The sequence below is a fragment of the Eulemur rufifrons genome, chromosome 15 (genome assembly GCF_041146395.1).
Source record: "Eulemur rufifrons isolate Redbay chromosome 15, OSU_ERuf_1, whole genome shotgun sequence".
NCBI lineage: Eukaryota > Metazoa > Chordata > Mammalia > Primates > Lemuridae > Eulemur > Eulemur rufifrons.
This window is the reverse complement of record NC_090997.1, coordinates 52,817,287-53,105,644: the sequence shown is the minus strand read 5'-3', so window position 1 is coordinate 53,105,644 and position 288,358 is coordinate 52,817,287. Positions and strand designations below refer to the sequence as shown.

The 288,358-nt window shown below is 34.8% G+C and overlaps 1 protein-coding gene across 1 annotated transcript; it reads left to right on the top strand.

Annotated features, from left to right (window-relative positions):
- The first annotated feature begins 163,124 nt into the window (after positions 1 to 163,124).
- MMS22L (MMS22 like, DNA repair protein) lies at positions 163,125 to 287,857 on the top strand. Its single transcript, XM_069488296.1, has 24 exons — positions 163,125 to 163,285; positions 164,289 to 164,414; positions 166,187 to 166,236; positions 170,828 to 170,915; positions 171,011 to 171,188; positions 174,673 to 174,763; positions 176,280 to 176,410; positions 180,592 to 180,705; positions 187,682 to 187,858; positions 194,280 to 194,342; positions 203,081 to 203,197; positions 205,333 to 205,559; positions 208,288 to 208,797; positions 251,522 to 251,715; positions 256,046 to 256,196; positions 258,258 to 258,409; positions 259,225 to 259,367; positions 264,304 to 264,463; positions 268,973 to 269,142; positions 271,849 to 272,060; positions 275,227 to 275,390; positions 282,626 to 282,722; positions 284,417 to 284,584; positions 287,737 to 287,857. Exons 1-24 carry the CDS (start codon positions 163,125 to 163,127, stop codon positions 287,816 to 287,818), a joined length of 3,726 nt encoding a protein of 1,241 aa, XP_069344397.1. The 3' UTR covers positions 287,819 to 287,857.
- Positions 287,858 to 288,358: the final 501 nt, after the last annotated feature.

Below are 288,358 nucleotides of genomic sequence, written 5' to 3'. Positions count from 1 at the left end.
CATCTTATTTCACAACATATTACAATGCTACGGTAACAAAAAGAGTATGATATTGACACAAAGACAGAGATATAAACTAATGGAACAGAATAGAGAGCCCAGAAATAAACCTTCATGTATATAATATGATGCTTCACAAGTATTCCAAGACTACACAAAGGAGGAAAGGATAGTCTTTTCAACAAATGGTCTTGGAAAAACTGGATATCTACATACAAAAGAATGAAAATGGACACTTACCTTGAATCATATACAAAAATTAATTCAAATGGATTAAAGACCTAAACGTAATACCTGAAACTATAAAACTTCAGAACAAACCATAGGGGGAAAGCTTCATGACATTGGAATGAACAATGATTACTTGGATATGACACCAAAAGCACAGGTAACAAAAGAAAAAATAAATGGAACTACCTCAAAGATAAAAACTTCTGTGCAGCAAAAGAAACTATCAACAGAATGAGGCACCCTATGGAATGGGAGAAAATATTTGTTAACCATATATTGGATAAGGGGTTGATATCCAGAATACATAAAAAACTTCTACAACTCAACAACAAAAAGAAAAAAAAGATTACAAACAGGCAAAGGAATAGAACAAAGATTACAATCTTATTCACCAAAGAAGATATACAATGGCTAAGAAGAATAAGAAAGATGCTTAACATCACTAATGACATGCACCACATGTACTTGCCATCACATTGGTACTAACTGATCAACACTAAGGTGCTCACATGGTAGTAATACTAATTGGGTGCGCGTCAGGATGGGGGGTTGGGGAGGAGTAAGCCTACAACTAATGGAAGTGGAGCACACTGTATGGGGGAAGGGCACACTTGTAGCCCTGGCTTGGGCAAGGCAAATGCATTACATGTAATCAAAATGTTTGTACCCCTATAATATACTGAATTTTAAAAAATAAATAAATAAATAAAAATCACTAATCATCTGGGAAATCCAAATTGTAATCACCAGACATCATCCTCACACCTGCTAAGACAGACACTATCAAAAAAAAAAAAAAAATCCACAGGAAATAACAAGTGCTGGTGAGGATGTAAAAAAATTAGAACCCTTAAGCACTGTTGGTCTAGGGATTGTAAAATGATGCAGCCCTATGAAAAACAGAATGTATGTTCCTCAAAAAATTAAAAATAGAACTACCATATGACTCAGCAATCCCAGTCCTAGGTATATATTCAAAAGAATTGAAGAAATGGTCTCAAGGAGATATTTGCATGTCCATATTCATTGCTGCACTATTCACAATAGCTAAGAGGTAGAAGCAACCTAAATGTCTATCAACAGATAAGTGAGTAAAGAAAATGTGGTATATACATACAAGGGAGCTTTAGCCTTAAAAAAGGGAAATTTTGTCATATGCTACAACATGGATGAACCCTGAAGACATCATGCTTTGAAATAAGCCAATCACAAAAAAGACAAATACCACATTATAACCAAGTAATCAGGGTTAACAACACTAGTTAACAACACTAGTAATAAGGCATGTTGATATCAAATACCTTCTGATACAATGCAATAAGAAGGGCACTTCAACCTCTATGGTATTCATCCTAAAAAAAAAAAACCATAAATCCAATCTAACCAAGAGAAAAACACTAGACAGACTCAAATTGAAAGACGTTCTACATACTTGACAGGTATTCTTCAAAACTGTCAAGGTCATGAAAAACAAGGGAAAACTATGAAACTGTTGCCCAGCAAAGGAGACTATGGAAACATGCAACAAAATGCAATGTGATATCCTGGAATGGGATACTAGAACAGAAAAATGACATTGGAGAAAAACTAGTAAAACCTGAATACAGTATGTAATTTAATTATTAATAATAATGTAACAATGTTAACTTCTTAGTTTTGTCAAATGAACTAGTTATGTAAGATATTAACATTAGGGGTAACTAAGTGAGGAGTACATGGGAATTCTCTGTACTATCTTTGCAACTCTTCTATAAATTTTAAAGTACAGTATTCCAAAATAAAAGTTATATAAAAGTTGTGAGTATCTGAGCATGTGTCATGTAGCTTACCCAAATCATTGACAAGGGTTGATAGTCTCAATACCGAATCCTAAATGATGTAGTGGTTGGTAGTGCAGTCTCTAAAGACGGAATGCCTGACTTCTAAACCAGACTCAGTCCCTTAATAGCTGTTTGACCTTGGGAAGCTTAATCTTTCAGTGTCTCAGTCTCTCCATAGGACCAAAAAAAAAAAGGGATAATAACATTACCTGTCTCATATGATTTCTGTAAGGATTAAATGAGTTAATTTATATAAAGTATGTATTATAATGTCTGTTTATATAGTAAGTTCTCAATAAATGTAAATTCCTATTATTATTGTCATGAAAATACATCACTATTGTCATGAAAATATATCACTTTAACACACAGTACTAACAGTATGCACTCTCATTGGTACCATAGCTTTTTTGCTACTTTTCTCAGAACCAAAGAAAATGGCTTTTCAAACCCAAAGAAAAATGGCTTTCTTTAAGAAGACTGTGCAAGAAATTAAGGTATACAGGCATTTGATCTCCTGTGGGAGTCCCTATGACTACTACTAATAATATGGTTAATCTGCATGGTGCTTGACTTTTCCAAGGGACTTTCATGTGCCTTGCTTTGATTCATCCTCACAACAATTCCACAAGAAAAGAAAAAACATATTTTATCTCCAACTTGTAAATGAGTAAAATAAGCCATAATGAGATTAGATATCCCACAGCTGGTTAGTGATGAAGCTGAGTGAAATCAGGGATTTCCCATCAATGCCTCACTGCCTCTTTTGTGGCTCAGTTAGAACCTCTACATATAAAGTCATCCAAAAGCATCTCACTATCTCACACTAGGTGGCCTTAACATTAGTGATTCAGATCTTCCTTAGTATCTTCCAAATACTTCAAAGAAAGAGACCATGAATGGGCTACAACCAATTGGATTCACTTTTGTCTCTCTAATAACAGTCACAGAAATGTTTCTCTCTTCCTCTACATCGCATTTTCTTCCCTAAGTAGGGTACAGTCTAATTCTCCCTGACTCCACTATCCCACCTTACTTCCCTGCCTTCTAGATTCAGAAGAAATCCTAGTCATTGAATCCTTGATCATACAATAATATAATGATCCATGTGTCTGCTCTCAATCTAACCAAATCCTACCTTTGGAAATGGTTTTAAAAAAGGAACCTGGTCACCCTACATAGAATTCTTCCTACAGTCAAAGAGGTCCTCCACACATTACTTAGACATTCCAAAACGAGCAAATCAGCACAACTGTGTTTTAACCGCTTTCTGAGTTTTAATAAATATGAGACAAAAATTTTCCAAGTTACTAGGGATTAATTTGATTCCACAATAGCTAAATAAACCACCACTTAAAAGCAAATTATATTTCAATAGCTCATTTATAATGCACTTATTTGAAAGACTGTTAACATTTTCCTATAGAGATTATTTCATAAACACTGGCTCAATAGCAAGCCAGCCTGAACAGGAAGGTTTTACATAGTGCACCGGAAGAATATTTATAATAGAGTGGAGAGAGCATGCAGTTTTAAGTAAGACAGACTTGGATTCAAATCTCAATTCCACCACTTAATAGCCAAGAAACATTGAGCATCCTCTAAATTTCACTTCCTTCATCTGTACAGGTGGGGTCCTAGAGCATATATCACAATCATAAGAATAAAAGAAAGATAAAGTATAGCTAACAATTGTTGAATGGTTATTTAGTGGTAGTCATTAAGCCAAGGATATCCATTATCTTATTTAATCCTTATAACAATCCAAAACAATAGTTACTATTATAAATATATTAATACAGATTTTTAAAATGAAGCCTCATGGAGCTTCTATGAGGATTAAATGAAAAACACTTATGACAAGACACATTCTTTTTCTCTTCGAGTAAGAAATACTTGCTCTGAGATTATAAAATTTGTCTTTATTTCAAGGCTGTGAACTCATGAAGATAGGGATTGTGCCTATCATGTTTACTGCTGTACTCTAAACCTCTGACTCTACCTATGAGAAAGCAATTATTGGATAAATGTACAAAGGAACGAGTCAATTAATTTTCAACAGAGATGCAGCAGTATTTCAGAAGTTTTGCTAAAATATCTAGAATACTTTTTTTAAATTCTTGGAAGCATGAAATATTCTGAGAAGCATATATAAATTTGAAGAGAAATATTTCACCTTTTGAGACTTGAGCTGACTTTTTTTCATGAAGAAGCACTGAACTATTTAACAAGGTGTGATCTTTTTTCTCCTTATTCTTAATGGTCTTTCTCACTCTGTGAGCCTAACAATAAAATAAAAGTTTTTCTTTCTTGTGATTTATGTCATTTATTCCCATTTTCATTAGATCCCAAGTCTAAATACTCAATATAACATTTACACAATGTTGTATTCTTTAAATATAACAAAATTACTGATGTCTACAATTCCTGAAATTTTCTATAGGACTATGAAAACAATCAGCTCATATTTCGTGCTGCATCAAGTAAAAACCCTTTTACATAAGCTTTCTACCTTCCAAAGTTGGAAACATTTAACCTATTTTCCTCTTCTTTCAGATTCTGTTTGTCCATGTGTGTTTATATATTTATTAATTTTCTGTCATTTTAATTGAGTTTCTCAAGGAGCAAAAATAAATGTTTGTGTTCAATCGACTGTATTAAACTGGAAGTTCATAACATCTAAAATAGTTTATCTTTATTTCTGGGTTTATTAAGTCAGAAACAGTCATTGTATGGAGTATAAAACTGATGTACAAACCTACATCCTATCTTCATTCACCTATAGTAGCATCTAGAAAGGGACATGTACAGAGTACAATTCCAACAGATGCCCTTGCAGATGAAGAGAGGGAAGAGAAAGTAAGGAAACTAACAAATGGGAGAATAAATATATTCTAAAACTTTTCCCAGCTATAAACTAAAAATTGTACAGAACCTTAAACATTAGTTCAAACCCTAGCCAATGAAGGAATGCCCTTTAAAATATCCCTCGTTCTCACCTCATCTCTACTTGAACAATTCCAGTGATTAGGAGCTCACGTCCCTACTAGATGAACCAATGCATTTTTGTAGAGTTTTCATTATTTTAATCTCTGGGTTAGCCTCCGAGATGGCAAGATATTCAGCAAAGCCAAGCAGTAGAGCATCACGTTATTGCAATGACCATGCAGAATCTATTCTAGCAAGAATGAGCTCAGTAGCAGGAGGAACTACAACCAAATTCCAAAGGCAGCAATTCTAGTGGCAGCACCCAGGGTTCAGGGTAAGTATTGTCAAGGGTGCAAGGTGCCATATCTGTGTCCAACAGAGCATTCTGTGAAATAATTTTGGGATTTGTTTTTGTTTGTGTAGCCCACAACCCTGGGTCTCTAGTCTTTCCAGAGATTCCTTTTAATATCCTTTTAATAATTGGAGAATATCCAATATCCTTTTAACAAATTCCTTTCTGCTTTAAATTAGCTAGTTTCTTTTGTGTGCATATAAAAATCTCTGGTGAAACTATTTAACTTTTAAATAATAAATTAAATAAAAAATTTAAAAATGTTTAAACAAAAATGAAATAGCTCTTTGAAAATATTACTAAATAATGTTAAAAGCTAATATCAACATTGGGATCTAAACCCCTTCACAAGAAGTCAGTATCTCAGGTTGAAAGAAGCAGGCTGGTCCTTTAAGTTTTTCTTTTCCCAGAGCACTGCACATTAGTAAATTTCTCCTTTGGAACTAGGAAGCATAAAAGAGAACCAATGCCAGAAAGTGAGCAGCATACTACCTTCTAATAACACTGGGGTGGGAGTCGATTATTGTAGCCCAGCTGCTCAATGAGTAGAAAATGAGGATTGATGGCCTATTCAAACAGTTGAGGCTGAATTATTATTTGAGAGAGGAGCAAATATTTCTCCCAAGTACTCTTGGAATTTACTGAAATAATTAATGCTAGTTATATATCTCTGAAATAATATAAAAATTAATAACAAAACCTCACATACAGACATAGCAGAGCTTATTGGCCAAGTAAAAACCCATCAAACCTCAGTCTTATTTTTTCTAGTCTAATACGTATGGTAAAAACATGAAATCACTAGGATTTATAAAGGCAGGTTTGGCAGACTTTTTCTATTTACTGGGACTGTGAGCTATAAAATTGAATTTGAGGCCCTATCTCCAAGAAAAACTTATTAGTTCTCAGAATAACTGCATGTTAGTGGATCAGACGTAGATAAAAGATTTCCATTATGACTGTTTTTAGCTATGATTTACAGTGGCCTACATTGTTTTATAATGACTTTCAATTTTGAAAATGTACATCCACTGTTAGTTTTATGGATGTAGTCACAATTGATTGTGGGCTTGAGAGAGTGATCCTTCTAACTCAACAACCAAAAAAAAAGTTTTTAACGTACAATAAATAGACTTTCTAGATACATTTACAAGCATGTTCTTTAGCAGTAGAATTTTCAGGAGAAAATAAGTATAATTTTTAAAAATAATTGCTTAACCGTTTATTTGCCTTAAATTCTGGAGTAAACTGATGAATACAACTTGCTTTATATAGAATGCAAATCTTCTACTAGTAAATGATTCTGTGATTATATATTCATTTGTGCCCCAGTGCAAAAGAAAATCTCACATACTCAATTCCTAATTAGCATTTTGGTGTAGAGGTACTACTAAATAACAAACTTGATTTAAAAGGAAACAAAGGCCAACCAAGACATTAGCTCTTGATTTATTTCATCCACATCTTTCTTCCTTACTCATAAGAGGGCAGATTTGCAAATAATTTCAACCAAAGTCTTCGGACCTGCAGTAGCATCAAGCTTAAAACCCGAGCTAAAATTTCCTGAACTCTACATGGCACTCCTCCCAACCCAGTCTTCTATAAACTCAGCCCTCCCCATATTCCCTACTCAAGATTGGTATTTACTCTAAATTAGACCTGGTTAAAGCCAAAGGATACATCTAGACCCCAAATCACATTTCTCCCTACCCTTCCCAATCTTAGCTTGGTCCTCTGCCCAGGTTCTTTCTTCTTCATTTCCAGATAGTTGCCAAAACTTCTACTCTGGTCACTTTCTCTAGAATTGATGTCCACTGAAACCACATCGCTTTTGGCTCAAATAGCTAATGTTTCCTAGCTTTTCTCAATCCCCTTCACTAAGACAAGGTCTACCTATAATATAGAGTCATTTTTAATCTTTTATCCTTGTTCAAACATAATAATCACGAAAATTTAAATGTAGTGATTTAAGTGAGCAAAATCAGATGGAACACAATATTTCATTATTATATAACAACAATGGTAAGCCACATTAATATGACTCTAAGCTTGTTTGTCCAAGTATTTTTATAAAAGTGAGAAGGAAAAACTAACATCTATTGAGGGTCTTTTATTTACCAAGTATGTGCCATAGAAGTGAGGAGTATTAGCTCTTGTCCTGTTATTTTCAAATGAAAAACAAAACAAAACAATACTCCCCACAAAAAAAAAGGAGAAACAAATAAGGAAAAACCCACAGCCCAACATAATTTTCCAAACAATCATATTTTCTAAAAGTGCTAAGCCAGGATTTGAATAAAGGTCTGTGTGAGCCAAGCCATTACACACCTTAATATGTTTGATACCACCTTGAAATAATAATTATTTTTATCTGATAATAGTAGTTTCTCTGCATATGTTCTAAAAGAACTAGCCATGCAAGTTCTGGTGATCCATTATTATTTTGTATGAAAGGTATGGTGTTCCTATTTTGCTATTGAAAAATTTGATTTACAGAGAAGTAAATAATTTGACCTAAGTCAGACAGTTTGTTAACAGGAAATCCAATCTCCTGGGATTTAATTCCATTAGAGAATGTTTAGACAAATGGAACAGAATGTACACATTCAATTCATACATTTCATATGGTTTCAGAGTAAAGTGAAGCAGTAATAGTAATTAGGCCAGAACACTAAGTGTAAACTGGACTGACTTATAAAAACTGGAATCTCTGGTAACACAACCTAACAAAATAGTGGATATTTAAAACAAGGTAGTTCTTTTCCCCTTCAAGAACCACATGTGATCTCATTCTTATTTGCAATGGCAAGATTAGGCTATTGCTCATTGAAATTTGCTTGACCAGATGTTAAAATTTATTAATTTTCTCATACAAGGTTGAAATATTTCCAGAGGTAACATATTAAAGTGCTTGTCCTCCTATTTCTTCTTACGTTAATGTTCTCCAAATTATTTCTTTGGGGGAAAAAGTAGAAAAACAAACAAATAAAACAATGTATAATGAGGAGCTGAACTAATGATACTAAGCTCTCTATTAGTTTGACCTCTTAATATCTGTTTTTGTTACTCTAAGGTTGTCTGATACTACACAAATAAAAACCAAAAGCAAGAAACAAATACAGTTCACTATACTCCATGTGATTAATTCTACTGAAGACTAGAAAATTCCAAATTATTGTGAAACCACACATTCTACACATTCATACATACATACTTCATTTTATCTTGTAATATTTTTTCCAAAACCGAAACTACAATATAAATAAGTTGTGAGGAGACAGACAGAAAGAAGGTTTTCAGACCTCAGCAACTGTGACACACCAAAGAATTTTCATTTAAAAAAAAAAAAAAAAGGACAGCATTCTATGGTAAAGAAAGAAGAAAAAAATAAAAGAATTCTCAGATTTCTCAAATGCTTGAGAAAAAAGCTGAAAATAGCACTGAATTGACATTTTAAATTATTACTTGCATCAAACATATGTTTGTACATAAACATTTTATAAAAAAGTAAGACTTTTAAGGATTAATTTAATATTTTCCACAGGTAGTATGACAAAGTTGATGTCTTCAGGTGAATTATCAAAGATGATACAGATCTCTCAGGAAATGAGAATCAAATGAATTCTCAGTTTCTAGAATATTTTGATGTGAAAATTTTTTAAATGACATAGATAAATTTACTCATCACTTTATTGCTATATTTCATAAACTCCTCAGATAGTTTTAAACTTTGCCAACACATTAAAAAATTAGTTTACAGTTTTAAAAGATCTTTATGAACTAATCTACTAAACAAATTATTTTCAAACATGTTGTACTGGAAAAGTGGTTTATAATCAACATCCAACTCTGCCTCTCAGTAGCACAGGCACACTGAGCACGTCAGCTAATTTTTCTCTAAATCGACAAATTTATTTATAAATTTAAGGATTTGAACCTACCATGGTCTATTGTCTTCTCAAGATTACTGTGAAGATTAAACATAGCAAAATATTTTATAAATTATAAAGCAATATGTCAGCATATCTATTATATTATTCTGTATATGTCATAATGGTCAATTAAAATAAATTATTTCCCAGAAAAGTGGAAATTTATTATCTTATCCAAATAACTTGAGTGGACTGTGAGTGCATCTAGATCAGCATTCTGCCATTAATTCAGAATGCTATAAACTGGCAGTGATGACAAACATCATCTACAAGAAAATTCATCTAGCACGTTGGCCACTAACCAGATATAAGGAAGTTGAAATTAAAAAAAAAATAAAAGCTGAGAATTTGAGAAACGTGTAAGATTGGGAAAAAGGAAGTGGGACAACGTAAGTAAATCAAGAATGTTTGGGTGATTTGCATTATACCATCGTTGTATGTTTGCCCAGCAAGGATCTTTTTTTTAACCAACTCTCGAAAAATTATTCACCCTTTAAAAAATTTGACTATACGATTCAATCTGCTTTCCAACCAGTAATGCTCAATGGTCTGACAGTTTTTTTAAGTATAAAAGGCATTTACAACTGAACTGCATTGAAGTTCTTTCCCCTATTTCTTACACCACATCCAGCTAATTGCTCTTTAACATGCTAACAGAAGGATAAGCTGGTACATAATAATTCAGGCATGCACCGATCCTATAATGCCAGGAACTCAGAAGCAGCATGAGAAAACATCAGATTTTTGGCATGTGGGCTAGATGTTTAAATCTGCATAGATTCGAGCCAATTAGACTTGTCAGACTCCAATCCAGTTGAGAGTGACCCCTGATGGTGGAAAGACATGTGGGACAAGCCACAGAAAAGCTTGCAAATGTCAGAGAGGCCAAAAGGTGCCCCACTGGCCTCAAAACTATTAATTAGCAACCAGCAAAAGCACCACCAAAGAATCGCTGCCCCAGCACTCCTCCTCCAGAGGTTGCTGCTACTCGGCCTCATTATCATCTGGATGGAAAACAACACCCTTTCCTGGGAGCTCTCAGCAACACTCTTATTGATTAAGTTCCCACAGTGTTAAATCATTCTGTAGCTTTCACTCCAATCTTCCCACCCCAGAATAATAAAACCTTCAAAGGATTTACTGGGATGAAGAGGGAAGTGGGGGCACAAGGAGAGAAGGAGCACTACAACATACTATTTATATAGTACCCACAGCATCAGCATAAACCAGATACCAGGAAAAGTTTGGAAGACAACATCTAAAATGAAGTTAATCTGAATTTTCTCTTGTACTTACTAAGGTATGATTTTCTTTAAAAAAAAACAAAAAAACAGACATTTTTAAGTCACCTATGTCAAATACAATCACAATTTGTATTTCTACAAATCCTCAGTGATCTTATTTGATTGGAAGATCACAAATGTCTGATAGACAGATGTCTGTTCCAATATGCACAGCAAAATATTTCAAGGGAGTAGAGATGGAAACAAAAAGCCAGAGCCACAACTTGAATCTCATGAGAAAAATATGTGCACAAACTTTTACTCCAAATAATTTATACTTATTATTTTTTTCCAGTTACAGAGTATTTCTATTTAAAAACAGATGAAAGCAAGAAAATAATGATGATGATGTAATAGATTCACTCATTTAATACATATTGTATAACAGTGAACATCAGTTTTCTCATCTGTAAAACAGAGATTATAACTATCTTGCAGAGTAAATGTGGGGATTAAATAAGATCATCTTATAAAGTGCTTAACATACAGCATGTGCTCAAAAAAGTAAAGTTGCTACTGTCATTATCCTTAGTATTATAAAGCAAATAACCAATAACTTGCTTGTCCTATAAAGCAAAATGTTTTGTCTATTGGGTCTGCTTGAAGCAATACTTCTACACTCCAAGTTATTTCCAATTTCTTGCAGAGAAATAATAAAATAAATGTTAAGTGGGCGTAAAAGATCTATACTTATTTGTGGTTTCTCAGGAAGCTTTCCCTAATAAACTGCCTGACTAATTCAGTAAGTCCACAGCTTCTGCCAAAACAGGGAGAGACATACTCAAGGGAAAGGGGATCTAAGTTGGACAAAGAGGATATCTAAATTGGACAAACTTCACTGCAAGTTCAATATGATGTCCACATTTTTAGATAGTGTGCTTTGGCCTTCTGAGCTAGGAACAAATATATAAATTGGTCATCTTTTAGGTGGGAAAAAGTATTAATTTCATTTGATTATTTCATTTTGGTTAATAGTATCCCACAACCGTTACATGAGACAATTAGAAAGTCCAAGTCGGTGGAAAGACACGGTGATAATTTATGGATTTCGTATTAAGCTAAGATCTATATTATGGTTGCATAAATGAGGTCATTTTTCAATATTTTTTTCTCCTCCTCTATGTGCTCTATATCACCTGTGAAAAGTTTTGTGGTCTGAACATCATGTGGGGAGGAGAAGGAGACAGTTTAAATTTAATGGGTATAGAATTAAGTAACAGAGACAGAAAACAAGATTTAAGATTTAAAAAATGGAACGTCAAATACAGTACATAGCTCTTAAGAGAGAATGTCTAGTGTATTATTTAGCAATAAAAGATCAAAATTAAATTAACCAGTAAGGGAGAGAGATCTCTGAAAAATATATGGAGTTAAAAGGATACCCCAATTATATAAATGAGAACTTTAAAACAAAGAGGGAATCAAATACAAAATGTCCTATGGGCACCCAATCCTCTATAGATACTCCATTCCTCCAACGGAATTTGAAATTGCTGCACATGTGACTACATAGAATGTTAGGTACAGAACAGCAATATTAACATAAAAATGTAAACAAAAATGCTAAATAATGTGAATCTGCATGAATACACTTTATATTGTTAATAGAAAGGGTCATGTGGACTGAATCATATTGGAAGTCAATTTATAATTTACGGTCCTTATCAAATAAGTTGAGATAGCAAAATTATTTTTGAATGGATGTTTGTTAATATTGTACTGAATATTAACTGTCACTAAAAAAAAAATCACTATTTCTAGAAATGTTGACTGATGACAACAGGTAACTGGACAGAACTCACAGCTAAAGTACAAAAAGATATTTTGCTATTATATGACCAACCTATATACAAATCAAACTACTTTGGCTCTCAGTCTACATTATTGCAGAAGACTTTACTCTTCAAGTTTCTACATTCCAACCAATTCTATTATCTTCTTTTTTAAAAAGCATAATATTTCACTTGTAAACACAGTGGGATTGATTATACAAGAAGCTACATGGAAGCAAAAAGCCAAAATGTATTCTAGGCTTCACTATGTACCTCTTGCAATATTGAACACTTTCTAGGAAGTCTGCATTCTCAGCTCACATATATGGAGATAAATAGAGATGATTTTCACTGGGGAAAATAATGTTCCCTGCTCTTCCCTCTGACCCCTCTGGTAGCCTTATTAATGCCAACAAGTCACAGTGGGAACAATTTGAAGACAAAATCTACCTAGCAAAAACGCTCATCACTAAACATAGTTATTTATTGAAAACTAAATTGCATTTTCTTTAAGCCCGTAAGTTTAACGTGCTAATTATATGGACCATAAAATACAAAAATGAGAGAAAAGAGTTGGGTAAAATCAGAACCACATTTGTACAGTTAATGAACGCTACTCCGACGAGGTAAATAAGCCAGCCACATGATCTCCATTACGCAGGGTCCAAGTCTCCCAAAACAGAAGTCATGGAAAGTGTGGACACACACCCCATAGTAATAGTTTGAGCAACTAGCTATTACAGAATTAGCCAAAGAGATGGTGGTATAAGCCCACATTCAGGAAAACATATAAAAATCAATTTTCATAGATAAAATTCTATTTCATTTCAGCTGGCACTTCTCTCTCCACACCCCACTACACCACAGCATACCACACTACACTCACATACACCCTCCCCCAAGAAAAACTGCCCTAAACAATATTCTTGGAGACCTCTTTTCCCTAACACCGATGCCTGGACTGTTTCCTCAAAATCTTGTTCTACATCATCAGCCTGAAACTCTTGCTGGGAAGGATGAAGATAATGGCAATTCCAAATGAGAGGCCATGCACACTACACATAATTATAGAACAGGATTGCAGTAGTTAGAAAATGGGTTGGGGACTGAGAAGTAAAAGAGAAAATCATTCGACCACAAAAGCCATTTCTTGCCAAGGCTGAATACTAGGTCTTAACAGAAGTTCAAACACCTATATTTATCTATCACTTTAGTAAGAGCTGATTTGACAACTCATTTTATTAATTTAAATAACATTTAAAAGAGCTGATCCCAAGCAAGTAATTATTTAACTAAAGCTTAAAAACTAATCATTATAGTTTTCGTTAAAATCAAATTCCCTATAATAGTTTCACAGTATGATAGCATGCTGTACGATTAACAAAGCATGGCTATACTTGCCCCTTACAGCGCAAGGACAATTCTAACTAAAAAACTTTGTATTACTACTTCAACAAAAAACCATCAACATATTTTTGTTGCTTCAAATAAACATTTTAGACTAAAAGAATAGAAATTATAAGCTAATCATAGTCAGTCACATTCTTGGAGTTCATCAAAATAAATCCTGTTTCCATCAAACAAATGTCCATCTCTTAGAACTAGAGGTGAAATTTCCCTTCAAGCATCCACAACTTTGCAATGTTCATATTCGCACTGTAGTTTAAAAACTGTATTTGATACTACACAATTTGCTTATTAAAGTTACTAAAATTTAGCTAGAATAATTCAGTACTATGACAAAATTACGATTATTAAACTGTATATAAACTACTATTTATACACCAAATAAGCAGAAATATTCCTTATAAAGAAAAATGAAAACAGGAAATAGAACTGATACAAATATCGTTGTATATAAGCTAGAGATAATTAACCAGTTTACAATGGGACATCAATAACTGCTGATAGTTTTTATCAAGAAATGATGAGTCAGAACTCAATTACCAAGAAACTAAAAACAAGAGGTAAGAAAGTCTCTCTCTACCAGCTGCTGTCATATTTTCCTATCATAAGTTACAGAAGGACCTAGGGTTTCATTTTAGCAACATTTTGGCAAGCATGTGTGCCTCTTTAATTTCCATTGCAACTCACTGTGAAAGGTTTATGTAACAGTGATGGAATGCTGACCCTACAACAGAAAACCATGATTTTTACTCTTGCTAATGAAAACTAGATTTTTAAAAAAAAATTTTCAGTAATTTCTTTCACTGTCACTAATGCTCTTATGATAATAATCATAGTATACAATCTGACACAATTGCTCTTAGAGAAATTTCTAGTAAAGGACTGCAGCCTCTGTGGGAGGTAACTGTTGGAATTATCTTAAACCACTACCTGTCTTCAGTTACAATAGAAAAGGCCTTTAATCAAAATAATCCTTTTTCAAAAGAGCAACTTTTTTCCCTCTGCAATTCACTCATCTTAAAAGAGCACTATAGCTTTTGTGCATAACTTAATTCATTCTTCAAGACAAGTACAAAATTTGTCACTGACATTTAGCGCCAGCCGTAGGCAATGGATAAAATGAACTAGTTAGCAATTTAACCTGTAAAAAAACAGAGTGGGATGAACAATTTTCTGCCATCAAAGCAAATGGCTAACATTTAGCAGGATTTTATTTTTATTTTTCAGCCCATCCCATCTTCAAGAAGAAAGAAGTCAGGCTAACATTTTTTCAGGGTCCTAAATCTTCTTCTCAGCCTATTCCTTTAATGGTTTCAAGTAAATGACTATCCAGAGGATAATTAGGCACTGTGCTGTCGCATCGTGTCAGGTCACAGCTGGATTTAGTCAGCATTAACCTTTGGGGAGAATTGGAATATCAGTATCATTTAAAATTAAAGACGTGTAAGCAGGCATTTCTGGAGATGTTAGAAAAGTAATTGTCTGTAAATTGTTTGACCTTGAGATTTAATTGCATGCACAACACACATTCTAGCAAGAGCCCTGGACTGTCTTCATTCTTTTACCTCTAAACCTCTCACTCCACAGAGCCCATTAGGCTACCTGTGGCTTTTTCAGTAAAATATTAAAGATTTTGGCCTTCGATTTAGAACAAAACCTTTGAAGCACTGCTCAGTATACTAAAAATTTAAAGCAAACATGCTTATCAATCAGAATACAAATTTTACTATATATATATTTTAAAGCATACATACCATAGTCATGTTTGAAAGCTAAGTTCAAATCTCATCCACCCCCCTTCTTTTCTGCTAGCAAGTTTGCATATTTTGCCTTATTCCCTTTTTCCCTAATGAGACAGCTTATGCTTTCAAAGTCCCTCAAGCTAAGCAAATCTCTCCACTGCTTCCACTGTTAATAATGAAACTTCGTAATTATACAAATCCAAAGTGGCCAATCAGCTTTCCAGGCTGAGCCTTCGGGTACCTCATAAATTATTCATGTGACACTGGGGCCTGTGAACTCACTTGCTTATATTAGAAGCCTAATTAATATTTAATCACACGTGCAGAGGGCACTTGGTTCTGCACTGTCCCTGAAAGAAGGGTAAATATAAATGTGCATATGCCTCAATGTAAATCTCATTCAGTGGAAAAAGGAAGTGACCATAAAACATACTAGGTAGGTTCCAGGCAGCGTGATTTACCCTCACTGAGTCCACTGCATGCCAGGTACTTGGGGGGATGCTGAGAAGAGGAAGTACCAATCCCTGTTCCCCAGAGCTCCCATGCATCCTTTCTTTCAAATCACAGGATTTCAAAGTCTTGACAGGTAAATATTGCCTTTTCAAAATTTTAGAAAAAAAAAAAAAAATTGAACATAGTTATCCAGCAGTCTAGAAAGGGATGATATACATTCACATTCTCAAAGGATATTTGGCCTTGGATAGTGTTCATTTTGTTTCTTAAGAGGCAGCAGTACCATTAAGCAATACACGTTCTACCTCAATAACCTTTTCTGGGATTTCACTATTTTTTTCCCAGGGGAATGGGCTAGAAAAGTGAGCCAAACATTATCTGGTTTGGCAGGCTTACAGATGACTGCTGTTTAGTGGAATTATCCTATGTTATACTAAGAAAAATAAAATACATTCTTTCAAAGGGTGAGGGAAGGAAAAGATAGACTCATAGCTAATCATGGCACACCCAGAAGTCTATGAGATGATGAAACAGTCACAGAGACAGAAGCACACGCTGGGTCCACAGACATAACTGTTCCATAGTACTGACAATGCCACATTGTGAGGTCTATACTCCCAGATAACATGGCTTTGAAAGTACAGCCAGTGGCATTGTTTCTAAAGGTCTCTTCTGTCTTTGATGACATCTCCATTCCACCAGAAATAACTCTATAATTTTCCCCTGGAGCCACTATGCCACAATTTCACTGTCTGCAACACCACATTAAGAGTCAATGAAGAGACAAAGTTTATAGTTCTTTGGGCAATTATACTGCAGTAGCCCCAACACTCACAAAATGATTGTGCAGGGACCTTTTAGCAGGTAAGTCAAATGATACGATAGAGATCCTTTTACCAAATGCAAAGAGTGATGGGGCTACCATTTAGAGATATAACTAACTAAATGCTTTATGTTAACCCTAGGAAATGATATCACTGGCCACTCTGCTTTTTCTTTTACAACATAAATTAGGATGTGCCCAAATGGTGTCTTGATAGCTCAGAGTTAGCATAGTAAAAATAATGGTTCCACGCACCAATTAAGACTCCTGCTAAGATTGCTTCTTCCTGGTCAACAAGAAACACTTCTACAGATTTGAGGAACATCCATGATAAAATCCTATTACCTTTATCCTGGGTTCTTTTAAATAACCTCACCTAATCTCTTAGGTTTCAAAGGCACTACTGCTAAGAATCCCTTTTTCCTGGGTTGCATACAGTCTGGATTAATTCTAATTCTTTATCAATACTTTGCCTTGGGAATATGCATAGAAACTGTAAATAGATATAAACCATATAGATCTATGAGGAGTATGCCTTAAACATGATAAGACAAATAACCATTGATCTAAAAGTGAATTTGGAATCCCTAAGACCTGAGTTCAAATTTCAACTCTCTTTATTGTTGTGTGGCTTTGGTCAAGATATACATTCTCATCAAGTCTCAGTTTTGTCATCTATATATACAATGAGTTTGCTAAGACCTACATAATAATGTATGTAAAAATATTTCATTAAAGTGCTCCGCATGCAAAAGGTATTATATGACATGCAAGATAATATACAGTTATCAGGACCCACAATTCAATCATTCATTCATTTTTATCTCAACTCTGTGCTAATTGGGATACTATAAAAGATAACTAGAAACCATGCTACCTATTTATCTTTAAGAGAATGGGGGATATCTCTTGGGCTCTGTTTTCAGCAAGGTTCCTAATAAGACCCATTGCCTTCAAAAGTTGTGCTGTGATCAGGCTATTACCAACAAATGAAGAGAGGGCATGGCCATAATGTCTCCGTACCACTTTAAAAAATCATTTCATACCATTTGCAGCCCCAAATTCTCTGCAAACATTGTTCTTTACTAGTCACAGGCTAACATTCAGTAGAAATTTTGACTCTGGGAAGTTCAGTTTGGACTAAGCCAAATCATGGGGTATGTTATGGTAGAACTCAGGGCTTGGTTTTTCTGGAGATTAGGAAGAATGAGAGAAATGGAAGTAAACCACATATAAATATACCTCCTGGGACCCAGTTCTGCTTTTGGCAGAATCTTGAGAAATAGCAAGGTATAGAATCTAGCAGTCCTAGGTGTGTCCTGGGCTATGAATGTAAATGAAAGCCCAATTATATAGTAGAGCTGAGGCTGTTCAAATACCTTCTGCCTCAGTGAGGTCTACCACTGAAATGGGAGAGTCTGAGCATATAGATGAGGAGAAAGGTGGGAGGTGTGTGGAAAACAGTGCACTCAACTTTGAAAAACTAGAGACTGTAGGAAGAACAGGGGCAGAGTAACTGAGGGGTGGTCTGCCTATAAAGGTACATGCCCATCAACTTACCAATACCAAAATTTTAAGATACCTACAATTAGATACCCCTCTAACACATCCCTCTGGAGGGGCTATATTTAGAAAATAAGTGATATTATCCAAATTTCCACTGCATAGTAGGTCAAGTGGTCACATGCTTGTCAGGCATAAAGCCTAAAATTCCCAGTCAAAATTAAATTTTACTTACACATGTTCACCTCTAGTCTTATCTTGGACTAACAACAACCCTTATGACATCTCACCAGCATTAAATCTAATTGATATTCTATCTCCCATCCCATTCCATAAACCGTGGATCAACATTTTTCAAAGATTGGTCCAGGAACAACATTCACCAGAATCACCTGGGGCTAGCTGCCTGAAGCTTATATACTTTGGTGAGGTCATTTTTAAGAAAAAAATACAAGATTTTGAATCAAAGTTAGACTCAATGTGAATATTTAGCACAAGAAAAGAAATCACAACAAATTTCAGTTGTCCCTTGGTATCTGTGGGGGACTGGTTCCAGGAACCCCTACAGACATCAAAATCTGCAGATGCTCAAGTCCCTGTTACGAAATGGCATATTATTTACATATAACCTGTGCATACCCTCCCATATACTTTAAATCATCTCTAGATTACTTATTATACCTAATACAATACCTACACATTACTTCATTTGCATGGATTCAACATAGTACTCCATGCACAGAAAATTCAAGTTTTGCATTTTGGAATTTTGCAGAATTTTTTTCCCAAATATTTTCAATCAGAGGTTGGTTGAATCTATGGGTGGAAACCCATAGAGGGCCTACTCTACTAAAGACTTGGAAATTGAGGTCACTTTAGAAAATTTACAGTGCTTGCATAGAAATCATTCCTGATGGAATCCTGGTTCACCTCCTCTTCACCTAGAACACTATAACTCCCATTGACTTCCAGAATTCACAAAACCAGTGCAAGTGAAGAACCCTGCCACTTAAGTCCTGATAGCTTCACAGTAAATCTGCCTTTCTCTGAGATACTTATTAAAACTGAAGATGCCTAGACCCTACCTCAATCACTGAATCAGAACTTGTGGGGACTAAGAAATCTCCATGTCAGCACATGGAACTGTGAGGACCACTGCCCTAGATACTAAAGTACTTGAGGTCAAGAATCATCTTATTTACTCATGTCATTCCCTTGTCATATAGCAAGTTACCTTTGCATGTTCCTAGCTCACAGCAAGGGCTATAAATATGCTGAATTATAAAGTTATTTATGAATGTGTTTAACCACCCTACAATATATCTCTTTGAATCACCTCAGTCCTTAGAACCATGTCCTGCACACATTAAGCCCTCAAGAAACAGTATAATAAACTGCAATAAAAGCATCAAATTTAGAAAACTGTGCCAACTTGTAGAAAAACAGGTTTGTGTATCCATAAGAAATGATATCACTCTTTTTAGGAAAAAAAAAAAAGTTGCCAAAGCATATACAGTGTTGAAAATCTCAAGCTATGTGTGGATATATACATATCTTTTCACTCTCCCATATTTATCGACAGTATCAATGACAACATTTAAGAGATCATATGTGGATAACGAGGAGCATGCACATACCTAACTGTACAACTCAAGTGTCTCAAACCTCCCAGGGTACTTGGGAAGCAAGGCAGTCATGAAAAGGGCAAAGTGTGCTGAAACGAACTCAGAGCGGCAGCTCTTCTGCTCCTCCCAGTGGTAACCATGTTGGAATCTGTCCAGTAGGGACAGATTTTTTTAAGAGAAGCTAGAAATTCAAATCATATGAGAACTCTCTTAATTTTTAAATGCTCTTGATCACTAATGCAAAATTTTAAAAGACATTGAGTCGATCAAACAAAAATGTCTGAAGGCCATCAAGAGAAAGTCTCTAACACAGGAATATTCAGTGTTGTCTAAACACTGAAGTTAGAAACAAATATCCATATTACAGCCTCTTATAGTGTGATAGCTCCTTAACCATATCATGACTTTATCAACACTTCTTATATGTACATCTTTGAACACAGTGCCTTCCAGGGATATTTGATTCATTGCTGAATCCCAAGCACTAAGTACTTTGCCTGACATGATAAATAGTTGTTGAATGAATGATTGGATCAAGACTAATCAACTACATAGATGAAGTTCAAAACCATATTACTGGGTGAACATGGTAAGCCAAAAGAAATATATATGCACACACAGTATTATATCATTAATTCAAGTTTAAATATATATAATACAACATTATATATAGTCTATAGATTCATAAATATGTAGAAGAAACATAAAGACACACATAGAAATGATAAAGATAGATTTAGATAGTGGTTACCTCTCAAGAAAATGATATCAGGATTATGGAGACATACATGGAAGAATTTATATCTGTAATTTTTCTTTCTTAAATTGGGTGCTGGATATCTGGTGTTAATTATATTCTTCTTAACTTTCTGCATGATGGAAATACTTCATAACAATTATTTTAATAAACCTTTTATTTTGGAATATCTTTGGATTTACAGAAAAGTTGCAAATACTGGGAGTTCCTGCTCCTTCACCCAGTTTCCTCCATCTTACATTAGTTAATAGCTTACATGAGTATGGTACATTTGTGTCAAAACGAAGAAACTAATATTGGTACGTTACTACTAAACAAACTCCAGACTTTATTTAGCTTTCCACTTTTTTCATTAATGTCTTCTCTCTGTTTCAGGATCCAATCCAGAGTATCACATTGCATTTAGTCATCAAGTCTCTCCAGTCTCTTCTGTGATGATTTCTTAGTCTTTCCTTGTTTTCCATGGCCGTAAGAGTCTCAAGCAGTACCACCCAAATATTCTGTAAATGTCCCCTATTCTGGCCTTTTGTGTTATTTTTCTCATATTTAGAATAGAGATATAGGGTCGTGAAAAGGAAACAACAGCGGGAAAGTGCCCTTTTTTCACATCACCTCAGGGGTATGTGTTCTCCAGATGACAACATGGTTGGTGTTAACTTTCATCAATTGGTTAACATGGTGTGTGCCAGGATTCTCCACTGTAAAGTTACTGTTTTCCCTTAGCTTACTCTATGCATAGGAAATAAGTTACTAAGTCCAACTCACCCTTAAGGGGAAAGAGTAAAAGGTGAGGGGCAGAATTAAGCTCCATCTCCTATAGAAGGGATGATCTACATATATGTAATAACTTTATGCAAAAGAAAACTATTGAATGTAGCATAAAAAGAAAATAGGAGACATAAAGATTTAGAATTATACTCCTAGAAACATCCAAGGCTTTCCTATGACCTGTGGGGACAATAGTATCTCCTTTCTTGGAATAAATGCATGTGCATGTTCAAAATGTCAAAACAGTCTCTTCCATGAGCTATTTTGTCCTTTAATCATTCAAAGAGTAACAAAATTTTCTAGCAGGCAACCATTCTCTAAGCATAGATACTAGTATATGCTTTAATAGAAATGTAATGGTTCTATTTAAAGGAAAATTTTCCCCATAAGCATTTGGCTACCTATTATATTCAAGAGAATGGACTGGCACTGTGAAAAATTTCTTCTACAATATGCACAATGTTTAGTACCTGACTACCAATGAGGCTACAATCTGGTAAAAGGGGATGAGGCTTGGGTAGTTTAAAGACAAGTGCCATGTAACAATAGCACAAGTCATACTGGGTTTATAGCCATAAGACAAATATTAATTCTGTGGTATGTGGATTTGGAAGAGGAAAATAAGAAATCCAACTGAGAACTACCTCGTGAGACTGTGCTGACTATGTATTATCTTGAAGAAATTCTTCCTCTTTTCAGAGAGGTACAATATCTGAGATTTAGAGTCTTAATCAATTTAAGTGTTAAGTTACACAAAAGGTAGACATAAGAAACAAAACCAGACTTGCTGTAAATATGACCAATGCCAGAGTAGAAAGGGTAGAAAGCAGAAAACTAAAAAATTACTTGTAAGAAAGAGGCAAAGATAAAATCTTCACTACATCAGTCCACTTCTTAAAAAACACTGGAATGTCTCTTACTTGTTGATACAGCAATCTTCTCCTCAGCTCTGTGCCAACTTGTATTTATACTTCTCCAGTCTCTTTTCTCACCCATCTCAACATGGCTCAACAGCTTCTATTAATTCAACAGCTTGTTATACTCTGCTTAGTTTCCAAGATGGGGCCTCCACGCCCTGTGGATTAGCCAGGACCCTTTCATTACAAAAAATTTACATCTAATTCAGATAAACTCAAGTAAAAAGGGCAGAGGGGTATTGGCTTACATACCTGAAAATTTAGGGCAAGTTCAGGACACCATCCCTGACCCTTGGCTATGGATTTCTTTCTAGATGCTTCATTCTCAGGCAGGTGCTCCATTTATGATGACCTCTGGCTACTCCAGGAACACATCCTCCCATCTTAGACCTTTTTTAATTAAAACCCAAGATTGAGTCTTATTAGACCGATGGGTCACGTGTGCATCTTTGAACCAATCATTGTGGTCAGGGAGGAATATACTAAATGGCCATGCTTTGGTCACATACTCACTGCTTATTTTGTGAAAATAGGGGTATGGGTCATATTCAAACCATTAGTACTAAGAGATAAAAGAATGGTAGCTCCTCAGAGTAAGATAAACATTTTTATCATAAGAAAAAAGAATGAGTATTTAGTGGGCAAACATAACTGTGTCTACCTTATCCTATCTGTGTCATTTCCCAAGTAGAATTCACTTACTTTTCTCATTTACCTCCTTGGACAACTCACAGAATCCAGGTCTCACAGAATCTACTTGATCCTCATCAATGGGTTCAGCTTTGTCCCAGTTTCTAGTTTATGCTGAGTTGAGATGGAAAGATTTAAAGCATTCCAACCAAACGTGGAGAATTGCACTAAACTAGTCTAATTCTCCTTATGTTCAAGCTTCTGCCTTGATAACCTATGTGGTACCCATTTCCTCCAGAGCTGATTCTGTGTATGATCTATGGAACAAGGGTTTAGCATGTGCTATAGCCATGCCCGAACCGTGTGCTGTGGTTTGAATGTGTCTCCCAAAAGTTCATATGTTAGAAACTTAGTTGCCAATCTAACAGTGTCAAGAGGTGGGGTTTTGAGAAGTGACTGGGCCATGAGGGCTATGACTTCATGAATGGATAAATGCTATTATCACAGAAGTCAGTTAGTTATTACAGGAATTTGGCGCCTTTTTCTTCTCTGTTTCATGTGTGCATTTCTGCCTTCTGCCATTCCACCATGAGATGAACCTCACAGATGCTGGTGCCATGCTCTTGGACTTCCCAGCTTCCAGAACCTCATGAGCTGAATAAATTTTTCTTTATAAATTACTCAGTTTGTGGTATTCTGTTATAGCAACAGAAAATGGACTAAGACTGTATATATGATTAAGCATGGCAAAGATTTAGAGCCAAAAGATGTGTGACCTCACTAAATTACTTAGTCTGAGTCTTATTTATTCATCTGTGAAAGAGGGATTTTTTTAATGATTAATTTCACTGAGTTTTAACAAGTATGAAATAACAAACAAAGAGTCTGGAATAACATCTGTTATATGAAAGATATTCAACAGATATTATTAGTCTGTGCCAAAAAGTCAATACATCAGCTGACCTACCTTCCCTTTTCCACAATGAAATATTCCTATCAAAGAATCTTACAGAAACATGCTCACCTGCATAACCCAAAATCATATTGGATAAGTGGATATCTAATTGCTATAATCTAAGAACTTTCTGGAAATCCCAAGGGAATGAGATTTCTTCTGCAAAATCCAAGCCCAAGTATAAGTCTATTTCCTAAACTGACTGAGCCTGTATCTTTCTTAATTATCCTAAAATCCTAACTAATTAAGTCCTCAGAATTATAAAAAATGGCCCCACTTTGTCCTGCAGCCTCAAAGCTTTCCATGACTTCTTTCTCTAAGACTTAGAGCCTGGGATTCATGTCTTGCTTAGATCCATGTTTTGCTTAGTTCATAAAGAGAACTATGGGCTACAACCAGTACCAAGTTCCATAACTAGAACCCATATGAAGAGGTACAACTAAGGATCTCAGAGACTCCCCTAAAAATCCTTGGGATAAATATTAGGGTGTTAAGATACTTAGAGAAGGGGGAAAACCATGAAATCATTATTTCATTATTGTTTTACTTCTCATCATCAAATGTGGAAAACCCAAGAATTACTATTGTCCTGGAAAAAGGATGAATCAATGCAATAAGGGAGGAGAAGGTGACTTGTAAAAAGCCCCTCTATTTAGAAATCATGTTTGGTTTTTTCAATGTTTTAATAGAAATTATGGAAAGATGTATTATTTTGTATTCAAAATAAGGAACATAAATTAGCAATTGCATAATACTGTTAAGTCCCAAATACGGGCCCTGAAAAAAAATTAGAAGTGTTTGGAACAAAGAGCTTCGCAACTGAAACAGTTGCCCACTTTTTGTTGAAGGGATGGCTACATTCTGTGGGTAAAACTCACCTATGTCCAAATTCCTTCCTAGGCAAGCCGTGTCAGCTCTGGGGCCCAGGACTGTTTGAACTATTAAAGATACTGCCTTTAGTAGAGGGTGCAAAGAACATTGGCACTGCACTTGATGAGGGGCTAAGTGAAGAATGAAAACCTCTAAATGGTAATGGTATCTGCACAAAATGTTTACAGGGGGAAAAAAAGAAGAGAGAAAAGGAATAAATCCAGAAAGGATTATGCGAGCATGTAAAAATGACTGTTAACATTGTTATGGCATTTGCTAAATCGTGGTGACCTAGACCTTTGAATTTAGTAAAACATGCATGGAAAAAGAAGACAACGTAGGCCCCTTGACTGGTGAGATGTCAGAGCAGAGATCCAAGAAAAATGAAAAAAACAGGACCATTAAAAATGACACCCTGAAGAGACAAACTAAATAAATCCTCCCCACAAAAGAAGAAAACAAGGAGACTTTCTCAAAAGATACACTAAAACATAAGGTCATGAGAAAGGTGAAAATATAATGGAAAAATATACCAGGTGTGTAGGGAGTCCCCAGTATTCACTAGATGGATTCACAGGACTCAGTATATAGTCATACTCATGGCTAAGATTTATTACAGTGAAAATATACAAAGTAAAACCAGCAAAGGGAAAAAGCACGTGGGGCAAAGGCCAGAGAAAACTAGGCACAAGCCTCCACAATTCCTCTCCTAGCAGAGTCGCACAGGACATGCTTAATTACCGTAGCAATGAACTGTGACAGCACATGTGAAACACTGCCTACCTGAGAAGCACCTTAGTGCCTAGGAACTTAGTTGAGGCTGGTTTTGGTCAAGCTTCTCCACATTGATCCATAAATTCAATGAAATTCCAATCAAAATATATACAGATTTTTTTCACTGAATTTGATATTGTGATTGTAAAATTTATGTAGAATATCAAAAGACCAATAATAATAACCTAAATATTCAAGCAGAAAAAGAACAAAGTCAGGGAAAATGTTTAACAGGTTATGTGGAATTACTTAAAACCTATAGCAATTAAGATGGGGTGGCATTGGCACAGAGATATACAAATTAACCAATGATAGATCAGAATAGAGAGCCCAGAAAGAGTATCAACATATAGAGAATTGTGATTTAAGGCAGAGTTGACTCCTCAGCTTATTTCAAAAGATGATCATTTTAATAAGTGGTGTTGGAATAGTTGGTTTTTCATATAAAAAAATGGAATTTAATTGTTACTTCCTACCAAACACAAAAATCAATTCCAGGTGGATTGAGTACTTGAATGTAGAATGTAATACCCTAAAACACTTAGAAAAAAATATGGGAGAATATCTGTAAGGTTTCAGAGTAGGGAAGGATTTCTTATATAACATGCAAAAAATATAATCCATAAAGGAAAAAGTTAATCCTTCTTGGTAAATCAAGAACTATTATTCATCAAAAAATACTATAAAGAAAGTAAAATGGGCTGGGCATAGTGGTTCATGCTTGTAATCCCACACCTTGGGAGGCTGAGGAGGGAGGATCACTTGAGGCCAGGAGTTTGAGACTAGCCCTCCAACATCAAAACCCCATCTCTAACAAAGATAAAAAATAAAAAAAATTAGTCAGGTGTAGTGGCGCACATCTGCAATCTTAGCTACTCAGGAGGCTGAGCCAGGAGGATTGCTTGAGCCCAGGTGTTGGAGGTTGCAATGAGCCATGATCATGCCACTGCACTCCAGTCTGGGTGACAGAGCGAGACCCTGTCTCTAAAAAAAGAGAGAGAGAGAAAGAGAATAAAATATTATGCAACAATAAATGAGAAATACACAAAATTTAACTAACAAAAGACTAGTATGAGGGGCCCTATTTGAATCAATTTAAAATTAGTTTTAAAATCCAATAGAAAAACTAGCAAAAGCACAGATAGGAATATAACAGAAAAATAAATACTAATGGCCAATAAATATGTGAAAACAATCAGGGAAGTGTAAATTAAAATGATGTGATATTATTTTACAGCCACTGGATTGGGAAAAAATAATAACTATTCTGGGAGATTATTTGCTTTATTTAGAAAAGTTGAAGATATATATTCCTTATCACCCAAAATCCACTCCAAGTGAAACATTTCAACAACTCCATCTTGAAACATGCACATCAATGTTCACAGCAGCACTGTTAATATACACACATAAAAAAATCTGCTGACAGTTACATGTATGAATAATGAATTTGGTATTTCAATGCAATGAAATACTATACGGCAAAGCAAATGAGCGAAGTACATCTATATACAGCTTAATGTGAAGTGAAAAGAGCCAATTCACATCAGAACACATATAGTATAATTCCATTTACACAGAATAAAGCTAAAAGTTACATATGCTTTAGAGGTACCTATACATGTGCTAAAAACCATCACTAAAAGCAAGGGAATATTTGGTTACCTTGTTCTGGGGGGATAGAAGGAGGAAAAGAGATGGATCATGGAGACATGTAGCAGGGCTTCAAATTATGCAATGTTCTAATGTTCGGGGAGCATTAAGTGAGCAAACTAGCATGGCGCTTTGGAAGAATAGCAAGACTAACCAAGTGACTGGAAAAGACTAAACACAGCAAAGAGCACTAAGGAATAAAGTCACAGAAGAAGCAGGAACATGGTCACACAAAGCCTTATAAACCAAGGGAAAAGTTAGAATACATTCTGAGTATAAAGAGAAGCCTCTGGAAGGTTTTCAGTTGGAGTAGTGCAATTTGATGTCTGTTTTTTAAATACTCACTCTGTCTGTATGTGAAATATAACTTCATAGGAGCAAGAGTGGACACTGGAGACCAGTTAGGAGGCTACTTCAGTAATATAGGCTGGGTGTATTACTGAAGGGTGGCCAGTGAATCAGGGGAAAAAAGGTAGTAGTCAGAGGTGTCCTGAAAATAAAAAAATTACTTCAAAAGGAGGGAGGGTGTGATTTGTTGTGTCAAATGCTGTTGAAATATCAAAAAAAAAAAAAAAAAAAAAAAAGATCAAGATTGAGAATGAAGAAAGAAGAATAAGATATTAGTTCCCTAGTGAAGAGTGGTTCAGAAGAATGGCAGGGACAAAAGCCTAACTGGAGTATATAAAAAAAAGGGAAGGAAGGCAATTAGAGCCAAGTGTGTCCTAAAATGATTTAATACACTTATTTTGTATTTTCTTATCCTAAATAGAATAGAAGTGTCCTCAAGGCAGGGATCTTTGTTTTGTTTGCTTGTTTGCTTTTTTATATTCTAAGAGCCTAAAATAGTATCAGATGCTCCATAAATATTTGTTAAATTGAACCAACTCTTTCCAGAACTTTTGCTGTAAAGTCGAGCAGATAAACAGAGCAATAGCTGAATGTGATGGTCTTTTATGTAGAGAACGAGTGGCATTCTGGTAGCTTTCTACTACAAAACGCAAACTAGCAAACAGAAGTTATTGTGGGGCAGATTTGCGCTCAAAATAAACAAGAAGGAACAAAGAAGCAATTTGCTTCTTAAAATATCCCAACACAAGAAGAGGCTGCCTTTTGCAGGGGGGCAGTAAGAGTACTATCACTGGCTGAAACGGATAATAAGCTATAAAATGGTACAGAGAATGCTGGATCTTTAGAGAGGATGAAGGAATTACTGGAAAGAAAGTTGAATTGAAGTACCTTTTAATTTTAAGAATTTTCTTTTTAGAGTCACTGTAATTTTTAAATCACAGATTCATCTCATTCTCTCACCTGGGACATTCTGAGCCATCATTCTCTATTGCGGAATGCAAATGTATAAACCTAAAGTCAGAGTAAAATATAATTTAAAAGGTAACTTTAACATAATTTTATGCATTCCAACACCAATTGTATTTATTTATGCACAATTGTGGTATTTACTAACATATGTAATGAGAGTTCTTTTAAAAAAATGAATGAAAGGGAACATTTGGTTATATTCAGAGAACTGTTTGCAAATATCTCCCAACCTTTACTGCATGAGTCTTATAACTATGTCAGAGACAAATCAACTATATAACAAAAAACATTTGTGACTATTCCAGTAGTTCATCAAGTAAGTGGCAACATCCTGGAACTGATCTTCAATACTAATCTATTTACTATGCTTCTGAAACAGTGAGAATAATTTCAATGAGCTACTGGTTAAATGTTGAGTGTATAGTAATACCTCATAACTTTTACTTAAATATTATTAAATAATATTAATTCTCTAAGATACCACTTAAACAAAATGAAACTTTTCACATTATTAACGTAAAGCAGAGTAAAACTTATCAAATTGCCCTTGGATTCTGAAATATATCCTATAGCGTGTTGTAGCCAATCTGTTCAGAAATCCTTCTACTGAATTTTCTCTGCAGGCTGGCTGCAGAGCCAGGAATAGGTTAATGAAATGCATGCATGGAATGAAAAAACAAATTATAAGTGGTAATTCAGCCACTAAACCTTTGCAAGGCTGGGGGGAAATAGGAAAATAAAGCTAATCTTATTTCATTTTACTTAACATACTCAAAATGTCACCTCATAAATCCTATTTTCTGTTTCCATAAAGAATCTGTGTTAGAACTATTGTTTATTAAAAGTTCTGCTGCCATATGGATAACTTAGAAAAACTCCCTCCAACCCTGTACTATGTGCAAATATCCAGTAATTTTACATTCATGGTTGAAATTTTTAATTTAAATTCTCTTCATTTCCTCACAAATCAACTTGGTGTACTATGTAAAGGAACTATGTAAATATCAGGACCTTGAACTTTGGTACAAGAACTTCCCTCAAAATATATTTATACGAACCACAAACAATTCAGAAAATTCTCCTCACTGAAAACGTGCTTCTCGCTAACAGCATTTTGTTTTTTAGGATTTCTTTGAATGCACATAGACTGGCTTAGATTTTTAGCCTAGTGGATTAATAATGTACTATAAAATTTGAGGCTGCCATCATAAAATAAATTTGGAACTCCATATGCAAGTTCCTATATTAAAATACATTGGGATACATTAACAAAATAAAGTATATCATCTATAATTCTAACTGTATAAACAGCAACATGGAAATACCTAGCTAAAAATAATGCTGCATCCAAATTAATACTAAAAGACAGGATACATAAAGTTATAAAGAACTCTGCATTACTTGTGATTTTAACATAATATGTGCCGTTTATTTAGAGAAAAATAAGAACTCTTAGGAAAAAACATTGAAATGATCAATATCAATTCTACAGAAATATAATAGAGGTCTAAATCACTAAAAACAAATCATCATATGCAATAGAGCCAATATATTCTAACGTTTCTCTTTAAAAATATATTTTTTTACTTTCTTAGTGGATTAGTCAAACTCATGAAGTCTCTGCAGAGTGGCCCTTTGTTTTCATCTTAAATTTTATTATAAGAATATGAGAAAATTTTCATGTTACCATTATCTTTTCATCTGAATCTTTGCATAGGGCTATCATTCCATGACCTAATAATGATATGGCAGATCCTGCTTCTGTGTCTATTTAAAAATTCAGATAGAATCAACTCAGAAAATGTAAATGAATTTCTTTAAAAACATACTAACACTTTCAAATATGCCTCCTAATATTTGCACTGTAAAGTGCAAGCCCTTTAATATGTACAACTTCCAACAAAAAAAACACACATTTTGACAAATATCTTGGTTGTGTCAGATTTCTTGAGCCTTTCACAGAGGGCTCCAGGTTCCTATCATGGAATTTAAGGAGTGCTTTAATGTAGGAACTTTAATGCTAACATCCTTAGAACTCAGTGAAAGACAATAGCCATATTGTAAGAAAAAATTCCATTCATCTTTATTTTTGTATTAAATAATTATTCTACTTGAAACCTAAGAGGTTTATTTTTAAATTTCTGAGGACAGAAGAATGGTAGCTTTGCAGGGGAGATCTGCAGGGAATATTTTAACACAATTCACATAAACGGTTTTTTGGAGAGTTAGTTTGCATTTTCCTACTGTGCTACTGCTAAGCACCTTCATATTAATAAGCAAATGCATATAATGAAAGAAACTGTGTGCAGCAGCAGTTAAAGTATCCTTTGGTTGCTGTATTGCAGCAAATGTAGAGTTTTGGTAAAGGGCTATCAGGCTTTCAAAAAACTGTAACTTGAATTCTAAAGTGAGGCCAAAGATCACCTACCTCTATATGTAAACCTAACTCAAATACTAAGAAAAGCCTAAAGATCACTTGTACCTGTAAACTACCATTTGAGTCTGATTTCTCATTTCTACAAAAGAAAAAGACTTTTTAAAATATTGCTTTTGAATGCATCATTTCAAAACAGGGCCATGCTAGGTACGGGGAGCAGGGAAGTAGAGGCCATTGTGAAGAATGAAAAAACTGGCTTACCTGACTTTCTTAGCCCCCGTTATTTGAGCCTTAAGTCTTTGAAAAAAAGACTTTGAAAAAATAACAATAAGGTGATACTGTAGTATTTGTGTATACTAAACTGTTTTAACCTAGGTTTTAAAAGAGGCAATGTAAATTATATTTCTACCCTTAAAATTGTCACGACATATTTAAAGCTAACGGCCTTGAATATCATATACAATTGACTACCCTTAATTATCCAAAAATGGCATATGCTTTTTTATATATAAAATCCCCATTTTTTCAACCAATTTACCAACAATATATGCTAAAATGGGTTTAAGTATTCTGTCACAAGTAATGATGAATGTTGGAATGAACACCTGATAAATAACAAATCTGTCTAAATTTTGGGGAGTCTTACTTGTTTGTTTTTTAATATAGACAATTGACTACAGAAGTAAACCACAAACTCAGAAATGAGATTCACTTATGCATTATCATTCACCTCACAACTAACCTTTGCCCTTCCTAATTTATTTTTTTTTTCCTGCCTGTAATCCAAGTTCATGAATTGCTAAGAGAGTCAACCATTAAGGGATGCATCTTTATCTTTGTCCAGAATTTCTATCATAGCAACAGGAAAAAATGGGATTTGGAATCAGATGACATGAGGCCAAGCCCTGGCTAGATAACTGAAGTAATCACTTAATTTAAAAGTTTAACTCCCTTATCTTCAAAACGGGCCTAGCACCACCAAACCACTCACTGCACAATCATGGTTAAATGAGATAGTGTACTGATAGGAAAACAGTGGGCAATCAGTAACTTTTGCACTTCCTTTAATATATAAATATACTCTAATAGATGCTTACTTTTCTTTTAATGCTTTTGCTTTTTTGTTTGAGATGGGGTCTCTCTCCTTTGCCCAAGCTAAAGGGCAGTGGCACAATCATACCTCACTGAAACCTCAAACTCCTGGGCTTATCCCATCCTCCTGCCTCAGGCTCCTGAGTAGCTGGAAATACAGGTGCAAGCCACCATGCTCAGCTAATTCTTCCTATTTTTTGTAGAGACAGGGTCTCGCTATTGTCCAGGTTGGTCTCAAATTCTTGGCCTCGAACAATCCTCCCGCCTTGGGTTCTCAAAGCGCTAGGATTACAGGCTTGAGCCACTGCATTTGGCCATCTTTTATTGTTGTTTTAAATAGCATTTAAGAAAGAAGTAAAGAAACTATACTTAAGTCACATTATAGTCTATAACAAGTAAAATCAGCAATACCTTATCTCAGATACTGAGAGGGAAGAGAAAATAAGTTACCCTGTCTTTCATGTTGAAAGATGCACATCGATGGCCCAAGGGACCTGAAGTTCTATTTCACCCAGTTTTATCACCTTTTCATTTCTTATTTTTATCCTAATTTCATATTATCATATTTTCTGGATCCCAGTCACATATTTCTGTAAGTCATTACTCCTGAAAACAAATGAGAAAGCAACAATTCTGTCCAGCCTACAGCAATCAAGTGAAGTGGTCCAAGCCTAAATACAACAGATGAGTGGATTTTAAGCCACATTTATTTATTAATTATTTTAAAATAAGTTATAAAGTATTAATGATGTATCCAAAAAACTTTTATAAGATCTATTTATGTCTAAAGTTATTGTACTGAAAATATAGATATAATTTTTCCTCTTTCAGTTACAGTTATAATATATTTTAAATATTCATTTCAGAACTACATGAATGCCAAAATTAAAATAACCTAGTTAAAATTATCACCAAATATATATATATATATTTATATTCAGCTACATAATCTGAGTATGTGAGTATTTCTTTTAGAAAGCCTTCGACCTCAAGGCATTCCTTTTAAACTCATTTTAAGATATTTCCATAATTAAGTTCCTATAATGTGTCACAAGAAAAATATGAATTTCCATGATCTAAAATGGTCAAAACATCTCTAAGCTTGAAAAACTTTTCATTATATGTCATTAATCACTTTAAAAAAATTATAGGCAGTTTAATTCCAAATGATTAACAAAACCACCTATATATTTTTATAATACATTTTAGCATCAAAAGTCTTTATAAAAACATTATTTTAAAAATGTATTTTCTCTGTGCCTTAAATGTCATATCTCAGAATGATTTCCTTTCATTTCCTAGAGTTCTACTTTTGTGAAGAGGATGTAACGCTTCTTTCCAAAATTAATTTTTTAATTAAAATAAATTATTAGCCTTAAAGAAAGATATCTGTGACAAAATCACTCAGAATCCTTAATATGCACTGGCCATATTAATATTCCTAATATATATACTATATCATATTCTTCCTATGTATATTGGATCTTTAAAGTAAATAGGAGAAGCATAGGCTTGATTTAAAACAAAATTCATTCTTGCTTTATTCTTAAAAGGCAAACAATTTATTTCTTTTTAACTAGAAAGTAAATGTTTTATAATTATTCATCTGTTTACTATCCTTAATATAAAAAACATTAAAGTGTGTAAATTTATTTTACTAGGTGATGGATAAATATATGTGAAAAGAGTACCAATTGCGGTGTTTTCATTAGAAAATGTAAATAAAAATATTGAACTCCAAAATTTTATTATAGATTGTTTTTAAATGTCTGTTTTCTCTCTGAATGCAAAATGATTGACTTGAGCACAATATTAAGTAAAAAATAAGCAGTCCTCCTGCCTGAAAGACTCCAGAATAAAGAGAAAATTATTTTTGGATTTCCCTCTTGATCAGATATGAAATATTCTGAAACGCCACCTCTATAATTTGATAAAAAGCTTGATATCTCCAAATGAAAATAGAACTCAGCACTTTCATTTTTCTGTCTCTAAAGGAACCTGGGTAAACTGATTTTTTAAAAAAATGAAAATCTCAGGCATAAAGGTGGCAGTAATGAAGCAAGCTTAAATATGCGCTGACCTTTGAAATGAACTGCAATCCACGTTGTTTGGCCAAGGATCTGGCTATGTTACTGTCTCCATCTATTTCTAGCATGAAAGATGTGGGGGTTGGAGCTGCTCTGCTCTCTGGTGGATGTTGACAGCATGGCTGCAAACACGGCAGCACCGAAACAGACAACCACACACCACGGACTGGAAAAATTAACCACACATCTGTCAGACAGAGCCACAGCACTGGTACATATTTTCTTAAAAACTCGATAGCAAAACAAATGATAAACATGTCTCCATTTTCTAAAAGCAGTATATTTTTTGTTAGAAGAGCACTGCTATTAGGAGGAGGATATGAATTGGCAATATAAAAAATATATATAAGTGATTTGAAACATTATTAAAAGTCTCTGCTAGTTCTTTTAGAGAGTGTACAAACAGAAAACAATACAGCTTCAAGAATCAACTTTTTGAATTAAAAACATAGTATGATTTTAAATAATTGCCAATGTTCCTAGAGTGACATTTTCTATTATTATTATTATTCTTTTGCTTAGGATAAACACTTCATATTATAGACAACAAGTTTATACAGTCCTGAAGAACATTTCTGTTTTAAACAATTCCTAAGGGTTCTAAGAAGCTTCAAAACATTGCCCAGTACAACCTCCTTTAAACAGTGGACCATCTAAGGGTCTGTGCCTCAGTTTTATCAGCTATTACGTGGGCTGCCTCTAGAAATCTGCTTTTTAAAAAAATGAGAAAATTTGCGCACAAAACACTTTGAAGAACAATAGAGCTAACCACAATTTGCAATATTACAATTAAATGAAGTCTATACTCTCTTTTGCATAATCTATAAGCACTTTGGGGTGAGAATAAAATACCTCATAGCAAAATGTAACACATATCTCCCTGTTTTAGTTTGGCATAAATGTAGTCATTAACTCAACAGGCACTGGCATTGTACTCAGCAACAAGGCACACTAAGCATGCTAGGAGATATGGTCCTCACAGTCAAGGATTTTATAGTCTTTGAAGAGAGTAGTATATATACAAAAAAAATTTAAATGACACAAGTCATTTAAGTCTATAGTCTATCAAGCATTTGAGCATGTGGTAAAGTTGGATTTGATATGACAGAATAAAATGCTGATATTGAAATGATCCTGGATAACCATTTCTCATGGGTATTTTATTTTCATTTGGATCACCCATTCCAATTCCTTAACAGAAAAAAAATATCTAGAACTTGAAAATAATATTTTCTTGTGGTGGGAATAGAAAATTCATGTATCTTGGGAGGAACAATTCTTAAAATTAGCTATACTAAAGGAAAAATAAAAAATATGTTTATTCCAAACCCCTGATCTAGCAATTTTTAACCTCAATAAAAAGGACTATTTCTATTCAGTAGTAACCAGAGATTTTGATTGAGTTATGCCTCCTAGAGGGAAAAATTATAAGAAACCTGGACATAAAATACTGATTTCTTTATGATCTGAAAAATAAAAATGTGTGTCAGGGAATTATAAGGTACATTTGAGTTGGAAACTATTCATAATATTTCCTCTCTCATTCAGCAAATTTCGGATTTCCAATGTATATCCCAGAAGTCACATCCTCTAAATGAGTAAATAATAAAGGCGCGACTTTTTTTAAAAGTGCCTTGTTGTACCTAAGTGCACTGCAGGACATCTGGCACATTTCATTCTGAAATGATGTTTATCCACAGAAATGCCATCAGTGGAAGATGTATTGAAAAGCTGAAGGTCTATTAAGGGAGTATGGGACAGCTGCATACATTCTGTAATCTGTATAAGGCCATGGAAATGACACAGCAATACCCCATCTGTGGCTTTGGTTTACAGAGCTTTGAATAAAAAAATCAAGATCAGACCTCACTTGCTAAAGAAAAGAAGAATGCTAAAAGAAAGTTGGGATTAATGGGCCTAGATATAAAGGTCTGTCACTGTTACCTTTCTTCTTAATATAAAATATTTTGTGGGATTTCTATATCTTCAATAAATACTAATACTATATATACACCCCTTAATGTTATTGGAAAAACTGCTCGTGGAGAACCACAATTTGCACTTTATAATGTAGGCCATTTGTGATTAGGCTTAAGATTTGCAGAAGTGCTAGGAAGGGGTAGGGCAGATGTTGTTCAGACTTCCCTATTTGGCCCTGCCAAATCCTTCCTTCTGGACCTACAATACCCAGCCTATTCAAAACTCAATGTCTCTTAATAGAGATTACTAATCAAGCTGATTTATGTGGTAGTTTAGGAGGTGGGGTCATTCTTTTTTTAGTGGCGTTGTTTCTAAAGAAAGTTTAGTGCTCACAAAAGCCTCAGATTGACAGCTCCACAAAATGGAAATTCACAGAACAGAAGTATCACATGCTAGGGGGATATAGCAGCCCCTTATGCTAACCTGCCAATTCACAATTTCAACCTGCAAGGATCTGCCACCGAATTGAAGAGATTAATTCAGTCCCTGTGTCTGTTCAATCCTTTGCCAATAAGGAGGCCAATTAGTTTCAACTACACTGGTTAGTTCACTTCTGCCTTTATTTTTTTCTAATGGGGGCATTTTCTCCCAATCATTTGGATAATTTTGACCCCCAGTTCATTGCAGGTTACTATGAAATGGCTGTCAATCACTTTAAATCACAGCCTAATGTGAACCAAGGCCTGAGGTGAAAAGTTCAGTCATTAGCTATTGAAACTATCCAGCTCCCCATTGTGGTGGGTTTTGTACTGCTCATAGGAATACAATAGTGATAATAATAATATTAATAAGAAGAAGTCTGACATCATATTGCAAATCTCTATTTAAAAGTAACATAGTCAACTAATTGGCAAGTCTAGTTAGCCTCAGTTAACTTCTAGTCTAAAAAAGTTATCAATTCCAAGCTCTCATTAACTAAAAAGTATACTTCTTTTGTGCATTCATAGAATAAACATATTTCAGAGAACTTATATTTCTGTCAAGAATTAAAATGACATTGACATGACTTAAATTTCATGTTAGCCTATGTTCCCAGAAAATAAATTCTCAGTAAAGCTAGTAAACATACAATGTTAAAAAGAAAAAAAAAGTATAGACATACTTCTGAGGTTTTTTAATTTAACAAATGAAAATATTCTATGCAAATATGTTGCTACTAATTCTAACATCTAGACTCTAAAGTAGAGTGTAGAGATGAAAGAGTAAGCAAATAAACTGAAGAATAATTTATGAGTAATAGGACATGTGTGTTTAGGGTTTTTTCCCCAAAAGTAGAAATAGATGAAGTAACATTTTAATTCCTCACTACCATTTATTTCTGAAAAAGAGCTACTGACAGAGTGACTTTTAATAGTAGAAAAGGGAACCAAGAGTCTGTGGCATCGGAAGGAAGGGGTTGTAAATGATGAAGGAGGAAGGATCACAGATGAGAGATTGATGCTAAAGGCTTCTGTTGATGACATTTCCTGGGTGAAAAATGCATCTACTATGCCCCCAAGTATTCCATTTAGCACAAGGCTAACATGACCTGATATGCAAAAATAAACAATGAGTCTCAAAACAACATGTTGGCAATTCAAGATAAAAATTGATACTTTGACATTGGGTTAAAAAAAATCCATACTTATCTCCACTAAATTCAGAAATTTCCAAGTTTCTTTTTTGTTTTTTCTCCCTCTGAACTGCATATTCAGGAATTTACAATAACTCAAGTTCTCTAGTCTACCCCTAGAGGGCAGTAGAGAAGGCAAGAACATTGTAATTTGTAGGCTAAAAAGATGGGGAGTAAATAGGGGTTAGAAATAAAAAAAGAAGCAAGCAAATTTATCAATACAACATTTTCAGGGACTAATGGCCACTTTCATGTGCATAAATCATCGAAAAAGTATTTGTGCATATACCAAAAAAAATTAATCTTATTTCTACCACAATCTACTTGCTACAGTTACCAACAAATACTTAGAACATCCAGAAAGTATAGCTTAAAGATGGAGAACCCCAACCAAAAACCACTCAAAGAAAACAAAAAACCAAATACCTTGCGTTAACATGAATAACATTGTTTTTAAAATTTATTCAAAACTTTACAGTGACAGTATTTTCTTTTTTTTTTTTTTTTTTTTTTTTGAGACAGAGTCTCACTCTGTTGCCCGGGCTAGAGTGAGTGCCGTGGCTTCAGCCTAGCTCACAGCAACCTCAAACTCCTGGGCTCAAGCGATCCTCCTGCCTCAGCCTCCCGAGTAGCTGGGACTACAGGCATGCGCCACCATGCCCGGCTAATTTTTTGTATATATATATTTTAGTTGTCCATATAATTTCTTTCTATTTTTAGTAGAGACGGGGTCTCACTCTTGCTCAGGCTGGTCTCGAACTCCTGACCTCGAGTGATCCACCCGCCTCGGCCTCCCAGAGTGCTAGGATTACAGGCGTGAGCCACCGCGCCCGGCCCTACAGTGACAGTATTTATACAAATACTTCTAAACTTAAAATAACAACTGATAATCACTGATACTGTCAATACACAAATAATAAATCCATTTTTATTTACAGTTATATATTTGGATGGCATTTACATACATATAAGGATTTTTAACTCTTTATTTTGACTAATTTTAGACTTTAAAAAAAGTTGAAAAAATAATACAAGGAGTTCCACACACCCTCACCCAGCTTTCCCCAGTATTAACATTTTATAGTTAGCCATAGTACAGTTATCAAAACCAAGACATTGACTTTTGACAATAATGTTAACTAAACTATAGACCTTATTCACATTTCTTCAGGTTTTCAACTAATGTCGTTTTTCTGTTCTAGGATTCTATCAAGGATCCAACATTGCATTTTGTTATTTTTCCTTATGATTTTCCAATCTGTAATCACTCCTCAGTCTTTCCCTGTCTTTTATGACCTAGACGCTTTTTAAGTTGTAAATTTTGCAATTATACCACAGAAGGGACATTATGTTCTGTTTAGTACATCATTTCAAGGGATTCATGTTGTCGATATGTGTTATAATTAATTATGTTAACCTTGATCACTGGGTTACGGAAGATTTCTAAGGTTTTTAAAACTAGAAATTTAATTCTTTTCTTTTACACCAAAATACACAGCCCTTTAGATTTGTTTAGGAATAAAACCTTCCACACTATCAGAAAAAAGTAGAAAGGCCAAGCTAGTCACTCAGTAATATTTCTTGAGGAATAGCATATACTAAGCATGAGGCTAGATGAGCTTCTTAGCAAGGGGAAACAGAGATTTTACCTTTTAAAATATTATTGTTTATATTTGCCCTTTTGTGTAAGACCTGAAAGCATTTCTTTAATATAAGAACATATATCCTCTCAGATCATTATTACAGTGTGCATTACATCACTCTATTCATGGTGTCTTTTGCCTGCTTGTTCTACCAGATCAGCTCAGAGAACAGAGAGCTACAACTCATGTTCCTTAATGTCCCTTTGTGTGACACAGTCTCAGTGGAATGATACCAGGTGGAGAGAACCATTCAATGGGAAGTATCATTAATTCATGAGGGTTTCCAATTGAAACTTCAAGAGTGGGTTGGTTCTAAAGACTCCAAAACAACTCTTGGAGACTTAAAGTCTCCAAGTGAGAGATCAGTTCAGGGGAGCCGGAAAATCTCTGAGAAGATGCCCAACAGATCCTTCAGGATATCTCAGAAATCACCACCCTCTCTAGGCCTCCAGGGTGCTTCCTGTGAAGTCATTGTCTCCCATGATCTTTATTTTCCAGTTCTATTGCAATGGCCACTAGGAAGCAAGGCCTGACTTCCTACAATCTACATCAGAAAGAAGCAATAGCTCCTCTCACTGCAGTTTCACATTATGTCACCCCCCTCCATTATTCTGGCACTTACTTTTTGACATCCTTTTTCCTGACTATGCTGTGAGATCTTCAAGGATGTGCATATGGAAAATACTTATATTTATTTCCTCAGTACCACCAAGCAATGTGCCTGGCACCTGTTGATACTCAAATGCTTGCCATGGCATATAGCTATTCTTTGGTTACACAGGGTTCAATCAATTTGGGATACTAGAGAAGATTCTTTCAGCCCTTGTGAATAGAATAATATTGAAAGAAAATCCTACTGAAACAGTCAAATCATCTAAGGCTTCTATAAGCAAAGATGAATAACTATCCACACAGTATTTCTTTTAGTTTTTTCCCTTTAAGCTTAATTTTAAAGTCCCACAAAAGCATAGCAGGCTTTGTTCCACTTGAGATTCAATAGAAAATCAAGAATAGAAGGGATAAAAGGCAAAACTGATTTTCTTTAGCCACTAATTATGGAGGTTAAAGAAAAAGATGTCTTCTTTCTCTTATTAAGTTTATCAACATACTTTTTTAATCAGGTCAAAAGATGGATTAGTCACTATTTAAATAGCTATAGGAATTGTATCTCTGCAGTATGTCTGGATGCTATGATTGAGGGGGAAGGGAACAAGGAACCCATAGAGCTCCTGCTCAGAAGAGAGGAGATAGCAAGAGCAGAAATCATAGCAAGAAGAAAGAATAGCACCTTGGAAGGACTCTGCCATTGATCCTTTCAGGTGAGACTCGAGGAGGTTGACTTTAATTCACATTTAACCTACATTTATAGTTACTATTATTTTCAAATAAAGTGTCCAGCTGGGAAAGAACTATAGTTGACAGTGAGAAATTAATTGAAAAGGATTTTCATTGTAGGATATTTTGTGTGCTTTGTTGTGTTTAGGGATAAAAGAGGAGGAATTATTGAAAGCCAAAATTCACGTAACTCCTATCTTTTCTTCAGTTCAAATCATCCTTTCTCAAATTTTTAACCTAGATGTGACTGAGAATCCATTATGTGCCAGTCACTGGGCTACATGCTAGGAATACAAAGACAGTCACACAGCCTCTAAATTCCAGGGTGCTTACAAACCTCAGTAAGGAAACAAACTACTCCTCTTATATAATGAAATAGAACTGTAGAATATGGACATAAACACAGGAAGAAACAGAAGCAGGAATAACTAACTTAAAGTAACAACTACAAGAACTAAAATCCACTAATGAAATTATAGAAGATTTATACAAAATAACAAGGGGGAAGCGAAAGCCTTCAGTTATTTTGTGAGCCTTATACTAATAGAACTCTGTAAACCCTTTTTTAGTAGTTTAATCTATAGACTTCAAAAAATATCTGTACCCTTAAGCTACTGAACTATATAACTTTAAGAGACGAATAAGACAAGAAAGAGGGAATTAGGTAAAGGTTATATTACCCCTCCATTAAAACATACAACTGTCCCGTATTTGTATCTTTTAAACCAAAAACCTTCAAGACAGAGGTTTGGTGTAATGCGTGTTAACTCCTCTAAAAGGCTGGCTTCACAACACCTGACACACACAGAGAGCTCACATTATTGTTGGGATAAATACTGTTCAGATACAAGATTTCGGACTCAATTTAGATGGGCTGTCATTTGTCCTTAGAGTTTACCATTGACTAAAACTACACTTACCCTTAGGGGTTATGTCATTAAACTATGTGCAGCTTTTTTTCTTACTTATTTTTGGACTAAACAGCTTAGTATTTTATCTTCTGGAGAGGAGGAAACAGTATAGGATTTAGAGTCTACACCAAGCCTTCTTAGTGAGATCAGTGGCAGAAGAGAGCCATGTTTTATGGTTATGACCCTTCAGAGTGTTGGACTTTTGTTGAATCAGCTTTTGCATTTCAACTCTAAAAACTGAATTATGCAACAAAAATAAAATTAAATTAAAATAAATAAAAATAAAAACCGAATTATGCATCTTACAATAAATTAGCAACCTATCTAAATTATCACTTAATACAGGTCATAGGTGCCCTTGGATTTTGCTACTCAGGCAAATTTTTAAATTTTGCATTCATCTTTAAAGTCTAACACAGAGAGCCAGGTAGCTAATCCATAAATTCAATCTCACATTTCTACATTAAAGTCTTCCCAAACCAATGTTCTGAGTAATTTAAACAATGACAAATGTTCATTTCTGCATTTTAAAAATTGAACATTTATTTATCTGCATTTATTTGAAGTCACCAATAGTCTCATCATGTCATGTCCAATAAATATATGTGGCAGCATATTGGTAGCTCCAAATATTCTATGTGTTTCAATGAATGATGTATGCAAATATCTCCAGGAAGAAAAGAAATGAATCTGTGTACAAAGCAGTGTTTTAAGTAATAATTTAATGAAAGGTCAAAGACTATTATAAAAAAACAAATTAGAATTGAATAAAATTTTATTTATATTATTCTGACCTCCCCCAAAAAGTGTCTTGGAAGAAAAAAATGAAACAGAAAAGAATGAATATTGATCATTGTTGAAACATAGAGTTCATTATACTGTCATCTCCTTATTTGTGTATATGTGTGAAAATTTCAATTATATAATAAAGAGTTTAAAAAGTAAGTAATTCAAGTTTAGAATAGGTATATAGAACTTTCATTTGTGGTAAAATGCAGTAGATAATTTTCTCTATTCCTCCTGTTATGTACAGTTGAAAACCCTGGACATTATACACACATTAAAAATATAAGACTGAAAAGCAAAGATGGAAGACTCCCAGGGACTTCAGGACCAGGGGAATAACATTGAGTTCCCTGGGTTTTCTTTTTGTTTTTTACATACCATTCTTGAAGGTAAAGAAGCTTGAAATACAAAAACACAAACAGACACAGACAAAAATCCCAACAAAAGCCTGCTATCTCTAGGAAAAGGATCAAAAAAGAGGTATCCTAGCAAGACAAAATGTTCAGATAACAACCACTCAACTGCAGCCAAACACCATATCAAAAACTGTCGCTGTAAGAACTAGGAAGATGCCAAACTCAATGAAAAAAGACAATCAATAGATGTTAACACTGAGATGATAAAAATATTAGATTATCTGGCAGCCTTGATAAAAATGCTTCAACAAGCTATTAAAATATGCTTCAAACAAATGAAAAATTAGAAAGTTTTAGCAAAAAAATGGAAGATATAAAGAAGAACCAAATAGAAATTTTGAAACTGAAAAATACAATAACTGAAGAAAAATAAAAGCTCAGTGGATGGGTTCAACAACACAATGTAAAGAACAAAGAAAATATTCAACGAAGTAGAAGATGGAACAATAGAAATTTCCCAATATGAATGCAGTTACAGTGGCAGAAACTGTAATGGTGCAGCCACAAGCCAAGGATTGCTGACAGCCACCAGAAGCTGGAAGAGTCAAGGAATAGATTCTCACCTAGAGCCTCCACAGAAGTAGGAATCTGCCAATACTGTGATTTCAGCCCAGTGAAACTAATTTCAGACTTCTTGCCTCCAGAACTGTAAGAGAATAAATTTCTATTGTTTAAAGGGACCAAATTTATGATAATTTGTTACAGAAACCAAGTGAAATTAATACAGCAGAATATCCATTTCTCTCAAGTGCACATGGAACATTCTTCAGGACAGATATACTATGCCGTACAATGAACCTCAATAAATTTAAAAGGATAGAAATCATACAAAATATAGTCTTCTACAACAATGGAATGAAATAAGTAACAGAAAGAAATCTGGGAAACTCACAAATATGTGAAAATTAAACAACCCTGTCTTCAATAACCAATGGGTGAAAAAGAATTAAAAAGGGAAATCAGAAAATATTTTGAAATGAATGAAAATCAGGACACATCATGCCAAAGTGATGGAATACAGCTAAAACAGTGGTTACAGGAAATTTATAGCTGTAAATACTTATTTTTTTAGGTTGTCAGAAATAGTGTTTTTATTTTAAGTATCATTTACAAATAGATAGGTGGAAAAAATACAGTTGAAGAAGAAAATAAGAATCTGTTCCCTTGATCTCAATACTGGCTAAAGAAACATTCCAGGATAGCACTCAAGCAGACTGCATGCATATATTAGGTGCTCAATAAGTATTTTTAGGACTCCTGAGCCTCTGTCGAGTTTTGCTAAATTCTCAGAGGGGTATAGTCAAGTGGCTTAACTATTTTTTTTCAAAGTATTACGGAGGTACAAATGTTTCTGGTTATATGGATACTATTGTAATGCTTGAGTCAGGGTTAAAAGTGTGCCAGTCACCCAAATAGTGTTCATTGTACCCATGAGGTGGGTTTTGCTCATCCCCTTATCCTCCCTGTCTTCTGCTTGTTTTCCACTGAGTTTTACTCCCCTCTATGCACATGTGTGTCCATCAGTTAGTTCCTATTTAACAGTGAGTCCGTATGGTGTTTGTTTTTCCATTCTTGCAGTACTTCACTTAGGATAATGATCTTCAGTGCCATCCAAATTTTTGCAAAAGGCATTAAGTCATCCTTCTTCTTGGCTGAATAGTATACATATGGTATACATATATGGCATTGTGTTCATCCACTCATGAATTGATGGGCACTTAGGTTGATTCCACATCTTTCCAATTGCAAATTGTGTTGCCATAAACATCCAGGTGCAGGTGTCTTTTTGACAGAATGACTTCTTTTCCCGTGCGTGAATACCCAGTAGTGGGATTGCTGGATGAAATGGTAGATCTACTTTTAGGTCTTTGAGGAATCTCCATACTGTTTTCCATAGAAGTTGTACTAATTTGCAATCCAACCAACAGTGTATCCATGCCAGCCTCTATTGTTTTTGGACGTTTTAATAAAAGCCATTCTGACTAGGGTAAGGTTATATCTCATCATGGTTTTAATTTGCATTTCCCTGATGATTAGTGACATTGAGCATTTTTTCATATGTTTATTAGCCATTTGTGTATCATCTTTTGAGAAGCGTCTGTTCATGTCTTTTGCCCACTTTTTTATGGGGTTGTTTGATTTCTTTCTTACTGATTTGCTTGAGTTCTTTGTAGATTGTGGTTATCAGTCCTTTGTCAGTTGTATAGCTTGTGAATATTTTTTCCCATTCTGTAGGGTTCTCTGTTTGGTCTGTTGAGTATTTCCTTGGCTGTGCAGAAGCTTTTTAATTTAATCAAGTCCCATTTATTCATTTTTGTTGTTGCTGTAATTGTCATTGGGGACTTCTTCATAAATACTTTGCATAGGCCCATATCTAGAAGAGTTTTTACAATATTTTCTTCTAGACTTCTTATGGTTTTATGCCTTATATTTAAGTCTTTTATCCATCTTCAATTACTTTTGTGAGTGGGAGAGATATGGATCCTGTTTCATACTTCTGAATGTGGCTATCCAATTTTACCATTTACTGAATAGAGATTCTTTTCCCCAGTATACATGGTTGTCTGCTTTGTGAAAAATCAGTTGGCTCTATGTGGACAGTTTTACATCTGGGTTTTCTGTTTCTGTTCCATTGGTCATTATCTCTATTTTTGTGCCCATACCATGCTGTTTTGGTTACCATAGCCTTGTAGTATAGGTTGAAGTCTGGTAATGTGATGCCTCCCAATTTGTTCCTTCTCTTAAGACAGCTTTGGCTATTCAGGCTCTTTTGTGGTTCCCAGTGAAGCACAGAATAGTTTTTTCTAGATCTGTGAAATATGATGTTGGCATTTTGATGGGGATTACATTGAATCTGTAAATCACTTTGAGTAGTATGGACATTTTAACAATGTTGATTATACCAATCCATGAGCACAACATGTTTTTCCACTTATTTGTATCATCTGCAATTTCTTTCCTCAGTGTTTCATAGTTCTCTTTGTAGATATTTTTCATCTCCTTGATTAAGTATATTCCTAGGTATTTTATTTTCTTTGTAGCAAATACTGAATAGTATTGAGTCTTTGATTTGATTCTCAGCTTGACTGTTATTGGTGTATAGGAATGCTACTCATTTGTGTGCATTGATTTTGTAACCTGAGACTTTGCTAAATTTATTTATCAATTCCAGGAGGCTCTTAGTAGATTCTTTGGGGCTTTCTAGATATAAGATCGTATCATCAGCAAAAAGTGATACTTTGACCTCCTCTTTCCTAATCTGAATACCCTTTATTTCTTTCTCTTACCTGATTGTCTCTGGCTCGGACTTCCAGCACTATGTTGAATAGAAGTGGTGACAGTTATCATCTTTGGTGCCAGTTCTAAGCAGGAATGCTTTCAATTTTTCCCCATTCAGTATGATGTTGGCTGTGGGTTTGTTGTATATGGCTTTTATAATTTTGAAGTAAACCCCATCTATGCCTGTTTTCATCTGTCCAGTTCTGTGAATATGGTGTTGAAGTACCCAGAAATTATGATGCTGCTTTCTATCTCTTTGCTTAAATCTAGTAGAACTTATTTATAAATCTGCCTGCTGATGTGTTAGGTGTACAAATACCTAGTACTGCTATGTCTTCTTGTTGAATTGCTCCCTTTACTATTATATAATGACCATCTTTGTCTTTCTTTACTATTGTTGATTTAAAGTCAATTTTATCTGATATGAGAATGGCTACACTTGCTTTGTTTTGGTTTCCATTTGCATGGAATATTTTTTCCCATCCCTTTACCTTGAGTCTATATGAGTCCTTCGGGGTTATATGTGTTTCCTGAAGACAGCAGATACTTGGCTTGTATTTTTTTTTATCTATTCAGCCAGCCTATGTCTCTTGAGTGGGGAATTCAAACCATTCACACTGATTGACAGAATTGATATGTGGGATGGTGTTCTGTTCATCCTGTTGGGTAGTGCATGATTGCTTTGTTTTACCTCTTATACTATTGTTTTATATGAGCTCTGAGCTTTAGATTTTGGCTGGTTTTGCTCTGGTGGGTGACTATTGTGCTGATCCATATATAATGAAGTTCTGAGTATTTCCTGCCAGGGCAGGTCTGCTCTTTACAAATTCCCTCAGTGTTTGCTTGTATTTTTTAAAGAAAATCTCAAATCAGTAATCTAACCTTCCACATAGAAAAGAAGAATAAAATATACCTAGAGGAAGCAGAATATAAGAAATAATGAATATAGAATGGAAATTAACAAAATAGAGAATAGAAGAACAATAGAAAAATGGTAAAAACCAACAGTTGATTCTTTGAAAATATTAAGGAAATTGACAAAACTTTAATAACATTGACCAAAAAGGGAGAGAGAGAGAAGACTCAAGTTACTAGAATTAGAAATTAAAGAGGCAACATTAATATCAATCTTACAGAAGTAAAATTATAAATGAATACTATGAACATAGTACTGTAATAAATTAGACAATTTAGGAGAAATGTTCAAATTCTAAAACACACATACTACTGAAGTTGACTCAAGAAGACACAGACAATCTGAATAGATGTGTAACAAATAAAGAGACAGAATTAGTAATCAAAAAACTAGCCACAAAGAAATTCCAGGCTCAAATGACTTTACTATGAATGCTACCATACATCTAAAGAAAAATTCATACTAATTCTTCACAGATTGTTCCAAAAAATATAAAAGGAAGAAATATTTCCCAACTCAGTCCATGAAGCCAAGGTATATTGCTAATAAACATGATACCAAGATTGCCCTCAGCATGTAGGTCCCTCTAGGGGAGGGCAATTCATCAAACAAGCTGTGTAAAGTTACAAGTGCTCTCAAAAACTTGAATCTACTACCATCAATGTTGTTAATGGGTGTTACCAGATGGAAAAAATAAAAGTGAACCTGTTAACCACCGTGATTTGATTTTTGTGAGAGGTGAGAGCTGTGTGTCCTGGTTTAGTCTTCTACATGTGGATATCCAGTTTTCCCAGCACCATTTATTAAATAAGGAATCTTTTCCCCAGAGTATGTTTTTGTCTGCTTTGTCAAAGATTAGATGGCTATATGAGGATGGTTTTATATTTGGATTTTCTGTTCTGTTCCACTGGTCTGTGTCCCTGCACTTGTGCCAATACCAGGCAGTTTTAAGAACCACAGCCTTGTAGTATAGTTTGAAGTCTGGCAAATTAATACCTCCCGTTTTCTTTTTGTTGCTTAAGATTGCTTTTGCTAAACGGGGTCTTCTCTGGTTCCATACAAAGCGTAAAATTATTTTTTCTACATCTGTGAAAAATGATGTTGGTAATTTAATAGGGATTGCGTTGAATCTGTAGATAACTTTGGGCAGCATAGACATTTTAACAATGTTGATTCTACCAATCCATGAGCATGGTATGGTTTTCCAACTATTTACATGTTCTGCGATTTCCTTCCTCAGTGTTTCATAGTTCTCCCTATAGAGGTCCTTTACCTCCTTAGTTAAATATATTCCTAGGTATTTTATTTTCTTTGTTGCTATTTTGAAGGGTACTGAGTCCTTAATTTGGTTCTCCGTTTGACTGTTGGCATATATGAATGCCTCTGATTTGTGTGTATTGATTTTGTATCCTGAGACTTTACTGAATTCATTGACCAAAGAAACAGTCACGAGAGTACACAGACAACCTACAGAATGGGAAAAAATTTTTGCATATTACACATCAGATAAAGGACTGATAACAAGAATCTATTTAGAACTCAGGAAAATCAGTAAGAAAAAATCGAACAACCCTATCAAAAAGTGGGCAAAGGATATGAATAGAAATTTTTCAAAAGAAGATATAAAAATGGCTAACAAACATATGAAAAAGTGTTCAACATCTCTAATCATCAGGGAAATGCAAATCAAAACCACAATGAGATATCACTTAACTCCAGTGAGAATGGCCTTTATCAGAAAGTCCCAAAACTATACATGTTGGCATGGATGTGGAGAGACAGGTACACTCATACACTGCTGGTGGGACTGTAAACTAGTGCAACCCCTGTGGAAAGCAATGTGGAGATACCTTAAACAGATTCAAGTAGACCTACCATTTGATCCAGCAATCCCATTATTGGGCATCTACCCAGAAGAACAAAAGTCATTCTATAAAAAATACACCTGCACCCGAATGTTTATAGCAGCACAATTCACAATCACAAAGATGTGGAAACAACCCAAATGCCCATCAATTCATGAATGGATTAGCAAAATGTGGTATATGTATTACTCAGCTATTAGAAATAATGGTGATATGGCATTTCTTTGGTTCTCCTGGAGAGAGTTGGAACCCATTCTATTAAGTGAAGTATCCCAAGAATGGAAAAATAAGCACCACATGTACTCACCAGCAAACTGGTTTCCCTGAGTGCACATTTGGGAATAACACCAATTGAGTATCGGACAGAGGTCGGGGCTGGGTGGAAGGGATGGGTGTATACCTACTTGATGAGTGCGATGTGCACTGCCTGGGGAATAGACACGCTTGAAGTTCTGATGGGGGGGGATGGGGATGGGGAGAGGGGATGGGTGCACACCTACATGATGAGTGTGATGTGAACTGTCTGGGGAATGGACACAACTGAAGCTCAGACTCGGGAGGATGGGGAGGCATGGGCAATATATATAGCCTGAACTTTTGTACCCCCATAATGAGCTGAAAAACAAAAAACTAAAATAAAAAATAATAAAAAAAACATACACACAGAAAAAAAAAATAAAAAAATAAAAGTGAACCACATGCCAATATCTTTTATAAATATAGATGCAAAAACCCTCAACAAAATACTAGCAAACTGAATCTAGAAACATATAAAAAGAATTATACATCATGACAAAGTGGGATTGGAAATATAAAGAATGTATTCCACAACCATAATGAACCAAATCAGAAATCAATAACACAGACATAACAGGAAAATTTACAAATATTTGAAACTAAATAACATAATTCTAAACAAGCCATGATTCAAAGAGAATATCTCAAAAAGGTAAGAAAATATATTGATCTTAATGAAAATGAACATACAGCATATATAATTTATAGGACACAGTCAAAGTAGTGCTGAGAGAGAAATCTGTAGCACTAAATGTATATAATAGAAAAGATCAAAAGTCTCAAGTGAATAATCTAAGCTTCTATCTCAAGAACTTAGAAAAAGACAGCAAAATAAGCAATCAAAAGAAAGAAAATTTTAAACAGAGGAAAAGTCAAAGAAATTTAAAACAAAAACAATAGAGAAAATTGAAGAGTTGTTTCTTTGCAATGATAAACAAAACTGGCAAACCTCTATCAAGACTAATTGCTGATGTTGAGAAATTTTGAGCAATCTGGATGGAATATCAAACTAGCCACAACATTCCCTTAAGCCAAAGCCTAATACACAGCAAGGCCCTAACTCTCTTCAATTCTGTGGAGGCTGAGTGAGGTGAGGAAACTGCATAAAAAATGTTGAAAACTAGCACAGGTTGGTTCATCAAGTTTAAGGAATAAAACCATCTCCATCACATAAAAGTGCAACGTGAAGCAGCATATGCTGATGGAGAAGCTGCAGCAAGTTATCCAGAAGATTTAGCTAAGATCATTGGTGAAGGTGGCTACACTAAATCACAGACTTTACATTTAGACAAAATGGTCTTATATTGGAAGAAGATGCCATGCAGGAATTTTATAGCTAGAGAGGAGAAGTCAATGCCTGGTTTCAAAGCTTCAAAGGACAGACTGACTCTCTTGTTGGGGGCTAATGCAGCTGGAGACTTTAAGTTGAAGCCAATGTTCATTTACCATTCTGTAAATCCTAGGGCCCTCCAAAATTAGGCCAAATCTACTCTGCCTGTGCTCTATCAGTGGAACAAAAAACTCTGGATGACAGCACAACTGTTCATAGTATGATTTACTGAATTTTTTAAATTAAACATTTGGAGTCTCATACTCAATATTTTAAGCCCAGTGTTGAGACCTACTGCTCAGGAAAAACAATTCCTATTGAAATATTACTATTCACTGGCAATGCACCTAGTTATCCAATAATAGCTCTTATGGAGATGTACAAGAAGATTAATGTTGTTTTCATGCCTGCTAACACAACATCTATACTGTAGCCCATGGATCAAGGAGTAATTTCAATTTTTAAGCCCTATTCTTTAACAAACACATTTGTAAGGCTATACAGTTGCTGTAGATAGTATCTCTTTGGATGGATCTGGGCAAAGTGAGCTGAAAACCTTCTGGAAAGGATTCACCACACTAGATGCCATTAAAAACATTCATGATTCACGAGAAGAGGACAATGTATCAACATTAACAGGACTTTGGAAGAAGTTGATCCCAACTCTCATGGATGACTTTGAGGGGTTTAAGATTGCATTAGAAAAGTAACAGCAGATGTGGTAGAAATAGCAAGAGAACTAGAATTAGAAGTGGAGTCTGAAGACGTGACTGAATTGCTGTAATCTTATGATCAAATTTGAATGCATGAAAAGTTGTTTCTCACGGAAGAGCAAAGAAAGTGGTTACTTGAGATGGAATTTACTCCTGGTAACAATGCAGTGAACATTGTTGAAATGTTATCAAAGGATTTAGAATATTCCATAAACTTAGGTAATAAAGCAGTGGCAGGGTTTGAGAGGATTGACTCCAATTTTTAAAGAAGTTCTATTGTGGATAAAATGCCACCAAACAGCATTGCATACTGCAGAGAAATCTTTCAGGAAAGGAACAGTCAATTGATACAGCAAATTTCATTATTTTCTCATTTTAAGAAATTTCCATAGCCAACTCAAGTCAGTAACCACCACCCTGATCAATCAGCAGCCATTAACATTGAGAAAAGACCCTCAACCAGCAAAAAGAGTACAATTCTCTGATGGCTCAAATGATCGTTAGCATTTTTTAACAACACAGAATTTTTAATTAACTATGTACCTTGTTTTTTCAGACATAATGCTATGGCAGACTTAAAACAAAATGAGATATCATTTAACTTTGGTGAGAATGGCTTTTATGAAAAAGTCCCAAAACAACAAATGTTGGCATAAATGCAGAGAGATAGGAACACTCATACACTGTTGGCAGAACTTGCAAACTAGTATAGCCTCTATGGAAAGTAGTATGGAGATACTGCAAAGAATCAAAAGTAGAACTACCATTTGATCCAGCAATCCTACTACTGCGTATTTACCCAAAGGAAAAAAAGACATTCCATAAAAAAGACACCTGCACATCACTGTTTATAGCAGCATAATTCACAATTACAAGGATATGGAAACAACCCAAGTGCCCATCAATACAGGAGTGGATTAAGAAAATGTGGTATATGTATACCATGCAGTACTACTCAGCCATAAAAAATGGTGAACTAATACCTCTTGTACTACTCTGGATGGAACTGGAGACTATTCTTCTAAGTGAAGTATCCTAAGAATGGAAAAACAAACACCACATGTACTCACCATCAAATTGGAAGAAATTGATCAACATTACATGCACAAATGGAAATAAAATTCACTGGAAATCAAGCAGGTGGGATGGGGGAGGAGAGGATGGATAAATTTTCACTTAATGGGTACAATGCACACTATCTGGGAATGGGCACACTTATAACCTAGACTCAACAGTACAAAAGCAATTTATGTAACCAAAACATTTGTACTCCCGTAATATTCTGAAATTTTAAATAGAGTAATAGACTACAATATATCATAACTATAAGTTTCATAACATTGGCAAACCAAAACATTTGTGTGACTCACTGTATTGTGATATTCACCTTATTGTGGTGGTCTGCAACCAAGTCTACAGTACCTCGGTGGTATGCCTGTGTGTGTGTATATATATTATATATATATAATATGTAATGTATATATAATGTATACGATATATATGATATTGGCTGTTTCTCTGGAAAATCCTGACAAGTACATATGCTTTATTTTCTTTGGCCTCGGAAATTTTGTTCCCTCAAAAGCACACAAGCAAATATATAATAGAGAATATCATGAACAGAAAATGTTATGTTAAGTCTATGAAGAGAACAAAATCTCTGAACCTTCTAATTCACAGATGAATGGTGACGCTATAACTTCAGGAGACTAACCACGTTATTTTCTGATTTATATTCAGAAGCTATGACTCTAAATGATTACTACCAAAATTAAGTTGCTATGTCTTTCTATAAATTAGCTCTTAGGAAGTAAAACAAACATATCATGAGCCTTTCAGCAAAATGGAAGTGGTGTTTATAAACTATCAACAAAAAGACTTTCCAAGGAACTCAAATTCCAACATTTGGTAGTGTAAATACATTTTCTATAGTCATTAAAAGGATCTGAGATGCAGCTAAGTGTATGAGACACATCAAAAACGGACTTTCATGTGTGGAATTTAGGCTTACCTCTTTTAGCTTTAAGCATAAAAATCAGAGAAAGCAGCAATCATTTTTAAATGAATTATTGTTTTTATATTTGAGGATTTATTGAACTGTAATGAATTAACTCAATTTGGATGTTGGACAAGATTTCTATTTATACTGGGTATTTATTTCACTTTTTAAAAAGTAGACACCATTTAAAAATTAAATAAAAGGAAGGGTATTGGGTGCTATTCAACAAAAAATACTAATGAGCCAAGTTCCATTTGAAATCTATCCATTAAATTAATCACTAAGTGTAGGTAGGCATTTAAATTTTATAAAATTAAGTGTACACCCTACTACATTAGATATCATATACTGCCTTTCATAAAACCTTTTTAAAATGTAACTGTAAACTCATCTATCAAAAGATATTGAGCACTTAGCCAAATGAGAAAATAATCTTTTAGTGATATTTTCAAATAAAAGTTTACATCAACGTTGAAAAAAATGCTGTATTGAAGCAATTTCATTTAAGTTTAAAGTCAAAGATGAATTCTATATTTATTCAAAAATATTCAACTACTTAATAGTATTAAAATGTTGATAGAAGAATATTGGTAAATAGAATAAATTGATGAGTTAAATAATGATAATCCAGAAGATTATAACAAAGCCAATTATTGTCAGTTGCCAGTTAAAGCCCTGAAAAATGCATTTTTAAAGGTGTTAATATCCAACTCAGAGATCACCTCATGGAATGATTATTTTTCTATAATCATGTTTCTATGAAAAGAATACAGGTGTAAAAAATACATCTCACTTAATTACATAAAGATCACGTTTCTTATTTTCTAGGAGCTCCCATTCTTCCATAAAATAAAAAACTTAAGGAAAGTCAGGCTTAACTGCATACACTTATTAAATTAAATAAATAGATGGCCATTAGCCTGAGGCTGTCTCCTACTTTGAATTCCTATATAACATACTGTAACCTAACTTTGTATGAAAACAAACCAAAACCTAATTTGGAGTATATATTTGTTGTAAAAAATAGTCATATTTTAGCCCATTGCAGTCAAGCTTCAGCCAATCACAAGCAGCCAACTAACTGATCAGATCTTACATGAATAAAGCATCATGCCCAAATAAAGCAAACGTCTCATTATACTGTGTCCAAATAGTGCAGATGCCAAGTTGTAGCCAATCAAGTGATTTCTCTACTTTGCTTCTGTGCTTGTGTTCAGCCTATAAAAATCACTACTCATACTACTGGGTCTCTTCTTGTTCTAAGTTCTAAGTGCTGCCCGATTCATGAATCATTCTTTGCTCAAATAAACTCTTTTAAATTTAATTTAACTTTTCTAAAGTTTTTCTTTTAACAAACTAAAGGCACCTATATCTTATTTCCTTCACCCCACATTGGAAAACCTTATTATTTTAAACCAATAATTGAATGAAAATTTGTAAAAAGTTTGAAACACAATTTCACTGTTCTGCAGAGCCTTTACTCTCTGGAACTGCGCCAACCAAAGTTTATTGCTCATGAAGGATTCAACAATTTATAAACAACTCCATAAATTCAGAATGTGGGGTCATTCATGATTTAACATGATCTTATCTTACTCAGATAGGCAAGAGCAAGCTACCTGGATAGCAAGTAAGCCTGGGTCTCCATCACACTCAGCATCTTACTTTGTTACTCTCAACCTATAATTGCAAGCACAGTAATGTTCATGAGAGATTGATTTGTTTTTCTTTACTTTTCTTTTTTTTTTCTTTAGCCTTGGTTCTTTGTGTAAAATAGCCATCAGAAAAAGTTTAACTGCTAGCAAATTTAATAAAATGAAAATTCTTAGGTGAATGTTGTCTAAAAATAGAAGTTTAGAATAAATTAAAGGATAGAGAATTCCACAACTCAACAGGGGTTAGAACTTGTGCACTGGCAAATCCACCAAAAGTAAGTGTTCCAATAGTGAAAAATTTATTCTCCAAGTGATGGACAGAACTTCAATGAAGGTGAAAAATATGGTTAACCTGTGTATGTGACTATTCATGGGAATTGTGATCCTCAGGAGAATGTGATTCAAGAGAAAGTTTGCACCCACCTGATAATGAAGAGTTACTGAAGACCCTATCATCACGAGCAAAGATTGATATAAGAATTTTAGGAAACATTTTTTTTTCTTTTTTCATTATACAAAGGTAATGAGGGGAATCTAAGAAAAGTGCTTTCTTCAGAATTGAAGACAATTCATAGGAAAAGGACAGTAAGTGCTCAATGAGACCCGAACCAGCCTACACTGAAGAAAACACCTTGAGGAACCTATACATCTCAAAAGGAACTGTGAACAGTATTAGAGCAGCTGAGAAAGATGTGCCCTTCCAGGCTCTGGCCATGCTGTAGGCCTGGTGATTAAGTCAGGCTTTCTCTATCCTTCTTTAAAACCTAAGGCATTAAAGGGCAACAGAAGGATCTCTCACACATGAGCTGGCACTTGAATAAAAAGTCTTGGGTCATAGCATGATACTTTTTCAGACTAATTTCTTAAGTGCTGTGAGCCAAAAGTGGAACAATACCTTGCTTTACTGAACATTAATTAAAGATTCTGTTCATCAAAGATACTGCAGACGGCCAGCTCCACTGTCTGAGTTTGTACATTTAAGTTAAAGTCATGCTATTTATTTCCATGGTAGAAAGTATTTTTAAGGCTTAATAAATCATTTAATTTTTTTATTTTTAGAATCACTAATGGTTTAATTTTTTAGACTTCAATATATTCTGTTAGAATACATATGACGTAAACATATATAATATACATAATATATATTTAAAATATTTGCCTTAACATATCATCCCCTCATATATGAAGATATTTCATATTACCTTCTAAAAGTACTATCTTACTATTTACTAGTCTAAATAATGCTAACCTCACATATAAGACAATTTTCTTATTTTTTCATAACTAAATACTTCCAAAGATCTAAGTTCTTCTAAGTAAATATTCCCCTACAGCATTATTTCAACCACTGATTTGCTTAAACAAGTTCTCTCTTAAGAAACTATAGAAGACAACTGTATCCTTATTTTTAACTGCAATATCCAAAGTATTTGGAGGTTTAAAAATTTGAATAGAGCTTTTTACTGAAGAAGTAAATAATATGACAGTTAACCCTTGAACAACACAGGTTTGAATACAGACATTTTTCAATAAATATATTGGGAAATTTTCTGGAGATTTTGCAACAATTTGTAAAAACTTGCAGTGAACTGTGTAGCCTAGAAATATTAAAAAAAATTAAGAAAAATAATGTCATGAATGCATAAAAGATATGTACATACTAGTCTATGTTATTTACTAACATAAATTACACACAAATTTATTATAAAAAGTTAAAATTTATCAAAATTTACATACACAAATATAGACCTTACATGGTGCCATTTGCAGTTGAGAGAAATATAAACAAATGTAAAGATGCAACATTAAATCAGAACTGCATAAAATTAACTGTAGTACATATTATACTATTGTAATAATTTCATAGCCTTCTCCTGTTGCTGTTGCAGTGAGCTTAAGTGTTGCAAGTATCTGCTTAAAAGGCAACTGCCATGTGATGCTAACCATCCTAGTCAGCAGTTTGTCTCTCCAGTAAAATGCTTATGGCAGTAAAAAGTGATCTCTTATGGTTCTTGCATATTTTCATCATGTTTAATGCAATACTGTAAACCTTGAATAACACCATGGGACCCATATGAAGTGCTACTAGTGATGCTGGAAGTGCTCCCAAGAAGCAAAGAAAATCCATGACATTATAAGAAAAGTTGAATTGCTTGATATGTACTGTAGATTGAAGTCTGCCCGCCATTTCAAAATAAATGAATCCAGCATAAGGACCACTATAAAAGAAAAAGAAAAAGAAATTCATAACGCCACCATTGTAGATAAGTCTGCAAGTGCAAAAACCTTACACTTTTTGTGAAATACCTTTTTTTCTTGTACTGAAAATGCAGCACTTTATAGGACTGCTATAAGAAAGGCATAGCTGTAGAACTCTAATATGGTTTGAGAAAAAGTGAAGTAATTATATGACAACTTAAAGCAAAAGGAATGGGAAGGATCCAAAGCTGGAGAATTCAATGCCAGCAAAGGATGGTTTGATAATTTTAGAAAGTCAAGATAACAGGTGAAGCAATTTCTGCTGACGGAAAGGTAGCAAATAGGTTCTCAGATGCCATTAAGAAAATCATTGAGGAAAAAGAAGATCTGCCTGAACAGGCTTTTAATGCAGATGAAAGTGCCCTATTCCTCCTCCTCCTCCTCCTCCTCCTCCTCCTCCTCCTCCTCCTCCTCCTCCTCCTCCTCCTCCTTCTTCCTTCTTCTTCTTCTTCTTCTTCTTCTTCTTCTTCTTCTTCTTCTTCTTCTTCTTCATCTGAATTTCTAGAGCATTTTTAATTTTTTTTTTTTTTTTTGAGACAGGGTCTCTCTCTGTCACCTGGGCTAGAGTGCAGTGATGGCATCATCATAGCTCACTGCAACTTCAAATTCCTGGGCTCAATTGATCCTCCTTCCTCAGTCTCCCAAGTAGCTGAGACTACAGGTGTGCACCAACACACCTGGCTAATTTTTCTATTTTTTTGTAGAGACGAGGTCTTGCTCTTGCTCAGGCTGGTCTTAAACTCCTGGCTTCAAACCATCCTCCCACCTCAGCCTCCCAAAGTGCTAGGATTACAGGTGTGAGCCACTGTGCCTAGCCTGAAAGTGCCCTATTCTGGAAAAAAACATGCCACAGTGGAAGAGACGCAAGCATCAAAGTTGAAAGCAGGAAGGGACAGGCTAACTCTACTGTTTTGTGCAAATGCAGTCAGGTATATGATCAGAACCACCATTATCTATAAAGTTGATAATCTCCAAGGCTTGAAGGGAAAGATAAACACCAGCTGTCAGTCTTTTGGTTGTATAACAAGAAGCCCTGGGCAATGAGAACCTTTTTCTGGACTGGTTCCATCAATGCTTCCTGAAGTCAGGAAGTAGCTTACCAGTAAGAGAACCCCAATAGAGAAAATATCATTAAAGTCTAGAAGGATAACACCATGAAAGATACCATTGTTGTCATAGGAAAAGCCATGAAAGCCATCAAGCCCAAAACAATAAATTCCTGCTAGAGAAAATGGTGTCCAAATGTTGTACATGACTTCACAGGATTTATGATAGAACCAATCAATGAAATATGAAAGAGATTGTGGATATTGAGGGAAGAAAGTGGAGGAATAAAGGGTTTCAAGATATGAATCTTGGAGGAATTTAAGAGCTAATAGACACTACATGATAGGAACTATAACGGAGGACTTGATGGAGATGAATGCTTCCAAACTAGTGCCAGATGATGAAGAGGAAGCTATGGAAGAAGCAGTGCCAGGAAACAAACTGACATTTGACTGGCAGAAAGTTTCTGATTATTCAAGACTCTTTTTGACTTCTTTTACAACATGGACCCTTCTATGACAGGGTGTACTGAAACTAAAGCAAATGGTGAAAAACAATCAGTGCCATATAGAATCATTTTTTAGAGAAATGAAAAAGCAAAAAAGTCAGACAGAAATTACAATGTGTTTCTGTAAAGTTATACCAAGTGTGCCTGCCTCTCCTGCCTCCCCTTCAACCTCCTCCATCTCTTCTGCATCTGTCACCCCTGAGACAGCAAGACCAAGCCCTCTTCTTCCTCCTCCTCCTCCTCAGCCTAGTCAATGTGAAGACACAAAAAAGGAAGACCTTTATGATGATCTACTTCCAATTAATGAAAAATAAATATATTTTCTTTTCTTATCATTTTCATAACATTTTCTCTAGTTTACTTTATTATAAGAATACAGCATATAATACATATAACATACAAAATATGTGTTAATTGATTGTTATACATAAAACATACGGTCAACAATAGGCTATTAGTACTCAGGTTTTGGGGGGAGTCAAAAGTCATACGTGGATTTTCTACTGCAATGGGGGTTGGTGCCTCTAAACCTTGTATTGTTCAAAGGTCAATTGTATTTTTCTGACAAAGTTAAAATTGTCTTTAGTTACACTGCTTTTAAATGTACCATATTCCTCCTAAAGCTACATTTCTATTCACAGTATACTTCCTACACATTTTTTCTCTCCTTTTGGCATCCTAGAGAATAGACTGCATCTGATGAAATCAAGTGTCTTTTCCACCCCAACACAACTGAGAGACATAACTCATTCAGGAATAGTGGCTTGCTATACTAAGTTCTTGTAAAATAATGGGGAGTACACATTTCTAAAAAAAAAAAAATCAATCCCCTAATGTTACAAATAAATAACTCCAGTTAGAGGAAAAGGGACTCTGCACATTAGCCTATAAAAGGTTATATTTTAAAATTCTGGTTTATTGTTATTTTTATTTGGGTTTTGTTTAAGAGAGAGTTCATTTATTTACATTTCATTTATTTTTCTTATTTTTGTGTCTTTATTTACTTATCAATTTACATCCTTCAGGATTAAATTGCCTGAAGGTACAAATGCAAACATAAAGAATTTAGCTAAAATACATAAAGCACAACTGCAGCCATCAGAATATATTACAATACCAAGTAGCACTTGTAAAGATGCCCCCAAACTCAATAAGTTGGAGTTCCCTGCCAAGAATAATTAAAGCCTACACCAAATTCCACAAGTCTTCTTGTCACCACGTAATGAACCTTGGAATTAATTTCTACAGTGCTGCACCTACTCTGAATTCTCCATAAACAAAAAAAGACGTAAACTGTTTAGGAGTTTATAGATCATAACTGATACTTCAAAATTACTTGGAAACAAACAACACTGAAGTACTAGCATTATCAAATTTCTGCTAAATATTAATATGATATTTATATTTAAAAGCTCATGGTCTCACAGGTACCTCACCTAAAGCAATGCAAGTCTTCTCTCTTTTCACTGAAATGGATAGGGATGACGGGGTCAGGATAAGGAGTTGTTTATACATTTTGGTGATGCAAATGACAGCCTGTGAGACAGGGACCAAATATAGAAAGATTTTTTAAACTGGAAATACAGTTTATATTATATTTGTTATGCAGGTATATTGACTACTTCTTTTCAATGAGGGGAACATTTCTCTAGGAAACTACAGGTTAGCCAAGCTTTTCCAGTTAGGAAAGAGAAACATACTAAATGGCACCGTAACACCAGTGCTGCCACCCTGCCCAGGCATTGCACGTTACAGTCTATAGAGTACTTTTAAACGCACACACTCTCTGTATCCTTGTGTTCATAACATCACTCTGTGAAATAGTTTATAAGTATCACCATTACCCTTGTTATGCAGAAAAAACCTGAGGTTCAGAGATGCCAATTTCTTCCAAAAACCAACACACATGAGAAGATAATTTTGCTTATTCTTCCATATGATATTCTGAAATCCTATTGGCCTGACCTGGCCTGTTTCACCTGATGCTTGGTGTGGCCTGGCTGTTCTGCAATTAATACCACCTTCCAAGACACAGTGCTACCTCTACAGTGAGGTAGGTAAAGAATTGGCTCCACTACTTCTTGATTAGTTGCAATCTTTGGCAGATTATTTTGAATTCCAGTTACCACAGCTTATAATAGCAATCTTAAAAATAGCTTTGAAAATTAAATAAAATGCTGTTTAAAAGCTGTGCTGCAAGTTAAAAAAATGCTGCATAAAATTTCATCCATTAAAATGGTGAGCTGCAAATATTTAAAATGCTGTGTGTCAGGTACTGTGTATATAATTATGAGCAAAACAAATATGGTTTCTCTCCTCCTGATGCTGGATGATGGTTACTAATCTGGACGATGATTATTGTGATCTTAGGTTGATTGGTACATTGAAATAGAAATCTGTAATAAAGTAGAATTTTCATAAAAGCAAGTCCAGAAGCAAACTGAGTAACACAAACAACACAAAATGTGTGGAAAGATATTTTCATCTATTTACCCCATTGGCTTGATGAATACATTACTGTGTTTTCTTTTATTTTATTTTCTAATTTCAGAATATTACAGGGGTACAAATATTTTGGTTACATGATTTGCTTTTGTTCAGTTTGAGTCAAAGTTATATGTATGCCCATCACCAAGATAGCATGCATTGTACCCATTAGGTGTGAATTAACCTATCCACTCCTACTCCCTCCCACCTGCTTGGTTTCTGCTGAGTTTTACTACTCTATGTGCACATGGTTGTTGATCAATTTGTTCCAATTTAATAGTGAGTACATGTGGTATTGGTTTTTCCATTCTTGCAATACTTCATTTAAAAGAATGGTCTCCAGTTAGATCTAGGCTGCTACAAAAGGTTCACAATTTTTTATGGCTGAGTAGTACTCCATTATGTGTGTGTATACACATATATATATATATATATATATATGTGTGTGTGTGTATACACACACACACACACACCACATTTTATTAATCCACTCGTGTTGATGGACACTTGGGTTGATTCCACATCTTTGTGATTATAAATTGTGCTGCAATAAACATTTGAGTGCACATGCCTTTTTGATAAAATGATTTTTTTTCCTTTGGGTAAATACCCAATAGTGGGATTGCTAGATCAAATGGTAGGTCTACCTTTAGTTCTTTGAGGTATTTCCATACTACTTTCCATAGAGGTTGTACTAGTTTGTAGTTCTACCAACAGTGTATAATTTTTCCCTTCTCTCCACATCCACACCACCATTTGTTATTTGGGGACTTTTTGATAAAAAGCTATTCTCACTGGAGTTTAGTGATATCTCATTGTGGTTTTGACTTGCCTTTTCCTGGTGATTAGAGACATTGCATTTTTTCAGATGTTTATTGGCCATTAGTCTATATCCTTTTGAAAAGGTTCCATTCATGTTTTTTGCCCACTCTTTTATGAGAGTGTTTTTTTTTTTTTTTTCTTGCTGATTTGTTTGAGTTCTTTGTAGATTCTGGTTATCAGGTATATATACCTTTATCGGATGTGTAGCATGCGAATATTTTCTCCTATTCTGTAGGTTGTCTACTCACTCTATTGTTTCCTTGGCTGTACAGAAGCTTTTCAATTTAATCAAGTCCCATTTGTTAATTTTTATTGTTGCTGTGATTGCCTTTGGGATCTTCTCCATAAATTTTTTGCCTAGGCTGATATCCATAACTGTTTTTACAACATTTTCTTCTAGAATTCTTATGGTTTCATGCCTTAGGTTTAAATCTGTTATCCATCATGAAGTAATTTTTGTGAGTGGCAGGCAAGAGGGGTGGAACCTGTTTCAGTCTTCTACATGTGGCTATCCAATTTTCCCAGCATCATTTATTGAATAGGGATTATTTTCCCCACTGTGTTTTTGTCCACTTTGCAAAGATCAGATGACAATATGAGGCTAGTTTTATACCTGGGTTCTCTGTTATGATCCATACATCTATATCGCTGTTTTTGTGTTAGTACCATGATGTTTTGGTTAAAATATCCTTGTAGTATAGCTTTAAGTCTGGTAAAATGATGTCTCTTGATTTGTTCTGATTGCTTAAGGTTTGCTTTGGCCATTCAGGGTATTTTTTGGTTCCATACAAAGTGAAGAACTATTATTCCTAGATCCATGAAAAATGGCATTGGTATTTTCATGGGGATTGCATTGAATCTGTAAATCACTTTGGGTAGTATAGATATGATAACAATGTTGATTGTGCCAACCTGTGAGCGTGATATGTTTTTCCATCTGTTTATGTCCTCTGCAATTTCCTTCCTCAGTGTTTCATAGTTTTCCCTGCAGAGGTCTTTCACCTCCTTAGTTAAATGTATTCCTAGCTATTTTTTTTTCTTGTTGTTGTCACTATTGTGAAAGGTACTGAGTCTTTCACTTGATTCTCAGCTTGACTGTTGTTGGTGTACATGAATGCTACTGATTTGTGTACATTGATTTTATAACATGAAACTCTGCTGAATTTCTTTATCAATTCCCAGAGTTTCTTGGCAGAATCCTTGGGGTTTTCTAGACATAAGATCATATCATCAGTGAAGAGTGATAGTTTGACCTCTTCTTTCCTCATCTGGATACCCTTGATTTCCTTCTATTGTCTGATTGCTCTGGCTAGAACTTCCAGCACTGAGCTGAATAGAAGAGGTGACAGTGGGCAACCTTGTCTGGTTCCCGTTCTAAGTAGGAATGCTTTCAATTTTTCCCCATTCAGTATGTTATTGGCTGTGGGTTTGTCCTATATGGCTTTTATAATTTAGACATAAGTATCATCTATGCCTATTTTGTTAAGCATTTTTATCATAAATGGGTGCTGGATTTTGTCAAATGATTTTTTTTGCATCTATTGAGAAGATCATATGATATTTGTTTTTGCGCCTATTTATGTGGTGAATCACACTTACAGATTTGCGAATGTTTAACGATTCTTGGATCTCTGGTATGAAGCCTACTGGTCATGGTGGATTATTTTTTGATGTGCAGCTGAATTTGGTTTGCTAGGATTATATTGGAATTTTTGCATATACATTCATAAGGGATATTGGCCTGTAATTTTATTATTGTTGTGTCCTTTCCTGGCTTTGGTATCAAGGTGATACTGACTTCATAAAACAAGTTGGGGAGGACTCCTTCCTTCTCAATGTTATGGAATAATTTCTGCAGTATAGGTACCAGTTCTTCTTTGAAGGTCCCGTAGTACTCAAGTGTGAAACCATCTGGTCTTGGACTTTTTTTTTTAAGGAAGGTTTTTTATTACTGCTTCAATTTTGATACTTGATATTGGTTCATTCAGGAATTCTATTTCTTCCTGATTGAGCCTAGTGAAGCTTCGTGCTTCCAGGAATTTGTCCATTTCCCCCACATTTCAAGTTTATGTACATAGAAATCTTTATAGTATTCAGAGGTGATATTTTGTATATCCATGGTATCAGTTGTGATTTCTCCTTTTTCATTTCTTATTGAGCTTATTAGGGTCCTTTCTTTTCTGCTTCTGGTTAATCTAGCAAAAGGCCTGTCAATTTTACCTTTTCAAAGAAAAACTTTTTCAACTATTTATGTTCTTAATCTTCTGTATAAATCTTTTGTTATCAATTTCATTTAACTCTGCTCTGATTTTGGTTATTTGTTTTCTTCTGCTGGATTGGGATTGGTTTGCTTTTCCTTTTCCAGTTCTTGAGGTGATTCAATAAATTGTTGATTTGTGATCTTTCTATCTTTTAGATGGAGGCATTTTAGGGCTATGAATTTTCCTCTCAGGACTGCTTTAGCTATGTCCCATAGATTATGATAACTTGTGTCCTCTTTATTATTTAGTTTGAAGAATGTTTTGATTTCCATCTTAATTTCCTCGTTGACCCACCTATCATTCAGCAGTAGGTTGTTTAGTTTCCATGACTTTGTGTGTAGATGAATGTTTCTGTTGAAGTTGATTTCTAATTTTATTCCACTGTGGTCTGAGAAGATACATGGTATAATTTCTAATTTTTTTTAATTTGTTCAGATATGTTTTGTGCCCTAGGATGTGATCAATCTTAGAGTATGTTCCATTAGCTGATGAGAAGAATATATATTCAGTGGTTTTGGGTAGAATGATCTATACATGTCTGTTTGGCCCATTTGTTCTAAGGTTCTAAGTCTGTCATTTCTTTGTTTATTTTCTGTTTGGAGGATCTGTCCTGTTCAGTCAATGGGGTGTTGAAGACCCTGGCTATTACAGTGCTGCTGTTTATCACTTATTTAGACCAAGTAAAATTTGCTTTATGAATCTAGGCACTCCTGTGTTAGGTGCATAAATATTTAGAATTGTTATGTCTTCTTGATGAATTGTTCCTTTACCATTATATAATGACCATCTTTGTCTTTCATTACTTTTGTTGATTTGAAGTCTATGTTATCTGATAAGAGAATGGCTAGATCAGCTTTCCTTTGGTTTCTATTTGCATAGAATATTCTTTCCCATCTCTTCATCTTGAGTCTGAATGAGTCTTTGTGGGTTAGATATACTTCCTGGAGACAGCAGATACTTGGCTTATTTTTTTTAACCAATTAGCCAGCCTATGTCTCTTAAGTGGGAGTTCAAGTCATTCACATTTATTGAAAGAATAAGTGGGATGGATTTCTGCTCATCCTGTTGAGTAGAACTTTATTGCTCTGTTTTACTTCTTGAGCCACTGTGGTATCTGGGCTCAGACATTTATCTTTTGGGTGATTTTACATTGGTAGGTGTCTATTGTTTTGATCCATGTGTAATGAAGTTCTGAGTACTTCATGCAGGGCAGGTCTGGTCTTGACAAATTACTCAGTGTTTGCTCTTCTCAGAAGGTCTTTACTTCTCCCTCATATAAGAAACTTAGTTTTGCAGGATACAAAATTCTAGGCTGGTTGTTATTCTGGTTGAGAAGACTGAGAATGGGGCTCCCATCTCTTCTGGCTTATAAAGTCTCAGCTGAGAAGTCTGCAGTTAGTCTGATCGATTTTCATTTGTAAGTTAACTGATTTTTTTCATCTTGCTGCTCATAGGAGTGCCTCTTTTGTGTTTACTTTGGCAAGTCTAATGACTATGTGTTGTGGTGATCACCTCTTTACAATGAACCTCCCAGGAGTTCTTTGAGCTTCTTGTATCTGGATATCTAGATTTCTAGGAAGGCCATGGAATTTTTTCCAACCCTTGTGTATTTTCTTCTTCACACTCAGGGATGCCTATGATATTTGGCCTCCTTACCTAATCCCACATTTCTTGTAGGCTTTGTTTGTTCCTCTTATTTCTCTGTTCTCCTTGACTGACTTATTTAGCTCAAAGGTGTTATCTTCAAGTTCTGAGATTCTTTCTTCTGCCTGATCTAGCCTATTCTTAAGGTTTTTTACTATGTTTTATAAATCCTTGAATGAATTTTTCATTTTGAGAACTTCTAGTTTTTCTTTAATAATTCAATTTCTTTATAGAGAATTTTTCATTCATTTCCTGCATTGTTTTTGTGACTGCTTTTTGTTGAGTTTCTGTTGTCTCTTGTAGTTCACTGAGCTTCCTTACAATCCATATTTGAAATTCTTCATCTGTCACTTTAATCTTTTCTTTTAGGTTTGTATTCATTGGTAAGGAGTTATTGTTTTCTTCTGGGGTGTCCTTTCACTCTGATTTTGTATATTTCCAGATTTAGGTTGCTGGTTCCTTCTCATCATGCCTCTCAATTGAGAACTGAGGGTGCTAGGGCTGGCTTACAGACCAGTATCCAAGCCCCTAAAGATTGGTCCTTGACTGTGTCAAGGAGAGGAGTGTCTTTGGGGTGCTTTAACAGGTTTGTTGAACCTCTTAGGTTATTCTACTGTGGTGCCTCCCCTCTCAGTGGCGGGCTTAACCAGGAATGCACCCCCATTGCAGAGAAACAGGTTTCTCAGCACCAAGCATTCTTGCAGTTGCTACGGGGGACTAGGGGCCATGGTCTCCCTGCACTGCTCTCATGACTTGTGGGCACAGGGTCCTGCCTGCCTGTCCAAACTGGCAGCAGGCAATCCTGCAAAACACTGCTACAGCGGCTCCACTCAGTGGCAGGCTCAGCTGGGAACATGCCCCCACTACAGAGAAACAGGCTTCTTAGCACTGAGCACTGTCATGGTTGCTTTGGGGATGGAGAGGCCATGGCTACAAGACGGCTGGAGCCATAGTTACTTTCTGTGATGTCAAGAAGGCAGGAGATGCAGAGGAGGAGGCATCTAGGTATAAGAATGCCAGCTCTCTGGTCCTTCGTGGCACTCTCTCATGACAGGAGTAAGTGTTCTGTGTCTTGCTGCTTGCCGGAGTTACCCATGTGGAAGAGGGGAGCCCCCCTTACCCTTTCACTGGGCTCCAGGCCTCTCCGGATTTGGTCTACACCTCTGTCCTCTCTTCTCTCTTCCTCTTTTTCAGCTTCACAGTTCTTTTTTGGTGAGGTCCCTGGATGCCTCTGCTGTCTCTCCCTGTGATACATACCCAAGCTGCAGTTGTTCTCTGCTCTTCGCAGTTCAACCTTCTACCTTTCATCCGGGACAGTCTGACAAGCTATTATCTCTACTTGGCCATCTTGGCTCACTCCTGTGTCTTCTTTCAGAGGCGCAGCAAAGGAAGTACAGTCACACACCACATAGCAATGTTTTGATCAATGACAGACAACGTATAAGACAGTGGTCCCATAAGATTATATTAATAATACCAAATTTTTACCATATCTTGTCTATGTTTAGATATGTTTAGAAACAAAATTGTGTTACAATTGCTGACAGCATTCAGTACAGTAACATGCTATACAGGTTTGTGGGTTAGGTACCCTATAGCCTAAGTGTGTAGTAGGCTATTTGCCATCTAGGTTTGTGTAAGTATGATGTTTGCACAATGAAGAAATCACTAAAGAAATATTTCTCAGAACATATCCCCTGTCATTAAGTGACACATCACTATAGTGAACAATTTAGAAATGATTCATAGACAAGCTACAAATATGGTTGATTGAAAAATAATATCTGTGGGAAAATTTTAAAGGACCAGCCTTTTTAACATAAAGAAAAATTAAAAGAAGCTAAATAAGAGTTGTCAGGTACATTAAGTTATGTAAATTTTCCTTCCTTCTGTCTACACTGAGGATAAATGCTCAAATTGAAATATAAAGATAGAGTTAGATTTGTGGGGAGGGGGAGCTCTATTGAAAGAGTTTTTAAATAACTGATTACCACCCAATTAGAAAATGTTCTTTTTTTAATTTTTTTTAAAAATAATAGGTGATATTCTTTCATGTCCAAAATTATATAGATGTAGGAAAATAAATTTAGGGATTTCTCAAGGTCCAGTAATCCCTACCATTTTTGTTTGGTGCTCATTTTCCTACAGTTAAGTGAAAGGATTTATTGTCTCTCATTTAAATTTATTCTGAAAGAGAATGGGACAGGGAAAGAAGAGCTGATTTTAACAATTGTTTTCATTTTTATGAACAACACCACATGGAAATTAAATAATTGTTCTATATGTCCTCAGAGGCCAACATCACAAGGAGTTGGCTTAAAAAAGAACATAGAAGATTTGTTAGACAATTCCTAAATACTAGGCAGAAAAGAGTAGAGGAGGTCAGCAAGCATATGCTTACCAATAGCAGGATTGGACCATGGGGACCATAAATACCAAGTGGGCTCTGTCCTAATGGGGGACATTTGCTATATTACTTAACTTTTTAAGGTAAAATTTTAACCTACTTTGAATACATTTTCCACAATGTCAATGAAATACCATGGATTTAATTTTTTTCCTTTTCTTATTTTTCTGGAAAATAGAGATATGGGTCAACTCCTCCCCAAACCCACCCACTGACCATCAGAGAAGTCTAGCACTTAATTGCTTCAGTATCCAATAAAATATTTTAAGTATTCAAACCATATCTATTATACATCCATAATGTCTACTTTAGCAGTTTTTGGACAATTATTATACAGGAATTCCATTTAAATTCTATTTCTTTATTGCTTACCTCTTTTAAAAAAGGATTTGAGATAGTTTGTAACAAAAGACATCATAATCAGGTTAAGAAAACAAACATTAAAAAAATCAGAAAAAGAGAACTCAAGTGTAATTGTAAAGGTTTGCTTTATACGCTATTGTGACTGACTTTCAAACTCGGTTCCTAGAACCCAGAGCTAAAAGAGAAATGCAGTATAATAAAAATCTATAATGATCCACAGTGAAGAAGCATTCCAATTCCTAAGGGATAAAAGCTTCTTATAATACTAGTTTAATGATTTCAACTTTTCTGAAAAAAATATGAATATATTAATATGTTCACGGAAGAAAACTTAGTATAAAAAATATAAAAAAAGAAAAAGGAAAAAGTCAGAAATCCTACCCTCAGAAACAGCCATTTTTATCACTTAATTATATTTCCCACCAATCTATTTTCTGTACATTTTACATAATTTAGATCTAACTACATAATTTTGAGATCTGTTTGTTTCACTTAACATGAACCTTTTTAATGACTACATAATGCCTTAGTACATGGATATAGTATATTAACAATTACTTTAATGTAAGCTATTCAGATTATAAATTTTTACCATTATAAATTATAGCATTATAGCATTATAAATAGTGCTTTATTGAACATCTTTGTATATAAATCTTCCCTTTAAAAGAGATTCCTAAAATTGAAGTTACTCTGTCAATGGGTATAAACATTTTAAAGATTCTTCAAATACTTTTCTATTAGAGACAATGGTTAGAGAGCTATGTAGCTATACAAGAGAATGAGGAATATCACTATGAACTCATATGGAATAATTTCCAGAAAATATTGGCAGATTTTTTAAAAACCAAGTACAAAGATCACATATGTGCATTTTTTTCTTATTTTCTTTTCTTTGTTAATACCTAGAAGATTCATCTTGAAGGGGTTGATACCGGACAAATCTGGGACAATGAGTACAGTAATGAATTATAAGCCATTTTAAAAAATAAAAATTAATGAGTCTATACAGACAAATGGGGGAGAAGGGAGGGAGTTCTTTTGCTTATAGAATGCTGAGGGCCAAGTGATAAATGTGAAGGGAGTACTAGAGTTGAAAATCAGCATTTTACAATCATCACAGTAAAGATAGGAACAAGCAGAATGATCAAAGGGTGCTAAATCTCAGGAGAGTTTTTATAAAGAGTAGAATATTTTTATGGTCTTAAAGTGTTATTCCACAAGAAGAAAAAAATAATTATGCCATGAAGAAATCAGACCACACTTGACTAGGTAAACAAAATTAACATTGCCAACGAGTGGCAGATGGACACCATGTGTCTCCAGATATGATACTCTGAGGAGAACACAACATCACATAAAAAACATTTCAACAGAGAATGTATGATCAAAATCTAGCAATGAGGAACATTAGACAAACGCAAAATGTAAACTCTTCTATAAAAGAAAAGAGGAGCAGCTATATTCTTCAAAAATGTCAAAGTCATGAAAAACGAACTAGGGCTCTAGAAATGTTCCAGATTAAAGGAGGCTAAACAGACATGACAGCTATATGCAATAGCTGATCTTAGACTGGATCCTCTTCTGATGGGGAAGAAATCGATAAAAAAGACTCGAGTCAATTGACAAAATTATAAAATGAATGGTAGATTATTCAAAAATTATTACATCAATGTTAAAGTCACCAAAGCCAATATGGGGATATGTAAGAGAATTTCCCTATTCTTAGGAAATTCACACTGAAGTGATCAGGTCTAAAGGGTCATGATTTATGTACCTTAGCCTCAAATGGTTCTGCAAGATAATTATAAAGCAAATGGGATGGATCTGGGTAAAAGTTGTGCAGATGTTCTTTATACTAGTCATATTCTTGCAATTTTTCTATAAGCTTGAAATTATTTGCAAATAAAAAGCTAAAAAGCTAAACAAAAGCAAATGATTTTTCCAGTTTGCTCTCCCAACAACAATTATTGAACTTATCTCCCCATTTCTTCCTTAGAGTATTGTTTTTTGTAATCTGCTATTTTGGCAGGGAGGAATAGTATCTTAATGTACATTTATTTGCTACTTAATGAAGTTAAAATGTGTCCAATTATTTATTGATGATTTTTATTTTTATTATCTGTAAATTATCTATTTTTTTCATTTCCAGGAAATGTTTTCTTAAAAGTCTGTTGCTTCAAATAGCTATATTGAATAATGAATGTCATGAACAAAAACCATATTTTCATAGGAAATTCAGAATTGTGTTTTATAGGGCTGTTTCCTTCAATAAGTTTGATAAGTTGAAGGTATAAGTTCATGGAGGCAACAGGCAACAGGTCACGCTACAAGAGATAAAAGTACATAATTCCCTTCCAGAGGGACTTCAGTTTTCATTCTTTTTAATTACCCGTGCACTACAGGTAGATTGCCACTAGGTGGGAGTAGTGCTCAGTGCCGTAATCTAAGCAGCCAGAAAACCTCAATTTGTTTATATGCAAAAGGCAGTCATTCATTCATTCAATGAACCTGGTCTCTTTTCCAGGCCACTGGTTCTTTGTACCCACTTGCTCATAGATTTAAAAGTATGACTTATCAATATTTTAATCACAACTAATTTCTTTTTTAAAAATTATTTCAAAATGTAATATTTTTAAAATATCAAATATACTTTAAATTTTTTAAACAAACTAGAATCCTATGATACATAATTGATAATTTACCTCACTATAGCTGTCCAATTAGCAGCTTACTCTAACCCTACAGACCCTAAAATGGAATGTACTATATTTTACCCTGGACGCTTTAACCTAAGATCAAACAATTTCCCCTGTTTTGGGTTAGTCATCTGTCTGCATTCTCCCAGTTTTAAGAAACAAGTCTCAAAGCAAAAGAGGTGGTCTACACCTCTCTAAGGGTTTTACCAATGCTGTTCACCTCACAGACATCAAATCTTCTTTCAGATAACAGGCACCAAAAACATAAGAAACACATTTACAGCAAAGGAAGTAAACTTTCTCCCTTTCTGGAGCAGTCCCTTTTCTCCTACTCAAAAGGAGCCATTTATCTAATTTTTATACATAAAAAGTTTAATTTTCTTTATGACATTGCTCCATCCATCAAAAACTTTTTTATTTAAATATAAACAAAATTATTTACTAATTAACATATCTGGCACTTACACTACTTAGCAACAAGTCAATTTTTAACTAGACAACGAAATTTAACACTTTTTTTTTTTTTTTTTTTTGAGACAGAGTCTCACTCTGTTGCCCAGGCTAGAGTGAGTGCCGTGGCGTCAGCCTAGCTCACAGCAACCTCAAACTCCTGAGCTCAAGGGATCCTCCTGTCTCAGCCTCCCGAGTAGCTGGGACTACAGGCATGCACCACCATGCCCGGCTAATTTTTTCTATATATATTTTTAGCTGTCCATATAATTTCTTTCTATTTTTAGTAGAGATGGGGTCTCGCTCTTGCTCAGGCTGGTCTCGAACTCCTGAGCTCAAACGATCCGCCCACCTCGGCCTCCCAGAGTGCTAGGATTACAGGCGTGAGCCACCACGCCCGGCCGAAATTTAACACTTTTAAACAATTAGAGTGAACAAAAGGAAGTTAGAGCACGGCCAAAAAATTATCTCATCATACCTTGTGTTATCTTTTTTTTTTTTTTTTTAATTTCATCTTATTGTTATGGGGGATACAGAATTGCAGGTTACATACGTTGTCCATATACCGCCTTTCCCCCCAAGTCAGAGCTCCAGGCGTGTCTGATCCCCAGATAGTGCGCGTTGCACCCATCATATAGGTATATATCCCTCCCTTCCCCAACCCCCCCTTCCCGAGTCAGCACCTTCAAGCGTTACCATTCCCCAAACGGTGCGCAATGCACTCATTGTGTAGGCATACCCCCATCCCCTCCCCCACCCCCCACCTCAGTCTGATGTCCGATTGGTGTCGTTCCCAGATGTGTATTTAGGTGATGTTCAGGGAAACCAATTTTCTGGTGAGTACATGTGATGCTTGTTTTTCCATTCTTGGGATACTTCACTTAATATAATGGGTTCCAACTCTCTCCAGGAGAACCATAGAGATGTCGTATCTTCATTATTTCTTATAGCTGAGTAATATTCCATGGTATACATATACCACAGCTTACTAATCCAACCATGTATTGATGGACATTTGGGACCCCCAAGGCAATCACAGCAGCAACAAAAATTAATGAATGGGACATGATTAAATTAAAAAGCTTCTGCACAGCCAAAGAAACAGTCACGAGAATAAACAGACCACCTACAGAATGGGAAAAAATTTTTGCATACTACACATCAGATAAAGGATTGATAACAAGAATCTATTTAGAACTCAGGAAAATCAGCAAGAAAAAATCAAACAACCCTATCAAAAAGTGGGCAAATGACATGAATAGAAACTTCTCAAAAGAAGATATAAGAATGGCTAAAAAACATATGAAAAAATGCTCAACATCCCTAATCATCAGAGAAATGCAAATCAAAACCACAATGAGATATCACTTAACCCCAGTGAGAATGGCCTTTATCAAAAAAACCCAAAACAACACATGTTGGCGTGGATGTGGAGAGACAGGAACACTTATACACTGCTGGTGGGACTGCAAACTAGTGCAACCCCTGTGGAAAGCATTATGGAGGTATCTTAAACAGATTCAAGTAGACCTGCCATTCGATCCAGCAATCCCATTATTGGGCATATACCCAAAGGAAAAAAGGTCATTCTGTAACAAAGACATATGTACCCGAATGTTTATAGCAGCACAATTCACAATAGCAAAGATGTGGAAAATACTTTGTGTTATCTTAATTGTAATATATTAAGTACACCAAGAAAGTGTCATGAGACATTAGGCAAATATAAATATCTAGTTTCAATTAACACTTTTGATTTTGAATAAGGCAAACAGCAAACAATCTGTGATTTTCCTTAGTGAAAGTTTTCTTTTTGAAAATTATCCACTTATGCTTATGTGTTTGGGAGCTCCACCTCCACCTCCACCATGTGATATGTACTTAAAAAATAATATCTATACATTTAATGGGATTCAGATTTATCATTTTCTATTTTGTACAAAATTCTATTAAAAAGTATTACTTGTCAATATTTGTGTATGAGCTGATAATTAGTTCTCAGGATATTTGACTTCCTTAGCCCATTTCTTCTCCTCTATGTCACTTTCCCTCCTCATCTCTTGCTCCCACATCCATACCCCGTTTGCCACCTAAGTCTCTACCTCAGTTCTCCTCAACTGTCTGCCCTGCCTGAACCTAAGATCTCATTATCTCCACCCTAGACATTCAATGTTCTCCTAACTCTCTTCCCTGTGTCACCATATCCCACAAATCTAACTCAACTTCACAGAAACCTGACCCTATCACTAGAAAATCTTCAGAATTCCCATCACTAAGAGATAAAGTCCAGGTTTCCTGGAAGGGAATAAGTTTCATTTTCTGATCTCCAGCTTCCTCTTAATAATGTTTCCCACTTGCATTTTACAACCCTGCAGTTCCTAATTAAACCAAGTTCTCTAACCACAGGATTCCTCCTTTCATATCTCTGAGCCTTCACATTAAATTCTCCCTTGTCTAGAATGCTTTTGACCCCATACTCCATGGCCTTTTTGTGAACTTCTATTCATTCTTCAAAGCCCAAATCAGGTTTTGCTTTCTTCCTGAAGTCTTCCTTACCCTTCAGACCCAGTTTACCTTCCTTTTGTTCTTCTGTTATCTTTAATATCTTACCATTCCTAAAATATTTATGCATTAAATTAGCCCTTCCATCCCCATAGTTCTATTTTATGCAGGGAGGAAGAAGAAAAAGATATACATGTATTAAACTTCAATTTTCATCATGCTTTTAGTAATATCAGGCCCCCAGAAAAAAAGTTTTCAATACTTTTAAAGCTATTTATAAAAATGCTGTCAAAAGATCTTCATACAAATGCTCTCTAATAAATTTTGAGAATTTAGGAAATATTTAGGGAAAATATTGATTAGACTATTTCAACATAATATCGAAATATATGTCCAAAATGGAATTCCATAGGTAAATTTTTTTAAAGCCCTCTATATTTCTCCAAATCTGCTAAGTCTCTAATTCTCACTTAAAACATTTAACACAGGATATTCTATGATGAAAAGATTCTGTTCAAGGGCATGGTACTATATTCATATGCAAAAATAGGATGTGCAAAAATGCATAAAGAATACTGCAATGAGTATATGTTTACGTGCCACCAGATTAAAATAAAACATTATCAATATAGTTGTAACCCTCACCCTGGGCCCCTTCATTGCTTCTCTCTCCCATAGAAATAACCATTTGGCTGAACTAGTTTATTTTCATGCATTTTTTAATAGTTTTACTGTGTATCTGTGTGTTACTGTGTGTTTATACACGCACACACATATACAGTAATATAGAGTTACATGAACATAGGATTTAATCAAATGAGTGCTCTTGTTAGGGCTGTTTTTGAGGAAATGTTTGAATCATTCCAAAAAACAAAAAGAAAATTCTAAATGCCTGGCATAGTTCGAGAAATTGAGATACTAGATGGAAGTCATGGAATCTAATATAAACACAAAGACATCAATCCTTGCTGCATTTATTTTTATTCAACCCATTTGGGGTTGTTTTGTTTTGTTTTGTTTTGTTTTGTTTTTTTGCACCTCCTATATGGAGAGATTCTGCTAGGTGCCAGAGAAACAGACAGGAGCAAGATATGGCTCTCAGTCGCAGGAGCTCACAGTCTGAGAGAACATACATAAAAATATAATTATAATATAATATGATGTGGTAAGGCCCAGGTTAAAGTTAAAGGATGGGTAGAGTAGGGAAAAGAGGACCACCAGAATGAAGCATGAAAATCTCCCTGAAGAAAGGCAAAATCTAAGCTGAGTCCTTAAAAGTTAGGGAATTTCCAGATATGATAAAGAATAATCCTGGTAAAGTAGAAATACTAAGGTCATCACTAAATCCTATTGACTTTCTGATTAAAGTTCAAAATTCTTCTATGAACAGCCAAAATTTGTCTCCTGAAAAGTTTTTTGAACTGAGAAAATCTTGAGTTTCTCTCAACTTTTAGATCCTATTTAATTCCTTATCCATTAGAACCCATTTACCTTTATCCTTAGGTGCTTATATATAAATAACTCTGGTACACATAAATATTTACAATATTATGTGATTGAGAACATAAAACACACAACTGTTCTTAGAAGCAGTACAAAGTATTTAAATTATCTTAGAAATCCACCAGCTATCAATACAACCTGTATCAATAACAACTGGCATAGAAGATCATCCCAATAAAAGACCCAATCTTTTCCTCCAGAACTGTGAGCAGTTTCCAGCCCCTCCCTGAATACAGAACTAGACCAGACTACTATGAGAAATCTTGAACAGTACCGGGGGTCTAGCCCAGCCCTCATACACAGCAACCCTAGCGTACTGCATGAAACCAGTATTCAGTCCTGAGCTTGGAATCATCAGACAACCCTGAAATAAAGTTGGGTTCCCAGTGACCTTCCAATCCACAAGTGGTCCTGGCTGAATCTTTTCCAGCCTTTAACTCACCATCCTTCAAAACTGCCCTTCTCTCTGGATTATCCTGAATAACAAACCAGAAAATCATATTGATCAAACTGTTCTAAAGCATTTGCCTCACTCATAAATTCCTAAATTCATTATGCACAAAAACACAGGGGGGAGTTGTGTTTGTGTGGGTGTGTGTAATTGTACTTATTGTAATATATTAATATTTTATCCTTAGATAGACTGATATTGATATAAGCTCCTAGAATCAGAAAATAAAACTAGACCATAAGGCCAGCTTACCAAGGGAGAGCTCAATGGTAATCCTCCATTCAAAGATAGGAAAAAAATATTGCCATTGCCTCAAATCGTTAATCAGTGATCCACTGATAAGTAGGCATTTCCATCACTTTTGGATTTATACATTTCTATAGCAGTGAAAAGGTCAAAAACTAGAAGTCCCTGCCTTCATTCTCACCTCTCTCAATCTTTTCCTATCATCCTGTAATTATTATAAAGTTTAAAAATGATCAATCAGCTCTATCTCATGCTTCAAACCTTTCAGTGGTTCCCCATTGACCTTGCAATGATGTCCAAATTCCAGAGTTAAAAACCGTTTCAAAATCTAGCCTCTATTAAGTATTCCAGCGTCATCTCTCTTTACTCATCTTCATCTTACACTTGGCTATTGCAACCTAAATTTTCAAGTACCATGCTTATTCCAGCTCCCAACCTTTTGTACAACTTTACTCTTTATCATAACATGTTTCCTAACTTTTACATCTTTCAAAATCCAACTTGGACATTCCTCCAGCCAGCCTTTCCTAATCTTGCCTATAGTAATCACTTTGTCCTCTTCTGTACAATATATTGTATTATTGCTTTTACCACACTGTAATATAATTAATTTATATTACTGTTTCCCATACTTTATTACAGTCCCTTTAAGATAAGAACTAAAGTTATATCTTGCGCCCCTGTGGGATACTACAGTACCTGTAGTATTGTGTCTGACCCATAGTACGGGCTCTATGTCAACAGAACTGAACTAAAAATACTACTCCACAATCAGTCTAATAAACAAACAATCTCTTCCATGAGTAACTATAAAAATAGTTTAGTCTATTTCTGGCCAGCTTGGTTCTCTTTGGAAAAAGAAACAAACTTATTCCTGGTTTGCATATACATTGCCATCATAGCACTGAATATGTATCACCCTGGTGGGACCAATTATGGAAATAGTTATGCTTAATATTGTCCTACCTAGAGTCCCAATTATAATTTTAATTGTTCTTTGATATATTGTAAGTAACAGTAATTACTAATGCTCATTATTGCTAATATCTACTATTTATTATGTTTCTGGCATGAAACTTTATGCTTTTATATGATTATCTAATTCAATCCCCAAAACATCTCTTCCCCATATCTTATTGAAATAGATCTGCTTTGAAGTGACCTCCAGATCACTTTGGAAATTAATACATTAATTGGCTATTTATTTTGTGGCAGTACACATAAATTGTCTTCAGAGAGCATTTGCCCATTATCCCTGAGGAGAAAAAGTCAGGATACAAACACTAAAATGTATTTAAGACTTTGTCCTGAAAATATTTGCTTCAGAGGAATTTAATGTTTTTGCCCAGTGAGTCTTCCAGACTAGGTTTAATACATGAGTGAATTAAAAGCATGAACAAATGGCAACGCTGCAAGCATGGTGAGTTTATTGACTTTTGTCATGTAGGAATATCTACTGATAGTACAGTTATGGCAGAAATGCCTGATGTGGTAGATTCCGCCTTGTTTGACATACTGATGTAAAAATGAGTATTATTGATTAATTTTTCTAAAAGACAATTTTCCAGAGACTAGATTAGAATCTGAAAATGCTATTAACCTCACAGCAATGGAAAAGACTCTAACTCTGTTTGATGGAGGCAGCTGAAGAGAAATTCAGGTTAGGGGCCAATCACCTCAGAAAAATTAGTTCACTGTACTAGCTGCAGTAGCAAGCAAATATGGGTTTGAACATCCTCCAATTGGATTTGATGTTTCTGGAAGCTCTAAAATGCCAGTGGGGGAATATGTGCATCAGTGTCAAATTCTTAAAGCATCCCCTTTTTGGTCTGTAGGGCTAAAAAAACAAAAAAAAAAAAAAAAAAAGGAAAAGAGAGTGCTTGATTGCTTATGCATTCATTGTTCATCAAATAAGAATATTCCCAAATAAAGAATCCTTGACTTTACCAACTCAAATGTGTAACTTAAGGATTGTCTGTACAGAACTATTTGATTTTCTGCTTTTTTCTACCTATTTTATTTAAGTGGATTTTGTTTGTTTGGGGGATGTTAGAATAAAGTTTCCATTAATTCTGACAGTTCAAAGACTAAAATTATAAATGATAAAAATATAAGATTAGAATGGTCAGCAATCTGAATTGGTCTACAAAGAGGAAATTTGCTAGTAAAAATAGGACAAACCCATAGCAGCTATGAAGAAGATAAATTTTATGAGAAGTAGCAGAGCAAGATTGAGTTTTCCAAATTTTATTTGCCTCAAATTACATAGCCAAAATATAATCCTCTGTATTTATTGTATACTACAACCAATTCTTTCATTAAGGTGATACTCTAGTTTTCATTAAAATAGGACAGTCACTAACAAGGAAAAAGAAACATTTCAATGTTCATTTTTAAAGCTTATTTAAAAGCATCAATGATAGTGAGAAATTGAGTTAGACATATGAAAACTGATTAAAAATATTAAAAGGTTATTATGAATGTATTTTAGCAAAACAATATATTTATAAAGAGCTCTTACAAATTAAGAGAATCCCCAAATAAAAGAGGATATCAATCCACCCAAAGGATGATTATTGGCACATAAGTATAATGATAAAAATAAGTCTTCACTACTAATCAAAACAATATCAAAACATCCATTTGTCTAAAGAAACAAAAAAAATTTCAAAATACTGATATTACCTATAGGTGGGAGGCTATGGTAAAATCGTGCTTACACACCCCTTCCAAAATGCAATATATAAACCCAAATGCCCATCAATTCATGAATGGATTAGCAAAATGTGGTATATGTATACCATGGAATATTACTCAGCTATTAGAAATAATGGCGATATGGCATCTCTTTGGTTCTCCTGGAGAGAGCTGGAACCCATTCTATTAAGTGAAGTATCCCAAGAATGGAAAAATAAGCACCACATGTACTCACCAGCAAACTGATTTCCCCGAGTGCACATTTGGGATTCACACCAATTGGGTATCGGACAGAGGTCGGGGCTGGGTGGAAGGGATGGGTGTATACCTACTTGTTGAGTGTGATGCGCACTGCCTGGGGAATGGACACGCTTGAAGTTCTGACTGGGGAGGATGGGGTGTGGGGGAGGGGAGGGGTGCAGACCTACATGATGAGTGTGATGTGCGCTGTCTAGGGAATGGACACAACTGAAGCTCAGACTCAGGGGGATGGGGAGGCATGGGCAATGTATATAGCCTGATCTTTGTACCCCCATAATGAGCTGAAAAACAAACAAAACAAAAAGATTACAAAAATTTTTATATCCTTTTCATATATTAACCCCACTCCTCATATTTTTTAAAATAATCCAAAAAAGAGGAAAGGTATATGAATGTAACAAAATTGCAAAGAAATTAAAGATATTCTCAATGTCCAACAATATGTAAAAGATTAAAGTATGTTATCTTAACCAAAGGACATAGTGCAATAATTAAAATGTATAAATATGAAGGTTGTGGCAATATGAACAAATAGTTAAAGAATAGCTAAGAAAACAGAATAGAAATATGTATCTACAGAATGATTACAATTATACAAAAATTACTTATACATAAGAGACCAGAAACGATAGTGAAAAATTATATGCTAATTTTTTAGATGTAGGAAGAGTGCTGTACATTTTTAGTATCTGACACATCTATATAAAGCATCTCAAAAATTAAGCAAAATTTATATTAAAAATTTTATATCTGATATCAAAATGCTGGCATCCACAAATAGCATAACACTAGAGCAATACTAGGACATTCATAGAACCAGTGTCAAGCCTTCCTTTAACTCAAAACTCTTCAGAATAGGACAGTTCTGTATCTATGCTGATTTCAAGCAACTGTCTGATCTTAAAACAATAGCAATTCTATTGTATCAATGAGTCTCACACCTTTTTCATCCTGAAATTCTTTGTTCAAATCAAATCTTATATAATATAGGTAAAAGTAGAGCTACTATGGGTACAAAGAGAAGGCTAGTTCTCTGGCAGGCTGGTCCCATTCCCTCTAGCCTCTCCACCCTCCACCTCTAACAGCAATCTCTAAGAAGGCTCTGAGAAACCCCAGCAAAAAACAATGGATTAAGACTTTGTAGTCCTTTTGTATCTAAACTATGATTATTAAAATGTTATGGTTCTCTTCTACAATTTAATTTTTATATGTCTGTGTCATATATTCAACTAAATTGTAAAGGCTTTTAAGTTAGAAAGTATATCTTATAAATTGGTTTAGCCCCTTCTAAATTTGCTGGGCTATATTTACTCAAAGGACAAATCAGTGAATAAACAAACAAACAAAAAAAAGGAACTATAAAATGAAAAGATCAGTCTTTCAATTTGCAACAAAAATGGTCCAGCAGTAAGTTGTTCTCTCTTATGGTTAATTAAAGTTACATGTAAAGGAAACATGGGTTAGCGACTTTTTAAGAATTATAATACATTAAGTATGGAATAATTTAGGTATATTGAACTGTATTTCCTGAGAAAAAACATTAAGAGAAAAGTCACCTTTTAACCATAGATCCTCTCAATTCCTAAAACTCTCAAGCTAATTTTAGTTCTTGATTTGGGTGGAAGCAAAGCAAAGCTTACTTTTAATAGCTTCATTACTTAAAAATCCATACAGGGAATCAAGAATAACCCTGTGAAATATGATGCGGTTGGCCTGAAAATTTCACCAAGAGAGATGTTATGAAATAGAATTGTTCTCTCCTACCATATTTGAAATTCTCACCATTAGAATAATTTGCCTTGGATACATGATAACCAAAAGACCATGGAGAAAACATGTATCCTCTAGCAGGCAGATTTTTCATGAATCTTTTGTCATATACTTATTTATTAGATTAGCTACTGGAACCCCAATAATTTATTAATATAATATAAAGAACCTGAGGCTAAAGGATCGGAAACAAGGAAGTTTGATTAGAAGAAACACAGCATTAGGAGAAACAGAGTACCAAATTCTGGTAAAAACTAGAGCAAGAATTATCTAGAATCATGGCAGATCTAGGACAAATATATGGGAAGGAATATACAGGAAGGAAAATTTTACTTATCAAAATGGGAAATGGAAGATAATAACAGCCAAACCACTTAATAAGATATATAACTGCCTTTTCATCTGTATGCCCTCTTTTGAGGATCATTTGCTTTGGGAACATTAGTTTAATCATTATGACCCTAACAGTTTAATTTAAATGCTCTACTTATTTAATTTCTATCTAAATTTTACGAGAAACAATGATCCAGAGCAAATGATCATAGGCTTGGCAGTCAGACAAGTCAGGGATAGGAATTCCAGGTCCATCACTTACTGGCTGTGTAACCTTGAGTAAATCACTCAAAAGGACAGTTCAGTATACAGATTGAGTCCCTTGGTTCATGACTCAATCCCTCCAGACTCAAAACCCAGGGCTACTATTTATCATATCTGTCACCCTGGCTAAGTTATTAACATTTAACCTCCCTAATTCTCCATTTCTTTATCTTTAATATATGGTTGTTGATGATAATGATAGAAAGATAAATACATATATAGATACTTTGTGTGTGTATGCCTATAAAGACAGCCTTTGACAGTTTCTAGCATATAGAAAGCATTAATAAATATCAACCACCATTATTATTGTTAACTAACTTCTCTGAACTTAATCTAGTCATCTATAAAAGTTAAATAATATGCTGTAATATCTATTTTCAAGGGTAGAATAAATACAAGTAATAAAGCACCTAATATACTCATTAAGTCTCTTTCCCAGTCAAAACCCAAGCCTTCTCTGAAACTTGCCAATAAGTACTGCAGAGCCTAACCTGTATTTTTCTATATTCTCATTTGTCTTTGAACATTTACAGGCCTCTAATGATTGTTTTGTATTTGAGAGTTTATGTGCTATCTTTGCAACAATGATTATACAGGCATATCTCAAAGATATTGTGATATTGGGTCCAGACCATTACAATAAAGTAGCTATTACAATAAAGTGAGTCACACAAATTTTTTGGTTCCCTAGTATGTATAAAAAGTATGTCTATACTATACCATAGTCTCTTAAGTTTGTAATGGTGTTGTGTCTGAAAAACAATGTACATATCTTAATTAAAAATAACCTATTGCTAAAATTGTTAACAATTACTTGAGCCTTCAGCAAGTAGTAATCCATTTGCTCATGAAGGGTCTTGACTCAATGTTAATGGTTGCTGACTAATCAGGGTGGTGGCTGCTGAAGGTTGGGGTGGCTCTGGCAGTATCTAATTTTAACACAACAATAGAGCTTGCCACATAGATTGAATGTTCCTTTCACAAACAATTTCTTTGTAGCATGCAGGGCTGTTTGACAACATTTTACCTAACTGGAGTCAATCCACTGAAACCCTACCATTGTTCCATCAACTAAATTTATGGAATATTCTAAATCTTATGATGTCCTTTCAACAATATTCACAGCATCCTCATGAGGACTAGTCTGCATTCAAGAAGCCACTTTCTTTGCTCAGCCATAAGGAGCAACTCCTCATTCATTCAAGTTTTATCATAAGATTGAAGCAATTCAGTCAATTCTTGAGGCTCCACTTCTCATTCTAGTTACCTTCCTTTTTTCACCACATCTGCAGTTACTTTTTCTAATGAAATCTTAAATCCCTCAAAGTCATCCATGAGAGTTGGAATCAACTTCTTTCAAACTCCTGTTAATGTTGATATATAGACCTCTTCTCATGAATCATGAATGTTCTTGATGGCATCTAGTGTGGTGAATCCTTTCCAGAAGGTTTTCAACTCAGTGCCCAGATCCAACCAAGAAATCACCATCTACAGCAGCCACAGCCTTACAAAATGTATTTCTTAAATAAGAGTACCTAAAAGTTGAAATTACTCCTTAATCCATAGGCTGCAGAATGGATGTGTTAAGTATGAATGAAAACAACATTAATCTTCTCATACATCTCCATCAGAGCTCTTGGGTCAAGGGGTGCATTGCCAAATGAATAGTAATATTTCAATAGGAATTTTTTTCCTAAACAGTAGGTCTCAACATGGGGCTTAAAATATTAGGATATACTTTAAAATAACTAAAAGATTGGAACTGGAATATTCTTCACACAAAGAAATGATAAATGTCTGAGGTGATGGATACCCCAATTACCCTAATTTGATTAATGTACATTGTATACCGGTATCAAAATTCACATGTATCTATATTTTATAAAGATATACAACTATTAGGTAGAATAATTTTTAATTGTTTTAAATGTAATTAAATTCTGCTTCACTTCGCTTTTCTACAACAAATACAATGTTACAATTAATGAAGGAAAAACCAAGTGGAGCATTGAGAGACTTGTTCCAGGAGAATGGAATTAAAGTGAAGAAGTTTGGATTGGGCTGAAAAAAAAATATTCAGTATGGAATTTCAAATGGTTAATTTAAAAAATATTCAGTAAATCATAACGTAAATGGTTGTGCTGTTTTTCCATTTACAGAGCACAGGCAGAGTAAAGTTGGCCTAATTTTGGAGGGCTCTAGGATTTACAGAATGGTTAACGAGCATTGGCTTCAACTGAAAGTCACCAGCTGCATTAGCCCCCAACAAGAGAGTCAGTCTGTCCTTTGAAGCTTTAAAGCCAGGCATTGACTTCTCCTCTTTAGCTATGAAATTCCTACATGGCATCTTCTTCCAATATAAGACCATTTTGCCTAAATGTAAAATCTGTGATTTAGTGTAGCCACCTTCATCAATGATCTTAGCTGAATCTTCTGGATAACTTGCTGCAGCTTCTCCATCAGCATTTGCTGCTTCACCTTGCACTTTTATGTGATGGAGATGGCTTCTTTCCTCAAACTTCATGAACCAACCTCTGCTAGTTTTCAACATTTTTTATGCAGTTTCCTCACCTCACTCAGCCTCCACAGAATTGAAGAGAGTTAGGGCCTTTCTGTGTATGTGGCTTTGGCTTAAGTGAATGTTGTGGCTAGTTTGATATTCTATCCAGATCACTAAAAATTTCTTAATATCAGCAATTAGCAGAGGTTTGCCAATTTTGTTTATCTATTCAAAGAAATAGCTCTTTGATTTTCTCTATTGTTTTAATTTTTAATTTCTTTGATTTATGCTTTTGTTTTTATATTATTTTCTTCCTTTTGCATCCTTTGAGTTTATTTTGTTCTCTTTTTCTAGGTTCTTGAGGTAGGAGCCTAGATTATTCACCTGAGACTTTTCATCTTTTCTAATGTGTGCATTTAGTGCTACAAATTTCTCTCTCAGCACTGCTTTGGCTGTGTCCCATAAAATTTTATATGTTGTATTTTCATTTCCATTAAGGTCAATATATACTTTATTTCCTCTGAGATTTTCTCTTTGAAGCATGGGTATTTAGAAGTATGTTATTTAGTTTCAAATATTTATAGATTTTCCTGTTATGTCTCTATTACTGATTTCTAGTTTCGTTCATTATGGTTGCAGAATACATTCTCTATATTTCCAATCCCACTTTGTCATGATGTATAATTCTTTTTATATGTTTCTAGATTTGGTTTGCTAGTATTTTGTTGAGGGTTTTTGCATCTATATTTATAAAAGATATTGGCATGTGGTTCACTTTTGTTTTTTCCACCTGATAACACCCATTACTAACATTAATGGTAGTAGATTCCAATTTTTGAGATGGTTTGTTCTCTTAAATCTCATGAGCCAATGTCTCCTAGCTTCCAACTTTTCTTCTGCAGCTTCCTCACTTCTCTCAGCTTTCATAGAATTGAAGAGAGTTAGGGTTTTGCTGTGGATTAGGCTTTGGCTTTAAGAGAATGTTGTCTCTGGTTTGATCTTCTATCGAGACACTTACTCCCTCCATATCAGCAGTAAGGCTGTTTCACTTTCTTATCATTCATGTGTTCACTGGAGCAGCACTTTTAATTTCCTTCAAGAACTTTTACTTTGCATTCATAACTTGGTTAACTGTTTGGCACCAGAGCTCTAGGCCCATCTCTGCTTTAAACATGCCTTCCTCACTAAGCTCAATCATTTCTAGCTTTTCATTTAAAGTGAGAGACATGGGACATTTCCTTTCATTGGAACACTCAGAGGTCATACTAGGGTTATTAATTGCCCTAATTTCAGTATTAATGTGTCTCAGGGAATAAAGAGGCCTGAGGAAAGGGAGAAAGCCTACAGAATGCCTGGTCAGTGGAATGGAGGAGTCAGAACACATACAACTGTATTGATTAAGTTTGCTGTCTTTTACAGGTGCAGTTTTGGAGTGCAGTGATCAAAGATCACAGATCACTATAACAGATATGACAATCATAAAAATGTTTAAAATATTATGGTAATTACCAAAATGTGACACAGAGACATGAAGTGACCATGTTATTGAAAAAATGGCACCAACAGACTTATTCAATACAGGTGGCCAAAAACTTTCAATTGATAAAAAAAGTAATATCTACAAAGCACAATAAAGCAAAGTAAAATAAAAAAAGATATTCCTATAACCTCCTTGTAGTGGGAATTCATTGTATTTCCTACCCAATGTCTAATGCCCCTTCTGGTCATCCCAGAAAATTCTGTAATTCTGCTCTTTATATGGGGGATTATGCACTCCTCTACTCTGAATCTATATGCTTCTTGTAGAAGTGAATCTACTGCTAGTTCTAGGGGTGAGGCGTGTAACTCTGGACTGAATAGTCAAAGAGCTTATTCTCCTGGTCTTGGGATTGGCTCAAAAATGGCACATGACTTTATCAGAACCAATGAAATACAGTCTGTTCATTTTGTTATGTATACCAAAAGAAAGCACTTGATTCTTCCAGTCAAACCTGAATCTAGGGGTATACAGGCCTGGAACTCCTTATTACCATGTGAAGCCTAAGAATAAGTCATAGTGAGGAAAGGAAATTCCAAATTCTATCACAATAATTTTATTCTAATATTAGCAAAAAGTCAAAAGGAACTGATTTTCCAGAAATAACCTGTATTTGAGGTTATGAAATAAAAACAATCAAAAGTAGCAGTTCATATTTATCTTTCTGTAGTATAACCTAGATACCTTATTTCTAAATTTTTACTTGAAAACACTTTGAAGATCAAGATTTCTCCTTTTTTGATTATCCATTGTCTTACATGTATTTGTAGATGCTTTTGTTTTCATCCTATGAATACATGAATATGATCCCAACCAAATGGAAAATAAAAATCATATTTGTAAACAGATGATGTTAGGAGAAGGGAAGCAAGAGTTCTTTTGGAATAATATCTTTGCCTAAAGAAATTCAAGGTTTCAGCCTACATTATGCCTACAATGGGTGACAGATCCCCTAATATTTGGCAATTCTCTGAAAAAAATATTTAGAAATCTGTCATAGATATTCCTTAAAAACAAATATCATGATGAAAGAATTTGAAGAGGAGAAAAAAAATGAAAGATATTCCATGCTCATGGATTAGAAGATAATCAATATTGTTAAAATGTCCATACTACCCAAAGCAATATACAGATTCATTGAAATCCTCATCAAAATACCAATGAGATTCTTCACAGAAATAGAAAAAATAATTTGAAATTTTCTATGGAACCACAAAAAGACCCAGAATAACCAAAGCTATCCTGAGCAAAAAGAACAAAACTAGAGGAATTGTAATACCTGACCTCAAATGATACTACAGAGCTGTAGTAACCAAAACAGGATGATACTAGCATAAAAACAGACACATAGACCAATGGAACAAAATAGAGAGCTCACAAATAAATCCACACATCTATAGTGATCTTATTGTCAACAAGGTGTGAAGAATATACAGTGCAGAAAGGACAGTCTCTTCAACAAATGGTGCTGGGAAAACTGGATATCCATATGCAGGAGAATGAAACTAGATCCTTATCTCTTGCCACATACAAAAATCAAATCAAAATGGATTAAAGACTTAAATCTAAGACCTGAAACTATGAAACTACTAAGAGAAAACCTTGGGGAAATGCTTCCAGACATTGGTTCAGACAATGATTTCTTGAATAATACCCCCAAAGCACAAGCAACCAAAGCAAAATTGGACAAATGGGATCACATCAAGCTAAAATGTTCCTGCACAGCAATGGAAACAATCACAAGATAAAGAAACAAACCACCCAATAGTAGAAAATATTTTCAAACTACTCATCTGACAAGGGATTAACAACTAGAATATATAAGGAGCTCCAACAACTTGATGGGAAAAAATCAAATAATCTGATTTAACAATGGGCAAAGGATCTGAATAGACATTTCTCAAAAGAAGACATACAAATGGCCAACAGGTATAGGAAAAAATAGTCAACATCATTAGTCATCAGAGAACTACAAATCAAACCTACAATGAGATATCATCTCATCCTAATTAAAATGGCTTTTATCAAAAAGACAGGCAATAATGAATGCTGGTAAGGATGTGGAGAAAGGGGAACCCTTGTACATTGTTGGTGGGAATGTAAATTAGTGCAACTCCTATGGAAAACACTAGGGAGGTTCCTCAAAAAAACTGAAAATAGAACTTCCATATGACCCAGAAATACCACTGCTGGGTATATATCCAAAGAAGGGAATTCAGTACATCAAAAAGACATCTGCACTCCCATGTTTATTGCAGCACTATTCACAATAGCCAAGATATGGAATCAACCTAAGTGTTCATCAGTGGATGACTGAAAAGAAATTGTGGTACATATATACAAGGCACTATTATAAAGCCACAAAAGAGAATAAAATCCTGTCATTTGCAACAACATGGATGGAACTGGAGAACATTATGTTAAGTGAAATAAGCCAAGCACAGAAAGACAAATCTTGCATGTTCTCATTCATACATAGGAGCTAAATATTAAAAACAATTGATCTCCTGGAGTAAGAGACAAATTGTTACCAGAAGCTGAAAAAGGTAGCAGAGACAAGGGGATAAGGTGGAAATGGTTAATGGGTGCAAAAATACAGTTAGGTACTTAGATAGAATGAACAATATTTGATGGCACAACAAAGTGACTATAATCAACAAGTTAGAGTATACTTTAAAATAACTAAAAGAGTGGAATTGAAATGTTCCTAACACAAAGAAATGTTAAATATCTGAGGTGATGGATACCCCAATGACCTTGATTTAATTAATTCACATTGTATGCCCATATCAAAATATCACATGTGCCCTATAAAGATATACAACTATTATGTACCCATAATAATTAAAAATAAAAAAAAATTAAAAAATCAGATAAAAGAGAGGAGAAAATCCAAACTATTATTTTCTTTTTTATCTAGATTCTGAATAATTCCTTAGAATTATTAAAAAGTAGTATAGTTTATGGCTTAGTTTTTCAGAAAGAATTCAAAATAAACCTCTAAAAATTGATTTTTAAGTTCTCATTTCAGTATCTCCTTAAGGAAGTAATTTTTACTAAATTATATAAAAGCAGAGATTAGTAGTCCTCTTTTAATATATTTGACATTAGAATTATAATCTATCAAATCCCAAGTTCTAAGACCTTCATTATCTCCTATTTAAGTACAATGATGACAGTATATTTAGGTATTAATTTGTATATCAGAGAATCATTCAAGGTCCTAAATCCAATATAACCACTAAAATAAGATTATACGAATAGCAATATTTCAAATAGAAGATTGGGGGGGAAAACTTTAGGATCTAATATTTTCCTTTGCATATACATTTATATAAACAGAACACTAATACATCAGTAGAGCAATCTTCTTAGGTTCCATGGCACGGTAATTTTAAAGTTCTCTTAGCACCTAATAAAACCTTTGGTTAGGGTTCATGACAGATTGGTTATTCATTCTTTCTTCCATTCACTAAGCCCTTATTATTCCTCACTGGTGCTAGACTCTGGGAATACAAAGAAAAATAAGATACTACCCATTTGGATTTCACAGTCTAATAAGGAAACAAAGCATATAAATAACTGCAGTTTAGTGTGGTAAATATTACCAGTTTTACCCTCATTGGTTGCTGTGACATTCACAAATACATGGTGTCCCCTCTTTGCCACTCCAGTAACCCCCCTTTGAGGCCACACTCTGGTGTCTGAACACATCATCTTTGTTACAAGTTTCCAGAACCACTCGATCCAAAATTACTCCTTTCCTAGGCACATAAATGGGCAGAAATCTTCCCCAACGTTCAGGAGGCTAACCACACTACTGATGCTAGCCCACTATTCTGCTTAAGACCTGGCCATCACTCCACCAATAAATGAGAGATAAAATTATTTTCTTTCCCTTATATTGGGCTCTTTTAGGGTGGCCCATAATGATATAAAGCTCTGTTGTAGATCATTCGGTTTTACATGCTCATAGACTTTCTCCTCCTAAGGAGAGAAATAGCTGGGTTGGAGAAAGATCAAGTAACTTCAATAACTCTATCCCTGGAATGCCTCTTCCCCACCAACCCTCTCTTTCATGCAGTTCCTTCTTCAAAATTTTCTTCTCTTAGCTTGTATTCTCTCCCAGGCACCCTGGAATCCCTTCTTAACATTCAACTTTCCTCATTTCCCCCATCCTAACTCAGTATATCACCCATGACTACTTGAATGCCAGAGTTATTTTCCAAGAAATATCCTCAGAGCCCAAGAAGATCAACCCATGCAAATTGAATAATTCATTCTCTCATAAGATTCATAAAACAGTGAATCATGTGTTATCTTAGGGCAAATGCATAAGTAGACAATCTTCAGAGACTATGTATATATAAATATATTCTTTATTCATATTAAAGGTGAAGACTTCCTCATTCCATTTAGGACTAGAAACAAGTTAGATGAGGTACCAAATATTCAGATGTTCTCAAGCAACACCTTGGGAGATTAGCTTTAAGATGTTGACAAAGTTCATGGTTAGCCTAACATGCTTAATGAATATTAATGGTATTACATATGTTTGTAAACCCTGTCAATAAAGCAAAATGGTCTTGGTATAGTTCATTATAGTTTTCAAGTCTCAGAGCAAAGACAATTTATACGGCACAGTACCATGTTCCAAAACCATATTGTTATTCCATAATTATACAACAAAACTCTCTCCACATATTTAAGTACACTGATCCATACATAAGTGAAAAATATCACTGGTGACACTCAGACAAATTTTCCAACCCACATGATCTGAGCATTACCATAAATTAGATATTCATTGATTTTGGACCAACCTGGATTACCATGGATTGTCAATGATTCAGAGTAAAAAACTACATGAGAGGAATTTTAAATTCTAAAAGTTACACTAGATATGTCAGAATCAAAAAGGCCTCAATGAATCATGCTACTAGCACACTGATATAGACGAGAAGTACTAGACCAAGATCCTCAGCATGACTGCAAGTCCTTTCATTATCTGGCCCAGGTCTTCCTTCTACCCTACACCTCCTGTAAGACATACCAGCACCCAGATGTCCTTCCTAGAAGTCCCTGAACACATAGGACTCTCTCGAGTGGATTCTTTCTTTCTGAAAAGTCATTTCTCTCCCATGTATTTCATAAACTTCAAATCATCTCTCTCCTGCATCACTAAGGATTGTCCCCTTTGAAAGTTTCTCTGTCCTCTTGTCCCATCAGACAGAGTTATATTATATCATATCATGGTTATTTGTTTGCATATCCTTCTCCTTTACTCTTTGGTGAATGCCTCAGCATCAAGAACTGGCCCCTTCTTAGGTGAGATGTTTGTCCTCTGAGACACTGACTGAATATATTTCCTGATTGGCTTTGGGAAAGTATAAAGGTGGATTCAGAAAATGTACTAAGCACCGGTTATGAGCCTGGCACAGTGCTAGATACTGTCCATACCTCTTTACTCTTTATAATATTACAGATGTAGCATGACCAAATTTTACACGTACTTCAAAATATATTCCAGATGATTAGAGTTAAATGTAAAAATTCAACTATTAAAATTTTAGAAGATAACACATAGGAATATTTATCTGAGCTCTGTGAGGAAAAGGCTTTTCTGTGCTTAAAAGCCAATGAAGAAAATCATAAAGAAAAAGATCAATTTACCTACATATAAATCTAAGTTCATACATAATAAAGGTGTTTAAAAATTTTGTTTGTTGAATGAATGAATGCTCAACCTGAAAAGGATTTTTGGTCACTCACTGGTGTTATAAACATACAAATTTGTCAGCAGCATTATGGTCAAAAGTTTGGAACCAAAATAAGTGTAGCTCAGCTTTGTTCATTATAAATGTCCAAAGGTGATACTTTTGAAATATTTTTACTAGGATGTGCATAAATTAATTTTCTTGTAATAGTCATTTACCTATTCTCAATACAGTTTCTGGAAAACAATGGGTGTTAACTTAAAACTTATCAGTAGAAGGAATAAATATGTACCCATTCATTCCCTGGCCTTCATATGGCCATCCAGCAATCTGGAACAAAAACAGCCCATGGCCAAGATTTAAACGATAACTTTTGACTTCTTAACAGAGTACTCTAAACAACTCACAAGGATAGCAGCTATGGTATCCTTGTAAATAAATGCATATACATGTATGCTTGCATATAATTCATGAATATTTATATACATGTAAGTATCTATTATTGTAACGCTGCTATAGGGATATGTTTTGAATCTGTAATGTCATATTACCTTAAGTAAAGCCCCTTATAATGAGATAATTCAGTGTCTAAAGCCTGAAATATAACATTCACTAAAGACTAGCCTTAGATAAAATTTTGTTCTATAACAAACAGCATCTTAATGACAAGCCTATGTTCACAAAAAGGTTCCAAAGGTTAAAGTAAAAATCCATGTTTTTCTGTTAACAGAGTCTAATTGCTCGCATAGGAACTAAACCTAAAATATCTTTATTTTGAATGTAGTAATAACAGTTTGAATCTTTTAAATGTTTGGAAATATTCCACAGGGAATCTAAAGTGCTCAATGTAGAAACATGTCTTCAAAAAAGTGGAGTATAAACACCATTAAAACTCTATTTTCTGAACTGATATTTCCACTTTGACAAAGAATTGAGATGAGTGAAATATTTACTATTAGCACATTACACATTCCTATGTCATCAGAGCAAAAATACTACTTAATCAAATTAGTGATATATCTATTATTCTATTATGCTGAGTTACTGACATTATATGTAAAATAATAAAATAGTCTTACTTTCTCATTATTAAACACAAAAGTCTGGTAACGAGAAACTACACCCATAATTTTCATTCCTTTGATACTAAGTTTTTGTTTGAAGAAACTGCCAAAAGTACAAGTCTCAAGTAAATATTTGAAAATTTTTAATAAAACATAAAAACTATTATCATTACTACTTCCCTTAACACAATTAAATTCATGAGTTTATCCTTATCTTGAAATCTTTATAGCTATTCTCCTTTCATTCCTATTCTGTAACTTAATTCTCTCAGGGATGGATGAAGAGGAGAACTAGAAATTAGACATGGTGTAAAGGGCAGAATGACTGATATAAGTAATAGAAAGATGAGAAACCAGAGGGTCCAACACTGCCTCTGTCACAACCCAGATGGATGCTTTTCAGCAAGTCCGCATTTTTTGACTTGCATTTTGTTTATAAAATTAAGAGGTTTAAAAGTATTTGGGGACCCTTTAATGTATTAATTCAGGTATACCCCACTCCTTCATCCCTTCATCTCTTACGTCTCTTAGTAATACCAGGCAGTCTAATATGTGCTACTTCCAACTCTATAGAAGGACTCCATCACTACTACCACAAGCCTGATTTTACTTTGGAGAGCTCCATACAAGAATTGTGCTAGTGAAAGAGAGACTGTCAACCACAAAAGAGGAGTCAACAGGCAGAGCTTCAATTTGTTTCAAAAGAAAGGAGCTACCTGAGGAAAAAGGAGCCCAAAATTGAACTAAAAGGACTTCTTTCATGATGATCTGCCATAATAACGGAGATTTTTGCCCAGGAAGTACAAATGAAATCAGTTACCAGACACATGGACCAATGGAACAGCATAAAGAACCCAGATGTAAATCCATCTATTTACAACCAACTCATCTTTGGCAATGGTGCCAAGAACATACAATGGGGAAAGGACAGTCTTTTCAATAAATGGTACTAGAAAAACTAGATAACTATATGCCTAAGAATGAAACTAGACCCCTATCTCTCACCATATACACAAAAATCAAATCAAAATGGATTAAAGACTTGGATCTAAGACCTGAAACTATGAAACTACTAGAAGAAAAAAATGAGAAAGTGCTTCAGCACATTGGTCTGGGCAAAGATTTTGTGTGTATGACCTCAAAAGCACAGGCAACCAAAGCAAAAATAGACAATTGGGATTATGTCAAGCTAAAAAGCTTCTGCAAGGCAAAAGAAGCAATCAACAAAGTGAATAGACAACCCACAGAATGGGAGAAAACAAGGGATTAATAATCAGAATATGTAAGGGGCTGAAACAATAGCAAAAACATCTGATTAAAAAATAGGCAAAAGATCTGAACAGACATTTCTGAAAAGAAGACATACAAGTGCCCAATAGGTATATGAAAAAAATGTTTGACATCACTAATTATCGGAGGAAATGCAAATCAAAACTACAATGCAATATCATCTCACCCCAGTTAAAATAGCTTGTATCAAAAAGGCAATAACAGATGCTGGCAAGAAGCTGAAGAAAGGGGAACCCTCACACACTGTTGGTGGGAATGTAAATTAGTACAGTCACTACAGAGAACAGTATGGAGGTTCCTCAAAAAAACTAAAAATAGAACTTCCATATCATCCAGCAATTCCACTACTGGGTATATATCCAAAAGAAAGGAAATCAACATATCAGAAAGATATCTGCACTCCCATGTTTATTGCAGCACTATTTGCAATAGCCAAAATATAGAATCAACCTGAGTGCCCATCAATGACTAAATGAATAAGGCAAATGTGTGTGTGTGTGTGCACACACAATGGAATATTATTCAGCCATTAAAAAGAATGAAATCTTGTCATTTGCAGCAACATGGATAGTAGTAGAGGCCATTATGTTAAGTGAAATAAGTCAAGCACAAAAAGACATGTATTCCATGTTCCCACTGATATGTGTGAATTTTTTAAAAAGTGGATCTCATGAAAATAGAGACTAGATTGATGGTTATCAGAGGCTGGAGAAAGGGAGGAAGAGGAAGAGAGAAAGGAAAAAAAAGAATATAAATGTGTTTATTACTGCTGATCTGTACACTTAAAATGGCAAGGGTGATAAATTATATATGTGCATTTTACCTCAATTTAAAAATGAAATCAATTACATACACAAACAACAGTAGGTTGCTAAATTCAAATCAAGTGCAATATCAAACTTAAAACAATGCTGTGTAATGCTCATCACAGAATTTTTCATCTGTAATTAAAACTAGAAAAATACTATTCAAGAAATAAAAGCAATAAGTTCTATTTATATGTGTTGATATAGAAAACTGCACTATATGATATGCAGTATAATTATATTTGTACAAAAATTCTATATGTCTGTGTATATACAATTTAAGAACAGAAAGATGTCTGGAAAAATCTGAATCAGAATATTAACAATGGCTGATTTTTCTAAGGTGAGATTTAGAACATTTCCTTATTTATTCTTTGACTTTTATATAGCATCTGAATATTCTCCAAGAGAATTTCTTAGGATATATTATATTTATCATAAAGTTATTCATTTTGAGAAAAGATCATTGCTTGTGTATTTTCAATATGTCAAACTGATGTTTCATGCAAAGGTAATTAAATTACCTATGTTGTGCTTTGCACATAGCATTATGATTAATCCTAAATAATTTCAATCTTCCTTCAGTGGAAAATAATAACCCAAAAAGCAAAAAGCAAAGAAGATTGGCTCCTTCTGTGATTAAATCAGAAAATAATAGCAGTGAAATAGTTGGGTTCTTTGAAAATAAATATATTCAAGTATATTACGTAGCAACGATAATTTTCTTTCCAATGGTTTCTATATTAACAGCTATTTGTAAAAAATAGATATAGGAGAAAAGACAAGTATTCATAAAATTACTGATTTCTCTAATTTTTTTTTAAATTGTAGATGATTTAGCTATTTTAATATTCTGTACATTTGAAAAAGTGTCCTCCTATTCTCAGATAATTTTATTAAGTGTAAAAGGTTAGAACTACAACATGACTTAATAGAAACACCCTAGGCTTTGACCTCACACAGACCAGAGCTTTAATCGTGTCTCTAACAGATGCTGGCAATGTGACTTTGCCAAATTAATCTATGGACTTCAGTTTCATCTAGAAGGTATGCACACCACTTGCCTTGAAGTGCTGTTGTGGGGATTTGAAGACTTATGCCTGAACTAGTGCCAGACAACATGCAGGCACTCCATAGGTATTATTCCAATCACTCTCACCTGCATAATCATAACAGCCAGCACTTCTGCGGAGTTTGCCTGGGCAAGGCCCTGTTCTAAGCACTTTACACGGACTAAGTCACTCAAGCCCCTCCTCAACTCTACATGGTAAGTAATATTATTAATCCTACTTTTACAGATGAGGAAACTGAGGCACAGACCAGAATAGTAACTGGCACATGGTCTCACAATCTGGCTTTGGACTCTGTGCTTTTTGCCACTAAGGTTTGCTGCCACAAACCCAAATCAACGTGTCTTTTTATAGTAACATATACTTTGCAAGGATGCTTTACATGACTTACTAATACAGCTACATCTTCTGAATAGGCAGTAATTCGAGGATTTAGAATTAGTTTTTGCACTGTAATAATTAATTCCAGTTTTTTGATATATTTGAAAATACTTTGAGACATATAATCTTACAGGTGACCACTTTCGTTGTAAGTAGCCTGATAATCATTAAAGCCTATTAGTGCATTAAAATATTTCCAAACAATCATCCTGGTTTAACCATATTTGTAAAATAAATATTTGCACAATGCATAATTTGCATCTAGTAAAAATTTAAAAATTGCTATACACTTCTGTCATGGAAGAGAATGGTAAAAGAATGATAAAAACATGACCATCAGTCTTCCTCTCATTAGAAAAATTTACATCTTATCATGGCATATTATACTTTAAATAAATAAGCACTCATATTATAGTTTTAAAAAATTGCAAGAAAACTGAAATACAAGAGTTCACCAAAACCACATGAATATGTATATAATAAATTATTTTTTAAAATAGTAACTGCAAAATCTTCATTGTAGTTTCATATAATATGTTAAGCACTTCTTTCAGAAATGGAAAAGTGACATATCTGCGGATTATGGGAAGGAGAAAGCCTGAGGTCAGTGCTCCCCATCAGCAGCACTGCTGATGGGAAGAAAATGACCAACATCTTTAATATAGAATTGAGCAAGATCTTCCTCTTTATGTATCATTTAAATGAGAAAATGCTCATATCTTTCCATTCTTTTTGGTTGGTCTCTTAAAAATAGAATCATGAGGCTCTTAAAGTCCCCTGCCTCCTATAGGTGTAATCCAAAAAGAAGTCTAGAAGAATAATGGATAGATTATGTGTGATTTATCCTATTCTTAGTAAAAATGGGAAACAGATTAGTCAGGAGTTTTCTAATAACAACTTCATATATATCAGAAAATAATAACCTACTTACCTTTAGCCTGATTGTCTTAAATTAAAGGATGGTGCAAGGCTCAAATATTTCAATGTTATGCACAATATTTAAATGTTATTTCTAATGCTCCCTAAAGCTATTATTTCTTTTTATTTACTTCATAATCATGTTCCATAAAGTAGGTAACAAAAATAAATAAATATCAAATATTGGTTAGAAAATTAGAATTATTAAGATTAGACTTTTATTTTGACTTATTTTTTATAACTTATATCACTAGACATATTTTCCTAACTTTTTTAAAACTTTATGTCCATCATCAGTGATTTCTCTAAGCATTTTTCCCTCATCTCTAAGTGCATTGCCCAACTAGTTCAAATGTGCATTCAGGCCAAGGAAGATTTCAGTACATATTGTAATATAAGAGACTGTCAAACTCAAATGAGAATTTTAACTCCAATTTAATCCGGTAACTCTGGCCAGACAATCCCTAAATGTACAGTATGCCTATTTCACCTGAATAACAAGAAGAGTAGTTCTTTTCGAATACATGTGCTGCTAAAAATAAGCTAAAGCACTCTGGAACTTGCTTCAATTTTTACCTAACAGAAAAAAACAAAATAGATATTAAAGCAATCGGAGAAGTAAGGTGAGAACAAGAGCTGATGTATAAGCTCACAGAACCTCATAGGCAGAGGTCAGATGATATTGGAAGAACAAACAGGAAAATTGGCTCACAGAGACTACAGTTGGTGCAATTTAAGATGAAGTTGCACCTTAATCTGATGATAGTGTGGGAGAAAGGCACGACATCGTTTTCTATGCTTCCCTAAAACTCACTTTTGCTTGGCATTTAGTTTTGGTCAAGAGGACCACTTAGAATAAGAAAAATAGCTTACCTATTCAAAACTTAGCCAGTGTCTGAAATCAGCAAATTAGACTTCCACTTGGTCAGTATATTAACAAAAGATATATTTTTAAAGGAAAATGTTTGTTTTTTATCAAAGAAGCTGCCATTTCGTTCTCAGCTCTCATCTACTTTTGCTTTGTACAGTCTTAACAAGCATAGTTATTTATGCCAGATTAGCATCAGCATATGAGAAATAGATGAAGTAGGTACACTGACAGAAAAACATGACAAGTGGCAAATAGCATTAGAAGACTGAAAAATACAAAGCGGGCTCAAGAATTTTTAGCAGAGCAATATAAGATCAATTAGCATGAGCAAAAATAAAATCTAATAGGCCCTGAGGATGATACAAAATGATTACCTGAGGCTTGCTTAAATAAGGCAAGTAAGTGTAATAGGTAATTCTGAAATATTTGTAATTCTTACAGGGAAAAATTCCATTATTCAGAAAATGACTATCTAAAATAACTCATTCACCAAGAATTCTGGATGCCTGAGCTATTGATACATAGTAATTATAAAGAATTGATCAATATATTAATACAGGACTTTGAGTTGCTATTAAATCTTGGGGAGTTAAGGTAGTTATCTCTTTAACTTTGAATATTGAATAACAAAAATAATGAAAGCACACATAAATCTACAGTTTTGGAGGTTTTTTTGTTTTACAGTTTGAAACACTCCAGTAGAAAATTGGATACTTCAAGAAGCTATCTTACTTCTTTGAGATCACTAGGGGTTAATTAAGGACACTGAACTAAGTAGCAATTTAGTCTAGTGGAAGGTAGAGTCATTTGAGTTAGCAAAACTTGTTCTGTGAATCTCTTTGAGGACAAAGAAAATTATCTTATGGGTACAAAAATCTGGATGATCTTATTATTTAATAATGGAACACAACTGAAAACGTGAAGCTTCTTAGTATCATCCTTTATAAAATATAAATTTCTTCAGTTTCTTAAAATATCTACTTAAATACAAATTTCTATTAATTCATTAGAGAAAATGATCCATAAATATGTAAAATCATATTACCTTAAATTTACTTACATTCAATTTTGTCTGTAACATTTTCATTTAATATTCTTGAGGGGAGACATTCAGAAGCACAGAGGTATTGATCGCCTCTCAATTTATTTATAATTTAATCACAAGCCTAATTGAAGTGTATTGGCACTGCTGGTTTTATTTTGAGCAGAATAATGTTACCTTTACAAGAAAAGCAATTTAAGTCAAAGTAAGATTTGGTTATATTCTCTTACAACACTTAATAAAAATATTATCAAAATGATACAAACATTCAGGAGGCCAATTTGGCAGCATTTGAAATATATATACATTTTAATCCTGTAATTTATCCTAAAGATATAAAGAAGTGAAAAAAGATAACTATAAAATGCTATTTATCATAGCATTATTTTTAATAGGAAAGAAAAGAAAAATCTCTAAAGAAAACCTCAAATGTACAGAAGTAAATTTGTTCAAAAAAATTGTGGTGTGTCCATACAACAGAATATTATATATTTATATGAAATATTAAATTATGTTTATTTTGAGAAAGATTTCATGATATGTGAGAAGAAACAGGTAAAAAGCCCTATGCTTTACATGATTCCATTTTTAAAGCGTGTTTATATGTTTAGGAAGATTTCTAAAGCACGTCCATTCAAATGTACGTGTTATATACAAGGCATAACAGTGATTATGCCTGGATAATATTTATTTTCCTCTTTTTTTCTGTATTATAATTTTTCAATGAGTAAATATATATTTTATAAACAGAAAAATATAATTACTGCAAAAATATTTGTCTTAGTTTATTTTATTGTTAATCATGCAGACATCTACTAATTAAGCTTAACGCAGAAGTGTCTCATATTAATCAAGCTCAGTTTCATAAATCACTGTCTAATTGACCCATAAGGCTTTTATTGACTTCATAAAGGCTAATGCCATCTCCTAGGGACATCTTCATTCTCTCCCTTTACCTCAAGACAAAGGTAGTAAGTACCCCCTTGCTTTCCATCTTCTCATATTAGCCAACTCCTGCGCCCCTCCATAACCAGCTCAAGTGTCTTCTCCTATGTGAGGTTTCCCCTCACCTGCAGAGGGGTCGCTTCTTGCTGCCTGCTACCCTGGACAGCAAGCACACCAAATTGCTGCATCTCCCACTTTGGATTATTATCATTTGTTGACCTGCTGCGTCTCCTAATAGACCTTGAGCTCTTGAAAACAGGAATAATATCTTACTCATCTCTCTACTGCCAGCACTTAACCCCCATGCAGCGGATGGTGTGCAATAAATATTCATTAAATGAATTAATCTGCTTAGATTATCTCAATCATTCGGTTTTCCATGGAATTAAATATAATAAGAAGACAAAAGGTAAAATAAACCCTGCCTCTAGCCCTTTTGCATATAAACATATCCTGAAAGACTCAAAATGACAGTTACATTCAACATAGGATGTTGTATGGATTCTTCAATTTAGTTAAGATCAAAGCTGTAGACTGACAACGAATACTTAAAAGTTTTCCAGGACACAACCATATCTCTGTTGATCTCTAGAAGGTGCTCTGCTATCTCAACTGAGCAATTCTTCAGGAATTTATACATAACAAAAAAATCAATTGTGCTAACATTGTACAATGGTTAGGAAAATCATCATTTTGATGATTAGCAAAATTCCTCTTTGAAGCAAGAACAGTTTGTAGTTATCAATATGATGTTCTATAACTTTGTGGCAAAAACATACTAATCATATATAGGTATACCTGAATGGCCTAGAAGTGAGCCAAATAGAAACCTAAGGACTAAATAGTTATTCGGGGGATTTAGAAGGAAAAATACCTAGAAAAACATGATGGAATGTGAAGGAAGAATGAAAGGAGCACAGGAACATAAAAGGAGGTCAGACCCCCAGTAGAAGAAACAGCCAATAAAAATTCCTTAGAGCCAGAAATGGTTGAGACATTTTTAATAACAGTCTATCTGACATACAATTTTAAGTTGTTTGCTGAATTACAAACCTTCAATAAAATCAGCTACAGTTGATAACTTTGGTAGCAAAGGGATAGGGACCTTGTACAGTGGTACATCATAAAGCAGAAATGGAGTCAGAAGCAAGAAGCAAAATGGGAGACAGGGACTGAGAATTCAAGAAGCAGGGGAAAAGAGCCAAAAAGACTACATGAATTATTAATCTCATCCCCAAAGAATCCTTGAAAATGGTGAAAATTTTGCTAGATAATAAATATATTGGGGGTGGTGACACCACTTTTACTTATTAGTATAAGACAAGACAACTTTATGCCTGGGGTTGTTAGAGACTAAAAAATGCACTAAAGATAAAGAACAAGTATTTCTGAGCCATACCAGGTGCTTTATAAACATTACCAAATGTAATTCTCAAAGGAATCCTGTGGGTTTGTATTTTCCATGTGATTGAGGAGGCATCTGAGAGTACCATGCATAAAGGCCACACAGCCAGTGGCAAGTAAGCATTTCAACAGACGACCAGCCCACCCTAGTCTTTCCTTTCCTCTCAAGGGTCCATGGTGCAAAGCAATATTTTTCAACCAGGTATTCACACCAGAATCATCCAGAGAATTAATTACCCATTACTGTGCCCCACATCAGACAAATTAAGTCAGAATCTATGGAGTTGCTGCTCAAGACATGACTTTTGAGAACTGCTGGACTAGAATAATAAATGTTTTAAAATTTTGTGAGTTTTATATTGTAGCGGTAAATTGCATATAGATATGTCCAGTCTTTACAGTTTTTGATATGTATGTTTTGATCTGGCAGCTACCCCCTTTGTTATTTAAACAGTTTTGAGGTAGGTGGCATTTGTTTGTTTGTTGTTTGTTTTTTGGTTTGTTTTAATGTGACTCTCAAAAGATATTCCATAACCAACATATTGCGTAGAATGGCAAAGCATTTCTCTCATTTCTCTTTTGTTTTGAAAAAATACAGGACAGTTCTAAATCACAGCCATCTCAAACACTAGATATCATCAAGGTCACCCTCGAATACTTAAGCAAATCTTTTCCTCATCGTTTTTTCTCTCACATCAACATACCTAATGAAACTGCGATGTTATTTTCCAGATTCCCGATGTTTGGGAATTAGAAAATAGTACCAATGAAAATAAACCTTTACTAGCATTTTTGCAGTTCTGATTTTCATTTACACAGCTTTATGTTAATTACTGATCATGACTGATAGAATTGCACATAATATACTGATGAATGGAAGAAAAGAGACACATTTTCCAGCTTAAGTATATCAAAAAGCAGAAGGTATGCCTACGTTGGTTTTTTCTGTAAAATACTAAATTTGGCTCACAGAACTACTGCCAAAAATTTGAAAGACTTTTCTAATATCTACTAAAAATATGTAAAAATTACCCTCGCAATTCACAAAAATGTTCCAACAGGACAATTTTATATTTGCATTTCAGTGGCTTGTTTCAGGCTACTACTGGTCTTCACACACAGTCCAGTACACATTTCCTTCAAAATGAGCTATAATTGGGAACGACAGAAATTCCTCGTGATACTAGACCTAATGCCTTGATCATCTGGACAAGGAACAAAAAGTAATCATGCTTGAGAGCAGGAAGGTAAAAACAAATCAAAGAAGTGACTCCAATTACTCTAAGGCAAACAAGCCCTCATTTACTTTAAGTACATACCCTGGTTATCTGATTGTTACCTTAATATGGCACCTGAGCGAAAGATGCTTGCTACTAAAACAGCTGAATGAACTGAAGCCAAGGACCATTAACCTTAGTTATATGTTAGCCCCTGGAATATAATTAATTGGTACTAATTCCTGATATTCTTAGGAGAAAGGAGCAAATTTATTTATATGCCATCACTTCTCAACCTTTTGGCTAAGACCAAGTGTAGTATTTCATACACCAGACATGAGCTTACACCCAAGACTAAGCTGTTTTACTGATAATACTCTTGTACTCTCTTGCACACTGCATTCCATGGGTGACAACATTAATATCAATGACAATTACCATATAAAATATGTGTCAATTTCAGAGGTTATGACAATATTTTTATTTTTCCTTCCTCAAGATTCCTATTTAAAAACTTACTATCTCAAAACTTTTTCTCCATTTCCACAATGTATTTTAATCAGAATCTATTATAAACATGTATATACACATATACACACATATCTACACATATATATATTACCATAAATGCTATACAGTATATGAATATTTATATTGTAATTACATCTGACTTATGGTCCTATGATTTATCTGAAGTGAAGATAATTTGACTACTTTTCAAGGTAGAGAATTACTATGACAATTGCGCACCACAGTGTTTCTTGCAAGAATGTATCTTCAATATATACACAGCACTGCTTATATCATTTTCTCTCTTCCTGTGGCATTTATGATACTAGTTCAAGAAAATTTAAAAAGAGAAAAAATTAGGTTTCCTTTATCTTTTTATACACAAATGTCTTCCAGAATTTTTCTCACATTAAACCATGAAAGATATATACCAAATTATATTTATAATTTAAATATACTCCATATTTTTCAAAGAATGTATGATTTGTTTTAGATTTTTATATGCTGGTCACATATACTGTTGAAAATTTGATGATATGTCACAAGAAGATAAAAATGGTAAAATGAATTCATTTTTAAAATTACAGTACATGGCATAGTTAGCTAAGAGGGACAATCTTAAAGCTCTCCATAATTGGATAATAATAGAAAGAAAATATAATACCATTATAGAAATTATGGCATTTTTTCACCTTTCAGTTAGGGTCATCTTCCTTAGAGAGAAAAGCATACAAATTTTCTAAGAGTGTACCCAAAAGACATTGAAAATGCTTAAAGACGCGGAACACTTACATGCATGAAAAGGTTTAAGAAAAACGAGGACTTTTGTCTGGTGAAACTACTCTCATTACATGAATAAAACTCAAATCTAGACACCTCTGGCCTCTGTTTCTCTGCTTGTTTCCCAGAAATCTCTCAGATTTCTTATTGCTATTTCAATTGCATGAAAGTCTTGTTGGTCAATAACATTCATTAAGCATCACTGGGTGCTCAATAAATGTTTCTGAGCATTAGGACAGGTACCCTAGAGAGATGTAATAGAAATAGAAGATATGGCTCCTGACATCGAGGAACTTTCAACAGTACTAATTAGCCACACTATACAAATGGACTAAAATAGGGTTTTCAAAGAAACATGTAAGTTAGTGAAAATTAAAACAGTACAAATAATATATGTATGCTAAGGTAATTCAGTGGGTGATCTAAATGGTGGAGGCAATCAGAATGTTGTGAATCATGTATTAAAGGAGCAAAAAGTCATGGATTAATGAGCTAAGGAAGAAGAGTTTTTCGGAGGATAGAAGGCTTAGCTAAAAGGATGGGGTAGAAAAAATCCTGCAGCCATGTGGGGTGGAAATAGATTCTGAAAGACTATACAACAGGCTATTGGTCTGACTTTGCTCATCTATCTTTTTTTAAATATCACTAATTTTCTATCTTACTGTTCTATTCTTGTACAAAATCTCCCAAGATTTTGCTTTTCATTGACCCCTTTCTTGAAGAGAAATATCCTTCAAACAAACTATGCTTTTCTAACCCAATTCCTGCTACCACTATCCATTAAGAACACAAAATTAGTAGGGAAAAAAAGATGTTGCTACTAAATTCCATTTGTTTTCAATAAAATGGAATACATAAGTATCATACTCAAAAAAGTAAAAGTACTGTTGTATCATCAATATTAACTAATTGTATTCATTAATAGGGACCACACTGTGAATTGTCAAAGGAACCCTCATAGTCTCTGTTCTCCCCAGACCACACCTACATAATGGGAGCCCTAAAATAAGAATGAAGAAATATTAATTCCCTTTTCCACATACTGAAACATCATGGTGCTGATTGTCATTATGGTAGAAACAGTAGCAGTAATTCATGTGGTCTATGGTTACTATGTGGCAGACACCATTAGAACCACTTTAAACATATTATTTACTCCTAACAACCAGTAATAACCATTATCATTCCCATTTTGTAGGCAACAACATTGAAGACCAAACCTGCCCAAGCCTGCCCAAGGACACATGCTGAGCGAGTGGTGCCTTGGAGATTAAATGCAGACCCCTCAATGGCAGAGAACATGCATTCAACAGTGACACTTGACTGCCTCCGAGTGTGCCGTGGCCTACCCCATAAACACTGGCCATCCATTTCTAACTGAAAATCTTCCCTGCCTTTTAAAGATATAATAAAGATTAATTTTATATCTGTACAATGTTTTGACCTCTTTATAAAGACACTCATATGATTATAACTTCTTAATTTCCATTTCCTCTTATGCCATGTCTTCAATTATAGAATCTCCTAGGTATGCAATCTTGGAACCAATTGACTTTGCTTCTCTCATATCACATTCAGGTTGTAATCAGTTGCTATTTATCATAGAAACATTATCCCGAAAATTAATTTGCTCTATTCTAATTTTTGATGCTTAAACCATCATTAGTCTGAGTTATTGTAATCTCCTCAGAGTAGTGCATTTTACCTTGTGAAGAGGAATTTTACTGAAAATTGAGTCCTAATACACATCAGAGGAGAAAGAAAAAAGTTCATGTGTTAATCAAGAAACAAATAATTTCATTCAAATATGCACATTCTTAAATTGCTCTGAGCTTTGAAATCTGCCTAAAGTCTCAATTCCACTGGGTATTTACAGGTTCTCTATATTTTATCTCTGTACTTTCACCTTTAACAATTTCTTAAGATAGTAGGATTTTGGAGCTAAAAAAGAACTTAAAGATAACCTAAAGCAAACCCCATTATAAAAATGAGAAAACTAAGGATCACAGATGTTAATTTGCCAAGATCCCTCAGTTAAAATATGATAGAGCTAGAACTAAACCCAGGCATTCTGATCTCAGATATATACTACTTCTCATTTACTTACACCATCTTCCACCTACTCCCATGGCCCTAAATATTTTATGCAAATGATTTCTAAATAGTTTTCTAGTCCTAATTTCTCTCCCAGTTTCCAGTCTTGCATTTCAAACTATTTACTGGAATTTTAGAAGGATGTTAATAGTGAAAACTAATTTTATTATCTCCCCCCCAAAACCTGTTATCCCCATCTACTATCTCTCAATCCTATGAAAGGTACTAGGTATAATGGATTTCGATAGGCTCCAGAAAAAAAAGAAGACATAGAAGAATGAGTTTAGGTCAGCTGCATCTCTGACTAGAAGAACATTACTTTGTTGGATTCTATTTTGCATACTTCTTCTTCCAAAATGGATGATAAGCCCCAAAGAATCAGATCAGCAAACAGGCCTAGGAGAATGGAGTCACTCGGCCCATTCAAGTTAGAAGGAAAAATGTGGGTCTGGTGGATTACATAGTCCAACCAGTTTAAACAAGTTTCAGATCCAAATCCCAGAAGTAATAATATTTATAGAACCCCAGATAGTAATGATGTATACAGAACATTTGCCTAAAGGATGTCTCCTATGCTTATGCATCTTGGGAAACTACAACAGTATAGATAGTCTATAGGAATATTTGTGCATGTAGGTTCACAGGAAATGCTAGAAATGCTCTAGTATGACAATAATTCCACAGTGGATAATTGGAAAGAATAAGTGGTAATTGGAAAGAAATATTACTCAAAAAACATCAAACTTTTAGATCTATGTACCTCTTAACTCTAAATCCTTGGTAGATGCAAGGCTTATACAGAGATAATACACAGGAAGAATCTCAGATGGAGTTCATGGAGATTCAGTCTAGACTCAGGGAAGGCTGTATAAATAGTAGCTACTACACTCATAAGTGACCCTACAGCATATAAAGTGCACAGAAATATAGTCCTGGAGGAGATAAGAAGTCATTCTGGAAGCCAGGAAAGATTTGTTTAAAATAGGTAAACTCCAGGATGCAGTTCAATCTTTTGGTTTAATATGTGTGTTGGATTTCATTACTCCAGCTCATTTCTTTCCTCTTCATCTTGTTTCTTAAGAGGGAAGGGAGTGGTATGTTACTAAGATTTAATCATTGTCACTAATTTGAGAATCCAGAGTTTAAGTTTATTAAAAGTGAAGTTCAACAAGGAATGAAAAAGTAAGGATGTATTCTGGAAGCAGATAGGGAATGTGTTATCTTCTTTGACCAAACAGACGGAAAAATGTAATATTTCCAGGTTAAGAAGGCATTTTGAGTCTTGTGCCTGAACACTAGCAGCAGAAAACAGAGTAAGCTAATCTACACATACACGCACGTACACACCCCAAACAAAAAACCAAATTCATGATTCTTTAAATGGAAATAATTGCCAGAGCTTTTGAAGGAAACAGAAACTTCCGTAGAAACAATTTAAAAAACAGATTTAAAAAGTTTTAGTTTTTTTAAGGAAGCTCAGATGCACGAAAGTCCCAGATCTGAGAGAGTAGAAGACATATGGGTCCTAGAAATTAATCTTGTAAAACTCAGATAAAAGAAGACAATCTTGTACATGTGGCTATCCAATTTTCCCAGCACCATTTATTGAATAGGGATTCTTTTCCCCAGTACATATCACTGTCTACTTTGTCAAAGATCAGATGTGGGTGGTTTTATACCTGGGTTCTCTGTTATGTTTCATTGGTTGATGTCTCTGTTGTGCCAGTATCATGCTGTTTTGGTTATGACAGCCTTATAGTATAGCTTATAGTATAGCTTAAAGTCTGGCAAAGTGATGCCTCCAGATTTGTTCCTTTTGCTTTACATTGCTTTCGCTATATGGGCTCTTTTCTGGTTCCAAATGAAATGTAGAAATTTTTTCCTAGATCTACAAAAAATGACATTGGTATTTTGATAGGGAATGCATTGAAACTGTAAATCATTTTGGGTGGTATGGACATTTTAACAATGTTGATTCTGCCAATCCATGAGCATGACAGGTTTTTCCATTGGTTTATATCATCTGCAATTTCCTTCCTCCGTGATTCATAGTTCTCTTTGTAGAGATTTTCACCTCCTGGTTGAATATATTCCTAGGTATTTTCTTTTCTTTGTAGCTATTGTAAAAAGTAACAAGTCTTTGATCTGATTCTCAGCTTGACTGTTGTTGGTGTATCGGAATGCTACTGATTTCTGTGCATTGATTTTGTAACCTGAGGAACTCCTGTGAGCCATAAGGTGAAAACATCAGGTAACTTACAAAGGAAAACCCATCAGGCTAACTGCAGACTGCTCAACTGAGACCTTACAAGCCAGAAGGGATTAGGGTCTCATCTGCAGTGTTCTTAAGGAGAATAATGGCCAGCCTAGAATTTTGTATCCTACAAAACTAAGTTTCTTTTGTGAGGGAAAAATAAAAATGTTTTCAGATAAGCAAACATTGAGGGAATTTGTTAAGACCAGACCTGCCCTGCAGGAAGTTCTCAGATCTGTGCTGTATATCAATCAGCACAATAGAAACCCACCAGGGTAAAAATCATCCAAAAGATAAGGCTATGAGCCCATATAAAATAATGGCTCAAGAGGTAAAACAAAGCAATAAGGTTCTACCCGACTGGATGAACAGAAAGGCATCCCACTTACTAATTCTTTCAATAAATGTAAACAGCTTGAATTACCCAATCAAAAGACATAGGCTGACTGAAGACAAAAAAAAAAAAAATACCAGCCAAGTATCTGCTATCTCCAGTAAACACATCTAACCAGCAAGGACTCATTCAGACTCAACATGAAGGGTTAGAAAAATACATTCCATGCAAATGGAAATCAAAAGAAGCAGGTGTAGCCTTCTCATATCAGATAACATAGACTTCAAATCAACAATAGTAAAGCAAGACAAAGATGGTCATCAAGAAGACTTAACAATCCTACATATTTATGCGTCAAACACAGGTGCACCCAAATTCATAAAGCAAACCCTACTAGATCTAAACAATGTGATAAATAGTAACAGTGTAATTGCTGGGGACTTCAACACCCCACTGACAGAACTGACCATATCCTCCAAACAGAAACCAAATAAACACTGGACTTAAGCAGGACTCTAGAGCAAAAAGGACTAACAGACATTTACAGAACAATCTACCCCAAACTACTGAACACACATACTTCTCATTAGCACATGGAACATTATCTAAGATTGACTATATCCTAGACCACAAAACATGCCTCAATAAATTTAAAAAAATAGATTTTATATCATTTGTCTTCTCAGACCATAGTCAAATAAAATTAGAAATCAATTCCAACAGAAACACTCAATTCTACACAAAGCCATGGAAAATAAACAACATATTGCTGGATGATTATTGGGTCAAGGAGGAAATTAAGGTGGAAATCAAAAAATTCCTCAAACTAAATGACAAAGGGGATGCAAGAAAGTATGTGGGATTCAGCAAAAGCAATCCTAAAGGGAAAATTCATAGCCTTCAATGCCTATATCAAAAAACAGAAAAATCACAAATCAACAAGTTAATGAATCATCTCAAAGAACTGGAAAAGGAAGAGCAAACCAATGCCAAACCCAACAGAAGAAAAGAAATAACCAAAATCAGAGGAGAGCTAAATGAAATAGATAATAAAAGAATTATACAGAAGATTAATAAAACAAAAAGTTGGTTTTTTGAAAAGATAAACAAAATTGGCCAGGTGCGGTGGCTCACGCCTGTAATCCTAGCACTCTGGGAGGCCGAGGTGGGCGGATCGTTTGAGCTCAGGAGTTCGAGACCAGCCTGAGCAAGAGTGAGACCCCGTCTCTACTAAAAATAGAAAGAAACTAGCTGGACAACTAAAAATATATATTAAAAAAAAATTAGCTGGGCATGCTGGCGCATGCCTGTAGTACCAGCTACTCAGGAGGCTGAGGCAGGATTGCTTGAGCCCAGGAGTTTGAAGTTGCTGTGAGCTAGGCTAACGCCACAGAACTCTAGCCCAGGCAACAGAGCAAGACTCTGTCTCAAAAAAAAAAAAAACAAAAAAAAAGAAAATTTAAAAAAAAAGAAAATATGAGGAATGAAAAATAAGGAAGAAAAAATCAAAAGATAATGAATTCTGCAACACTTTTGGTTCAAAAGACATTTAAATTTTTTTTTCTGGCTTTTACCATGAAAATATGTTTAGCATGAGAAAAGATTTAATAAAGGTTATGTAATAATAATCTGGGGATGAGTGGGTAACAATTATAAACTTCTTATCAGAATGAATATAGCTCAAATAGCTTCCCAAAAGCAGATTTTCCATACTCTTCTACACTGTCTCTTCATAAACACGTGTAATGGGTATCAGAGTAGTTATAACAGATGATGATGGCAATAAAACATCATTATACATTGTTAACATTTTACTATGTGTCTCCTATATGCTTAGAGTATTCCCATTTGCTTGATTTTGATAATAATCAAGTGGAAAAAAATGATGATAGAGATAACAATTGATGGCTATAATAACTTACATGAGAAAAATAAATTTCCTGAGAAATCTCTAGCCATGCCCTGGAAAGCAGGCACAAGAAGAATAAAAATGATAGAAATAGAAACAAGATGTTTCTTGTTAAATAGAAACAAGATGCTATTTATATTACAGAGAAATTTAAAGAAAGGGAAAATTTGAATAGATGTGTGATCAGGACAAAAGAAATTGAGATTTGTAAAGCAAATGAAAAATTTCATCCATCAAATCTGGTTTGAGTCACTGTATATAACATCTGGGAATAATAAGCTTTTTATATCCCAAAATATACAAATTCCATTCATCTTTATGGATCATTTTAATGCTTTTTAAGTATACCAATAAAAATGTTAAATTTTCATGTTAAATATCTCATAAAACAAATAACTAAACAAATATATGTATTTCTAAATTTCTAAATCCAAAATCAGGATATATGATTTGGCAAAATGTCCTAATTTTTGATTCATAAAATAGCTCTTTCCTAACATAAGGGGAAAAAGAGTATTAAAACACTTCAATGAACATACACTTAAGCTTTCTCCATGAAATTACTACCCACAGTTATTTATTTTATACTATATTGTAGTGGATGATGTGGGATCCTGCCCCTTTTCAGGGAGGTGCTCCCATTCCCCAGTTGTTGTGCATGCGTGTTGGTCCCTAGAGAATGCTGTGGTCTGAATGTTGGTGTCCCCTTCCAAATTCACATGTTGAAACCTAACCCCCAATGCAAAAAGTATTAACAGGTGGGTCCTTTAGGAGGTGATTAGAATGGGATTAGTTTTCTTATAAATGAGGTTGAAGGGAACTACCTTTTACCTTCTACCATGTGAGGACATAAAGAAGACATCACCAGATACCGAATCTACTGGAGCCTTGATCTTGGACTTCTCAGCCTCCAGAACTGTGAGAAATAAATTTTTATTATTTATAAATTACCCAGTCTAAAGTATTTTGTTATAGCAGACTGGATGGACTAATACAATCACCACAGGGAGCTACCACACCAAGAAGACAACACCCTCCAAAACCAAGACCCTTGAAACCTTACCCAATGACTGATACAAGAGTATAAAGGCCACCCAATCACCTCATGATTTCATGAGGGACCAGCTCTTTAGTGTAATTCTTATCCCAGAGCTTCGCCATGAGATCTGAGCAAAGCCAGTCTCCAGCAGACATACTCCTCACTTTTATCCCCTGCCTTCCCTTCATCCTTCTCTCTTCTTCTCCAGAGGGCACTCCTCCAATGAGTCACTTGAACAAGAATCCTTGTACCAGGTTCCACCTCTAGAACACCGAACATACAATTAAAGAATGAAGTTAAAAAATAAATCTAGGTGCAAATTATGCACCTTTATAGCTATCACTGCTTAATTAAACTTAAGTTTTCCTCTGTTCAAGAAAACTTTCACCCTACCTTATGCATGGTGCTTCCAGTTGTAAACTGAGCAGAGCTCCATGCACCTAATAAATCTTTTCAAGTTTTTGGCTCCAAAAAAGGTGGCAATGGACTCTGCAGCAGAAATGTGTTCTCTTAAAAATAAAAGATGCTTAATTCTTCAGAATCAAGCAAAATTTAATCTGGGTAACTCCCACTATTACTTCTTTCCAAGTCAACAAAGTCCAAATCTGTAATGACTTTTTCTTTTAATTTGAGGTATAATTTATATACTATAAAATGAACAAATCATAACTGTAGAGTTTGATGAATTTAGACAATTACAAGCCCTCATGTGTAAACTAGCAGCCCAATCAAGAATTATTATAGAATTATTTCTATCATCCCATAAAACTCCCTATTTTTCCTTTGCATTTCATCCCTACTCCTTACTTAGAGCAACCATTGCTCTGATTTCTATCACCATACATTCATTTTGTCTGTTATTTTTACATTTATATGTAACATATATCTTAAAGTTTCACCCATTGTAAGTGTACAATTCAATGAGTTTTAGTACATTTATAGAGTTGTACAACCATCACCATGATCCAATTCTGCATTTCAATTAACTCAAAAAGTTCCTTCATGCCCATTTGCAGTAAATACCCACTTCTACTCCCAGCTCTAGCAATCACTGATATGTCATCATAGATTTGCCTTTTCTGAAAAATTTATATATATGTGAAATCATACAATATGTGGTATTTTGTGTCTAGCTTCTTTCACTTAGCATAATGCTTTATCTGTTGTATCAGATGGATCAGTTATTTCAGATGCTCATTCTTATTTATTATTTTTTAACTGAAAACTATTTCATTGTATGGATGCTACATTTTGTTTATCCATTTACCAATTGATACACATTTAGATTGCTTCCAGTTTTGGAGTTTTGTCTGTTCTTGAAATATATAGTTATCCGTGATATTTTGTGTTTGCTCTCTTTCATTCACCATAAAATTTTTGAGATTCATCCATGTTGTTACATGTTTCAGTAATTTGCTCCTTTATATTGCTGAATAGTAATATATCATACGACTATACCACCATCTATTTATTCATTATCCTTATTCATTGTCTTATTAATGAACAATTGAGTTGTTTTAAGTTATCTATTATGAGTCAAGCAAATATAAACATGCTTTTTGTATATGTATTTCTCTTGAGTAAATATCTAGTAATGAAATTGTTGGCTCACAAGGTAGAAGATTTTTTTTTTTCCCTAGAGACAATGTATTGCTCTGTTGCCCACTGGCATGATCATAGCTCACTGCAGCCTTGAACTCCTGGGCTTCAGCAATCCTCTTGCCTCAGCCTCCTGAGTAGCAGGGACTATAGGTGCACACCACTACACCTGGCTAATTTTTTGTAGAGACAGTAGTCTCTCTATGTTGCCCAGGCTGGTCTCAAACTCCTGGCCTCAAGTGATCCTTCCAACTCATTCAACCAAAGTGCTAGGATTACAGGTGTGAGCCACTGCACCTAGCCCATATTTTTAATTTTATAAAAAACTGCCAATCTATTTCTAAGTAGCTGCACCATTTTACACACTCACCAGCAATATAAAAGTTCCTGTTTTCTACATTCTCACCCATCATTGTTCTTGTCAACATTTTTAATTTTAGCTATTTGGCTGAGTATTAACAATTAATCACAATCATTTCCTTGTGATTTTTTTTATTTTTTTTTATTTCGTATATTATGGGGGTACAAATGTTTAGGTTATGTATATTGCCTTAGCCCCATCTGAGTCAGAGCTTCAAGCGTATCCATCCCCGAGATGGTGCTCACCATATCCATTAGGTGTGAATATACCCATCTCTCCCCACCTGCCCAACACTCGATGAATGTTACTACTATATGTGCACTTAAGTGTTGGTCAGTTAATAGCAATTTGATAGTGACTACATGTGGTGCTTGTTTTTCCACTCTTGTGATACTTCACTTAGTAGAATGGGCTCCAGCTCTATCCAGGATAATACAAGAGGTGCTAGATCACCATCATTTTTTTGTGGCTGAATCACCATTTTTTTTGTGGTTGAGTAGAACCCCCTGGTATACATATACCACATTTTATGAATCCACTCATGTATTGATGGGCACTTGGGTTGTTTCCACATCTTTGCAATTATGAATTGTGCTGCTATAAACATTGTAGTGCAGATGTCTTTCATATAGAATGTCTTTTGTTCTTTTGTGTAGATGCCCAGTGATGGGATTGCTGGATCAAATGGTAGTTCTACTTGTAGATCTTTGAGGTATCTCCATATTACTTTCCGCAGAGGTTGTACCAGTTTGCAGTCCCACCAGCAGTGTATGAGTGTTCCCGTCTCTCTGCATCCACACCATGATGTTGAGCATCTTTTCTTTTGTTTATCGGCCATCCATTTCTTTTTGTTAAAGTATCTATTCTAGTTAGTTCATTTTTTTATTCGGTTATTTCTCTTTATTACTGACTTGTAGACTACTTTAAATATTGTGGAATGTATATTATTGTATATATTTACATTTGGAAGATATAAATATTGCAAATATTTTTTTTCAGGTTTTTATTTTCTTAACAATACCTTTGGATGAGAAAAAAATTAATTATTATAAAGTCCAACTCACCTACGTATTTCCTTTTGTGGTTATTTTTTGTGTGTGTGTCTTATCTCAGAAATCTTCAAAATCCAAAAGCATATTAATATTCTCCTATTTTTTCTAGAAGTTTTATATTTTAGCTCTTAAATTTACATCTATGACATATCTCGATTTAATTTTTTACAGTGTGAAGTAAGTATAGAAATTCATTTTCCACGTTGTTTTAGTACCATTTGTTGTAGATTTTTCTTTATTTTATTGAATGCTTTGGTGCCTTTGTCCAAAATTAATCAATCATGTATGTGTTCAATTTTGTTAAATTGATCTATTATGGTACATATACACAATGGAATATTATGTAGCCATAAAATAATGAAGTTATCATTTGCAACAACATGGATGAAATTGGAGATTATGTTAAGTGAAACAAGCCAAGCACAAAAAAACAAATTTCACATGTTCTCACTCTTATATGGGAGCTAAATATTAAAACAATTGACCTCATGGAAACAGAGTAGAATGATGGTTACCAGAGGCTAGGAAGGATAGTAGGGAGGGAGGGATAAAGTGGGGATGGTTAATGGCTACAAAAATATAATTAGATACTTAGATAGAATGAACAATATTTGATAGCAAAACAAAGTAACTACAGTCATCAATAAGTTATGATATACTTTAAAATAACTAAAAGAGTGGGATTGGAATGTTCCTAAATTTAAAGCAACGATAAATGCTTGAGGTGATGGATACCCCAATTACTCTGATTTGATTAACACATTGTATGCCTGTATCACAAGTACCCTATAAATATATATAATTATTATGTGCTCATAACAATTAAAAATAAAAAAATTAAATTTAAAAAATAATAAAATAAAATAAAGTGGTTTATTTAAGTTCTTCAAAATTGTTTTTTTTCCAAGATTTTTTCATGGGAGGGGGTAGTCTAAGTTCTTTGCATTTCCATATGAATTTTAGAATCAATTTACCAGGCTCTACCAAGAAAAAGCTTACTGGGATTTTACTGAACCTTCAGAATTTTTAAAGTATTAGCATCTTAACTATATTGAGTTCCAATCTACGAACATAGAATAGCTCTCTACTTATTTAGTTTTTTCACAGTTACTTTCTTATGACTTATCCCTATATAGAATTAGCTTATAAAGAAATAGCTATTTTTATTACTAACAAGAAACTTAATCGGTTCTTTAAAAGGGTATATTTGTTTTTACTTAATAAATGCTTTCACTACCTTGAAAGAAATCATAAGATTCTAAAATTGAAAAAAAAACTTTGAGGTCATTTGATTGAATACTTTATTTTTATTAAATTAGAGTCTTCAAATAAGGATATAAAATATTTTTCACAGTTATATTGGAATTAGTTTTCCTCATTTGTCCCGAATTGTAAAGTGAAGGAAAAGAATTGATGGAAACTATTCTTCTTGTGACGGAAAGGGTAGCTTTGGAGGGTCACAGTGCATGTCATCAAAGATATGCTAACTTTTGTGTTCAGTTTTGCAAGATATTCATTAGACCCTGGGTATTCAAAAAGCACTGAAAGAATTTACAACATTTTATGAGACAATCTTTGGTTTTTGAATTAATGTGTTTTATATATCTTTTGATGCTTATGATTATAAATATAGATGTATAATGAGGATCAAAAAGATTTCTTGAATCTGGTATAAGTTGATACCTGTAGACTGTCCTGGGCTTTCACATATGTTAAGAAGAAAAGCACATAGAGAATGGAACACTTAAAAATACAGCAACATAGTGCTTCTGGGTTATGAGGGTCAGCTGAATCTATGATTACTATCTCGGTCAAGGGTCACAACCTTTTCTGCTCAACTCTACTGTTACAGTATGAAAGCAACCACAGGTAATGAGCATTGCTGTATTCCAATAAAACCTTATTCACAAAATCAGGCAATGGGCCTGATTTGATTCATAGGCATCAAGATTGCCAGACCTTGATCTAGATTAAATCTCATCATACAAAGATACGATTTACATCATTCAGACATGTTACCTATGTATCATCATACATAGATACACACACTAAAACATAAAGTATTATACTGAGTATTTCAGGGACTGTGTTCTGAAAATGAGAGAATAATATAAATAATGGAAATTTTCCCCTTACTCTCTTTTCTATTATATGATTAGTGCTGAAGTCATTTGAGCCATATTAAAGATATTGCATTTATTGTCTGTGGATATTTTATTATCTTTCAAACAACTGGATAACAATACCTTATGCTCATTGTTTCTATGCTAATAAATCAGATAGTTTATAAATATTCATAGATGCAGACTATTCCCTACAGAATTATCTCCAAAACAATAATTATGTAAATTACTAATTGTCCAAAGCACTTAATTTCTTAGCAATATGCAATCTGAACTAGCCTAAAGACAAGTTAATAAACAGTCTTTAAAATAAATGATAGAAGTGTCTTATATCTATAATCAGTGATAAAGTTTAGAAAACAGAATGAACAATCTTAGAGGCAATTTTTAATTTGATAAATACATCCTAAAACTCTTACTTCCATAAAATACATGAGAGATATTATAAACACTGCAAATAAGTTCAGCATATCACAAATGCTATAATGTAATAACATCTCTTTCAATTATAGTGAAAAAGTAATTTTCTATCAGATCTTCCTGAAAGAGTATTGTTTACCAATTTATACATTTAACCCCACTAAGATATTAACCCCACTAGGATATTAAAACATTTACTTGTGTGCTTTTTTTTTCCTTAAAGAGAGCAAAAGATTTTCTAGAAGAAGTTGTCTTAGTCAGTCTGAGCTGCTGTAACAAATTACCATAGACAGGTTGGCTTATAAACAACAAAAATTTATTTCTCACAGTTTTGGAGGCTTGAATTCTGAGATTAGGTTGCTAGTATGTTCAGGTTCTGGCAAGGGTTCTCTTCTGGGCTGCAGACTGCCAACTTTTTGTATCCTCAAATGGCAGAGAGTAAGGAGAAGCAAGATTTCTTGGGACCCTTATAAGGGCACTAATCACATTTATGGGGACTCTACCCTCAATGGCTTCATCTAATTCTATTTACCTCCCACAGGCTCCATCTCCTAATAAGAACCATCATGTTAGGGCAGTAGGGTTTCAACATACAAATTTTAGGGGGACAGAAACATTCAGTCCATAACATAAGTGTAATTCTAGTATCTTTCCATATCAAATTTCTTTTCTTTTGTAGGAGCCCTAAAAGGTTTTAAATTATACAGGTTAATTAGCTACAAAAATCATGCCATTATAGCCATGATAACATGAACAATAGCTTTCAAATAATAAGAAGAGACATTTTGGTAAAGTTTTGTAATAAAACACATAAACTATATTTTAAGAAATACTAATATCTTTCTTTTACCAAGTTTGTTACAGAGATATTATGATCATTACTAATAATGTTTTGTTGATTTGGCTTTTTTTTCTCTTTGTTTCTTGACTTCAGTTGCCATGTAAACAACGAAGCAGAGTTTATTGAGTAGCTCAACTCTCTGCTCAATCACTCTATTCAACACCACACGTGTCCAAAGGGCTGAACACGTCTCTTGCCTCCAGTAGCTTATGGTCTAGTTGGCAAAAGGTAAAATATACAGGAAAAAATAAATAATAATAAAATTTTAAATGAAAGTTCACAAAAATAGAAAACTAGCACAGGGAATTCATCATTAATTTTAAAATGAAGAAAAACATAGCTGTTTATTTAGTTTAGAAAAGACTCTAATAATTGAGAGCTTATTTATGTGATTTATATGAACACATCTGGGTTCCATCAACATAAAGTAATTGAATTTTGATTTAGAGATATCTTTTAAAAAACTAGGTTTACAAATAAGAGAAAAAGTAATCATATGACAAAATAAATGAATGGAAAGTGAGGAATAAATTGGGGCACAGGTTGAGAAGTCACCAGGTTGACTAATTATAATTAGTCAAAATTAGCCAAAAATATATGAGAGGCTTCTATGAGACAGGAGTGTTTACTTGGTTTTAAAAAAATTTCTTTCAAGAACTTAAATTCTGGTGTGAGGAAAGGTCCAATAAATACATAAATAAATGAATTATTTCAGTTACTTATAAGAACTTGGAAGATAATACAAGCTAATATAACATAGAATATAAGCAATGGACAAGAGGAAGGCAGAGTAAATATTTTAGCTAGAGGTGGTCAGGAGAAACCTCTGTGGATCAAGTTGGACCAAGATTTCAAGGATGAAAAATGTAGCAGCTATACAAATATCTAGAGAAAGCTTTCCAAGGAGAGGGGGAAAAACAGCAAGTACAAAGGATTCTAGGTAAGAATTAGCTTGGCATATTCATGTAGGAGATACATAAAAAGAACTACTAAAGGCCAGGCATGGTGGCTCACTCCTATAATCCTAGCACCTTGGGAGGCTGAGGCAGGAGGATCACCTGAGCCCAGTAGTCCAAACCAGCCTGAGCAACATAACACAGTGAGACCCCATCTCTATAAAAAAAAAAAAAATCAAAGAAAAAAGCACATAATTTAGATTCATTTTCAAATAAAAAATGAATAAAGGCTTTTAATAAAAAACAAAACAAAATATTTTGTGTGTTGAAGGACATTATCAAGAAAGTGAAAAGACAACCCAGCAGAGAGAAAATATTTGCAAATCATATATCTGGTATATATAAAGAATATATATATGTGTGTGTATATATATACATATATATAGAATATATATTCTGGTATATATACAAAATATATAAAGAACACCTACAACTCAAAGATAAAAAGATAAATAGCCCAATTCAAAATAGTCAAAGCATTTAAATATATATGAATGATATATAAAATGCCAATAAACACATGAAAGGATGTTCAACATCATTAGTCATTAGAGAAGTAGAAATTAAAACCACAATGGCATACCACTTTACACACACTAGGATGGCTGTAATTAAAAAAAACATAAAATAATTAGTGTTGGCAAAGACGTGAAGAAATTTGAACCTTCATACATTGCTGGTGGGAATGCATAAGGGTACAGCCAATGTAGAAGAGCTTTGCATTTCTCAAAAATTTAAACATAAGGTTACCATATGACCCAGCAATTCTACTCCTAAGTATATACCCAAGAGAAATGAAAACATATGTCCACATAAAAACTTGTACACAAATGCCCACAGTTGCATTATTCATAATAGCAAAAATGTGGAAACAACTCCAATGTCTATCAACTTATGAATGGATAAACAACATGTAACATATACATACAATGAAATATTATTCAGTCATAAAAAAGAATGACTTACTGATACATCCTACGACATAGATAAACTTTAAATCATTTTTACATGAAAGGAGATAGACATAAAATGCTGCATATTGTATGATTCCATTTATATGAGATGTCCAGAGTAGGCAAATCCACAGACAGATATTAATAGTAGTCACTAGTAGTTACCAGGGCCTGGGGAGTGGGGATTATGGGGAGTGAGTGCTAACTCATACAGGGTTTCTCCTTGGAGTAATGGAATTAAATAATAGTGATGATTACACATCTTTGTGAATTTACGAAAACCCACTTAACAATATACTTCAAAATGGTGAATTTTTCAATCCGTAAAATTTGAAGAATGTTAAGGAAAAAAATAGTGAATTTTATGGTATGTTAATTATATCTCAATTTTTTAAAAGATTAAATTAGAAAAATAAAAAATAATATATACTTGTATCATTCTCCATTGAGGTTTCTAAATCTTTCACTGTTAAAGAATTTAAAGTTGAAATAATAGAGTCCACTACAGCTAATTTCATCCAACAAAGTTCAGTATTAAACACGTAAGAAAATATCATGGGAAACAATCCAGATACACCCAAATAATTCAAAATCAACTAACAAGATGTTGCTCTGACAGTGGCTATTGAGGTTGAAGCCATCTAAACACTCTTGACTACGTGTAAATGTGGACATGAAATCACCCCTACTTAATTTCTGAGAAAATTTTCCTACAAATTAACACTAACTTCAAGTATTGGGAAGAATACCTCCCTATCCTCATTCACCTTGAGATTTTTTTTTTTTTTTTTTTTTCCTTTTTTGAGACAGGCAGGGTCTTCCTCTGTTGCCCAAGCTAGATTGCAGTGGCGCTATCATAGCTCACTGCAATCTCAAATTCCCGGGCTCAAGCAATCCTCCTGCCACAGCCTCTCAAGTAACTGGGACTGCAGATGTGCTCCACCACGCCCGGCTAATTTTCTTTATTTTTATTTTCAATTTTATGGAGATGGGGGTCTCACTATGTTGCTCAGGCTGGTCTCAAACTCTTGGCTTCAAGTGATCCTCCCGCCTAAGCCTCCAAAAGTGCTAAGATTACAGGCATGAGCGACCACACCTGGCCAACTTGAGATATTTTTTGACTGCCTACACATGAATAAAATTCCCTATAAGGTTTTATTTAAAACTTCAGTACATTTAAGAAACACACTTCTCTTTTAAAGTTTCTGCCAAATTGATATTTTAATTGGTATATTTTTCTTTAGTTTCTTCTTAATTCTAGAACAACTTTTTTTGTTTGTTACATTTTTAATTAGAAAACCAAAATAAATCTCTGGATATGAAGATTTGGGTTTGTTTTTATGAGAGATGTACTATATTATCCTCTACTCATAAAAACAAAATCTGCTTTATTCCATCTGAGTAATAACCTAAAAGCCCATTTTGAGGATGCCATGATACAAGTTACATAATAATAAATACAAAGAGGTTAGTGCTCCCTCTGCAACTCATTCCCTGAATTTAGAATATAGTGATTTCCAAACAAAATGTAAGATCTTATAATTTTAAAGATTCTAATGTAAGCATCATTCTTTACCATCCAAACTCCAGTTTATACAAAGTCTAAAAATTACTTGGACACAATTTCGAATAACATCATAATTTTAATAAGTGGCTTACATATCAATTATAATTCCAGAAGAAGGGCATAAAGCATTTATTCTCTCAGAGGTCCCTGGTTTGGAACCAAGACACATTACCTTGAGGACTATGATAGCTCGGCCTTCAATTTGTCAATTAATCATAAATGTAAAATACCTTGTTGATAATTTTTATACTAATTACATGTTAGAATGATAATATTTCAGATATATTGGGTAAATAAAATATATTATTAAATATATTTATATTTATATTAAATATAAAATATATTAAAATGTTTAAAAAATCATAAATGTAGCACAAGCTTAACTTTTCCACCTCAATCAACAAAGCTTTGAAATCACAATGGAATCCAGAGATGACCAACTCTAACCCCTCTGGTGTTCCACACATGGTGTGTCATGTGTTGTTAGTGAGAAAATGATGAGCTAGGGAGTTTGGGGGACCAGTCTGAATTCCAGCTCTGCCACTAAGCTATTGCGTGACCCCAGGCAAGGTGCTCTCCATCTCAGTTTCTTATCTGCAGAATAGGGATTATAATATCTATGGCTTTTGTGAGGATTATAATAAAAATTATAATTTTTATTATAATCCTCTAATAAACCAAATAATAGTATCCTTTGAAGGAAAATCTGGATTTAATTAATAAAGTAAAACCATTTATTACAGTTACCTATTACTATGAATGAGATTGACAGAAATCATAGACTGTCAGGATAACAGGTAGTTTGTAGCCATTGTTAAACATAGGGACAGTTTTATATACAGCATATACATTCATACATAGTGATGAGGATAAGGTGCAAATAAAGGCAAAAGTGAATAATACTAGCGGCAGTATCAGCATTTTGTTTTAGAGTTTGAGCTTTGGTGTCAGGTGAAATAATTTCTGAGTCTCAACTTTATCATTTTCTAGCTGTTAGACTTGGAAGAGTTGATTATGCTCTTTAAGTCTTAGTTTTTTCATCTGAAAAAAATTGAGATACTATAATACCTACTCTATAGCATAGTTCCTCCTACATAGTAAGAACTCCATAAGTTAGCTATTATTTTCTTATTTATACTACCACATTCTCATAAGATAAAAGATATTTTAACCATACAGTCATTCTTACATAAAGTAATTGCAAAATAAAGCATGTATCTATTAAGACAGATTTATTTAAATTTTAAAAATCTGTTCATAAGCATCAACATGGCATCCAAAATAAGGCAACCATATCTATCAATGGCAAATTAAGACTCATTCAGTCATTTAAACTTCTAACAAGGGATTATCAACACTAGATATATACATGTGTTTAGATTGAATCATATTTAATAAAAAAATAATGCCCTTCCTAAGTCTTTGAAATAAAAAAGTAATATTAATGAGTTCTTGCATTTGAGGAGTAATATAGAGTATTCCAATAGCTCACACATGCATTATCTCATTTGGTCCTCAGAATAAACTATGTAACACAAATACACTAGTTTCAAGAATAAGGAATCAAGACTGTGAAAGATTATGTGCATTGACTCATGGTGCTTTAATAGGAAATGATGAAGCTGAGGCCAGAATACATTTCTTTCTCACATCTAATTCAATTTTCAGAATACTGTGGTATATTGAACAATTTGACATTTCCCCTTGTTGTTAAAATCAAATTGTTATTTTTGTATTTCAAGTTTATCACTGTAAACTCTGTTGGAAGTGACATAAATGATCTTAACTGGTCTTTAAATCATTATTGCTAGGTACAGAAATATAGGCATTGTGTTGAAAATTATCGTTCCTTCTTTTTGTAAATATGTACTGAATTTCCCAACTTCAGTGAGTCTAATGTTTAATAATCAGCAGTACCATAGGGAAGGGAAATAGGAACCGCTCTCTAATGGGCTATCTCCCCCATCTCCAAATTCCAGATGAAATCTTGCCATGGTAATGATTTGATTTAGCATAGCAATAGTTCATTAAATTATAATGGGAGAATATATAATCCACATTTCTGTTAAAATAATTATTCTAATACCTGTGATTAAACCAAACCAGATAAATATTTAAATTTTGTCGAACAGCATCACATAGGGAGTTAAGTTAATGGGGACTGGTTTTCCTTTAGAAAACCCAATAAGGCACCAAAGAGGAGGTAATTTACACATAGTTGCTGTAGTACAAGTCAAGTTGGTATTTTTATTAAGATAATTTCAATAATATTTCTAATACAAAAGGTTAATGGAGGCTGGGCGCGGTGGCTCACGCCTGTAATCCTAGCACTCTGGGAGGCCGAAGCGGGTGGATCGCTCAAGGTCAAAAGTTCGAGACCAGCCTGAGCAAGAGCGAGACCCCGTCTCTACCAAAAATAGAAAGAAATTATATGGACAACTAAAAATATATATATATATATAGAAAAATTAGCCGGGCATGGTGGCGCATGCCTGTAGTCCCAGCTACTCGGGAGGCTGAGGCAGGAGGATCGCTTGAGCCCAGGAGTTTGAGGTTGCTGTGAGCTAGGCTGACGCCACGGCACTCACTCTAGCCTGGGCAACAAAGTGAGACTCTGTCTCAAGAAAAGAAAAGAAAAGAAAAGAAAAGAAAAGAAAAGAAAAGAAAAGAGAAGAGAAGAGAAGAGAAGAGAAGAGAAGAGAAGAGTTGAGTTAATGGATATACCTTAAACATTAAATTTGCCAAAAAAATGTATAAATGGCTAATTGTACTTTCATACTAATAGCTCATATTAAATTAGAAATACAAACAATAACATTCCTAAAAAATGGATTCCTTTCCTGGATGGGAGGTTATATTGGATCTATGGTCCCAGTCCAGTGATCTGTTAATAAATGTTTTATAATCAGCTCTCTAGAGGGGAAAATATCTGATTTGTAGCATCTGCCAATTTCTGTGGTATTAATACTCCCACTAGAGCTGATTTCAAGCTACCAACATGAAGTCACTCAACATGGAGTTAGGAAGAAAGATGCACAATCAGTTTTCACAAATCAAGACAAGCCAGCTAGCTCCAGGCCACCACCGCCCAAACCCCAGACCCAATCCATACCTCCAGAGATAGAACTCAGGAACATGTGTTTTTAAAAAAGCTTTTTCAGTGATTTTGATATAGTTAGTCCATAGCCAGTTTTCAGAAACGACTGGCTAGCTTCAACTATGATAGTTTCTGAGGCTAAGAAAGACAATGCATTTGTATGGCTTCTTCTGTGTAGCACAAAGCCAGCTGGAGGTAATACTGGCATCACTGTCACCCAAGAAAACTCTGAATTGTGGTAAGCATATCCTCCTTTTATTTTAAAGCCAACAATAAGCCATCTCTTTGGTGTATAGCCACTTGTGAAATTAGATAAACACCAAGTTTTTTAATCTTCCTGAAACATACCAAAAAATGCCTCCATCTGAAAGTAGTCACTGAAATCTTCAGTCTTTCTCAAAGAAGTTGTCTAGTCCAGTGTGCCCTGCCTCCATAGAAGATGGACACTTAAGAGTTATTTCAGTTCCTATTACCCATATTCATGAATCACTTATGGGTAATTTCAATTCTTGGTTATCAAATTATTCAACTGAAGTCAACAAAATGCAGACTTTCCCTTTTGAAGATATGAACTTACCAGTTTAATATAAACTCATCACCTTGAATCTTTGGGTTTGCACTAATCTTCAAAAGATAGAAAATGAGAAAGACTGGTATTGGTAAGTGTTTTTGCCTCAGTCCCTCTGAAAGTCTCAGAAAAAGGTTTGTAGGCAGGCCATTTATTTGGGAAGTGATCTCAGGGAACAGGCATAAAGGTTGGGAGAATAAGTGGGGAAGGTGAGAAAGTCAATACAAAGATGTGTTATCTAGTTGGAAACCTCTATGGGTAATTGTGTAGGAGGTTCTGAGCAGCTTTATGAACATACATTTCAGAATTGCCCATGTGGCATTAAAAAGACGACTCATTTATCTATCAGATTTGTTCCCTATTGGCCAAGTATGGCCCCATGGGTATTAACTCCTTTGTATCCAGTTCATTTGTTTGATCATGCATGACAGGCCAGCAGATACTAGGCAATGAGAGAAGGCCAAGGCAGGAAACAAGATGTAATTGGCCCAGGCTGAGGCACTGTAATATAGCACCTACATGAATCTAGTCTAAAGTCTGCCTGAAACTGGTCACTATAATAGTTCCCTGAATAAGAAGTGAGGCTAAGATGATATAAAGTGGTGTACAAGAGGGGTCTAGTTCAGAAGGTAATGATCAGGCAGTTCTAATCCAGTTTGTAACTGTTGCCTAGTTCATGATCTTACTCTAGATTTAGAGACCTCAAAATACTACCAAGCAAGCCCCAGATCAATCCATAGACTTCCCTACACTTAGAAAATGGTAGGGGGTCAGGGAGAGAAAAGACAATCTTGCTCACTAAGGAACAAATTTATTTATTTTACAACTCTGTACCCTGTAAACTACATCAAATGAAAGCATTCCTAGGGTCACTCTGATTGGGCTCTGGATGGGCAGTAAGACCCCAAAAACAGACTGTGTCACATGGAAGAGGGATGAGGAGAAGAGGGACAGAGAAGAAAGGAGCTAATGTAAATTCTTAGTGAAGCCCTCCAAAAAAGCAGCCACCAGAGAAAGCACCAACTTTAAATAAGTCCTAGGCCCCAAAGCAAGAAGTCACCTAACAACGTGAGAGAAACAATAACTTTTCTAACCACTTTTGTATACTCCTTCACTTTGCTCTGACCATGGAAACAACTAAGGTTACCAAGAAGGCTGAGAAGGGAGAAGGGAAGCAAGCAATAGATAGGGCAGGGGTTTTTAAACTTCAATGTGTATAAATTACTCAGAGCACTTGTTGTTTCTGGTTCAGTAAGTCTGGGTGAGGCCCAAGAATTTGCATTGCTAACAACTTCCCTGCCCATGCTGCTAGTCCATAGAACCACATTTTTAAAGAAGCATTGAAGTGGGGAACAGAAAGGAAGGCCCACACCCCCTACTTGGATTCCTCCTACCTGCAAAAAGCTTCAGCTGGGGTAAGGAAGTAACTGTAATTTTGAATGAAGATGGAAGTGTTTGTCAATACATGGGAGTAGACACTTTTCTTTACTGAATTGAGAGTTACAGACAACGTAGGACCTACAAGAGAGCAGAAAATTGATAGAATTGTCTATGTTTCCATTCAGTAGCAGATAAGCTAGGGCCATCTTTCTCTGCCCCTTAAAGCAATTTAAAAGGGCAGAGAAACAAAAATAAAGATCCTTTCTGACTGCAACTGCTATTAACTGCTCCTGCTTCCACATTTTTGTGTTTAACTGAATATATATATCCAGTATTCTCACTGATTGAATCTATGTGTAACATTTTTTTAACTGGGGCTTCTAAAAATACATTTCTACTAAAAAAATCATTTCTGATTATATCCCAAATTATATGAGTTACAAAGATAAGGCACCACACAGTTTTCTTAAAGCAACTGACTTTATAAAATCTGATTTTATAAAAAAAAATTAGTCGAGAAATGATTATTTACTTAGACATTCATTGACAATATCAAGTTTTAGGGTTTTACCACTAAGCAACTCTAATTCATTTAAATTTTATAATAACTAGTTTAATATGAAAATTTCGGAAATGTCTAGGACCATTTGCCTTAGAAAACAACACAGATAATTTTCAAACACACTAAAATTTGAGGGCGTTGGTCAGCAGCAGTGGTTCCTAATAGCACAGTGGTAGTGTAAAAGTCATTCCCCTGCAACTGTTTCCTAAAGAGAAGAAATGCTGTAGGGAAAGAACAAGGGCCTTAGGTATAGCGCAAGCAGCAGAGTAGAGCAGTTAGGGGATAAAAATTTGCAGTTAGATTTGGTTTAAGCAGCAGTAACCTTGAGCAAGCTATTTAATCTCTCTAAGCCTCATTTTCTCACCTTAAAAATGAAGATAATTTCTACTTCATAGGATTGCTGTGAGGATGAAATGAGATAATGTATATGAAGCACTTAGCATAGTGCCTGCCATACAGCAAGTTTTTAACACATATTACTATTATCTTTACCAAATTAGTCCTCTAGAGAACACTGTAATATACATATAACATACAATGAACTAGGAAATAAAGAAAAATTTCTAAAGTGCTATATGTATGTAAAGTGCCAATGTGGATCTTTTATTCTCATTCTTTCTGTCCCAAAAATGAAATATTAATAAGAAGTTAAGTGTGGTAGCCAGGACATCTTGAATGAGTTTTGGACACAATTTGCCTCTCAGAACCTCAGTTTCCCCATTTGTAGAATGGCAATCATAATGCAATGCTTAGGTTTCAGGAATATTATAAGAGTAGAAGAAATGGTATATCGTGAAGAGCCTAACAGTGAGTCTAGATAGAGTCACGGAGGTCAAGGAAAGGTGGCTTGGAAGTATCTTCCCTATGCTAGGGATTTCTCTGCAGCAAAACTCCAGGAGCCTCACATCTGGGCTCAGAGGAAAGAAAGAAAGAGAAACAGAGGGCAGGAGAGAAAGAGAGAAAGAAGGAGGGAGGGAGAGGAAGGGAAAAAGGGAAGAAGGGATTTTTTGTTAAAGCAACTTCTTAGGACACAAGATGTAAGAAGACTGCAATCAAAATTCCTGTCTACCTCTACCTTTAGGCAGGTAGTTAAGAATATTTTTATAAATTAGCACATAGAGATCAAAAGAAAGAAATTTAATTATTTATAATGTACAACATTATGAAATTAAAATTCTGATAAGAAATTTTGGCCTGAATCGTCAAGTGTCTGTTTGATAATGTTCTAATTCTGAATGTTCTAGTTACATATGACAATATTCATTAATACTAACAATCACAAGTCAATAAATGACATACTACTATATAAATAGCAATTTATTTTTAAAATGCTAACCACTCTAAAACCTGTAAATATCATGATATCATAAGTATAATTTGCATCTAATACTATTTTTAAAATATATACTGCACATGATAAAGTTTAGTAAATGCCTTAGGAAAAAAACTATCTTCATTACTCCCAAACCTTACAGACACCAGTTTACAATAAATGAGTATGAGATTTAATGTTCTACATTGTAACTTTATTTAACCTACTGTCAGACAAATAAGGTTTGATTTAGTCACCCTGTAGTCATTAGAGAAATAAAAATGGAAAGACATACTGTGCAAGCACACCAAATGGGAAGGCAACATGACTCCCATCTACCGACAGTGTGATCTTGTCCAACTCACTCTCTCCTGCTCTTTAAAACAAGAGTAATAATTGAACAGATGGTCAGGGTCAAATTGAAGATAAAGGAGCTTGGAGAACAAAGGAATTGATAAGCCACTCAACCTGTGACTCAGTTTCCTCATCTGTAAAATGAGAGTCATCACCAATGACCTTAGAAGCATAAAAATTCTGTGATTCCAGGCTTGAACTGAAGGCACCAAAGCAAAAGTTTAGAAAAGCTCTTTCTCACTGAACCCTATTCCTAGGTATACACACCAATCCCAAAATCACACACTATTTTTGTGGACTTCCTTCTTCGCAGACAGGCACAGCAGGGATTGTTTGGGTGACAGCATTACCTAGGGCAACACACATCTTAAATACAGACATACAGGCCCTTCTTCTAAAAAAAACTTTGAAAACTGTGAGCTTAATTGCAATTAAAAAGCCACTGAAATTCTATGCAACTAGGAGACAAACTTTGGGTTTATTCTAGCATTAAAACAAACAACTATGTAATAAGATATACCCAAATGGATTTTATGTTTTTAAAAAAAAGGATCCTCAATGGATATGACTATCTGTAACATTTAAATACTTATGCATAAATTTGCATTTTACTGCAAATCATAGATTATTGGTTTATCCAATAAGTAATCAGTGTATTAAGGGGATTTTAAATTGAAGAAAGTAATTTAAAATGGCCAAGCATGCTTAATGAAAATTATCCCTTTTTAATATCTCTTTTCTAATTAACAAGTGTTTTTCTAAAATTTAAAAGAAGCCAGGTGTTCAATAAATTAAAATAATGTCTGTGAAGTCTAATCGTTTTGACATTATCCTGATTTGGGTGGGGTTTTAGGATTGGGAGGGACATTAAATGTCACCTGTTTAATCTGCCAAGTGGTCATCCAATACACGTTCGAAACTTTCAAGTTTCAGGGAACTTACTGCCTCTCATTTTATCTTCAAAGAGCTTGAATTCAGTCAAAACCCAACCTAAGTTTTTAGCTTAGAAAATGAAGAAAATGATCAAACAATTTTATGACCACGATTTAGAATAACACTTTAATAGGAGAAAAAAACTTGTTAGTTTAATTCAATCATGACTAGAGTCATGTGGCATTAGACAAACTCCAGAACACAGGTGGGACAAATTTCTGTGATATTATTCTTACCATCAGAACCCTAATAGAGACTGACTGTGCTCTTTCTATTTCTCTCAGGCTGACAATCAGAAACTGGCCATGCCCAGTTACAGTCCTGAAGAACAACAATTAGAGAGTCCTGCCTTGCCTGAGACAATGAGAATGAGGCCTGACTGGATATTAGAGTCATGGTCCCAAAGGTTTGAAATTTGTCCTGTCAGCTGAAGTCCATATCTCCCATCATGCCAGGGTTTCCAAGCCCCAGGGTGGACCTTTTGTCCCACTCTACGCTGGGCTTCAGCCATGGTTTCCATTTTACATTCAAGTCCCTTTTCTGAACTCTAGTCTAAATGGAATCCCCATTTATCTACCTCTTGTCAGCCACCTCTCCCTAATGGGGCTAGAACTTAGATTTGTGTATCCTCAGACACAAGGTTCTGGTTCTAAAATTACCTATTCTGTCCAGATATTTCTGTGGCTGGGTCCCTACTTATCATTTTAAGAACTTCTGTGATGTTAATGGTAGTTTGCCTCAGACTTAAACTATTTCCCCTTGTACCCTGGAATATGGACTCCTGGTCACACTCCATGGGAGTCAGCCCTACTGCTATGTTAATCATTTTTAGGGGCATCAAGAAAGAATGAAAGGTGTCCTAGCCCAGATCAATTTTCCAAACCTTATTCCCACCTGGTCCCGACTTACTCCACTTATGCATTATTGAGGTCCCAAAATGCCTGCTGCTAGAAATCCTATCAAGTTACCAGCACAACAAATTTAGAGAGAAAATATTCTTTAAAGATCTACAGATAGTGATTCAAACTAAAGCACAGGCATTAGTACAAATTAGTTTAATAAAAAATTAAGAATATACACCCAGAGCAAGATTTCTACAGGATGGCCTGGTAAAAGAGGATGCTTTTTAAACCAAATCAATGTGATCTAATAGCAACAAAGTGAAACAACAAACTTCAGGCCATGTAGGGAGATATTTTCAAGTAGAAAGAACTTCCCATTGTTCCTTAAATCACACAGCATATGAATTTCTTGAGCCAGGCACAATTACAACCTTGTTTTCCTAACCCCACCAAAGCATGTCAGTCTTCCACTCCTAGCCCCCTAGTCTGTCATGTACACGTGGTATATGATTGTATTCCACCTTGCATTTTTCTCTATCTCATGTGACTATGTCTTATCTCCACAAGCAGACTACAAACTCCATACCTTACCTTATCATACAAGGAATGTTTTCAGTAGACAATAAACTCTGATTGAATTGAATCTAACTGAATGGAAATAAACTGGGGGGAGAATGACTTTATATTGCAGAAAAACTAGAATTGACAAAGGAGTTGAACCAGATGCCTAATAGAGTTCTAAGACTGGATAACTGAGGTTTACAGAGAGGCTGAAAATGATCTGACACAAACCAGAAAACAAAATGTGGAACAACCATGGGCAAATACTGTCAATTACAATTCTGCAGTAGGCAGAATTATGGTCCCCTAAAGCTATCCACTTCCTAATCCCTGGAACCTGTGAATATATTACCTTAAAGGCAAAAGGGACTTTGCAGGTGTGATTAAGTTAACGATCTTTAGATGAGGAGAGTATTCTGGATTATCCAGGTGGGCCCAATGTATTCACAGGAGTCCTTGAAATTGAAAGAGGGAGGAAAAAAGAGCATCAAGAAGATGGTACGAAGAAGGAGGAGAGTTTTGAAGTGAGAGAGCAACTCAACTTGCCCTTGTGGGTTTTAGAAATGAAGGAAAGGCACTATGAGCCAAGGAATGAGGGTGGCCTTTAGAAGCCAGAAATGTCTTTAAGACAACAGCAAGCAAGAAAACGAAGTCCCAGCCCCACCATCACTAGGAACTGAATTCTGCCAGCAACTCAAATAGACAGGAACAGATTCTCTCCCAGAGCCTCCAGAAGGGAATACAGCCTGCAACACCTTGTTTTTAGTCTGGTGAGAGCTGTACTGGGCTTCATACCTTCAGAACTGTAAAATAACAAGTATATGTCATTTTAAGCCACTATATTCATGGTTATTTGTTATAGAAGTAATAGGCAACTAACATAGGGAAAGGTAGCATTTACATGCCAGCCCCAGTGGGTCAATTACTGAGACAAGCGCAAATGAGGGAGGTTTAGAGGTCACACTCCAGCTGTGCATAGTCTGGGGGCTCAAATACAGAGATCTGCAGCCATTTCTGAGACAAATAGTGAATGAGGCTACTCAAAGAACTAGCAAATTTAGTTCTTTTCCATTTTTCCAACTCTTATTGTCATTGCCTTTCCTTTTCTCTAATTTTCTAACTTTTATTTAGTTTAGTTTTTCTTTTTTTTTTGAGATAGGGTCTCACTCTGTTGCCCAGACTAGAATTCAGTGCTAACTTTTATTTAGTAATTTATTTAACAAGTCTTGTAAGGCCTTGGAAATCCAAAGAAATAATATACGGTATTATTCTCAAGGAGCTCAGAACCTTGTAAATGCAACAGTGTACCAACAAATTACACTGTATAGCAAAAGAGTTGACAAAGTACTTTCCCCTGCTTTCTCATTTAACCCTCACAGCTTCTTCCTGTGTAGGACACTAATTGTACCGTGGACTATGAGTAGATTCTGTATATGTGTGTAGAAAAAGCTCAGAAAATATGACAGGAGGGGGAGAAAAGAATCCTGAGGAAAAAAAGATGTTCTGCTAAGCTTTAGCTAGTTTAATATGTACAGTGTAGATATTGCCATGAATAAGAACTATTTTACCACAAAAGTCAGGAATTCAAAATCAATATCTTTTAAATGAAACTGAAAATGGATTGAAGAAAATAAAGTCAATCTAGAAATGTCATTAGCACTAAAAATTTATTAATCTAAATCCTAAATGAAACTATTCTATGCTGTGAGCTGTAACATGCAAAATAGCTTTTGAATTTCTCCAACATAGTGAGTAAAATCCCAACAATAGGCTTGTTAAAACCCCACAAAGAGACAGAAACTGCATCCATTGTACACCTACTATACATCAGACACTGTGTGAAATGCTATACACTTGCCTTATGTCACTCACTTCAGAACAGCCTCAATAGTTACCCAGCTCCTAGGCAGTAATACTTTTGTCAGTAAGTGAGGAAATGGAAGCTCAGAAAGTACGAGTGTGCTGACCCACTAACAGAATTACTCACCACTACAGAATTATTCAAGGAAAAGCAACAATAAAACAATAAAAATGTTATTAGTAGTACAAACTGAGCAGCAAAACAAGTCAGATGAAGGTATGTTATAAATTGTATTAGCATCCTATTGCTGCTATAACAAATTACCACAAAATTTGTGGCTTAAAATAATACAAATTGGCCGGGCGCGGTGGCTCACGCCTGTAATCCTAGCACTCTGGGAGGCCGAGGTGGGCGGATCGTTTGAGCTCAGGAGTTCGAGACCAGCCTGAGCAAGAGCGAGACCCCATCTCTACTAAAAATAGAAAGAAATTATATGGACAGCTAAAAATATATATAGAAAAAATTAGCCGGGCATAGTGGCGCATGCCTGTAGTCCCAGTTACTCGGGAGGCTGAGACAGGAGGATCGCTTGAGCTCAGGAGTTTGAGGTTGCTGTGAGCTAGGCTGACGCCACGGCACTCACTCTAGCCTGGGCAACAGAGAGAGACTCTGTCTCAAAAAAAAAAAAAATAAATAATAATAATAATAATAATACAAATTTATTGTCCTATAGTTCTGTATGTAAGAAGTCCAAAATCAGTTTCACTGGGCTAAAGCCAATACCTCTGAAGGACTAGTTCCCTCTGGAGGCTGCAGGGTAAAGTTTGTTTCCATGCCTTTTCCAGTTCCTAGAGGATGTCTGCATTCTTTGGGTCATGGCCCCTCCATCTTCAAATCCAGCAGGGTAGCACCTCCTAATCTCTTTCTCTGACTGTGACTTTCCTGCCTACCTTTTATAAAGACCCTTGTGATTACATTGGCCTCACCCAGAAAATCCAGAATAATTCCCATTTCAAAATTCTTCATCATATCTGCTGAGTCCCTTTTGCCATATAATAGTTGCCCTTATCCGTGAGGGATACAAAATCCCCAGTGAACGCCTGAAACCAAGGATAGTAACCAACCTTATATATATTATGTTTTTCCCTATACATACATACCTATGACAAAATGTAATTTATAAATTAGGCAGAGTAAGAGATTAACAACAATTGTAAAATACAACAAATGTATAACATGCCAGCATCACTACTCCTGTGCTTTGGGGCCATTATTAAGTAAAACAAGGCTTACTTGAACACAAGTACTGCATTACCTTGAGAGTCCATCTGATAACCAAGAGAGCTACTAAGTGACTAATGGGCAGGTAACTTATACAGTAGGGATTACGGTGGACAAAGGAGTGATTTACACCTGGATGGGACAAGGCAGGATGGTGAGATATTTCATCATGCTACTCAGAATGGTAAATGATTTAAAACTTATGAACTGTTTATTTTTGGAATTTTCTATTTAAAATTTTCAGACCATGGTTGACCACAAGTAACTGAAACCACAGAAAGCAAAACCATGGATAAGGAAGGATTACTGTATAAGGTAACATATTCACAGGTTCTGGAAGTTACAAAGTGGATACCATCAGGGGGCCATTATTCAGTTTACCACATAAGCACATGCAGGTATAGAGTCAGGGAAGACAGAATTCAGCTACGAACAAGGAAGTACCGAAGAGAAGTGGAAGACAGAGGAACTAGACTGGATCGAAAACTAGCTAAAATGTCTAGGCACACCTGAGAGTGAGCATTATTGCCTCCAAAATATGTTCTATGATGCGATATATGTAGTTGTTAGAATTGCATGAGCTTTCTAACTCGAAGTAAGTGAATGAAGGCTAATGAAGCAATACATTTATGCTGACTTTTAAAAGACCACAGACTTGAGCTGTCATTCCAAAAGGCACAAATACAGAGGCAAGACCTAAAAAAATCAAGGTGGATCAAGGCTACTGCAAAGTCTCTCCCCAAAGCCTGGGCAAAAGCAGTGCATTCAGCAGGCCTAGACACAATTCTCCCAACCACTGACATTCCTATTGCTACTCATTAACTGGTTTCAAATTTCTCTTAGGCCATTGTAGAAGATTTTGTTCCCAAATAATTACCTTAAAAGCTCTAAGCAGCTCCCGAGGGAAGTACCCTAGAGCTAGCTGTCTCAGCACTATAAAATATAATAATCCAGTTCTGTAAGAACAAGTGATGGCTCATAAAAGCTCTGGGTTCCCTGAATTCTCAAGGTCATGCCATTTATAATGTCTAAATTGAAGACTGTTGTTATAAAATTTAAGTGTGAAAAAGACCCTCATCAGTGGCTGAGACAGAGGAGGTTAGGTTTAGGGCCCAGGTGTGTGACACAAGGAAAGCATCCCTCCCCATCTCACTTATACTCTATTACCATAGTGGCCTAACTGGTCTCTTTGCCTTCAATCTTGCCCCACTAAATTCATCTCCCTCAATGCCAAGATTATCTTTCTGAAACACACATCTGATTCGCTTGTTTTCCATCTTAACCTCTGATAATTCTCACAGTCTGTAGAATAAAGTGTAAACGCTTTGGTTTAACACATGAGGTCCTAAAAGTGAGGCTCTACCTATCTTTATTATTTTATCTCCATGTGTTAAACACTTCTGTCAAAATGGATGTGTGTTTAAGATGCTTTTCTCATTTTTATCTCAATGTCTTTGCATATGCTATTCCTTTGGCCTGAAAAAAGGACCAATTCATTCATTGGCTATCCAATTCAAATGCCAATCACTCAGCAAAGTCTTCCTGAAGCTAGCTCAGCAAAGTTTTAAGTCGTCCCTATGTTTGCTAACATAAAGGCATAGAGAAAATGCTCTCAGTGCATTGCAAACTTGAACCCAAGCCATGCTGGTATCACTTTCCAAAGGGTTCCCATCAGTTCAGAGCACAGCAGGGTCCCCTAGGGAAGTTGTTCTTAGCATGTGCTGCCCATCAGAATCAACTATTAAACTTTGTAAAAGAAAAAAAGATTGCTAGGACCCACTCAGAAATTAGAATCTAGGAGAGTGGGGCTAAGAGGAATTGCAGGATTTTAATAAGCTTCACAGTTGATTCTGATGCAAAGTAATGAAGATCCTCAACCAGGCTGATGTCACAACAGAGGTAAAATAGGGCACTGCTGGTAACTGGGAGTGTGGACTCAGACCTATAAGAAGTTCTAAGCTACAGCTAAGCAGGCAGGCAGGGCCACAGCTATGTAGATTGGGACTCAGGGCAGCAGAGGGACAAAGTCAGGAAACCACGGTAGAAGCTCTTCTACCTAGACCAAGAGAACATCAGAACTGGAGGAAAACTAGGATTCACTGAGGAATCAGGTACACTGCACCTGCCTTAGACACACTGGGAAACAAGACAAATTCTAGAACACACTAAATGGAGGCTTCCCCAAACAGCAACACTGCCTCACCAGAACACTTGATTGAAAACATTTTGGGTCCCACATCAGACCTACTGAATAAGAATCTACATCTTAACCAGATTTGCACGTTAGTGTTTGAGAAGTACCCACACCTTGTTCTGGATGATGTCAATGCTGCTGGTCTATAGACTGCACTTTGAAAAGCAAGAGTCTTGACCTACAACTGATCTGGATGGAAGAAATGCAACCATTACCACCACTGTGAGCAGTTTCAAGGCAGGAACCTCATTCAATTTACCTTACCTCAGCACTTAGCAGAGGGCCTTGGAACTGGAAATATAGTTTATTGGTTAAGACTTGAGGACCTAAAGCTGGCTGAATTCCAACACGGCCACTCACCAGCTGTGTGATGCTGACAAGTGACTTCTTTAGGCTTTAATTTCTCACCTGGAATATGAAGATACCACCTCAGAAGAATGAGGAGAGAGTATCATGTTATGTTTGCTAGCATTGTAAGTGCTCAATAGGTGATCAAAAAATAAATTAAGCGTAGTCAGTTATTGATTGATTCATTGATTAATATATTAATTGACTTTTGGTGAGGAAGAAAGCACCCAAATTCTAGCTCTTTTGCTAGAATTTTTATTTAATTAAATTTAAATTGATTTAATTGAGAATATTTTGACATTTTGGCATTATAGAGGGTTGCAAATCTGAATGATAGTCCCTGCCATAATGAACAGGTTCAAAGAAATACATTTAGTTTTATGTTAATCCTTAAAATAGCTCCCTTATTTCTGTATAGTTCTTTAATTTTCAAAGAACTTTCACTTCTCCTACCTCATTTATCCCTGTAACAAGTCTATAGTTGTTTTGTGGCAGAAGTGGGAGTAGAACTCAAGTTCCCTAATTCCCAATTATTTCTTTTCTGTCCTTTTCTTTTCTTTTTTAACTCTATTGACGTACCACTGCCACTACCTGACTGTCACCTGTTATTCATCCATGCATGCTAATCTGATCCAAACCCAAGACAAAGCCAAGTCACTTGCTCAGATGCCCAGTGTCTTAATTCTGTCTCCAACCAAGCATCCTTTCCCAAAAGGTATGTTCTAAGTATCACAAGAAAATAGTTTCTTAAACATTTACGAAAAACTTTTTATTTTGTTAAAGTCACTTTTCAGTTCTAGAAGTTAGGAGTCAAATTTGGAGACATGGCTTATTTTTTTTTTTTTAATTTAGAATTTGTGACAATGTATGGTAGAATGTAATTTTTAAAAATTTGACTCCTTCATTCTTTCACTAAACACCATGTTTGCTTATGAGGTTTCTCAACTTTCTTTTATAAAGTGTTCTAAGCTATAGAGGACTGTTTTTTAAAAGTATTACTGTGCATTCTGATTTTGGATATCAATTACTAGATTTCGTAAATGAGAAAAAATTTTAGACTAAAGAATGATAAAGCAATGAAACTTTATTATTAAATATTTATATTTAAGTTCTCAAAAATATATAGTCTACCAAATGTTGTTTTTATTTAAAAAAATAAAAACTTAGAGATTTTGAGTTAGTAAACTTTAGAAATGATACTGTGAAATGTTTTCCCAAAATTTGTATATATTTTTAAAATATCATTAATGGTTCTGTGTAATCCATTAAAGTTATATAATTTATGACAGAACAACCTTAGCATCATTAAGGAAAAACTGACAACTACAAACTGACAAGTGTTAGAAATTTCAAAGTTGCACTGACAATTCAGATCTACTTCCTTTCATCCCCAGATTTACTTAATATCTCATTTGATTTTCAAACTTTCCCTCAGAAGCAATTGGAACAAAATCATGAGCAAGCTCAATCTCCATTTGGGCATGTAACCCTTTTATAAACACAATTACAGCCAAACACTATTGTAACCTGATTTGCATTTGCACTAACTAAGTTACAAAGCACATTGAGAATGCCTGCGATGCATACTACAGACTTGTTAGGAGGATATATTGCAGGGCTTCTGTGAACACTAATTAAAAAGGTTTTATCTTTCCCCCCCCTGGTCCACTGAAATTGTTCAAATGCCTTGCCTGCTACAACTTTGTTCAAAAACAGTTTTCAAACATGTGATCAGAGCTAGGCAACTATTTCAGGTGGCATGATTCTGTTTCCACCGTAGACAAGACCCTAGAGACAAAGTTTCAGTCCAAACTTTGAGCTTCCTTTCCTTTGTTATTTTGTGTTGCAATCTTAGCATTATCCAACTGTGGACTTTTATCTGTGAATATCTAAATCCTGTCTTGTGGAAAACTAATTACTGAACCACTGAGAGCTTCATAATGTCCTGCATTTAAGTCCTGAGCATCATACATAATGCATAGGCAGCAGTCTCTGCACTCTGATTACAGAACACTGTCATTAAGTGAGCAAATTAAAGATGTGAATAATTCACTGGCTGAGCTTATTGTCAGTGCTGCATTGTGAAATTAGAATTTCTAATAAGTACTGCAATTTTTTTAACCCAATTAACACAGAGAACATCTTGAGACTGATTAGTACAATAAAAATTATTACCTTATTCTTTTGCTTCACAACAGCCAAATTAAATACTGTACTTAATTATGCAGCATTCATTCCTTCTCGGCAAAAAAAAAAAAAAAAAAAAGAAAAGAAAACACCCTATCATTTTAATATGAGTTCTAATATTTGTATGTGAGCTAAAAATATAGCACATGCATCTGTAGCTCACTGTCTTTTTGCAAAGTTTTTTTAAGAGTCTGAACATCAGTATTATCACCAGGGGTGGATTATGATGACACTAGTCTATCCTTAAACCAAATATTTTTCCTAAAAAACAAACAGCATACACAGAATTGACAAAGTAACTAACCTCCCCAAATTGAGTTGAATATATTCTACCTCTGCTTTTTCTTGGCTCTTTAGGTGCAGATTAACACAGATTTGCCCCCACTATACTGTTTGTGATTGAGGCTGAAACATATATTTAAGAGCATTAATTAATTAGGAAAAAAATCAAGTATCTGAAACAGTGGGTCTTACCTCAGATGCTCATTTAGCACACAGGGATCTGTCTGACTCCTGCCAGGCAAGTGGGAAAGTCCAGTTTATGCTTGGAATGATGATCCTACGCAGAGAGTGTCTGCTGCCATGTTAAATAAAGAAAATGATCATTTAAACCGGGGCTTTTGTCTCCCAATATTTCCTCCTGCTGCCCCTTTCGCATCAAAGCCCAGAAAGGCAGGCACATCTGGCGGCAGTCCCTGCCCCTGTACGCAGCTGCCTCTGGAGAGCTCCCCCCTTCCTTTCCAGCTCCTCTGCATCCCTTCCTGGGCAACTTCAGCCCCCTAAAATGGGGGAAAGAAACGATGACATTGCAGGCAGAATATGAGATTGTTCAGCTTCTGCAGCCACCTCCTTCCTGTCTAGATATTTTATAGAAAGAGAATGAGAAGGGGGAAACAGCGAAGGTGCTCTAAAAATCAGTCAGACACAATGCAATAGGGAGATGGAGAGGAGGGAAAGGAGAATAAGAAAGAGAGAGAGAGTGTGTGTGTGTGTGTGTGTGTGTGTGTGTGCGCGTAAGGGGGGTGGCTGTCAGTGCAGATAAATCTGCATATGGAAATTAGGGTTATCCTGGGTACAGTTTTATTTAACTATGATCTACTGTTTTTTTAATTAGACCAGAATTTTAGCAAAGGAAAGGAAGAAAGAGAGTCTTGAAACCAGAGAGCAACTTCTAATTCAATAGACTTAAAATTTCAGAGCAACTGAAAATAGCAGATCTAAAAGTTGTAGGAAAAAGAAAAGGAACAACAACAAAAAAAAAACAGGGCATTTTTCCCCTTGTTTTGTTTACTAAACAGGAAGAAGGTCACTATCATCACCACCAAAAGAATAAATAAATAAATAAATGGAAATTAGGATGAAAATGGGAAGGAATTGAAAGAAAAGGAAAAAAAAAAACCTTTCATGCTCTGCATAAAATTTCCCCTTAAAATGATACAAGAATCATATGAGACAAAGGAGTTGTCAAAAGTATATAATTGGTATTATACGTGGAAACTAGTAGCAATATATTTAGGCATTTTAATATCAGAGATATTGCATATTTTTTCCTTACAGAACTCTTCTTTTGCAGCTCTCACCTGTGGCAAATGCTACTGGCCATAATCAGTTTGAGGAAGTCACTAGACTCCAGCCAACTATACCTTGTGGGGGTGCCAAGAGTAAAACAGTGAGGCAGAGTGACTAAAAGACTACTAGAGGTTGGCCAGTGTGCCCAGCAATGAATCCTCCTCCATGAGAGGTGCAGTAAGTAGTCAGTTTGATACATGGACTAATGTTAACTCACTTATCACCCATTTATCAAACACCTATCATGTTGCAAGCATTGTGCTAGAAAGTAGACATAACATGAACACTGCATGGTTCCTGCTCTCAAGAACCCAGAATTCAGTGGGGAAAATAAAAAATGAGGTGATACTGCACTTTTATAAACAAAGGAAGTGGTTGTGATAGGATTAACTTGGGCAGTGTGGACACTTGTCAGCACCCTGGAGGCTCCCCATTGACTTGGCTGTCTGGATCCTTCAAGACCAACGCAGTCCCTAAGCAAATTACTTTGTCCCTTTGAATCTTAGTTTCTTCACTTGTAAAATGGCAATAATGCTTGCTTTTTAAATTTGGAATTATGTGAGATAATGAGAGAAACACCACCTTTTGTGTGGCTCATGATAATTGCTCAATAAAACTGAGAACTGCAGATCAGTTCTCACTTCAAATGGAACTCCCTCTGGCAAACCTCCTCTGAATCCTTCCCCAACATCTGCAAACAGGCTCAGAGGCTTCTGCAATATTCCCACTGCTCTCCATTATATTATCTTACTGTAATTTTCAACAGGTCTGTCTCTATAGTAGTGGTTCTCAACTTGGGGCCATTTGTCCTTCCAGGGAACATTTGACAATGCCTGGAGGCATAATTCATTTTCACGACTATAGGGGGAAGGTTGTTATTGGTGTTAGGTTCATCTGTGTGTATGTTCCCTGGTCCCCAGTTCCCAGTCAAGAATGAGTACTGGCACCAAGTTGAGCCTATGAGGGACTGATCATAAAGACAGAGCAACTTAATACAAACCGTTTATCACATAAAAGAAAGAACGAAAGTAAAGGAAGCTGTACAAAAGGAAAATACATTCCAGAGAGAGTGGAACAGGTCAATTTCCAGGAGTGCAGAAAGACCCTGAAGTGTGAGCACATGCTGCCTTTTATAAGCCCACTACTTTGTCCCGCCTTTCCCCTGGCAGAATTGGTTGCTGTTTCCTGCCTTTGGGAGTGATTGACAGGTTGGTGTTATATAACAGATCACATAACAGCTTACATAACAGGGTAGGTTATATAACAGTTTCTTTTCCTACACATGTGTCCAATATATTTCAACTTTTGACTCTCTGACCGGATTAGAGATTTCTTGAGGGCAAGCGCCATGAATTCTCATTCTTCTTTAGCTATTATAGTGATGGAAATCTCTTAGAATTCTTAGCAATTCCTTCTGGAATAGAACAAAATGAAATAGAATAGATGATACCTCTCAGATAGACTAAATTAATGGAATAATAAGAAGGTCACCTATTCTTCTAATAAATAGTGTTGACATCCAATTCTCAGATAATAACACTGACATTCAGATGGTTTAAAAAAATTGGCCAGGATCATATAGCTTAGAAAGTACAGACTATGGGAATCAACCTCATGTATGTTTATCCATGGGAATCAAAGTCAGACATGTTGATCTTTAAACAATGACCTTCATTCCACTCCATCCATCATAACCCAGTTGAACAGATTCCGGTGTAGCTTAATTGCCACAGTAACTTGACATTATAATATCAAAATATCAAGTGGGGGCTATAATAATTCATAGATTTTTTTACAGAAGTTTAAGGGACTAGACAATGATCAGAGCTCTCTTGTAATTAAAGAAGTTATCATATTGTTGTGGAAAGGGCACTGATCTTTGGGGCTCTAAATTCTTGCTCTTCCTCCCAACTCTATGCTTTAGAAAGTCCGTAAGATTCAGTAGCTAAAATCAGGAAACCAGATTAGATTATTTTTGTTGTCGGGGTTCCCTAGGAAGACTCTGAGGTAGAGATTAATATCCAAGAAATTTATCAAGGTATACTCTTGGGAACAACAACCTATGGTAGGAAGGGAAGGAAAGTAGAATTGGCCAGAAGGAGACGTTGGGCTGCAATGCAATCTCAATATGGCCTCAGACACCTGATGGGAGCTCTGAAACTGGGATGGCACTTCCTAGGTATCCCAAGCTAGAGGAGGAGAGGGGAAACTGGGCATTTATACTTTCATGCCAATGGTTCTTGGATGACAGATGCCTCACTTTGGGCAAGCAGACTCTCATTACCCAAAGCAATTCTGAAAAAGGTAGACAGCTAAGAGCTGATAGAAGGACTTCTACAGCTGGGAAGTGTCTTATCCTGGAGGGGGAATCTCTGTGGCATACCAAAGTGCCCCATACAGTAACCACAGTAACCACTAAAGTACCTTTCTGCTCTGGCACTCTGATTCTTAGAAGGTGACATTATGAGGATTGGCCAGATAACAATGCTAAGTCAAAAAATTAAAAAGTCTGCATCTCATTAACATCCCATAGAAAGCAGAAATTTAAAGAAGATAGTAGGGGTAGGGAAGAGTGCTATAGAAATGAATTTAAAATACTTTTTCTTATAACTACTGGCTTTCAGACAAAAAATCTTAGAGTTACAAGAAAAGTAATGCTTTTTAAAAAATGCTATTCATCAAACCTATCAATATAACTCAGGGGTTGGCTAACTTTTTCTATAAAGGGCCACACAGTAAATAGTTTAGGCTTTGTGGGCCATACACTCTTGGTTGCAACACCTCAACTCTGTGGATAGTTGGAAACAGTTAGTGAGTTTAATAATAGTTTAACCAATATGTGTGGCTATGTTCCAATAAAACTTTACATACAGAAACAGGTGGTAGGCCAGATATAATCCACAGGCTATAGTTTGCTGACTGACATCACTGATATAATTTAACTCATTTCCTTTCTGGATACCATAGAGCACCATGCAAATCTTAGAATGATTACTTGTCTTGCATGTGAAAGGGAATGAAATTGTTGTTAAACCACTTTTAAACTGAATTTTCTGTTACTTGCAACTGAACAAACCTGAATTAACCTGAACTATTACAGAAATTTACTTAAGATTGACTGATCAAAGAAGGCTTGTATGAGAGAGAAAAAGTTTTAGTTTCTATAACGTAGTGAGTGCCATGAGAAACTAGAATTGATAAGTGTTTGTGTGAGCAACTGTCAGTTGTCCCTTGTATCCATTTTAACCTGTCCCCTAATTTTAGTTAGGCATGTGGCCACCCAGAATAAAGATTGTCTTCCCTGGATTGCCTAACTTGTGGCTAAATGTGACTGCGTGACTAAGTTCAGGCCATTGATAAGTAAGCAGTTGTAATATGACCAACTTTTAGAAGTGACCTCAGAAGGGAAAATGCCCTTCTCCCTTTATTTTCAAGCCAGCTGGAATATACATGTGTTGGTCACTGTAGGGGCAGCCCTCATGAACAATAAGACAAACTTAAAATAGAGGCCACACACTGTGAAGACACAGGATCCTTGGATCCTGACTCCATGCAGTACCACCAGATCTAGACTAATGACATGACTCTCATGTAAAAGAGAAAGAAACTTTTTTCTTGCTAAGCCACAATTATATAAGTATTATGCCACTTGCAGCTTTGTCCGACTCATTACAGAAATTTATATTAAATTGAGGGGTCCATGAAAATCTCTATGAGGTAGGGAAATTTAGCCAAGATCTCAAAAATGAAAAGAAGCCAGGCCTAGAAAAAGCAAGAAAAAGAATAGTCTTGGTGAGCACTGACAAGGCGCAGAGCAAGATGGCCAAACAGAAACCTCCAGCGACAGTTTCTCCACATGAACACCAAATTCAACAACAATCCACGCAGGCAAGCACCTTCAGAAGATCCAAAAATCTGGTGAATGATCATACTACCTGGTTTTAACATTATATCAAGTAAAGAGGCACTGGAGAGGGCAGAAAAGACAATCTTGCATTGCCTATACAACCCATCCCCCATTTCCTAGCAGTGCCACCCCAGCATACCAAATGGAGAGAGAATCTGTGTGCAGGGGAACAGAGCTGCCTTGGCACAGAAGAAGAGAGCACAGGGCAGAATTCTACCAGTGCCCACGGAGGGAGCATTTAGACCAGCCTGGCCAGAGGGAACTAACTCTTCTACCCTACCTGGAAACCAAAGTTCTGGGTAGCCCCATCACCTGCTGACAAAAAGCAGCCTGGAGCTTGGTCTAAATTTGTAAGGCAGTTGAGCCACAAAGGCTGCACTCCTTGAGCAAATCCTGCAGCTCTGCTGGCTCAGAGTCAGTGGACTTGGGGTACCTGTGAATCACTGAGATACAAGTGGTTATGGCCAAGCCAATGCCTGTGTTACCCCTCCCCCAACTCCAGGTAGTACAGCTCAGGGAGAGTCTTCCTTCACCTGGGGTAAGGAAAGAGAAGAGTTCAGAAAACTTTGTTTTGCAACTTGGGTACCAGCTTAGCCATAGTAAAATAAAGTACCAAGTAGACTTGTGAAGCCCCTGAGTCCAGGCCTTGATTCCTGGATGGCATTTCTGGACCCACCCTGGACCAGAAGGAAACATGCTGCCCTGAAGGGAAGGACACAGCCCTCACAGGATTCACCACTGCCGACTAAAGAGCCCTCGGGCTTTCAACAAACATCACTGGGGTTAAGTGATATCTCATTGTGGTTTTGATTTGCATTTCTCTGATGATTAGGGATGTTGAGAATGTTTATAGCAGCACAATTCATAATAGCAAAGATGTGGAAACAACCCAAATGCCCATCAATACATGATTGGATTAGTAAGCTGTGGTATATGTATACCATGGAATATTACTCAGCTATAAGAAATAATGAAGATACGACATCTCTATGGTTCTCCTGGAGAGAGTTGGAACCCATTATATTAAGTGAAGTATCCCAAGAATGGAAAAGCAAGCATCACATGTACTCACCAGAAAATTGGTTTCCCTGATCATCACCTAAATACACATCTGGGAACGACACCAATCGGATATTAGACTGAGGTGGGGGATGGGGGAGGGGATGGGGGTATGCCTACACAATGAGTGCATTGCGCACCGTTTGGGGAATGGTAACACTTCAAGGTGCTGACTCGGGAAGGGGGGGTGGGGAAGGGAGGGATATATACCTACATGATGGGTGCAATGCGCACTATCTGGGGAACAGACATGCCTGGAGCTCTGACTTGGGGGGAAAGGCGGTACATGGGCAACGTATGTAACCTGCAATTCTGTATCCCTCATAACAATAAGATGAAATTAAAAAAAAAAAAAAAAAAAGCAAACATCAGAGGTAGCCAAGGAATAGTCACCATGGACTTTGGGTGAGACTGGGCTGGCTTCAGGTGTGACGTGGTGCTGGTAGCCATTAGGGAGTACCCACATCACTCCTCCTGCAACTCCAGCATCCCAACACAGAAAGTGAAGGAAGACAGTGAGAGACTTTGCCTGGTAATCCAGGGAATCCTCCCATATCTCACATAAGTTTATCAAGGCAGTACCACCAGGAGTCTATAAGAGTCACAGCATTACTGGGCTTGGGGCACCCCCAATGCTGATATGACTGTAGTGACCAAAGACTTAGATCATAGCATTCAATTCCCTTTGACTATCTGGAAAGCCTTCTCAATATGGATGGGTTCAAACAAGTCCACATTGCAAAGATTAAAATAAATACCTAACTCTTCAATGCCCCAACATAGACAAACATCCATAAGCATCAAGAACATCCAGGAAAACATGTGACCTCACCAAACAAACTAAACAAGGTACCAGTGATCAATCTTTGAGAGATGGAGATATGTGATCTTTCAGAAAAAGAATTCAAAATAGCTGTCCGGAAGAAGCTCACTGAACTTCAAAACAACACAGAGAAGGAATTCAGAAGCCTACAAGAGAAATTTAACAAAGAAATAAAAAAAAAATCAAGCAGAAATTCTGGAGCTTAAGAATTCAATTGACACACTGAGAAATGCATCAGAGTCTCTCCACAGCAGAATTGACCAAGCAGAGGAAAGAATTAGTGAGGTTGAAGACATATTATTTGAAAATACACAGTCAGAAGGAAAAAAAAGAATAAATAAAAAGGAAGCATGCCTACAAGATCTAGAAAATACCCTCAAAAGGGCAATTCTAAGAGGTATTGGACTTAAAGAGGAAGTAGAGAAAGAGATTGAGATCGTTTATCCAAAGAAATAATAACAGATAATTTTCCAGACCTAGAGAAAGATATCAATATTCAGGTACAAGAAGGTCATAGAACACCAAACATATCTAACCTCAAGGCATTTAATAATCAATCTCCCAAAGGTCACGGATAAAGAGAAGGTTGTAAGGGAAGAAAGAAAAAAGGAGTTCTAAGACATCTGGCAGCAGACTTCTCAGTGGAAACCTTAAAGGCTAGGAGAGAGGGCCATGACATATTCAAAGCACTGAAAGAAAAAAACCATAGCCATAGAATATTATATCCTGTAAAATATCCTTCAAACATGAAGGAGAAATAAAGACTTTCCCAAACAAAAGCTGAGGGATTTCAACAACACCAGACCTGTCTTACAAGAAATGCCAAAAGGAGTTCTTCAATCTGAAAGAAAAGGACGTTAATGAATAAGAAATCACCTGAAGGTACACAACTCACTGATAACAGTAAGTACACAAATACTGAATACTTTATGCTGTAATTAGCTGTTTAAACAACTTATATCTTGAATAGGAAGACTAAAAGACAAAACTATCAAAAATAACTACAACATCTTAACAGATAGATAGTATAAAAAGATATGTATGGAAACAACAAAAGTTAAAAAGCTGGGCGGATGGAGTTTAAGGGTACAATTTCTGTTAGCTTTCTCTTTGCTTGTTTATAGGTGGAGTTGCCACATATTTAAAATAATTGATTATAAAGTGTTTTTTGCAAGCTTCATGTTAACCTCAAATCAAAAAACCTACAACAGATACACAATAAAAAGCAAGAAATTAAAACACACTACTAGAGAAAATCACTTTTAACAAAGGAAGACAGGAAGGAAGGAAGAAAAAAAGGGAGGACCACAAAACAAACAGAAATCAAATAACAACATGGCACTAGTAAGTCCCTACCTAAAAACAATAACATTGAATGTAAAGGGCCTAAACTTTCCAATCAAAAGACATACAGTGGCTGAATTCATTTAAAAAAATGAGCCCCTGGCCGGGCATGGCAGCCCAAGCCTGTAATGCTAGCATTTTTGGAGGCCAATGCAAGAGGATCACTTGAGGCCAGAAGTTCAAGACCAGCCTTAGCAAGAAATAGACCTTGACTCTACAAAAAATAGAAAAATTAGCCAGCCACAGTGGTGTACCTATACTCCCAGCTACTGGGAAGCCTGAGGTTGGGGGATAGCTTGAACTCAGGATTTTGAGGTTGCAGTGAGCATGATGAGGCCAGGGCACTCCAGCATGGGTGACACAGTGAGACCTTGTCTGAAGAAAAGAAAAGAAAAAAGAAAAACAAAAACAAGAACCAAATATATGTGGTCTGTAAGAAATCCACTTTACCAATAAAGACACACATAGAATGAAAATAAAGGCATGAAAAAAGATTTTTGGTTCCAAGCAAATGGAACCAAAAAAGAGCAGGAATAGCTATAATTCTATCAGATAAAAAAAAATTCAAGACAAAACCTGTAAAAAGAGAAAAAGAAGGTCATTATATAATGATAAAGGGGTCAATTCAGCAAGACGATATAATAATTCTAAATATATATGCACCCATCACTAAAGCACCTAGACATATAAAGCAAATACCATCAGAGCTACAAAGAGAGATAGACATCAATACAATAATCATTAGAGACTTCAACACTCCACTTTCAGCATTGGACAGATCATCCAGACAGAAAATCAACAATGAAACATTGCAGTTAATCTGCACTATAGGCCAAATGGACCTGACAGATACCTACAGAATGTTTCATCCAACAGCTGCAGAGTTCACATTCTTTTCCTTAGCTCATGGATCATTCTCAAGGATAGACCATATATGTTAGGCCACAAAACAAGTCTCAAAAACTTTTAAAAATTTGAAATCATACCAAGTATTTTCTCTGACCACAATGGAATAAAACCAGAAGTCAGTAAGAAAAGGAACACTGGAAACCATACAAACACATGGAAATTAAACAATATGCTCCTGAGTAACCTTAGTGGGTGAATTAAGAAATTAATAAGGAAATTTTAAAAATTATTGAAACAAATAAAAATGAAGACGCAACACATCAAAACCTATGGGATACAGTAAAGGCAGTTACAAGAGGAAAGTTTATAGGAATAAGTGCCTGGATCAAAAAAGTAGAAAAGTTTCATATAAACAATCTAATGATGCATCTCAAAGAACTAGAAAAACAGGAGCAAATCAAATCCAACATTAGTAGAAGAAAAAAATAATAAAAATCAGAGGAGAAATAAATGAACTTGAAACCAAAACAAGATACAAAGATCAATGAAATGAAAAGTTGTTTTTTTGAAACGATAAACAAAATGGACAGACCTTTAGCCAGACTAACTGGGGGAAAAAAGACAGAAGATCCAAATAAATAAAATCAGAGATGAAACAGGAGACATTACAGCTGATACAGCAGAAATCCAAAGGATCATTGGAGACTACTATGAGTAAGTATATGCAATAAACTGGAAAACCTAGACGAAATGGATAAATTCCTAGATACGTGCAACCTACCAAGATTGAACCAGGAAGAAATCTAAAACCTGAATAAACCAATAACAAGTAAAAGACAGAAGAAGTAATAAAAAGGCTCTCATCCAAGAAAAGCCCAGGACCCTATGACTTCACTGCTGAATTCTACCAAACATTCAAAGAAAAACTAATAGCAATCCTACTTAAACTATTCCAAAAAATTGAGGAGGAACAGATACTCCCAAACTCATTCTACGAGGCCTGTATCACCCTGATACCAAACAGACAAAGACACAACAAAAAAAGAAAACTATAGGCCAGTATCTCCGATGAACACAGATGTAAAAATCCTCAACAAAATACTATCAAACCAAATTCAACAACACATTGAAAAGATTATTCATCATGATTAAGTGGGATTCATCCCAGGAATGTGAGGATGGTTCAACATTCACAAATCAATCAATGTGATACATTAGATCAACAGAATGAAGGACAAAAACCATATGATCATTTCAACTGATGCTGAAAAAGCATTTGATAAAATTCAATATCTCTCCATGTAAAAACTCTCAAAAAACTGGGTACAGAAGAAACTTACCTCAACACGATAAAAACCATATATGACAGATCCACAGCTAGTATAATATGAATGGGGAAAAACAAAAAGCTTTTCCTCTAATATCTGGAGCAAGACAAGGATGCCCACTCTCACCACTGTTAGTCAACATAGTACTGGAAGTTCTAGCTAGAGCAAGCAGACAACAGAAAGAAATAAAGGGCATCCAAACTGGAAAGGAAGAAATCAAATTATCTTTGTTGCAGATGATATGATCTTGTATCTGAAGAAACCTACAGACTCCACTCAAAAACTATTGGAACTGATAAACAACAACAACAACAACAAAATAAGGTTGCAGGATACAAAAGCAACATACAAAAATCAGTAGTATTTCTATATGCCAAGACCAAACAATCTGAAAAGTAATCCCATTTATGATAGCTACAAGTAATCTTATTTATAATAGCTACAAATAAAATAAAAAACCTAGGAATAAACTTACCTAAAAAAGTGAAAGACCTTTATAATGAAAATTATAAAACATTGATGAAAGAAATTAAAGAGGACACACAAAAAAGGCAAGATATTCCATGCTCATGGATTGGAAGAATCAATATTGTTAAAATGTCCATACTACCCAAAGCAATCTACAGATTCAATGCAAACCCCATAAAAATATCAATGACATTCTTCAGAGAAATAGAAAAAATAATTCTAAAATTTATATGGAACAACAAAAGACCCAGAATAGCCAAAGCCATCCTGAGCAAAAAAAATAAAACTGGAGGAATCACATTACCTGACTTCAAATGATACTGCAGGGCTGTAGTAACCAAAACAGCATGGTACTGACATAAAAACAGACACATAGACCAATGGCACAGAATAGAAAACCCAGAAATAAACCCACACATCTATAGTGAATTTATCTTTGACAGAGGTGCCAAGAACATACAATGGGGAAAGGATAGTCTCTTCAATAAACAATGCTGGGAAAACTGGATATCCAAATGCAGAAGAATGAAACTGGACCCTTATCTCTCACCATATACAAAAATAAAATCAAAATGGATTAAAGACTTAAATCTAAGACCTGAAATTATGAAACCACTAAAAGAAAACATTGGGGAAATACTTCCAGACATTATTCTGGGCAAAGACTTCTTGAGTATTAATACCTCCAAAGCACAGGCAACCAAAGCAAAATTAGACAAATGGGATCACATTAAGCTAAAAATCTTTTGGAAAGCAAAAGAAACAATCATAAGGTGAAAAGACAGCCCACGGAATGGGAGAAAATATTTGCAAACTACCCATCTGAAAAGGTAATAAAAGCAAATAACCCGATTAAAAACCCGAAATGGGCAAAGAATCTGAATAGATATTTTTTTAAAAAGACATATACATGGCCAACAGGTATATGAAAAAATGTTCCACATCATTAGCCATCAGAGAAATGTAAATCAAACCTTCTATGAGATAACATCTTACCCCAGTTAAAATGGCTTTTATCAAAAAGACAGGCAATAATGAATGCTGGCAAGGATGTAGAGAAAGGGGAACCTTCATACACTGTTGGTGGGAATGTAAATTAGCGCAACCACTACCAAGAACAGTATGGAGGTTCCTCAAAAAACTAAAAATAGAACTATCATATGACCCAGCAATCTCTCTGCTGGGTATATATCCAAAAGAAGGGAATCCAGTATATTGAAAAGATAGTTTCACTTCCATGTTTATTGCAGCATTATTCACAATAGCCAAGATTTATCCATCAACAGATGAATGGATAAAGAATTCATGGTATGAGTACACCATGGAATATTATATAGCCACAGAAAAGAATGAAATCCTGCCATTTGCAACAACATGGATGGACCTGGAGAACATAAAGTGAAATAAGCCAAGCACAGAAAGATAAATCTCATATGTTCTCATTCATATGTTGAAGCTAAATATTAAAAACAACTGATCACATGGAGACAGAGAGTAGAATGATGGTTACCAGAGGCTGGAAAGGGTAGTAGTGGTGGTGGGGGGATAAAGTGGGGTTGGTTAATGGTGCAAAAATATAGTTAAGTATTTATAGAATGAATAATATTTGATATCACAACAAAGTGACTCTAATCAACAATAAATTATGTTACACTTTAAAATACCTAAAGTGGAATTGGATTGTTCCTGACACACAAAAAATGATAAATGCCTGAAAGACTGATATCCCAATTAAACGATTTGATTAATCCACATGTGTGTCTGTATCAAAATATCACCTATACCCTATAAAGGCATGCAACTATTGCATCCACATATTAATTAAAAATTAAAAAAAAAAAGAATAGTCCTGGCATAAGCCACAGCTTATGCAAACATTTTGAGCCAGGGAAGAATACAGTGTATGAGAAGAACTGAAAGAATGCCAGTGTGGTTGATGCTTTGTGACAGAGGTGGAGAGTCGTTCAGGGTAAGATTGTGGACATAAGAAGGGCTCAAATTATAATGGTGAGGAGTTTAGGGGATTTCCCTCTAAGTACAGTATGAGGCCACTGCAGGATTTTATGCAAGGAAGAGATTTGAACCAATTTTTGCCTTCTTTTGCCAGCTGCAAAGGATTGCCCACCAGCACCTGGGGGAAAGGAGGAGTTCCCAGTGGTCCCCTCCAGTCTTTTTCTGTTGATGCCATCTGATGCCTGCAAGCAATCCTCTTAGACAAGCATCCTCTCAATAATCCTCAGGTCTGGCTCCCTGCCTCAGGATCCGCACACTGTTCCCCTACCCCAGTGACAATACAGCTTACTCCTTCCACAGCACTGTCTCCTTGCTCTGCCACCACAAGCCACTCCAGCCAATCTTTTCCCTTTAGCTTTGTCAGCTTGAGACATGGATCAATTCCTGTGTGCCACAAATGCCAGGAGATACATGTCAGCCTAAGTGGTTCTCTGAAGTTCCCCTCCTTGACTTAGAGAAGAAGGGAAACACTGTAGCCTTCCATACCTAATCTCTAAAGGAATCATCACTTTAGAAACTTTATCCGCCTAGTAAATTCTTATATATAGTGTATATATAATATGTATATATAAAATGAGCTAAAAAACACAAATTTGTTGATAAAAGCAAATGGCTTAGCACCTCACTTAAAATATTGGGTACGTTACAACTGTTTTTCTCAGGTTGGTGCCTCAGGTAAAACACCAAGGCTAAGAGAATACCATGATAACATTTTTCAAAAAGATTTCCAAAACAAGGATATAACTATTGATAGTTAAACACCAGATGCAACATTCTATTCATTTAATCAAAAGGATTTTTAAAGACCTACTGTATAAACAGCTACTATTCTAGATTCTGAGGACATAATAACGAACAAATCTCAAGCTTACAGTCTAGTAAGAAGACAGACATAGACACATGATTATCTGGTTTACATGTAAGTTATGTGTCCTACTTGTATGATATGAAAATCTAACCCAAGGATGTTTAGGAAAGAACTGTAAAACATCAGAAGGTCCTTCAGTATAGTCCTTGATCAGAGAAGCAGAGGTTGAAAGATGGCCAGGGTTGAGGATTTTGCAAGGCAAGTTGCAGAAGGAGGTATCTTGAGCTAAACAAGAAATTACTGAAGCCTTAGTCAAAAATACGGCTAAGGATCTATAACTTGGGGGAGAAGGGGAAACCAGGTAATTGAATAAAAAAATGCAAGAAATTGTGGTTAAAAGCAGGGCAAGAAGCAGTGCACTATCTTATCTGCACAGTAGAATCTTTCTCCCTGGAGGACACTGCTTCTAACAGGCAGGCAGATACATTCCAGCTTTTTCCTGTGTCATGTTAAAGGTGATGACACCCACGTATAAAAATATAAAAGAGAGAATAATTTATTTTTCCTGGACATTGAGGTGTTATGATAGGAAGTGACATCACAGAGGGAGTGATATCAAGTAGTACATAGGAAAATAAGAAATCCCACCAGGAAGAGAACAGGATGTAGGTAGGGCATCTGTTTCTTTCACTCTCCAGCATCTCATCCTCCTTCCTTTGGTAATGGCATTCTACCTTTGCTTTGGAGAATGACCTCTCTTTCATACCCTGTTGTCTTGGAGGGATTGTCAATTAAGGTGTCCTATTCCCATCCCCATTCTAAATCTAAATAGGACCTTTTACATGTGTCAAGAAGCAGGAGGTAAATGGCATAGAACAGTTTTACTTACTTAAAATAAGCATTTACCAATCTATCTTCATTTGTATAATGATATTCTGATACAGACTAGAATTCAGGGGTTGCATACTGGCAGCCAGAAGGTCCATTTGGCCTATTAATGTGTTTTCCTTGACCTGAATGTGGTTTTTACTAATGTATTTGTATGCCTTCATAGAAGGATTACAACCTCCAGATCACCACAGGCTTCAACCCCATCTTATACCTTATATCAGCCCTTAAGGCTCAGGTGGACATGAAAGGGAAGCCAGACAGCTCGTACTGCACTATGTTGGAGGCTTTACTTACCTTTTAAATGTAATTATCACAACAAGCCAGACAGGTACAAACAGAAAAAGATCCAAGAGAGGCAAAATAGCTTGCTTACAGTAGCAGAATAAATAGACACAGGTTTTGAAATCAGATGTGTCTACAAAATCATCCCAAGTTTTCCCACCACACCTAAAAACCAACTGAAATCAGATGTGTCTGCAAAACCATCCCAAGTCTTCCCACCACACCTAAAAACCAACTCAAACAGTACATTCACCCATTCATTCAATAAATATTTATTGAGCCTCCTCAAGATACAGTTGCTGTGCTTTGAAGGTATAATGTTAAATAAAAGTTGACATGGTTCCTTTCTTCTTAAAGCTTACAGCATAGTGTAAGATATAAATAATATCAAATAATTACATATGCTAATAGAAAATTTTACCTATGGCAAGTGTTTCCAAAGTGAACTATGTGGGAACTGATACTAGAGAGGTTTAGGATCATTAGGGAGGTCTTGACAGGCTTCCCTGAGGAAGTGATTTATGTAGAGATCTGAAGGATGTTCAGTATGGCCAAGAGGGGAAAGCAGGCACATTATACGCAGAGAAAAAAGCATGTACAAAAGGAAGGTAGGAGACCAGTATAGCCGGAGCACTATAATAAGGATGATTTTGGTTCTGTGTAAAGCTAAGAAGAAGTAGTTAGGAGTCAGAACATTCAGTGTCTTATAGGCCTTATTAATTTTTGTCTGAATCTGAAGAGCAGTGATCTTAAAAATAAAGGAGAGGATGATGTTATCATACTAGCATTTTAGAAAAAATATCACTTTAGGTGAAGTGTAAAGAAGACATGGAGTGGGAAAGTCATATGCATAGTGAATGTCTGTTGACAAGTTAGGAAGTTATTGTAGTGTTTGGTGAGAGATACAGCTCTTCATACCTTTGGTTTGGATGGTAGTGATGGATGTGGAGGTTAAGTGGCTGAGTTCTGAAGAAATTAAATAAAATTGGAAACACTTGGTGAGGAAATAAATATAGGAATGAGGGAAACAAGATTGTCAAAATCAGCTACTATTAAGGCTTCAGGCTTTTTGTCATGAAAGAATGCGGTATCATTCACAAACATTTCTGTAAGAAGATTTGGCTTGAAAGAATGAATAATGCATTCATTATTAGACACAGAATTTGAGGGTTTTTTTGAGACATCCATGAGGAGATATTAAGCAGGCAGTTGTATTTACAGATCTGCAGCTCAGAGGAGAGATTTGAATAGAGATACAAATTTTAGAGTAATTTGCACAGAACTAATAATAGAAACTGTAGTTGTGAGTAGGTTGGTCAGGAAAAAAATACAGAGTGTACGGGGATAGGGGTAAGGGAACATATGGGAACTCTCTGTACTTTCTATTCAATTCATTTTTTCTGAAAACCTAAAAAATGCGAGCTGGGCACAGTGGCACATGCCTGAAGTCCCTGTTACTTGGGAGGTTGAGGCAGGAGGATCACATGAGCTCAGGAATTGAAGACTAGCCTGGGCAATATAGCAAGACCTTATCTATAGAAAAAATTTTTTAAATGTAAAAAATCCTAAAAAATGCTCTAAAAAATAAAGCTATTAATTTAAAAATATATTTAGAGAGAATGAGACCTGAAAGGAGCTTATCATAATTTGGTTAGACTCAGAGTCAATGTGACCGTTTAGATATTCACAAGTAAGATTTGTTTTGTTTTGTTTTATTTTTTTTAGTATGTGAGTAGTTATATTAGTTATCTGTTGCTATGTAATAAGTTATATCAAAACTTAGTAACTTGAAACAACAAAATTTATCTCATAGTTTCTCAAGATACTAAAATTTTATTATCTCAAAAAAATTTATTATTTCATCCAGAAATCTGGATATGGCTTAAGTAGGTGCTCTGCTCTAGGGTCTTTTACAGGCTGCAATCGAGGCGTCAGCCATAGTCGGTGTTTAACTGGCAGCAATTCTGCTACAAGAGTTAAGCCAACTGTGAAGTTAGGGGGAAAACAGTCCACACAAGACTATCCTCACTTTTGAAACCAATTGCAGGTTCAAGGGGTTCTCAAAACCACTCTCAATTTTAATAATTTGTTAGAAAATTCATAGAACTCATTGAAAACTATAATACCTCACAGTTATGGTTTATTATAGGGAAAGGATACAGATTCCAATCAGACAAGAGAAGAAACACATAGGGCAGAGTCTGAGAAAATACCAAACTTTTGTTTAGTGAAGCTTCTGTTTTCTTTTCCAAGTGGAATCATGAAGCATTACTTTCCCAGCATGGATATGTGACAATATGCCCAGAATACTGCCAACCAGGGAAGTTTTCCCAAGCCTCAGTGTTCACAGTTTATATTGGGTCTTCATTATGTAGGCATGATGGATACCCACATGGCTGATCTCAGTTCCAGGTCGACTGATACCACATGATGCAAAGGCCCACCTTAAATTACACCATTGGTCTTTCAGGCATGGCTAACACCAGCTCAAATCATAGTGGTAGACTATCTAGTATAACCCTAGGCCCCCGGCAAAAAAGACCCTCTTATCTGACACACCATTCCAAGGGCTTAGAGATTACTCTTCAGAAGCCAATGGCAAGATCCCTTTTTGGACAAGGCTAAATTCTTTACTATATACTTGCCAGGTCCAGTCATCTCAAAGCTCAACTGCAGAAGAATATGCTTTCCAAACTTACTCAAATGATTGTTGGCAGCATTCAGCTCCCCACGTACTGTTGCACTAAGGACCACAGTTTCCTCATTGCCTGTTGGCCAGAGTCAGCTCTCAGTTTTTTCCATGTGGGGCTCTCTAACTTGGCAATTTACTTCATGAAAGTTAACAAGTCTAGAAGGCAAGAGGGAGAAAGTGCTAGTGAGAGAGAATATTAGCAAGATATTTCTCACAGTCATTTTAACCTAATCATGGAAGTGATATCTCATCACTTTTTGCTTTATTCTATTCATTTAGAGGGAAGTCATTATGTTCAGTCCACACTCAAGACGAGAAGATTACACAAGATTACACAAGAACATGAATGCCAGGAGCCCTGTTATAAGATGCCTACCACAGAAGGCTTAGGGAAAGAAGACAGTGGAGACGGAGAGGCTGAAGTCAAAAGGAAGTGTGGTAATTGATAGATCAAGCTCCTGAAAGTAGAGGAGATGGACTAAGACATGCAGGAGAGGAAGATGCTAAAGCTACAGAAAAATGATTGAGGATCAATAATGGATTTTTTCTTGTGCCCAGGTCTGTTGAAAGTTCTACGTGGTGTATTACATTGCTAATGACCTAATGTCTTGAACAGTTGCATGAAAAGTCCTTTTACTTTTTAGGAATTTACCTAACCTCTCCTCCCCCACCACCTGCCTAATCCCCGATGAATGATTCTTCCATATATGCCCCTAAGTGTTGATCAATTAGTATCAATTTAATGGTGAGTACATGTGGTGTTTGTTTTTCCATTCTTGTGATACTTCACTTCCAGTTCCATCCAGGTTAATACAAGAGGTATTAGTTCACCAATTTTTTATGGCTGAGTAGTACTCCATGGTATACATGTACCACATTTTATTAATCCACTCATGTATTGATGGGCACTTGGGTTGTTTCCACATCCTTGCAATTGTGAGTTGTGCTGCTATAGACATTCAAGTGCAAATGTCTTTTTTATAGAATGTCTTTTTTTCCTTTGGGTAAATACCCAGTAGTGGGATTGCTGAATCAAATGGTAATTTTACTTTTAGTTCTTGGAGGTATCTTCAATACAACTTTCCATAGAGGTTGTACTAGTTTGCAGTCCCACCAGCAGTGTGTAAGTTTTCCTATCGCTCCCCATCCATGCCAACATTTATTGTTTTGGGACTTTTTGATAAAAGCCATTCTCACTGGAGTTAAGTGATATCTCACTGTGGTTTTGATTTGCATTTCCCTGATGATTAGAGATATTGAGCATTTTTTTCATGTCTCTTGGCCATTAGTTTATCCTCTTTGAAATGTTTCTGTTCATGTCCTTTGCCCGCTTTTTAATGGACTTTTTTTTTTTTTTTTGCTGATTTGCCTGAGTTCTTTATAGATTCTAGCTATCAGGCCTTTATCGGATGTATAGCATGCAAATATTTTCTCCCATTCTGTAGGTTGCCTATTCATTCTAATGATAGTTTCCTTTGCTGTGCAGAAGCTTTTGATCAGGTCCCATTTATTTATTTTAGCTGTTGTTGTGATTGCTTTTGGGGTCTTCCTCATAAATTCTTTGCCTAGGCCAATGTCAAGAAGAGTTTTTCCAACATTTTCTTCTAGAATTCTTATCGTTTCATGCCTTAGGTTTAAGTCTGTTATCCACTGTGAGTTGATTTTTGTGAGAGATGAGAGGTGCAGATCCTGTTTCAGTCTTCACTGGGATTTGGATTGGTATTCCTTTGAATCCACAGATAAATTTTGGAAGAAATCTTAATAATTTTGAGCCTTTCAATTTATTATTATTGCTATACCATTCTATTTAATTGGATAGTTTTGAATTTTTCTCAGCAATAATTTATAATCCTTGGCATACAAAATCTTGTGCATATTTTGTTAAATTTAAGCATTTTGATGTCATTAATGAGTATTTTTAAAATAATTCCAAATGTTCATTCCTTGTCTGTGAAAATACAATTTTTGTATATTATCATTCAACCCTGACACCTTGCTGAATTCACTATTAGTTCTAGCAGCTGTTTGTGGAGATTATTTATAATTTTCTACATGAATAATGTCATCTGAGAACAAAGAAAGTTTTACTTCTTTTCTGATCTATATGACGTTTATTTCTTTCTCATATCTTATTGCAATGCCTAGTTATCGTCTGTGAAATGTTGAAAGAAGTAGAAAAAGCTGACATCATTGCCTTTTTCTCAATCTTAGGGAGAAACATTAATTATATTAATCATTAATTTTCATGATTAAATATGCTATTAATAGATTAGTCATAGATATTACATATGAGGTTATGGAAATTTCCTTCTATTCTTAGTTTGTAGACAGCTTTTATCATGAATAGATGCTGAATTTTTCAAGTGATCTGTCAATATCTATTGTGATAATGTAATTTTTCTTTTTAAAGACTGTTTATATGATGAATTACACTGATAGCTTTTTTTTTTTTTTGAGACAGAGTCTCGCTTTGTTGTCCAGGCTAGAGTGCCGTGGCATCAAGCTCACGGCAACCTCAAACTCCTGAGCTTAACCAATCCTTCTGCCTCAGCCTCCCGAGTAGCTGGGACTACAGGCATGTGCCACCATGCCCGGCTAATTTTTTTCTATATATATTTTTAGCTGTCCAGATCATTTCTTTCAATTTTTAGTAGAGATGGGGTCTCACTCTTGCTCAGTCTGGGCTCGAACTCCCGACCTCGAGCAATCCTCCTGCCTCTGCCTCCCAGAGTGCTAGGATTACAGGCATGAGCCACCGCACCTGGCCCACACTGATTGCTTTTTGAAATTTGAACCAACCTTGCATTCATAAGATGAACTGGTTTTCTTATCATATGTCACCCTTTTTGTGTGTTGCTGGATTTTACTTGGTAAAATTTCTGCCTCTGTGATACTAGACTGGAATTTCTTTTCTTTATTAATCTTGCTAGAGGCTTTATCAATTATACTGATCTTTTCAAAGAACAAACTTTTGGTTGCATTTATTTCTTCTATTTTTCTCCTGTTTCATCCCACTTATTTCTAATCTTTATTATTTCCTTCATTTTACTTGCTTTGGTTTTAATTTGCTGGGTTTTTTTTTTTCTGGTTTCTTAAGAAAGAAGTCTAATTTATTGAACTGAGCTTGTTCTTCTTTTCTAATATAAGCAGTTAATGTAATAAATCTTAATGTTTCATTTTCATTTAATCCAAAATATTTTCTATTTTTCCTAGTGATTTCTTCTTTGATTCATGGGTTAATTAGAAGTATCATACTTCATTTTCAAATATTTAGAGTTTTTCAGATATTTGTTATTTGTAGTTTAATTCCATTGTGATTATACACTTTGTGTGATTTCAAACCTTTTAAAGTTGATGAAATTTGTTTTATGGCTCAGAATATGGTCTACTTTAGTGAATATTCCATGTGTACTTGTCAGTAGTGGGTATTCTGCTACTGCTGGGCTGACTTACCTATAAAAGTAAATTAGGTCAAGTTCGTTTGTAGTGCTGTTCAAGTCTTTTATAGTTATATTAATTTTCTGCCTACTTGTACCATCAATTACAGAAAGGAGTGTTGAAGTCTCTATCTAAAATTGTTCATCTAAGTATTTCTTTCATACAGTAACTTAACATCACCAATAGATTCTTATAAACTGCAACTTTAAGCAAAACAACATATAAAGAAACCAAATGTTTTTTCTCATCAATGTCGTAATGAAAGGATGTTATTCAAGGACCCGTTGTATGATGCTTCTTTGCTTAAAGTTGCAGTTTTTAAGAATCTATTGCCTATGTTAAGTGAGGAAGTACTGTAATAGTATTTTTTTGCTTTATGTATATTGAAGCTCTGTTATTATATGTACACACATTCAGCACTCCTATGTCTTCTTGATAAAATTGACCCTTTTCTGTTAGATTTACTCTCCATCCTTCTTCAGCCTGGACCCTATCCCAGGAACTGGAACTTTATAGACTGCATCCTTGCTCTCTGGTTTTAGGTTGGTTTTGGTCATTGAGAGACACCAGCTGGAAATTGGGAGTGTAGAGGGAAAGATGTTTGGATACTTAATTCTCCCAGCTCCCTCCCTGCTTAGTTGTAGGTTGGCAGTGGTTATGTTCCTCTGTGAAGGCATCATAGATGGCTATTGGGGTGGCTGTCTCCTACAGCATTAAACCTCACTGGGCTCTGGTATTCCCTCCTTAGGCCTAAGGGTGATAATGGCTCCCTGATTAGCTCTGGGTGTTTTACCATCACTTTTTGATTTCTGGTAACCTTGTACAAAGCTTTGTATATGGCCCTTCCATTAAGCACCCTTCAGTCACCCCTCTTGAGTACTGTATGCCATTTTTTACCTGCTGGGGATTCTTAATAACATGTGTTAATTCTACTAGCTTAAGTTATTTAGAGAGTTTATTTTGGTTCTTCCCATCCCACTCACTGTATTCAAGCAAGTTGATCAATCAACATCAAGGGGTCTATTTCGATGTTTTGATTAGAGGAAGAAGGCAGTACTAATGGCTATCTGTTGACCAAATTCTTTAAAAGCAGTGTCAAGGCACAAGATTCTCATATCTAGGCACTATTTCCTTGCGATTGTTGTGCATGTCACTATGTGTCATACTAGAGACTCCCCAAGGAGCATAAATGAGTTGCATGGGTACTCAACAAAGCATCAAGTTTCATAGTACATCAGCTGAGCAACTAGATACAAAACCCACAATAGCCCTAGGTTGTGGTCATAATAGAGATCATAGTGCGTTTTCTAACTTCGACCCGTTTATTACAAGATGTGTGGTATTTGGTTTCAAAAGAGAAAAGAGTTACGATAGGTGTCCTATGCATACGGGACAAACCTATTGTGAGGAATGGGCAATAGCAAGTACTCAAATCATTATCAGGGCATTTGTATTAGAAATCCTGTTGTTTTTCTTGAATTTCAAGACACTGCTATAATGTTCTCCCTGACTTAGACTGAAAATCCTTCTGAGGAGTCGATTTTAAATTACACTTTGAAAAAATAAGTAAAATGCTGCAAATGGACTATTAGCTTTACAAAAGCGTGCTAACTTGCGTGCAAAAGAAAGGCAGCAACAGTTTTTAGGCTCAAAGCAAGGGCCACCTGACTGACCTACTAGGTGTTTCCAACACTGGATTAACTTCATTTTTGCACTTGCCTGCCCTACAGTCCATGAACAAAAGGCATCCTCCACCCTAACAAAAGAGTTGCTGGCACTAGAGCGGGAAGAAGTGGCGATGGCGCGACTCTGGGTGCGAAAGAAACACCCGCTTCGGACTCACTTGAGTAATTGTCTTCTCTTAGGCCCGGCCAGAGGGCCACCTTGTAGTCCTTAAGCCCTCCTCACCTCAGCCTCAGCAGCAGTTTTGTCTTACAAGGCCCGCCTTTTGGGCGGACGCACCAATTTAAGGTACAAAAAAAAAAAAAAAAAAGAAAAGAAAAAAGCGTTTCTCTGTAACTAGTTCCAGGCCTGACGGACTCTCGCGAGATTTCGTGGAGCGCAGGCGGGTTCCGTGCAAGTATCGCGAGGGGATTGGCAGCCGGGGGCGGGCTACGCCGGGGTCCCGCCCATCCAGAACGCGCGCGCGCCGTGGCGGGAATTTCGCCGGTTTGCGACTTAGACCCCACGCACACGCTGGCTATGGTTGGGATCGCCGGAGACAGATCTCGCGGACTGGAAGTGTGAACAGGTACTACATGCACCGCGGTAGTGGGCGCCCCGCAGGCCTGGCTGTATCCTGGTGCGCAGGATCCCGGCTTCTGTCACCCTCCGCTCGAGTGCTGCCGGGCACCGGCCTGGTGGGTCTGGTCCTCGGGCTAGGAGGGGTGGGGGTTGGCGCCAGGAACGACTTTCCTGATTCCCACCCAGAGCTTTCCAGGGAGCTTTCTTCACCTTGCTGCGGGGAACCGGGCTGAGAGCTGTTTAGTAACGTAGCGGAGGGTGCAGTTCGAGATGGGCTCGGGAGTTGAAGCTGAGTCTGTCCTGCAGACATTTCTTTCCTCTTCACCTTGTTCCGGGCTGCAGAGTCCGATGTAGAGGGCAGATTTTAAATCTCTGCCTCGGCCAGTCTGTTGTGCATTTTGTCTGATACCAATGATGGTGAGTGGTGGATAGGCGGGTCGCGGGGAGTAGGGGAGAGAGGGAAAAATTGTTGAGGATTTGGCTTCTCAGGTTTTTTGTGTTTCTTTGGTGCGGGGGACACGTTTTGGGAACTTTCCGAGGTAACTCCCAATCTCTCAGTCTTCCCCACCTCCAGGAATCTCTTCACGACGTCTCTTTGGAGCCCTAATGATAATCATAGTGAACCCCAAACATATCAGAACATGAAATAAACAATGGATAACTCTGCTGCTGCGTCGACGTTCCTGACTGACAGCTTAGAGCTGGAGCTGGGGACAGAATGGTGCAAACCCCCTTGCTTTTCTTGTGCTGTTGACAACAGAGGAGGAAAAAATTTTTCTGGCGAGTCCTACCTTTGCAGTGGAGCCCTTAAGCGGTAGGTAAAAACCGAAGACTTTTTCCTTCATTAGGTTATTCATCAGTTTGTTAGGAATGTTATTTATTTATCGTTTCAGTCCATTAAACTTTGGTGTTCACCAGGCGTGTTTTGTAAATCAGCTTAGAATATCATAAAGGTACAAATTATTAATAATATTAGTTCTCTTGTTGGTTTCCTGGTTAGAGCATACCCAAAAGTATTTTGGGTATGAAGGAGAACTTCCTTGGTAACTGATGTTCTCATACCTCACTGCTACCTCAGCTTTGGCTAGGGAGCTGGGCAGTAATTACCTTTTTACATAAATTGAATTCTTAACTATCTGAGCTTTTTGAAATGGTATTTCCTTCTAAAGAGTGTGATAATATTCTAGAGATTTTCAGTAATTTTTAAGTAAAACATATACACTTTTTGGTGCCCCATTCCGTCTAATCCTATGTATCTATATGTATTGAAGTCTTATAGACTTATTTTTGCATTGAGCAGGTATATACATATTGCAATAAAACTGCTATTCTGGAAATATTTTGGCAATACCTGCTGAGGCCATTTCAGTCATACAGAAAACCATTTTTGTTGATTTTATAGCTGTACCTCGTTAGAGACCTTAAATAGAGTACTTAATTTGTTCATGCTATTCTCCAGACATGTCTCAGAGTTGTTTTTAGCTGTTTTTAAAAAATCAGATGTCCCCTCAAATGATGAAATTCTGCAACTGAAGACCACTAGTGCAGACAGGCAAAAGTATGTTCCTTAGAATCCTTTTTGGTTTTTCCCTTAAGTTGCATTGCTCTTTAGTTATACTTTTTTATCATTATGTAGGATTGAAATTTTAATACAGTCTGACTGCAGTAATCCTGAATATGTAAGGTACCAAGGCATTTTTTGACATTTTTTATACATGCCATTTTTAATATGAATTCAAGTAAATGTAAAAAAAGATGTGCTAAATTTTGATACTTAGTATGCTATTTATGAGATTAAATCATAATTTTCATTTCAGATTAATTTTAAATCTTGATCCTTTACCAACTAATTTTGAAGAAGATACAGTGGAAATATTTGGCATTCAGTGGGTTACTGAAACAGCATTAGTGAATTCATCTAGAGAGCTCTTTCATTTATTCAGGTATTTATTTTTAAAACTTCCTATGAGTGTAGGTGCTGTTTAGTGTTTTAAGTTACGTTGTTGGGTGGTTTCTAATGCTGATATTACAAAAGCATCAGTAGGAGTGTGCTTGTTGCTCACTTGATTGTCAACAACAGTAACAAAAATCAAGCGGTAATGGCTGATGGAGTAATGGTTTTAATGAGTTGTTTTTTATTGATTTTTAGAATCTTTATTCTTTGCATTTGGCATTATGTATTGAAGACAAATATTCAAGGCAAGGCTTTGAACTATATTGTAATTTTAGAAGAAAATTAAAATATTTTTGTTGCTTAATAGGCATAGTCTTTCAAAAATCTTTAGAGAATATATTTCTCCAAATATATCTTAGACCGTGTAATAGAAATATTAATTCTCTATTTGGACATCTAAAAAATTTTAATGAAAATTTTCAGACACACACAAAAGTAGAGAGAACAGCAAAATTAACCTCTACATATCCACTCTCAGAGTAAACGTCAAGATGTTACCACATTTCCTTCATCTGTCCTGTCCCCTCTTCTTTTGGTTTAAGTATGTGTAAGCATATTCCAGTCATCATGTCATCTCACCCTTAAAACTTCAGTATGCATTTCTTAAAAATATGGACTTTTATTTTTTTAAACATAACCACTATGGCATTATCATAATTAACAAAATTAAATTAGTTCTTCATTATCATTTAAGGCACAGTCAATATTCATATTTTAGATAATTTTGGTTTTTTTCACTCTGTTGCCCCAGGCTAAAGTGCCATGGCATCAGCCTAGCTCACAGCAACCTCAAACTCTTGGGCTCAAGTGATCCTCCTGCCTCAGCCTCCCAAAGAGCTGGGACTACAGGCTCATGCCACCCCACCTGACTAATTTTTTCTATTTTTAGTAGAGATGGGACTCCACCCACTCTTGCTCAGGCTTATCTCAAATGCCTGAGCTCAAGTGCCTGATCCTCCCACCTGGGCCTCCTGGAGTGTTAGGATTACAGGCATGAGCCACCTCACCCAGCCAGATTTTAGATAATTTTGAATTGGAGTCAGTTGTTGAATGCAGATTATTAAAAAACACATTAAAAATGTATATGTGGTATATTTAAATGACAATGGAGAGGTGGAAGGTGTTCTCTCATCATCATCCCCTGAAACTTTACCAAGAGACTTTGCTGTCTCTGTGCCATGTTATGTTTCATTGGGAGGACAGGATGAGCGATACTCTGTAATCCTTAACATTACAGAATGAGTGAGTTTCTCTCTGGGACATAGGTCATGAATACCGGCCAATCTTTAAAGAGTTTAAAGGCAACTGGGAATAAGGCAAGATTACTATAAGAAATTAAGATGGAACATCCTAAGTATAGCTTTCTCTATTCTAGCCTACATTATTTCATATCTGAACTTATATTGTATAACTACATGATATAATTTAAGATATCATTACATAACTTAAAATGTTTTATGTATCTTAATTAATAAGCTATAAATAGTATCTTGTTGATGGTGAACTCTATAATGTGTGAAATAATTTTTGAGATATATGCAGCTTTTAATAGATATTTTTGGAAGATCAAAGATATATTTTATCTTCTCTCAAAGTTTTTACTACCTGAACCTTATCCTTTAATAAATATTCACAAAGTATCAGTCATCAACAAATAAGAGGTATTAAAGCTATGTAATAGATTTGGAAACATTATCCATGTAATTCTTACATGCTTTAACATATACTAATATTAACTCTCATCTTATATTTTTAAATTAGGCAACAACTGTACAACTTAGAAACCTTGTTACAGGCCAACTGTGATTTTGGTAAGTTTAAAATGTGTTTAATGGCAAAAAGCCTGCTACTTCATTACAGTGAATTGCATGTGGGTCCATGATGGTGTAATTACGATATAATAATATGGAGGAACTGTTAGGCCAGTTCACAATGTAGCATATTTCAAATTCAGAACAAGTATGACTTTTAAATTTCATTGTAGCTAAGATTTATAGGTAAAACTGTAGATCTTAAAGGTGAAAGCGACTTAAGGAAGCTAAACTTCTCTGAAGTGAATTGATACTTCCCTTTGGAGTTGAGAGTGGAATGGAGAACTCAAACTAGAAATAGAAAGTGTTAGACCTCATGCTGTCTTCTTGATCTTCTTTTCTGCTTTCTGCTTTTTTGTTTGTTTGCTTTTGGCACTTCATAGATTACCAGTTTTTCAGAGATTGATATAGTTAAGGTAGTGAAGTAAATTGAAGGGCAGTGTGTTTTAATGTAGGCTAGCTGCTTCTTTTTAGCAGTTTTAGGGCATTGTAATATTTAGAATCATGGCCTTGTGGTCAGCCTGGGTTCCAAAGCTAGCTGATTGTGGGCCTCACACCAATCAATAGTTCCTACCTTGTTGAGTTCTGGAGGATTAAATTCCATAATGCTTATTAAGTACTGAACCCATTGTCTGTTGTTAGTGATGCCTGGCAACCAAAGACCACCTGGAACACATTTTTGATCACACAGGTTTATTAGCTTAGCAAAACAAGAGAAAATAGAGGAGCATTTGGGGCTTCTCGATAAAAGGGAGTAGGAAGGGGCTTGTGATAGGATTTGAGCTTGTGCTGGCTGCTTTTGGGTAGGGTTTAAAGGAGCTAAAGCTTTATTCTGGATTGGATGCTATTAAGAAGCAGGAGCAATTTGGTGATTGAGTATTTCAGTTTTTATCTAGAAGGTAGGACAAACAAAGGGAAGGTTGGGGGGGTCCTCATTCATAAAGAAGTAATAGTCATGGTAGCTGGAAGAGGAGGGATGTGGGTTTTTTGGATTTGTTTGTTTTGGTTTTGTGTGTGATTACATAGTGCCATGTTTCTGTGTTCAAACATGATTGAAGAGGTTTTGTTTTTGTCTTATTTCACCATAATCATAGAGTGGCTCTGTCTCTTTTTTTATATTTTATGAAAATTGTTTATTTTTAGTAGGGAACATAGAAGCCTAGCTGTTAGTTCTCAGCTGTCAGACTTTTATTTGTCTTGTTTTCTCAGTATGTATTCAGTAAATGTTAAGTATTATTGTTTCATTATCCTTTAAGGGATTCCCTGCTTCATTCGAGGTACCATGCAAGGAGCTGATGATTCATAGAGGAAAAATAAGCTGCTGAAGAGTTTGTAGTTGTGTAGGACAGATAGACATGCAGGCATAGGTCAGCATGGTAGATGAAAAAGTATAATGAGAGGCACATATAAGCTGCTGTGGGAGCCCAGCATTTCATCTATCTATGTGCCCATCATGCCAAATATGGATCTTGAAGGATGGGAAGGAATTAGCTAGGCAAAAGATTAGGGGGATGTTTTTGGGACAGGAAGAGTTCAAAGTGGGAAAAAACTGTATAGACAAAGACATGGAGGCGTATAAAAACATAAAAGTTTAGGGAGCATGGAGTAAATAATAATTATGTATGGTTGGATCAGAGAGTGTGTGAGAATGATGAATTTGGAAAGGATTAAATCACAATTGGCTTTGTAAGCCACACCAGAGTTTGGATTTTATTTTGAAATCTTTGGGAAGCCTCTAAAAGATGATAGTGGAAAGAACAAAAATATCTTTACTACATACAATACTTTAAGTAAATTGGGTTCATGGAAGAGATTTATTAGGCAGGATTATTCCCTGAAACACACTTATTAACCTAAAACCACTGCAATGGACTATTTTTTTAAAATGGTTGTTTGTTACACTGACATTTTGGCTCTTTTTGTTGCTTAAAAAAGCTTTAAGATTTGTTGGCCAAGTTAGCAGTATTAAAAGATTATCCATAGATCAGCTTGTCTCCACCATGCAGCTGTGTCAGGACTTTATTTATTAACTCATGTAGCTAGCCTTTGCCCTCACTCCTCCAGGAAGCCCTTATGCAGCGTCACTTACTGCCAGGTGCATATAGTTCTTGTTCTAGACATTATGCTCTTAGGGTTGATTTCGAGTTGAGGCAGAAGAGCATACATAATAATGTATGTTTTGCTGATATTTGTTCTTAAATATAGCTGTTAGTATTACCCTTTCTCAGATGCTGGTTTTTTTGTTGTTGTTGTTGTTGTTTTTTGTCTCTAGACATTCTATTTGGGTTTTTTAAATGTCTTCCATTTATGTCCTCATGCTTATTTTCATCCATCTTGAATATATGGAGTAAGTGTATAACTGCCATTTTTAACTTTGCTGACTGCTAATTCTTTCATCACTGTCATTTCTGGATCTGTTTGTATTAACTGATTTTTCTCCTGGTTCTGTGATATATTTTTTCTGCTGCTTTGAATATCTAGTAATGTTTTATTGTGAGATGGACATTATGAGTTTTGCATTGCTGCTTTCTGGATTTTCTTGCATTCCTTATACTAGGTGTTAAATTTTGTTATGGCTTATTATTCACCACATGGAATCCAAGGGCTCTTTTTGAGGTTTGTTTTAAATTTTGTTAGGATTTTTTCAAAGCAATCTTTAATCCTAGTCTGGTAAATTAGCCTAGTAAGGCTTCTGAGGATTCTTTCTGGTGCCTGGTGTATTATGAGGTTTTTTCCCATGCTTGCTGGTGAGAACTTAAACTTTTTCCCCGGCTTGTGTAAGCTTTGTAGGGAATTGTTTTCTTGTGCTTTTCTCTGGCCTTGGGTAATTTTTTCTCATGCTTGAATACATCAGTATTTAGTCAAAGTCTCAACAGGGACCTTTTGTACATTTCTAGAGCTCTTATTTTGTGTATCATCTTTCTGCTTTGGTACTTTTGCCCTGCAAATTTACACTTCTCTGAACTCAAATCTCATGTCTCCTCATCTCAGTGAGTTGGGCAGTGTTTGGGCTCTCTTCCCTATACTGCAGCTTGGAAATTGTCTCTAGGTGGAAAGCTGGTACAGTCACAGGGCACACCTCTCTGGGATAGCAGTCTTGTATTGCCTTGTTTCCAGTGCCTGAAAACTTGTTTCATGTTGTTTTTCTGCTTTTCAAGTTTAAGGTGGGACATGGATAAATCTAACCCTTTTTCTCCATCTTGCCTGAATGCAGAAGTTCACAGCAATTATTTTTAAGACAGTACTGCTTTTATGGGCTGAGAATTGTGAAAATGGGTGATGATATGATTTTTTTTTATGGGTGAAATTAAGCCACAAAATGCAGTTTAATATGGAAGTATTTGCATAACTTTATACTTATGTTCCTGTTGGTTTTGCCAAACTAGTGGCCATGTTTGCTCATTTGAATTCAAATTTAGAAATCAGTTTAGTTTTATATTTAACATGGATGAGACTTTATTGCCTATAATTCTCATCACGTTTTCTCTGCTTTTGTTTAGTGATTGTCTCTTACTCATTTTCCCTATGATGGTTATCAGTGTTTTGCACATAATAGCTACCTAGATAATTGTTGCTAATATAAATATTAAAGTAAGTGACGGAAAGATGGCATGGGATGAAATTGGGAGAAAGACAGGAACTACTGAAAGGTCATTCAGGGACTTATAAATCATTATAAGGAGTTTTGATATCATTCTGAATACAATAGGTAGCCTCATGGGTTTTTGACTTGGGGGCAACAGGAATTGATATGCATTTTAAGCAGATTTTGTATTTAGATCATAGGGGGAACAAAAGAGGATGTGGGAAGACCTGTTAAGAGCCCTGTTGCAGTGTTTTAAGAGATTATAAGAAAAATGGATAGTTTCAAAGTATATATGGTTATAAACTTAATAGGACTCCGATGAATTACATATGAGATTAAAGGAAATGGAAGAATTAAGAATAACATAGGCTACTGGTGGCACCATTTAATGAAACAGAGAAAACATGGATAGCATGAACAGGTTTTGGAAGAAATCAAAGTATGTGATATTTGCACTGTCTGAGCAATCCGAGTGTAGCTATATTAATTAGGCAGTTTGACGTGTAGGGTCTAGAGTGCAAAAGAGAAGTGTGGGATATAGATAAATCTTTTGGAGTCATCATCATTTATTAATAAAGGAACTGATGAGCTCATACATGTAGGAAGAGATGTACAGAGAGGAGAGGGCTCAGGACTGAGTCCTGAAGAGATCCCATGTTAGTAGTAGAATTGAGAAGCAGGACCCAATAAAGAAGAGGTAAGAGAAAGGATATATGAAGAAAGAAAAAGAAAGACTGGCAGTCAGTAGTGTCATTGAAGCCAGGTGTAACCAGTGCTACAGTGAAGCAAGTTACTTGAGGACAGATGCTGTCCATTATATCGGGCAACATGAGTTTCACTGGCGTCCTTAATGAGAGTTTTTGAGAAATGGTGTGGGCAAGAACTACATGAGAGTCCAAGGAAAAGTTACAAGATTGAGAATTGCTAATGGTATGGCTTGCAAATTTTTTTGTTCACTGCCCACTGATAATTATTTAAACTGAGTTAACATTGTTTTGGTTTCAGGGAAGATACCAAACCTACACTGCAAAGCAGACAGTATTAGGCAGCAATGTGTAACATTTCTCCATTATGTTAAAGTTTTCATCTTCAGGTAAGAAGTCAGATGAGTATTTTGATTACTGTATGAATTTCTATTTGTATATTCATCCAGAATCTGGTTGTTTATTTTATCTAATTACTTTTTAGGTACCTGAAAGTACAAAATGATGAGGGTCATGTTCCTGTCCATCCCTATGAGGCTTTGGAGAATCAACTTCCCTCAGTGTTGGTTGATGAGCTTCGTGGGTTACTCTTGTATATTGGACATCTATCTGAACTTCCCAGTATTAATATAGGAGCATTTGTAAATCAAAACCAGATTAAGGTTTGCCTTGTTCCATTTAATTTTTAAATTATTGGCTTCTCTCCACGAGGAGAAAAATTTCTCTCATTCATGCAAGAATGAGAGAAATTGGTCAAAGAGTGAAGCTCTGGAACCTAACTGTCCTGAGTTAAAATTCTTGCCTTTCTTGCCTTTTTTTAATTATGCACTTTTAGGCAAGTGACATCTCTTGCTTTAATCTCTGTGTGTGTATAAGTCATATAAATTCCTAGAGTTATTGAATTAAATGAGTTAATATGCATAAAGTTCTTAAAATAGTATCCACTGAATCAATAGCTATTCTCTTTTGATTTGTGATAGAGTAGATGTTTAAAAGTTTTAAAGCAAATAAAATAACCTTTATTTTCTAAAATTTGTATCATCTTTCTCATTGATAAAGGTTTAGACATCTGTGGTTTATATATTAAAGTAAGATTCAAAAGGATCAACTTATAAAAAATATACTTTCATAACCACATCATTATATTTATTCTGACTTTTGAAACCTTTTTGGAATGTGATTTAGATTGTTTTGACTATGTGCTTTTTTTCCTAGCTGTGATAATCATTCCGTCTGAAGTTTGATTTTTAAAAATTTGTATTGGTAGCATGGTTGAGCTTATAAATAATAATGGCCTAACAGATTCTCTGTATGGAAATAGGAGCTACATGAATGACAAATTATGATAATTCACAATAAGATTCCCTGAACTCTCAACCCCTTCCATTATATTTGACATCACCAATTGGAATAACATTCAGTTTTTATGAATGTATTTTTATTAAAATATAAAGTACAATTAAATGTTTATATATTTCTGTGAAATTTAACAAAAACAAAAAATTGACTTTTTAATCAGAGATCAATATATGTAGTAATAAAAATAAAGTTCTAACTGAATTCACAAGTTGTGTCTAATCCATAGAAAGAAAATAGATAATTGCTTTTCATTATATCATTTAATAAAGATTCATGGGTAGATTGTAAGGGAAGGGATATATTTCTTTCTTTCCAATGTCTGTAAATTGGACTGGTTTTTATTTTCTAGATATCCATCAAATGCATAAGAAAATAAAAATGAATAATTTATCAAGCAGCAGAAATAAAAATTTGTGCACAAGGGTCCTTAAACTAGGTTTTGCCTTTCATAAGCTTTTTAATTAGGCAGACTTAAAAAGATAGGTTATTTGAAGCTAAGAAGACTGAACTTTTAAAACAGGGTTACTTACAATCTTCAATAAATAATAAGATTGCAGTAAAATACTATTTTTTGAAACAACAAAAAAAATAAGCATCTTTTAAGACTGTATTTTTTATATTTTATCAATATATATGAAAAGTCTCGTTATAATTGGTATTTCTTATTGAGCATGTCTTTTATTTTTTAGGAACTCTTCTTATTAGAGATATTTGTTGGATATTATGTATTACAGATAATTTCTTCCATTTATCTTTTCTTTTTTTACCAATTAAGCTAACTTCCCAGGAGATGATTTAAGTTTTTTATGTAGTTATATTTGTCAATTTTTTTTCTGTTTTATCATCTTTGCTGTTTAGAAAAAAATTTTGATTTTTACATTTCTTTCTTTCTTTCTTTCTTTATTTTTTGAGACAGACTCTCGCTCTGTTGCCCAGGCTAGAGTGCCGTGACATCAGCCTAGCTCACAGTAACCTCAAACTCCTGGGCTCAAGCAATCCTCCTGCCTCAGCCTCCCGAGTAGCTGGGACTACAGGCATACACCACCATGCCCGGCTAATTTTTCTATATATATTTTTAGCTGTCCATATAATTTCTTTCTATTTTTAGTAGAAATGGGGTCTCGCTCTTGCTCAGGCTGGTCTGGAACTCCTGAGCTAAGACAATCGGCCCGCCTCGGCCTCCCAGAGTGCTAGGATTACAGGCGTGAGCCACCGTGCCTGGCCCTACATTTATTTCTTATTTTCTTATTTATTTCTCTTTTTAAAAATATGCAGTGTGGTAGGAAATCTGACTTTATTTTCTTGCAAATGGATATGTTAATCCTATCTTTCATCAAATGACTCATGCTTTTTCCACTTATTTGAGATGCCATATTATCTATTTCTCTCTTCCCTGTTCCTTTTTTTTTTTTTTTTCCCCCCCGGAGACAGAGTCTCGCTTTGTTACGCTAGCTAGAGTATAGTGGCGTCATCATAGCTCACTGCAACCTCAAACACCTGGGCTCAAGTAATCTAATTTTTTTGTTGTTAAGTAGAGATGGGGTCTCACTCTAGCTCAGGCTGGTCTCAAACCCACGACCTCAATCTGTCTTCCCAGCTTGTCCTCCCAGGGTGGTAGGATTACAGATGTGAGCCATTGTGCCTTTCCTTCTCTCTTCCCTGTTCTTGCTTTTGTTTATTATCTTTTCCTCTGCCAATACTGTTTTATTAGTGTAGCATTTTATGTTGTTTGTGTGCCTGAAAAGGCAAGTTCCCTCTCCATCATTGTTGCTAGTTGTTTTAACGGAACATGTTATGTCATTGTATTTATTTTTATAGTGATGCCACATGTTGACTGGAGAGAGGTTATTGACAACCCAGTACAGCACAGTAGTTAAAAGTACTAATTTTTTTTTTTTTTTTTTTTCTTTTGAGACAGAGTCTTGCTTTGTTGCCCAGGCTAGAGTGAGTGCTGTGACGTCAGCCTAGCTCACAGCAACCTCAAACTCCCGGGCTTAGGAGATCCTACTGCCTCAGCCTCCCAAGTAGCTGGGACTACAGGCATGTGCCACCGTGCCCAGCTAATTTTTTCTATATATATATATTTTAGTTGGCCAGATAATTTCTTTCTATTTTTAGTAGAGACAGGATCTCACTCTTGCTCAGGCTGATCTCGAACTCCTGACCCCGAGCAATCTACCCCCCTCGGCCTCCCAGAGTGCTAGGATTACAGGCGTGAGCCACCGCGCCCGGCCAAAAGCACTAATTTTTGAGTCAGATAGAATTGGATTTGAATCCTAATGCATTAATTGAGAGGTAAATTTCTTTTCTTCTTTTAACTTTCATTTCTTAATGGGGATAATAATAGTGTCTACATGGTAGTCTAAAGTGCTCTCATTAAAATATTTTATAGGAGATTTTGAGTACTTATTACATTAGAAAAGACTGTTCCTGTTTAATTCTAAAACAAAATTATGAAAATAAGTGTTTTAAAAAATTCTCTTACTGCCTTGCAGCTTTAGTAGAATCAGAGGTTGGTTGGAAGGGACCTTTACTATAAAAGTCTATTCAACAGCCCCAAGGTGGGTCTATCTTAAACCAACAGATGAAATTATATCCTGCTTTCAAAGATCTTCAATGAAAGAATCCTCTAATGAACAAGACAAAGGTTTTTCTCTGAGCTTTTGAATAGTGGTAGGTTAATTGGTTCTTTATCCTTGTGTTTATGGAGGAGTGTTGTGACATACTATAAAATACCTAGTAAAGTATTAATGAATTCTCAATCACAGTTGATAATGTCATTCACAGCTTTTCCCACCATCCTGGCATTTATTACATCTTCACTTAGATGTCCATTGGCTGGTATTAGAAATTCTTCACATGCTGGGTGAAAAATTGAGTAAGTTAATGGATTTCTGATTTATGTCTTTTTTTAACCTAAACTTTGATTGCTTTTTAAAGTTATACAAGTAATAAATGCTTTCTGATATTTTTTTAAAAAATCAAATAATAACCAAAAGAAAAAGTGAAAGTTTTATTCCTTTTTTCCAGAGATAACTTTTGGGAACAGCTTAGTTTGTTTATCTTTCCATATTTACTTTCTATCTGTTAATATACATATATAGAAACTCATAGGTAGGATTTTGTTTTTGTTTCTAACCACAGATGATATCACTTAGCAGTTTTTTAGAGATCTGTTTTAGTACATATAGTTCCTCTTTATCCATTTAAGGGCTGCATGTTATGGGTCTATATTTAGCCATTTCTATTTTTGAGAATTAAGTTATCCATTTTTTTGATGTTATAAATAATTTTTCACTGAACATCCTTGTGTATAGATATATATCTTTAATTTATGTTCAGTTATTCTGTAGAGTCTTAGAAGTAGAATGGCACATTACAGTTTGAATAATGTATATGCTGCTCTTTTGCTATATAGTAAAGCCCTACCAATTTATATAATTGACTGTTAGTGTGCCTTTACCTTATACTCTTGCCAGCCAGCAGTGAGTATTTTTAATTATTTTTTTTATTTTTTGCCAACTGATACATGGAAAATTACATTGAATTTCTTTTTTGTTTTATAATTTATTGTTTACCAGTGAAGTTGAACATCTTTACATAATTTTATTGTTTATATTTGCTTTATTAATTACTTGTTCATTATATTTTGCAAATTTGCCTCATTTTTTAGTAGGAATTTATATGGATTATTAATAATCATTTATTTCATATATTGCCCATTCCTGATCTTGCTGTTGCCGTTTTTAAGTTTTATTAACAACCTATCATTTAGGTTGTAAAGATACCACTCCAACAATAATTTTCAATTAATAAATATATATATGTCTATATACTGTTACATATGTACATACACAAAAACATACAAAGATACACACAAATATATAATTTCTTCTCTCATGTGGACTCTGTTTCATATATTTTCTTAGAGTAATATGCATGTTGACTTACTCTAATATAGGTATAAATTTTGGTTATCTGTTACCTTGATTTGCTCTATTTTATGCCACAAAACAATTGCATGTGGTCAGCTTATCAGTATTTGTGAAAAGAATAATGTTTTAAAGACTTCATCATTAATAGAAACGTGGATGCATTTCTGATGTTCCCTCTTTTTTTTAAAGTGATGTTACATTTATGCTTTTCAAATATAGACTTAATTAGGAAAAGAGAAGTTTATTAAGTGCTACTTGGAAGGATTGGAAACTTTTTTAGGTAATATTTATCAGTGGTCATATAGGAATTGTCCTCAAATTCAAATTTTATTTGCAAAACAATTTTTAAAACTGCATGTTTCAGTTTTGTTTTAATTTAAAGGTACAGTCACTTTTCCCTTTCTGAATTAGTAAAATCTCCTATTATTTTAAATAGAATTTATTTTATTACATTTTCAGAACAAGTTATATTTGGTCATCAGTTTATGAATCTGGCAGGTGACAATTTAACCAATATCAGCCTATTTGAAGAACATTGTGAAAGTCTCCTGTGTGATTTAATAAGCCTTTCACTCAACAGGTATGACAAGGTAATGCTTTAAGAGTTTATTTGTATTCTTGATACCTAAAGGCAATATTTGGTCCTTAATGCATATGGTTTAATCCATAAGAATTTAATCTAAAATGGTTTATTTGTTAATTCTCCCAAGTTTATATTTAGTTACTATTGTCTAGGAGCTGAAAAGAAGAAGAATTTTGATTTAAACATTTAAAGCAGGCTGGAATTAGTATTTTGGAACTTTTTTTTTTTCTTTTTAAGAAACTAGTCTTTCCCAAATTATCAAAAATAAATAAAGACAAGATGTTTAGAAAATGACTGAAAGTTTAACTTCTGTTCAAATAGAAAAGGCCAACCCTTTAATAGTCTGTTGTGTTGCTGTTATGTAATGATAAAATAAATGAATACTTAGCTAAAGTTATTTGACAAATAACTTTGAAGGAGGATTTTATTTGCTTGTTTTCAAAAAATATCTGGAATCATATGAATTTGTGTGTTTGCACTAAATTACACTTATAAAATGTTTAATGGAGACTGATTTAAAGGTGCTGCTGAACATGTTCATTTTTAAGTAGTGGAAATTTATAGAATATTGTCACGTATTTCAGATTATAAGCATGAACCCTGCTTGTCAAAAATCGAGATTTAGGAGAATCAAGTTTTATAATTTTTTAAAATTTAGATCATTTTATGCATTGATTATCTATCTTTTAAATTCAGTGTGTATGTTTACAGTTGAAGTAATAGTGGATTAACCAGATGTGATACAAAAATTTGTTTTTTATAATTAAACAAAATGTGTATATTTATTGTATACAGCACGATATATGCATACATTATAGAATGGCTGAATAGAGCTAATGAATATATACATTATCTCACATTGTTACCATTTTTTTTGTGGTAACACTTAAAATCTACTCTTTTAGTGATTTTCAAGAATACATACGATAGTACATTGTTGTTAACTGTAGTCACAGTGTTGTATTTATTCATCTTGTCCAACTGAAATTTTATATCTTTTGACCAACATCTCCTCCCCCATCTCCCTCACAGCCTTTAGTAACCATCATTTTACTCTCTGCTTCTGAGTTTGACTGTTTGAGAGTCTACGTGTAAAGTGAGATCATGTGGTATTAATATTTGTCTTTGTGTGCCTGGCTTATTTCACATAACATAATAATCTCCAGGTTCATCCATGTTGTTGCAAATGACAGGATTTCCTTCTTTTTAAGACTGAATAGTATGGTCATGCACTGCATAACAACATTTTGGTCAATGATGGATCACATATACAAGGTGGTTTTACCATAAAGCCTGGATATGTAGTAGCTAAAAATGTTTAAGTACACTCTGTGGTATTCACACAAGGATGAAATCACTGACAATGCATTTCTCCAAAAACATCCCATCGCTAAATGATACATGACTATATTCCATTATGTATATATATTAAATATTCTTTACCCATTCATCCGTTGATGGTCATTTCAGTTGATTCCATACCTTAGATATTGTGAATAATGCTGCAGTGAACATGGGAGTGCAGATACCTCTTCAACATACTGATTTCATTTTTTTTTTTTTTTTACATATAGTGGGATTGCTGGATCATATGGTAGTTCTATTTTTAATTTTTTGAGGACTGTCCATAGTGTTTTATGGAATGGCTGTAATAATTTTCATTCTTACCAGTAGCGTGCAAGGATTTTCTTTTGTCCACATCCTTGCCAGCACTTGTTGTCTTTTGTCCTTTTGATAGTAGCCTTTCTAACAGGTGTGAGGGGATATCTCATCAAGTTTTAATTTGCATTTCCATGATGATTAGTGATGTTGACCATTTGTCACCTACCTGTTGGCCATTTGTATGTTTTCTTTTAAGAAGTGTCTATTCAGGTCCTTTGTCCATTTTTTAATTGGGCTATTTGTTTTCTTGCTATTGAGTTATTGGAGTTCCTTATATATTTTAGATATTAACCCCTTATCAGATTATGTGTTTGCAAATATTTTTTTGCATTCTTCTGTAGGTTTTCTCTTCATTTTGTTGATTGTTTTCTTTGCTGTGAAAATTGTTTCCTTTTTAGTTCGGTATAATCCCATTTGTCTGTTTTTACTTTTGTTGCCTATGCTTTTGGGGTCATATCTAAGAAATCATGGCCTGTGCCAATGTCATGTAGCTTTCCCCCATGTTTTCTTCTACTGGTTTTATGGCTTCAGGTCTTATTTAAGTCTTTAATTTATTTTGAGTTGTATATGGTGTGGGATAAGGGTCTAAATTCATTATTCTGTGTGTGGATATCCAGTTGTCTGAACACTATTGAAGAAACTACTTACTTGTCCATTGTGTGTTGTTATCACCTTTGTTGAAAATCCATTGACCATAAATGCATGGATTTGTTTCTAGGCTTTTTGTTCTGGTGTCAGTTTTTATGCCAGTACCATAGTATTTTGATTATTATGGCTTTGTAATATATTTTGAAGTCAGGTAGTGGTAATGCCTCTAATTTTGTTCTTTTTGCTAAAGATCGTTTTGGCTATTCAGGGTCTTTTATGGTTCCATACAAATTTTAGGCTTTTTTTTTTTTCTACTTCTGTAAAAAAATGTCATTTAAATTTTAGTAGGGATTACATTGAATCTGTTGATCATTTTGGGTAGTATGGACATTTTAGCAATGTTAATTCTTCCAGTACATGAACACAGGATATCTTTCTATTTATTTGTATCCTCAATTTTTTTTTTTTTATCAGTGGGTTATATTTTTCCGTGTACAAGGTTTTTCACCTACTTGGTTACATTTATCTCTAAGTATTTTTTTTTTTTGTAGCTATGTATTAAGAGTGGGATTGTTTTCTTTATTTCTTTTTTGGATAGTTTATTATTTTATAAAAATGGTACTGTATTTTGTATATCGATTTTGTATCATGCAACTTTAGTGAGTTTCTTTATTCTAATAATTTTTTGGTGGAGTCTTTAGTGTTTTCTATGTATAAGATCATGTCATCTGCATATAGTGACAATTGAACATCTTCCTTTCCCATTTAGATTCTTTTTTTTTTTGCCTAATTGCTCTGGCTAGGACTTCTAACAGTTCATTTTTAACCATGTATTATGTTCAAATGTATATATAACATTCATAAAATATTGACTACATTATGAATTTCAGAAGTGTGGCAATATTTGCAAATATAGTGTACATTCTCTGCATCATCTAAGACTATTGACATTTTGTTACAAAATGGTAAATAATTTGGAAATTATTTCATTTTTATAAATCCCTAAATTATATATATTCTATCTTGTAAGAATTTTTACTGTGCTTTACAGTGAATCAAAATTTCTTTTCATTTTTTTTTTTCTTTGCTTTTTACCATTTTTTCGAGAAATAATCTTGCTCTCTTGCCCAGGCTGGAGTGCAGTGGCATAATCATAGCTTACTGTAAACTTGAAATCCTGGGCTCAAGTGATCCTCCTGCCTCAGCCTCCCTAGTCACTGGGACTACTGGCATGCACCACCATGCCTGGCTAATTTTTTTATTTTTTGTAGAAAGGGGTCTTGCTATATTGTCCACACTGTTCTTTAGCTCCTGGCCTCAATTTATCCTCATCTCTTGGCCTCTGAAAGTGCTGAGATTGCAGACATAGAGCCTCCATGCCCAGATCAAAATTTATCTTCTAATCTTTTCATTAGGAGTCTTTTTTGTTGTTGTTGTAGGTGGATTAGGTCAAGAAGAGCAAACCATGGCCCCAAGGCCAAATCTAGCTTACCACCTGTTTTTGTAAGTAACATTTTACTTGAACACAGCTCTGTCTATTTTCTTATCTGTTGTTTGTGGCTGCTGTTTGTGCTAAAATGGCAGACTTAAATAGTTGTGACAGAGACTGTATTGCAACAAAATCTTAAATATTTGCTATCTAGCTCTTTACAGGAAAAGTTTACTGACCACTGGACTAGATGATTAAAGCAGAGGTTTTTTGTTTTGTTTTATCTTGTTTTTTGTTTTTATTAGTTGAAAATCAAATTCATTCTGAACTTTTGGTTTAAAATGGAAATTTATTTTAAAAGTTAATGAAATGGCACATTTTTCATAAGTAATTTTATCTAAGAATAAATTTTATGTTATCTAAATCATTCTTTTAAAACAATTTAGGATATACGTGGCATGTAAAATTCTGTTCTCTTATAAATAACTTGTTTTGTTTCTTTGCCACAGGTTAGGCCTTCTGAATCATTAATGAGTCATCATTGCCCATGTCTATGCATTAAAGAATTATGGGTTCTACTCATTCATCTTCTAGACTACAGAAGTAAATGGTCTTTCTCAGAAGTAAGTTGGAAAATAGATGCGTTAGTTGTTGTTACTAACTTTTATGTTGAATTTATCTAGTGGTTTGGACCAAGAAAAATCTTAATAACTTCGTTCATTATAATAAGTCAATAACAACCACCAAACAGAGCAATAACAGAGTACTGAATACTTACTTTATTTTTTAACCCTGTTTATATATTGATTGATTAATTGAGATAGGATCTCACTGGTTGCCTGAGCTATAGTGCAGAGGCACCATCATGCTCACTGCAACCTCAAATTCCTGGGTTCAAGTGATCCTCCTTCCTCAGCCTTCTGAATAGCTGGAACTACAGGTGTATGCCATTTTGCTGGTTAATGTTTTTTATTTCTTGTGGAGATGGGGTCTTGCTCTGTTACCCAGGCTGGTCTTGAGCTCCTGGGCTCAAATGATCCTCCTGCCTTGGCTTCCCAAAATGCTACAGGCTTGAGCAACTACGCCGAGCCAACCCTATTTATTTTTAACCCCAAGTTAGTAATATGAAAAATCTAGGAGAAGTAGAAGATTTGACTCTTATTTTCTTAAGTTTATTTTGTTCTTAACAGGAACCTTTTAGGCCAAATATTTAATACCCTCTAGTAATCCAGAAAACATTTTATTCAGGAATATGGCAGATTTAGAAGATTTGGGGATAAATAAAACATAGGTTTCTATTTCTCAGTTTTACAGCATATTTTAAAGGAGGAGGAAAAAAAGCACAAAGGGGAAGATGGGAGATTTTCTTTCACCTCATTCTCAGTTGAGTCTTTAGAACAGGGCTTTATTTTATTTCAAGTGTTGTAGATTATTGAAAAAGAGAAATATCCATAGGCAGAAGTAAGTGTGAACAATCCATTGTGAAGTAATACTAACAATTTTTTATAGTATATGAAAAAGTAATTTTAATTTTTCATTTTCTTTTTTTAATTTCCCAGTTTTCTATAATTAGGGATTTGAGTGCTGCTATCTAATTTTAATAACAACTATATTTTTGCAGGTTTACAAGCACTGTATTTATGTTTTAGTGGCAAATAAGTATAAATTTTATCAGCAAATAAGTATAAATTTAATGTACTTTTGCTTATTATCACGTAAGAATTTTTTTCTCCTGGCATTTTGGTTTGTCAAAAGTAGATTTCAGCTTTCTGTAATGAGATTTAAATGTTAAAAAGTCTCAGTGACTTTTTCCCTTTGATCATTTGCTAGTTTTAAAAGTTTTGTTGACATGGCCATGGCAAACATTAATTTTTTTCATTTTCTACAAACTTACTTAATTGTAGGCATTTTGTATTTCTTTAGAATTGTTCTTGGTTTATAAAGCGCAGTCTTGAAGTATAAACTACATATAGGTAATGTAGACATGTTCATCCTGTTGCCAGTTGTCCTTTTTTAGATTTGTAAGCAGAAAAATGGGTACAATTTAAGATATTAAATTATATACATTTGCAGAGTAATATGTACTATTTAACCTAAGTGACATACATGCTCTTCATTTTATGTGATAACTATACTTATCTTAAAATAATGAAAGTCTAGTCATTTCATTATTTTAATACAGCTAAAATAAGTTATATTATTCACAAATTTTGAGGCCTATTTTATTTTGACAGTCAAATTAGGAGTTTCCATTTCTGAGAGTAAGACAATTTGAACTTCTTGCTAAAAATAGTCTAATCATCCTCGATACTCTATAATAAGCATTTTAAATGTGTCAGTAAGCTGGTAGAAAATAAGAAGTACTGAGACCAAATACTAAATGCAGTTGGGAACTCAGAAGAGCTGAACATCGAAACTTCCTCATATCCTAATAGGTAGTTGCTGAACTGTGTAAACTTGAACTTTGGCTTTTAGGCATTATAGGGTACACGAATGGAAGACAAAGTTCAGGGCTGACCCAAGTTGGCAGCCTACTAATAAACCAATTATTCATAAAACTGAGCACTCAAGAAGATGAACTAGAAACTCAAGTAAATTTGTAAGGAAAATTGCCCGTCTTTAACTGTGGTGCTTTGCAGAAGTTTAAGATTGCTTCTATGCATTTATTATTGCAATCCAAGCCCTTATGCGGGTTTATAGGCTGAGTTCATTTAAAATTTCAAGCCATTGACTTACAGGTAGCCAAGAACAACTTGTGGATGAATGCTTAAACCCGTATCTTTCCACAATACCTTCCCACAAAATAAAGAACAGCAAGAGCAAATAAAACTATAATCGACCATTGAACAACATGGGGTTTTGACCCCCACCCCATGCAGTAAAAAACCATTATAACTTTTGACTCCCCAAAAATTAACTACTAATAGCCTACTATTCATCAGAAGCCGTACTGATAACATACATAATTAACACATATTTTGTATGTTGTATGTATTATAGACTATATTCTTACAATAAAGTAAGCTAGAGAAAACAAAATGTTAAGAAAATCATAAGGGAGAGAAAATATATTTACTATTAAAAGTGTGTGTATGGCAGTCTCTGAAGACAGAGTTTCTGGAGAATGAAAAGGCAAAAAGAGAGTTGTAGCTTTTGAAGTATAAATGGGTAAAGGGGACAAAAAATGAAAGCAGAAAATTTAGCGTCTTATAAAACAAAACATCGCCACCACCACCACCACCACCAAAAATAATCAAAGGACTTACACCCACTTTTCCACCGCCACAACCAAACCATCCAAAAAAAAAAGGAAATCCAATAAAGAAATGGGACTTTGGTACATTGTCAAAAGAAACTGCTCCTGAACTAGAAATCCTTTAAATTAGTCCAGATCTACAAAATGAAGAGAATGAAACTACGTAAGCCTTTATGAAGTTACTAGAAGAAAACCGAGAAGAGAATTGATACATTTCAGCTGATGATACCCTCTCTCCAGAAGCAACTATAAAGCAGAAGAAAATTGTAAGATAGCACTGCAGATCGAATTAAAGATGCTTAGGCAACATCTGGGGGTAAAAAAAACCCACCTTGAATGAGGTATTCAAATGTTAAAAACAAACGGACAGAAAACCAGGGATGGATGAAAAGAGTAAATTAAATGCAGGAGAGAAACTGGAAGAAGAAAATGGTATTATAATTGACTCAATTACACGATGCCCAAGGGAGAATAGATTTAAATGAAAATATAATAAGGGGCATGGAAGAAAGTCTGAAAAACAAGTGAAGGAGTACAAAGGAGGTAAAAAAAAAAAAAAAAAATGAAGAGTTAGAGAGAAAATTGTCAAAATGGAAGATAGGCAAAGATGAAATAACCATACACATAAATGGAATCCCTAAGAAGAAAACAAAGCAATGGGATACAGCTAATATTCGAAACTGTAATCTAAGGAAACTTCTCAGAAATAAAAGAAGACCTAAATCTATATATTGAAAGGGCCTATTGGATAATGTGAAAGATTAACCCCAAGCAATCCATCCCAAGACCTGTCCTACTACAACTATGCAGATATAAAGAAAAAAATCTTCAAGTCCTCTAGGAAATCTTCCAAGTTCTTCAGGCATAAAAACCAAATTACTTATAAAGAACAAAATAATTTGACTGGCACTAGACTTCTCAAAAATAATATAAAATCAAGGCAACAATGGAGCATTTAAAAAATTCGATGAAAAAGTATAAGCCAAGGATTTTATAGCTTGGATCCTAGCAATCCCACTTCTTCTAAGCATTACCCCAGATGTATATGCCCCCAAATTAAAATGCATATTATTTATTATAGCATTGTTTGTAATAGCGTAATAGTAGAAACCAGCTAAATTCCCATATTTAAGAGAGTAGTTGAATAAACAATGCTTCATCTGCACACTGGCTAGGATATATAGGTACATGAGATTTATTATAATGAATTAGCTCACACGATTGCGGAGGCTGAGAAGTCCTAGAATTTGCAGTTGACAAGCTGAAAACCCAGGAGAGCTGATGGTATAGTTCTAATCTGAGTCCAAAGGCCTGCAAACCAGGGAGCCCATGGTGTAATTTCCAGTCTGAGTCCAAGTCTGAAGGCAGGAAAAGACCAGTGTCCCAGCTTAAAGATAGTCAAGCAGAGAGACTCTTCCTCTATTCACAGGAGGGCCTTTTTGTTCTATTCAGGTCTCCAATTGCTTGAATGGAGCTGACTCACCTTAGGAAGGGCAGTCTGCTTTACTCAGTCTACTGATTCAAATCTTAATCTCATCCAGAAGCACTTTCATAGACACCCAGAATAATATTTAGCCAAATACCTTGGCATCCTGTGGCCCAGTCAAATTGACACATAAAATTAACCATTATATCTGTAGATGTACAATAGAATGAGGAAGCTATCTGAGCTTATGTGAAGTGATTTCCAGATATATTATTAGGTAAAATAAAGTACAAAAGAATATTTATAGAATGCTACCTTTTATATAAGAATGTAGGAAAAAGAAGGAAATATACATATGTATGTTCAGTTGTGCACAAAGAAATATTGCAAAGATGAAACTATTGAGATTGGTGGGTAGAAATAAAGATCAATGGGTAAAAATGGAGTGGAAGGATTTGATGTAGCTCTTTGTATAGTTCTGACTTTAGAATCCTGTTAATCTTTCACATGCTCCAAAAATAAATCAATATGTATGGAAGGTACACTCAGTGGAATATAGAGAGAAATAACTGAACTTAACAGTATTTCAAATGAATAGCATTCTTTATGGAGGTTGGGCATACTAATCTAGGTAACTTTGGAATGTACGATTTGGGGTTTATTTTAAAAAAAATTTAGATTTTAATTATTAGTATGTAATAGTTGTATGTCTTTATAGGGTACATATGATGTTTTGATACAGACATACAGTGTGAATTAATAAAATCGGGGTAATTGGGGTATCCACCACCTCAGGTGTTTTAACATTTCTTTGTGTTAGGAACATATGATATACTATTTTGACTATATACTCTAAGGCTAAAGAGAAAAAAATTGTAAAGAACTATGAACAGTGGACTTTTCTTAGGTTTGTTTTTTACATTGTTATATGAGGCTTAGCAGTTTTAAATCTATTAATACTTTATTTGTATTCTAGGACTGAGCAAATTAACAAATAAATTGTGGATACTTAGAGCCAGGTTTGTCACTGTTGGAAAACTGAGTTACAAATGCGGAAAGAGAAAGCTAGCATGAGCCATAATGTGTTGTATTAGAATTCAAGATACTATGAAATGCATATTTTTTAATATATAAAACTAGATGTGTATGTGTGTGTGCATATGTACATGTCCTACCTTTTACACTAGATTGGCTTAGAAGCAATGACATCTGAGTAACAGTACATGAATTAGAGCTATATCTTGGTTTTAAAATAACTATTGTTCAATGAAAGGAAACAATGCTTCTTGGACAAATGACTGATTCCAGGGTATGGCACGGAAAGTAAACATCAACCTGGAACATCCTGTACCAGAAACTAAGGAAGTGCTCAAAAAATGATGAAGACATGTCAAAAGGACACAAGAGCCAGCATGAAGGTCTTCCATAGGCTAAACTTGGGAAATTTGAGCCACTATAAAATGAGTGATGGAAAAGGATTGTAATCCGTTCAACAACAGTTGATTGGATAAATGTTTTACAATGTAGTCATATACTAGAATATTCCAATGAACTATGGATATACTCATTAATATGGATGAGCTTGTCAGAAACAATGTTGAGCAAAACAAGTTACAAAAGAGTAGAAACAAGCCATATAAGAATACAAATATGCATTAAAAACAAAACAGATGAAACCATACTGATATTAATAAGTAAATGAGGAGAAGGGAAACTCCTCCTAATAAATGTAGAAGTGATGATGGTATCAGAAAATCACCATTTGATAGCCTCGTAGTAATTGTTTCAGACAAGACTCTTCAATGGATGCTAAAAGTAGTGGACAAAAGTATGATGAAAAACAGGATATTTACATAATTTGGTAAGATCCCCACATTCTATTTATCAGTACAAAGGGGAAAATATTAACTTTATAGTGTAAAAAATCTGGCAGATACTACCTTAACCAAGTAATAAAAGTTAATCAGTAGGACAAATTGATATCATGTACCCCCAATATAATGCATTGATTGAAAGAACAAAAAGAATTCTGTGGTTTTCTTGCCAAAAATTTCAAATACCAATCTAATGAGGAAACACCGGTTGAATCAAAGTAAAGCCTGTATACTTCAAAAGTATCAAGGTTATGAATGATAAAATCTGAGGAACATTTACAGATTAAAGAAGCTGAAGGGACATGATAGCTATATACAAAAGCGGGGTCTTGAAAATGATAACTAAAATTGGCCAATCTTTCTTGAGATGATTACAAAAATAGTCAATACTAGAAATAAAAAAAGGAACATGACTTCAGATTCTGCTTATTAGAAAGGTAAGAGATATTGCCAACAACTTTATCTCTGATAACTTTAACATTTACATGAAATACCTATGAAAAAAATACCTAGAAAAAAACTTACTAAATGTTCAACAACAGTTGATTGGATAAATGTTTTATAATGTAGTCATATACTAAAATATTCCAGTGAACTATGGATATACTCATTAATGTGGATGAGCTTGTCAGAAACAATATTGAGCAAAACAAGTCACAAAAGAGTAGAAACAAGCCACGTAAGAATACAAATATGCATTAAAAACAAAACAGATCAAGCCATACAAATTGTGATATAAGCCCACATACTTGTGTGACAGAACTTACAAAAACAAGCGAATGATTTATCATAAAAGTCTGCAAAATTGTTACCCCTGGATGGAAAAAAGAAGTGATTGTGGGGACATATGGAGTCTTTCTAAAGTATACGACTACATGTTCTTAATTCTTAACCTAGGTATTTTTACTATTCTTTACGTTTTGCATGTGTTTTATATTCTCTTTTGTACATACGTGTGATTATAAAAATGGAGAAAAATCCTAAATCAAAGGTTATTGAAACTGTCTTAATTTAACTGAATCATATTACCTCTGTTTCTATAGTCATTTTGGAACTGGTTGAATAAAGTACTTAAAACACTCTTTGAAAAATCAAGTGACCAGAGAAGACCCTCTGTGCCTGTAATCCAGTCCAGGGACCCATTAGGTTTTAGCTGGTGGATTATTACTCACGTAGCATCATTTTACCAGTTTGATCGTCATGGAGTACCAGATGAAATGGTAAGATCTTGTTCTTTTAAATTTTCTTATATTATCAATTAAAATAATTTAGACAAATTAGAAAGCAGAAAATACAAAAAATCAGATTACAATCCTACAAAGATAAATTCTTTTTATCTGTTTATAATGTTTATGTAAATATCTATAGACCTTTCTGTAAACATCTTGGAAAAATTATAAAGTTTATGTTTTTAATGTTTGATTAAAGAAAAGCAACTTATAGGCTTGGTATCTAGTTTTGCCTGTACCAATAAATAGTTGTGTGACCCTGCATAAATTACTATACTTAAACCTTTCTAGCAATAGCCCTCTGTTACCTCAACCAAAAATCATGGGATTGGATTGTTCCGAATGTTGCATCTAGTTCTAAAATCTATAAGATTAGCAAAGAAATGTCTCCAGAAATGAATTACTTATTTTTGTGAATAATTTAATAAAAGTGTTTCTTCAGAGTAACATTCTTTAGAGAAGCTTTTTGAAAGAATATTTAATCTATTAAACAATGATGAAATTTGCTTCTAATAAGAAGACAGAGATCTTAACTGGTATATTAATTTCTAGTTAGAAAAATTTTTTTACAATGATACTTAAAAAGCTCTATGAATAAAACCAGCTAGTATATGTTTATTTGAAGTCCTGTTTATATATAATTTGTTCCATATTCAGGAATGAATAGTGTTCTAGTATTATATCAGCCCATCAGTTCCGTGAAATAAACATCTATAATCATGAAGCCTATGTGTCTACATTTTCAAAATTGGTCTTTTTTATAGGATAGTTTTCATACCTAGCTGATCGTCGGATCTACCTGTGAGTTTTTAAAAATCCAGATTTCTAGGTCTCAACTGTGGAGATCCTGATTTTAGCAATCTGATTTGGAGTTTGGTAATCCTTATTTTTAAAACATTCCATGGTTCTCATCCTCTGTGAGGAACAGGAACCATTGCTCTGTGAGACATATTCCTTGATGGGCCTGATAGATTTTCTCTTAAAGTATTGGACAGACTCAGGTTTGAGAAATCATCCATGGAATCTGAGGGCCAGTTACTATTAACATAGCATCATAGAAACGGAAAGGGCCTCAAGTCCTCTAACTGATCCCCCTAATAATAAAAAGCCCTTTAGGAGATCCCAAGATAAGGTGAAATAAGTCAGAAATTGTTCTGAGAAATTCATATACAGCTCAGTATGAATGTATTTAAGTATTTTACCAATTTATTGAGAGAAAAATCAGTAGAATGAATTTCTCACAGAGAATTCTGTATCCTTTGTTTCTGTCCATCATCATTTACCATGCTAATACAGAGTAAATAGTCAATACATTTTAGCAATATCCGTTATTACTATAGTAGTCCTTTTATTAAGTTTTTTCTAGAGTTAATATGCTAATGTTTCACATCTTTTAATTATTAGAATATTGGAACAACATTGAACTCAAAAAATTTACGTATAATTCTAAAATGCTTAACATAAGAATTTTCATTTCTCTTCCAACCTTAATTCCTCCAAGTACATATTTCTTATTTTAATCAATATATATAAGTATGGTAATTAGTTAAGCACTTTTGAGTTCCTGTTGTGTGTTATAGTATCAGGTGCCTATGAGAGGATACACATGAAACAGATTATACTGCCTCTTGCTTTAAGGAACAGGCTTTTAGGTTATTAATTCTTATTACAACTTCATTGACACTTGAATGAGTGACTTATTTTAATATTGGTTGATATTAACCCCTAGATACTCTCAATGTGGTAGGCAATCTAGCCACATTAATATATATCTATCTCATTACTACTACTATTATAATGTTAAATTGCACTGGTATAACTACCCATGGTTGCGTTGCTGAAATCACTCTTCTGTTCTATATGGAGAACTCCAGAGGAGATGATTGCTTTTATTACCTCTTAATCAAGATAGTAAATGAATTGTTTTTGTTTAAAATAGCTTAACCTGTGTTTTGTAATATTTGTCAGGAGCTTCTATGTGATTTTTTTTTTTTTTTGCCAAAATACTTAAAAAAAAAAATCTTATACTTTTAAATTACGTAGAAAGTTTTAAAAGAGCCATGATATTTGAAAAAGAACCTTTCATATGATAAAAATAAGGATGTCTAATATACATATGTGTATATGTACATTTAAAATAAACCTTGCCTTTATATGAGTCCTCAAAGAGTTGGAAATACTTCTTCATTTCTTAAAGGCTTTTAAAGAAACCCTCAAGTTTTCATTAAAGGTGAAATGTATTATATGTTGGATTGGCAACATATTTAATAATCTCTTAGTGACTATAATAATTAAATCTTAGTGAAGTGTTATGAAGAAGGTAAGGGGGTAATATATCCATTTTATAGGTAAAGAAATTGAGGGGCGCAGTGGCTAAATATTACCCTATTTTATCCCATAGATAAACTTGCTGTTGGTATTCTCCTAAGGATTGCCCCTTACAAAAGGTCTTTGGTAGGGTAAGGTAACCTTGTGTTCTAGTAGCCAGGACAATCTCTGTTTATGCCTATTATCCACTCATCCTATTTGGTTAATTTTTCCTTTTACTCTCAAAAGTATCTCAGTTTGATTGAAAAATCAGACAGTCATTCTAATCTATGAACATAAAGGCATATGGCTCATTCTTTCAGAAAGATTATATAGAATGTTAATTTGGGTCTGGGATATATTTAGATCAGAATTTTGAAAATTGCGTAAATTCTTTTTTTACTCCTTATGATATATTAGCATGCCTGACTACAGTAGAGGAAATGGTTATGCAGTAAGCATGCTTTATTCTACTAAAAAGCAATCTAGTGTGAGAGATGATATGAAGTAATAATGGCTAGTGATACGTTCTTCACGAGAGAAATATCTCTAATCTTGTGACAACATGGAGATGTTTCAGTTTTTAAATGTGAACTGCCTTGCCTTGAAAGTTACTGTGAAATCTTTCCACTTTAAATAGGTTTCAGATATCGTTAATTATTTTTTCTTTTAAAAGTTTTTGAAACTTGAAGTTTTGCTATAGTGTGGATTAAATCACAAATATAGCCAATTTCTTAGTATAGGCCGATAAGAAAAATTTGGTATCTCACTTCTTATGTTAGAGGCTTTAGATTTTCATACATTTCTGTTTAATGCTTTTCTCTCAACCTAGATGAGAGTGTGTTATTCTCTCACAATGTCAGTCATCAATTTTAAAACCACATACAATTTGAAGAGGAAAATTACTTTTGGGCATTGCAGGGGTCAGTTTTAACAGTGCTTTCCCTGCCCAGAACATAGTGCAATCAGTCAGCCTACCTGATGCTCATCTTTGAGAAGTCTGAAATAGTCACCAGATAAAGGTGTGAAATGTAACCTTAACATGAGAGTTGCACCAGGCTACCTAGTCTGCTAGAAGTGGGGTATAGAAGATCTATTTTATATTTCTGGTGGAGATACAACCTATACTAAAGCTTAAATGGGTATCTTAGTTTTAATGGTGGGATAAGAAATATAAAATGTAGCCCCAAATTGATGACTTCTTACCTCCTTTCTTTCAGCAGATTTAACTTGGTATGTAGAAAAGAGGTTACAATGGTGTAATTTGGTATGTGGAAAAAAATGCTGTAGCTGCACAAGGTTAAATTGTTTTGTGGAAGAAAAATCTGTACTTCTGATACATACTCTCTTACATTTGATTTGGGCATGATAGAGTTGCCATTTTTTCCTTTGAATTATGATTTTTGTTTTAGATTGTAGCCACAATACTGATCCATATAGTTGAAATTATTTAGGTGAGAATTACACTATTTTTCTATAATTCTTATAATTCAAATGCCTTGATAGAAGAGAGCAATTGAAATATACTCATTAATACTGTCCATTTGTAAAGCTAAAACTTTAATTACCTCAACCCTGTCATGTTGTTTCTTATTTGCCACTAGTAGTGACATTTTCTTAAAAAAGAATGATATAAAAATGAATTGCTGAAATCTGGGAGAAAGCCTACTGAGAAAAAAACAATTAGTTACTAGTACATGGTATAATAGAAGGGATACTGGCTTCCATGCCAAATGTTTTCTGTGAAATGGGAAACATGTTTTTGTAGAAGTAGTAAGTAAAGAGCCTAACACACTACTGATGTACTATATGTATATCAGTACATATAGTACTGATAGAACAAAATGATTTTTTTGATTGCGGGGGGGGGGGAGAATTTTAGGGCCAACTACCAGGTTAGGGACTGCCCTCACTTCTGACACCAATTGCAAGCTGGGGGATTCCCAAAACTATCCTCAGTTTTGATAATTTGTTAGGACACATAGAACTCACCGAAAGCCATTATACTTATGGTTATGGTTTCTTACAGGGAAAGGATATAGATTAAAATCAGCCAAGGGATGAAGCACATAGGCCAGAGTCTAGGAAAAGTACCAAATGTGGATCTTCTGTTGTTTTCCCATGGAGTCAGGATATGTTAGTCTCCTGGCATGATTGTGTGGCAGTATACAGGAAGTGTTGCAAACCAGGGGTGCTCACCCAAGCCTCAGTGTCCATATTTTTTGTTAGATCTCCATTATGTTGGCATGAACTGTTGATTACCCACATGACTGATCTCAGTCTCCAAGTCAACTGACCCAGAGTCTCCACCTAAGTCATATTGTTGGTCTTTTGAGCATGACAAGACCCTGCTCTAAGACTACATAGGTGTGCCCAACCGTTGCTGTCTAACATTCTTAGATTATTCAGTGAGACCATAGGCCCCCTAGCAAACAAAGACGCTCCTATCAGGCCCAGAGATTACCTCCCAAAAAACTAAGAGCAAAGGCCAGATCTCTTTAGGCAAGGACGTGTTCTTTACTCTGCATTCTTTCTTGATAAATGTTTTTTGCATTCATTTTATTTATATAAATGTATTTCAAAAAAGTCAATAATTCTTTTACTAAAAGTAAGTCATTGTATTAGTAATCTATTGCTATGTAACAAAAATTTAGCAGCTTAAGACAAAAATTTATTATCTCATACTCTCAGTTTTCTGAGAGTTAGGCATTCAGGTCTGCTTTGCTGGGTGGTCTGGCTTAGGGTCTCATGAGGTTGCAGTCAAGCTGTCAGCCACAGTTTCAGTCTCTGAAGACTTAACTGAGGCTGGAGGATTTGCTTTCAATCTTATGTTGGCAGAATGCTTCAGTTACTCATCATGTGGGCTGTTCTCAATATGGCTTTTCCCAGATCAAGTCAACAGAAGAGAGTGTTGTCAAGATGGAAGCTTCAGTGTCTTGTAACTTAATCTTAGATGTGACATACTGTCACTCATATTGACATTGGTAGTCTATCAGTGACAGGCCAACCCTAGTACGTAGTGGGAAGGGATTACATAAAGCATGAATATCAGGAGAAAAGTGCCATGTTAGAGGCTAACAACCATAGCCACTAAGCATCATTATTAAGGAGATATTTATTTAGAGACTTAGTACAGTTAGCATCTTACATAAACAGTACCCAGCCATTTAAAATCATGAAAATATTGAATATGCTTTAACCCTTTATTGGTCATTTGAGTTCATCCTTATGAACATCATATTCATTATAATAGGGATAATAGGGTATGATGAGGGTCTTTGCCTTTACTTTTTAAGGCCTCTGGTTTTGCTTTTTGAGGTATTGTGATTACTTTTTACAGATTTTTTTCCATATTAAAAACCAGTCATTACTTGGTTCCTCTTGCAGGTGCTTTGCTTCTGGTTTTGGTCAGTATCCACATAGCCAGACCTTTAAGAACTGAGTATTAAGTGAACCGAGTATCTTGTAAGAACATATTCCAGTCTTTCCTGTTGGAAAAATGGAATTGTTTTTAGTGCCTAGCCTTTGTGAAAGTTCTTTTAAGCTTTCTTCCTTACTGTGGAGAGTTTTCTAGAGAGTTGAGGTTGCCAGATAGTTGGCCATTGGCTAAATGAGGTAGCATTGTGCAAAGTTTTAAATTTTCTATATAAGATTTTTAGTTACTTTTATTTACCAAAGTAGATGGTCTCAGGGCTGTTATGCATAAGATGAAGGAAAAAAATCTCTAGTGAATAAAGTGGACAATAGGGAAGAATACTCAGCATAAAAAACTCCAAAAATACATTTAGTTATATAAAGGTTTTTTTATATTATATCTGACAGCAGAAATTAAATATTTATTAAAATATTTATAATCTTATAGAAGCACCAGTGTTTAGTAAAACAGCTTCTATGATAAGTTTATATTGAATTGGAGTAGTTGTAAATTTTTTTCCATTAAGTCCATCAATTAACTCTTTGCCAAAATAATATTAGAAATTCAAGAAATTTCAGTGATGCTTGATGATAAAATACATTTCACACTTAATTTGCTATACCATAGCTTTAAATATATTCATAATCAAGAGCAATAATTTTGATGCAACAATATTTTCTGCCTTTCTAGAGACAAATGGAATCAAATTGGAGCTTTGTAGAAGAACTGCTGAAAAAGTCTATCAGTATTCAGGTATGCAATTAAAGTGAGACAATTTATGGACTTTGCTTAAATTTTTATGTTACACATTTTATTTATAAAGCCAAGTAAGTTGTTAAAATAATTTAAGTAACAAACAACTTATTAAAATCTTGTGATAAAATCGTTCTTCGAAGGGTCAACTCACAGTAATTCCTTTTAGTGAGTATCCATTAAAGATTTTTATAACACTGAGCTGTCAGTTAAAGGACAAAGATAATTATCCTAGTTGGTGACTTTGACAAAATGTATTCAATATAAATAGTAGATGGTTGAGAACTATAAGCCATTCCTTGATTGTATGATATCAAACTAGGAGACATGATAAGGGAGATAGTCAGTGGCACTGGAAATTCAGCTATATCCTCATCACAGCAGGAAGGTGACTTGCCTTGCTGAGCAATTTGTCTTACAGGCTTGAATCATATTCTAACTGATAAGGTCCTAGTTTCTGGGCACTCATTTTATACCTTATCATTTTTCTTTCTGCAGAACTGTTAATGTAGTGCTTCATGGCCCAGAGGTCAGACTTGACCTCCTTTTAAAACAGTTTTAAATATACTATTCTTCACATCTTTAAATATGTTGTATTATAGCCCTGTAAAGTTTTGTAAAAATTATAGCAAAGAATATTTCTTAATTTGGGAAATAAGTACTTTTCTGTTAAGAAATAAAGATTTTTTTTAATTGAAGAGGAATAAATACCTATTATGTGCAACTTTTCTGTTAAGAAATAAAGATTTTTTTTAAATTGAAGAGGAATAAATACCTATTATGTGCATTAACTCTGACTTTTTCAAGTGAAGCATAAATACATTAGTTATAATATGAATCTTCTAATTATTAACTAAGAATTCTAGCTTAGAAGGCCAATGAATTCTGTGTGTGTAAAATTGTACCGGAAGCAAAAGCTCTATTATCCTTTTAAAATCTTTCCTCCAACCACTATAAAAGTTTTTGTTTATTTAAATTTCATTTTTGTCCAGTGTCATTTTAATTGGTCGTCTTCACTCTTTTTGAGAACATATTGATTTAGTAACTCAAAAAGTTTCTATATATATTTATTTCAAGAATGTAGAGAATCACTAAAAGGTGGTTGTGAAATGATAAGACATATTTTACAGTGGTTATTGTCATTTGCATCAGTTATTAATCCAATCTTAATGCCTTAGCATAGCTTGGTGAAAACTACAAAAAATTTCAGTAAAGTCTGGATAATGTTTTTGTTTTTTTTTTTTCTGTTGACAGTTTCTGCATCTGGAGCTTTAATTTCTAAATTAAGTTGTAACTGCTTGTGTCCTTTAAATTTCCTTCTTCTAGACCTCTGTTTCTGTTGTATATAATAATTTTTAAACTTTCAGCTCTAACAGTTTATGAATTTATGGTTTTGTTCAACTAAGTTTTAAGTTACATAGTATTTATTAGAAGAATATAAAGGTTTGTATGGATACATGTATATTAATATATATCTCCATCCTGGTCAGGGACAACAGAAGGGAAAATTTGTCATTATGTCTATTCCAAAGAAAAGTTTGCTTTTTGACTAAGAGATTGAAAACCTTTAAAACACTTTTAGTTTCTTGAAAATCATTACTTTTTTACCTTTGGATTTTGACTCCCTATAATTTGGATTTTAAATGAAATAAACTCATATTTTTTTGAGAGAAGACTTTGTTTAGTTGGAATGTCTTACTTATACTGTGGTAAAACTTATTCTGACACTGCATAGTATGCTTTTATAATATAGCTAGTATTTTAGTGGTGGCAGTTAAAGCTGTTTTGAAGATGAAGTAGTAATTCTTGGAAGTAGGTAGGGTGACCAACCATCCCAGTTTGCCTGGCCTAGGATTTCAGTGCTAAACCAGGAAAGTTAAGAGCAAACTGACACGAGTCAGTCACCCTAGAAGTAGGGGTAGTACAACTAATCTAAGAAACATTCTCTCTGAATTTAGTTCTAGCATAAAGTCAAAGTAATATTTTTCCCGTGGGAGAAGAGGTCATTATAATATTTAGGAAGAAGCACTACGCTGGTTCTCTTGGATATTCCTTCATTTATTGTTCCTTGATTGTATCAAGTTATATTGTGTAAGTAGTACAGGACTACTTGCTGGAGTTCCAGAAACCAATTTTGTGGATACAGTAGGTGATCATAAACAATAAATAATATATTTGAATAAAGCTATCAATGTGATTGTATCTGTTGTCCTCCATTGGAGTAAATTAAAATCTGATTATGCTCATGTACATTGACTTGATCTCCAATGGTGATAAAAGAGTTCATTTGCTATATTTAAAAAAAAAAAAAAACCCTTCCAGATATACAGCAGTCTTCAAATAAAATTAATAGAAACTCCATAAACTGTAGTTTTAATTAAGCAAATAATGTTTCAAATCTTTTCTTCTAGCCAGAGAGCATCTTCCAGAAATAGAGCTGGAGCTGTAGTTTAGTAAAGAAAGCATATATCATTTAATTTTACTTACATAGTTACAATTTTATAGTTATGGGCTTTAAAAAGTTTTTTAGAGATAATCTTATTTAATATTTGTGAATATTAATTGTAAACATTTGTTCTATCTTTAGAACAGCATTATTGTTTTCATATGAAAACAAGTTTTTAGTTTTAGCATACCTATTTTTTCCCTCCCTTCCTTCCTTCCTTCCTTCCTTTCTTCTCCTGCCTTTTAAAGGCCTCATTATTTTCTGAGGTTACAAAAATAATTTTCTAGTTTTATAAAGGTCATGAAAGGGTATTTAAAAAATAAGCCTAAAAGAAGATTTTATTTTGATTTGTCAAATATACCTTAATTTGGAGAGTCCAAGGCTAGAAACAACTCAGAATGTGATTAGATCTGAATAATGTAGAACAGTAATCCTCTAATTACTAATTAAAAAGTGTAGTGTTTCTTGAGCAGAAGGGGCTTGGCTGGAATATCGAAGTCCAACTCTATTCAGTCCTAAAATAACAGTTATCATTTGGCTTGCAAATAAATTTTATTCTTCTTGTGGTTGTTTCTGATAGGTAGATTAGTTACACATAAAGAAATGACCCAGTTAAATTGTATATATTATAACCAGTTGTTAAATTCTCATCTCTGTGTAATAACTAAGCTAAAAGAGGAAATGTTTTTATTATTAGTTTAATAAAAGATTTGACCTATGCAGTATGCCCAAATTTAATATGCCTACATTTGATCTTTTAAAATAAAGATAAGAAGACACTCTTTAAAAAAGGACTAATGCAGAGATTAGGAGTAAGCATATTCATTTAATATAATTTGATGGAATATGCATTAAATAGCTCATTCTCTCTCAGGCACACGCTTGCTCTCTCTCACACACACGCTTGCACACACACACATAGCTGAAATGAGATACCCTGAAAGCCCATAAGGGCTTCTGAAAAATGCAGGAGATGAGTAGTACTCCTTGAGCCAGGCAGGTTTAAGGCTGTGTGGAAAAGAGGCCCACAGGCCTTCTGGCTTATTAAACAATCTTTAATCAGAGGGCATGGATTTACATGTCTTTAATCAAATCTCTGTGATGAGGTAGGGTTTGAGCTTAAAACTCACAAAACTGAAATGCATCAGCTTAAGGAACAATACTATGAACCTGTTGCTTTTACTATTTGATTATCAAAAGAATCAGCATGGTCTAACAAAGTATGTTTCTTTCCTGCATATAACAAAATGATACCTGTCCTTGTGCAAGCACCGTACTTAACACTTAATGTATATTCTTTCACTTAATGCTGTCACAATCTTATATAGTGATAATATTCTTGTTTCTGTTTTACACCTTACGAGGCTGAGTCCCAAAGGGGTTGATGAACACAGCTAGCTTAGGTAGTAACAGCCAGGATTTGAACCTTCATGTATGTTTGATTCCTCTATGTAATACCTCAAAACATTTAACTTTCTAGGATTCTTAATAAAACTACTTACCTTCAGTATTTCTATTTTAACATTTTGCTATTATGTGTTTGTCTAGTAAAGCATTTTGGTTTCTAGACTTGTTTTGGTCATACTTGTGGACAGCATCTCCATTTTCCATAGTGTTTTCATTGTTTTCTTCTTCAGTAAGTGTGATGGGAAGATGTAAGAAATTAATATACTGAAGTGTTGTCAGATATTCCTTCCCTCTATATTTCAGCTCTATCTTTTTATTATGAATTTTGAGCTATGATGTTTGCTGTCTTCCTACTCCTGACTGCTGTGTACTTTTGCTTTAGCTATCTAGACTTGAAGGATAGACAAGTCCTTTTTCTCCTAATTCAACTGATGTACATATACACACCTTTAAAAGTGAATTTTTAAGAAAAACATTAAAGTGGTTGAAAATAAAGCAATAGTTGAATATATAGAACATGAAAATGTAGACTATATAACAAATGCCATCTGTAATTGGCTACAGGCTAAAAACCATGTGTTTTCCAAGTCATACTCAACTAATAGGATAACCTATCCTGCCAGAACTCTGGAGAATGGTATTTTCTAAGCCATTTCTTTTCTTTTTAATTTGTAGCCACTAGGAGAGAAATGCGGGGAAATTCATTTCCTTTCCTTCAAAAAAAAATAAAGGAAAATAATTTCCTCATAATTGGGTACAGTGCAAAGAGCATGGGTTCTTGCTTCACAAAGACTTTGATTCAAATCTTGGTCTGGTCACTAAGCAATCTTGATCACATATGTTGTCCACTAAATGTTCATTTCTTTTCCCTCCTGTTTTTTGGAAGATGGCATAGAATAGTACGTATAACAGAGGCTTTGGAGTCATAGCGCCTAGTGCCTAACCAAGTGGGCTTGGATGAGCTATTTCTAAGTTCTGAATCTCAACCTTTTCTATAAAATGAAGATAATAAAACTGAGATGGTATGAGACATGCATAAATTAACAGGTACAACATGTGACATGATGCCTGACACATAGTTGGTATTCATCCTTCACATATTTTCATGGATTTTACATAGCAAAATGAATTTCAGATGCCAAATAAAACCTTTCAAAGTGAACTTTGACAACATAACCCACTTTTTTACCTTGCAAACAAAAAATTTAGTATGTTTTATTTCAATTAAATACTGTGCCATAGGAATCAATATGAACCTAGATTTAGTTTAATATTTTCATAATAAAATTAGAGAAGGTTAGTGATTTACAGAACCTTACCTTCTTTGGTTAAATGAGTTTAATTGTCTATTCAAGAATCTAAATGTCTTTCCCAAAGCCATAATACTACTTGGTCAGAAGAGGCCCCAGAACCCAGATCTCAGTTTTGTTCATGAATCATTTATTGAGAGTCTTTAGTGAAACAGTCATTGTGCTAGGCTTTGAGGGCAGTATCCCACCCTCAGAGAGCTCTTAGACATTTGAAGGCAGGTAAACATTAAATTTAACCTATGATATAGGTATGCTTAGTATGCTGTGGGAGCATAAAGAAAGGTCACTGTCTAGTGTAGGAGTTAGGACTAGAGGGCTTGCAGTTTGAAGTGTATACTGTTTTATTTTATTTATTTACATTTTTTTAGAGAAGAGGTCTTGCTCTGCCGCCCACGCTGGAGTGCAGTGGCATGATCATAGCTTACTGCTATGATCAAACTCCTGGCCTCAAGCAATCCTCACACCTTAGCGTCCTGAGTAGCAGGAATTACAGGTGTAAGCCACTGTGCCTGGCCAAAGTGTACTTTAAAGGATGAAAAATTAAAGGAGTTAAGACCTTGCCAAAAAAATCTCCTTTACCCGTGTTTCTTTCGGTTACTCTCATTCATTGAAAAGTTTGGTACCAAGGTCACTGTTTTCTTCTATGCCTATATACTACTTTTGTTAGTGACCCCAACATTGTTATGTATAACTGACCTGCTATCTCACTTTCTTAATATCCTCACTTCTAATTAGATTTCCATTTACTTACCCCACCTATCTCCTCCCATGGTTATATTGTAGTTTTTCATTTTTCATTTTTATTTTCATTTTCATTCTGCCCATCACCATTGATTGACCTTTTCATTTTTCTGTCCTCTTCCATGTCCTCACTTTCTTAAACATTGTAGATTACACAACCCATTATTATAATCATGCCATCACAAACATTAATGTCATAACCTGTACCTGTTTTAAACCTGAAGAAACCTATACCTCCTCTCCTACCCCCCACCCACAACTGAATCTTGCAGGTGAAAATCATACATTCATTCTTACTGACTTGTCTGACTTTAAATTCTTGATCTTCAATCTCAGTTGGCAGTCAGCTCTAGAATGTTTGCTTTTCTACTCTCCAAAATGACTTATTTTAGAACTTCTCTTTTACACACAATTCAATACAATGTCTATCCCAGTCTACTCAGCTCAACAGCTTGCCTCATAAATCATTGAGGAAATAGAACCAGTCAGGTGAGAACTGCTCTATCTTTGCACCTTCAAATCTCCCAGCATGTCTACTTGTACTCCACCTCTCAGAGTGCTTTTCTTTTATGTTAGAAGTGTCACTGTTTCTATCAAGAGCTAATTCCTTTCCCTGTGCACTAGATCTTTTCTCCTCTTACCTGTTCAAGGATTTTGTCTCTGCTTCCTCTCTTCCTGTTATCTCCTCAGCCATCCATAGTAGAGCTGCTGTCTTTGCCATGCCCCAAACTGCTCTTGCAGGGCCATCAATGTCTTCTATATGGTTATCTCCAAGGGTTCTTCTTATTTTAATCTGTCGGCAGCTTCAATCCTATTCACTACTGTCCTTTTCTGAAATCCTTTTCTTGGCTTCCAGGGTGCTTGGTTTTTTTTCCTGCTTAACTGGCCACTTGTTTTCGCTTATAAGCTCTTCTCCATTTGCTAAATATCAATATCTAAATGTTGGAATAGCAAAGGGCTCTCAGTTCTGGATCCTTTTCTCTTTTTTCATCTATATTCTTTCTTTGGATGATCTTATCTAGCCTCTTAGCTCATAATAGGTTTTAGAAAACACTCAAATTTCTGTCAACAACTCCGACTTTTCCCCTGAACTCTAGACCTATATGTCAGATTGTCTACTTAGTATCTTTGCATGATTGCCCTGGGCACTCTCCCCATATATTCTTCTCATAGTCTTTACCATTTCAGGGAATAACACCATCAACCCATTTTCTTAAGTCAAAATCTGGGAGTTCTTCTTAATTAACATCTTTTATACCTTAATGTAATTAATCAACAAATCCCATTGCCCCTTTTTCCAAACATACCTTTAAAGTTGTCTGCTTATCTCAGTCTTACAGCATCACAGAATTGCCTCTTACCTGCTCTCCCTGCTACTATTTATTTTCCCTTGTATTCATTCTCCATGTATGATCCAGAGCAGTATTTTTGAAATAATCATTATGTCACTCCTGTGCTTACCTTCTTTCAGTAGCTTCCCAACATATTTAAAATATAAAATGCAAACTTCTTACCAAGACCAATAAACTTCAGATGAGATATGGTCTCTCCCTATCTCTGCCTTAATCTTACAATACCAAGCTTACTGATAATTCAGGAACTTTCCACTTGCTTTCTGTGCCTTAAATGCTTTCCTTCCAGGTCTCTAAATGTTTGTCTCTTTGTCATTCAATCATTTAGTGCAAATGCCACCACTCAAAAAGGCCTTTCCATTTTAAAAGGAATTTAAAAGGTATTGTAAAAGTACCGGATATAATAATAATGCCCATCTTCTACCAATTACTCTGCCACATACCCTGCTTTGTTGTATTTTGTTTTTCACAGAAGTTATAACTATTTGAATTTATCTTATTTGTATCAGTATCCTTTTTTCTTTCCTCCCCAAAAGTGTAAACTCTTTTAGTGCATGTACTATGTCTGACTTATTCATTACCCTACACCTAGTACCTTGGAACAGTGCCTAGTATGTAGTAAGCTTTAAATATAATTGAATGATTGGAATTCAGGGATGCATAATTAAAAAAAAAACAAACATATGTCTACTTTTGGCCGGGCAAGGTGACTTACACCTGTAATCCTAGCATTCTGGGAGGCTGAGGTGGGAAGATTGCTTGAGCTCTGAAGTTCGAGAACAGCCTGGGCAAGAGTGAGACCCCTTCTCTACTAAAAATAAAAAAAAAACTAGCAGGTGTGGTGGCACACACCTATAGTCCCAGCTACTCAGGAGGCTGAGACAGGAAGATCACTTGAGTCCAGGAATTTTAGGTTGTAGTGAGCTATGATGATGCCACTGCATCCTAGCCTGGGTGACAGAGTGAGACTCTGTTTCAACAACAACAAAAAAAAGTCTACTTTTTTCCCACTTGATTCTCCTACCATCTCCTAAAAGGTTAAAATATATGTACTCTGCCAATCCTCTGGTTTTTAAAAGAACAATTCTTATAACCTGTAAAAGAATTTGACCAAGTACTTAAGTATGACCAAGCCACTTGTGTATATCTTAATTATCATTTTTGCCACTTCTTTCTGATTTGGTTTTTTTCTTTAGTTTCTGGATTTCCAATGTAATTATAAAACACCTACTGCAGTTTTTAAATAATTGAATTAAAAGTCAAATTGAGTTATGTAATTTCCATTATCTGAATGTGTAAAATGAGTTTTTGGTAGTATACCTTATGTTAATTTAGGCCTTCTGGTCTGAAGATGAGAATGGATATGATAGAGTGATATATGTTAATATTCTTTTTAGCTACAGGTTACACAGTGCAATATCAAGTGATGATATTTATGTTGCCAGAGCCTATTTACTCCTGCATAACTTTATTTTTTAGGAGGGTGTACTAGAAGAACAATTACGAATGTATCTTCACTGTTGTTTGACACTTTGTGATTTCTGGGAACCAAACATTGCAGTTGTCACAATTTTATGGGAATATTACAGTAAGAACCTGGTGAGTAAATAGAATATGGATTTGTTCCAGGAATAAATTTTAGGAATTTTTATGGTTTAATTATGAATCGTTATGAATTTTTCTTAAAAAGTTAATTTTTGTCCAGAGTAGATTGGAGTAGCTCATGAATAGTTTTAGCATTAACAAATATTGTCTGTAGAGCTTTGGCATAAAGGAGACAGCATTTGGTATGCTTTTTCTCTTCAGAGTGAGTGTAAACAAAGTGGCAAAAATTGTAGCAGAAAGATATTTTTTAATCCTCATTTATAAATATTTTCTAATAATTATTGATTGCTCATGATACATTGAATAGACACGGCTGTCTTGAGTAAGACACCATCTTGACACTTCAATAGCTTATAGGCTAGTAGGTATGTACACATATACTGTGGGGAAAAAAGTTATAATATCATGGAGTGCCAGAAGAGGTTGTATCTAATCCATTATATGGATTTGTGCAAGACTTCATGAGGTCATAATTTTTTACTTCGGCCTTGAGAATGAGTAGAATTTTCCAAGTACAGAAGAAAAAGAACATCCAGGTAGGAGGAACAATATGGACAAATTCATGGAAGTACGAAAAAGCATGGTCTGTTTCTACCTTGTTAATGGTTCTGAATGATAGGTCTTGGATGACTGTGGGGCAAGACAGGAGATAAGAAAAATAGAAAAAGTAGTCTGGGGTTAGACTATGAAGGGTTGAACATAATGTGAGTTTGAGTTCTGATTTATTTTTTGTAGACAGCAAGGATATGACTTAGGTATGTGTTTGAGAAAGCTTTTTTCTAAAAGTGGTATAAATAAATTGGATGCAGATGGGTTAGTAGTTCATTGTAGTTGTGTGAGCAAATAATACTATGGCTGAGAACTAAAATAGGGACAGTGGATTTATTATAGAAAGGAGAGGATGAATGTAGAAGATAAAAATTTAAAAGGTAGATTTAAAAGATTTAGTTACTTGTATATGGAGAGGAGATTTGGGATATTTGAGTTTTTGGGTGAATAAATAGGGAAGCCCTCAATCAAGATAGAAAATGGTAATGGAAGATTTATAAGTAAATAGAAGTTTGGATTTGTGTATAATGGAGCTTATTAAAACCTGAGAAAAATGCCTTTCTCTGAAGCATAATGTTAGCGTAGTTGGAGAAATGAGCAATTCTAGTTCTGAGGCAGAATGTGTACAAGATGGATCTGGAGTATCTTGTCATGCCAGAAAGCAGGGAAAGTATCAGAGTAAGCTAGAGTCATGTCAAAAGGACACAGGAACCAACTTGAAGGAACTTCCATTGCCCAAAGAAAGAAAATTTCAGCACAAGCAAGAATAATGACTGCAGTGGATTAAAACATCAAATATGTTTAAATACATGTTCATGATACTTTATAACGTTCTGGAACAAAAAAACCTCATTATTCTGAAAACTGCAAATTAAGGAAAATACAAACTATATTTTAGAGTAAACAAATTTCTGATGACTAATTAAGACAACATGATAGAATTTAGAAAGTCACCATTTTGTACATCTAATCAAATAAGGCACCCAGACAATGCTCATCAATGGTTGCTAAAACTGTCAAGTAAAAGGTTGGTGGTGATCACTAAAATGGGTGGGTCAGGCTGCCAACCTGACAAATCTTACCATCACAAAAAGTTGGAACTTATGTTCACTAAGTGCTACAGGACATACTCTGATCAAGCCTCTACTTATTGCCACCAGTTTACAGAAAAGGTAGGGGATAAAAGATTTTGTTAAGTGACCCTAGGAGGATATAGCAGCTAAATCCAGAATATGAAAACTTTTGCACAAAAATAACCTGATATAGAAAATAAATGGTATAACAAAAACATTAGGAAACTTATACAATAAAAGAGCTTTAAGGGGCATATCAACCAAATGCAATGTATGGACCTTGTTGGACAAACCAACTGTTGAAAACACATTCGGGAGACAATCCAAAATTTGCTCACCTCTTGATGCTCTGTGCATTTATGGAATTTTCATTTTGAGGGATATATAATCATGGTTATATAATTTCTGTGGTTAAGATGAGTCAAACTTTTAATGAACTAATTGAAATGTTCAGCTTTCCATTTTATTTACTAAGAGACTAATACTTGTTTTCTTTTTTGCTTTTAGAATAGTTCCTTCAGTATTTCTTGGCTTCCTTTGAAAGGCCTTTCTAATATCATAAAGTCTCCCTCATCAATGCTTGAAATGGTGAAAACTTGCTGTTTTGATAAACAAGACCACAACCTGTATAAATCCAGTAGTAGTTATACCATTTTCCTTTGTATTTTGGCAAAAGTTGTTAAGAAAGCAATGAAGAACAATGGCCCTCATCCTTGGAAACAAGTAAAAGGAAGGTATGTGTAGTATCTTTCTTTGTGGTGAATGTTCACTGATAATTTTTGGAGAAGTATTACTATTTATATTGTGTTAAGTTTACTTGTGGTTGGAGTCTTTACATATATAAAATGTATTTCTTCACCAGACACCAAATCTGCTGGCACCTTCATCTTGGACTTCCCTAGCCTCCAGAACTATGAGCAATAAATTCTGTTGTTTATAAATTTAAAAAAATAAAAATTAAAAAAATGTATATTTCTTGATGTAGGATAGCAGAATAAGCTGGTTTTTGATCCTGCCAATTTGTTAAAGTAAGCAAACCTAATATCCATCATTTGCAGAGGGTTTCATTTTCTTATTTATCTCATCACGCTGAAGACTGAAATACCATATATTAAGTGCAGGGATATTAGGAAACTAGAGTTTTTTTTGCCAAAATTTAATTGTAATATTTTGTAATCTGTTGTATACAATTTATTAAAAGTGATAGAAATGAAAAAACATCTCCAAGTTATACATTGTCAGGTAGTAGGGTCAAAGTATAAAATTTTTGTGTTCTTTGAGCCCAGTAGTTCACAGCACTGCTGTTTTTGAAGGAGAACTAACTAGAGTGTAGTAGAACCAGAAAATGCTATCGTTCACATTTGGAAATTATGCCCAGGTTTCATTTCTGGTAAAATAAACTTTTGGTTACATTAATCTATTGTTCACTCTCTGTCTTTATTGTATTTATTTATTTATTATTATTTTTTTTTGAGAGAGCATGCTTTGCTTTTAATGGATATAATTTTTAATTGTCTTCATTTGTTCTACTTTATTTACCCATTGGCCCTTTTCTTAGCCCTCCTTGTGCAGTACACCACCATCAACGACTTGCTCAGTTTATTTGTTGGGACCTCTCAGAGAACAGAGTACCTCTTATGCTAGGTAGGGGCTGATCAAGAATCACTTAATGAAATTCCTATTTGATTCCCATGGTGAATAATTCTTGTAAGGTTATGGTGATACAGTTTGGGTATTTTATTTAGAATAGACTTTTTAAAAATGACAGCTTCTTTGTTAAACCTTTAGTAATCACGTGGCTCAAATAGTTTTTTGTTTTGTTCTGTTTGCCAGTTTGTTTTTGAACCTGAAATAATTTTATGGAACGCAAAATACTCAGAACTTTATTGCTAAAAGAAGAAATCATTTGAATTCATTCAATACTATATGTCAAGCCACCAGAGTGGGGATAGTAGGGAATACAAAGATAATTAAACAGACCTTTACTTTCAGGAGCTTATCAGCTTTTACCTAGTTCTTTTTTTTTTTTTTTTTTTTTTTTTTGAGACAGAGTCTCACTCTGTTGCCCAGGCTAGAGTGAGTGCCGTGGCGTCAGCCGAGCTCACAGCAACCTCAAACTCCTGAGCTCAAGTGATCCTCCTGTCTCAGCCTGCCGAGTAGCTGGGACTACAGGCATGCACCACCATGCCCGGCTAATTTTTTCTATATGTGTTTTTAGCTGTCCATATAATTTCTTTCTATTTTTAATAGAGATGGGGTCTCGCTCTTACTCAGGCTGGTCTTGAACTCCTGAGCTCAAACGATCCGCCCACCTTGGCCTCCCAGAGTGCTAGGATTACAGGCGTGAGCCACCGCGCCCGGCCATAGTTCTTTATAAATAAACATTTAACCTCTCATGAGTATTAATCATTTCCATCCTGAATAAACCTATTATAGAAGTTTCAAAACTTAATAATTCATAAGTAGGAATTCAAGATGAATTGTTTTCAATTCTAATCGCTTAATTGATAAAAGTATATTAACTGTTGTATTAACTATATTATTAGCTATGTGTCAACTATTGTATTAAGTACTATTGATGAGAAGTTTTTTAATGGCTAGTCTTGGACAATTAAACACTAACAATTTTTCTTTGCAGGTAGGTAAAAATAATTTTTCAAACACCTTGAATTATCTTAGGGTGTAAATAAAGCAAGAGCAAGTCTTTATTGAGGGGTAGGGGGAGAAAAGATTTAAGAAAAATTGTTATATGAAATTGTCCTGTTAAGATTTCTGTAAAAGCACATCAAATTATACTTAAAAGATTATATATTTTTTATTTGCCAATAAAATAAGGGAGAACTTGAATAAAAGGAAAAGCCACATACTATATGAAAAGTACATTACTACTGTCCTTTCAGAAAAGACACTGAATCCTTTGCTTACTTATAAATGATTTGCCGCATCCTTGGGAAATTTGAAGGTAGGGCTACGATGTGAGTTTGTTTTCTAAGTAGAAAAAGTTATAAGGCAGCATCAAGATGAAGAATTAACTTAAAATGTAAAGCAATGAGACTGCCATAAGTATTGAATGAAATTTTCTTTTAAAAGATAGGTTTCTGTAAATCAATTTTATTTATTTATTTATGAATGAATGAAACAAAGTCTCGCTCTGTCGCCTAGGCCAGGGTATAGTGACACGATTATAGCTCACTGCAGCCTTGAACTCCTGGGCACAAATGATTCTGCCACCTCAGCCTCCTGAGTAGCTAGGACTATTAAGTGCCTGCCATGCCTGGCTAATTTTTTTTTTTATTTTATTTTTTGTAGAGATGGGGTCTTGCTATGTTGCCCTGGCTGGTCATGAACTCCTGACCTCAAGTAATACTCCCACCTCAGCCTCCCACAGTGCTGGGATTACAGGTGTGAGCCACTGTGTCCAGTCCAAACAATTTTATTAAAGCAATTTTTTATGTTTTATAGAATATATTCTAAATTCCATCAAAAAAGAATGGAAGAACTAACTGAAGTTGGTCTGCAGAACTTTTTCAACCTCTTTCTACTGTTAGCAGCTGTTGTGGAGGTGGAAGATGTAGCAAGTCATGTTTTAGACCTCCTGAATTTCCTGAAGCCTGCCTTTATGACATCTCAGAGAGCCCTTATTTGGAAGGGTCAGATGGCCTTCCTCTTGATGTATGCCCAGAAAAATCTAGACATTGGTGTTTTGGCTGAAAAATTTTCATGTGCCTTCCGGGAGAAAGCAAAGGAATTCTTGGTGTCTAAGAATGATGAAATGGCACAGAGACAGACTTTCTGGACACTTCTTTCCATCTACATTGATGGTGTTCAAGAAGTGTTTGAGACCAGCTATTGCTTGTATGCTTCCCATGAAAAACTGCTTAATGACGGATTTAGCATGCTTCTGCGAGCTTGTCGAGAATCTGAACTTAGGACTGTTTTGAACTTTCTACAAGCTGTTCTGGCCAGAATAAGGTATGTTTTCCAGTCATGTACTAACTTAATAATTTGTTTTGTATCATCACATATACTGATTTATAATAAAGGAGGTTTTTTTTTTTTTTTTTTTTTTAAATCCAAATGTAGAGGAGAGGATTTAGTTTTCTACTACATTGGCATAGATAAATACAGATTTAGTATCCCTTATCTGAAATGCTTGGGACTAGAAGTGTTTTAGATTTTGGATTTTTTGGGATTTTGGAATATTTGCATATACATAATGAGATATCTTGGGAATGCTTAAGTTTAAGCATAAATTCATTTATGTTTCATATATACCTATCCACATAGCCTAAAGGTAATTTTATATAATATTTTCAATAATTTTGTGCATGAAAGTTTTGACTGCAACTTGTCACTTGCCGTCAGGTGTGGAATTTTCCACTTGTGGTATCAGGTTGGTGCTCAGAAAGTTTCAGATTTTGGATTTTCAGATTAGGGATGTTCAACCTGTAGTTTTCAAAAGGTTTTCAAACAATAATTCATCAAAAGAAAGCTTAGGTGCAATCACAAGTGGCAAGACTAAACTTAGAGCAGCTCTGGTGTGATCTCAGAGCCATGCTTTACTTAACCCTTCTTTCCCCTGCTACCTCTCAGAACAGTGTTAATACCCAGAGGTATGTTACATATATTATAAGCAAGACCATGAGCAAAAATCTGAAGTGGCTTTTACTGAACAGTGTGCAATTGTGTACACATAAGGAGATTTTGACCACACTGTACCATTAAAAATAATTGGTTTCTTTAAATTTTTGCTGCAAAGTTGTAGCATCAACTGCATCACATACTTCCAAGTAAACCAGTTTGCTCTGAAGTTAACATAGGATTATTCTGTTAATAACAATCACCTCTATAAAACTGTTTTCAGATCCACTTAAATTATGCAGATACATTAGATGTACAGATACACTCTTATTCAAATACATTAGGTGTACAGGTACACTCAGACCCAAACTTAATAATGGATAAGAACAATGGTTATGACATTTATTGCCTTTAGGCCCTTTTCACATAACAGTTTTACGGATGAAGTGCATGTTCTAAAGAAGTTAGATACTACCACTCGCTGTAGTTGCACCCTGTCGCTGAAAAGTTGTGTAAAAGTTGCATATAGAAATATTTTATTTGAAATCATGTCTAAGGTTAATGAAGAGATTGCTTCCCTCCTCCTAATGTCCCATCACAAATGAAGCATTTGTTTTTCATAGGTACTAACCTTAGCAAAATTTCCAAATTTTAGAAATTTATTCATTATCAAATTTATTTATTACTAGCTTATCTTCTTTATTCTGTGCTGTATTTTCATACTGATTTGCTGACAAGTTTTACTCCTCATTAGATATTATATAGTTTTTATATTTGTCTGCTCTCATCAGTTTAAATTGTAGAGGTTTAGCCAGAATTCTTGATCAGATAATTATCCTCTTGCTCCCTACAGTAAGCTTTATTAAAGTAAGAATCTTAAAGCCCTCAAATTTTTGGATGGGTGGATAGATGGATAAGTAAATTCATAACTAATTTCATAAGAAGCTTTTACTAATTCTCGATCTTCTACATGAGCTATGTTTGTTTTTAGTCTAGCAGAATTTATTAGCAGATTTTATACTTTTCCAAGGCACCAACTCTGTTTTATTTGTTCAGTTTTTTAATAAATGGTAAATAATATTTCCCTGTGCTTCCTGGGAAAATTAGAAATTTCCACATTTCTAGTACTAGTTTTGGTTTGTCTGTATACATGTTTGATATATTTTTGTCTGAATATATAAAACAAGTGAGCTGGCAAGGAGGAAGTACAGTCCCCAGAAGATGTGGTAGCATAAGAATAAGAAAGGAAGGGAAGTTATAGGTATTTTGAGAAGAGGCAGTCATGGAAACAAAATGGCACAATCCATATATCTTTCTGCCTTTTTCATTGAAGATGGGTAAGTTCCTTTTAATCCTTCTTAACAATTGTATTGCTTCTTACATAGTTTTTTTTTCTTTTTAAGCAAATTCATATGCTACCAATACTGTAATCTTTCTAGTTAAAAGTTTCTGACAATCTTTTTTTGTTTTTGTTAAAATTATCTTTAAATTGTGAGTTTAATATATTGTCATGATAGAAATGATAAAGAAAAAAAAATATGAGGCGTAAGGTGACAAGTAAAATTTTCTCTCCTCAGCTTCACTTCTTTATTCTCAAGTTCAGTGGTTCTCAATGGGGGGTGAGTTTGTCCCCCAGGGGACATTTGCCAATGTCTAGAGATATTTTTGGTTGTCATAATTAGGGGATTGCCACTGACATCTAGTGGGCAGAGGTCAGGGATGCCGATACTCACGCTACAATGCACAGGACAGCTTTTACAACAAAAAAAATTATCTTGCCCAACCTCAGCAGTGTTAAGGTTGAGACACAGTGCTATAGGTCTACTGCATGAAGTAAAATGGTTTCTTATGGGACATTCCAGACATCATCTTCCTATATATATGTTTAAAACACAAAATGGATGATCTTTGTTTTACACTTTCCTTTTTTCACTTAATATTTCCTGGACAGCTTTACATGTTAGTACTTGGAGACCTACCTAATTCTTTTTCATGACTACTTAGTGTTTCATTATATGGATGTACCAAACTTTATTTAGCCAATCCCCAACAATGGAAATTTATATTATTTATCATTTTCTATAATTTTTTATTTAATATCTTTATACATTCATCTCTGTGTACTTGTGGAAGTATACCTATAGATTAATTCCTAAGATTGAATTGGTGTATGTACATTTTAAATGTGGATGGATATTACAAATTTCATACCAAAAAAAAAAATTGTACCTGTTTCTACTCTCCCTAATAATATATGAAAAAGCTTCCATTTTCATTTTTGGATCATTGTATGGAGTGTATTTAGAAAACAATGCAATCTAAGATGAGAAATACAGGAATTTGTTAATAATGTAAATTGCAGCTTTGTAGTAGAGTGAGACTTACTTTGAAGGTTGGAGAGGCATTAAAGATGGAAATACAAAGAAAGCAAAAAAATATTCTATATTCATTCACTAACTTATTTTTGTCTTAAGCCTCCTAACTGACATTTTTCTTGGTCTGTAATTCTTCAAAAGTAATGGCTATAAACACAAGAATAATTCTTATATTCTTGAAAGGTTTACAGTTTTTAAATATTGTCTCCTTTATTTTTTTATTAACCCTGCCATCCCTATGTATAGATGAAAAAACAGAAACATGGAGACTTTTTGCGACTTACCTAAAATAACACAGATAAATTTCAGAATTGGCACTCAGACACCGTGCCACAGTTGCCTTTGTTACACAATCTTTATAATTGTTAATAAGTAACTACACTGAAACTGACCATACCACTACATTTTTAATAAATTAGAAGTAATTAAATGAGTAAAATTTGCAAACTATTTGCAAACCTGAAATTATTACCACTATTCATATACTTCTGAGTGCTTTTATGTTTTGTTTTTACTACTAAAAAAAGGGTAGTTGCTTATTAGGGTACTTTTGATTACTTTGTTTTTATAATTTTGTAAGTTGCAAATTTTTTTTTTTTTTAGTAAGTCAGTTGGAGAAAATGAATCGAGAGATGTGGAGACAAGTGAATTATATTTTATTTATAACAATTTGTCTTTGATTTATTAGAACCATTTCAACCATCTAAATTTCACTTCTTGCAATAAAAACAAGTTTTTGCTCTTTAAATTTAATTTAGTAGAAGTCCTTTAGCATTGCAACCAAAGCTATTTCAGTAGTGTTGGAAAGATACTGGTTGCAAATACGTTGTAAGCTATAATACATCTCTGTTAATCTATGGGATCACTATTCAGAAGTACAGAGGTAGGAATCAAGAAGGGATAATGAAGACTGTCAATTATATAAAATGAAAGTAAGTTTACATTTATATTAGGAGTTTTTTGTTTTGTTTTTTTTTTTAACTAGATCTGAATTGAATTTGTTAGCTAGTCTTTGAAACAGTGTTAGGGTAGGTAGCAGGTATGCTGTGGGACTTCAGGACTAGCCTACGGAAAAAAGGACACAGCTATTTATAACATTTGATTCCTTGGACAATTGTATAATTTGATTTTGTCTTATACTACTCAACTGTGATTGAAAACGATTGTTATAAAAAATCAAATCTTGTACAACTTCTATTGCCAAAATTAGGAGTTTTAACAGATAGAAATATGAGGTCTGTGTGTGAATAAGAATGGCTTGGCAATGTGTAAGTCTTTATTAATGCTGTCGTAATTTAGGCACTGCTGTCTTTTGAGTTTCTGAAGCTTGCATGGTAATTTGCACACAGTTCTTCAATGATACTGATAACAGTAGATATTAAGAGGAATTGTGACTGGGATAGTTTCATTTTATCCCATCAATTTTTAGCGCTTTCCAATGGAGATATTGTCAAGAGAGACCAGCTTTTAGTTTGAGATCTTTGGGGGAAGGGCCTCAGATATCATTGAGGATTGTTTGCCCGAAAAAGAAAGAAAGAAGGAAGGTAGAGAAGGAAAGGAAACAAACAAGAAAAAGTCCTTTAGGTAATTGATCATAAAGATGTATTCCTAATTTCTTAACCCAAAATCTGGAACTTCATTCAAGATCTTTTCATAGCAGTCTTTTAGGTGTGCCATATACTATTAATACTATTAGAAAGGTAAAAAATATTTTGGAGAGTTGTTGAAAATTACAGCCTAGGCATTTTTTTTTTCTTTTAAGAATGGAGCTAAATTCTTTGAATTTTGGTTCAGTAGGGAAGATGGATTACATAGATTGATGATATTTATTCCTGGCTGCATCCCTGACAAGAGAAAGAATGAAATACTTTACCTTAGCAATCTCTTCTGTTTTCAAATTCAGGTGGGAATAAGGTATCAGTCCTTGCATAAATGTGTGTGCAGGGTGTGAGAGTGTGTGCGTCTGTGTGTGTGTGTAACCGGGTAATAGTTTTATAACTGTATGACAGAAATTATAGGTAAGAAGGAACCAAGATCACTGATTAAAGGGAGAAGCAGCTCCCTCTAGGCTGTTAAGAAATAATAACTTCATATGCCACTTTCTGCTAACTGGAGCTGATGGCTCACTAGAGCATTCTTTATTGCTGATTAAGTAGCATTATGAAAATACTGACTTGGTTATGTTAACTAAATGCTTCTGTGTTTAAAACTTTGAATGTCAAATAGTTTTAGCAGTCATCTTTAACGTTTCACATTACCTTTCTGGAATCACATTTCTACTTCTCACTTGCTGTTATTTGAGGTTAATATGAAAATGGCAGTCTTTCATTTGTGGAGTTAGGTGTAGCCAAAAGCTTTTCTTTAATTATATCTATTCATGCTGCTATAGTTAAGGGTCTGTCAGCATTTCCATTATAAACCTCCATTTTCGGGGTTTTATAACACAGCTATGAAAATTAGCTCTGGGCGAAAACTTGACATACAAGGCCTCATGAGATTCTCCCTCCTCCCCATCCCCCTTTTTCATTTTTACTGAAGTAAGGGTGAGTGATTTCAAAATGCCTTTTGGCATCTGCAAATATCATTTGGAGTTTAAAAAGAAACAATAAATTTTCAGGCTTTGTACCTGTTTGTTCTACCACTTAAGGGAGGTTGTGGACTTATGAATTTAAACCAAATGGATATTGATCAACTGACATCCTATTTTGTATTAAACAAGAGGCTAGTTTCAAAGATGTCTAAAGGCAGTTGAGAACTTGCCTAAAATGCAAAAGGTTGAGACTAAAAAATAGTTCAAAACCGATGATTTTTTTTTTTTTAGATGCTATGTGCTAAAGTATAACTTCTTAAAAGATTAAGGCTCTTTTCCCTGGCTTCAAAATACATCATGAATGTATTTTATATTTTTAAATCCTTCCTTTCTCTCCTGATGAGGCTGGAAGATCATCTATTGTATATCTGTTTTGACATTTGGAGTGAGTGTGTGTGTGTGTGTCTGTGCATGCATGCGCGCACATGCAGACCTGTGTTCATTATTCCCCTCAAATATTTTCATGCTCAGTAGTTTTATTGGTCTGATATTCTAAACAAAGATTTTTGGTTTTTCTTTCCTTCAGTGAGAGAACTGGGGATTGTCTAGGTAGGAAAGGAGATAGTACAAGAGGAACTATTCTCTTGAGGGTCTGTTGTATGCTCTAGTTTACATGATATTTCTGGAAAAGTAGAATGAATACTCTTGATAGCATGAAAGATTTTTTCTTCCTTTTGTTGTTGGGTGTTCTGTTAGTGTGAATGGGCTACAGTTTTTAATTATTGAAAAATAGTTTATAACAACCTTGAAACTGGTTATGGTTTGTATAAAGAAAAAATTTCTTTTTGTTATTACATATTTTATGTATCTTTTCTTTTCTTTTTTTTTTTTTTTTTTTTTTGCAACAGGGTCTTGCTCTGTAGCCTGGGCTAGAGTGCAGTGGCATCATCGTAGCTGACTGCAGCCTCCAATTCCTGGGCTCAGGCAATCTTCCTGCCTGAGCTTCCCGAGTAGCTGACGGTGGTGCATGCCAGCATGCCCAGCTAATTTAAAAAAAAAAAATGCTGTTTGTAGAGATGACGGACTCACTATTGTCCAGGCCGATCTCAAACTTCTGGCCTCAAGCGATCCTCCCACCTCAGTTTCCCAAAGTGCTAGGATTACAGGTGTGTGCCATAGTGCCTGGCCTTATATATCTTTTGACTGAGTATTTACATATACAGTATAAATTAGTATTTTGACCCTATTTACTCTTCATCAGGCTTGACTTTTACATAGTGAATTTATATTATAAATTTTATAAATAAATGCATAATATAAACTACTCACTATATTAGCTTGGCAACATTCACTTTTTTGTATTTTGAGGAAACATGGATTACCTACTTAATTTTTCATGTATAGGAATTAATATTTGGGTCATTTATATAGTCTCCAACTAGATTTGCTGCATATCTACATAGCAAATCTAGTTGCATAAGTACAAAGTGATTTGTTTAAAATATTAGAATGGAAAACTTATGTGTCCAAATCTTCTTTATTCATAAAATGAGGATAATAGCACCTACTCACTGGATTATTTTGAGAATTATATGCAATAGTGAATATAAAGTGGTTAGCACATTGCCTGGCATATTAGTAAATGTTCAGTAAATGTTAGATAATGCTATCATTCTCATTATTATTTTCAGAAAAATTTATACTTTGATCATTTCTTGATAGTATATTTTAAGCCTAGCAACTTCAGTGGATTTGTGTGTATGTGTGTGTGTTGATTTCTCTTGGATGGTTTTTAACCCATTCCTAATATAGTACCTCTAGCATAGTGACTATTCAATAAATATTTGATTGTGTAACGAATCAGTCTTTAAAATCAAAGTCAGGATTGTAGGAAACATTACTTCACGATAATGGACCTGTTAGAAATTGTGATTCTTTGTTACTAAGTGTTGCTGTAGAAAAAGAAAAGTAATTTTTTTTTTTTTTTTTTGAGACAGAGTCTCACTCTGTTGCCCGGGCTAGAGTGAGTGCCGTGGCGTCAGTCTAGCTCACAGCAACCTCAAACTCCTGGGCTCAAGCGATCCTACTGCCTCAGCCTCCCGAGTAGCTGGGACTACAGGCATGCGCCACCATGCCCGGCTAATTTTTTGTGTATATATATATATTTTAGTTGTCCATATAATTTCTTTCTATTTTTAGTAGAGGTGGGGTCTCACTCTTGCTCAGGCTGGTCTCGAACTCCTGACCTCGAGCGATCCACCCGCCTCGGCCTCCCAGAGTGCTAGGATTACAGGCGTGAGCCACCGCGCCCGGCCAAGAAAAGTAATTTTTAAGGTACAAATGTGACATATATGTATATCCTTCCTTTCTCTTCATAGCTAGTTGATTTTGGGAGGGTATGTCTTTGGGGGATCACTTTTATCATCTTTCTTTTATTGTCACAGCTGCCATTACCTCTGTTTTTAGAACATTAGAAATGCTTGTGTAATCTCCCTGCCTCCAATGCCTTCTCTCAGACCATCTCTTTATTTTTTAACAGCTGTATTGAGATATAATTCACATATTATAAAGTTCATTCATTGGTTTTTAGTATATTCAGAGAGTTGTGCAACCATCGCCACAATTTTAGAGCATTCCTTTACCTCAAAAGAAAATCCTAAACCCATTAGCAGTCACTTCTTATTTTCTTCTACCCAATACCCCATCCCTAGCAACCACCGATTAGAAAGTAGATTTACTTTCTGTTTCCATAGATGACCTTCCATATAAATAGAATCATATGCTGTGTCACCTTTTGTGACTGGCTTCTTTCTCTTAGGCTAATATTTCCAAGGTTCATCCATATTTGTATCAGTACTTTATTTTTATTGCCAAATATTCCATTATATTGATATACCACATTTTATTTATCCATTCATCAATTTATGGACATTTGGGTTGTGTACAATCCTTTTTGGTTATGATGAGTAAATGTTACTATGAACACTTATGTACAAGTTTTTATGTGAACATATGTTTCTTACTTGGGTGTATGCTTACAAGTAGAGTTGCTGGGTCATGTAGTAACTGTTTAATCTTTTGGGGAAATGCCAAACTGTTTCCAAGAGGCTGCAAAATGTCTTTTTGATTGTAGTGATCCTAGTGGGTGTGAGGTGGTACTCACTGTGGTTTTGGTTTACAATTCTCTGGTGGCTAATGATACTGAGCGTCTTTTCATATGCTTATTTCTTTTAAGAAATACCTATTCAGATCATTTGCCTATTTTTATATTGGGTTATTTGTGTTTTTATTATTGAGTTGTAGGAGTTCTTTATATATTCTGTATACAAGTTCCTCATCAGATAAATGATATGCAAATATTTTCTTCCATTTTGGGGGTTGTCATTTCACTTTCTTGATATTGTCCTATGAGCATAAAATTTTTTAATTTTGATAAAGTTCTGTTTGGGTTTTTTTTGTTGTTGCTCATGCTTATCTCATATTTTCTTGCCACATTTATCTTCGTGTAGAACAAGTCTGCTTATATCGTTTTGTGTTTTAATACTGTTAGTGACATGCTGAGGGACACAGAAAAAAATTCCACATTTCTTATGATCGTTAAAGCTATCCACAGTCTGGCTTTACCTACATCTGCAATTTTTCTTGTGATTCCCCTTTACTTTAGTCCGACGGAACTACTAGTTCTCAAGAAGTCCCAGAGTCTTTCTTACTTTTGTTTATATTCTCTTGTTAAAACCAACTGAGGGTTCAGTCAGAGCATGGCCAAGACAGTAGAGCTAGATCTCAGCACTGAACAGCTGATGTCATGTGAGAACCACTGCTAAGAAAAGTGTTAAATTGGGGGAATGAAAGGAGTTATAAGAATTAGAAGTCAGAAATGGTCAGTGCTGGTTACAGTAGGTACAGAGGCCAGGTGGCACAGTACAGAAAAAGGGAAAAAAAGAACCTATTTAGAGGGATTTAGGGGGAATGGAAAGGTGGTTTCAGAAGTTAGGAGTAGTATGCATATGAGAGCTGGGTATGGAATCAGAAGAGCAGTCTATATTCCAGGCAGTAGACTTCTATGCACAACAAGTTGTGCTTTTTGCCTCTGTTTCTTAAGGAGCCCCCAGCAGTGCCTCATCGTTGCTACTGTTGAAGCATAGTATAAAAATCAGGGTGTTTAGGGTCAATAAACCTGAGTTCCACTTACCAACAGAACAATCTTAGGAAGTTGCTTAACCTTTTCTAAGTTTCAGCTGCATCTTTGTAAAATAATACCCACATCACAGGATTTCTGTAAACATCTGCTTAGATTTCTGCTGTCCAGTACAGTAGCCACTAGCTACATGTGACAAATAAATGAATGTAAATTTAAAAATGCAACTCCTTCATTAGACTAGCTACATAAGAAGTCCTCAATAGCTACACCTACATGGTGGAGAGCAGAATGATCTGCCAAGAGACAGCAGTGACTTAGATGCTGCGCAACTGTCCAGAACATGTACCATAATAAGCTCTCAGTACATTCAATACATGTTGGTTTTCTTCTTTCTTCTTCTTTTTTTTTTTTTTTTCTTTTTTTAAGACAAGGTCTTGCTCTGTCACCCAAGCTAGAGTGCAGTGGCATGATCATATTTCACTGCAGCCTCAAACTCCTGGGCTCAAACGATCCTCCTGTCTCAGCCTCTCAAGTAGCTCCAACTATAGGCATGCACCACTGTGCCCAGCTAGTTTTTTTTTATTATTTGTAGAGACAGAGTCTCACTATATGACCTAGGCTGGTCTTGAACTACTGACCTTAAGCAATCCTCCCACCTCATCCTCCCAAAGTGATGGGATTACAGATGTAAGCCACTGTGCCTGGCCTCTTTTCATCATTTTTATGTGAACAATATTATCCTTCATTCCAAGCTTCTGTGAAATGTATGCTTGTCCATATGTCTCCAGTCTTGAATGATATATATTGCTTTTGAATTTTATTAACACTTTCTCTCTGATGCCCTTTATTGTTTTCTACTTTGTGTTGTAATTATTAGTATTTTCTATAGAGGAGACATTCATGTAAAAATTATTCAACAAATTCAACTAATATTTTTGAGTGCTTACTATAATAGGCATTATTATTATAGACACTTGGGATATATCAGTGAACCAGTCAAATGAAGCATACGTGATATGCACTCATGCATTTTTTATATGAACGATAGACTAAGAAAGTGAGAGAAAGGAGAAACTTAGGTATTTGTTCAAGCTATCACCTTTTTTTCACCATTCCATACTTTATTATTTCAGTTGTTAGCATTACTTATGATTGATACTTGTCCCAAAATTTTACCTGTTTATCCAACAGTTTTGCCAATGTCCACATGAAAGTGGACAACAGTATCTGTGCAGGCAAGATATGGATTTAATGCATAATCCGAATTTCATCACTTGTATTTATTGCCTCCTGAACACTCATGACAGCAGGAACCTCCAGAGGATGATGAGAGGTTCATTCTTCTTAATTGATTGAAAAGTTTTTGGTGTTATTGAAAAATAAAACTCAGTGTATTTACTCTAGCTCAATTTTGGGGAGACCATTTTTATTTATTTTTCTAATTCAGTAGGTATCTTCCAACTATTCTCTCACTGAAATATGAAAACAGGTGGAGCAAATGGGCCTTTGGCCATTTGCCTTCCTTTTGAGAGATTTGAGAACCTTTCTTTGTTAAGGCTCAGTCTGCGGGAACACTTTGAATCTAAAAGTAGAGATTGTCTGTTTTGAGATTGGATTGGAAAGAGAAGGTATTTGGAAGAAGGAACTGAGAAATGGAGTGAAAAAAACAATAAAATAATTTAAGAAAATTTCTCAAAACTAAAGATTCTATATTGAAAGGGCCTATTGAGTGACTCTAGCACAATGTAAGAAAATAGAACTCACAGCAGGCTCACCTATGTGAAATTCAAAATACTAGCTACAAAGAAAAGATGCCATAGCTTTCATGAACTTTCTCCACCCTTCTCAATCTTGTCTTTTTTGTATTTGCTGTGATCCTGGTCTTGTAATCTCCAGTTATAATCTAGGTCAGATCTGATATTTAACCCCAATCCTAATAATTAAAAAATTAGTAGGTGAATGGAGCTTTATGTTGGATTTTTTTTTTTTCCAGATTACCCCTACTTTCAAGAAGTAGATGTATGTACTTTATGATTTCTTTTCTAATTCATAGTTATCACCAAAATTTGAAGTTACTAAAAAATAATTTTCCTGGGGTGAAACCTAGAAAATCCACCTCTCATGATTACAGAAGAAAGAGAGGGAAGACAAGGGTGGAGAAAGAATTTGGAGTGAAGAACATTGTATAAAAGGACAAGGACAAAAGAAAATAGTCTGTAAAGAAAGCATTTCATTCTTTTGAAAGTGGATCAGTTCAGTTATTTAGGGAATAGTAGTGCTGTGATTATTTTCTGTACCAACCACTGGAGTATTTCTTTTTAGCAAATGGTAATAAATCAAAAGATGTTGGGGTAAGGTGAAAACTACTTTCCCCAATCTTATTATGTCACTGTGGTTCCTTGTCTGAACCCCATGGTTCACTGTAGGTATTTGGACCACCCAGATCTTTGAAGCTTTAGATGAAATTCAGCAATGAGTTTGTAGGAAGGCATCACTCCTGTGCTCTTTCATGGCACCACACAGTGCTATGTTTCTTAAACCAAAGACATGTTGTCATAATAAATGTATTGAAGACTGGTAAATCCCATTCGTGACAGGTTTGCTAAAGTTAATTTTTCTACAACTATGGAATAGGTTAAAAACCCCTGAAATTGGACTTCAGCACATGAACTTAGTTCCAAGAATCATAGTGAGATAAACTGGCATCGTGGCTTTTGGTTTTAAAAGGGACGTACTTAGAGGAAGCAAGTAAAATTTCAGCATTTGTGTCCAATCAGTGTAGTACAATAAGCTATCAGACATGTTTTTTTAATGATGTGATATGTCACTGAGGGAAGGAAACCAATCTTAATTATCCCCATAATTAATTACTTTTGGATTACTAAAACCTCAAAAGACACTATAAATTGTGGGAAAAGTAGATTCATTATAGTTTTATTCTCACCATCTTCTGGTTATTACCCTAAAGCTGTTTTCTTTAAGATGGGTTTCTTAGAAAACATGAGAGTACATTTTTGTTTTATGAGATGAATTTACTTTTGCCACCATATTGTTCATAAGGAACAGTTTCCTACTTCATGTGGCTTGTGGAGAAGGGTGAATAATTGCTCTGTTTCAAATTTTATTTGTTTATATTTTAACAAAATTGAGAACAAACAAGGAGTGAAACTAACATTTGAAACTCTTAATTTCAATTGTTTCTTCTTTACCTTACAAGATATATATTTTTCTCTCTTTAGGGTATCTCTTGTCAGATTTAAGGCTTATTTAAAATGAAAAGAAAGCTGGAGCAATTTTCTTTATTCCATTTCAGTCTCCTAAGGCCTATTTCCCCCTGGTGAGCTCATAGCAACAGGGGGGTTTAAGGGAATCCAGCTTTCTGCAAATTAATGTCTCACATCATGAAAATTCAGGACTTTTTTTTTTTTTTATCTTGAAAAGTAATACAGTGAGTGCGAGTATTATTTCTTGCCAGCGGGTGGAAGATGAATGATTTTGTCACAGTTTTACTGCTTGATGAGCAGTGTCCTGAGGGTCAGGCTTAAGTCTGTGTCACTATGCTGCTCATTACTCTTGAGCTAAATAAGGGCTGATTGGATCTAAATTGCCTAGCACATGGGCCACAGATGAGCTCAGTGAGCAGGGGATGACCTGCTATTCAGTCTGGGAGTAACCCCGGTGTGCAAATGCAGCATTAGAACACCGTGGGAGAATGAGAGGCTACCGGCTGCTGCCAGCAAAAGAAATCGAAATGTAAAAACTCTTTGATGCTGTGATGTTAGAATTTGAAATGTAGGAAGTGACAGGTTGATGGTACTTATCAGCTTTGGCTGGATTAGAGAACAGTGTCATCTTGCTTATATAATGACAGAAGAATGAAGCCAGCAGCTAACTACTGTTCAGAGCAGAGCTGAGCTGCAGCTGTTGCCACAGCCAGTCGTTGCTGCCTCCTACTGGCAGTTTTCCTGGTAACTGGTAAAATATAATGAAGAAAGCCCCCTCTATTGGTTTCCAGGAATCCTGGGCTCTTTGGTGGTGAAAACTTCCTAGGGAAAGAATGCCCCCCCCCCCCCGCCAAAGAAAACCCAAAGAGATTTTAGAGCATACTTAATAGTAAATTAGATTAAAAAATCAATATTGGAAAAATTGGGTGTTCCCGAATCTTCTAGTGAACCAAGGGTTAATCCATTTATGAAGTGAAATTACCCAGGGCAAGAAATCTTGTATACCCTTCCTGGAATAGTGTTCTTTCAGGGGGCCTCAACTAGGTTAGTTGATCTCTCAATTATTTTTTTTTTTTTGTCAGTAACAGTACTTTACTAACAAGTAATCTTCAAAATCTAAGTACTACAGTGTTAGCACAGTTTGAAAGGCACCTGATAAAAATACAAAGTGAAAAACACACCTGATTATGTAGCTTATACTGTATAAATCTTTCTCTTAGGGAGGAGGTAAGATGGAAGGAAAATGTTTCTCCTACAAGTCAAATGGTTTGAAAATACAACAACCAGCAAAATCATATGATAGAAGATCTCACTTTCATTTGACTCCTACAGTTGTAATTTTTTAAAAAATCAATATTAGGTTATTATATGTTTGTGGTGTTAAACTTATGAAATGTAGATGAGTTTTTAAAGTTATTTATCTCACCATGCTGAGAAAGCTACTATTGATATTTTGTTATATTCTTCCATACTTTTCCTATTCATACACTTTTTTTAAAACCAAAAATGGGATTAAATGCTGTTTTAGTGGCCTGATTTTTTTACTTACTGTATCATCAGCAGCTTTCCATATCAATGACATCTACATTATTTTCTGTATCTTCGTAATATTCCATTGTGTGGATATACCATAATTTACTTGACCTTTTCTTATTTGTGAAAACCTTCACTATTTTGAATTTTTCACCATTAGATACTAAGCTGTGGTGAATGTGCTCATGTGTGTCTTGGCAGAGCGCTTGGGTATTGTACAAATTGTGTGCTGCATGGTTGCAAAGGTGCCATTCACAACACTGTAAATGAGGATTTGATTTTCACAGTCTTATTTGATTACATGTGGAAAGTTTTTTTTTTTAAATGATTTAAAATATGGAACCATAGATGTAATTGTAAAAAATGACTGGGAGCCATGGTTTAATAATTAACCTTTCATTATATTCAAGGTTTATACATATACACATACACTTATGCACATTATAACATACTTCGTAAAGAAGCAAATTTTTAACTAATAGAAAACCTTAAACTACAAAAAAATGAAAGAAAAATTATCCCAGTTTTTGGAAACAAAACTGTAGTTCTGTATGTTGCAAGAATAGAGATAGGAAGCTTCTAGAGTCTATGGTGAAATGACAGATAACAGTGTTAATAAATTAACTTTCATTTCCCAGAATTAGCATTTTCCCCACATTTGTTAGTATAGGTGCCCTACTGTTTTCTTTAAGCTTTTTCTTTCTTACTATTGATATCAAATATAAAATAAAGTTTTTAATATAACTTATGAAATACTTGAAGGCCCTAGAGAGAGTTTTTAATCCCTCTCTTACATTTTTATATTACCAAAATTCATGTATCTACAAAGAATGTAAATAATACAGAACTGTATATAGTAGAAAATGAGTGATTCTCCTCCTAAATCCCCCCTCCCACAAAGGGAGCCACTATTAACACTTTGGAGAATAAATATTCTTCTAAGCTACTATTGCCTCTCCTTTTATCCACACTGCCTCCTTTACCACCTCTTTTATTTTGAAGAAGGGGGGAACAAAAGTGGGATTATACTATGGAAATTTCTACAACTTAATTTTTTTCTTTGAAAAAGATATCAAGACATGTTCCTCTTTCTACACACACATGCACACACACACACACACACACACAAATTATTTAAGCCTGCATAGTGTCTCGTATAAATAAACCATCATTTATTTAACCCACTGAACATTTAGGAGCTATACGTCATTTTAAGATTGCTTGGCTCCTGTACCTATATGCTGTTCCAAGATCCTAGTTACTTGAAAATTTGAGTTGCTTTTAGCTTATTTAACCATGATACTAACTGTAGTTCAATTTGTGAATTATTAATATATCTAGCATCAATACCAGTGAAGCACATTTCCACTTCAGTCATTTAATATATGTGAATCGTATGTGGAATTAGTCTTTTGTTTATAGTAAAAAATAATAAAATATTTTACAAAGTATTTGCAAATGTAAATCCTGACTCTGCCACTCTCTTTCACTTTAATCTTCAACAAGTCATGTAAGTTTTTTGAACCTCAATTTTTCTAACCTATAAAATATGTGTTATAATACATATTGAAGAGTTGGTTTGAAGGATAAAAGAGATAATACATATCAGATGTCTAACAGAGTACCTAATGCTGACTGCTTTTATTATTATTACTGTTTGTCCGTTGGTTTCTGAGAAGTAAAATTAAAGAATGTATATTAAAAGGAAATTTAAGACATAGAATTCCCCACTCTAAATTAAGATTTTTAGAGCTATATTCTGAGGCAATTCAGTGGTATTCCATGAAAAGAATACTATTTATGCTTTAAGTAAATGCATAATAACTTCTTTGGTCATGTCTCTCTCCTATTTTTCTCACGGCTTTTGAGAGAATGCTACTGTATTAATTTTGCACTTATGCATGAAAGAGAAATGACTATATTTTTCAGTCAACACACTTTTATTGAGTGCCCATCAAGTACCTACTATGGCATACTTTGAGCTGGTATTTGAAAAAATAGAGATACATAAACAGAACACTGCTTTCAAGTGTAGTGAGGCAGACATATAAACAAATAAATGAAATACACTGTGATGGATAGAGTAATAGACAAATATTGGCGACTCTTCTTAAAACTCTTCTATGTCACTAACAGAATTTTCTCTGAGATTGCCCTACATAAAATAAAGCATGTGATTATGTGGCAGTAAGTCAGTCACACTATGTCACATAGCTGATAGGTGGCATTTATTAAAAGGGAGATGTACATGTGTTTGGAAGCTTGCATTTATGTAGATAGCAGTTCAAAAAGTTTTTAAAATTGTTTTTGACATCTTTCACATATTCCATTAATAAAAATAATTAACTTAGCAACTTGTACACATATGTAAGGTCTTTGGCAAATTGTTATTACAGCACTGTGTGATTGATACACTTTTCTACATTTCTTTCTTCTGACATCTATCTTCTATTCCCATTCACTAACAGCTATTGTTACTTTTTTTGTCCCCCATTTTTGCTGTATGCTATAAATTCTTGCTCTTTAAGGACAATGATAGGATATTTTAATGTGAAAAAATAGAATCTAAAACCAATATATTAATAGTATTGCTTTCTGCATTTTTAAAAATTTATGTAAATGCTATATAACAGTGCAACTTGCTTTTTTTTTTTTAAAAACATTATGCTTTTGAGATCTATTACTAGAAGATATGTGCCTTGGGGAAAGGAAGGATTAAGCCAAGAACAAGAAATATTTTGGGTTTAAGAAATGGAGAATCCAGCATAGAGTAGTGAAGGGACAGGAAGATAGTTGTACTGACCCAGTGCATCATTGTTCCAGATTGAAGTAGAATGATGACAGGCTATGGGAGGAAGGCCTCCAGCAAAAAGTTAGAAAGGAAAAAAATTTTTTTCTAGTTCCAGAGGAGAGTAAAGCAATTTCTTTATAAAATGCTTTTGCTTTAAAAAGCCTGTGTCACAGAAGGGGAGTTGTTCCTATAACCTCTCATTAAGTAACTTGTTTTGTCTTTCAATATTAATTTATCACAGCAATTTATATATCAAATACATCAAACTTATATACATTATGTATGTTTCAAATATATTGAGCCCATTTGAAATTTCCATTTTATATGTTTTTTGAATATATAAAGTTTTAAGAGTTTTGTATATTTAAATGTCATAATCTAAAAAAAAATTACACACATAAGTAAACAGGTAACAGTTTTTTTCGTTTGGTTTCCTAAGAGGAATTCCAATGTAATTCAGCAAATATTTCTTGAATACTTTTCTTCTTTCTTCCTTTCTTTCTTTTTCTTTTCTTTTTTTTGGGGGGCGTCTTATCTGTCTCTGGGCTATAGTGTATTGCTGTCATTGTAGCTCACTGCAACCTCAAACTCCAGGGCTCAAGCAATCCTCCTGCCTTAGCCTCCCTAGTAGCTGGGACTACAGGTATGTGCCACCACATCGGGCTAATTTTTCTATTTTTTATGTAGAGATGGAGGCCCATTCTTGCTTAGGCTTGTCTCGAACTCCTGGCCTCAGGTGATCCTCCCTCCTTGGCCTCCTAAAGTGTGAGGATTACAGGTATGAGCCACTGTTCTGGGCCTTGAATACTTCCTAAGTGTCCCAGAACTGTGTTAGTAAGTGTTCTTTTGTACATGAAAATGTTTCCTGCACTTGTACAGCTTGCAGTGTAGTATAAAGCAGCTATTTAATGCCTCCAAGTTTTTATATCTCCATCATCATTCTTTTCTAATGGTTGGATCCAAAATACAGAATTTCTTACATTCTGAAGACCACTCATGTAAAATGGTAGGTGGTCTCTGAAATATAAGAAATTCGATATATTATGTTGAATTAATGCTCCAGCCATTTCAGAATTATTGCAGTGGAACTTTTGTGAGAAGATGTAACCATAATATCTCTAATTTCCCAGAAGGCAAATGTGTTTTCCTAATTTAAGAGATTAAACATGGTTCCATCTTTCCATTATATCCATATGGACTGATACAGTCATGTCTTGTTTTTTAGTATGCTTTTTCTGACTTTATCATCTAGAATAATACTAATAGGCACTAGGAACTTGTATCTTTAAAACATATAAACTCCTTTAAACATTGGACAGATGGATATATTTATTCCCATTGGAATAATGATTTGGGGGGAAGAAGTCAGATTAAATTTTCATGCATAAATGCATCCTTTCTCTTACTGTCTTTTATGGCATTTATTTTGGAATCACTAAAGTTAGAGAATCTTTTATTCATGCTGTTTCTTTCAGTTCTTCTATTTATGTTTAATACGGAAGTTCAAAATAAAGGAAATAGGTTAAAATTGCTGTTTGTGTTCACCTATCGTCTTATATTTTAAATATTTTCTATAGCTCATCAAGTACTCATTAATACAGTATTTACATTTATTTTAGGAGTGAGAACCACTGGTTTAAGAATAAATTAAATTCATATGAAGAAGCAAGTTGAGGTGGGATGTGAAGTGATGGGAAGATCCTTTTGTGCCTAATTCATCTCTGTGTGGGACCTCAGACTGGTCCCCATATTCCATTTCTTTATCTGTAGCATAAGAGATTAAATTAGATTACTTCAATGTTTCTAATTATATCAATTTATTGAATATTTTAGCATTTTTAATGAAATTGCTTTTTTTGAAAGTTGATATATAAAGTGGAAATATGGTTATATACAACCAGACTTTTCTTAAGCATCAACTTATAGTGCTACAAATATTATCAAATATTTTTACTTTGGCCAGTAGTTAATGATTTTTACTTATGCATCAGATAAGTAATTTAGTCAAGAAATGTTGAGATGGCTACTTTGTATGGGATATCTTTTTAGATAGAAACATAGTAACTGTGTTATCATTCATTACTAAACAGCATATTTAAGCCAGATGTGGTGGCTCATGCCTGTAGTCCAAGGTACTCTGGAGGCTGAGGTGGGAGGATCGCTTGAGGCCAGGAGTTTGATACCAGCCTGGGCGATATAGCAAGACCTCATCTCTTAAGAAAAAAACAAAAACAATACCAAACAAATTCTATTTTCTTAGGGCCTCTTATACCTCAGGGACCTTAGGTAGTTTGAATTCTCATTTTCCTTTGCTATGAAAGAGAGATTTGAAGAAACAATTACAAATAAATGGTAATGAGGTAGGTTGGGATGGATGAAGCATAGAAGAGTTACCCAGGCAAGTATTTCTTGGGTGCTTTGTATGGACTTGTTCCCTTACCTGCTGCTAGGTAGGACATGAGAGAGGCATAAGATATTCTCTAGGTGGAGATATATGATACCGCACGTGACATGAAAAAATATTAATTCTACTAGTCCAAGATACTTCTTGGTTTGTGTGCAAAATTAAAGATTAGATTCTGTTCTTAGGCAAATTCCTTCCTAGTAAATAATGCATGTATATAGTATAGTTCAAAGTGAAAATTAATAAGTAATGAACAATGTAAAATATTTTGGGGATTCCTCAATAGGAGAAAGAAGAAAGAAAAGAGATGGGAAGAGAGGATCAGGAAAGATACTTTGAAACAGATAGCATTTGAACTGGTTATAAAGAAGAAGTAGAATTTATTTATGGTAAGGGAGGAGAAGGGTTAAGGAAACCTCTTGAAAGAGGTGAGATATAAGAATGGCAATTATATAACATGTATATAAGGAGAAGAGTGCTAGAACAGGAGAGTGATCTAAGAACTGGAAATTGGAATGGGTTAGGTGTTTTTTGAGGGGTGATGAAAAAACTAGTCTAATGAAAGCTGAGGATACATGCCCTAGTAAAAGATGATACCAGATTATGAAAGGCTTTGAAATTAGGGTGAGAATATAGACCTGAGTGAAGAGGAAATCTGAGGGCTCTAGAATTTAATTAGAGGGACAACATCACGAGAGCAGTTCTTTAAACCCACCATGTGCTCTTTTCTCCCCCTAAATCATAAGCTCCTTGAGAGAAAGACCTTGCCTATTCCTTTCTCCTTAATCCTTTTGACTGAAATATTCTTTGATCTCTTCTCTGCCTAGAAAGCCAGGTATAAATGAAATATGAAGTTTCCCCTATGAAAGGTTTGTAGGGCTCCCCAGGAAGGGTCAGTGTCTTCCTCCTTATTTACCATGTTCATATTTGTATCACCCAGAACGTTTTCCACTTGGAGTATTATTTCTTCCACTAGACCAATACTTTTTGAGGACAGGGAATTTGTCTTATTCATATTTGTATCTTCAGCACCTAGGTATCCAGGTAAAGTTCATGATATACAGTGATACTGAGTAAGTCTGTTGAATGAATGATTGATGATTATACAGATGTCTGCCAATAATATACATGATAAATTGAAAGAGAACTTTAGGCAAGGAAACTAGGTAGGAAGCCATTGTGGTAGTAAAGGCTACTAATACAAAATGCCAAAGTAATTTTTAAAAATACAAAAAGGTGGGAGAGAGCATTAGTTTTGAAGTCATGACTAGGACTGAGTGATAAAGGAAAGGGATGACCTGGTGACTCAGGCTGGTGCTATATAGTCAGGCAATGATATTTTAGCAATATTCTGAGTAAGTACAGAAATTTTAGGAATTATGACATAGACCCCCAAAACTTCTTAAATACACCTTTTACTTATGTTTAGCTACTGATGAAATATTTCACTATTCCTGTGGTTTAGGATTCCTCGCATTGGTGCTCTAGATGTCATTATCCTAAGGATGTCAAAAACACTTTTATATTGTGTCATTCTGTCTGCTATTTCAGCCATATAAATGCAGAGGCTGCTAATTTCCAATGACTTTCATATACCCTCACAGTTCTTTTCGTTGTGTAATGGAATGAAATTTTGGAGGGGATGTTCCAAAATGTGACATATATCTCTTAATTTTGGTACCCCTTCAACAAGCTGACTATTCAGTAAGAGAAGGTCCTATTTATTTCCAAGACGGGTTAATTAAGCGTTAGGGCAGTCCTTGGTATGTAGAAATCTGACTGAGAATCTGCCTGTGACTGGAAGACTTAATGTGACCACTGCCTTGTCCTGACCAAAGAGAGGGGAAGAGCCTCAAATGAGTCCTTGCTTTACAGCTTCTGAGAGTTCGTTTTTGAAATAGGTTAATGGCCTTTAACAGATGGTTACATTTGGGTGACAATTTATTTTTTGTAGTTAATATTTTTCTTCCTAAAAGCAGGCAGTTGTAGTGAAATTGTTTTCAGGCCAGAAATGCATCTTAATTCCTATGACTTACATGGTTTATACATTTAGGTATATAACGCGTGGCATTAGGACTTCTGTTCCCTAGTTCATATACAAATATGATTGTCCAGTGGAGCACTTGATACCTTCAATGATGACTCTCTGAATTCAAGAGTGATATGTTTTCCAAGCATACTAATCAAAGGAAAACTTGATATAATCATTTGCTTTGTTACTTACAACTCTGGAAAATTGAATTATGGAAAAAAAATGAGTGAAACTTTTTAAAACTTTTTGAAGGAGTTTATCACAAAGATATATTACTTGTATATTTAAAACAGAGAGTTCCCATAAACGTTTCATCGTTTTAACTGTAGCTTAAAGTGCTGAGGTTTGGCTGTATTATAAAATACTATAATTTTAAAGATATTGTGGGTTTGTTTTGGCCTTTACTTGTCTTTAACTTAGCATTAGGTTATATTTTACATTTCAGTTAATGATGGGAAAGAAAGCACTTAAAGGGAATGTTAGCATAATTTAAAACTTTTAAACTGCTGCTATATTAAATCTTTAAAAACAGTAATTTTAGATAACTGTAGTTCTACCTAAAGTCTAAAAGTTAGACAATACCTAGTTTTATGCCACCTCTGTACTGCGTAAGTTTGGTGTTGTCCTGATAATGGGTGTTTAGTGGTCTCTTTTAACCATATTTATATCATATTGAAAAATTGTATTCTGCCTTTCCTCTACTCACTTCAGAAAAATCCAATTGTTCCTTTGGGTGATGCCCAGTAATGGAATTGCTGAATCAAATGGTAGTTCTACTTGTAGCTCTATGAGGTATCTCCATATTACTTTCCATAGAGGTTGTACTAGTTTGCAGTCCCACCAGCAGCCTATGAGTGTTCCTGTCTCTCCGCATCCATGCCAGCATTTATTGTTTTGGGACTTTTTAATAAAGGCCATTCTCACTAGAGATAAGTGATATCTCATTGTGGTTTTGATTTGCATTTCCCTGATGATTAGAGATGTTGAACATTTTTTCATATGTTTCTTGGCCATTCTCTCTTCTTTTGAAATGTTTCTGTTCATGTCCTTTGCCCACTTTTTGATAGGGTTGTTTGATTTTTTCTTGCTGATTTTCCTGAGTTCTATATAGATTCTAGTTATCAGCCCTTTATTGGATGTGTGACATGCGATTATTTTCTCCCATTCTGTAGGTTGCCTGTTTGCTTTCATGATAGTTTCCTTGGCTGTGCAGAAGCTTTTTAATTTGATCAGGTCCCATTGATTTATTTTTGCTGTTCCTGTGATTGCCTTTGGGATCTTCGTCATATATTCTTTGCCTAGGCCAACATTTTCTTCTAGAATTCTTATAGTTTCATACCTTAGGTTTAAGTCTGTTATCCACCTTGAGTTGATTTTTGTGAGAGATGAAAAGTGCGGATGCTGTTTCAGTCTTCTACATGTGGCTATCCAATTTTCCCAGCACCATTTATTGAATAAGGATTCTTTTCCCCAATGTATGTTTTTGTCTGCTTTGTTAAAGATTAGAAGGCTATATGAGGATGGTTTTATATCTGGGTTCTCAGTTCTATTCCATTGGTCTATGTCTCTGTTCCTGTGCCAGTACCATGCTGTTTTAGTTACTATAGCCTTGTAGTATAGCTTGAAGTCTGGTAAATTGATGCCTCCCGATTTGTTCTTTTTGCTTAAGATTGCTTTTGCCATACAGGGAGGTTGAAGGGATGGGTATATACACACCTAATGGATGCAGTGCACACCATCTGGGGGATAGGCATGCTTCAAGCTCTGACTCAGGTAGGGCAAAGGCAATATATGTAACCTAAACATTTGTACCTCTGTAATATGCTGAAATTAAAAAAAATTAAATCAACATATTTAACAAAAATAAATAAGTAAAAAATAACACAACCTCTTTATATGCTGTCTAGAAGAAACTCCCTTCAAACAGACCAATATAGGTAGGTTGAAAGGGTGAATGATTAAACAAACTGGTTCTTCCACACCACAGAACGCTACTCAGCAGTGAAAGGGAATTATTGATACACACAATAACTTGAGTGTATCTCAAGAGAATTATGTTGAGTGGAAAAAGAAAAATCCCAAATGTCATACTGTATAGTTCCATTTACATAACATTTTTAAAATGAAAAAAACTTTAGAATGTAGAATAGTGATTGCCAGGGGCCAGGGAATGAGGTGGCCACAGGGAATGGAGCGGGAGGTAGATGTGGTCATAAGAGGGCAACATGGGGGATTCTAGTGGTGAAGAAACTTCCAGTATTTTGCCTGTGGTAGTGGAAACACAATCCTACACATGTGATAAAATTATATAGAAACTAAATACTGTAGGTACTCACAAATATATACACAAGCAAAACTGGGGAAATCTGAAATAGATAGTGGATTGTGTCAATGTCAATATCTTGGTTGTGATATTACACTGTAAGTTGCAAAATACTGGGAAAGTGTATATGGGATCTCTCTGTATTATTTATAATTGCATGTGAATCTAGAATTATATCAGTAATTTCAATTAAAGATAAAAAATCCAAATGTTTTCTTTTAAGGCAAATCAGAAATGATATGCTTTTCCCCTCTTCTCAAAGTGTCCCTTAATATAGTTTGACTGTTATGACAAAAATTATGATAGATAAACTCCATTGCATTTCTTTCTAAGATAAGAATATAAGGACATAAAACAGAATTTTATTTTATTATAGTTCATTATGAAAAGTGTTAATGTAGTGCTTATATTGAAATTTAAAAATTTTTTAACAATGTAAGTTTTCTTTGGAGGATATAAAGTGTAAGAAATATTTTTCATTACTTTCACTGAAAGTCTAGTGTGTGTATATACATGTGGGTAGCAGGAGAGATCAGTTTTGAAAACTCTTCCACAACCATTTTTGTTGTTGTTAAATATGTACTGTAAATTGTGCTTCTAGAAAGAGATAGAGGGGAATATGGAAAAGGAAAGTAGAGAAATTAAAAATCATTCGAATAAAGTGGTTTAATTTATGCCTCTGCAGTTAAGCAGTGCTCCTGGTTAACAGAAATACCCTTCAGCTACACAGGATTTTGGAGGGTTGGAGGGCACTCATTTGCACATAAATAGCCATTAACTGATAAATTCCCAGAGGTCTCCTGTTGCATGTTAGTGGTTCTGACCTACTTAGCTAGCTTAAATTTGTTTTACAGAATTATTATAATTCTATCCTTGGTACTTAAACTTTGTGATTAATGCATGCCTCACAATACAATTAAAGTATAATTACACAGTTTTGCAGTTTCCTATTGTGGTGTTATTATTACAAAGATCTGGATTTTGCAAATAATAGAAGAGTTAAGGTTTGGATATTTATCACTTTTGCTGTGATTATGTGAAGTGGGACCCTTTTATGTCTACAGAATGAATTGGAGAGAAGGTGAATCATTAAATGAAGCATTTCTCAGCTTGGAAATGATTGGGTCGGTTAATAATATATGGTCGCTTTGGTATGCTATCTACATTGACATGTCCCGGGCATTCTTGCTTACAAATGTTTTTTTCTGTATGTGCTTTTCAATGTAGCTTGTGTCAAGGGTTTCTAAGCTATAATAGAATCTTCACGCCATCTTCTTACAGAAGTAGTATTGGGATAAAGGTCAGGCAACAGTAGAGGATCTCCTGACTGAGACTCAGGAGATCTAAATTCTGATGCTGACACTTGCTGCTTAGGTGTGCAGAACAACTCATGTTCTGAAGTTTTGTGTCCTCATCTGTAAAAGCAGTAGTTTGGACTAGAAAAGGTTGCCAAACTAAGATACCGCTGGCCAAGTCTTGTCCATAGCCTGTTTCTGTACAACCATGCAGTTTAAGTATATTTTTTACATTTTTAAAGATTTGTAAAACAAGAATACATTAGCCAGGAGTGGTATTGCATGCTATAGCCTCAGCTGCTCAGCTTGGGTAACTCTGCCTCTAAAAAAAAAAAAAAAAAAGTGACACTGTATGAGGCCTTCAAAACCCAAATATTATATTTACAAATTTTTTATATTTACAATTTTGTAAATATTATATTTACAGTTTTATAAATATATTTACAAAACATTTTTGCTGTCTCTCTGTTCCCTGCAGCTCCTCTCAACTGACATTCAGCATTAAATTATGATTATAGTTGTTTTGGGGAGGGGTGGTTTTTTGAGACAAGATCTCACTGTGTTGCCCAGGCTGGCCTGGAATTCCTGGGCTCAGGTGATCCTCCTGCCTCAGCCTCCTGAGTTATCTGGGTTTACAGGCTATGCCATTGTGCCTGGCTGTATAATTGATTCTTTTAAAATGCTGATATTTTACGCATCTGTTTTGGGTTCATTTATTTCATGTTTACTAGAGTTATCTGTGATATGACCCCCAATATCTGCCTCTTAAGTGTCCATTACATATCCAGTTAGTATTCTCTTATATTTGGGAGTGTTGACTGCTTTCTAAAGCTTCATAACTTGAAATTTAAGATTCTATTAAAGGAAATTCACAGTAAAATGAGATACTAAGTTGTCAGTTCTATTGAAGAGGAGTGGAGGGGATAAAATCCTTGACTTATTTTGAAATACTTAACACTGTCAGAAGTTAACACTTCAAATATTGTGGCCTGTTTTATGGAAAACTTATAAATAAATGCTAAGTAATCTCTAATGAACTACAGAAATCTTTTCGATAAATTTTTTCTGAATATCAGTTTTGGCCAATGTTGGTGCTGTGTCACACAGTAGGAAAATATGGGCCACTGTTAAAGTTTGGCTGTGTATTAGTAGTGGTCAGCTACTACATCTGGAGGAATTTAGCATTATATATTGTTTGTTTATTAATATGCATTAAATATAATGAGGTAAGTAGTTTAAGCCATTGTTTTCAATATCTTGGGAGAAAATTCAGACCTTTCTAGGGAAAAAAAGATGGTCAGAAATATCAGCTGCTTTGTAAAGTTGGCATGCTATCATCACATTTTTCCAAAGAAAAAATGGTTACACTGTAATAATCAGTCTAATGAATTCAGAAATTCATTGATTGTTCCAGCTCTGGGTAGATTAGGTAGAGACTTGCTTCAAGGAGTGGAATTTATGAAATGTTTGCTGCATCCAGCAAGCGGAGCTGCTATAATACAGCTGCCTCCTCAGTGGTTTGCTTTGATCCTGTGGAATGAAAGGACAGAGGATCAGCTCAGGTCTAAATGAGATTACAGCTGGTTCTGCAGCTTATCTGGTCTATTGCCAACTAGTGTGGCTTTGCACGTCCTAAGGGGTTTACAACAGAAACTGTTTATTGAGTATCATCGGTTTACTCAACACAAGCAGGCTAATCCTTCCCAGCCTCAGCATGTTGTAGAATCATGCAGAAGCCAAACCAAGAGCTGGTGTAGCCAGACCCTCTAGAGCCCTTTGTTTCGCTCTATATTGATTTTTACCTGAGTTAAAGACAGTAAAAAAAATAAAACCAGTAACCAGTCCTATTGTGAGCAAAAGGTTAATCTTACCTAAAATCCTACAAAAAGCATCTGTTAACCCTAGAAGGGACAACCTCCTTTTTTGCCTTTCTAGTCAAGTGGGATTTTCTAGTTTCAAATTTTGAAGAACAAGATAAGAAAAACAGCTTAAAAGATCTTGCTAGGCATTCAAAGTTAAATGCTTAAGTCTCTTCTAGTAGTGTTATAACAAATAGCTTTGTATATGGAATATGGGATGATTTGTTTCTAAATAGGAAATTTTTGTTTTATATCCATTTTGCACAGAGCAATTATTTTCTCAATGTGGCAAGCAAAATGCATGAAAACAAAGCTGGAAACTTTAATTAAGGAAAAGAACTCAACTGCCAACATTAATGGCCAGTAGTCATTTTACCTGATGATCCCTTGATTAGCAGTATATTTCTTTAATGAATAAAGGCTAGTGATTAGGATATGCCCCTTACAAATAAATAATTATAAATAATCCTTTGTGCTTTAGTCTTATTTTACTGGTTTGGTAGGTATTTTTTTAAATCTTCAGATATAAAATTTTAATTATTATAGTTGGATCTTGAACAAAGATGGCTTATAGTGGAAAATGCTGTCAAGTCAAATGGACCTGGGTTACAGTTCCATTTCCATTTCTTAGTGATCAAGTTATTTAACCTCTGAGTCCATTTTTTCATCACCAGACTAGAGATGGTGTTATTTACCTTGCAATGTTTAATCAAACCAAATTAGAAAATAGTAGAAAGTAACACTGAGTTAGTCAGGTTAGTCAAAGCTAAAGTAGTAGCTCAGGAGCCCAAAGACTTTGAAGATTATATGCATAGGATCTCTCCCATGATGCTAGAAAGGATATTTAAAAGTTGTGTTGCAGTAATTCTGGCAGCTTTGCTCTGGATCTATGGATCGGAAACATCCATTGCCATCTTTAAAGGTGCGTGATTTCGGGCAAGCGGATAGAGATGTTGCCAAGTAAACACCCTTCCCATAGTGCACAGGAGTAGCTACTGGAAAAGCCATGAGTATGAAATCTGTGCTTGTTTAAAATTCTTAGGAAGGCCTGAACATTTAAACTGGTATTTAGGATAGATGGGTGAATTCTATGTCCCCTCCAGCTTGAGTGATTATGTGGTTGCTTCATACAGAGCAATAAATGTGTAAATATTGTCATCTGTATTGAGTACTAAGTAAAAGACAAAGGTATATTGTCTTAGAACAGTACAGTGGTTGCTTGATTTACTTTCTCTTAATTGGCAAAGGAACATGTGTCCTCAGCTATATGTAAGCACAAAAATGTTACTAGCGAAATATTTGAAAGCTTTCTGAAAGTACTGTGTGATGGAATCACCTAAGACTGATGTTTATCTTAGACACGTAGCTTGCCCAATATTTAAACCTAATGGACAAGATGTGTACCAGTTGAAAATGTAATATTTATCCACTCATTTCTATTCTATCAAGCTAAGCTCTAAAGCAATAGGTTGCACTCATAGAGTAATAAATTTTTAGTGCATTTGGAGATAAAGGCTATTGGTGGTGATTGCTTAAACTCTTTTTGCTCAATCATCTGAATGGTGCAAATCAAAGCATTTTGTCAGACTGTGAGAAGTTTCACCTAGATATTGCTTCCCACACACACGGGTCACCATATAAATTACATTCACGGTTTTACAGCATAGCTGGTGTTGCAAGTTAAATTCATGCCCAGTGGTGGAACTCGTAAAACATTTTCCTGTTAAACACGAGCAGACAGAGTTGACATTGTTGATGGTGGGTTTTATCTAATAAACCATTGGTTCTAACAGCGATTTTTACTGTGTTTCAGAGGTGATGATGATACAAGTTTAGTGATCCAACAGTTCTTTCTGAATGACAAAATTAGCTTCACTGTTCTATATTACTGAATGCTGGGAAGAGTAAGAGTAGGGGGTGATTGGAGCCTAATGTAACCTCATGTTCTAAAAGATGATGAATTATAGGAACAAACTCTTTAACTTGATATATATCTTCTTCGTAAAAGCACTAATTTTTCTTGAAAGAATGTGTTCTATATCATCTGTTGGAAATAGCTTATTATTACCTTGTTATTCAAATATGTAGGCTGTGCCCTCCTTTGAGAATCTTTTACACAGATACTTTTAAGGTGATTATCATTTCTGAAAGGAAAGCAGTTTTACATTTGGTTACCTTTTTGTCTCTGTGTTCTCTAAAGTTACTTTCCTGTCAGGACTTTAAGCTTTATCAAAGGTTTTTAAATGTGAACCACAGCAACAGTCAATCTAAACATTTTTATCCCCGTAAGAGTAACTTTCAGGGATTAATTTTCTACTGGAAGTTGTAAACATTGGGTATTATTTTACAATTTACTTTGAAATATTTTTTGCTTTGGTCATAAAGCTTTATGAAACTTCATCTCTTCTTATTTAAAAGTAAATTATTTTTTTTCCCATTTCTAGTTAAAATTAACAGGATGCTAACAAAGCCCTACTACTTTATCATGTAAGCAAGGATCTTTCTTGTTCTTCCTTTTTTGGCATTGTACCTCCTCCTATAGTATTGCTGCACATTCCTACTCAATTGATGATCTTTTTGTAGTTTCGTTCTATTTTATGAGCTATCACCACTTTAACGTTTCTTATCCCAGCATATGCATGAATTTTTTCTTACATCAGGAGATGAGCTTTTTTGATGTGCAGATAAGTGTTATCAATGGTACTACACAGATGAAACCTGTCATGTACAAATAGCATGTATCAAGCCCTAAGCATGCAGAACCAGATAAATCAGTTCATTTGCTGAAGCCTTGCAAAAAGAAATTAGTGATATAATAAAAGCCTTTGAGGCTCTCAGCCCTAATAATAGAGCTTTATAATAAACCCCACAGATCATTGACTCAATGGATAATCTTTTAGGAAAACTTTCCCCCCCATCTTTCCCATACTTTCAAAGAACTATAGTAAAAGTGGTACGTAGCATCTCTAGAGAGAAGTGTGCATGATATGTGTAATTAAATATCTGGAAAGCTGTAATTTAAAATTAAGAAACTTATTTACTGTTAAACATAGGTTTGTTCAAAACAAGTTTATATTTTACTTCTGTTTGATGATTTTGATGATCTTGAACATTTGAATAGTCACTATTTTTTCTATATAGAATTCAGATTAAACGTTCCTTCTAAGTTAGTGTATTTGGTACATAGAGGTAACAGTTGAGTTGCTGAGGACAGAGTGGAGGCACCAAGTGGAGAGATGAAAATGAAGAAGGAGTCAGGGAGGGAAATCAAGAGGAATCATTTAGCTTGTGCTTAGAAGGTGTTTATAAAGTGGTAGAAGGTAAAAAAAAAAAAAAGGGATGAGATCTATATACATTTATACACAAAACTTTATACATAATTTTAATGATTTTACGGACTTCTAAAGGTTATTCATGTACCCCAATTCAACACTATATTACAATGATGACTAAGCTGTTATTTCTGTTAGAGTTTATATGTACTTTTGATGAAGAAAATTCTTTTTAGGTAGTTTTTTGACTCTTGCTTGACTGAATTTTGAAATCCAAAAAAAAATTGTCATTACTGGGGTTGATGATGAGGTTTTTGGATCCATTAACACCATTGGCAATGGTCACTAGTCTCTAGTTGTGTAATTTACTGTATTTCTTGAATGTGAGAGAAATATTGAGGATGCAAGATGCTTAAGGGGTTTTAGAGAAATTATTTATCAAAGAACACTACTTTTCCCAATGCATTAGCTATTGTAATTATACATTGGTTCAATCTGTTGACATAAAATTGGATTTGATTTAAATGGAGGGGGAAAAAGAGACTAGACATTTTCAATATTTATTGATACACCTAGTCCATTAAGGTAAATTATAGAGCAAATTTCACTGTGACAGGAACATTTGGGTTGATGTAGTTAATAATCATCAGTCAACATTACCATTAGACTCTTTCTTTGTAGGAATTTATTATCACCAATTAGGAAAAATGCTAAAAAATGGAATTTTGTCCCAGTTTACTTGTTGTGGAATATTAGACCTTAAAAATGTTTGGGTGTTTACCTTTAGTAAAATGATTCTTGTATTTTTTTGAAACAAAGCACATTCCCCCATGTCATATAGCAACTAAACACATAAGATGTGGTAGAATAAGGGCAGCTGTCATGAGAGAGTTGTACTGACTGTGTGCGGCTGTTTTCAGAAAAGACTGCTGGGATGCTGAGAGATAAGCTAGTTTTTGGAGGATAATTATTAATTAGCTTTAAAAGATGGTCTCCAGGGGTTCATAAATATAATACCTTACATCTAAGGAAAATTAAAATGAAACTCTGTTTAAAAAGCAAGCTGTCAATTATTAATGAAATGTGAAAGCAGCAAGAACTGAGTAAAATTTATTAAGAGCAAATATGATAATATACATAAAATGTCTCAGCATATGTTTGATATAGATGTTTTATGCTGCATAGGTAGAAAAATAGTTTTCCTTCAAATGACCCTTATCTTTCTAATTCATTTGTCCTAAAACCAGTCCAGAGTTTCTCAGATTATTGCGAATAGCTCCTAGGAAACTTGAAACATAGCTATTTTGTCTACATTTGCCTTTGCACAGTTGTGGATACTACCCCTTGGTTATATTTGTGGTAAAGATCTTTGTCTCCCCCACACCCCCATTCCAAGTGTAAATTCCTTGGAGGTAAGGTCTGAATCTTTTTCATCTTTGAATCCCTGATTTCTACATAGTGCTTAGTATATGCTCTTTGGAGTATAATAAACCATATCAAAACATAGTGGCATAAAATACCACCAAAACTACCCGTTTCTTATGCTCATAGATTCTGTAGGTCAAGAATTTAGAAAGCCAAGTACAGCTCTTATATATGTTGTACCATGTCTGAGGCCTCAGCTAGGATGATTCAATGTCTGGGGGTAACTCAAAAGGCTGGGACTGGAAGTTCAAGCTAGAGGATCCAGTTCCTACATGGCTTCTTAACTAACACGTCTAATGTCTGAGCTTGAATGTGAAGGACAGGATTAGCTGAAACTGTTGACCCAGGTACCACCTGTGCCTTCTCCAACAGGGTGTTCTCAGGGTAATTGGACTTCCTACATGGCATTTCAGGGCTCTAAAAGTGAGTTTTCCCAGCAAACAAGGCAGATGCTTCATGGCCTTTTATTACCAAGCGTTGAAGTCACATAGTGTTACATCTGCTGCACTCTATTGGTTAAAGCAGTCACAATATCTCCCGGATTCAAGTGTCAAAGGATTTGTGGCTATGTTTTAAAAACTACATAGTATTCAATAAATGGTGGAATAGCCAAAGCAAGACAGAGACATAGAGGAAGGAGCAAGAGGAGGAAGAAAATTAAAGATTGTGAGGATGTTTAATATTGCCATTAATTATTGGCTCCAGGTCTGCCAAGTTAGATAGATTGATGGTCTCCATTCCAAAATAAGGCATATTCCATCAATATTATGTTCACATTGTTGCCTTTATTGAGAAATTCCTGAGGTTTCCCTTGCCTCTTTTTTCTTACATGAGAATTCTGTATATTATGCAACATTTTGGATAAGATCTAGTTCATGTGTGTTTGCTCAGTTATACCCTGTCCATTTACAGTTGAAGAGGAAGAAAATCATATTTGAAATCCCAAATGACCAATATGACAACTTTAGATATTTTATCAAAGACGCATACATTTCCTTGTGAGAGTCTGTACAGAGATGATCTCACTTCTGAGTGCCTTTAACCTCAAGGACAAAGATCTTGCGTCTTAACTCACGATATTACCCACATGATATTCTGGTAGCAGATAAAACTGGAGACTGACTAGTTTCATATTCAGCCCATAATCATCTGCCCCTTTCTCACTTTCATCCATTACCTCATACCCCCATACTTGCTATTAAATTTGAATGATGAGTTCCTGGAAATAGAGGCCCTAACTGAATACAAGCAGTACAAGGTGCTTTGTAACATTACCTCTTTAGAAATGAGATGTCATAATCAGGTGATTGTTCTGCTGTTCTTTTAGAAATTCCCGAGTTTGATGTGTGTCTCCGTATAGTTTCTTTATAAGTATGATGCCAAAGAGTGAAATCAAGCCTTAATTGTGGTCTTTATTCTCAATCATTTTTTTGTGTGTGTGTGTGTTAAGTTCAGGACTATAGCTTGTTGGTCATAGGTTAAACTAACCCCCCTAAACACAGAATAAATGGCAGAAATAGAGACCAAATAAATATATTCAACTTAGGATAAGGCAGTAGAGCACCCATTTGCTGAGATGTTTGCTACAGTATGTTTTGCTAATAATGCAGATGCTTATGGGTAAAGCTTGCTCATGTTGGTCTGCCCATGCTTACTTTTACTAAATGAGAGCATAATATAGCACTTAAGCACTGGCAAAATGTATATAGAGAGATATCTTTCTATATATATAGGTGATGTATCTCCATATATATCTAGCATGTTGTGATGAGTAGTTACTGTATTTGTACAAAGTCACACATGCACATGCTCACCAGGTTGGGTTTTTTAATGAAAATGTTTCAGAGACAACCAGCATTGTAACATTAACCCTGTGCAGCTATGCAAGATATTTAAATGTATAAATGTATTAGGCAATGCTTATAAGCTCTCGGTTACTTGTTTACAAACTATTAGGAAGATATATGTTGGGGATATTAGTTGGTTTTGTTTCACTTCTCTCTACTTTAAAGAATTGTTACTATGGCTCTAACTTTTGAGGTGGCTTGCTTTTCCATGACCTAGTCCCCATCAATACTCTAGTTACATTTTTTACCATTCTACTCCTTGACCTTTCATCCTCTAGTAATACAACATTGTTTGTGATTCCTTTCACACACCATGAAATTCCATGTCACTATGCTTTACTTATATTATTTCAACTTCCTGAAACTGTCTGTATTAATTTTCAATTAAGTAATACAAATTCCATAACTGGCAATGGTGTATCTCCCCCAAGAAGCCTTTGTTGGACTCATGGTTCCTTTTTTTTGTGTATTATAATACTCTTTATATACCTTTGAGCACTTAACTGTATATTCTTTGAGAGCAAGGACAGTATTTGATAGCACCTAATACAGTGCCTCATGTAATCATTAGACATTGACATGGTCGTTGAAATGAGCTGAACTACTTGGCAGAAAGATTGTGGAGTTTGAGTGTACCCTGGACTCTAGGTCCAGATTTCCAAAAAATTTTCTGGATATTGTTACTTAAATTTTGTTTGCAAATCAAATTATGTTCTCCTCCTGTAGTAGTTAACTGTTCTTCCTACCTTTCAGTTTCCTTCCCTCCAAATTTGACAATAACACAGGCTGCTCCTTATTCTCCCTCACAAAATGCCAAATAATTACCGTTGGCTTTCTTTTTTCCTTCGTGAAGTAACTCAAATTGCACATTAGCTCTTATGTAGGTGTTTACAGAAGCTTCCTAATTGGTCTCCTTTGTCTCTAGTCAGTTCTTACTCTAACTCATTCTGTTTGCCATTACCAGATTAATCTTCCTAAAGCACTGTTTTCATTTTATCATTCCTCGGTTGAAAATCCTTCAGTGGCTCCTTACTACCTTCAGAATGAAGTCTTAATTTAAAAAAAAACAGCAGGATCTGCCTTATCCATTTTTTGTATCTCTAGCATCAGATACAGTGACTGACATTGAGTAACTTTGCCTTCCAATGCTACTCTAAAAATTGTCCATTATAGTCAGAGTGGTTGCTTTTTTTTTAATCCTCCAAACACCTTGTTAATTTATATATTCCATTTAAGATGTAAATTATATTACGCTTGACGCCAGGAGTTCAAGACCAGCATGAGCATGAGTGAGACCTCATCTCTACAAAAAAAATTAGCTGGGCATGGTGGTATGCACCTGTATTTCCAGCTACTGGGGAGGCTGAAGCAGGAGAATCATTTGAGCCCAGGGGTTTGAGGTTGCAGTGAGCTATGATAATGCCACTGTACTCTAGCCCAGGCAACAGAGTGAAACCCTATCTCCAAAAAAAAAAAAAAAAAACCCTACATTAATTAGGTCATTAAATATGAAATGTCTGATTTTAAATCAGAAGTGTAGTTCATTATATCTCAAACAAGAAGCAGTACAATTAATCAAAGTATGTGCCTAAACTAGTGACACAGCTTTGCCATCTTAACAGTAGCTTGTTTATGCCAGCAGGAAAGAAGCCTGGAGAGTGAATGGAGATGAAATTTCAAAAGGCATTTCCCATAGCTTTTTGAGAATTGAATATTTTTTTTTTTTTTTTGCAAGAAGTAGTCCAAATCCTGGAAGAAATGGTAGTCAGTTGGTGCAAAGTCTGGTGAATACAGTGGATAACAGAGAGTTTCCAAGTCCATCCTCTATATTTTGAGCAGTGTTGTTTGTGCAACATGTGGTTAAGCATTGTCTTGCAGGAGGATTGGCTTGTCTGCATTGACCAGTCTAAGCTGTTTAATCACAGCATCCTCATCACTTTGTCCAGTCAGTTGCAGTAGACATCAGCTGTGATCAGTTGACCAAGTCTCATATAGCTATAGATAATACTAGTGCTGGACCGCCAAACAGACACCATTAGCTTTTTTTGATGAATATTCAGTTTTGGACTGTGTTTCGGCATGTCATCTTTATCCAACCATTGTGCTGAACGCTTGCCATTGTTAAAAAGCATCCATTTTTCATCATACATAACAATATGGTGCAGAAATGGTTCACCTTTATGTCTTGACAGCAAAGAAAGGCAAGCTTCAAGACGATTTATCTTCTGATGCTGGTTTAATTCATGCGGAACCCATCTATCCGGCTTCTTTACCTTGCTGATTTATTTCAAACGGTCCAAATTGTGGGAATAGTAACATCAAACCTTGCTGCTAATTCATGCATTGGTTGAGATGGATTCACTTCCACTAGAGCTTTCCACTCAGCATTATCCACCTTGGTCTTAGGTCACCCACATGAATCGTTTTCAAGATTAAAATCACTAGAATGGAACTTCTCAAACCATCAGTGTACTGTGTGTTCATTAGCCACATCCTTCCCAAACACTTCGTTGATATTTTGAGCTGTCTGCACTGCATTGGTTCCCACAAAGGAGCTCATATTCGACAATAGCACAAATTTTTGACTTATCCATGGTTTCAGAAAAATTGCTTTAAAAAAAATTTGAAAGATAATAACAAGCCAAAATATTCATTCGACATGTTACAATACACACACACACACACACACACACACACACACGTACACAAGACTAATGAAAGTATAAGGGGAATTTCGGAGAATGATTACTTTTTATTAGCATATTTTCATACCAGTGGTAGCCATTGCTTTTTTAACAGGGACAGTCAACCTCATTTTAAGCACTTCACCAGTGATATTGTATAAAACCATAAGATGACATTTTATAGACATAATTGGTTTGCTAGGTTCATCACTGGATTCCTGATTTCCTGATTCGTTCTTTTTTCCCAGTCTTGCAAATTAACTCAGTTGTGGACCATAGGAAAATTTTAAATTAATCACACGTCATTGACCTTTGGAATCCCTATCAAATATTCTACCAACCCCAGAAGTATTAAACTTTTAATGTGTATGCATCTGATGTACCACCTGGGATTGGCTGCTATACTACTTTGTAACTGCTTTTATTAAGAACTTAGCATATGAATGGATGAATTCAGCAATATGACATTTGAAACATGTATTTATTTAGGTAGTAAAATGATATTTGAGGCAGCTGTAGCATAGTGATTATGAGTTGGGGCATTGAAGCTAGACTGACTGCTTGGGTTCAAATCCTGGCTGTGCTGTTTACTAATAGCATGGGCCAGGAAAATTACTCATTCAATCTGTACTTAGTTAGATTCCTTGTCTATAAAATGAGAACAATAACAGATTAAATTAATAAAGGTCAAATACCTAGAATAGGCCTGGCACATGTATTTTCAATAAGCAATCTTTAATTCTCTGGCCAACAATAATAGTTGCTTCATTTATTGAATATGTTTTATTTAAGTACAACAGATGAGAAAATGACCATCTAACTACTAATTGGCAGAATAGGATTTTTACTGTCTTTCTGCAAAGCCTGTGTCTTTCTAATGATGTTTTGACATGGTTATTAGGATTTATAAGCAGTAGTACATATTTTCTTGCCTTATACTCTACAAAGTGTTTTCACCTAAGTGATGTGATTTGATACTGTAGCAGCTCCACGGAGGGAGGATAGTGCGGCATTATTCTCATTTTACAGATGAAAAACTGAGTCTGAGAAGTTTACCAGAGTCACAAGCTGGTCTCTCCTAGACCAGGGTTCATTTGCATAATTCTTCTTACATCTTGAGCCCTTTTGTTCCTTAATAATGCATTATATATGTGACTTTAAGCATCATTGCCAGTGCTATGCTTTTTATCTGTTACAGATCCTTGATCATGAAAACAGTCAACAAACTCCTTGCCTTGATATCCAATATTCATTCATTTGTCTACCACCCACTCACCCCCTCCTCCATGCGTGTACACGCAGATGTACTGAGGCATCTATTACAGGGAGGCACTGCAAAGTATGCCTGGACTGCTGCTACCTGCCAGCCTGGTTTCTGGCTTATCACTGCACCCTGAGAACTTGTACATGCACGAGATTAGAGATCAGGGCTGAAGCTACCAGTATCTCATAGTGAGGCCTTGTAGAAATCTATTCCTGGAGGCTTTTTGTTTTTATTTTTTCTCGCTTTTTGGAGATAGAATTGTATTAGGTGATTTTTAGGGTACCTTCCATTCCAGCTTTTGAATTTTGGGTTTTTATATTTTTAAATATAAAGTTTGAAGCATAGCTTATTAGAAATATTAAACATACAACTGTGAATACTAGGAAGGTAATATATAGGATGTCATACCTTATAAGTATCAGTTAGTAGAGAAACAAGGTTATGCCAAAATGAGAAGTAAAACTTATATGCAGTAGTTCAGTTAAGTGTTCCCAGAATCTGCCTGAGTTATTAGGGAGGAGCAGCAACTCAGAAACCAGGCTGGCAGGAAGAGATTTCAGCACCTCTCGTGTGATAGATGCCTAAATACATTTTGTATTGTATGTCTTTGAGGGTAGGGTTTCTATGTAGAAGTAGGCTGGTGGGGATGAGATGAATAAGTGGATATATGATATCAAGGCAAGAAATAATAGGCAGATAAAAACAGGAAAAAAAAAATCTTGGAACGTGGGACAAAAGAACTGTCAAATGGAGAAATCAGAAAAGTGCTTGAACGTAACGAGGAAAGCCAAAGGAGGCAGGATAACTGAGCTAAAAGGGAAGCATAAGAACACCTAGATAACTGGGTATGTACAACTGTGGGTGTTTACATAGTGTAATGAATGATAAGCTTCTAAACATTTTTGAAAACACTTATTTTTTTTTTGAGACAGAGTCTCACTCTGTTGCCTGGGCTAGAGGGAGTGCCATGGCGTCAGCCTAGCTCACAGCAACCTCAACTCCTGGGCTCAAGCGATCCTCCTGCCTCAGCCTCCCAAGTAGCTGAGACTATGGGCATGTGCCACAATGCCCAGCTAATTTCTTCTATATATATTTTTAGCTGTCCATATAATTTCTTTCTATTTTTCGTAGAGACAGGGTCTCGCTCTTGCTCAGGCTGGTCTCGAACTCCTGAGCTCAAACAATCCGCCTGCCTCGGCCTCCCAGAGTGCTAGGATTACAGGCGTGAGCCACCGTGCCCGGCCTGAAAACATTATTTCATTTGCTCTTCACAATAACTATGTTAGGTGCAACAATTGATTGTTCCTATTCTTGACTCTTAAGAAAACAGGAATTGGAAAATTACTCATTTTTCCAAGGTCACATAGCTCTAAGTAGCTTTGCCAATACCCAGCTGAGTTACCCAGCACAATCACTCTTTCTGTCTCAATTTCCTCATGTATAAGATGAATAATAATGGTGTCCACCTCATAAGATGAGAAATAATGCTTACAAACACTTAGCATGGTGCTAGGCTCATAGTAAGTACCAATAAATGCTGGATATTGCTATTATTTCCACTGAGAGCTATAATTTGAATAACTTGATATTCACCAAATTTAATTTCTACTATACCCTATTGCATCTTTTATAATGTAAGTGGGCAAGTTATGCCTGTATATTTCCACATGTGTGTATTTCTAAGATGATTTTAACCCATGTGAAATCTGTCCTTAAACAATTGCCAAGTGTTAGGAGATTCTGTGTGTCTTGTGTTGTATCTTGTAGTTTTTGACCAGAAATCACATTTGACCTTTTGTGCAACAAATATCCTTTCACATTCTTCTACTGTTTGTTGAAGAAGGTAGACAATGTCTCATAAAATAGCTATGACATCTATAACTATATTATATTCCTTATAATATTTCATATATGTTTTATGTTTTCTTTTACATTCTTACCTCTAGTGACAGAGCTTCTTTTATTTTCTTAGTTTTATTTTTAAGGATGGGTCTCACTCTTTTGCCCAGGCTGGAGTGCAGTAGCGTGATCATAGCTTATGTAGCCTCTATTTCCTGGGCTGAAGTGAGCCCCACCTCAGCCTCCTGAGTAGCTAGGACTACCAGTGCACGCCACCACTTCTGACTAATTTTCCTCTATTTTTTTGTAGAGACAGGGTCTTGCTATGTTGCTGAAGCTGGTCATGAACTCCTGGCTTCAAGTGATCCTCCTGCCTCAGCCTCCCAAGGTGCTGGGATTACAGGTGTGAGCTACTACACCCAGCCCCTCAGAGCTTCTTTTAATATTTGCATTTTTGTAAATGTACCTTCAGTAGATATGCAGTGGACACACCAATATAATAAATTTATTTTTCAATAGTCTTTGCGTAGTTAGTTTTCTGGTTCAGAAAATGTGACTTAAAAAATTACCTGTGACTGTAAGGGAGTATTACTAACTATTTGGCTATAGTGCAGAAATTTGGTTCTTCTCTCAGACTCCCATTATAGTATACCCTTGGCATTCTCTGCATTTGTCACTCTCTGATTTCTTCATGTTTAGAGAAATTATTATAAGGTCTTAAACAACTTTGTTCAGTGTTAAAACAGCAGATAATCATTCTTCTTATCCAGGCTGATATAAGTTGAACATTCAAATCATCAAGCAGAAAGCATTCTGCATATTCCCAGGATATATAGCTTCTTTTCAAATCCAAAATGCTAAATGGATGTACATTTCCAAAACAAGTCTGGTTTGGGGTTGGCCTCTTACACTTAATTGGAACTTGTCTTTGCTGTGTTAACTCTACCTTAGAGGATATAATTTCTAGCTTTTAAATTTTTACCTAATGGTTTCTTGTTGTTTTATTTTTTGTATTTTACCTAATGGATTCAGAGCTCTGAATCATATCCTTGCAGTAACTCCTGCTTATACTCCTGGTACCTCAACATTGTATTTTGGAGAGGTTAAAGGTGGTTCAGATTTGTTGGCCTTTCTCATTATTGTCATGAATATATTTTTTTCTGATATGCCTTCTTGTAGTCTTTCCTAATACAAAATTCTAACGTCGCCCTTGCCTTTTCAAAAGACAGAGCTATGTATGGCTTTCCTGGCTGAAATTTCTTTAACCCAAGTAGGAAGAGAAGAGAATTTATCAGTGTTTAATCCTTTTAGAACTTGTGTGTGTCTTAGTATGTAAGGGAAAAGTTTGGGTTTCAGAGTCAGATTTAGGTTCAAATTATAGGGCCAGTGCTTTCTAGTTATGAGACCTTTGGGCATATTGTTTAACTTTCCTGCTATCAGCTTCATCATCTATAAAGGGGATTAATGATGCTCATCTCATTGAGTTGTTCAGACTTTTAATTAAAAGAATTGCTAGCACATAGGGGATGATCAGAATTGTTACTTCTTCCTAGGGAATTCCTTTTAGTTAGTGAATAAAATGGCTTATTTAGAAATAGTGAGCAAAATCCATCCTCCCCAAGTACAATAAGTTATTTATTATCCTTTGAAACCAATACATCTTGAAAAAGTTATAAAGTGTAGTGAGAAGGGTAGTATTGTTTTATTTGAACTCCAGTATGTAGAAATGTACTCATGAGCTTTGCTATGTTGATAGAGGCAGTCGAGTTAGTTGCCAAGTGGATTTTAGTGGTTTGTTATTTATCTCACTCTAAGCTAAAGGACTTGAAATGGTTCTCTAGCCACTAGTTCAAATTGGAAGCATCTCAGGCAGGTTTGAACTGATAGGACATAGCAGATATTTGGTTAATTTTTATGAGAATTGCTTGATATACTCCCCAGCCATTTGTACACTTTTCCCCCGAGTACTTCAAGTAGTATTAAGTAGTGCCCCTGTAATTATCCAGGAATTCCAACATAAAGGGGTACAAGGTCCTAATGTTATATAATCTATACTTAGAATTTTTACTCACTGTGTGTAGTTAAGTGAAATGTTCTGAGATGTGGTCTTGCAACCAGTTTGATATTTTTGTGGAATTGCTTTAGGTACATATACGAGTTTTGTGCTTTGTGTAGTTCTTTCAGGTGTCCAGTTCCCCTGGATAAACTAATTTTAAAAATCATCAAGAATATTGGAATTTAATATAATAGTTCTTTATTTTTTTAAGTACTAATTATTTGTCTTAGTGGAATACTATTTCTATTGAAGGAAATCCGCCTCATTTCCATTTGTTATTTTTTACTACTTTCTGTATAATTGGAAAAAGCAAATGTAAGTATGGTATCTATGCATTTCTGTCTACTCTCAGTTGATCTAGCAATAATATAAACAGAAACAGGAATAACAGCATGGTTGTACATTTTGTTCTAAATAATCCTTATTAATAATTGCTAGGTACGTTGCATAAAGCCTTCTATTCCAGATCACTAAGAAAATCTCTTAGTATTTCCCTCTCTTACTTTGGTAATCTCAATTTCCTTCAGCTATATTTCTATTAAAGTCTACAGATATCTAAATTTTCAACTGAATTAAGCAGCAAAGGTTAGTAAATGATGAATCTAAATTTGAGGCAATATTGAATTGTTTTATTATTTTATGAAGAGTAACTTTAATATTTATTATTTTCCTACTATGTGAAAATGATTATGAATTTTTTTGGACTAAGGTACTAAGATTCTATCCAGCACAGTTTTTTGTCCTGGCACAAGTCCTCTGTCTTTTCTAAATAAGAAAAATATTTAAATTTTAAACTACTGCACATAAGCCAGATATACGTACCTTCCACTTGGTACATCCATGTCCTAAAGCCCTCAGGAGAAAATGGTTTAAAAAATTGTTTTCATGTCTAGATTGTAAGTAAAATCACTTGTCATATGTGAGTTGCAAAATGCAGACCTTCATTCTGAAGCTGCCTGTTTCTCATTTGGATCTGACATATTAAAAAGCATATAATTAATGGTTGACATTAGTAATTAACATTAACTTTATGGTGCTTAATATGCCATCATTCATCCATCAAATAACCAGAAATGCATAATGTCTTGGCATAAAGGTTTTAATTATATAAAACGGTCCTTCGGTTTTCATATGGTATAAATGAAAAAAACCCAAAATGTATTTTAAAAAGAATTTTATAAGCATTTGTTGAATGTTAGCTGTATTTTTATTTCTTTTTAGGAGTATGCATCAACAATTGTGTCAGGAACTTCAAAGGGACAGTGTCGACCTCATTGTACAGTCTTCATTATCGGCTAAAGAGCGCCACCTTGCTGCAGTAGCCAATGCACTATGGAGACATTTCTTTTCATTTTTGAAGAGCCAGAGAATGTCACAGGCAGTGCCTCTCTCACAACTTGCGGATACAGCTGCAGGTCAGCGTTAATTGTTGATTTGCTAATTACTTTCTCTTTTTGCAGACTCTTCGTCAGTATTTTCTTCTGTAAACTCTTGCTTTACTATAGTGTAACAAGCATTTGACAACCAGAAAGATGAAACAAATTACATATTTTTAAATTGGAATTCTTTGGCTTATTATTAAAAATTAAATGATTATTTGCTAAAAATAAAAGATAATTTTCAATATTAAAATTTTGAATGTACATAAACTTTTGTGCACATAATATTTGGAAAGTAAATTAGCATTTGATCATGTCTCATTCAAGTAGTTTATTTTCAAATTGTATAAGCAGATATCTAGGTATAAGATGAAGTTAATTTGCATAAAGAGCAAAAGAATGTAAAATGAATACCACTTCAACACCAAGAGGGTGAGATCACAATGATATTAAACATGTAGAATGTTACTGTTCTGACTTCTAGATTCTATTTTAGGTTGTAATTTTTACTTAATTTTATTATTAGCCTAAGGTCTAGGGGACTTTGGAACACATGACATTATAGGCAAGAATTTGAATATATGTGCATATATGCAGTTTTCTAAGGAGAGGCCATTTTCTTTCTCAAAGGTATATTTTCCCAAAATATATTAAGAAGCACTGGGATAGACAAGAATGAATATGGTGACTACATGTATTTAAATGAAGTTTTAATGTATTTGAAAATAATGCTTTTAAAAGCCTAAAATCTAAACCAGTGTTTATTTTACCCTGGTGTAAGTGAGGAAAGCTGAACTGAAAGTACTAGTAAAAGACTAAATGACATAAATTTGAAAAAATATTGAATTCTGATAGCACTTCTATAATTAAAACTTTACAATGAAAGATTAAAGAATTGTGACAGGACAATGGTTGTCTAACTACTTAATGTCTAGGAAAATAAATATTGATATTCAATCAGTTTAACCAAAGCAATCATTAATAGCCAATATAGCTTATCTGTCTTACATTCATCGTCCCAACTGCAAGTCAGTCAACAAAAGTAATATCACATCATTTTAGTCACTGCTGTCTTAGGTGCTGAAAGTAAATGATATATAAATATGAGGCAAAACGGGTGGGCTTTGGGTGTGACTTGAAATAAAGACTTGATAGTTTAGGAAATAATGATTTTCTTCATTTAAAAAAAAGTCACTAAATACCCACTTTTATAGGCTTTGAGGATATACCAGCAAAACAGAGGACAAGAATACCTTTTGTCATAGAGCTTATAGCCTGATTGGGGGAGACCAAAAAATAAAGAAATAAAATGTGTAATGTATTAAATGGTGATAAATGCCATGGGAAAAAAAAAATGAAAATACAATAGAGGATGGGAATGACGAAAGCCAGAGGCAGGTTATGATTTTAAATGGATTGGTCAGGAAGATCTGAGTAAGTAACATTTGAACAAAGGAGATGAGAGACCACACTATGCTGAAGTCCAGAGGCAAGAGCATGTCTGGGGTGTTTGAGAAACTACAGGGAAGCAGTAAAGGCCCATATGGAATAAGAAAAAGAAAGAGAAGTCAGAGATGTAGTCACAAGGTAATGGAGAGCTAGTATATGTTCTGCCTTGATTGTAAAAACTTTTGCTTTTACTCTGAAATTGGAAGCTATTGGAAAGTTTTGAGTAGAGGAATGATATAATCCCTCTGACTGCTAGGTGGAGACTAGACTTACAGGGAGGCAAGAGGAGAAGCAGGGCGGCCAATTAGAGAATTATTACAAAAACCCAGAAATGAGCAGTTTGGGCTAGAGTGGTTACAGGAGCAGTGGTGAGAAGTGGTCATATTTCCCATCTGAAGGTAAAGAAAGTATTTTGAAGGTAGAGTTGACAGAATTTGCTAAGTGGATAAGATACAGTAACCAAAATAGATAAAGAGGAGAGCGATAGCCATTTGCTGAGATGAGGAACATTGTGGCAAGAGCAGATTGGATGAGGGAAGATGAAGATTTTTACTTTGGACATATTGTTTTAGATGTCCATCAGAATCCAAGTAACTGTGTTAAGTAGGCACTTGGATAATGAGCCTAGGGTTCAGAGAAGAGGTCCTAGCTGGAGATTTAAATTTAGTAACTATCCATGTATAAATAGTCGTGAAACTGGATGAAATTTCCAACTGAGTAAGTATAGGTGATAAGAGAAGTTTGAGATCTGGGCCCTAGGGTAGTCCTATGTTCAGATTTGCAGGGTAAGGAGAAACAAGAAAGGAGACTGAAAAGGAGTACGGGTGAGGTAAGAGGAAAACCAAGAAAGTGTGGTGCCCTGCCTGGTATCCAAGGAAGGGAAAATGAACAACAGCTCAAGTGCTGCTGGTGGGTCAAGTGAGATGAGGTCTGAGAATTGATCACTGGACTTAACAAGAGTGAAAGCACTGGTGACCTGGAAGAGCATTTTACGCATAGTGGAGAGGCAAAGTCCTGACTGAAGAGGATTCAAGAGAAAAATGTGAAAAGAGGAATTGCAGGCTGCAAATGTAGATAAATCTTTTTTTAATATTGCTGTTTAAGAGAAGTAGAAAAATGGGAATATGAACTTGAGGGGTCAAAGGGGAGTTTTTGTTTTTAAATAACGTGAGAAATTTCAGTATATTTATAATGCTGACAGGAACATTCCAGAATGAAAGAAGGTTTGATGGTACAAGAAAGTCACTTTTGTTTTAGTGCCAAGAGAAGATGGGATCCTATAGAGGACTTGGCCTCAGTTCATCTATAGTAGCAGAAGAGAAGGCAGAGTAAATGGGCCCAGATGGAGGCAGCTGGGTCAGTGTAGTAGAAGCTTGTGGTAGTTCTCTTCTGATATTTCTCATTTCTCTGTGAAGCAGTAAGGCCGTTATCTGAAAGTGAGGAAGGGGGAGATGGTGCTGGTTGTTAATGAAGAGTAAAGAGAAGGTATGCAAGAGTCCTCTAAGAGAATAGAAGACTGAATGCAGACTAAGGAAATGTAGTAGGAATGCTGGCCAGTTCTAAGAGCCTACTTGAGGTTTGTAGTTATAAATTTAAAGTGTTATCAGTCAGCATGGTTGTTCCCCAGTCATCTATACTGGTGCAGGTAGAGGTACATGTGGGGAAAAGGCTAAGAGTTAGAATTAAACAGGTGATGTTTTTTCTAGGCAAGTATCCAAATCAAGAAAGGAGTAAGGGAATTTGTGATATAAACAAATGAGTATAATAATGGACCATGCAATCAAGCTGCCTAACGAGGAAGGGCTAGGGAAAAAGTTGTAGGATCAATGGAATGCAGGTCCTGATGGAATCAAAGAATGGTTGGAAAACTAGTTTGGTGTCAAAAAGCAAAATGATAGAGATTATAGTTTTTGGTAATGCCAGGGTCTCTGAGTATCACCATGGCAGTGAATGCCTGAAGTAGAATGAAGTATAGGTTCACTGGAGGAGAAAGGGCCCAAGAAATCGACAGATTTATGATACTGGAAGAAAAATCATAAAGGATTATGAAGGAGTGCTGTTGGAGAAAATGATAGTGAGCTATAGGGAATGAGAGGTGAACTAGGAAGCTGTAGGTGAATGCAACAAGGAGAGTTAGTGGCTGTTAAAATCGGATGATATAAGATTCAAAGCTAGGATTTTCAGGGAGGAAGAAGGGAGAATAGTCTAGAAGCAGCAACGTGAACCAAGAAGTAAACTTACCCTATCTGTAGGTCAAGTGGTATGAGGGGAATGGAAGAATGAACAGCTACCATTTGAGAGAGTTCATAGCAGATAATGTTTAATGGACAATTTATTGACAAATTAATATAGTACAAATTGAGTTGATGGGTTCCCAGGAAATCACACAATAAAGTATATTTCTTTAGCTTGGTTAACTAAGGAATTCTAGTTCCTAGACTGTGAGTTCCGAAGGAAGTGGGGTGTCATTGATTATAGGAGTTCACTGTTTGATAGAAGAGAATGTCCAGTGTCTACGGTGAAAGTGAACTATTCACCTGTGGCAGGTGGCAAGTAAATTAGTTTAATTGGAAAAGAGTTGGATGCTACAAATATCTTTTTAATGGGTCTTTTGAATGATAGAGGCACATTAGCAGAAACCTCAGGCTTAGAATTTGGGATATGAGGAAGCCATTATAGATCCATGATGATAATGTTAATATAGATTCCTTCTAGACCCTTTCTTGGAGATCTAGATGATGCTACAGAAATTTCTTTGACAACATGAATTTAGTTCCATTTTAGCTTTTTGTTTGTTCTACACTTTTAAATAGGACATTTTATTATTTGGTACTTTTTAAAATCACTATATAATTTTAAGGGAAGAGAGAGTTTTAACAAATTTCTCACATTAAGTTTCTCTCATTTTTAAATCTAGATTTTACTTTGCTGGCAATGGACATGCCAAGCACGGCTCCATCAGATCTTCAGCCTCAGCCAGTTATATCAATAATTCAACTTTTTGGTTGGGATGATATCATCTGGCCCCAAGTTGTAGCAAGATATTTAAGCCATTTCCTACAAAATAGGTGTGTATTTTTATTTCAGTCATATACATTAATGCAAGTCCATTATAGATCAGTACCCTAGGAAGGTAAGAATTTTCACAAATGAAAACTGATCTTTTACTACTTATACTTTCACTTTGGCAGGTTTTTGTTTGCAGATATATTGGCATTTTGACAGTAATAGTGGGACAGTTGACTTATGTTTCCTGGCCTCCTTTTTTTTTTTTTTTAAAAAGTGTTTTTGGTTAAGCCCTTTCAAAACTGTTTTTGTAAGACTGCCTTATCACCTTTCCACAATTACCCATTGTGAAAGAAATTATACAATTATTGTTGAATCTATAAAATACTGGTATACTATTGCAGTTTTAGATTTAATAATTTTCCTTTTTGCAGCTAGATTTTTAAGATTTGACTCTAAATTGTGAGATCATGAACAAGGTACTTGACCTGAAGAATGGCTTTCTTTCTTTTTTTTTGGAGACAGGGTCTCTGTCACCCAGGCTAGAGTACAGTGGCGTTATTATAGCTCACTGCAACCTCAAATCCTCAACTTCAAGCAATCCTCCTGCCTCAGCCTCCCGAGTAGCTGGGACTACAGGCGTGTGCCACCACACCTGACTAATTTTTCTGTTTTTTCTAGAGATGGGATCTCCCTTTGTTGCTCAGGCTGGTCTCTTACTCTTGGCCTCAAGTGATCCCCCCTCTTGGGCATCCCAAAGTGCTAGGATTACAGGCGTGAGCTACAGCTCCCAGCCAACAATAGCTTTCTTATCTATCTATAAGTATCTCTTGCTGCCACATTACACAAGAGATCTGAGGAAGCTTGATAGAAAAAAATATACAGTAAGTAAAGTTACAATAGAAATAGTGTAGAATGATCAGGGAGATTTGAATAGGAACATCAGGATGGGAGAAAATAAAATAAATATATAGGCCCAAGAGGTCAATGTAGTTCTTGTCTAAGTTGCCAGTCAGTGGAAATGAAGAGAAATGTAGTTGGTAGGTAAATCTTGTCCTAAGGAGGCTCATTAAGCAGTCATTAATCTTACATTTTCTAATGGGGCTTTTAGTTGTAAAGTAAAGAAGTTAACTTTAGTTGGATTATTTTTAGAATTCTATCTAGCTTGATAATTCTATAATAATCAACATTTATATTATTGGATAAAGACTTTTGCTGAAATTTGAAATAATTTTCATTTTAAAAATAATATTATTGGTGTAATATTAACAGTTGAAGAAACTGAAATGCAAAAGTATTTAATAGCTTTGGGAAAGTTACACAGGTAATAAATGACCAGTCTGTGTTAATATGTCTTGTATACTCTTTTATGACAAGTTATATTCAAAGTATTTCAAAATAGCATTTTTAGAGTTGTGATTTGTATGTATTTTTTAAATTTCTGACTTTACATAACATTTTCTATTTAGGTTAAGACCACCCCCATGCTTATACCCTGACTTATAAATGAATTAGAAATCAGATGTAGCCAGGCCTTTGACTCCCTGGAAAGAATTTTTTAAAATTTTTGGCAGACGTTGTCTTGGAACTCTGTGCGAGGTGATCTTTACTAATGACTGCCTGTGGAATGGGGGAGCAGGAAAGGGTGGGATGGGAATGGGAATGTCAGGAGACCCACACAGGAATATGTTTTGTCTTTAATTTTTTTTTGTACCTATATGATCGTGACCACTTCTCTGTTTACTTACTCTAAGGGCTACTGTTTTTATTCTACTTGCCACTTCATTATTATCTCACTTTGCTAGTTATAAGCCCCTTACTATATTTTTTCTTATTCTTTTCCTTGTGATAAGCCTACACTTATGCCATTAGTGGAAAAAGGAAATTTAAAAATTAGAACATTGCAAATGAAAACAAGAATATTTAACATATCTTTTTGGGTATATCTGTAGTGTTCATTTTCAGCAATCATGTCTACATTAGTATGTTCATCTGAAAAATAAGTGAGGCCAAGGAGTTGGGGGGAATGTTAGAATGTTTTTTATTATTTTTCTATACTCAGAAATATATTGCCATTTTTGTTTTGGGGTTTTTAAAAAATATTTGTCAACTTGTTTTTACAGCACATTATGTGAAGCACTTTCTCATTCAGGCTATGTATCTTTTCAAGCCTTAACTGTAAGATCATGGATCCGTTGTGTTTTGCAAATGTACGTAAAAAACCTCTCTGGGCCTGATGATTTGTTCATTGATAAGAATCTGGAACAGGCAGTTGGTAAGTGTTGTAGGCTTTCTTAGGGGGATTGTGGTATCTATGGAAAGCTTTTGCTGTCTAGATCATTTGTTATGTAAACTAATAGAAAATAAACAAAATATATTTGTAATTAGGTATAAATATAAGCAGACATTTATTTCATTGTACAGCCTGTTCCTTTTTTGATAATTTTCTATTATTGTGTATGACAAATTTCTGTGCTATAAAGATAAAAGAACTTGTTTCCTTGGAAGCCAAGAACAAAAACTTCCTCCTCGGGTGACAAGCTATTTTTTTTTTTTTTTTAACCCTGAAGAAACTAATCACAAAAAAAAGGTGGAAATCTGAAGTAAATAACCAGATATCACACTACAAATGCCCTTAAAAAAAAATCCAATTATAATTCCCTCCTATTTTATATTAGACTTTGCCTTTCTTCTGCTTTACTATTAGTCACTGAGTGATACGTGCACTTTTTTTTTTTTAAGTATCCCATAGGGTTCTGTTGTCTGTAAGACATACCTTTTCCTAAAGCTATTGTTTATAGCCACTTGTTAATTTCATGAAGGTTGGCCTGAAAAAATGTTCCAAATTTACTTTGATATTTTATTACATCAGTTGGCTTTAACTGAATAACTTTTTGGGGTAGGATGTTTATACTGAGAGAAACTTAATTCAAAGTCTTTAATTTCATGGAAATTTAAATTTTAAAAGAAAACATGTCATAAATGAAGAATGCTACATTCCCTTTTCTCATGTATATAAAATTTTATATTTTATTATATGAGTTTATGTAACAAATATAAATATTATATAATTTTATTTTATTTTAACAGAAAAAGAGTACATGGAACAGTTGACTGAATTGACAAGGTTACTATTTAAACTCCCAGAAGTAAAGAGTATTTTCTCAAAGGCTCAAATTGAATATTTACCCATCCCAGAAGACCCTAAAAAAGCACTTGTTCGCTTCCTTGAGGTAATTTTTATTTATTAGTATAATTGTCCAGATCAATATAATTATTTTTCAGAAAAACCAGAAGTATTTTTAAAGTTTTTCTGTAAAATGAATTCTTATAAATTGAATTATATTATTGGTTGCCTGCTATTATAAACTTCTGGAGGAAGAAAAATGTGAATCCAAGGTGTAGAAAAATTCACACTTAAGAACAGCAGAAAAATTGCATTTAATGAAGAATAATAAAACTAAAGAATACTACATAAAAGCTTTAATCCACGGCTAACTTAAATTACAGGAATATCTTATTGCTGAAAGTGCTGGACACAACATTCTTCAGATACCTGGGAATTAAATTTCCTTGTAAAGGATCCATAATAGTTCCAGTCTAATGTTTACCAGTCTGTAGCAAACAGTGTAAGCATAACCACCATCTACTTCATATGATAGTATGGTTGGGGCATTAAAATCCAATCCATTTGTTTTGTTTTGTCTCCATGATAAATAGTACCATTCAAAATTTCACTTTTAATTATTAATTTTACAGGAATATGTGTGATAGTATTCATTTTACAAAGCTAGATATGGTTGTTAATGTGTTTGTATTAGTGTCTTTTGTAAGGTATTCACAGTAAAATTTGGTTTATTTTTCTACAGAATGGTTGGTATTAGCTGCAGTGAAAATGTAACTAAAAACAACCTTTCTATAAATGTTAATTCTTCCATTCGTTTCCATTAAGTTCAAGTACAATTGAATGACAATTAGAGATATCATATAATTCCTCAAAATACTTACTAATAGTAAATGCAGGTGTAAAATACACATTTCTGTTGAGGCCTTTATTTCATTGTTGATTGGCTCTCAACCTGCAATTAACTAAACTCCTATGGTATGCTAGGAACCGTATTGGATCAGAAAGGGAAGTAGAAATCAAGCTCTGTCCATTGATAGTTTTCAAAGGCTCCCCTCTTTTAATTTGGCCCGAAATAATTGTTTTTTCATCACTGAGTAAATTGACAGTTTTTTGCTGAATGCTAGATAATATTATGCTAGAACTTCTTAGGGATTTGAAAAACGAAAAGTAGTCATTCTTGATTTCAGAACACTTTTACTTGTCTGAGAATACAAGATATATACAAAGGTTAAAATAATAACACAAAGTATTATATGCCAAGTGCCAGTTAGTTGATGGATCCATCAGTAAGTAAATAATTCAGAGCATTTTGGTATAAGAAGTATGGATTTTATCCTGTGAAGAGTGTGAAGGCTTTGTAAGTTTTTAAGTAGGTGTAATTTGATCAAATGACTTTACGAAAGTTAGTAACAGTAGTGTAGATTAAAGGTACAGGGAATTTTGGCCAGAAACTAACAAGGTTTTAAAGGAATTGAAGATTGAGTAGTTATGGGATTTCTGAATGAATATGAAATATATACTGTGTTTAGAAGAGTGATGATACATGAAGGAAAAATAGGAACATCATGATTTAGGGTGGGGAAGAAGTAGGGGATGAATTCTGTTTTAAACTTACTTAGTTCAAAGTTGTGTTGGGTCCCCAAGATTATCCGCAGGTTCACTAAAAGGACTCGCAGGACTCACAGTACAGCATGCAGTTGTACTCACAGCTATGACTTAATCCAGAGAAAGGGTACAAAGCATAATCAGCAAGGGGAAAAGGTACATGAGGAAGTATGGAGAAACCAGGCACAGCTTTCAAGAGTCTTTTCCCAGTGAATTTAAACAGGATATGCTTAATTCTTCCAGCCAGGAATTGTGACAAGACATGTGAAATATTGTCTGCCAGGGAAGCTCATTAGCTACTCAGTGCCCCTGGTTTTTATTGGGGACTGGTCCGTATGCCCTCTTTGCCTCACACTTACAGAATTCCAGACTTCAGAAGGAAAGCAGGTCTTCAGCATAAACCATAATGTTTGCACAGACAGTTTAGGTACAGTGAGCCATTCTTTTCAGGGAATGGTAGGAAGCCTCCCAAAATCTAAGACTCCAAATACTAGCCAAGGGCCAACCTTGCAAGCAGGATGTTTTAAGGGTGGCAGTCTTGGGTCTAGTATGTTAACTCTTTTCTAAATACAAATGATGATATGACATGAAAGAAATTACAGTCAAAGTACTGAAAAATACACATCTTTTAGTCTAGGAAGGTTAAAGCTAAACATAGAGGAATATCAAGATGTCTAGGGCATTGGTGTTCAAAAGTTCATAGACTCTTGGAGGTTATTGATACCACCAGCTCAAAGCTATCTTGACATTTATACAAACAGTGCAAAAGCTTTTGCATGAATCAACACTGTGGCCCAAGATTACACTAGTAGTCATGAAAATTTACACTTCCATGTACTCACAGAAAAAAAAAAATACAGTTTCACTTAAGAATATTTGTAATGAAGCAGTAGAATTATGAATTTTATTAAATTTTGACCCTTGAGTACATGTCATTTTAATATTCTATGAATGACAATGTAAAGTGCACTTAAAGCACTTTTGCTGCATACCAAAGCAATGTGGTTGTCTAAATGGAAAGCATTTGTGTGATTATTTGAGTTGCAAGCTGAACTGACTGCTTTTATCTTAAAAGAACAACTGACAAAGTATGGTTATTCAGACTTTGTTATTTGGCAGACATCTTCTCAGAAATGAATGGAGTGAGCCTATCACTTCAAAGAAAACAACTGACAGTATTTGTTGTTAATGATATAATTCAAACTTTCAAGAAAATTAGAATTTTGAAAACCTTGTATTTGCCATCATGAGATTTAGAGCTTCCTAATAATTAAAGACTTTTTTAATGAGAATGGTGGTGGTATTAACAAGCATGTTTTTTTTTCCAATATGAATAATGAAATGTGTCAATATTGGGAAAATAACTCAATGAACCAAAATTTTCCAAGTGACCAAGACAGGCTTTTTAAAAGCATTCATGTTTGTTAAGGATTCATTCAAAGTACAGGATAGACCAATGGCTTTTAACATAGTAGAGTACAAAATGTTCATTAACATGGTTTCAGATTCCCTGATTCATTAGATTCTGTGATTTAGTTAAACTAACCTTTATGAAATACTGCTTGCTAAGTTTTAGTATAATAGAAAAAGAGGAATTCCCGTAGTTAACTGAAAAATCTTTCAAAATACTTCTTTCTCTTCTAGCTACATATATTTGTGAGGCTGGATTTTTTCCAACTACAACCTATCATAATAAATTATATGCAGAAGAAGATATGAGAATTTAGCTGTCTTTTATTAAAACAAACATTAAAGAGATTTGTAAAAATGTTAAAAAAAATACTATTCTCACTAAATTTTTTTGTTTTGAAAAATAATCTTTCACTAAAATATATTGACATGTAATGTTCATTCTTTTTCAATGAATTATAAGTAATTTAAAATTTTCTAATATGGTAAATATCAATAGATATAAGTCAAATGAAAAACTCTTCAAGATTCTCAATTTTTAAGTTTGTAAAAGGGAACTAAGATCAAAAAGTTTGAGAATTTCTGGTTGAGGGAAAGAAATGTAGAAAACAAAGGGCAGAGAGCTAAATAGAAAAGAAGGGGATTAATCAGGTATATCTCTTGTCCTCATCTGCCTGTCTCATTCACTCAGGTTCACTGAGTTCCTTATCTTTTTTTCCATTTCACATTTTATTATCAACGTGGTCAACTTTAATGTCACCATGGATAACTTAAGCCCTCATTTCAAAGCTTCTCTAGTAGCTTCTCAGTCAAAGAAAGAGTCTTTACTTCTGCCCTACTTCATCCATTCCTTGCCTACTTCATCCACCCCTTCCATGACTAAACCCTGAGCTATGGACTCACTTGGAGCATCTGAAAGCTCCTTGTCTACTACCACATGTCCCTCCAGCTCATCAGTGGTCACATTTTGACCTTTTACTCCCTTTTATCCGAGTATGACATCCTCTCAAGGCCTCACTTCCTTCCCTGTTCACCTCAGTTAGGACCCTTTGGGCCTCACTTCAGCTACTCTTACCAACACCCTCACAATCTCAGCTCTTTTGTCTTTTGGTCACACCTACAAACCCTCAACCTTGGTTCACTGCAACCACTTGCTTTCTGTCCCTTGTCTTGTCTGCTGAGTGCTACAGAAGAAAAGTCACATAACTGTGTGCATTGGTGTCATTCATGGCCCAGTTTGGGTCACGAAATCCATTCTAAGGTTCTCAAAAATGGTTTGAAAATTTTACTACTTTCTTCAAACCTTCTAACCCATCTTTAGCCAGTCATCTTTTGATTCTTTTGTGCCTTTTCACCTCTGACTTATTCTTACCTTTCCTCAGTTTATTCTCTGATTTATTTCTCTTCTTCTTCCACTTTACTGTTCTTCTCTTACTGCCCCACCTCACATTTCTGTCCATCACCTTTCCATTTTGCCATCCCTACCCTCTCTGCCCCATTGTTTTTTTTTCTGGGAAAGTTAAGTTGGCATCAGATGGCTCATAAAGAAAATTCTGGGGAGATAATAAAGCTGAACTTTAGGGAGGTTTTACTTGTGAGAATTTTATATTACTTGTAGGTCTTCCTTGTTGGAATTTGAGGATTTTGAATTCTTAGTCATTTACTGGGAAATATGGTGAGCCAACTTGTTTGGAAATCTTGATGTGATTTGGTGACTAGCCACTTACACATCAGTTTCACGTTTCCTTTCATTAATACTTTGCTGAGTCAGACCTTCTATAAATATTGGCAAATTGATTTTTTAATTCTTCCCTTAACCTTTATTTTAATTATTAAAGTTAAGAATTCTTTTCACTTAGATTTTAATTTCTATGAGTCTTTATTGGAAAGTTAAGGATGAAGACTTAAATATATTTAAGAGAACTGTGTGTATGCATGTATTGTGTGTGTTGAGAGAAAATTATCTTTTTCAAAGTCTGTATTATATAAAACTTGGAAAGTTAAATAATGTTTCTCTTTATTTATAGGCTGTTGGAGTAACTTATGGGAATCTCCAGACACTTTCTGATAAATCTGCCATGGTCACAAAATCCTTAGAATACCTTGGTGAAGTATTAAAATATATAAAACCTTATTTAGGAAAAAAAATTTCCAGTGCAGGGCTGCAGCTGACTTATGGAATGATGGGTATGTATTCCTGACATTATTTTGCTAGTAACATTTTCTTAGGTTGAGCCTGTAGTATCATGGTTGATAGGAATATACTGGCTAAACCACTGCTCTCTATATATTCATAAGAATAATCTGAAATACAGTGATCTAGCTTAAAATAATTCATGTTGGCCTTACTGTACCTCTTTTCAGTATTGTGTTAATATTAAGGCTATGACCAATACAGAAAATATGCCAATACCAGTTGTTCTTAGTAGTCTGTTGTGAGTCACATTGTGAATACCCAAATAACTAAAATGGACCTTTTTTTAAATGTTCATTTATACTTTGCTAGTATTTTAAAAAAATCAGAAAACTATTACTTTCTTCTATTTTTATGGCCTGCTATGTATGAAGGAGGTTAGGAGAAGATTTAATACAACATGAAAAATATTTGTGTTTCAAATCTTCTTTCTCTGTGTTCTCTTTTCAAAAAGAAGTATTTTCTGTGCCTGTTCTAAACAATGGAGTTCAGCTTTCTTTAGGAAATCAGTAATTTGAATATTTTTGTTCACTAAAACCATGTTGCTAACCAAAAATAGAAACTGCATAAAGGTAAATGAGAAAGAGTTCCTTAGAAGTTTTTATATGGAATTTAGGTTTTTTTGGTTTTTTTATTTCTCTGTGGCCAAAACCTTGTATCTGTTCCCTTTAATCTTGTGAACATATGAATAAACCTGATTTGGGCTGTCTGAAACCTTTTATCTTTGTTGTGAAAGATAAAAGAGAGTGTAAAAATGTGTAAATATGGATAATGTATCTTGTAGTGAAAGTGCTAGCAATTCAAGCATCTTAATTTTAGAGAAAACTTAAGTGGGAATTTATTATAAATTTGACATAGTAAAATGTAGATTAGTAAATATTTTAATATTTAGGCTTATACTTTATTAGTCTCTAAAAAAATTTTCTGATGTTTCAAGATTTAGATTTTTGCCAAGCTACATGTATGATTTCAGGGTATGTCTTTATTTTACAAAATGTATGATAGCCTTATTGGGAACTACGAAATCACATTTGGATTATTGATATATAGACCTGCAGCAGAATTCTATTCATGAAGAATTGAGGGCCTTCTTTGTTTTGCTGCCTTGTTAATTTTTGACTTAGTGGCAGATAGATCTATATTCTTTCCTTTTGTCTAGGTCTCAAAGATTGGGAGTATACTGCTACAGTGTTGCCCATTTATTTACTTTTTATTCACTAGAAAGTAGGACAGGTAACTTACTGTTTTCTTCATCTTAAAGGTTTAGAACAAATGGAAAAAGAGCAAATATAAACATTTGAGAATTTGAACCTGCTTTAAAGTGCACTGGGGTTGAGATATCATAATCACTTGAGGGATACACTTAACCCCTGAAACTTTGTGCTTTGCTTACCTTACCAGTTCCTAAATGGAAAACCCTACTATTCACTAACAAGGCTGCAGGCCTACTAGTGGAAGGCACAAAACTGTTGATAAAATCACACTTTGTATTAAGGAAGGCATCTGGGATCTTAATTGTAGCTCAGTAATTTCTGAAAAGACAGGGTTGGTCCATCAATAATACCCTCAACTTCCCTCCTCTGTATATTGTTGTTTTTCTCTCATTCTTCGTAACTCATAATTTTCTGTTTCCATGCCTTTCCTTTTGATCATCCCTGTCTCTTTGGTCATTCTCCTCTTTTGGCTTTTTAATTGAAATTCAACCCATGACCCTTGGGTGCCCAACCCAAATTTCGCCTTCTTTCCCACATTCCCAAGTAGATTTGATCTTCTTGATGGCACTTCATCTGTCCTTTTCTTATGAAATTTTTAATAGCTTGCCATTTGTGTATTTAATGTGCTGCTATTAAATTTTCAACTTATTTAGGGTAATGGCCATATCTTTTGAATTTTTTATTCCCATTCTCATGTTGTATCTTGAATAAAAAAGAATATTTATTGAGTATATATATCAGGCACTGGATTAGAACTGGGGATACATCAGTTAAAGAGCTGCTTCAAGGTAGGAGATAGCATATACTACAGAAATACTTCTGAAATTTAATAATTTTATAACCCTAGCGATAATACATAATATATTTTTTAATGTTCTTAAGTGAGCAAAACTACTTTCTAACTGTAAAGGTTTTTAAATGAATATTGTGGTGATCCCAATTCTTTATGCATAGAGTAGAAAATAATTAAATACATAAGAACTTTTATAGTGGTTATCTTTGGATGGGAGGGGTTATCTTCATATTAATATTTTTCTGTATTTTCAGTTTCATCAGTAAATAAATAATATGTTTATAGCCAGGAAAAAAAATTAGTTTTTTTTTTTTTTTACAAAGCTACTGTATGTACTTCAACCTTTCCTAAAGTTTTTGACCTAAGGAATTTCTTTCTCTTCGTATTTCCTCTTTGCATTTTTAATACCCCCCACCCCTCACATACACACACACAAATATTCTTTGCTGAAACTTAAAAGAGTAAGGGTCTGATAGAGCAGTAAAACAGATACGTTATTTGTGCCTTATATGAACTCATAAAGCTTAAGGTCTTCAGCAAAGGATTTTAACCATTGCAGAAGATGAAATACAGTAGTCCCCCTTTATCTAGACGAGATCGGGCGTGTTCAGGGTGGTATAGCCGTAGACCAGTAGTCCCCCTTTATCCATGGGGGATATGTTTCAAAACCACCAGTGAATGCCTAAAACAGCTACAGTACTGAATACTATGTATAATGTGTTTTTTCCTATACATATGTACATATGATAAAGTTTAATTTATAAATTAGGCACAATAAGAGATTAACAACAATAACTAATAATAAAATAGAACAATTAGAATACACTGTAATAAAAGTTATCTCTCTCTCTCTCTCTCTTTCTCTCTGTCATATCTTATTGCACTATACCATGGGTAACTAAACCGTGGAAGGTAAAACATACCTGTGTGACACCTGAGAGTGATGTGAATCATTTCAAATGTCAGTGGTGATGCCAGTTCCTCTTATGGGTATATTAATGTTAATTAGAGTGTAAATTCTTCTTATATTGCTGTCATACTGAAATTTTCTGCCTACTGAAAAAATGAGGAGCAAGCCAGCATTATTTAAAATATTGCTAAGGGAACATTATGTTTCTTTATGATTGATTATTATACTTTCTTTTATAACAGAAGATTAATGTTGCTGTTTGTTGTTCTTAGAAGTGATAATTGGTTGCATTTTTTTAACATCAATATACTCTTCCATAAGCATATTTTATATTTTCCTCCAGAGCTTGAATTTTAAACTTTTTGTTTGATCAAAATGACTTTGAATTTTATCATCTTATTTGCTTTTTTAGATGGAATAAAATATAAAAGTTTATGCAGTATATATACCGTTGTGCTATTTGGACAAGTGCTTAATCTCTTTTTAAATTCATTTTTCAATAAAGGAGACCTCAATAGCAATAATACATCCTAATGGGAATTATATATCTGCTTTTAATTACTTTCTTAAACAAAGGGTGCTCATTTGTTAAGCTTTACTATCATCAAATGTAGCAATTGACAGACTTCTAGCATCAAGGAAACCATAATATATTTCAAGTAGTAACGAAGTCTCTTTCTCTTCCTTCAGAATCAAAATTTTCTTTGTTTATATTAACTAATTGAAAGATGTAAAAAGTGAGGTTTAAGGAGGTTGAGTGATTGCTCCCCCCATGGTATTGCAGCTGATCCTATTTTTTTATTTTAACAATTAAATTAGTTATACCTCTTATTGTTGCAAACTGGATTGAAGCAGCCTGTAAAATAAGATAAAAATATAAAGAAATAGGGGTATCAAGAAAATAAATGCAGAGTAGCATGATAAGACCCAGAGAAAATTGGTATGAACACAAAAGCATAATGTATAATCCTACAGTATTTTTAAAGTTGGATTGTAAATTTACCCCTCAGCTTCCTAGCAGCCAAAGCAAAAAGGAAAATCTGATTAATTTCAATATTCAATCTTAATAGTCACATAATATATAAATACAATTCACTGTATGTGTGAGTTTATACAGGTTAAGTATTCTTTATCTGAAATGGTTGTGACCAGAAGTGTTTTGGATTTCAGCTTTTTGTTGATTTTAGAATATTTGCATTATACTTACCTGGTTGAGCATCTCTAATCCAAAGATCTGAAATCTGTAATGTTCCAATGATCATTTCCTTTGAGCGTCATGCCTACACTCAAAAAGTTTTAGATTTGGGGACATTTCAGACTTTCAGATTAGAGATACTCAACTTGTGTATATATATTAAGTGACAGTTGCTCAGAAAATGTTTTTCTTGATGCAGAACTATGAGAGAAATTTACGTCTTTATTGAATCATATGACTTAAGTTTTTTGATTTCTAGTATATGTCTCTTCCTACTGCTTATTTTAATTTGGTTTCATTTGTGTGCTTTAAATACAATTTTTTAATGGAATGACAAAATGTCCTGGTTAGAAGATAACCACAACTGCTGTTACTTCTTTTCTTTGTTAGGAATTCTTGTTAAATCATGGGCACAAATCTTTGCCACCTCCAAAGCCCAAAAATTACTATTCCGGATCATAGATTGTCTACTGCTGCCACACACAGTGTTACAGCAAGAGAAGGAACTGCCTGCACCTATGTCGACTGCAATTCAAAAGAGTCTTCCTTTGTATCTCCAGGTACATTTAATTAAAAATTAAATTTAATAATTTAATTAAAAATTTTTAATTTTTAAAAATTAAAAAAAAATTTTAAACAAAATTTTGCCATAAAACACAGTTTACTAAATGCAGATTTTAAAATCATGTATTATAACATCAGGTCTATATGTGGCACATCCATTGAACAAGTTTTAAATTTCTTTTGTGTTTGGCTTTGAAAACAAAGATGAAAAAGGCAAAATCTTTACCCTCAAGGAGCTTAAAGTTGATGGAGGTAGACTAACACAGACATTTATGGTCGGGTGCTCAGTATTTTCCTTAGAGATCTCGGCTATCTATCAATCAAGACTGGGGGTGAGGAGATGTAAGAGAAGACACTGTAGAGGATATTAGTTGTGAAAGAGCAGACTGGGTGAGAATTGGAGGGCTATTCCTCTCAGAGGGAGCATCATATACAAGGGCCTGAGCTTTAAGAAAATATGGCTCACTGGGGAAAAGCAAATAGTCGTGCTGTGGCTATAGAGTCATGAAAAGAGCCGTATAATGGAGGGCTTTACATGCCATGCCAAGAAGTTTGGACTTAATCTTTTATGTGGGGACTGTTGATGGATTTTGAGTTGAGCAGTAGAAGTGACAATCATATTTACATTTTAGAAAAATGATTCTAGTGACAACATCTAAGATAGTTGGTATGGAGGTTATATTAGAGACTTGGAAAGCACTGACTAGCTCATTGTAATTACTCACACATGACCTGGAAGTTTTGAACTAAAGCAGTGGGAATAGAGCCCACACAGCAGATTTCAAAAACATTTAGGAACTCTGATTAAAAGTAATTGCTGAGTGAATGTTGGGTGGGAACAAAAAGAAATGAAATACTTCCTACATTCCAGACTAGATGCTTATGTATATAATAGTGCTACTTACTGAAATGGGAAATTCTGGAGATGTAGGGATGAAGGTAGAAATTGGTTTCTGAGCAGCTTTAGTTCGAGGTGCTATGGAATATCTAGGTCATGATGTCCAGTAGGTAGTTGGAAATACTGATCTGTCATTCAGAGAAAGGATGGGGCTGGAGGTATACTTTATTATTCATTAGTGTCTGATATTGAAAGATATGTGCTTCTTAATTTGAGGTCCAGCGAGGGTTGCTGAGGAAGAAGGGAAAATGGATTTTGATTAAGTAACAAACAATCTCATAGATGAATTTTGTTGAACAGAATTTTAAGATTTTTGAGAAGTTTCAAGTTGTCTCTCTAATTTGTATTCATAATAATGTTTAAAACAAAGTTTAGTGTATCATCTAGCAGAAAGGTAGGAGAGGCAGCCACAGCACAGCCTGAACTGCCAGTCCCACAGAGGGTGAAGAGGGAGTTGTGGCAGCGAGAGAGTCTGGAGCATTTGTTCCAAGTGGTCCTTTAAACCCAGACAGTCCATTTAATAAGAATTCTTAAAACTTCGTAAGTGGTAAATTGAAAAATTTCGTATATTATCCATTTGGCAGAACTGGAGCTATGTCTTTAATTTCTTCAATGTACCCAGCTCCTCTTTAGAATTTTCAAAAAGTATCTATTAGTTTATCTTCTCTTCTGATTTAATGTGATTTACCTTAACCAAACTATTCAAAAAACAGAGTTTGAAGGGGAGGTCCTTCCCCCCCCCCCCAGTTGTTTATTTGGTAGTGTTTTAACAATAATAAGCTATTTTTCATTACAAATAAACTTCCAAAATTTCTTATTGAGCAAATATCCATTTATGGCTAAAAATGGAAACTTAACAAACATTTTTAATTATTTCTCTGGAAAAACACATTGTGAATGACAAAGTACCAAACTATAAATTAACTTTTAGAACATAGTTTATTGCTATGTTGGTGATTATCTGTATTTAGTAATATGTAATTTAGCAGAAAAACATTTCTTTTTCTCAGGGTATGGGTTTGTTTTACATACTATAATCCATATGAACATATTTTGTTAACTGCTATACAAAATGGAAGGGGTTTAAATCTAGAGACATGAAAGAAGACAATAGGAGTTCTGTGTGACCTTGATAATCTCTTAACTTCTCTAAAGCTCAGTTTCCCTAGTTATAAAGTAGAGACACACTATTACTAATGCAGTGGTTTTTATGAGAAATTTAAATGAAATAATGAATATAAAGCACATAGGACAGTGTCTGATGTAGCAAAACCTCTAAATAACTTGTCATTCTGCGTCTTAATGTTCTGTATTCCTCACCCTTTGTTAATTATTTTTTAAAAATTTATAACCTTTCTTAACATGGAAAATGTTAACATAGATTTTATAGTCTTAGACAAAATGATCAGTAGCTAGAAAAGAGTAGCCTAAAAATTTATTTTATAACTTTGTAATTACATGCATATATAATTGATGATAAGTGGTAGTCAAGTTTTTTGAGGATGAGAGGAAGAAAGTCTCCCTTTGTCTTCCTACTCTTCTCCCCTGCTTCCTTTGTCCATGCCTCAAAAGATATGCATGCTTGGTTTTATGCCATATCATATGTATTACCTAAGGTCAATTCTCCGATTTTCATATGTATATTACCTATTTAATGACATGAGGTGTCCTTTCCATTGCAATAAGTTACATATTCTGACATGAATACTAATGCTGAGTGCTATTAATATATTAGTAAGCTTCTAAATATTGTTTATTATTTGAAACTTTACCTCTTAGTATTTCTTATTTTTTTCCCCCATAGGGCATGTGTATCGTGTGTTGTCAGTCTCAAAATCCAAATACCTATTTGAATCAATTGTTAGGGAATGTTATTGAGCAGTATATTGGGCGGTTTCTTCCAGCTTCGCCATATGTTTCTGATCTTGGACAACATCCTGTTTTGTTGGCACTGAGAAACTCAGCAACCATTCCACCAATATCATCTTTAAAGAAATGCATTGTACAAGTCATAAGGTATATATCTAAATATTAAATATAGGTGGTATGTACAAATTATGAATCTCTATTAAACGTGACAAAATGGCATCTCAGAAATGTTGGCAACCGTTAGAATACTGGTAGTTTAGAAACTCTTTTTCCTGAGAAGCATTATCTAAGAATTTATTAAAATGACATTTGCTCATGGTAGCCTAAGACAATGCTCTTTAGGTTGCTTCTATTTTCTCTATATAACTATTATTTTCCTTATATATGTCCTAAAGATATATTTTTGCTTTTTAGTTTTTTATCAGATAAACGATAGTTGTATTCTGTGCTGTATGAAGTAATTATATTTTGTAGAAGATAATAAGTGGAAAGATGAATGCTAGTGTGAAAAATGAAGCAATCTGAAGTCCTATTTTGTTAGTCTACTCTGTCTTAACAACTCAGTTTTATTATTAAGCAAATGAGTAAATGAAACTTCTACTAAACTCCATATCCTATAACTGTAACATTAGAAGATTCAATATAGAAATGATCTTTTCTTTTTCTTCATGAAGTATTTAGCTTTATATGAAATTAGTTTTCAAACTTTAAGATGCTATGGCGATATATTATTAGACTATATTAAAACTAATACTAAAACTAGTATTAGTTTTCCATGTTTTTTTAATGACCTAATTATTTTAATTACCCAATAATATCCATCTCTTCTCATTACAAAATTTCATGCCTAAAATTTGTCTCCTTTCTGGCCTTTTTGTGTGCCTATTGTCCTGTTACTCAGATTTAGAAGCTTCATCTTCTTTGTACCCTCTGATTGTTTCCTTTCCTTTTCACATCTCTCCCCTTATCACCTTATAGAGAGACTATTGTGAGAATCTCTTAACCACTTTCACCATCTCTAGTCTTTTCTTCCAGTGCAGCCTAAGCAATGCTCTCAGATTACTTTTCCTACAATACTGTTCCATTATATTCCATTATGATACTTTCCTGCCCCTAAACCTTCATTGTTTCCTTTTTGCCTGTGGAATAAATTCCATGCTCCTTAGCTGTCTACAATCTATCCCTTAACTTTTCCAAAATGTATTACATATGATGTCATATACAAACCCTAATGAGATTGGTTTAGTTATTGCCCCTCCAAAATACTTTATGCTTCCCCCTATGTGACAGCTTTGTTCATACCGTATCATCCTTCTGGGCTAAATCCCACTTATCTTTTATAAAACCTATACCTGATAGCTCAGTGTACCATGTATGTTCTTTTCCATTTTTGTAGTCATATGCCCCATATGACTCAATTTGCAGAATCATGACAGTTTTGCCTTACTTGTATCTGAATTTCCAGAAAGATTGTGGTAACCTACCACTGTGTTTGAGATGTTGCATAAGTAATTTTAGTACAAACTAAATAAGTGCTGAAGTGAAATTAAATCCATAAAACTGTTTAAAGCCTAGTATTTAGTATCCTGGCTACATTAGTTGACTTTCCTACATACTTTGTATACAGTGAAATGTTTTTTCTCATGGTTACTAAAGGCTCAAAAATGTAACAATTTTTTTTTTAATACCTAGGAAAAATATAGAGATTGCCCCCTGAGACTTACTCCATGCCATGCTTCTCTAACCTCATCTGAGTTAGTTAGGGCTCCTGCCTCTGAATTCTTGAGAATTCTGTGCTTATCTTTGTCAAAGCACTTGTCACACTGTATTATAATCATCTTTTTTTTTTTCTTGTCTAACCTTTCCACTGGAGGGTGAGCCCGTTGCCTTCAGAGACCATATTTTACTTAACTTTATATTCTTGTTCTTAGATTTGTTTGTACCTGGCATACCATAGCTACCCAATAAATGTTTGTTCTAGGCATTAGGAATTCACAAGTGAACAAAACAGACAAAACTCCTGCCCTCAAAAAATGAATGAATCTTCTAATATGTAATATTTATTGGAAGTCACTGTAAGGAATAGAAATGATTATTAAGACATAGTTCCTGCCCTTAGGGAGTTTACAATCCTAAGGTGATTTCTGTGCCTCATTATGATAAATCATTATTACTTTCCAAATATATATGGACATGTGGTTTAGATTTAGTTGTATTTGGCAAATTTTCATATTGCCTAGATGTTTTTAGAAATTGAGCAATTCCCTCTTTTATTTATTCAATTAATAAATGTACACCGAACACCTCTTATGAGCCAGGACCTGTTCTAAGAGGTGGGGATATACAGAGATGAGTCAGACAAATTATTATCCTTATGATCTCTGTTGAGTTCTTTTTTTTGTTTGTTTGTTTTTGTTTTTGAGACAGAGTCTTGCTCTGTGGCCTGGGCTAGAGTGCCGTGGCGTCAGGCTAGCTCACAGGAACCTCAAACTCCTGGGCTCAAGCAATCCTTCTGCCTCAGCCTCCCGTGTAGCTGGGACTACAGGCATGCACCACCATGCCCGGCTAAGTTTTTCTATATATTTTTAGTTGTCCAGCTAATTTCTTTCTATTTTTTTAGTAGAGATGGGGTCTCACTCTTGCTCAGGCTAGTCTTGAACTCCTGACCTTCAGTGATCCTCCGCCTCGGCCTCCCAGAGTGCTAGGATTACAGGTGTGAGCCACTGCGCCTGGCTTCTGTTGAGTTCTAATGCTAAAATTTGTGTTGCCTTAAGAGATAATATTAAATCCTAAATTAGTTATCTGATTCCTTTACTTATTGGAGGAAGAAAAGAAGTAAAGCTGAAATGGGAAACTAATTCCTAGAACAGTCCTCTTATTTATTTAGAAAAATAAGACCCCTCCCAAATCCCTAAATAAAGTGAGGAGAGATTTCTTTATGCAAATTTGACATTAGAGAAAATGTTGCGGCATTGAGGAGCCAATAGAGGAGATCAGACTTATATTAGAAAGGAAAAAAATAAATTAACAATTAGGCTTTCATTTGGATTTTGATTAAGTTCATTTATAAAACCAGGTTCCTTTAAATTTAGTTCATGTCTCTACTGTGCTTTGGCTCTTACAGCACACAAGAAGGGTGTATAGTCATTGCTCCTAAAATCTTATATTTGAAGATAGCATGGTAAAATATACATCCTTTTAAAAAATTGCACTTTATTAATATGGGGGGGGTAAATTTTGCCAATATCTTTAAAGTATATAACTTTATTGAAGCTTTAAACAAGAGAAAAAACAAAATTTTGCTTCTTTTCAGGAAATCCTACTTTGAGTATAAAGGGTCCTCACCCCCTCCTCGCTTAGCATCCATTCTGGCCTTCATCTTTCAACTCTTCAAGGAAACTAATACAGACATTTGTGAAGTTGAACTACTCCTCCCTGGCATTTTAAAATGCTTGGTGTTGGTCAATGAACCCCAAGGTTAGTTTGTTTATAAGCTTATTTGTATTCATTTTCTGTTTACATGTTAAGAAACTACTCTTTCCCATCAGTTAAACTGATAGTTACAAAAGGTATGTGGTTATTTTATATCCGTTGGTATATATCATGGCTAAAGAATAAATTCCAGGCAACACCTGAGGTTGGGTATGATAAAATGGTTAAAAACTGACATGTTTCAGTCTATTTTAGTTTGGGGTCCCCCCCCTTGAGGGAAATAGTTTATTTAAGGACTACTTCCTTTGATTAGACTTATTAACCTCTTAAAGAATATTTGTTCAATCTGACTCCAGTATTAAATGCAACTTGTTAAATATCAAGTGATGAAGGGTCAGCATACTTTTTTCTATTCAGGTTTTTGCTAGAATATCTAAGCTGATTGGGGGACAAACTTAAAAGAATCCTTTGATTCTACTCCTTTTGTTTTCATTCTCATCAACCTTACTTCCAGTGATTGCTTTAAGATATTTATTTAATCCCCAATGTGAATAACATTCTTTAATAAGCTTATTGGGAATATGCAGAATAACAGCCATAGTTCTATCCTGAAGGAGTTTTTAATGTAAATAGGGTGGGGGGGGTTGTACCATTATAATGTGACTATTCAAGGTGGGGCTTTTTAAATGTTTCCATCTGTGTATTTTTAACTGCTGAGATAAGTGAGTACAGTGCATACGCTGAAGAATCTGAGGGCAGTGCCCAAAGTGGTAACAGGAAGCTCAAACAACTCTTTGAAATTGTCTGTTTTATCTCAAAAAATTATGCATATTTTTATTAATCCATATTTATTTCAGTATTAAAATGTTCTTCTCTGCTCCCAAGCCTGGTTTGGCAAAAAATGTTCCATTCTGTTTATATAGAATACCCCTGTTTGATAGTAACATCCTCTTAACTGGAGAAGATCCAAAGGTAGACCCCCAAACTCTTCTTTAGAAATTTTGCCCTCATTGAAAACTTATGCATACTTTTGAATTTCAGTGAAAGACTGTTATACTGTATAATACAAAATTTGTGAGACAGAGCAGACAATATAAAGTTTTAGCCTGTTGCTTTGGTGATAGTAATATTTTATCATGAAGGAGAACGGGGTTTAGATGGCAAATTTTGCTGGTCCTGTCTGACTAATGAGCGCATCACATGTTTGACATAGTGGTATACAAAAGTCTCCATCTCTGCATTGCTATCTTTGTAAGCTGAAAGAGCAGTATTAAACACATATTTGCATGCGTGGCTCAGGGAAAATTATCTTTGAGTCCCCTTATGGTCTCAGTGTTTGAAAAGTTCCTGTGATTAAGCTAGAGTTAGCAAATGACTCAGCAATTCCACTCCTAGGTGTATGCCCAAGAGTACTAAAGACAAGTCCAGTCAGAAACCTGTAGCTTGAGGAGTTCCACTTCTGACATGACAACATAAGGAGCTCTGCAGACCTGCTTCCCAGCAAAACTGGTAAAAATTATTTAAAGGGCAATATTTAAAGTCTCTGGAAATGGTCCGAAGAGTATACAGCAAATGGAGAAACATCTACTTACTAAAACTGGGTTAGAATAGCAAGAGTCTGTGGTATTTGAAGCAAGATCAGACCACTTTCTCCTTTTCACCTCCCAGCCCAGCAAGGTGGAAACTACACTTTATACCAGTAAATCTCCCCATCTCCCAGTAGGAGGGCTATCATCCTAGGAAAGGGAGGATATCAGCATTTCTCATCCTGCTCCAGCTACCCCAGGTTGAGATTGTGTTCCAGGGAAATGTGCACTAGAGGTAGAGACTCCATTCTTCTATTTAGACCCCAGTCATGGAACAGAGGCTCTACAATGAGTGCGGTACCACCGAGTATAGTGGGACCCCATTTGCCCTTGAGGTCATGCCAAGAGAAGCCAAGGAGACCTGGGGCTGCTGCCCCTCTTAACATAAGCACTCAGCTCCCGAAGTGGTGTGTCACACAGAAAGTAGTAGGCACTGTTGTCCCTGCCCCCAGCACTAGAGCGAAACCTCTTGAGATTTTGCCTGAATGGGGGCAAGGAAGAATCAGGCTGTAGAACAGAGAGCTGAAATCTCTCCCAAAGGAACTGACTTTATTTGCAACAGAATTTGGAAAAGTTCTCAAAAACAGTAGAAATGATGGTGAGAGCCAATAGGTAGATTGATAATTTATCGGAGATACAGGCTAACTGTAGGCCAGCTAGTTTATGTGAGAGAATTGGTAGAAGAGACAGCTGGAAAGAACCCTTGGGTCAGAACAAATCTCAAAAACTGACCTAAGAAACTGTTTTTTCAAGAGACGGAATTTGATTGGATCAGCCTGTTAAGCAATTTATGCCCTGGGGCATTATTAAAAACAATAGAGCAATTAGCCAGAAGTTAGTTAGTAGAGCTTAACAGCAGGGTGTGGTCAGGAAAAGAGACAAAGAGAGCCCTGCCAAAACCATTGTCTTTCCTTGGAGACTGTGCATACCCTAGGTTACACCACCTGGGCAGAACGGGCAAGAGGAGGAGTAGACTTCCTTAAAAAAAAAAAAAAGTCCAGATTTCAACAAAAAATTACAAAACATGCAAAGAAACAGAGAAGCATGACCAATACACTGGGGAAAATTCAGGCAACAAACTGCCAATGAAAACAATCAGATATTGGATTAATATTAGACAAAGATTTCAAAGTAGCCATTACAAATATATTCAGAGAACTAAAGGAAAGCATGAGAAATGACATAAAGGAAAGTATGATGATTATGTTGCCTCAAATAGAAAAAATTAGTAAAGAGACAAATATAAAAAAATGAAAATTTTAGAATTAAAAAGTAAAATAGCTAAATTGAAAAATTCACTAGGGCTTATTAGTGGATTTGAACTAGCAGAAGAAAGAATTAGCAAACTTGAAGATAGATCAATATACAGTCTGAAGAACAGAGAGAAAAAAGAATGAAGAAAATGAACAGAGCTTCTGAGAAATGTAGAACACTACAAAATACACCATCATACATGTAATAGGTGGGCCAGAGGAGAAGAGAGAATGGAGCAGAAAAAGTATTTGAAAATATAATGGATAAAAATTTCCCAAATTTATTAAAGAACACTAAACTATACATTTGGGAAGTTTAGCTAACTCTAAGTAAGGTAAATAAATGTAAAGAGCTTCACAGACACATCATAGTAAAGATGCTGAAAGTCAAAGGCAAGAAGAAAATCTTGAAAGCAGCAAGAGAAAAATAATTCATCTTTTACAAGGGAGCCCCCATAAAATTCACAGCTGGCTTCTCAGAAGAAACAATGGAGGCCAGAGGCAGTGGGATAGCATTCAGAGGGGGCAAGGAGGGGAAAAACTGTCAACCAGGAATCTTTTTTTGACAAAGCTACCTTTCAAAAAGGAAGGGGAAATAAAGACATTTCCAGATAAACAAAAACAGAAAATTTCTTGCTAGCAGACCCCTCTTTAAAAAAAAAAAAAGAAAATTGAAGGAAGTTCTTCAGATTGAGAATGATCCCAGACACTAATTTAAATCCACATTAAAAAAAAGAGAGTGCTCCTGTAAGACAGTATGAATGTCTATTTCTTCACTTTTATTCTCTTAACTGATTTTAACAGGCAATTGTATAAAACAATAGGCAGATATCACTGGGCCTATAACATAAAGAAATGTAATATATTTACTAATAACTGTACAAATGAGGTGGTGGGATCAAAACTGCATTGGGCTAAGAAAATGTCTTCAGATGGTACCTCAAATACCCAAGAACAAATTAAGACAACCAGAAATGATAAATAAGAATGTTAATACAGGTTTACCATCCATTATCCAAAATGCTTGGGACCAGAAGTATTTCAGATTTCAGATTTTTTTTGGATTTTGGGATATTTGCATATAATAAATATACATATTACATATTGAGATATCTTGGGGATGGGCCACAAGTCCAAACATGAAATTCATTTATGTTTCATATACACCTATTATAGCCTGAAGGTGACTTTATACAATATTTTAAATAATATTTGCAACCTGTCACATGAAGTGAGGTGTAGAATTTTACACTTACGGCATCATGTCAGCACTCAAAAACTTTCAGATTTTGGAGCATTTCAGATTTTCAGATCTGGGACGCTTAGCCTGTATAGAAAATATTAAGATATATATTCACTCTCCTTTCTTCTCTTAGCTTCTTTGAAAGATATAAAGTAAAAATTATTACAATGTATTGTTGGATTTGTTACATTTGTAGATGTAATAAGTATAACAATACCACAAAAAAGGAAAGGGAATAGAGCTATACAATGTATAGGATTTACATTTCTTTATTTCACTAGAATTAAATTGTTAATAAATTTGAAGCCCTCATAAGTTAAAATGTATATGGCTAGCCTATACTATACACTAAGGAAATATTTCAAAAATAATGAAAAATCATTAAAGAAATTAATGCAAGAAGAAAACAGCAAAGGAACAAAAAACATGAGACATAAAAGAAAACAAAAAGTAAAATGGCTGGTGTAAATCAAAGCATATCAATAAAACATTAAATGTGCAAGGATTGAACAGTCCAATCAAAAGGCAGAGATGATCAGATTAGATTTATAAAACAAGATCTAACTATATGCTATCTATAGGAAACACTTAATTTTTTTATTTTTAGGAAACACTTTAGATTTACAGATACAAATAGATCGAAGGAAAAAGGATGGAAAAAGATATATTATGTAAATAGCAACCACAGAAAGCCAAAGTGGCTATACAAATAAGTAGCTCCACATAAACTATTAATATGAATACTAATTCCTATGGAATTTCAGAGGACCTAGAATAGCAAATCAATCTTACAAAAGAAGAGCAAAGTTGGAAAATTTCCCAATTTCAAAACTTATTACAACACCACAGTAATCAAGACAATGTGATACTGGCATCAGGGTAGACGTATAGATAAATGGAATAGAATTGAGAGTTCAGAAATAAACCCATGTGTTTACGATCAGCTGTTTTTGTTGTTTTGTTTGTTGTGGGTTTTTTTGACAAGGATGCTGAGACAGTTTAAGGGGGGACAATAGTCTTTTCAACAAACTGTTCTAGTTCAAATGGATAGCTACATGCAAAAAAAAGAAATTGAACTGTTAGTTCACACCATATACAAAAATTAACTCAAAGTGGATCATAGACCTAAAAGTCAGAGCTAAAACTAAAAACCTCTTAGGAGAAAGCATAGGAATAAATCTTCAAGACTTTGGATTTGCCAGTAGATTCTTAGCTATAACACCAAAACCATGAGCCACAAAAGAAAAAAAGAGATAAGTTGGACTTCATCAAAATTAAAGGCTTTCCTATTTAAAAGGACACTATAAAGAAAGTAAAAAGATAACCCACAGAATGGGAGAAAATACTTGCAAATCCTATCTGATGATGAGGAATGTGTATCTAGAATATACAAAGAAGTCTTAATATTAATAACAAAAAGAAAACTGAATTTAAAAATGGGCAACAGCTCTGAATAGACATTTCTCCAAAGAAGATAAACTAATGGCAAATAAACACCTGAAAGAATGTTCATCAGGGAAATGCAAATCAAAATACACTGAGATACTACTTCGTAGCCACTAAGTTGGCTATAATGAAAAAGTCAGATAATAAAAATGATTGGGGAAAATGTGGAGAAATCAGAACTCTGATTTCATGCTGTTGGGAATGTAAAATGGTGTAGCCACTTTGAAAAACAGTCTGGTAGTTCCTCAAATGGTTCAACAAAGTTACTGTACGATCTAGATATTTTACTCCTAGATATATATACATATAAATAGATAGATATACACACACACAAGAGAAATGAAAACATTTGCCCACAGAGAAACTTGTACATTAATACTTAGAGCAGTATGATTCGTTCATTATAGCCAAAAGTTAGAATGTCCTCCATCAATCGATGCATGGGTTAAAAATTTATATATCCATACAAAGAAAGTTAATTGGCCATAAAAAGGCATGAAATACTGATATATGCTATAACATGGGTGAAACTTGAAAACATTATTCTAACTGAAAAAAAACAGTTACAAAAGTCACATATTACATTATTTCATTTATATGAAATGTCTAGTTCACTCCATAGAAACAGAAAGTAGATTAGTGATTGCTTAGAGGGAATCGGGATAGCTAGAATGGAGTTTCTTTTTGAGATAATGAAAATATTCTAAAATTGACTGTGATGGTGGTTGGACAACTCTGTGAATTACTAAAAGCCATTGAACTATATACTTTAAATGAGTGAATTGTATAGTACATAAATTATATTAGAATAAAGCTTTTAAAAAAGAAAAAAGATTATCCAGTTTAAAAAAATAGTTCATTTCATTTAAAGAAATAAACTGCATCTATTATGAGACTTATAAAAAGTTCAGTAAAAGGCAAGGATGCTGCACGTTCCTTATCCACTAGCCTCATGCCATGGACAACATTATCTACTGCTTAATTGATTTATGTTCATCATCTATTTTGTGCTCCTGCTATAATGGATTACAGTTTGTGAAATTTTCTTATTCTCAGAGAAAGCATTTTGTCTTTCTAGCTCCTTATATTTAACATCAAAAACAACATAACACAAATTTAATAGCTTTCAGAACGTGTTAGGTTTTCAACATCCTTTCTTGATATTTTTGCATTATTTTTGTGTGCAAGTACACAATTTCATAGGATTTGGTTAAAAATTTAAAGAATACGATTGTTCTTTATATACTTTGCTATCTTTTGAAAGGAAGATAGCATCACAAATACTTTTATATATATATATATATTTTGCTATGTTAAGCAAAGAGTGGTATCTAGTTTTCTACTTATATATTAATATTTGGGTGGGGGTGGGAAGAATATGCTTATGAATTTTTAAAAAGTCAATCTGTAAATCAGCTGAATTTTTAATGGTTTTCTCTTGTCAGTATGTAACTGTTTACAGGATTAGGATGCTATAATGTTTTTGAATATAGGCTCCATTCTAAGAGACAGACATATCTTCACATGTATTCTTTCAGTTGTAAGACTAAAAGTACTTTTAAACTTGCTATAGTTTCTTAAAATGGGAGATAGGTATTCTTTAGAATAAAACAAAAACTCATTTTGAAAAAAAAAAGCATGTACATACTTTAAGAAAACAACATTTTTTTCTAAATCAAGAGTGTTCATAAAAATGAGGATCCAGATGGTCAATTCAGACACAGTGTGTAATGCTATAATTTTTCCTCCTAGTTAAAAGGCTGGCCACAGAGAACCTGCAATACATGGTAAAAGCCTGCCAAGTGGGGTCAGAAGCAGAACCTGCTGCCCGGCTGACTTCTGTGTTTAGGTAACTGGAAAATACGCCAACTGGCAGGGAGACTATTGCCAGCCATTTGACAGCCAACATGTTTTTTAAATAACTAATTATCCAAAACATAATGTGTTACTACTTGTTTATAGTATTTCAATTATTGTATTTTTGGCAGTAGTTTTGTTACATTGTGTTGTTTTATTGAAAAATAAAAGTGCCAGGGAAAAAGATAAGTGAGCAGACTTAAAATTACCTGTGAATTTAGTAAGGAACAATCTTGTGTGAACAGTCATGTATCACTTAACAACGGGGATACATTCTGAAAAATGCATCACATGAGTCATTAGGTGATTTCATTGTGGTGCAAACATCTAGTAGTGTACTTACACAAACCTAGATGGTAGAGCATACTACACACCTACACTGTGTTGTATAGCCTATTGCTCTTAGGCTATAAAACTGTACAGCATGTTCTATACTGAATAATGTAGGCAATTGTAACACAATGGTAAGCATTTGTGTATCTAAACATAGAAAAGGTACAGTAAAGATACTGTATTATGATCTTATGGAACAACTGTTGTTGACTGAAATGTCTTTATGTGGCACATGACTATATTTGAGAGGAAAAAGTGGGAAATGTGTCATGATGACAAGTGCACAGGCCTTCAGAGCTTGCTAAACATGTTATGTAGGCTCTACTGTAGAAGTACCTGTCACTGGTTTTCGGACTTGCTTTAGATATTGTAGCTCCAGAAAGCTCCATTATGTTTAATCTGTGAAGCATGGACTTTGTAGGAGTAGATGTGTTGTTCACAAGAATAACAATGCAACTTAAGGAATATTTTCTTTCTCTTCCCTTCTTTGTCCCCTGTAGAGTCTTGTGCTTTCTGTTAGGGCAGGTTAGTATTTCTACCTGAAGGTAGAAACTGAAGGTTTCTACCAGTTTACCTTTATTATTCATATCTCTACTTTACCACTACCATGATAAATCATTTGGGTCCATTTCCTTCACTCTATGTTGGATCTTTGATTCCTCAGTTTTTCTCTCATCACATAATTGGTGCTTGTCAAGAGTTTACAGTTTATTTAAATTGTGATCACTTGATAATAGATTTGTAAAAATTATAAAACCCTAGGAGGGGAGAAAAGGATTATCTACAATTTATTAAGCTCGGTGACTTTAATTTTGTTGACTGGTAGTGAGGGGTAGAAATTTTAGGGTTAAATACATAATTTTTATTTATAAAGGCCTTCTATGGGTTTAAAGTCTTTTCTATGTTTGGTTAAGGAACATAAAAACATAAACATGTTACGAATCATTTGCTTTCCTTATAAAAATATTGTTGATTTGCCTGGAGATATGAAGGACTAAAAACTAACTAGGAAATCTGACTTTTTTTCTCCTCCTTACTGTCTTCCACACCCGTCCCACCTAGATTTCAGTGTGCCCAGTATAGCAAAAAAACGTCTATGGGATTAGAGTTTTTCCTCTTCTTCTCAATTCTGGGATTCCAACTCATGCCATCACTGTGGTCATGACTCACACTAAAATAAGCCATTTTTGTTCTTTAAAATGTTACAAATAGTCTTCATATCGCATCTCCATTCTTAGAGTAATCTTACATGAAATGATCTTTCTTGTGTTCAGGTTATAGCTGATTGCCATGTAGATACTAGCACAAGAAATTGCCCCAGAAGTAATCTTAAGTAATCTCTTTTACCTTCAGGCAATTTATCCAGGATTATGGTATGAGATACGATTATCAAGTTTACAGCATTTTAGAAACAGTAGCAACATTGGACCAGCAGGTTGTCATCCACTTGATTTCTACCCTCACTCAGTCTCTGAAGGATTCAGAGCGGAAATGGGGCCTTGGAAGAAATATTGCACAACGGTATGTTTGATAATTTAATTACATTCTTTTGGGTAGTGATTATAAAATCTGTATTTCATTTTATAGAAATGGCTATTTTCTTAATCCCCAAAATGTGGCGTGTGTTCTTTTGAGCTGAAAAATGTTTCAATCCTGTGATTATCAGCTTTACAAAGTATGACTAGAAAGTAGTGTGGCTTACCAACAAACTTCGCAGAGTTGATACTATTTGCATATTTTTCCTTTCAAAGTGACCACTTTAGAAAGCTGTGTATTGCAGCAGTGCTGCTATTGCTCAAAATACATTCAGTGTTCCTCATTGAGAAATGGACTTCACAGCCTCAGGTGTCTTGTTTTTTAATAAAAATCTATGGTTACCACCAGGCACGGTAGGTCACACCTGCAAACCTAGCACTCTGGGAGGCTGAGGCGAGAAGAGTGCCTGAGGTCAGGAGTTTGAGACCAGCCTGAGCAAGAGCAAGACCCGGTGTCTCTACTAAAAAGAAAAAAATTAGCTGGGCATGGTGGTTAGTGCCTGTAGTCACAGCTACTCGGGAGGCTGAGGCAGGAGTATCACTTGAGCCCAGGAGTTTAAGGTTCCTGTGAGCTAGGCTGACAACAGGGTGAGAGACCCTGTCTTGCGGGGGGGAGGGAGGGGATCTATGGTGACAAGTCTTAACCCTTTGAGGGATGCTTAATTTGTTGAGTCAACTGTATCATATGTATCCAGTGAATATGATAAGTGACCCAATTAGATGATACTGGTTTTAGTCAAAAATGGGTAATAAGGCTTTTTTCCATATAGGCTTATCCAAAAATAGTGCTGGACTATTTAGAGTAATGCAACTTTGTGGGAATAAGCCTATAGTTCCTAAAGAGATTGTTTTAGAGTAGTCAGTATTCATGGTAGAACCCATGTGTCCTAAAGTTTGGTAAAGAATCAAAGTACAATTATGCATTGCTTAAAGAGGCATACATTCTGAGAAATGCATTGTTAGGTGATTTTGTCATCGTGCAAACATCAAATAGAGTGCACTTCTGCAAACCTAGGGTGTATAGCCTACTGTACACCTAGGCTGTACGGTACTACACTTAGGCTACAAACCTGTGTAATGTGTTACTATACTGAATGCCGTAGGCAATTATAAAACAAATGGTAAGTATTTGTGTATGTAAACATAGAAAAGTTACAGTAAAAATACAGCACAAAAAATAAAAAATTATACACCTGTATAGGGTACTTACCGTGAATGGAGCTTGAAGGATTAGAAGTCGCTCTGGGCGAGTCAGTGAGTGGTGAGTGAATGTGAAGTCCTAGGACATTACCATACACTACTGTAGGTTTTATAAACATTGTACAATTAGGCTACTCTAAATTTATTTAAAAATTTTTCTTCATTAATACATTAACCTCAGCTTACTATAACTTTTTTGCTTTTTAACTTTTTAACACTTAGTTTAAAACACCATCACATTGTATAGTTGTACTAAAATATTTTTTCTTTATATTCTTATTCTATAAGCTTTTTTCTAGTTTTAAATTTCTTATTTTTAAAAACATTTTTAAACTTTTTTGTTAAAAACTAAGACACAAACACACAGATTTCCCTAGGCCTACACAGGGTCAGGATCAATATCACTGTCTTACACCTCCACACCTTGTCCCACTGGAAGTTCTTCAGAGGCAGTAACATGCATGGCGCTGTCATCTTCTGTGATGACAATGCCTTCTTCTGGAACACCTCCTGAAGGACCTGCCTGAGGCTGTTTTAACTTTTTTTATAAGCAGGAAGAGGAGTATACTCTAAAATAACAATAAGAAGGTGTAGTACAGAAAATACATAAACTAGTAATGTAGTTATTTATTATTATCAAGTATTATGTAGTGAATTGTATGTGACTTTTAAATGACTGACAGCACAGCTTTGTTTATACCCATATAACCACAAATACGTAACTAACACATTGCTCTATGACCTTACAGTGGCTATGACGTCATTAGGCAATAGGAATTTTTCAGCTTCATTATAATCTTATGCGACCACCGTCATTGTTAACCAAAATGCTGTTATGGGGCGTATGACTGTACTGTAATCATGTCGTTTGTGCATGTGGATGTACCTACATACAGTCTAATAAATATGCATATTACAATTTTTAGTTGAAAATTTTTGACTATACAATGTCATATTTAAGATTTTTCTAAGAGACATGACTATATTGAATATAGCTTTAGCTAACTTATGGAATCCATCTTTTCAATATAGTAAATGAAAACCAAAAAACAAAGGGAAAAACCAGAGAGACCATCCTTGTACAGCTTTTCTACGCCAGGGTGGAGCATCTCCTTTCTTCTCTTGCATAATAACTTGGCTAGTGGAAGACTGGGTCACTTTAAATCATAGCTTTGAAGAAATGGTGTTTATTATTATATCACAAAACAAGTTTGTGCAAAGACTGTCTATATCTTGCTTCTCTGAGCAGTCTTCAAGTGTGAATGAAAAACTGGAGAGGCTTTGTGTGAACTGCCCTAATGTAGTATGGTGTTGGGACAAACGCCGTACTAGCCTACTACTTTGTGTGTAGGGCACGTCCATGAAAGGGTTGGTTTTAAATATTCTGAACAGCACAGGTATTTACACTAATGAAATAACTGGCAGGCACGATAAATCTTCTTAAAAAAAGAAAAAACCTCAAATACAGGGAAGTACTAGAGAATCTTGTTTTTAAACTTTGTTACTTCTAAGAAGATAAAAAAGAAAATGGGGTAATATACCAAAATTGTTACATATGTCTGCTTTATGATTATAGAATTTTTGTTTTAATACCTACGTTTGTGACACAAGTCTCCCCATTATAATCATTGTCATTATCCCTAAACAATATTCCATGAATGTATTTCATTACCTATGAGCATTATAGTATTTCATAAAGTTAATGAACTTTTACCTGTCATTCTTAGCCCACATTTTATATATAAAAATCATACTTACAAAAACTGTGTATATCTTAACATCTAGGTTTACTCACAATATATATAAAGCGCTAATTTTTAAAAGTATTATGCTAAGGCTGCTGGATGGATGGATGGATGGGCAGGCTTAATTTGTAAATACTTAACAATAATGAAAAGGAGGTAACATATTTGCTTTCTTTTCTTTTTTCTTAAACAGGGAAGCCTATAGCAAACTTTTATCTCACCTAGGACCAATGGGACAAGATGAGATGCAGAAACTGGAAAATGATAGTACCTAATATATTTTGTGCTTCATCTTCTCTATTGATTATCACTATCTAAAGCCACTTTGCACCACTCTAATTCCTATTTTTAATTAATTGTATAATGTTCTGGTAAAAATAATTTCTAAAATTTTTTCCTTACATACCTGTAAATAAAAAGTATATAAATAAGGAAATAAAAGTTAATTAGTAACTATCTAATAAGATCCTTGGAACTTTACAAAACTGCATTCTATTTTGAAGAGATTTTAGTTAAACTAAAGAAACTGTCTAACTGGGAGTGTTTTCTGTGTATGAGTATTAAGCAGATTTGTACTGGTTCATACATAGACTTTTTACTGTTATGTAACTTCCTGCTTTCCTGCCTTGTGCCTCATTTGTCGTGCTTCTTTTGTTTCTTTTTCTTTCTTTTTTTTTTTTTTTTTACAACTTATGTTTTAATATATTTTTTGAAATTATCTGGCTGCCCTATTCTGTTTTTTTTGGGGTGGGGGATGTTGGGAGATGGGGCTATATTATTTGTTTTCCTTTTTTATACTATATGTGAGGCAAATT

Coding starts and splice junctions, on each gene's coding strand:
- MMS22L (XM_069488296.1), top strand. CDS start 163,125: ATGGATAACTCTGCTGCTGCGTCGACGTTCCTGACTGACAGCTTAGAG. Junction 180,706..187,681: donor GTAAATGGTCTTTCTCAGAA/GTAAGTTGGAAA, acceptor CTGTTTCTATAG/TCATTTTGGAACTGGTTGAA. Junction 194,343..203,080: donor AAAAGTCTATCAGTATTCAG/GTATGCAATTAA, acceptor ATTTTTTAGGAG/GGTGTACTAGAAGAACAATT.